Below are 257,211 nucleotides of genomic sequence, written 5' to 3'. Positions count from 1 at the left end.
GGCCCCCCAACACTGCACATTTTGCATCTCTCCTTTGTCTGACACACCCATTTCAGGTCTTGGAGCAGGGGTGCCCAAACTCGGTCCTGGAGTGCCGGTGTCCTGTAGAGTTTAGATCCAAATGCCTCAACATACCTGCTGGGAAGTTTCTAGTATGCCTAGTAAGAGACTGATTAGCTGGTTCAGGTGTGTCTAATTGGGGTTGAAGATAAACTCTGCAGGACCGAGTTTAGGCACTCCTGTCTTGGAATCTCTACTAATGAGCTGACGATCTGAATCAGGTGTGTTTGATTAAGGAGACATGGAGAACATGCAGTGTTGGGGGGCCTCCAGGAACGTGGTTGGGAACCACTGATATACATGACAGCTTCTCTCTTCAGGTCGGCGACAGCGCAAATGCAGGTTTGAATGTTCAAATCACACTCATGTGATCATTCGCTGCATGAAGATGATTGCATTAAGGTTTATGAATGAAACCGATGAATCATAATTTAGAAAAAAAAGAAGCAGCGCACAAAAGGAATCGATAGGCGGAATCAAAATGTTAATTTTACAACAAGTATCCAATTCTGGAATTGGAATCGATTTTCAATTCCCAACCATAATCCTATTCATAATTAGTATCATGGAGCTGGGCAGGGAAACTATTAGTCAGGCCTAGAGGGAACCATTCTTGCTATGCAATTGGTTACTGACTCAGTGAAAGACTTCCCCGCAAACAAGCCTGGACTGTCCCTTTACAGGCCCAATTAGGGCTAGCCTAACGGCCCCCAGCAGTTGGAACTGAACTCTGTAGGAAGGTAGATCTCCAAGAACAGGATGCACCGTTGATCTATAACAATACATTTAGCTTACGTTTCACTTTAAACACTTTTCAGCTATTATAACTTAAGTCTTTGGGAAAACAGTTATTATACATCTGAAATGGATGCAGTCACCACATAACTAATGTCTATATTGTCAAAAATGTACAGTGTACAAATGTAAGGAATTTCAAATCAATGGATTTATTAAATACAAAATAGAAAACATTCAATTCAGGTTTATACAGCTACATATAGCCAAAAATGTAAATACACAAAAGTGTACAAAATAAATAAATAAATAAAATAAAAAAGTGAAAGTTGATGTACGTGTAACGGAGTGAATGAGACGAGAGGCGAGCGGATCCATATGCACGCTTTTATTAATGGGACGAGACAGATACATGGTCAATGCAGGCAGGGTCAGACGAACAAGCAAACAGGAACAACGCAGGCTAAGCACAGTGGGAGTCCGTAAAACAGGCGAGAGTAAAACCAGGGGCGAACGGTATCCGAAACGGGGCAATCCAAGAGAATAGTCCAACAATGCGAGCGATAGTCCGAAAAGGCAGGCGGCAGACAAACATAAACGAGATGACCAGGCAGGAACGTAAACACAGGGAACTAGGATACAGGGATACAAGGAAACTAGGAAACGCTAACAATCACAACAATCCATGAAGTGCACTGGGGGGGACCGGGGGTTTTATAGAACGCCTGATTGGTCACGGGGCTGACGCAATCAGAGCAGTGGAGGATGGGAGATGCAGTCCGAGATGCAAAGTAACAGTCAGAGTGTGTAGGTGAAGCGAGAGTGACCTCTGGTGGTGAGTGGACAACGGGACACCGACCAGATTCGTGACAGTACGAAAGTCGTATCTGTAGTACATCAATGTCCAAACATTGTCCATAGCTGAAGTTGGCTGATAGCAAATGAATAATTCAATCTCTTGTAATGAAAACACGCCACAGCTCTCAAACACCAGACTCTTCCTAATGAGGAACGTCAAAAATAATCCAGACTATGGTCCCACATCATAAAGATTTGATGTGGTGATGTGGTGACCTCACCTATTAAGAATCTTTCTAAAGTGCATACAAATACACTGCCTTAAAGTCTTAGCATCAGTACAAACATAGGCCATACATTCATGTACCATCTCTGCAAAAAACATCAGTAATGTACACTTTTAAATAGTAAAAAAAAAAAAAAAAAAAGTGTGCTGGCTACTGCTGCTTGCTCTCACTACCACATGGGTTTACTTAAGGAAACCTGAAACACCATAGCACCCCAAGTGGTAAGGAAGAAAAAGTGGTAAGGAGCCCACACTGGGCCTGTATAGGTTTGTATAGGTTTTGCACTTAATGAGTGTTGTGTGTGATACAACATTGTATGCAACCTTACATGTATACAACCTTATATGCTGTCCACAGAGCCTTATCACGTCAAAATGAACCTTTCCACATCAGTAAAGAATCAAGCACAACAAATACAAAACAACTTAATGGATGGTAACATTCAGAAAATCAGTGAGTTTTGAGTAATGATTTAAATTCACAAATATTATTAATGAGTGGAATGAGAGACAATTCCAGAGTTTTGGTGAAACAACACTGAATGATCTGCCCCCCAACCCAATTAGGGTGATACTGAGCAGAACCCTTGGTATGGGTAAGTATTAAATTTTAAATGTATTGTAATCTGGAAATGGAGCTGGCAGATAAGAAATGAAAAGGCCATTACAGTAATCAAGACGTGATGTAACAAATGGATGAATAACACTGAAATAACACTGATGAAGGGACGGAGCTTAGAACTGAAATAGGACGGTAGTTAGAACTGAGGGATCAAGGTTAGGTTTCTTGAGAACAGGGGTAACTGCAGCAGTTTTTAGTGGCAGAGGAAATGAAGCAGAGGTAAGTGATGTATTGATGAAGTGAGAGACAGGTGAAAAGATAAAAGGATGGCAAAGTTTAAGTCAAGTAGTAGGAGCAGGGTTAAGTCAACAGGATGAAGAACTGGACTTCAGGATAAACTCAGAGACAGAAGATGGAGTAGTCAGAGAAAAACAAGACAGGGACTGACCAGATAGATGTAGCAAATAGCTAGGGTTAGTGGAATTATTAGAGAAGCACTGATGGACGGCATCAGGCTTTTTGTAAAAAATAACAGGAATGAAGTTTGGTTCGGTTTTCCTGTAGAGACGCTCAAGCCGTCTACCAGTAGACTTTAGGGTACGGAGTTCAGGAGTATACCAAGGATAAGAGTGGGTGGAAGGGACATGTCTGGTCTTAACAGGAGCATGCTCCTATAAGATTTTAGAAATTATAGAGTAGTAGTTAGGTAATAAGGGAGGGAGGGAGAAGAGATATCAAAGACATCAGAGAGATTTGAAGAAACCATTTCTTTTGCTTTAAGGTTATTCTCTTGCCTCTTTTGCTCCTCCAGTACAGAAGCTTGGATTTGCTGGTGCATCTTATTTTCTGTCATTATTTAGCTTAGAAAACAGGCTTGTGAGGTCCTCCACGTTGCTTTGGAACATCAGTCATCATCCAGTTGCCTGCATTTTCCACCATATGTGACAGCATGAGAGGTTAAGGATTTTTAAGTTTTTCAAAAAACACAACAGAAGGTCGCAGGTTATGAGCTTTAATATCTTCAGCACACAAACAAAATAAACACAACAACTCAGCACACAAACACCAACAACTCATTTTACTCTCCTCTCAGATCCTGCTGCCAGTCTCATTATAGTTGTCTCTCTAAGGCAACCTGGGCTCTGTAGTCCTTAACAGGTGGCTATGGCATAATTCACCTTGCAAGACTGAATCTGGAATGGTTTGAGGAATATGAATTCTTAAATATGGTTCTTAAATATGAATTTAAGAACTGCCATTGCAGTTCCCCAGATCTTAACCTGATTGAGCCCCTGGGGATGACCATGGACCAAATGATGCTGGACCAAAAAATCCCATCCATGGAGGCCCCAGCCTGCAACATGCAGGACTTAAAAGATCTACAGGTAATGTCTTGGTGCCAGTTACCACATGACATGTTCATGTGGAGTCCATGCACTGACGCATCAAAGCTGTTTTGTCAGCATGATAGGGACCTACACAATATTAGGCTGGTGGTTTTAATCAGTGTAAAGTCATAATAAGACATATTTAATTACCATGTCATCTGTTGAAGTTCTATATAAGGGGTGCCCAAACTCGGTTCTGGAGTTTAGCTCCAACTTGCCTCAACACACCTGCTGGGAAGTTTTTAGTATGCCTACCAAGAGCTTGATTAGCTGGTTCAGATGTGTCTAATTGGGGTTGAAGCTAAATTCTGCAGGACACTGTCCCTCCAGGACAGAGTTTGCGTACCCCTGATCTATATGATGCCATAATAGGACCTTTTGTAATTCCATATGATGTTAAGAGAGAAGTTTTTAAGGTTCTGTATAATGCAGGGCTCTACAGTGCGACCAGTGCAACTGACCCAATCAGCATATTTGTGTTTGGGCTGAGGGAAGCTTCAAAGGTTTCTATGTGTTTTTACAATGTTGAGTAATGTATCACAGACATATCTCATAAATCCTTTCATAAACAAAGTGTACAGAGAGTGTAAATAAGAGATTTATTGATTATAATGGAACTTTGTGTTTTTTAATGATTTTTAAGGGAGTTTGTAAATGAGATATTGATTTAATCCAACAGTTAAATAAACAAGAAGTTAATATTAAGTGACTTACATTGTCTGACCATAACATTATTGATATGAATAATGCATGTTTATGAATGAACATGCGTTTTTTAAATGAAGTCAGTGATTGAATTTCCCATTAATAAAGACATTTATTCAAATGAATAAATGATTCAGCAATTATATTAGTGACTTGCCGCCACCTACTGGTTTTAGTTTCATTTTTTAAAGTATCTTTTCAGCTATTTAAATCATTTAATATTTCTATATTCAAAATGTTATATTTAAGACATTAATCTCAACATGAATTTATGAATTTGATTGCACTCATACCATATCTGAACCTCACTAAACATATGAAAATACACCTACAAGTCATTTTTGTGTTTTCCTGTGCCACCTCTGAATATTGATTATAATTATATTGATAATTATATAATTATATTTATTATAATTAATTATATATATATATATATATATTTAAATTGACATAAAAGATGACATACTTTTAATTAGAACGTTAGAAAAAATGCCATTACAAAAGTAAAAACAAAATTCCCCTGTAAATCACCTCATAATGGGAAGGCTAACTTTTTTTTTAACAGATTTTGTGATTATTAATTAGAAGGTGCTCCTGAAAAAAAAGTAAGCATAGAGCCCTGTAATGTCATAAGACCTGCTGAAGTGCCCTATGATGCCATATGACCTGTTGAAGATCTATATTATGCCATAATAGGAACCTCTGTAGTTTTAATGATGTCATAAGTGAACTTTTTTAACTTGTTTTAAATATGTTATCATTACAAGATATTTTAAAATTCCATATTATGTTGTAATAGGACATTTTGTAGTTATATATGACATCATAAGAAAACCTTTTGAAGTTCTATATAATGTCATAAAAAGACCTTTTGAAGTACACTGTGATGTCATAAAAGAATCCTTTGAAGGTTTATATGATGTGATGCCATAACAAGACCTTTTAGGTTCAATATGTTGTCATAAGACTTTCTGAAGTTTGATATGATTCCATTAGAAAATATTTCAAGGTTTTACTTGATGCCATAAGAAAGTCTTTTTAAATACCATGTCATGGCAAACCATGTATGCACTGATTCCCCCAGTATTATAATATGATTTGTAATTTTACACCAAGGGTTGATTTGTATATATATAGAGAGAGAAAAAAACTATATACAGCAGTTTTAATAGTTCCTAATAAGAGGGTTATAAATAGAGTAGTCACAGGGCTGTATTGTGAAAGCCCTGTAATCCCTGAAATCACTCCATTATTTCTTATTTGCACTTTCACTGAGTGATAATCTCCCCCCATTTGTTTCCTTTTTGGAGTAAAAGGTTAATCATTATGCCAAGTCTGCTTTTTTTCATCACGCATTTACATGCACATATGTGAAAGCATGAACAAGAAGTATTTCAGTGTAGCCAAGCGCTCTGTTAGCCACTTTTTCTTAGCAGTGCTCCACCATGTCTTTGAAGTGCTCAGCATACTCTTAAAATCTTTTTTTCCCTCCTTAGATAGAAAAAAAGTGAAGGTATAGACAGTGAGAGACATAGAGAAATTGTAGACTGCTAGAGTGGAAGGATCTAAGAAAAGCTAGTGGCATCCATTAGAATGAGAGGGTGCCAGAGACAAATGGATGAGGTGAATAAGGGAGGAGATGGAGGGAGGGTTGAGGAGAGGTCAGACAGTGAATTAGGAAGAAAGTGAAAGCTGGGCCAGAGGCATTTTTTCATTCATTCTATCCTCATAAGCTCTAGGGAGACTGTGATTTACCTACAACAACACATTTTCCACACCACTTTTATGATAATATTCTAAAATCAGCTTACAGAGGTAACAAACAGAATGTGAAGCTATTGTAATTTATATATTTTTTGAAGTTGAGTTTATTATTATTATTATTCCTTTTTTTAACTATATGTAATATAAGATTGTTTGCATACATGTTTTAAAGTATGGTCAAGCATAGGCTTCAGTACATTGCTTATATAAAATCTAATATAATTTTTTTCATAAGTCAACTTATAAAATTAGTCAAACGCCTTACGCAAAAAAAAAAAAAAAAAAAAAAAAAAAAAAAAAAAAAAAAAGATTTTGTAAGTAAATGAATTATATTAATTCTGTCACATTGGTTTGGGATTTTTGTTCATGTCTTTGATTTTGTAATTCATTTTTCCTTGTTCTGCTTCCTGTTTGCCATGTCTCATGTGCTCCCCTTCTGTATGTTTTTTTTTTTCACCATTATTTATATAGTGCTTTTTACAATGCAAATTGTGTCAAAGCAGCTTTATCAGTATTATCAGAGAAATAGTGTGCCAAAATACACTGTAAACCGTAATGCTGTCTTTACTTATACAATTAAGTAATGTTGACTAAACATTACTTAAAATTTTGCATTTTGGACCTATTACTTAAAAATATGAGTTCATTTAACTTATTTACTATCAAAATGCATAAACTTAAGATTTCAAGTGTTGTGAGCTCAAAATCATGATTAATCATTTGAAAAAAATCATTTAAAAAAGTCATCTTGAATGTTGAATTTTCAATACAACTGAAATATTTGAGAGAACATCACATAAGCTGACTTCATAAATTAATGTTGATTTTCCTGAAAAGGTTTTTTTTTTTTTTTTTTAAAAATACTCACCATTATAGTGAATAGTGTTACTTTTGGTTGGGCACTTGGAACTTTGTTTATATTACTATAGTTTTCTTTCTGTTGTTGCAACAATGCAGCATGAAATCAGAGTTCTTTGATTTCAAAGAAAGAAAAGTAATAAATAGATTGCTTTTAGAAGGTGATCTATATTGTAATTAAATCATTAGGTTTTTTAGGTAATTAAATCATGAGGTTTTTTTTAATGCTGATTAATGATTTTACAATTTTACTGATTTTCTTTTTTTATAAACACTATAAGAAGCTTTTAACTGCGTTTATATAATCTTTTAATATTTGGGGTAATGTGCGTGAGTCACACACAGACTTCAACATTCAGCATGTGAATCACAACAATGGTAACAACTCAATTTTATTTATTTTTATTAACTATCAATAACCATTTTATGAGCTTTTTTTGTTTGTTTTTTGTTGTGCTACTACTAACATGACTTGCAGTGAAATATAAGAACATTGTTTAACAGTTTTAAGTTACATTTTCATGTTGAGTTAACTTAAATATATAAGTACACTTAAAAAAATGAATACCAAGTGAACACAATCGTTTAAGTACATTAAATAAGTGCTAAGTTTGTTGAACTGAATGATTTAAGTACAGTCTACAAAACCGCCAAGTTAAATAAACTTAAATATGCAAGTTTTGGAAGATTCCATTACTCAATTAAATTGAGGCAACGAGTTTACTCAATCAATTTAGTCCAATTAACTTATTAGGGTTTTCAGTGTAGTGTTTTCCGTTATCCTCTAGTCAGACGAAACCAGCAGTTTAATTCTAGACTGCAACAAAGTCAGATTGTGCAGAGGACCCATCTGGTTCCCGTGGTCTTGTCCCAGTGGCGGTCTAGGTGACGAGGTCTTTGGAGGGGATCTGGGCAGTGTGTGTTATGGGCAGTGTTCCCGGTTCTGGTTGACCTAATTAATGCAGCCTAACAATCCTTTAACTGAACTTAGAAATGTGCTAGTGTGTTATGTGTAAGCCAAGAGATGGGTCTTTAATCTAGATTTAAACTGACAGAGTGTGTCTGCCTCCCAAACAATGTTAGGTAGATTGCTCCAGAGTTTGGGTGCAGAGTTTTAAAAATGCAGCAGACACGAAAGACTATAATGCATTAAGAGCTTGCTCAATTACTGAGATGCTAAACCATTCAGGGCTTTATAAGTACTTAGCAATATTTTAAAATCTACGATGTTTCATAGTGAGCTAGTGTAGTGTTGACAGGACCAGGCTAATATGGTCATACTTCCTGGTTCTAGTAAGAACTCTAGCTGCTGCATTTTGCACCAGCTGGAGTTTGTTTATGTTTTTTTAAGTGTTAGACAGTGTTCTAGGTTATTACATGCTGAGGTGTTTGGTCGGATAATTAACACCTATGTTTTTTCAGAATTTAGCAGTAAGAAATTACTAGTCATCCAGTTTTTTTTATATCAACTATGCATTCCGGTAGTTTTTCAAATTGGTATGTTTCATGGGGCCATGAAGAAATGTAGAGCTGAGTATCATCAGTATGACAGTGAAAGCTAACACCAAGTTTCCTGATGATATTTCCCAAGGGTAAAATGTGTGAAAAGTAACGGTCCAAGTACTGAGCCCTGAGGTACTCTATACTGCACTTGTCATTGGTATGATACCTCATCATTCACTGCTAGCTGATGGCGGTCCGATAAGTATGATTTGAACCATGCCAATGCACTTCCACTAATGCCAACATAATTTTCTTGTCTATTCAAAAGAATGTTGTGGTTGATAGTGTCAAATGCAGCACTAAGATCCAGTAGTACCAATACAGAGATACAACCATGATCCGATGATAAGAGTAGGTAATTTGTAACTCTAATAAGAGCAGTATCAGTACTATGATATGGTCTAAATCCTGACTGGAAATCCTTACAGATACCATTTTTCTCTAAGAAGGAACATAGCTGTGAGGATACTATCTTTTCTAGTATCTTTGACAGAAAAAAGAGATTCTAAAACGGTCTGTACTTAACTAGTTCTTTGGGGTCAAGTTGTGTTTTTTAATGAGGCTCACACCTATAGATCGATTGCTTTGTTCCGAAACAGGGATTAAAATTATTACAATGTTGCTTTTTAAAGGTGTGCTTTGATTTTAAATGGCGAAGTTGTGCCCACACAGACATTCACAGGTTAATTTTAAGTGGTATTAGCAAAACAACAAAGCTACTGTTGTTCACTGAACTGTAATTACCCATTAGCCCGGTTTGTACCCACGCACCAGGTTCCAAAACAAAGTGCCAGGTGTGAAAGCACCCTTAATGTTTAAAGATTTTCGGGACATATCCTAATGACAATGTCCTAATATCCTTATGACAATGACAAATTAATAATAGTCAGAAGAAGATCTATGACTTCTGTAAGCACCTCTTTTAGTAGCTTAGATGGAATAGGGTCTAAAATACAGGTTGTTGGTTTAGACGATTTAACAAGTTTATACAATATAATAGTATAATAGTAGAGAATGAGTGGAATTGTTCCTCAGGGGATCAATAGGATCAGTACTATCTGATGCAGTAATGTAGCTGATGGCTGCATGGTTACAATTCAATCTCTAATAGTATCAATCTTGGAAGTAAAGTAGTTCATAAGATCATTACTGCTGTGCTGTTGGGAAATGTCAGCGCCTGTTGATGCTTTATTTTTCGTTAATTTAGCCACTGTATTGTATAAACACCTGGGTTTATGTTCGTTTTCTTCTAAAAGAGACAAAAAGTAATTCGATCTAGCAGTTTTAGTGCTATTCTGTAGGAAAAGGTACTTCCCCATCATGCAATATGAAATACCTCTAGTTTTGTTTTCTTCCAGCTGCGCTCCATTTTCTGGGCTGCTCTCTTTAGGGCGTGAATGTGCTCGTCATACCATGGTGTCGGACTGTTTTCCTTAATCTTCCCTAAGCATAAAGGAGCAACCATATCTAAGTTTTTCTGAGCTATTGGATATGCTGAGGAATTGAGATAAATCAGGAAGATTACTTACAAAGCAGTCTTTTGTGGTAGAAATTATGGTTCTACCATACTTGTAACAACGATTTGAATTTATAGTTTTAGCTATATATATAGAGATAATGATCTGAGATTTGTGGCAGAATTTCAATGCTTTTAAAGGGATAGTTCACCCCAAAATGAAAATTTGATGTTTATCTGCTTACCCCCAGGGCATCCAAGATGTAGGTGACTTTGTTTCTTCAGTAGAACACAAACAAAGATTTTTAACGCAAACCATTGCAGTCTGTCAGTCATATAATGGCAGTCAATGGCTACCAAATCTTTGAGAGTAAAAAAAACATACACAAACAAAACCAAATGAAACCCTGCGACTCGTGACGATACACTGATGTCCTAAGACACGAAACGATCAGTTTATGCGAGAAACTGAACAGTATTTATATAATTTTTTACCTCTGATTCACTGCTATGCCCTACTGTCCTGAGCGCATACATGCATCTGGCGCATGACATGTGTACGTGCTCTGGCGTGGTATACGCAAACGCCGAAATACTTTTTATTCTCAAACGCTCGCAGTCCTTGAACTCTGTGTAGTCTAGCTCAAGACAGTTAGAGTATGTCGAAAAACTCAAAAATCAATTTAAAATCATCCTACATCGCTGCAGAACATGCAAAGAAGATCAAACACCCTTAACCAAAAAAGACAAAACAGCGATATAGGGCGATTTTGAAGTTGAGGGAGAACATGAGATGGGAGTTTTCAACATACCCTAGCTGTCATGAACAGGAACAAAAACAATCCAGGCAGTGTAAGACAAGACGAGCGTTTGGCATTAAAAAGTATATAATTTGTATTATTTTTATTAAAATGCTATTAAACGATCTTTATGCTAGATAAGACCCTTCTTTCTCAGCTGGGATCATTTACAACAGCATTTGGGATCATTTGAAGCCGCATTTAAACTGCATTTTGGAAGTTCAGTCCATTATATGGGGAAAAATGCTGAAATGTTTTCCTCAAAAAACATAATTTCTTTACGATTGAAGAAAGAAAGATATTAACATTGTGGATGACAAGGGGGTGAGTAAACTATTTGTAAATTGCTGTTATGGAAGTGGAGTTCTCCTTTAACATCAGTTAGATGTGACAGCAATAAATCTAGAGTATGATTTCAACAATGAGTAGGTCCTGACACGTGTTGTCTAACCCCAATAGAGTTCAGCAAGTCTATAAATGCTACAAGTGACAAGACACAGATAACAAAAATAAACAAGTGGTTAGAATAAATATATAAAAAAACACATAAACAATAGACAAATAAACGAATGATTAGAATAAATATGTGAAAATACAATACACAATAGACAATATAATGTAAGTACAGATGTGCTATATACAAATTATGCAAGGGAATTTGAATGTATGGAAGATATGTTAAATCGATAACATATGTATAATAAATATAAGTATGGATACTGGTATTGCACATGTTTTATTGCACAGTGGGGGGAACAACTGTTCATGAGGTAGATGGCCTGAGGGAAGAAGCTTTTCCTATGTCTGGCTGTTTTGGTGCTCGGTGCTCTGTAGCGCCGGACAGATGGCAACAGTTCGAAGAGGAAGTGGGCTGGGTGTGAGGGGTCCAGAATGATTTTGCCAACCCTTTTGCTCACTCTGGATGAGTACAGTTCTTGGAGGGTAGGGAATGTAGTATGCTGGTCTGGTAGTATGCAGGGTAATATGCTGCTGATTTGCTCAGCAGTCCAGACTATCCTCTGTAGTCTCCTGTGGTCAGTTTTGGTAGCTGAGCTGAACCAGACAGTTATTGAGGTGTAGAGGACGGATTCAGTGATGGCCAAGTAGAACTTTCCTCGGCTGGCAAAGGATGTATAGCCTCTGCTGGGCCTTTTTGACAATCGGGTCAATGAGATTGTCCCACTTCAGATCCTGAGAGATTGTAGTGCCCAGGAACCTGAATGTTTCCAATGACATTACAGGGCTGTCCATGATGGTAAGTGGGGGGAGAGCAGGGGGGTTCCTCCTGAAGTCCACTATCATCTCCACTGTTTTGAACGTGCTGAGCTCCAGGTTGTTGTGACTGCACCAGACAGCCAGCTCTTTAACTTCCTGTCTGTAAGCAGACTCGTCTCCGTCCTTGATGAGGCCAATGACTGTAGTCTCATCCGCAAACTTCAGTTCGACAGAGGTGTCTTTAGATGTGCAGTCAATGGTGTACAGGGAGAAGAGCAGTGGGGAAGAGGACACAACCCTGAGGAGCACCTGTGCTGATGGTGCAGCTGTTGGATGTGAATTTACCCATTCTCACTAGCTGTTGCCTATCTGTCAGAAAGCTGGTGATCCATTGACAGATAGAGCTAGGAACAGAGAGCTGGGTTAGTTTGGACTGGAGAAGTGTTGGGATGAGGTGTTGAAGGCTGAACTGAAGTCCATGAACAGAATCCTCGAATAAGTCCCTGTTTTGTTTAGATGTTGCAGGATGAAGTGCAGTCCCATGTTTACTGCATCATCTATGGACCTTCTTCTTTTGTTTTTTCTAAAGACCTAGCGCACATCATCTTCACTGCTCTGAAGTGCAGGAGGGAGCGGGGGGTTGCTGGAGGTGTTAATGGTTTTGAAAAGAGATGGTCAGAACAGGTGTGGGGGTTTCGAACCTACAACAAAAACTTATTCAGGTCTTCAGCAAGTCGTTGATTCACCTCACTGCTGGGGGATGCTGTCTTGTAGTTGGTTATGGCTTTCAGACCTTTCCACACTGAAACTGTGTCATTTGAAAGAGAACTGATCTTCCAACTTTTTAGCGTAGCTCTTTTTAGCTGCTCTAATCTCCTTATTCAGTGTGTTTCTAGCCTGATTATACAAGACTCTGTTCCCATTTCTGTAGGCATCCTCTTTGGCCTGGCAAAGCTTTCTGAATTTTGCAGTGAACCATGGTTAATCATTGTTATATGTTAAATAGGTCCTGGTAGGAATGCATATATCTTCACAGAAACTGATATATTAAGTTACAGTCTCTGTGAGCTCTTTCAGATCAGTGGTAGCAGCTTCAAAAACACTCCAATCAGTCCAGTTGAAACATGCCTGCAAAACACGCTGTGTTTCGTTGGTCCATCTCCTTATAGTCTTCACTACAGGTTTAGCATATTTCAGTTTAGGCCTGTAGGTTGGCATAAGATGAACCAGGCAGTGATCAGAGAGTCTCAAAGCTGCCCGTGGGACAGAATGATATGAATTCTTTATAGTGGTGTAACAGTGATCCAATATATTACTGTCTCTGTAGGGCATGTAACATGCTGTCTGTATTTTGTCAGTTTACGGGAGAGATTTGCTTTGTTAAAATCCCCAAGAATGATTAAAACAGAGTCCGGGTGTTGTTGTTCTGTCTCTGTGATTTGATCAGCAAGTTTCTGTAACTGATTTTTATTTGAATGATTTTTATTTCTATAAAAAAGAGGCACCGTGGTGGGCAAGTAATGTAATCGGTAGACGACCACACACTGTGCAACACCAACCACCTCAGTAAGCCTAGTGTCTATGTTACTTTGTCATCCTTGATATGTGCCAAATTGCGGGACTGCGAAATGGCAGCATCTGGACTATATTTTTTTGACCATCCACTCCCGCCCACAGTCGCTCCCAATCCTAATGCAGTCCTCTAGACTAAAGACTACATCTCTTAAACCAGAGTGCTCTGGCTATCAGTAGAGTAATGTTTTATATCCTGGCAATGCATACATTAATCATTGCATTTGTCTGTTTCAAAGATATCAGTTCAGGGCACCAAAGGATCAGCCCCCTAAAAAGGTTGCCACATCAGAGGAGGAGACGGTGCAAGAGGTGGTGGCAGAGATGGTGGAGAAAACAGCTAGGGAGACAGTAGGGGAGAAAGTAAAAGAGACCATAGAGGAGACAGTGGAAGCAGACAGACTGGCTAATCCGACCGTCTGCTAGCCGCCTCACGTCACCAAAATCAGTTAATTCTCAGCACATAGAGACCCTTACACCTAGATATCATGCTATAGAGACTGTGTCTGTTCCCCGAGCTAGACAATACAAAAGACGTCCAAACCAATTTAAGAGTAACAATCTAATCAACGTTCAACAAGTTAAAAATTTACATAATACAGAGAAACAAATGATAAAACTTGGCCTTTTGAATATCAGGTCCCTCTCTACAAAAGCGCCTTTTGTAAATGATATGATCATTGATCATAACCTAGATGTGCTATGTTTGACAGAAACCTGGCTAAAATCAGATGATTACATTATCTTAAACGAGTCTACCCCTCATGATTACTGTTATAAACATGAGCCACGTCTAAAAGGTAAAGGGGGAGTGTCAGGCTTTCACCACTGCCACCCTCATCTGACACACACCCGGTAGCTCCACCCACTCGTTCACAGTCACCCGAGTTCTAACTCAGATCACCTGTTCCTCGTTGAGCCACGCCCTATAAAAAGGACACTCTGCCACTTACCCATTGTCTGGTCTACCGTTCACATGCACATGTCTCTCCCTCCTTCGATGCTGTGGCGTGGCTCAACTACTGGACTTTGGGACTTCTGCTATCTGCCTAAACCTTCAGTTAAGAACCTCATTCCATGTCTAATGCTTTGTCTTTTAAATAAGACGTTGTTTAATAAATGGTTGAATAGTATTGCTACTCATCTCTCGTCTCTTCCATCCCCTTGTGTGTGCGTGAGTGTGACAGGGAGGTGTTTCTACAATTTATAGCAATATTTTTAGTGTTTCACAGAGAACGGATTTCAAGTATAACTCGTTTGAAGTAATGGTGCTTCATATAACATTATCCAGAGAAACAAGTGTTAATGATAAATCCCCTATGACGTTTGTACTTGCTACTGTATACAGGCCACCAGGGCACCATACAGATTTTCTTAAAGAATTCGCTTATTTTATATCTGAGCTGGTGTTGGCTACAGATAAGGTCTTAATAGTAGGTGACTTTAACATCCATGTTGATATTGAAAATGATGCACTGGGAACAGCATTTACAGACATTCTAAATTCTATTGGAGAATTTAGACACGTGTCAGGTCCCACTCATTGTCAAAATCATACTCTAGACTTAATACTGTCACATGGAATTGATGTCAATGCCGTTGAGATTCTGCAGCAAAGTGATGATATCTCTCATCATTATCTAGTCTTGTGTATTCTCCAGATGACTAAAACTGTAAATTCAACTCCTTATTACAAGTATGGTAGAACCATCACTTCTACTACAAAAGACTGCTTTCTGAGTAATCTTCCTGACTTATCTGAATTCCTCAGCATGTCCAATAGCTCAGAAAAACTTGATGATGTAACAGAAACTATTGACTCTCTCTTTTCCAGGACTCTAGATACGGTCGCTCCTCTGTGCCTAAGGAAGATTAAGGAAAATAGTCCGACCCCGTGGTATAACGAGCACACTCGCGCCCTAAAGAGAGCAGCCCGGAAAATGGAGCGCAGCTGGAGGAAAACAAAATTAGAGGTTTTTCGTACTGCTTGGCGGGAATGTACCCTATCGTACAGAAAAGCGTTAAAATCGGCCAGATCTGATTACTTTTCGACTCTTTTAGAAGAAAACAAACATAACCCTAGGTATTTATTCAATACAGTGGCTAAGTTAACAAAAAATAAAGAACCAACAGGCACTGACTATGCCCATCAGCATAGCAGTAATGACTTCATGAACTACTTTACTTCTAAGATCGATACAATTAGAGACAAAATTGTCACTATGCAGCCGTCAATTACAGTGTCGCATCAGATAGTGCGCTATAGATCTCCTGGGGAACAATTCAACTCATTCTCTACTATAGGTCAGGAAGAATTGTATAAACTTGTTAAATCATCTAAACCAACAACTTGTATGCTAGACCCTATTCCATCTAGGCTACTAAAAGACTTGCTTCCAGATCTCATAGATCCTCTGCTAAATATTATTAATTCATCACTGTCATTAGGATAGGTCCCCAAAACCTTCAAACTGGCTGCTATTAATCCTCTAATTAAAAAACCACAACTTGACCCCAATGAATTAACTAATTACAGACCTATCTCGAATCTCCCATTTCTGTCGAAGATATTAGAAAAGGTTGTATCCTCACAGTTATCTTCCTTCCTACAGAAATATGATATCTGTGAGGATTTTCAGTCAGGTTTTAGACCGTACCATAGTACTGAGACTGCTCTTATTAGAGTTACAAATGATCTACTCTTGTCATCCGATCGTGGTTGTATCTCTCTGTTAGTGCTACTGGATCTTAGTGCTGCGTTTGATACTGTTGACCACAACATTCTCTTGAATAGACTTGAGAATTATGTTGGCATTAGTGGTAGTGCATTGGCATGGTTCAAATCGTATCTATCTGACCGCCATCAATTCGTGGCAGTAAATGAAGAGGTATCATATCGATCACAAGTGCAGTATGGAGTACCGCAAGGCTCAGTACTAGGGCCATTACTCTTTACGCTTTACATGTTACCCTTGGGTGATATCATCAGGAAATATAGTGTTAGCTTTCACTGCTATGCTGATGATACCCAGCTCTATATTTCTTCGCGGCCCGGCGAAACGTACCAATTTGAAAAACTAATGGATTGTGTAGTTGAGTTGAGGTGTTAATTATTGGGCCTAAAACCTCAGCGTGTAATAACCTACAACACTGTCTAATACTTGATGGCTGTTCTGTCAATTCTTCGTCATCAGTTAGGAACCTAGGTGTGCTATTTGATGGTAATCTTTCCTTTGAAAACCACATCTCTAGTATTTGCAAAACTGCATTTTTCCATCTCAAAAATATATCTAAACTACGACCTATGCTATCAATGTCAAATGCTGAAACATTAATTCATGCATTTATGACCTCACGGTTAGATTATTGTCCACATCAACTAGATGAGCCCCAGAGACGGATCCACATTGAAGACCACATCACCTAGACGGCTGTCGGCACAAGACCACGGGAACTTTGGCCAGAGGAGAACTGGCCCCCTGACTGAGCCTGGTTTCTCCCAAGGTTTTTTTTCTCCATTTGTCACCGATGGAGTTTTGGTTCCTTGCCGCTGTCGCCTCTGGCTTGCTTAGTTGGGGACACTTTCTCTTAACACAATATTGCATTTTATTTTATTGTTTTTGATTAACTACCTTTACCTAAAAAGTGAGTGTTTACTGTTGCCTTTGGCATTGTTGATGTACTGTTTCCTATTTAATACTGTACAGCCGCCTTGTCACAATTCTGTATTGTTAAAGGCGGTATATAAATAAAGGTGACTTGACTTGACTTGACAGTGGATGAGTCGGTGGACAAGACAGGGAAGACGAAAGCATTAGGTGGACCAGCCACACACACACAGCTTGGCATACATGCTCAGGGCAAGTTATGAAATCGTACTGTAGCCTATGTGTACAGTATGTACATTGAGCACTGCTGTTCAATTGGTATGTTTAGGGCCAGTTTTTTAAGTTACATTTTTGAAATATATAAAACATTTTTTTATTTTGATGAATTTATCTGTCTTTTATCAGATTTAACATGTTATCATTTCTATTTGTGCTGGTCAATTAGAAACAATAGGTAAAATATTTGGCTTCTCCCCTAACAGATGTAATCTCACTCCAAACTTTTGATAAAACTTAAGAGCCCTGCAGAACAATAGTTAAGTACAATAAATAGTTATTTATTGTTAGTTTAGCTGCAGCTGTATACCATGTTTTATATGACATTGGTTTTGTACGTGTCAACACAGTTCTGACTTTTTACGGGATTCATACCCAAGGATTCCGCATCCTACATCTAATTCCATGCCGGTTGAGCTACCGAGCAAGTTTAGGGAACAAGGGAACTAGGAACAAGGAACTAGGATAACAACGATAGCACACTAATAATCACAACAACAATACTCCGTGGCTTGCATGGGGAAAGACCAGGGCTTTTATAGCGTGCCTGATTGGTCACAGGTGCTGACCCAATCAGCACGCTGGATGATGAGAGTAGTAGTCCGGGGTATAGTACAACAGTCAGTGTGTAATGATAGAGCGAGAGCGACATCTGGTGGTGAGCGGACCGCAGGTCACCGACCAGATTCATGACAGTTTGTTACCTTCGATGTTCTGACAATTTGTGCTACCCTGTCATATACACCTACCCCAACCATAAACCTACCCTTACAGTATTAAAAACAGCGTTGGCAGCATAATCTCATAAGTAGGTGTTTTGGTCAAGCCTGTTTATGCTTATGGTCAAGTCTGCTCATGTTCGTATATAGTTTAGTATAGAGTTTAGTGTAATTTATTCTGTCCCTGTGTCGCAGAATGCAGTGGGTTTTTCTTTGGCTTCAGTGTTGTCTCACTTCCATGTTCCGGCTTTGTTCTGTAATAAACACACATCAAATTTGGCAGAGAAATTACTCCTAAAGGATAAAGTCATTGTTATGTAAAGTATCAAACAGATATTACAAAAAGTAGCTTCAGCAAGAAATAATTTGTTTAATAAAAGTAATTTTATTTGATTCAAAATAGATGTATTACACATAAACATTTAGGCTGCAACGGCCTAATGGAAACTATGGAAAAGAAGATAAGAGAAACATCTCAGTATTTTTTGTTCATACGATGTAAGTCATTGGTAACCAAAACAGCTTTGTTGCCAACAGTCTTCAAAATACCTTCTATGTTCCAAAAAAGAAAGGTTTGAAATGACATGAGGTTGAGTAAATGATGACAATTTTTTTGTTGAACTATCCATTTAATGTTTTTATTTTTCTTGTTCTTTTTATTTATTTATTTATTATTATTATTATTAATGAAATGATACTAGATAAGATAAGAAACTAAATCAGACAGCAGGTAGCTGTAGATGTCTTCGATTCGTTCAAACAGCTGATTCATTCAGGAATAAAATAAATGGCTCACTGAATCATTGGTTAACAGGGTTTGTTCAAAATGTGGATTCATTCAGAAACTAAACAACGCTGTGTTGCTCAGACAACAATTCTACTGTGGCTTCAAAGGTAATATGTTCTCTGCAAAATTGAGCAAAAACACATAATATTGTGTTTAAAATATAACACAATATCAACTTCTTATTTACTAAACTGTTCACACTCAGTCACATTTAAGCTCGTCATAGAGCAGGACAAAATCAGCACTTATGTCATTTTGCTCTTCCTGCCCATGTGATATCCTGTGATATGTGATATATATATAAATATGAGATAAAACACATATAGGGGCTTTTTTTGCACCGTCTTGAATTTTAGGGCATAACTGCATTTGTGGAGTTGTTGCCCTGCTGTAACATGGACGCTGAGGCAGTAGTAGAATCCATTTGCGGTAGTTTTATTAAAGTACACAGAGTACAGGAAAACAGGCAGAGGGTCAATACCGGAAGGCAGTCCAATGGCATACACAACACAATCGTAATCCAAGCAGCAGAGAGATAAAGCAGGCAGTGGGTCGAATACCGTGAAGTCAGTCCAGAAATAGCAAACAATCCGAAAGGGGTAATCCGTAAACTCAATAATCCAAAAACAAAGCAAGATAGCAACAGGTAATCCAACAGAGTAATGTAAACGCTCGGTAAGGCAGGTTAAACTGGCAATACTTCGCGAAGTACTAAGCACATGGTCAGTCTTTGTATAGTTACAAACAGGAAGTAACGGTAGAAGCAGCAGAGGGAGCGTGCAAGCAGTCCTAGGGTGAGGGCTCTCTCTGCTGGCTTGGCGTTACAGAACCCCAGAGCAGGCAGAGCAGGTAGAACAGGAAGCCATGGCGAGGCAGGCAGAGCAGGCAGGACAGGGAGCCATTGCAGGGCAGGCAGAACAGGCAGAGCAGACAGGAGCAGAGATATCCACAGTGGGACTAATGACATGCATAGCAGAGTGGTGTGTACTTGAATGATTTCTTTGGCCTTCTTGATTGCGACATGGCAGGCAGAGAGTTCATCGTGGGACGCCGCCCCCATAGGAGGATCTACAGCTTGCACTGACGCCTCTGGGTGCATGGGCGCAGATGCTTGGGCAGGTGTGGCAGGGAAGTTATAAATGGCCTTCCTGGCCGTGACAGGACAGGCAGAGAGTCCGTTGGGAAACGCCGCCCCTTTAGGAGATTTTGCAGCCGGAGCTGCCACTTCTGGGGGCATTGGCGTAGACTCGTGGACAGGCGAGGCGTCTGAAGCAGACTCGTGGACAGGCTAGGCGTCTGGAGCGGACTCGTGCACAGGCGAGGCCTCTGGAGCAGACTCGTGCACAGGCGAGGCCTCTGGAGCAGACTCGTGCACAGGCGAGGCCTCTGGAGCAGACTCGTGCACAGGCGAGGCCTCTGGAGCAGACTCGTGCACAGGCGAGGCCTCTGGAGCAGACTCGTGCACAGGCGAGGCCTCTGGAGCAGACTCGTGCACAGGCGAGGCCTCTGGAGCAGACTCGTGCACAGGCGAGGCCTCTGGAGCAGACTCGTGCACAGGCGAGGCCTCTGGAGCAGACTCGTGCACAGGCGAGGCCTCTGGAGCAGACTCGTGCACAGGCGAGGCCTCTGGAGCACAGTGTGCAGCCCACACACTGAAAATGGCTACGGCCATTACAGGCAGCACAGTAGACAGTGGGATGTCTGGTGACTTTGAGGGTGTGGATGTTACGGACTTGTGGCGTGGGAATGTGAGCACTGCGTGGTTTGGGAGCGTGGGCTCTGCGTGGCTTGGGAGCGTGGGCTCTGCGAGGTCAGCTGATATGTGAGGTGGTTTGAGAAGGTTAAAGGGGACCTGGTGAGGTTTTGGTAGGACAATAGTTTCTTGCCTTGACTCAGGGAGGCCTGCCGTGGCCGGACTTGACTCGGGGAGGCCTGCCGTGGCCGGACTTGGTTCATGAAGATCAACTGTGGCTTGGCTTGGCTCATGGACGACAGCCGCAACTTGACTTGGCTCATGAAGAACAACCGTGGCTTGGCTTGGCTCATGGACGACAGCAGCAACTTGACTTGACTCGTGAAGATCTGCTGCAACTTGGTTTGACTCAGGAACAACATGGCTTGTCTCAGGAACAACAGCTGTAACGTGACTTGACTCGTGGGGAACAGCTGTGACTTGGCTTGACTCGTGAGGCACAGCTGTGACTTGGCTTGACTCGTGGGGCATAGCTGTGACTTGGCCTGACTCGTGGGGCACAGCTGTGTCCTTGCTTGACTCATGGAGAACAGCTGTAACTTGGCTTGATTCCTGGGGAACAGCTGTGTCCTTGCTTGACTCATGGAGAACAGTAGCTTTGGCTTGACTTGACTCTGTTGCTTGACCAGGCTCTGAAGCTTGGCTGGGCTCTGAAGCTTGGCTTGACCCTGGAACTTGACTGGACTTAGAAGCCTGACTAGACTTGGAAGCTTTGGACTTTGGAGCAGCAGCTGTAGCTTGACTTGACACAGGAGAAGCAGCTGCAACTTGACCTGACTCTGAAGATGAACCTGCAGCTTGACTTGGTTCTGCAGCTGGACTCGAATCAGGGGTAGCTGCAGTGACATGAGCTGCCCATACAGCCATTAGGGGTGAGTCCAGCACGTGGGCCATCATGAGGCGTGGCTTAGAGACAGCGATTATCTTGTGGAGTGGTTCTGGGATGGTGGCCATCTTGTCAACTGGCTTGGGGAAGGCGGCCATCTTGTGAACAGGTTTGGGGATGGTGGCCATCTTGTGGACTGGCTCTGGGATGGCAGCCATCTTGTGGACTGGCTCCGGGACGGCGGCCATCTTGTGGACTGGCTTGGAGATAGCAACCATTTTCTGAGCTGGTTGTAGGAGGGTAGTCATGACAGGTGCAGACTCCGGACAGGCAGGAATGGCGTGAGCAGGCCCTGGAGTAGCAGGCGTGGCGTGAGCAGGCCCTGGAGCGGCAGGCGTGGCGTGAGCAGGCTGTGGCTTGGTGGACGTGACTTGAACAGGCCTTGGCTTGGCAGACGTGACGCGAGCAGGCTGTGGCTTGGTGGATGTGACTTGAACAGGCCTTGACTTGGCAGGCATGACGTGAATCGGTTGTGGTCTGGCAGATGTGGAGTGAACAGGCTGTAGCTTGGCAGACGTGACATTAGCAGACTTGGTTTGAGGGGGTTCTGGCACGATAGTGACAATAACGGACATGAAGGTTGGGGTGTGAAGGGTCTCTGGTTTGCTTGATATGACGTGAGCTGGTTGTGGTGTGGTGGTTACTGCGGGATTGCGGGGTCCCTCGTCCGCAATCCCGACAGTAAAAGGTGAGCCGCTTAATCGGAGTGCGAGGTCAAGATAACTTTCAAGAGTCCATTGTGGGGTATCGCGTGGCAGAAAACGCAATATGTTCTTGTCCAAACCAAAACGGAAAATGTCCAGAAGAAAAGTATCATTGAAATCTACTTGGTAACACAGTTCACAGAAGTCAGTCACGTAGTCCTCTATGGAACGGTCCCCTTGTCGGAGTCGGACGAGACGATCTGCTGGATTCATGGTTGGCCGTGTAACTTCCGCTGGATTCATGGGAGGCGAAGTATTTTGTAACATGGACGCTGAGGCAGTAGTAGAATCCATTTGCGGTAGTTTTATTAAAGTAGACAGAGTACAGGAAAACAGGCAGAGCGTCAATACCGGAAGGCAGTCCAATGGCATACACAACACAATCGTAATCCAAGCAGCAGAGAGATAAAGCAGGCAGTGGGTCGAATACCGTGAAGTCAGTCCAGAAATAGCAAACAATCCGACAGGGGTTATCCGTAAACTCAATAATCCAAAAACAAAGCAAGATAGCAACAGGTAATCCAACAGAGTAATGTAAACACTCGGTAAGGCAGGTTAAACTGGCAATACTTCGCGAAGTACTAAGCACATGGCCAGTCTTTATATAGTGACAAACAGGAAGTAACAGTAGAAGCAGCAGAGGGAGCGTGCAAGCAGTCCTAGGGTGAGGGCTCCCTCTGCTGGCTTGGCGTTACACCTGCATCATATTTGTCAGCAGTCAACTATATGAAATATAAGATGGTATACAGGTCTGGGTGCGGGGCCAGTGTGTTAACTGCGCTAAAATATTTGAATCACATGATTTTTCATAACTAATTAATTAATACGTTAAACTGACAGCCCTAATTAAAATGTTACGTCTTAAATTTCACTCAGCCCTTTTACTTTCAAAATTACTGCACATTCTGGAGTTAAATGTAACTTGAATGAAGATGTGCAGTATTTGCTTTAACTAGCAATATTCTTGCCATGACCAACTTCCATTAAAAAAAATATTAGAAATAATAGAAAAAATTAAAATATTATTAGTAGTAATATGTAGTGGTGATGAATGGAAATGGACTGATATTCAGATGAAAAAGTGTGAAATATGTAGGGTATATGATAAAATGAATAATTTACTTGCATACATACAGTATACTCACAGCAACATATACTATATAGTAAATCTTGACTGCATTTATATATTGTTTATTTTAATGCAAAATGTAATCTGTATTATCACACAGCTCTTTATGTAAGTTGCATGTATAGTATTTCAACTTTATTTACATACGTTACACTCACATAAAGTGATATACACAAAGCAAAAAAAAAATATCCTGTACATGTAACAATAAAATAATTTTTAACGATAACTATATTAGTGTCCACACACTAAGGCATAACCAATTTTAAAACCATGGGAGACCACAGACATGAAAACAGTTTCAACCGATTTTTAGCCTTATAATCCTCTGAACACGCACATTAGACGATTTCATTAGGCCGCGAGACCACACACTTGATGATTGTAGGAACGATTTCACAGTGACACTCGAAAATCAGACACTTTCTGCTCCTGGGGCCGAAGCTCACGCGGTGTTTGCGTGTGTGGAGAAACTGCAGCGGCTCAGTCAGCCAGTTGCACTTGAATCGCTATCACAATACTTTGATTCCACAAGTGTGGTGCTGGTGCCGTTTCAAGTCGGACAAAATTTCTAACATGCACGGCTTCAAGTCAGAATTTGATCAAGCTGCGCAGCACTGCGTTAAGTCAAACACACCTACTGTCACGGACACGCCAGTCTCGTCACGTCCTACTAATCAGCCCGCATGTTCACAAAACCCAAATTCTAATTCCCTGCACCTGCTGCACCGCAATCAAGACCAGTATAAAGCAACGATCACTCTTATGCCAAGTTCACACTACACAACTTAAAACGTAGTCAGATCACTGTGCTGTTCAGACTACATGACTTGATTGTCTGTCTTTAGGTCGTTGTGGTGTTCACACAGGGAATTCTGGGAATGTCAGTTTACACACTATGTATGCTACATACTTTATAACGTTATAGAAACATTACTATAATGCTTTTCTGCAATGCTACTTTAAAACTTTGTGTTTTGTGCTATACAAACAAATTTGACTTGAATAAGTAGTCCATATAGCCCATGAATTTCCTGAGAATAACCCACTTGTATAGTTTTGTTTAATAAAGTATATAATAATCTTATTTTAGAACATTGTGCCTTTTTACATTAGATTAACATATCATACAGTTTACAAAAGCCCTGTGATGGACTGGCCATCTGTCCAGATTATTTCCAAGCATTTGGCCCAGGACTCTGGGATAGGTTCAAGCATTCTCACCACCCTACACAGGACAAGTGGTTTGGAGAATGAATAGATGGACAGTACAGTATCCAGATTTATTGGTTAATATTTTTCATTATGCATCATGAGCAAGACATTATATTACAGACACAGCTGTCTTCCTCTGTCTCATCTGTCCTTGACTGTTAGTGCCAACCTGGAAAGTTGGCAGCTCTCTACCTGGAGCTCTATATCACTGCTTTTCTTAAATGCCAGTTTATTACAATCTGTTGCGTATCTAAATTGGCCATGTGGCTTGTGAGAGTAACCGGGACACAGAACTTTAATTTGGAAATATGACAAGATGATGAAAGCAGCTGTGAGTTGAAATTACCATTTTAAAAGACAGACCACACAACTCACATGTGAAAAAATATGGGAAATTATCCCTGGTGCTCGAGGTCTTGTTACACATGTCTGCGTAGCCAAGGGCAACCTCTCTATTACCTCCATGCTTTGCAGTGTTTATGAATTGTCAGTGGCGACAGAATGTTGTATTATTGTGAATTTGTTAATGAGAAAAACTATTCAGTTGTTCCTTAAGCATCAAGCATACATGCTTAAAAAGCTCATTGTGATCTTAATGCCATCATTTGCCATGGATGTCAAAGATGAAGGAGGTTTTCAGAGGCAAAGAAATGCACACTCAGAACTTGGCTTGTTGTATGAGTCACGGTTTGTTTAGCATTTGTTTTGGTTGTTGGTTTGCTCAATTGCGTCCATGCCACTTCATGCTTGATTAGTCATGCTTTAAGCTGCTGCTGTTACTGCTGTTGTATGCGTGGTTGTGTGTGTGTGTGTGTGTGTGTGTGTGTGTGTGTGTGTGTGTGTGTGTGTGTGTGCAGATTTCCACCCCCTCACCCTCAAGCATGATACAGAGAGAAAATGATCCTGCTGAGAAACAGTGAGGCTGTAGATGAGGAAAAATCCATCTGTTCTGTCATCAAACACTTCATACAGACAGGACCCAAAATAATTTTATTCAATTTACTGAATCACCTCAAAGTACCAGTTCTTTGATTTCTGAATGTGATTTGATTTTCTGAAAGTGTCAACACTGAACATCTGTGGTGCTTTTAGAACATCTGACCGGGGGGGCATACTATTGCTTTAAATAAAAATGTTGGCTTATATTCATTATTATAATTGATAATATGATTATAGGTCTGCATAATAGGTAATTTCTCTATCACAATTCATTTTTCTTTAACTTTCTATGTACTTTTTCCTAATGCCTCTGCTTTATCTTTAAATAATAGTTCACTAAAAAATGAGTTTTTGTCATAATTTACTCACCTTAATATCATTCTAAACCTCAATGACTGTTTTAAATTGATTTTTTTTCTTTGCTTTTACTCAAAAACGTGTTAAAGCAAGCGCATTTGAGCCTCTGTTTGCCCTATTTGATGTATGTTCATTGATCTAAAAGCTTAAATTAAATCTATTCTTCATATAAAGTGATTGTGTCTCTTCAGAAGATTAAATCTGGATTAAACTGTTTTATTTTAAATCATAAAATAAAATATAAAGTGCTTTTCATATACTTAGTCCAGGTGCAGGGCATAAATCAGTCTGAAAACAACGGACACAGAAGGCCTGAGATCGGTCAGTTCATCCATTGCAAAATTTTCATCCAAGATGATTTCCACTCTAGATGGGTTGAGCTGTGGACTTTCTTGATCAACGCTGAGGATTCTTACTGGAGTCTGTCTTGTCAGCTGCATCCTAACAGAGGAAGAAACAGATCGACAAAAACATTATCAAGTCAGTTAAATAATGCTGTTGTCAAATACTCATATCATATGCTGCGTTCACACCATGTTCTACTTGAAGTTTTTCATGTTCTTGGACCAGCAAGTGTGCGTTTCTATGGCAACACTATCAACAACTAAATTCATCTGCAGCAGTCAGATACAGTGGTCATGTGGTACAAGTAGACGCTCTCGGAGTCAGAACAGGGGGCTGTTTCATAAAAGACGCTAAGAAAAGCAGGGATTAAAGTCCAATACCTGACTTGAAATAACAAATCAATCGGGACTAAAGCGGTTTCATAAACGACAATTTAAGATCTGTAAATCAAATGTAAGCTGGCTAATACAGTCCTAATTACTAGCTCAAATGAGTTAATGTGTATTCCTCCTACCAGTTAAAATGTAGTCTGTTTTCTATTATTTATTGTCATTTTTAATTCAAGTGATTTTAACTTTTAATATATTTTGTATTTATTTATTACTTTTTATTTAGTTTTCAATGCGTTAATGCTTTAAATAGCAATATTAGATTGTAATGTTTTAATGGCCTACTAATAACCATAAAGGTACAGCTGTCATAAAACCTGAGAGAAAGTCTGCATGGCTAATAGCAACTATGTTAAAATGTTTTCATATATCGGAAAAAAAATTCATTACATTTTGGGCACAATACATTAAATACAGTCGGTTGTAACCTATATTTTTATTAATTTGATTTATTTAAGTTGCATTTTTTGTATACTTTTATTTTTGGACAGATAATTGTATATGAGAGAGTCAGTGGTAATATACAATGTGTTCCTATTGATCAGTGTTATAGGAACTTACCTTAGCGTGACAGTTAGCCTGCTCTGGACCAGGTTAGTTTCCCAGCATAATTTGCCAGAGTTACTGGAGTTTTGGTGTGAAGGAGGCATAAGTGTAAATTTTTGTGCATAAAGTGATTTATGATGTAAACAAGGAAATTGTTCTGTTCTTGTATAAGTTCCATGTGTGAACATAGAGACAGGGTTTCACAGACAGGACTTAGCTTAAGTCAGGACTAACTGACTTAATTAATTAACTTAAACGTACTCTTTTAAAATAACCATGTCTAAAAAATGTGGTAAATTATTGCACTCACCATATTAGCTCCACTATTGTCTCTCCTCCGGTGAAATTGCGGCTGTGATATGAGTAAAACTTATTTACACTCCTCACAAACAACTCGAGTGAAAGAAAGAGGCGAAAAAATGTCAGTCTTACTCGCTGGTCCGGGGTTCAAGTGTGGTTCAAAATTTCCACCTTCCCATCCACAGTTCCTTGAACTCTCACACAATCACATTGCGTCAGTAACTGACTCACAGCACCCAAGTGTGGGTGAGATGTGGTCAGGAGATGAATTCATATTTTTAATTTAAGTTAATTAACTTAACCTTGATATTTTACATTCATCAAAAAAAAAAAAGTCCTAGTTGAGCTCTTAATGAAAAATATTTATATTTAACAACGTTTTGAACTAAAAAAATATTACTTGAAAAAATAAAACAAAAAAATGTCAACTGAATTGAAAGATAAATTATTAATTGGATGAGGTACTGCTTGAAAAACTTTTTTCAGTGCATGTTCAATTTCACTAATTACATTCTCACCTGCAGTCAATCACACACAGTATAAATATGAGGCCCTAACCACTATTCAGGGCAGAGTATTGTTTGCGCTTATCTCTGTGTCAATGATAGCAACATTATGGAGCCATTCCGAGTTTTTCTAAGTCTAGTCTAGTCTTGTTCATTGCCTGATTCACTCGTGTCTTGAGCCTAGCCTGTTTACCTCATCCTGTCTGTTCTCTGCCTGCCTTGAACTATATTTCCTGTCTTGGATTATTCCTTTGTCTTGCCGTTTCAGACTTTGTTTGCACCCCGCCTGGACTATTGCCTGTTTGTGGATTACTTGTATGCTTCGCCCTCTGAATTACGTTTGACTGACCCACGCCTGTTTTTGGATAACTCTTTCATCTTGCCAGTTGAAATTACCATTTTAAAAGACAGACCACACAACTCACATGTGAAAAAATATGGGAAATTATCCCTGGTGCTCGAGGTCTTGTTACACATGTCTGCGTAGCCAAGGGCAACCTCTCTATTACCTCCATGCTTTGCAGTGTTTATGAATTGTCAGTGGCGACAGAATGTTGTATTATTGTGAATTTGTTAATGAGAAAAACTATTCAGTTGTTCCTTAAGCATCAAGCATACATGCTTAAAAAGCTCATTGTGATCTTAATGCCATCATTTGCCATGGATGTCAAAGATGAAGGAGGTTTTCAGAGGCAAAGAAATGCACACTCAGAACTTGGCTTGTTGTATGAGTCACGGTTTGTTTAGCATTTGTTTTGGTTGTTGGTTTGCTCAATTGCGTCCATGCCACTTCATGCTTGATTAGTCATGCTTTAAGCTGCTGCTGTTACTGCTGTTGTATGCGTGGTTGTGTGTGTGTGTGTGTGTGTGTGTGTGTGTGTGTGTGTGTGTGTGTGCAGATTTCCACCCCCTCACCCTCAAGCATGATACAGAGAGAAAATGATCCTGCTGAGAAACAGTGAGGCTGTAGATGAGGAAAAATCCATCTGTTCTGTCATCAAACACTTCATACAGACAGGACCCAAAATAATTTTATTCAATTTACTGAATCACCTCAAAGTACCAGTTCTTTGATTTCTGAATGTGATTTGATTTTCTGAAAGTGTCAACACTGAACATCTGTGGTGCTTTTAGAACATCTGACCGGGGGGGCATACTATTGCTTTAAATAAAAATGTTGGCTTATATTCATTATTATAATTGATAATATGATTATAGGTCTGCATAATAGGTAATTTCTCTATCACAATTCATTTTTCTTTAACTTTCTATGTACTTTTTCCTAATGCCTCTGCTTTATCTTTAAATAATAGTTCACTAAAAAATGAGTTTTTGTCATAATTTACTCACCTTAATATCATTCTAAACCTCAATGACTGTTTTAAATTGATTTTTTTTCTTTGCTTTTACTCAAAAACGTGTTAAAGCAAGCGCATTTGAGCCTCTGTTTGCCCTATTTGATGTATGTTCATTGATCTAAAAGCTTAAATTAAATCTATTCTTCATATAAAGTGATTGTGTCTCTTCAGAAGATTAAATCTGGATTAAACTGTTTTATTTTAAATCATAAAATAAAATATAAAGTGCTTTTCATATACTTAGTCCAGGTGCAGGGCATAAATCAGTCTGAAAACAACGGACACAGAAGGCCTGAGATCGGTCAGTTCATCCATTGCAAAATTTTCATCCAAGATGATTTCCACTCTAGATGGGTTGAGCTGTGGACTTTCTTGATCAACGCTGAGGATTCTTACTGGAGTCTGTCTTGTCAGCTGCATCCTAACAGAGGAAGAAACAGATCGACAAAAACATTATCAAGTCAGTTAAATAATGCTGTTGTCAAATACTCATATCATATGCTGCGTTCACACCATGTTCTACTTGAAGTTTTTCATGTTCTTGGACCAGCAAGTGTGCGTTTCTATGGCAACACTATCAACAACTAAATTCATCTGCAGCAGTCAGATACAGTGGTCATGTGGTACAAGTAGACGCTCTCGGAGTCAGAACAGGGGGCTGTTTCATAAAAGACGCTAAGAAAAGCAGGGATTAAAGTCCAATACCTGACTTGAAATAACAAATCAATCGGGACTAAAGCGGTTTCATAAACGACAATTTAAGATCTGTAAATCAAATGTAAGCTGGCTAATACAGTCCTAATTACTAGCTCAAATGAGTTAATGTGTATTCCTCCTACCAGTTAAAATGTAGTCTGTTTTCTATTATTTATTGTCATTTTTAATTCAAGTGATTTTAACTTTTAATATATTTTGTATTTATTTATTACTTTTTATTTAGTTTTCAATGCGTTAATGCTTTAAATAGCAATATTAGATTGTAATGTTTTAATGGCCTACTAATAACCATAAAGGTACAGCTGTCATAAAACCTGAGAGAAAGTCTGCATGGCTAATAGCAACTATGTTAAAATGTTTTCATATATCGGAAAAAAAATTCATTACATTTTGGGCACAATACATTAAATACAGTCGGTTGTAACCTATATTTTTATTAATTTGATTTATTTAAGTTGCATTTTTTGTATACTTTTATTTTTGGACAGATAATTGTATATGAGAGAGTCAGTGGTAATATCAATGTGTTCCTATTGATCAGTGTTATAGGAACTTACCTTAGCGTGACAGTTAGCCTGCTCTGGACCAGGTTAGTTTCCCAGCATAATTTGCCAGAGTTACTGGAGTTTTGGTGTGAAGGAGGCATAAGTGTAAATTTTTTGTGCATAAAGTGATTTATGATGTAAACAAGGAAATTGTTCTGTTCTTGTATAAGTTCCATGTGTGAACATAGAGACAGGGTTTCACAGACAGGACTTAGCTTAAGTCAGGACTAACTGACTTAATTAATTAACTTAAACGTACTCTTTTAAAATAACCATGTCTAAAAAATGTGGTAAATTATTGCACTCACCATATTAGCTCCACTATTGTCTCTCCTCCGGTGAAATTGCGGCTGTGATATGAGTAAAACTTATTTACACTCCTCACAAACAACTCGAGTGAAAGAAAGAGGCGAAAAAATGTCAGTCTTACTCGCTGGTCCGGGGTTCAAGTGTGGTTCAAAATTTCCACCTTCCCATCCACAGTTCCTTGAACTCTCACACAATCACATTGCGTCAGTAACTGACTCACAGCACCCAAGTGTGGGTGAGATGTGGTCAGGAGATGAATTCATATTTTTAATTTAAGTTAATTAACTTAACCTTGATATTTTACATTCATCAAAAAAAAAGTCCTAGTTGAGCTCTTAATGAAAAATATTTATATTTAACAACGTTTTGAACTAAAAAAATATTACTTGAAAAAATAAAACAAAAAAATGTCAACTGAATTGAAAGATAAATTATTAATTGGATGAGGTACTGCTTGAAAAACTTTTTTCAGTGCATGTTCAATTTCACTAATTACATTCTCACCTGCAGTCAATCACACACAGTATAAATATGAGGCCCTAACCACTATTCAGGGCAGAGTATTGTTTGCGCTTATCTCTGTGTCAATGATAGCAACATTATGGAGCCATTCCGAGTTTTTCTAAGTCTAGTCTAGTCTTGTTCATTGCCTGATTCACTCGTGTCTTGAGCCTAGCCTGTTTACCTCATCCTGTCTGTTCTCTGCCTGCCTTGAACTATATTTCCTGTCTTGGATTATTCCTTTGTCTTGCCGTTTCAGACTTTGTTTGCACCCCGCCTGGACTATTGCCTGTTTGTGGATTACTTGTATGCTTCGCCCTCTGAATTACGTTTGACTGACCCACGCCTGTTTTTGGATAACTCTTTCATCTTGCCCTGTTTATATCTGTTTGCTGGTATTGATCACTGCCTGTTGTTGACCAAGTCTAAGAATAAAGCTTTGCATATGGATCCGCACACCTCTTGTCTTGCTCACTCTGTAACAGTGGACAGCAATTTTTGTGGCTGGCCTTATTGAATAGACATTTGTAGTAGTTTCCCTTTCAGACACAAAATTTATGGAAGGAGAGTATTTAAATTAATCATGCAATATGATTAAGTTTGTGATAGTCAATTTACTAGTTTTGCACCATTATTTTAAGAATGTCTTAACCCATTTGTGTGTGACCTGGTTGCGATAATTGCTAATTTTCATAGCTCTTGGTAGATTGTGTTGGCCATTATGGAAATAATCTGTCTGTGTCTGTGTTCTTCAACTTGTACATTTTCAGTAGATCATCCACAGAACTCCCAATGGTGCTGTTATGGGATTGCGATCCCATTCTAATTTGCCCTGTGTAGTAAATCTGGCCCTAAATATTGCCCTTATTAGAGATGGATAGTATAAATCATGATTTGCTTAGTAGAAAAGAGAAGTCTGAACATTATTCAAACAATCACCTTTTGCTGTCTATGGACCAAAGAACGTTTTAGAGGTTTGACATGATGTGAGAGTGAATAAATGACGATAGAATTTTCATAATGGGGAAGAACTAAGAATTTTTTTGCAGTCTCTCTCATCCTCTCTCCCATTTTTCAAATAAATTGTGCACCGTTTATGTAACAGATTTGCAGTGCAGACTCAAATAAGACAGTCTAAGATCTAGTGTATTGGTATATGAATCTCTGAAACTGCTGTGGTAAGCAATCAGATGGCGAATACTTGGTCTAATGCGTAACACACTCCATCCACCCACATTCAGTGCATATCCCTACCCTCTAAGTCACTTACGATTTGCACTCACTGACTCTTCTGCCAGATGGTTGCTTGAAACCTTGTAAACAATGAAGCTGAATAATACCAGACACTCAGTCATGTTATCTAAGAATCTCAGATATCAGACAGGTAATCCTTAATAAATTCATGCTTCTGGCAAACAGCACCATTTCAGACCACCATACCTGCTGCCTAGCAGAGCAACTGTGCAGGAAATCAGTTCCTGTCGTTTATTGTCAACAGTTGGGTGGGAAACAGATACACTGCATGACATGTTAGTCAGCTGACATTTCATGTAATATATGACTAGTAACTGCATGCGTCTAGTGCTGGCTTAAAGTTCATCCATTCAAAACAATGTTCACATATTTAAGGTCAATAAGATTTAATTTTTATTTATTTATTTATTTTGAGAAGCCTCTTATGCTCACCAGGACTAAATTTATTAGATCAAAAATACAATAAAAATACAGTAATATTGTGAAATATAATTTTGTATTTATTTTAATATATTTTAAAATGTAATTTATTCCTGTGATGTCACTCATGACATTTTAAAAATAAACTTCATGAATAAGGTACATAATAGGACAAACAGTAAAATTATGTGCTTAATCTTAAATTGTCAACCGTAGATAGTCCAACTAAATATTATATTAGTGGTTTTAATTTGTATTTATTTTATTTGAGGCTGCATGGCAGTGTTTATATTGACTAGCTAGCTAGTTTTCATGCTAAATATCATGTTTTTGGTTTTAGTGGTTTATTTGTCACAGCATAAACACATTGGCACACTATGGTATGCCATAGTCATGGAAAGTGCAGAAATCGCAAAATAGGTGTGGAAAGAGAAGCCACTGAGTGCTTACCATTTTCATTTAGCATTTATTTAGTTGTTAGCTTTAATAGTCTAAAAGATTCTGTGCTGAAGTTTAATTAAAAAAAAGAGCTTAGGAACAGAGTTACAGCTGTAAACTGGAACAAAAGTGGAAAATATGTAACCACAAATGAAGCCTTGTCTTTAAAGTAAGGCTTGTTGGATACAGTATGTGGTTGAAGAAAGACAGATCCTCCAGCAGAAGATAAGAAATTAAATGAGAGAGTGAAGATAGCCACAAGGACACGATGAAAGGCAAATAGTAGGAACAAGTGAATGTTAAGAGACGGAGTGAGTTAAAGTGAAATGGTAAGGGCTCAGGAGATTGCAGGTCTTGTTTTCCCACTCCTCTGATTTGACCAGAGATCAGTTTTAGTGATATTTAAGTGGTTTGGGGTAGAAATGTTTGATCTGTTTCCATGGCTATGCAAAACCCAGATGAGATCAAAGCAGGTCTCAAAACTGACTTGACCACACTTGTACATCATGTGGTGTGTGTTAACATCTCCACCAGAGCCCATCTGTCTAAAGTACTGTGGAGATACTGACAACTTCCTAACCAGTTTTTACTTATATTACACTGGCGTCAAAATGTAATGCTTCAACTTTCTATTCTAACTTAATACTATTCAATCAATTGTAACACATCCGCCTTATATAGACAAACTGAAAAAAAAATATATATAAACAAACAACAACACTAACCTGGGTTTGAGCCATGACTTAGATGCTTAGACACATAGAGCTGTAGCATAATTTTCTGATCTTGGCGAAAAGAAAAAAGAATTTTCTGTCACATATAAATACTTTTTATATTTGCCATTAGCAAGTGGTACAACCTCAAAATGACCTCATGATTAAATTCAGGCTGGAATAAAAGAATGAAAAGATGAAAGGGCTTGGATATTTAGGAGGTAAAATCCTGGAAGCATTTTGATGTGAGATAAGACAAAGTGCAGCCTGCTGAGATTCTGACTGATCTATTGTTCAGGGTTTTTTGTATCATTATTTTCTGCAAACTGTGAAATTTTATTCTGTTTATTTGTGCTGTACCTCTCTGACCTTCACTGTAACTTAGCTATGTAACTTTGTGAATGTTATTTACAGTCCAAAATTTAGATACAGGTTAATTAGTGTCACGGTTATCCCTGCTGAAAAAAACATCATCCAGGTCATCCAGGCTGGTGTTAGCTGGTCATAGCTGGTCAGTAGGCTGGTTTTAGGGGGGGGTTTGGACACTTCCTTGGCTGGCCAGGCTGGTCTTAGCTGGTCAGGCTGAGAGTGCAGCTGCAACAACCAGCTTAAACCACCAAGACTGTCACGGATTGGCCAGGCTCTGCAACCACTCACACGCAGCGATCACAGTCACCAGAATTCTAATCACACACACCTGCACTCAATCAGTCACACACACACACATAAAAGCACACACCACTCACCACTCATTGTCCGAGCTTGTTCATTCGAAGCTGACTCATTGTGAAGCTCTCTCCGAGTTCACAACATTCTACCTACCTGAATATACTTACCTTTATCTCTGCTTTATTCCAGTCTGTCCAGTCCAGCCGCATCCAGTCAGTGGTGTGTGTGTGTCGTAAGTCTGTCAGCTGTCAGCCAACGGTGTGTGTATCATCCGTTCTGAAGTTCATCTCCCGTCGTTCCTGCAGAGGAAACAAACATCATTCAGCTCGTAGATATCCATTCAAGAACTTTGCAAATCTGAACTGTTATACTGACCTATTCCTGCACGTCATCCTTCATCTGTGGCTCTGCTGTAAATAAATATCGTTTACCTTCACTTACCTCAGTTGTCCGTCTGCTTCCGTAACAAAGACCAGCCAACCAGCTGTTTTTTTATTTATTTTTTTTTTTTTTCAGCAGGGATGGACTTTTGTTTGTGTTCCTGTTCTCCTGCCTTAAGCCCTCTACAAACTGCACGATTTAACAATCACAAAAGATCATTGCTGACCACACTGTGCAACATGGATCTAATAAACTTGGGTACGACATGCATGTAAACTCTATGATGATGACACCTATTGACTCGTAGGCTACAACGCACGTTACTATAGAAGAATAAAACGTCATCAGCATGCGCTAGTGGTAAACAAAAACAGCATAACGAATCACACTTTGGCAGTTGTAGTTTTTATGTGTGCTGAAAAAAAGTGGAAGTGGCAAAATAGGAAGGAATAAGAGCTTGAGGTAAGCAGTTTTAAGTTTTAGCACCATGTCACGTTGATTTTATCTGACATTTTTATTGGCTGGTCAGTAAACGTGGGTTGTGGCAGCAAACACACTGTGCGATGATCAGGCTGAATTTCTGACACTGCCAGAAAATTATCGTAGACTTTCTTTTGGATTTTACTATTAAAGTCCATAGGATTACCCCTTTGTTGTGCACTCCTTATGGTAGTACTGCACGTTACAGAATAACCGGCCAGCAAAAGAAATAGTTTTGTGGTGTTTTTTTCCCTTGTCTTTTGTTTTTTTCTGGTTATGGATAACCCCGCTGTTTTGCTCCCATGCCTGGACCATACGAAGGACTTTTTAGATCTCGCCCATCTAACTCATTACCTGGACAGCTGCCTATGCATGTTCTATTACGTGGGACTGAACACTGCCACTAAAGTAATGCTGTCCGGGCATGGTCTTCGAGGGAGTTTGACACTTTCGTGAAGTGGGTGCTGGAGGTAAATGGACTGTATTTCTCTGTCTGCCCAGCTGAGGAGGACATCGCCAGCACCACTCCCGAACCACAGACCAGCCAGCCATCATCCTGCTGCAGGGAACAATTGCCTGAGCCTACAAACATTGCCCCTGAGCCTGAGCCTCAAGAGTCATCTGACCAGGTGTGTGAGCCAGCAACATCGCTTGTCCCCGAGGACATTTTGGTGGAGATTGAGGGCTTGAAAGGAAGCCCCACCCACCGCTGAGGGTGAGCTGCAGCTGGTCCCTGGACATTACTATGAGAAATTTTTCAAATGGACTTAATAGACTGGTTTGGGGAGGTTCTTCTAAGTCTCCTATGTCTCCACTGGTTCTGTCCAACTCTTCTGCATCTCCTGAGCTCCGTAGGTCCTTCGACCCATCTGCCCCACCTTGGCTCCTAGCTCCCTCGCCTCCACCATGGCCCCTTTATCCCACTGGCTCCACCGGGCTCCTTCGTCCCTCCGGCTCCGCCTTGGCCAGTCGTCAACCATCCACCGCCTCGGGACTGGCTTTGCCTTATCGCTCTGTCAGGCTCCTTCTTCCCTCTGGCTCTGCCTTCGTCCTCTGTTGCTCTGGCTTCGCCGCAGGGAGGATGCACCTTCCTGGGAGGGGAGAACTGTCACAGTTATGGACTTTTGTTTGTGTTCCTGTTCTTCTGCCTTAGTCTTTCTTTGACCTAGTTTTCCTGAGTTGCCCTGATTAGTTAATTCAGTTCACCTGTGCTCATTTAATTAAGTCATTAGTTCCTCTCTTTCGTTTGTATATTGACCTTATTCTCCAGAGAGACAAACGTGTCACCATCTTTAGAATATTGTCTTTGAATTTCCATTTGTGCAGTAGCTCTGTATATTTCTATGGCATCGCTGTCTAAGAGTAATTTAGCTGGTAAAATGGATATATGTATTGTAGAATTAACTAAAATTATTGTGAACATTGTAATGTTTAAAGCAAATGTCTTAACAAATGTCAATAGACCAGAAAGATTTTAAAATGATCAGTTCATTCATAAATCTGGTCACTGTGGAAATACAACCGGAAGACAGAGGACAGCAAATGCAGTGCTTAAAAGGGGCGGGACTAAATAATGTAAATATTCTCCTCCTTTAGTTTTCAGAGTTACAGTATTATTTGGACATGCTTTGCTGTTTTGGTCTGCTTCTGGATTCCCTGTGTTTGTTTTGCCTTGGGTTTTACTATTAAAGACTGTATTGGATTATTCTTTCGTTGTGCGCATTACAGTTAGTAGCCAGTGTGTGACTGATACATGTGTTTTTACTCCATGGTGTTTTATAATATTTGGATTACTTTTAATCTGTAATAATTGTTATTTTATGTCACAGTGGATACTTTTTATATTTCAATGTTTTTTTTTCTTCCTCCTCTTCTTACACACAATTACTGTTTGATTTTTACTCACGAATGCAGGTAACATCTGTAACATATAGCCACCAGATGGTGGTTGAATTTAAATTGTGCACTTTTCATTTTGCAGAACAAATAAAGACTCCAAATTTTTTTTTTCCCTCTCAAGGGAACCTTCTACCTGGGCCCACCTGAGCTGTTACTTTACTTCATAAATCAACGACAGCCCTATTTTTGTGGTGTGGATATGTGGCCCAGTTGCTCCAGTTTGAAGTCTGACATTTGCGAAAGGAAAGGACAGGGAACATATAATCAGACAAGGCAAGTGAACAGAAAAGAGCTTTAAACATTCCAGCACCACAGATTATCCACTTTCAGCCAACCACACACACACACACACACACACAAAGATTATAGACAGAAGCTAAACTTTGACCTTTTAATATATCTTTTTGGTTAAAAACAGGTCACAAGGAAATAACGCCTTTGAAATGTCACTTAGGAAAAATATATAGGCTGCTTAATGTTTTATTGCTAAAATTATACATGTACTCCTACAAATTCAGCAATATTAAAAATTATTCAATTATTCAATACTAAGTTGTCACAATAATGCTAGGATGTTGTGGATGGTTGTCAATGTGTTGCTGTGTGGTTGCTAAGGTGTTCTGGATGGTTGCTATGGTGTTGTAGTTGTAATGAGCATTTGATTTACTATAGCCAATGTCACTAATTAGTTTTCCAGTTACCTTCAGCGATATTATGGGATATTCCCTTTGTAATCCCTCTAATCTAAAAATGGGAACAAGGGTTGCATGCCAAGTTTTGTTGTGTCAGTATTGTTCAATTCCAAGCAGAAAGAGCAATAATTTTCCTTTATCACTAACTGTGTACTCTTGAGAAAACTAAATTGTAGATTGCTCCAGTGGACCAGGTCAGGTCTGAGCATAACACTCACACAGCTTAATGAAAATGAAACAACTCAATTATTCCTGAACATCTAAATGAGTGGTGGAGTCATAGCACTCAGTTGAACATGGTAGTTCACTATTAGCTAATCAGTAACTACTATTTTTTTATATCTTCCAGAGAACTACTAAGAACTACTATATACATGTTCATAATAATTGTAAATAATGCAAAATGTATAATTCATTATAAAATGAAGATCATGATAACTCCTTAGTAATGACTAAAGTCATCAAAAACTATTGAGGTTTTTGTAAGGTTATGGATAGTTTCATTTCCAATGGCTTTGGTAACACTTGAGTTGTTACTAGTGGGTTACCATGATCTTTACACTATGGATCCAAAAAAAATTGTAATTTATTCTGAACTATTTGGTATTACCTGAGTCATTACTAGTGGGTTACCATGATCTTTACTTTAGAAACAATTATACATTTTGCAACATTCACATTAATTATGAACATGTATATAGTAGTTCCTAGTAGTTCTTTGGGAGATATGAAAAAATAAAAGTTACTGATTAGCTAATAGTGAGCTACTACTTTCAACTGAGCACTATTACTTACTGATTTGATGATTATAATTTCTTGTTAGTCAATAGTAGTTACTAGAATGTTAATAGTGCATTAGTCATTTGTTCCTGTGTAGTTATTCACTAATGACGGAGCTGTATTCTAAAGTGTTACCCTAACCTTTCTCCTAACTAGTGAGACTTAGTGAGACTTAATTAATGGTTGGTCATATCTCACTGTAACACATGTCCACCTCTCCCCACATTTATTTTATTTAGATTTTTTTCCCCCTCTCTGCCTGGTTTTGCTATTGAATAATCACTTGTCCACCACTTGAGAGCCACTGCTCATATTCACTCCATACCACATACAATATCCAATCAGACTGAATTATTACTATGCTGTTGGTTAGCTATGTGCATACACAAAATTTGCAAAATATGCATACTGCACACTAATTTCTTTTGAAAATAATATGTAGTATGTATGATAGTCACCATAGTTTTGTCAGACATCAATGTTTATAATTTTGTGTAGATATAGTGTAAGAGGCTGGCCTGTACATAAGGATTCTCTTTCTGTACATGTTTTCTCAGTCAGACAAATGAACTTGAGTGAATCTGAGTGTTACGGAGCGAACAAGATGTGAAGAGCGTGGATCCAAGTGCAAGGCTTTATTTACAGACACGGTCAAAAACAGTCAGGGTCGAACACCAGCAAACAGATACAGTACAGGCAAAGACACAAGAGTAATCCAGAGACAGGTGAGAGAAAACCGGGCAAATGGGTAATCCAAACAGACAAACAATAGTCCAAATGAGGGGCGAACAGAGTCCAAAACGGCAAGACAAAGGGTTAATCCAGGACAGGTGATAAATCTATGACAGGATGAGATAAACCAGGCAAGACCAAGACCATGGACAGGATTCGTGACAGAGAACTCATTGACAGACACAGGACTAAGAAAGTTCACAATCAGACATATCACTTGAAATTGAACAGACAGATAATTCAGAAATGTGTTTATAGGTTAACACTGGAAAAACTTACAGTTCATAATCAGACTCATTAGTTGAGACTAGACGGACCGACAGTTCACAACCAGCCTTGATGATCGGTTCAGAACAGGACGAGAGTTCAAAGAGTTCACGGACGACCTCCTTAGCCGTGACAGGACAGGCAGGTACTTTGCAGATGGCCTCCATAGCTGTAACAGGACTGACAGGGAGTTCACAGCCGGCCTCTTTGACCGAGTTGGGACAAGACAAGAGTTCGTAAATGGGCGCCACTACCGTGACCAGAGCTGAAGTGAATGGTGCCGTGAATGGTGCCGCCTCAGGAGGTTCTGCAACCTCAGCCGCCACCTCTGGAGAATCTGGAGTGGACACCGCTATCTCTGGAGGTTCTGCAGCCTCAGCCACCACCTCTCAGGATTTTTCCGCGGGTGTCAATGGCTTTGGAGTTTTGGCGGTAGCATATGCAGCCCAAGCACAGCATAAAGCAGCATGTGCTGACACCAGCAGTGCATTCCTTATACTGGATACCAGTCTCTGATGCTTACTGACAGGACTGTGGAGGATTGCAGCAACATGACTGCGACTGGATGTGGCTTTGGGATGATAGATGTGACGTGACAAGGCTCTGGGAGATTAGCTGGCTTTGATTGGCTTTAATTGACTCAGGGATGGCAGCAGTGTCCTAATGGAGCATTGTTGTCATCGCCATTATGTGAATACGCTCCCGTGCACCCGCCATTTCATGAGTGGGTTTAATTACCGGAGTAGTGATCAGTGTATGTGAATGTCCCGGAGCTTGCGGTTGACTAAACCGTGATGTCGTGTTCGTCCTCCATATACTGAACAAGTGACAAACACAGACCCTCGCGAATGAGCTTTGACTTTAACAGCTGATTAATGCTTTAGCTGAAAAAATCTATCAGGACACAGTCCGGCAGATCAGAGAAATACGCAAGATCTAAATACTCTTGTACATAGTCCTCAAGTGATCACATGCCCTGCTCAAAGGCTAATAATGGTTTTTCAATGTCCATACCTGGCCAATGTCTGAGTGAAAAGCTGCTGGATCCTTGTGTACCTTCTGTTATGGAGCGAACAAGATGTGAAGCGGGCGGATCCAAGTGCAAAGCTTTATTTATTGACATGGTTAAAAACAGGCAGGGTTGAACACCAGCGAACAGGTACAGTACAGGCAAGACACAAGAGTAATCCAGGGACAGGCGGGGGTCGATCGACGGGTACTCCAGAGGGAAAGGCAAATGGGTAATCCAAACAGACAGACAATAGTCCAAACGAGGGGCGAACAGTCAGAAACAGCAAGACAAAGGGTTAATCCAAGACAGGCGATAAATCCAGGACAGGCTGCAGACAGACAGAATGAGATAAACCAGGCAAGGATCAAGACTCGGTTAACCAGACTAGAAACAAGACTTAACTAGACTCAGGAAAACTCGGAGTGGCTCTGTAATGTAGCTATCACTAGGGGAGTGATAAACTCTATACAATACTCGGCTCTAAATCATGGTGATGGCCTCGTATTTATACTGTGTATGATTGGCTGCAGCTGTGTGCATAACCAGTGAAGTGGAACATGGGAAATGTAGTCCAGGGTGACATGTAACAGTCAGTGTAGTGTGAGAGAGTGTAATAGGAGGGCGACCTCTGGTGGCGGGCAGACCAAAGACCATGGACAGGATTCATAACACTGAGCATCAAATCAGAATCGACAATCATTGTCAGGCTCAGCTGGAAGTGGTGTATTTAGGATATTTGGACAGTGGATGGTGTTTATCTTAATTCTTTTATGTTCTTTTCTTTACATCCGACATGAAGCACTTTAGCTAGTACTGTGAAGCCTGCTTCTCTCAGCAGTTTCCATCACTGCACTGTAATGATAAGGAGTTGAGAGTTGTCTTGCCTTTCTATTTGAACCTCTTTGTGGCTACTCTCCAAACCACCATTGTCAGGAATGTATTTACCGGCTATGATACAGCACTAAAAGATTAGATTGTTGAGACTGTGTGTGTTGACAGTTAATCTGTTAATGACATGTTTAAGAAACAGAAGTGCTTTCTGACATGTATCTATATGTCTCTTTCTATGTTGTAATGTGATTTAAAGGTCCAGGGAAAAAAGTTCTCACACATATATATCCAGAGTTCAACTTTTTTTTTTTGTCAAAATGTTTGTCACACCTGCTAATAGCAGATAAATCGAGAAAGGCAGCCATAAGTATACCATCTATTTTATGTACTTGTCCAAAGAAAATTTTGAAGCATTTTGTGCTTGGTGTTAATTTTAAACCAAGTACCTTGTACTTGAACGTACACTTTCTGATTTAAACACTGCTTCTGAGCATTATGGTAGGCTATTATATATTAAATAAAACAAACAAAATGCTCCATCTGTCCATTTACCCATATAACAACTCAGTAACTCATTTTAAGTAGCTGAAAGTTCCTGGGCTCCCAGCAATACCAAATGAATGAAATCTTTGTTAATGCTTAATTTTAATTAAGCTCTCTGAAATGTACGCCAATATTACCAATTAGTTTACCTTTTCATTTACCTTTATTTTCAGAGATGACTGAGTGGAGCACCCGTTGTTCTGCGTGTGTCAGTGGATGTTTCAATAACGGGCTGAACCCTATGCTGTGATTGGCTGATCAGCGGGATGCTCAGGTGCTGGAGGAGGATGCAAGCAGCTGCTGGATCTCACCATGTGTATGGGGAGAGATAGCCACTCTGAGAGGGGGGAAGAAAGCTGACTAAAAAGGGCTAATCAATTATTAGCCATTTCATTTATTCCTCAAACAATAACCGCTGCAGAAATACGCCGCTGTAAACAGACTCAAATCCTGTAAATCAGTTCGCACCAGTCGGCGCCCCGTAAGTCAAAGCGCGTGACTGTGTGTGTGCCTGCGTGGGAAATCACATATCACCGATCAATGGAAGTTAACAGAGCCAAACCCGTCTCGCTGTCCGTGCGTGGACGTCTGTAGCTTCCGAACACCCCTCGGATGTTGATTTCGCGTAAGTTTGTGCAGATGTCTCATTGATTCTGTGTGGATCCTATTGCATTAGCTCCTTAAATCGTTGATGAATGTTCAAAAGTTTGGGTGTGAATTGTACAATTCCACGGTACAATGAGAGGATGAAGAGAGGTGAATGTTTGTGTATGTGACCCGCGTGTATAATATTGCAGCCATCGATTTCTACATAGGCTATAGCTACATGCAAAGTGTGCTAGGTGCACCTGACACATTTAGTCCTCACCCTATGGCAAGCCGTTTTTACATTAATCTATTTTCTGTTTTATGCCGTTAGTATTTTCCCCCTTTGCTACTAGTCACTATCCCAGTGACAATGAAATGCAGCGTTCAGGTCATGTGGTAATTACCGTAATTCCTAGATTGTCAAGTGATGTTCAACTCTGTGCTGTTCACATCCTTGGACTGGGGATTATCCATTTCTATAGCCACAGTCAACAAAACGAACCCACGTGAAAGAGTGCTACTGGCAGCTGTAAAACACACACCTACAACATTACATTTTTATACTACTGTTAAATATTGCAGAACACAGAAAGCGTGTCTAGTAAAACTAATTACTTGTTTGTTGTTTGTTATTATTAACAACAGCAATAAATGTGCTATTGCTAACCTAAACAAACAACAAAATAATAACAGTATGAAATCTTACATATTTTTTTTTATATTATAGTACATAATAGTATCTGTATATGCAGGGATTGAAATTAACTTTTTAGTCTTACCATGGACAGCTGATATTCTTCATATTCTGTGTGGCCAGTTCAGAGCAGTGATAGAAATTAATATTTTCCAAAATGTTTAAATAGATTTTTACCTTTATAAAGCCATTTTTTTCTAAAAGGTGTGCATCATCTTTTGAGTCAAATTCTTATATTTAATCAGTCAATTATAATAATAATACATTTAGGCTGTTACCCAACAAATGAAATCAGTATAAAAAAAATTAATCTTTGCAGACATTGCATCTGAAGTGGCATTTAGATGTATTTGCACACTGTTTAACCCTTAAAATGCATGAACGTCAGAGTGCACTTCCACAGTACATTTAGCATCTGGCTCATATTCCCAATCTCAATCATATTTGCAAAACTATCATTTTCAGTGACTTCAAAATCAATTGTTTGATTGCTGGCAGCTTATTCACCACATACGCCATCAAATGACAGTTACATTTTTTTTTTTAACGGCATACAGTAATTGCTCTGCAGTATAGCCATGCTGATGATATTCTTTTGTTTTATGCCTTCGGTGATTATGAGTGAAACATCACATCATTATTGTCTATTAAACAGCTGCATGCATTGAGTCATCAGATATTTAAATATTTTTTGCGCAGAAAAAATATACTTTTCTCTCTAGCTCTCTACTTCTCTCTCTAGCGACCCAAAAGACTTTTTATAAAAAATGAATCAGAAAACAGACATTCCTTTAAATTGTATTATTTTTTCTTTTTATATTGTTTCTAAGAAAGTTGATGTCTAACTTTAAAAGGGAGAGGGAGAGGGTAGTTTGGAATGATTTTTCTTGGTGAAACAGAGCAAAAACAGCCAATATGGTGTCTAAAACGTAAGTCTCTTATTGTTTATTGAACTGTTGTATAAAATCAATATCACATTTGTAACCATGCTGATTTTTGAAGAAAAAACTGCACTCTTCGTATGAATAACTATATGAAATGATATAAATATATTGGGGTGTGCACAAATAGTCTAACATTCGAATATTCGGTCTGTAAATATTATTTAAAAAATAAAAACACCATTCAGCTTTTACTATTGAGTTGATTTGCGTGCTGTAAATGCAGGGAATCCATGATAAATCCTAAGCATTTATAACTAAATGCACTGGGTGGCACTGCAGAGCGTGTTAACAAGTTGATAGATCTCAGAATGTCGTTATCTGCCTCACGAGGTTTGGAATTACGTTGATCAAAATGATCATACTAAATGATCTGACAAAATGTAATTGCTTCTGGTGAAATTAATTAGTTAAACTTATTTATCATAATATCACCACCACAATGAGAAATCACATGAAATCCAAACACAGTCGACTAAGGAAAGATAGCTGTCCATCACTGCATTCACGACTGCAGATAAGCGCAGCTGAACCCAAGTGGGCTGAGAACAGAGCAAATCTGATAGTGACGTGATCATTCATACATATAAAAAGTTTCCTGGAGGGAGAGTAGTTTAACACAAAGCGCAAAGAAACAGCACAGTTATCTTTGTCAGCACGCATTCTTATTTTTATCAAACTGAGGAACAAACTTTCACCCGAGCATGTGGATATTACTGTTTTTCTCAGCATTAACATGTGAAACAATGTAAACACAGGCAGACTTGAGTATATTGAGATGTATGTTAATTGTCACTGTCTGGATTGGATTTTTCAGTTTTCTCCGCTTGAGCTTGCATTTGTTAATTTTTGTTTACACGTTTTCAAACAAAATAAAACCTTGAGATACTTAAGTAAGATCTACTTGTGCCTGGCCGAATCGACTCCAAATCAGTTGGACCGTCTGAGGGTGGAGCCTCCTCTCGCCCCAAAGCAAAATCTGTCGTGATAGAGAATCGGCCACATGATTGAGATCGCCCGGAATGTGAGTGGCATGCAGAGTTTTGAGTCTGTGCTGGCTCCAAAGTAGGAGATGGCGGACCAGTTGTGACATGCGAAATGAGCATACACCTCCCTGGTGGTTCATGTACGCCACAGTCACTGTGTTGTCTGTACAGACCAACATGCTTGCCCTGAACCAAAGGTCGGAACCTCTTCAGGGCCAGAAGCACTGTCAACAACTCGAGGCAGTTGATATACCAGAGCAGGTGAGGGCCTGTCCAGACCCCTGAGGCTACCCGCCCGTTGCATACGGCGCCCCAGCCTTTCTTGGAAGCATCTGTTGTGACAATGATGCATCTGGACACTTGTTCCAAGGGTACCCCTGACCGCAGGAACGAAATGTCTTCCCAAGGGCTGAAGATTTTGCACCACGATGGTGTGATGTTCACACGGTATGTGCCTCGGCGCCATGCCATTCTCGGGACTCAGGTATGAAGCCAGTTCTGTAGCGGTCTCATGTGCATCAGGCCCAGCGACGTGACCGCGGCTGAGGATGTCATGTGCCCCAGGAGCCTCTGAAAGTATTTCAGGGGGACCGCTGTTCTGAATCTGAGTGCTCTCACGCAGTTCAGCACTGACTGTGCACACTCTTGGGAAAGACTTGAAGTCATATCGACCGAGTCCAGTTCCACACTGAGAAAAGAGATACTCTGCACAGGGGAGAGTTTGCTCTTTTCCCAGAGGATCTCCCTGGTGGGGGAGATTGTCTGAACTAACTCGCTGTTTCAGAACACAAGGGGAATGGAGCCGGAATGGAGCCGAACCCAACGCTCATCCCCTCGTCGAGTGTGGATCCAGGCAGGTCAAATGGTCCCTCTCCTCTGGGCTGCCTGTCTCAGGAACGCTTTGAAGCCTGACAAGGGTTCCTTGTGGCCTGTGGACGGGCTGGCGGTGCCACCTTCCTGTGAGAGCTGGACTGCTGGGCAAGTCTAGCTGCAGGACTGGCTTGCTGCGGGGCCTGAGCTGCTCTTGCAGGGGGCCTCCCTCGGCGTGGAGCAGGTGGAGGCTGCTGCCTCGGCTGGTGCTCGCTGTATGTCGAGGCAGGATGTGTTTAATGGCCTCCGTTTACTTCTTTGCCATAGAGAACTGCTGGGCAAATTCTTCCACGGTATCGCCAAAGAGACCAACCTGGGTAATGGGAGCGTCGATAAAACAAACTTTTTCTCAGCATCTCACATCTCCGCCAGGTTTAGACACAGGTGGCGCTCCTGGACCACCATAGTGGACATTGCCCTCCTCAGCACCTGCGCTGTGACCTTCGTAGCTCGGAGAGCATAGTCGGTCGTGGAACGCAGCTCCTGCAGTCGAGGAACACCCTCGTGCAGATCTTTCAATACCTTGGCTTGATAGACCTGCAGGATAGCCATGGCACGCAGCAAACTTACAAGCCCTGGACGGGAGCCTTGGGCGGCCCCTCCAGGTGACGGTGTTTTGCGGGCAAAGATACATCGCAACCGCTCAGCTTCAGATGGCTCACACCCTCCCTCCGATGCTGCAGAATTCCCCTCCTCCTCAGCAGGAGCTCTGAATAAAAGATCCAGTCTGTACTGAGACGAACTTTCAAAATCATCCGGAAGCTTGACCGGTGAGCACACAGGGTGAGCAGTTTGTGGGGCGGTACCCGGCGAAACGTCACTCATTTCGCCTCCCTCTTCTCCAACTCACATTGCTGCGGCCTCATAACCGGAAGTAGAAGGACCGGAACGGGAAGCAGTTGGAGCGAGCTGCGGCCTCTTAACAAAGAACACGGCTCTCGAGCAGAGTGTACTCAAGGGCATGTCCACGCAAGCCTGACAATTACCCTCAACGAGTGCTGCGTCAGCATGTTCACGGCCCAAACAGTGAACACAGCGATCGTGTCGATCATTAAAGGAAAGGTGGAAACCGCAACCAGAAGGACACGGACGGAAAGGCATTATGTAAACATACAATCCATACTGTGTAGCTCTTTTAGAGAAAATTTGCTCTTTCAGAAGAGAATCTTCTCTTGTTGATCGTCGTCAAAGCACCGAGGGGACTCTCACAACACTTAGCTGTGTTAGAGAAGTGAGAGACTGCTGCCTGTGCTGTAGATCCAACGACAAAGAGGTGAATGATGCCACTTCTCACACAGAGACGCTGCATTTGGCTCCGAAAAAAGAGTGAGCAGATCCTGCGCTGCCTTTTTATACCCGGATGTCCAGGGCGTGGCCAGCTATCCAAAATCTGTACACCCAATTTCATTGGCCTTTTCTCAAAGTTTTCAGAGGTGTTTGGGCTCTCAAGAGCGACCCCTAGTGTCTTCACTTGACACAACGTCAGAGTGATTGACAGAGAGGGAACTCCCAGTTCACAAGTTGTAATTACGACTTTGACAAGGACATGAACGCTTTTTACAAGATGGTATCTCGTAATTACAGTAATTACGATATGGCACGAATTCACCTTTACTAGCTGATTTTTGCCAATCTGTAGTCCAAGTATAGAATATTTACTTCTGACGATTATCAAATTATTGCTGGTACCTGCAGTATTTCAGTTTTCACTAGTTGAATAGATGCTACTATGTAGGGTAGAGTGGGGGGGAAACTTTTTTTTACTTTTTTAATTTATTTTTTGTGAAAGAAAAGTTAAATGTGTCCAGAATAGTTATCATAGTTTTAGTGACAATAGCCCTATTCGGACTGTAATTGTTTCTCATGGGGAGTTAAGTTATTTTCAGAGTTTACAGGGGTAGTCAGTGATTTTATTGCTTTCTGAATCCAGAATGTCAGTGTTTATCTCTCACCACTCGTGTAAAAATCCCCATCCGAACTACCTACTGCTTTTTGACAATTTAATTAATTTAGTAATTCATTTGGTAATTTAATTGCATCCAAATCCACATCTCTGAGTTTACAAGAAGAAATAGATTCAAAATCAAATTAAGTCTTTTTTGACCGCTACCAAACACCGTACGATAACCGTACTTTCCTGTAATTTGCATGCATATTTATTTCTGAAATGCTGGAATGTATTTACAAGAACATTATTTCATAACTGCTCCACCACAATGAGTGGGAGCAGAAAGAGAAGAAAAGCATGTTAACATTCAAAATGCATTTTTATTGTGGCACCAACAGGTATGCAATACAATTTTTAAATTTGCATTATATACAGCTATAACTGTATTGCATATAATTATATACAACTATAGCGCGTCTATTTTCCTATTTTTAAAAAGAGATTTTTAGATTTACGTAAAATGTGGTTATACAAGTTGTACATTTATTTATGTTTTTACAGACACTAAAACATACAATACTGACTTATTTACGGCATTTACGTGTACAATACTGACATATTTTCAGCATTTACAATACTGATGCATTGATGACACCTAAAATGTAAATTATTAATGTATGAACAACTTTGCAGACTTAGAAAGGAATCCTTATGAATAGTGAAATCGCAGCATTAATTTTATTATTTTATTTAGTTATCATATCAATGGCATTATGTTTTCAATTGCATTATTAAATTGTTTACTCATGAAATCATAACATTTCAGTCTGTTCTGTGATTTATGCTGCCATCTTGTTTAGAAGAACACATACTATCAAACAAGACTACACTTTAACCCCTTAAAACGAATAACATTTCTGCAATGGTTTAACTATTACTTATCAGGAAATATTTACTTTGTTTGCAATGGGACACAAAAGTAGGGCTGCACGATAAATTGCGATAATATCGCAATCGATATTAGGTAAAGCTGCGATATTCATGCACGCTTCTTGTCGGTGAAGCACGGTTCTGTGATCAGTAGTAAATCGCCATCCGAATGCCAGAGGGTGCTCTTGCACGGAAAATAGGCCAGGAAAATTCCTATAGCTGTAGTTGAATAAACAGAAGATTTAACTGCTTTCATTGACTCAACATGACTAATAAACACACGATTACAACAATATATGGTTTATCTGAGTTCTTCTTATTATAATTTTCCTTTTAATAAAGTATATAATAATGCAATGCTAATCGACATACCCTTTCACTGCTTAGAATACTATGAAATATGAAATATGTAAGAAGCCACATCATCTCATAGAATAATTAATTTTACTTGACTGACATTATGAAGTGAGTTTGGAGTAAAAACATGTTATTAAATGTGGTATTTTCTAGTGCTGTCAAATGATTAATGCTGATTAATCACATCCAAAATAAAAGTATTCATATAATTATATATAATATTCATATCATTAATATTATATATAAATATGTTTAATAAATATAAATATATGACTATAAATATATACATGCATGTGTGTGTATTTATATGTACATAATAAATATACACAGTACACAATATATATTATGTAAACAAATCTATTTTAAATGTGATTAATCATTTGACAGCACTAGTATTTTCACATGCTTTCAGATGGAGTGGCATTAACTACACAGAGCCATAGTTCACTGAGAAGCTATGCAAACAACTTTATTGTCGCAGTGTGATTTGATAATATCATTGTATATTATCAGTAATATCATCTGCATGGTTTTGCGTAGCTTGTCAGTGAACTTCTGAGCTCTGGGTAGTAAATGCTGCTTCATCTAAAAGCATGCATGTGATGGAGATCTACTACTGATTACAGAACCAGCTTTACTGACAAGATGCACATGGATATCGCATGTGATTTATCGCGCAGCCCTACACAAAAGGCGTTTTCTCCGACATGCTGTGACTGATAATAGAACCATAAACACACTAAAAACGGAATGTAATTACAAAAGGAATCAATTTTATTTGTGCACCGTAATATAATACGTCTAATCAAATCTAGTATAATCTCCCTTTTGAGCAACGACTGTAAACATTAACACCCGCATTGACGCGCTAGTTACAAATTCAGAAATTGCAGAGTATTGCAGGAAACTTTATGACAGGTTTTAGGAAAATCGAACGCTCATTGGTTCTCGTCTGATTTATCACAGATTGTGACATGCCGCCTTTCTGTTGAGGTGTCTTTGAATTTCAAATGTGTGTTTTCACGTAGTGGATCAAGATAACAATCTGGATAATATTTTCATTTTAAATTCTTCTCTGTACCACATACAAAACTATTGTATTCCACCAGAGACGACTACCTCTGCAAAGATAAATAATTGTGATTGCACTTATCTGTCTGTCAAGTTTTCCGTTATACTGTACAGAAATAGTTATGGTTAGGTTTACAGGTAGGAGTGGGATTAGCAAATATAAAAATATATTTTTAATGCTATATTGTTACTAAAATGGTAATTTCCCTGCATATTTTGGTCAGTTGTTTCATATTTTTTTATATTCGCTATAAAATGGGTAGGTTTAGGTTTGGGTTTAGGTTAAGGGGCCTAAAAATCTAATTCACTTATTGATAAAATGATAATAATGCGTTGATACAAATATCTTAATGATATGAAATATTCCTAAATATTTTGTAATTTTTAGCTAAAAATACGTAGCAATTTTTACGTTTAAACATTGAAATACATCCAAATAGTACATTTTAGCATGAATAAAAATGTACAAAAATGTACATTTTGTGCTTGTAAATGTTATGTATTAATATGTAATGTATAAACAATGAGACCAGACTGAATAATAAGAATACATTTTACATAATCAGTAATTTTTAATACTTTATACACATTAATAAGAATACATCTGTAAAAAAAAATAATAATTTTATTTACAGCAGACAATCATGCGACTGGCCATGTAAGCAGCACATTCCTGCTTCATAGGATCACAGAAACTTGCTTCTCCACTGTAAATAAATTGCCATCCATGAGTTTTAGCACATACTAGCCAGAATTGAGTAGCTGATATATGACCCATAAATCCTAATTGGATTCAGTAGCAACAGAATAGTTCCTTGCCACTATATCATAATAATCATTTACTGTAACACCACTGCACCATGGTATTGTGTCGGAAATGTGGGATATTCATCTCACTCAATTTTATTATATTATTAAAATAGACGTATTAAATGTATTGAAGAAAAAATTTAAAATTAACTTTTTTTATGATTAAGACATAGCGTTTGTGTATTTATACTAAATGTATTTAGTTTTTCATATAAATACCCTAAACCATATAGTTATATTTTTACCATTGAGTATTGAGTTGCTGTATGTTTGGTTTTAACTGTGGTTATCATGATCTAAATGTATACTACTATAGAAGACCAATGGTTAATTTGAATAAAACTATATATATAACATTCCTTTTCTTTTTCTGCATTTCACTTCAGCTCTTAGCTTGCGTATATTGGCATTGTGTACTGCAATTATTATTGTCTCTTATAAAAAAAAATTGCTTGTGATGTAACTTTGAATAAAATATTATGCTGAATGAATAGAAGGAAGTATAGTTTTAAGGAATAAATATTACAACAGCTTGCCATACTCACCCCTTCTGATCACAGTGATGCTACATTCTTCCTAGAGAGAGCTGGTTGTTTTTGCATTCATTCATACTTTTTGCAGTATTGCAGTATTATTTCACTTTATCGGTGTGAACCCCAGCAGACCCAGAGCTGTGTTTGTGGAAAATGTATTGTGTGAATGTAACATCTGTGTGTCACTTCATTCTGCTTCATGGTTGCGTTAGAGGTGGATATAGACAGCCCAATGAATCATCCTCTCCGCATGCATTGAGCCAACCTGCCTGCATTACTGCTTTGATTCATTTATCATACATGACAGTGTATAATGACTGATTGATGCCTGCTGTTTTCAATGCATTATTAAGACAGGGTCACAGCAGCACTTTCGGATTATTAGTGCTGTCGCGAAATAAGAGATGTGGTCATGAGAGCAGGGAGAGTTTGTGACTCTCTTTGTTTATCCAAACATTGCATGTTTATATGTTTCCATAGCTGGTTAACCATTGCATTTGTAAAACTGCCTTTTAAATATTTAATTCTGACTGGCGGATCTCAGAATTCTGTGGACAAATATTTTTATATAATGACTGTTAAACTGACTAACTGACAGCTATTCATCAAGAGAGTACAGTTCAATAGTTTTGCATTTCTCAAATTAATATTTCCTGTCCATTCATTCATTCATTTACCAAGTCATTATCTAATAATAAGTGGCATAATGTGCAGTCAGCCATGCATTATTGCAAAATAAACCTCTTCAGGGTGATACTAGACCTGCATTGGTGTTCAGTTGTTTATGTTGAGAAAATTACCAACGGACTGTCAGTTACCGCTTATGTTGACCTGAAAAAATTTTGGATAATTTTATTATAATAAATCTTAATATTTTAATGACTTGACATGGTTTGTTTGATAGATAATGTTATAGATAGAGATTTTGATCCTGTACAATACATTGAAAAAATATTTAACGTTCTAATGCAACGTTCTGCAGATTTTTACTCAAATGTTATGGTTTTAAATGTTTGTGAGCCTAAAGTGATAATTAAAATGCTGTATGTATGCTTACAAAAGGTTAGATAAGCAGAAATATGCATATGCCTAAAATATTTAGCAGTGTACTTAAAATGTCCTTGTACTCATGAGTTTTAAAATCATGGGAAACATTTGAAATGAATAGCACAATACCATGACGACTAAAGCGAGTGGCAGCTGGAATCCTGTGATCCAACTCTTTTGTGTAGTGGGAAATTGCACTCAGGATATTTCAAGCAGCTCTGAATAATGATACTTGAATCAAACACTGCAGCATGTTGAGCTGAAATGGAGGCCAGTCTGATGGATTGGGGTAGTTACATTAGAGCCTAAAAGAGAATGCGTTTTCATCCTCTTCCCAGTTCTATTATTCAGCACAGACAAACTACCCAAATGACACAGATAGCAATTACTCCACACCATGTTTCTTATTTGTAGGGGGAATTAATACCTGATTTCTTTCTAAGAAAGTGGCAGACTGCTAGTTATGAAACTGGGGCAATGCCATTAGCATAGGTGAGCTAAAAGTAGTTTATTTCTGATTACAGCTATATGGTAATTTAATAAATTAATTAATTAGCCTTCATGCAATTATGATTAACATTCTCTGAACAGTAATTGGTGGTGTTTGCTAAGGCCGACATTACTATTTCTATTGCTGTGTGTGCTACATACATGAACGATATCTCACATTTACAAACAGTAAATCAGGTAATTAATATATCTTAGTTTTGCTTTAGAGGAAAGTGCATCTGTATTCTTTTTTCCCCCTAGTAAGCTGTACCCACTAAGAGATGTTTTAGCTCTAAACAATTGAAGGTTATGTTGGGTCACTGTGTATATGCAGTTACTGCAGCTGAGATGTCTACCAGAAATTTTGATTGTGACAGTAGCCTCTAGAACAAAGCACATCCTGAGCTTGACCCACATATAACCTTTCTCTGCCAAACACAAGCTCCCCTGTGCTGTATTATTATTGCCCCTTATCCTGCCACACAGGATAAGGGGCAATAATAATTGCCCCTTGTTATTCCCAGGGGGGAATAACGGTCCCATTAAATACTTTTTATTAAATTTCTACATTTTTCAGATTACTAGCTTTGCATACTGATAGCCGATTAGCCTGTTAGCTTAGCGGAAATATTAAAGGAATATTAAATATTAAATATTAAATATTAAATATCATGGAACCCCCCTGTTTCAGCACTGGTTAGTTCTCACCACAGTTTTGAAAAATGCTGCAAAAGTGGGCGTTATGCGCTGCAGATTGGAGGGGGAAGAGGGGAGAGAGTCAACTTCGGGTTCAGACAGTTTCATTTCGCTCCCATTGAATTAACAACACAAATAAATGCACAGCCATTTGCACTCTGCAGCGAAAACATATATATGGACGCGCTGTTGCACCTCTATTAACTTTCTAAGGCCTATTTTGCGGCATTTATAATCCTTTTGATGGGTTGCGTCAAGGAGTTGTAAAAACCGCTATTACACTCACTTTATGAATGAATCGCGAACACTCTCCTTGGATCCATGAACGTTTCTCTCAGTTAATATATGCAATCTCACAGTTTTAAGCGTCTGTCATAGCAAATCAACACACACTGTTGTGAATAATTAGGCAAAGCATCTTCTCATAGGATATGAACACGCAGCCTCATGAATAATTATGAGACACCAACGCGTCATCGAAGTACTATAGTCCATTGCCACGTCACAAACTGTGACGTCAACACAATGTAGATTTTAAACCCGGAAGATGAAAATAGCACAAAAAAGCTCAAAATTAACCAGTTTTCTCTAACATTTAAAATTAACAGATGCTAACATTTTCATCTATAATGTGCAACACAAACACGTCTGCTAAAATCTCAGAAAAAGTAGTCCAGGGTTTCATGACCCTTTAAATTATTTATTTTTATTTGTATTGTTTGAGCAGACATTACAAACATGGTCCTAGATAGAATCGGCGATCCTAATCTCTACAGAACAATGTGTATGAGCAAAATAAACACTGCGGTCACTATACTATATACTATGCGGTCACTACACTATATATGTATACAGTCAATAAGATGATTTCTTCATGTCTAAGTGGATAGTTCTTGGCCAGAATAGCCGCAATGTGAACCGGACGTTGTGCTGTTTTCTCAAAAGACTGTATATGTAATACTGTAAGACTGTCTCCTATTTCACTCTCGATATATGCATAGTTAGGTAGCATCCAATTCAACTGTCAGACTGTAAATAGTTTTTTTTTCAGAGACCCTGGAAAGTTTTGCGTTGGAAATTAGCCTTCTGGATTTCTAAATAGTTACTTGCATATACAGTATGTCTTAGTGTGCGTCTTTGTCTGTATGTGTGTGTGAGTGAGGACTGTAAACAGGTGGAGTGTAATGTGATTGGTGGAGCTTAAAGGGCACAGCTGACTGAGTCATCACCCAGAGGCTGCATTTAACGTCACACACTCTCCTTCTCTTTGCCAGCATCTCTCCCCCTCTCCTTCTCTGTAATACCATCTCTGTCTCTTCCTATAATTGGCCTACCTCCTTCCACACAGTCTCCTCCTGTTTCCCATTTTATTTAGTGGCTTTTCATCAATAAGCAGCTATACACAGTATCCCCTATTATTGTGCATCGTAACAATTTGGTAAGCAGAATAAACATCTATGTATGTCCTATAAAAAACCTGGCTGATACTGACTTCCGATTTGTTTTAGTTCATAATTCTCTCAGCCTCTTTAACTTATTTGTCTCTCTCTTACTTTTCATCTCCGCTGAGCCCATTTTGAAATGTCCTCATCTCTTCCAGCCCCATGTAGGACCTTAATGAGAGAGAGAGTGTGTGTGTGAGATCTTGGTCCATAGGTAGAATTTTCCAATGACTGTAGCCTGGCTGAACACATTAATGCAGCTCCAAATCCACGTGTGCACTGTAACGGTCTTATCTCAGGCAGCCTGTTTACTTGATAAAGATAACCGACTTGTATTGCAGGAACTCTTTAGTACAAATGCATTTTATGGTTTTATGTTTGTGCATTTTTTATTTGATTTGATGCCACTACAGAAAACTTTGTTAAAAATACAGTGGCTAGTTTTTCCTCATAAGTGCTCACTGTAGCAGTCTGGTTCCAGAAAGTTGTTGAATTAATAACTAGTATCTAGTAATATCTATCTAATATCAGATAAGACCTTACCAGATTGAGAATTTGCTTCATCTGAGGCTGAGACTAAAAGGGAAAACAAAATATCCAGTCTTTTATTGCTCTCCAGATTGGTCGGCCAGCACTTAAGAGGTAACAACAAGTTTATGTCTAAAATAAAGCTATTGTATAAATGTGTGACCTCAATACTGGAATTTCAAGTATTTGTTATTGTGAAAGTTGATCCCTTTCAATCCCATGAAATCCAACAAGCATTTGTCAGTTCATACAGAATGACTTTAATTTTCTTCTTACTTCTCAGTGACGTCCAGGCTTTATCTGCAAAGTCTTTAAAGGCCAACCATTTGTGATTCCAGCGTCTTGACCTTTGACCCTTGACTCCGAAGCAGTGATGGGACGTAAACTGGACCTGTCTGGTCTGAGCAATGATGAAGCGGAGCATGTGCTCAGAGTGGTACAGAGAGACATGCATCTCCGTAAGAAGGAAGAGGAAAGGCTCAGGTAACAGCACGCGTGAGTGTGAGACCTCAGTGAAGATTTCATTTTATTTTAATTCGCCTGGCAGTTCTGAAGCCTCATTTATTGAAAATGGTGAAAATGTTGTCATCATTTGTTCTTATGCTATTTTATGGTGCCTGAAGATGTGTTGTGGCATGTTTGATGTTTTGCAGTCAGCCATGATGTAATGTTTTTAAATGTTTTGGATTGCTTTTAAATGTGAAATTTATTAGCTACAGTAGAAAGCAAGTAACTACTTAAATTTAACTCTGTTTCTTAGAGCAAATCATATTGTTTTAGAGTACTTCAAATATGGTATATAAATCATATGGGCAGCTGTTCTGGTAATTTAAACAGTTAAACAGAAACTGACCCAAAAAGCAAATTTATGTGCAGTTGATGCTAGTAAGTGATGACAATTTTAATTTGACCATGAACTTTTAATGTAATGTGAAATGTGAAATGCAATATGACAGTTCATATACTGCTTCCATGCTACACTTTTCTGCTATCTGTCTTTATTTATTGATGCTGCTGGTCAACTACTTCTCCCTTTTTTCTCTTTTTTGTCTATTTGGTGCATTCAGCAACACTCTACAATTGTGCACTCTGGAGAGAATAACTAATCACAGGGCTGTCACTGTGATGTATGATATTTATGTTCTGAAGCTATGTAACATTGTTGCTAATACATTTCCTGGCTAAAGTGCACATGCAACAGTAAAACTTTTCTTATTCTTTTGGAAAGCTGAAGCACTCTAAACCAATGTCAGCACTTTAGTTCGGCAGTTTGCATGCCAAGAGATTTTCCATGAGGCTTTGTTTCTGTCAGAGCTCATTTTTGTAGGGTTAGATAGTTAGAGGGCAAAGGTTATGGATCTTGAAATTGCTCAGTGTTGTAATTGTTTTGAGCATTGTCAGACTTGACTCACTTTTTTTTTGGTGACTCAACATCATATCATAAACCCTTAAAGGGGGTCTATGGCATGTTGTTTGTATGAAAATATGAAAAAAAATGTTTAATGTCCAGTTTCTTATAAGGGCTTTGTGAGCTAGCTGGCAGTGAAGAGTATAGTCTGTCATTCAAATCTTTAATTGTGGCTTTCAAACAGACTTTAACTACTCTGTGCAGTTTTAAAAGCAGCCATAATTTGTCATACATATCATCATAAAAGTGTTCTATCATCAGCTAGATTCTGCAGTACTAGCCCATGTGCTGAAAATATTTTTATTGGCCCTTTTTCCGCTCTTTGTTTGTATATCAGTATATTTATTTTGTATGTATGTCTGATTATTCTTGCATGCATATAGGATGTGTTAAATTTTAATAAGTACTAGCATGTCAATAATACTAAAATATCATTACAAAAAATAGTATGTCATACTATCTTAGAATTCAGCCTGTCCCTATGATGCCTTAAAAAACTTTGTAGGTAAGCATCTCACAACGTGCTTTAACAAGTGATCATGTCTGGAGTGCTAAGCGATTGTTTAGACACTTGCCTTTATTGCAGTGATCCAGAATAATCCTCATATAAAACACATATTCTGTATTTCCAGTATCTTAGAAATAAGCAGAGCTGACAATCAACTGTGAACTTTGTGCAAAATGACCATCTTTGATAAAGGTCATGACTTTTCTCCTCAGCTGTAAATAGCCAATCAGGCACCTGGTAGAGAGTGGCACTGTGTCATCCTGAAATGTGTTTGACTGTTGATCAAACACCAGATGGCCCATTTGAAAAACATAAGGAAGTACACACACTCTCTCTCTCTTTCATGCTGGGATGAGTGGTCTGATGTCCTTGTACTGCATATCTACAAAGGAGCTCAGAAAAAAAAAACAAAAAAAAAAACTCAGGTGTGTGTTTATAATCGAGCACTATTCAGATGGTAATTGTTTCTCTCAGTGTGACTGTAAAAGAACGTTTGAATGGCACCAGGATGAAACTCATGTATTCGGAAAGCAATTAATTCACAGGGAGACAAGGAGTTGTGACATCATATTATTACATTTAAATGTACTTTATTCCTGTGATGCCAAACAAACATAGAAACGTAGTTAACATATTGCTGAAACACTTTACAAAGACTCTGAACTATGTAGTACTGAATTGTGGAGTAATACCGTTAAATAGGTTTTCCCCAATTTTGTGTTCTAGATTTTTTAGGTGGGCCTGAAATCATGTCTCAATAATGCAGTGGAGCAACTGAACATATTCCCTCCCCTAACATTATGAGAGGTGTGTTTAACTTGAAGCAGCGCTGTGCAGACCAATCGTTGTAGGACATCAAATACAGTTAGAGCTATAGAGAGCAGATATGTTCAGTACGCATGTTTCACTCTGTTTTTAGCCATCATCACTGCACGATGTGACGCTCCGTTTGTGGCCCATGCGAACGCTCCTCATATACAGCTTACGCTCAATGGAAAGTCCTCTCAATTATTAAAAAAACATTTTCGTCCAAGTGCATCCAGAATTTTTGTTTTCGTCCCAGAATTTTCATTTCAGTGCATCCCTAATACTTTTATTCAGCACTGCATTAAAATAATCAAAAGTGACAGTAAAAAAAAATAAAAATAAAAAAAAAATAATATATATATATATATATATATATATAATGTTATGATTACAATTACAAGATTTATTTTAAAATAAATGCTGTTTTTTTTTAAAAACTATCTATTCATCAAAGAGTTCTGTAAAAAAATGTTAAAAATATTAGGCATTAAAATATTTGATAGTAATAAGAACCATTATTAATAATTGAGCAAGGATAATAATTGATAATAACTGAGCAAATCAGCATATTAGAATGATTTTTGAAGGATTGTGTGACACTGAAGACTAGAGTAATGAATGCTTAAAATTCAACTTCGCCATCACAGGAATAAATTACACTTTTAATGTTTTTACTGTATTTTTTATTTTAAAAAATGCAGCCTTGGTGAGCATAACAGACTTCTTTCAATAACATTAAACATAGTATCCTGATTATTCCAAACTCTTTACCGTACATGTTAGAGGTGTGCACAAATAGTCGAACATTCGAATATTCGGTCTGTAATTATTATTCGAAAAATAAAAACACTATTCGACTTTAACTATTGAGTTGATTTGCTGGCCGTAAATGCGGGGAATCCATGATAAATCCTAAGCAGTTATAACTAAATGCACTGGGTGGCACTGTGGAGCGTGTTAACCAGTTGATAGATCTCAGAATGTCGTCATCTGCCTCGCGAAATTTGGAATTATGTTGATTAAAATGATCTGACAAAATGTAATTGCTTCTTATCAAATTAATTAGTGAAACGTATTTATCATAATATCACCACCACAACGAGAAGTCATCTGGAATCCAAACACAGTCGACTGAGGAAAGACAGCTGTACATCACTACATTCACGACTGCAGGTAAGCGCTGCTGAACCCGAGTGGGCCGAGAACAGAGCAAATCTGATAGTGAAATGATCTTGAAGTTTCCTCGAAGGAGAGTAGTTTAACACAAAGCGCTTAAAACGTTATCAAACTGAGGAACAATAACTTTAACCGGAGCATGTGGATATTATTGTTGTTCTCAGCATTAACATGTGAAACAATGTAAACACAGGCCGACTTGAGTGCATGTACGTTCTGTACTGTAATTGGCACGGTCTGGATTGGATTTTTCCGTTTGCTCTGCTTAAGCTTGTGTTTGTTATTGTATTTTGTTGTTTACACAGTAAAACTTTTTCTTGTTCATTTGTAAAGCTGAAGCACTCTGAAACAATGTCAGCACTTTAGTTTGGCTGTTTGCATGCCCAGAGATTTCCCATGAGGCTTTGTTTCTGTCGGAACTCATTGTTGTGGGGTTAGATGGTTGGAGGGCAAAGGTTATGGATCTTGAGATTGCTCAGTGTTGTAACTGTTTTGAGCATTGTTGGACTTGACTCACTTTGCCATTGATTTTTATTTATTTAATTTTTTTTGGTGAGTCAACATCATATCATAAACCCTTAAAGGGGGTGTATGGCATGTTGTTTGTATGAAAATCTAAATAAATATGTCCAGTTTCTTATAAGGGCTTTGTGAGCTAGCTGGCAGTGAAGAATATAATCTGTCAAAAAATTTTATCAGCCCTTTTTCCACTCTTTGTTTGTATATCAGTATATTTATTTTGTATGTGTCTGATTATTCTTGCATGTAGAGAATGTGTTTTGTTGCGTAAATTAGCCCACTAGCACAGCACTTCAATTTAGCAGTGTTCATTCATGCTCAGCTCCATTTCAGACAGATTTGTTCCTGATGTGATTATTGACAAAATGTATGATAAAAATAATAAATACTGATAATGATAATGATAAAAAATATTGTGATTATTGACACAATTTTTTTTTTTTTATTATTTTTCTACTTCTGAACGTGTTCTACTTTTAAACGTTAAATAGAAATATTAAAAAAAAACAAAACATAAAACTAATAACCATGACAAAAACAGATAATTAATTGTACTGTAATTGGCACAGTCTTGATTGGATATTTCCGTTTGCTATGCTTGAGTTTGTGCTTTTTTTGTTTTGTTTTGTTTTTGTTGTTTTTAACAAAAATAAAACCTTGAGATATTTAACGTAACGTTGTTGTAGAACATTGTGTATAACAGCTAATCATAAGCTTGTTCAGAAATCGTGACAAAAACGTGATAACTACAAATAAAGTTTTTCTCATTAAAATAAACAAATATTTGAATATACTTTTTTTTTTTTTTATGAGCCCAAATGTTTGAATGCAATAGTACATGTAGTGTACATGCTGCCATCTGTTGTGAATTTAGCTCAAAGGGAAATGTATATAAATAATTACAATTAATTATGATTAATTACAATTATTTATATCGGCTGCCAGTAGTAACTGTAGCAGAATTCATTTTCCATCAACTAATCTGTTCGCCCAGCGAACATTCAGTAAAATTGTAAAATCAACTCTAAGAAATGATATTTTCTTGGCCACAGAAAATAACTTTCTTAAAGTACCATTGCATTAGAGCATGTAGCTCGAATCGGAATCGTAAAGGGACATTAATTTGCAAGGCAGAATCAGAATCAAAACTCATGTAATTTGTGCACAAGAGCTTTATTAACGAAGGACTAACACATAGCTAATCTAAACAAACCAACATAAACTCACTCATACATGGGGGAAGGGTCAGTGAAAAGCAGTTAGAGAGAGACAAGGAAATGAAGCTATGAAAAGAGTCAGTTAACCACCTGAGCAAAACCATCAGTGCTGTCTACAGCTTATACTAAACCTCTGTTCGTTTAGTTAAATGTACGATACTTGCATTGCCTTGGTCGTTGAACAAGTGTCCGAATGCAGTCTCTGGTGAAAGATGGTTTGGAGCAGTGGTGGGTTTGGAAGTGCAATCACGTTCTTCCGGGTCTGAAGAGTGATGAATTCCAAAGATGTTCTGACTCAGTGGCGACTGGGAGTTTCTTCCCATGTGAAAGGTGAAGAAGAACCAAGAGCTGAGAGGGACCCAGCTGAAGTCCTGTGATCTTTGTGGAATGGAAAGACAAGGCCGCAAGGCCTGGCGCGTGCTTAGGGAAGTCCTGAAGAGTTCTAGCTCATCTTCTTAGGTTCTCCAAGAACCACTGACTGACTGAGGCGAGTCATGAAGATGAATTCCAGGGTTGAGTGGAACTGTCTGGCTCTTTGTGGTCGAGAGCCACAGCTCTGTATGTTGGGCCTGTCGGGCCCGCCGGGCACGCCCTGTGCCGGCTCAGGCTCCCCGTGGGTTTTCCACACGGGCAGCAATCGGGAGATGTTGCAGACGAAGAAGAGAGTGAAGAGAGAAAAAAAGAGAGAGGGGTCGATGCCTTTAAACTCTCTGGAGGCTGTGCCTCCAGGAGGTCCATGAACCAATGGTAACTTTCACCTTTGGAGAGAAAGTTTACGACTCTTTGTCTGTGAGCATGGTGTTTTGCATATGTAATTCGATTGGGTGTTAATGCAAAAACTACTAGGGTTTCTTAAAACACTAATATGTTGCATAGGTATCAACATCTAAGATCATCAAAATACGAATTAAAAGAGTCCAAACATGACATAGGTAAGTTATACTACACTAGAGATCTATCGTAACACATGCATAAAATAGTAGAAAGACAAATACAAAAACAACAGACAAAAATTAAAATACACTGCAGTAATACTGTACACAATGACCTGGGCTATGCATGATAGGAAGGTCAAGGATAGGTTTGTCTGTGAATGAATAGGAAAGAGTCCATTTCTATAGGCATTGTGTCTTTCCTATAGGGAAAGGTAGTGTGCTCCGTTTGCATTCCTTGAAGCAATAAAACCTGTGATATCAGATCGTTGTCCTGGCAACTGAGCCCTTTTGGGGTGTTAGTTGCTTTGGGGGGTTGTTTCCAAAAATCCAGGATATAGCTAGGCTGTTGGTTTTGAAGATTATTTGTTAAATGTAACAAATAACTGTATGTCTGATTGGTCCAGATGCTACACATCATTTATTTTCATTTGATACGAACATTATTTTGGTCAAATAACATTGTGTGTCATTTTTCTCTCTTTACATATGTACATTTTTTTCAAATCAGTCATTTCTGACTTTCCTGTCATACCTCTCTGCTCCCCCTCTCTTTATATTGGCACGAGCATTTGGCCATCTCTGTTTTTGTCTCTTCAGCAGTACTACCAATGGCATTGTTGGCCTGAGTCCTGTCAGCCTGGCTTTGGTTCTGCTGTGTCAGTCATTTTGCTGCAGAGCAATCTGGTTGTGCTAAAGCTCAGCTCAGCAGGGACAGACACACGATCCACTTAACACGTCTGGGCACACAGCATCGGCTCTAACCGTGCTCAAGTCCACCTCTTGGTTATTGGACAAGCATTTTCACCCCAGATTAAAGCCTATGAACAATAAAACTGAAGCTGATTGTTGGATGACGGTGTTAATCTAGTGAGATAATCAAAAACCACAGTTCACTATATGAGTTAAACAGTGAACAGTCTTTCAAGGTTGCCCGGTGGAAGGAGGTATCCAAAGACTACTACCATTGCTGTGCTGATGACACACAGCTCTACTTTTATTTCAACCAGATGACCCAACTGTAGCTGCAGGGATCTTAGGCTGGCCATAATAAAAGGCCACTCTAAAATGTGCAGTTTTACTGTATTGGGGAGGGTTCAGGGGAGTCCGAAAACCAGTCAGTATCTGGTGTGACCACCATTTGCCTCACGCAGTGCAACACATCTCCTTCGCACAGAGTTGATCAGGTTGTTGATTGTGGCCTGTGGAATGTTGGTCCACTTCTCTTCAGTGGCTGTGCGAAGTTGCTGGATATTGGCAGAAACTGGAACACGCTGTCATATACGCGATCCAGAGCATCCCAGACATGCTCAATGGGCGACATGTCCGGTGAGTATGCTGGCCATGCAAGAACTGGGATGTTTTCAGCTTCCAGGAATTGTGTACAGATCCTTGCAGCATGGGGCCATGCATTATCATGTTGCAACATGTGGTGATGGTCGTGGATGAATGGCAAAACAATGGGCCTCAGGATCTCGTCACGATATCTCTGTGCATTCAAAATGCCATCAATAAAATGCACCTGTGTTTGTTGTCCATAACATATGCCCGTCCATACCATAACCCCACCGCCACCATGGGCCACTTGATTCACAACGTTGACATCAGCAAACCGCTCACCCACACGACGCCATACATGCTGTCTGCCATCTGACCTGTACAGTGAAAACTGGTATTCATCCGTGAAGAGAACACCTCTCCAAAGTGCCAGACGCCATCAAATGTGAGCGTTTGCCCACTCAAGTCGGTTACGACGACAAACTGCAGTCAGGTCGAGATCTCAGTGAGGACAACGAACATGCAGACGAGCTTCCCTGAGACGCTTTCTGACAGTTTGTGCAGAAATTCTTTGGTTATGCAAACTGATTGTTGCAGCAGCTGTCCGGGTGGCTACATAAATACTGAAGCACGTGTGACGCTCGCGGTGATTTTCGGCCTCTGCGTCTCACTATATGACGACGTGAACACATAAATTTAATCTTGCTGTTAGAGTCACTTGATGTGAATTTTACCGTTTTATTTGAGAAAACTAGCATCATATCATACTGTATACAAACAGAAACTAAATGGCAACCCATCAAAATAAAAGTACAGTACAGTTTAACATGTACCATAAATATATGTCTTGTATTACTTTTGTACAGTAAAATGTAGGTCTTTATATATTCCTATTTCTGCCAAATTTAAATAAAACAATTTTGAAATTGAGAATTTTGGGACTTCTTTTTTTACAGAAATAAATGTTTTTGTTATTACACAGAGAGTACAGTACAGAATAAAAAGTACAGTTGGGTATCCCCCCCCCCCAAGCGGTAAACCTAGGGCCTAGGGGAAACACTGGAATTGATTATCTCGGAAAAGAAGTGCTCACTAACACAGATTTAGACAGATTTGTGAACAATATTTGAGAGAAATAGGCCTTTTGTGCACATAGAAAAAGTCTTAGATCTTTGAGTTCAGCTTGTGAAAAATGGGGGCAAAAACAAAAGTGTTTTGCTTACAGATCCAAATAAATACAACAAGCTATATTTAATTGCTATGTGTCCTTTTGAGAAACTACAGTATGAGTGTCTGTGAGCATGATGTATGCGAGACTTCTGACTCTTTTGGAATTCATGAACATGCCTGAATTCAATTAGTCATGTCTCTTATGAGGTCCATAAGTGAGCTCAGTAGAAGGATAATGTATTCCACAAATGCTTTACTCAAATGCTTAGTTTAGGAGTCTCAGATGGTGTTTTAAATGGTTCCTCAGTATTGGCAGCTTGCATACCAAGAACATCTGGTAGGGGTGGGGGATATTACCCAAACTTTTAATTGATATTACCTGTCTCATAAATATTCATTTCACATGCCAGGAAGGATAAATGGGATAAGATTTAAGCAAAAGGTATTATTCATGAAAACAGAGGAGTGCACACATACATTTATCTTTGAAAAAGAACCTTTATTAAAAAAAGACTAAATATAAACATTTTCCTGTCTGTAAATATGCTTTTTACCAAAGCACACTTGTTATATAATCGTCAGTTAAATCCAACACTGCAGAAATTCTTTTGATTTATTCATGTACTTTGCATTTGTGGCTCTGAATATATGAATCTTTGATTGTGCTCTATTATGAATTATGAATCATAAAAGAGAATTAGCCACTTAATACACTTTGTATTTTTGCAGCAGTAAGGCAGAATGAAGTGTACCATGTATGTACTAGGCAGGTAAACAAGACAAAAAAAAAAGACACTTATCCTTCACCAACATGCTTGCTGTTCAAATTAGGGCTGGGCGATAATGGCCAAAAATTGTAATTTAATACATTTAATACATGTCTACATTAATAACATACAATTCGACACAAATATACCCACATTTCTGACACAATACCACTGTGCAGTTAGTGCTACTACAGTAAATCTATGGTAAACAATGGTGATTTTTAAATTAAAAAGCCTTCTGACTGTATCGTTGTACACAGTGTTTCTCCTGTTTGTCAGCACTATTTCATCTGGCTATAAACCGAGTCATTTGTGTTCCTCACTGAATTCAAGCGCTTCACTCTGGCGCTGTTTATTGACCGAGATTCTTCAAGTAAAGGCATCCGCTCTAGTAAGTTTGTGCCGTGTTGCCATTTGAGCTTTGATCCGAGCGGAAAAACAGTCCAAGTGGCGCGCTTTGACTAGCGCACTTTTTGTTCCGCCTATGCCGCATGAACATTATACCAAACATTTATCGAACTCTTGTTATCGTTTATCAAAGAAATTCAAATTGCGTAATAATTATCGTTATCGAATTATCACCCAGCTGTAGTTCAAATGTTCTGGTACTTACTGGTAAAAAAAAATCAAGGAGGAGCTGTTTTTACTGACAGAGGAGAATGCAAATTATTCTTGTTGACAACAACAACAAATAAAAAAAAAAACAGCATTTGCATTAATGGAATTGACACACAATCATTATCCCGTAGAGTCGTAGACTAATGTTCTACAATGCGGTGGCCTGGGTGCTTCCATATTTTTGGCTGGGGTGGGCTACTATTTAACATGTTTTCTGATTATATTGTAGAACAGGATGTGCATCACTACTCAAGTAGTGACCCATTATTACACAAACACCATTTATTACTAAAGATGGACTAGTTAATTGCTACATTACTTAACATGGACTTTAGTTTTAAAGAAAAATGTTTTGCAAACATCATCTTCGTGCCCTTAAACTCGGCCTCAGACTGGACTCTGGATTTTATTTCAAGATCATTCAAGACCACAACTGTGGTGATATCACTAAATTGCTGGTGCATTGTCTGATTTATGTGTTAACATTATTAATATGGTTGGATGTTAATATTCCTGCTTCTTATGCAATCAGAACTTATTTCTATTTTGATTTCTTTTGATACTATTGTACCGGGTCAGAATTTAATAAGGAATTGTGTCAAAATTTCAGAGAGTATATCCCTATACACTACAGAATTCTTCCAGCTGCTTCTGTCCTCTGTCACATCATCACTAAACACCAGTAACCCAGTGCCACTGAAGGCCATGCATGCATGAATTAATTTCAGCCATCCAAAAAAAGCTTCTCCAGAAGTGGTTAGACTGTTTTTTTTTTTTTTGACATGCATACCTCCTGGAGAGTGTTCTTCACTTGGTGGATGTTGTGAAATGGTTTTCTTTACCACTGAGAGGATCATCCAATGATCCACCACTGTTGTCCTCTGTGAATATCCAGGCCTTTTTATGTTGCTGAGCTCACTAGGAGGGATGGGCGATATGGGCTTAAAAATGTATCACGATAATTTCAGGTATTTATTGCGATAACTGTATCAATGACGATAATTCAGGGAATCCTGTTTCTTTAGAGAAAAGTATTATCTTTCCTATTTTTACCCAAAATAGAGTGTTGTGAGCATAACTGAGTACACACGTAATGTAATGACTGTTTAATTCACTTTTGTACTAGAAGCTCCTTACACCAAGACAAATTCCAAGTGCATAAACACTTGGCAATAAAGCTTTTTCTGATTCAGAAGCCGGAGGGCGCCCTTGCTCAGAAACTTCACATATGCGTTATAGCAGAAGTAATAGTACTGACAACGCTCCAGGATTCTACAATCCAATTATTGCTATCTGAATAAAATGCAGATAGAGAAATATTAACTGAGGAAACTTGAAGACAATAAACATGTGATGGCTACAATGTATGGTTTATCTGTGTTCTTCAAGCAATCTTAGGTATTTTTATAAGGGTAAAGAATATTTATAATGCAATGATAATCGACATGGCCTTTATAATGCTATAAAATAGTATGATTTCAGCCTCATTCTGTGATATGAAACCACGGCTGAGCACAAAAGGTTATTTCAAACACTCGACTATGTTATGAAGTTAATTTGGAGAAAAAGCATGTTAATAAATTATTTCTTTGTTGGACAATTGGTTTGTAAACAGGCTCGTACACATGCAAAACTGCATCGCACACGTGCTACTAGTACATTTAACGTTATTCAAGGCTCAGACTGATTTTTGTCACACTGCACAGTTCTGACCAAAACAGTTCCAGATTGAAGCTCCTCATTTAGCGGTACAACGTTACTAGTTTCATGTCCATGTTCAGCATGTCACTCTGTAATGTCGCACGCAGAAATATGTCAACAACAAGACTTTATCATTATTATCACGGGAAGACAAATTTTTTGTCGTGGGGAAAAATTGTACCGGTATATCGCAAACGATAAGATATTGCCCATCCCTACTCACCAGTGTGTTCTTTTTTTTTTTTTTTTTTTTTTTTTCTCATTATGTACCAAACTGCCACCAACACCAGCATAAGGCTAAAAGCAGCCTAATGTTTCCAATATGACTTAATTTGTGTTTAACTTGATAACAATTTAATAGAAACATTGTAAGTTACTAATGCTTACCTTTCCTTAGTTATTCTACAATCAGCTACAGAAAGCGAGCAAAGAACCTTTAGCCTGCGCTATCAAAGAACATCATTACTGACTAGCCTAGCCTAGCGCGAGTTTATGCACTTTAAAAAGCACTCCCGGTACCATAAGTGAATACAATAGTTACATCACTGTATGATGAATTCATTTCTTACCCCTTATTTACACTGCACACGTCTGCCGTTCCCCCCAAAACGAATTGACCCCCTTTTCCATCTTCTCCCCTCCTTGCTGAACGAGATCGATTTCAAAAGTGAGAGTAAAACAGAAGTTCTCTGCACTGTATCGCTAAACTTAGGTGCCTAGGCTATTTTTGACGTATAATAATAATAATCGTCTTGCTATCGTCAGAGTCATCAGCAACAGGCGATATCTTGATGCATGATACTATCGTCTATCGGCACAACCCTAATCATTAGGGATGGGACGATAAATCGTTGCAACGTGAATCAAGAAATGATTCAGCATCGATTCGAAATTTTCTGAACACATCGCGATTGTTTCTCAAATCGATTCTGAGCTTAGTTTTGAACAGCAGATGGCACTGCTTGCTTTAGAAACAGCCGTGCTCTGCTTGTTTCCAAATCCTTACACACACTTGAACCTAAAATAATCATTTATACATTTGAAAAGGTTGAAACGAATTACAAGGGTGTTCACACTGGGCTGTGTGTTTTTTGTTTTTTTTTTGTTTTGTTTTTTTTTGTGATAACCAACTATACTTACATTGTCTTTTACTTTAGTTTATTTTGTAACACAGCTGTGGGTGGTGACTGCTTTTCTTTTTTCCTGTTCAGCCCTATCACTAGCTTGAAGTCCAAGAAATAAGTCCTAGACCTAAAAATACAAACCACCTTTGGTCTGAAAATTTCCCTTTGGTTTTCTGTCTTTCCATCTTTGGATGCAGACAAGAATAAAACAAGAGACAGTGTAGAGGCTGTGTAACATCTGGGTTCATTATCTCATCCAATCAGAGTGTGTTTGACTGAGGGCTGAGCTGTGACAGAGTCTGAAAGACCCCTATTTATGTAAAATGCTTCCTTTTTCCTTCAGTTTTGTGAAAATCAGTAAAACATTATATGTGGAACAAGTAGAAGCAGTTAAGCTGGATAAGTGAGTCATTTTTGTGATGCTGAAATGCTCTTTTCCTTTAAGCATTCCTCATGAAGTATTGAAAGGGGATGGAGAAATTTCTAAGTCCCATATTTCATTTAACAGTTGCACACTGTATTTCAGCACAACATCTTGTTTTGTATACACAAAATAACCACAGTTCACCTTAACTAGAAGCTATACAGACTGGCAAGTAAATTATTTTCTTTTCACACTGACATGCCCCTTTTATGCAAATTAGGTTCATTAAAGGATGTGCCAGATTTACAAACATCAGATATATTTGTCTGACGTAAGTAATGTATGTATGCGCTATTACTGCCTATGGAAAGCTGGTGGTAAACATAACTTGCTTTAATGTTTGTGTACATTTGGGATCATGACAGAAATAATTAATCAAATTGTGTTCCGTGCTAAATGTGTTGTCGTTTACACATTACCTGATTTATATAATTCTTTTAGTAAATCAGGTGCTAAAACAACACAGATACAACACATAGCACAGTTTTTTTTTTATGCTTTTCACCTGTAAATGTGAGCTGACGTGTATGTGGAAGAACCTCTATTGTTCTCCATTGTTGACTTACTGGCACATGTCCACTTTTTATTAGACAAAAACAACCATTGGAAGAACATCCTGTTTGTGTTTCAAAGCTATTGAGTTATAACAGTAATGGGCATCTCTGCACCCATCTCTTGTTTTGTGCTGAAGTAGTCTCTGGTTAAGAGTTTGATTAATGTGGAAATGAAAGATGAACTGATGCTGTGTGGTACTCTGTCGTTCTCTGCATGGAGAGAAGTGTAAAGTTTTTAATCTCTTTATTTTCAGCAGCCATTACTCCGGTCTTCAGTGTCATTAAGAAATCATTCTGATATGCTGATTTGGTGCTTTGAGAACATTTATTCTTATTATCAATGCTAAAAACTGATACACTTTAATGATTAGAAAATTCAAAAGAACAAACATATTTGAAATAGAAATCTCATACATTTATACATGTTTTAATGTAATTAAAAAAATACAGTGGGTACGGAAAGTATTTAGACCCCCTTAAATTTTTCACTCTTTGTTATATTGCAGCCATTTGCTAAAATCATTTAAGTTCATTTTTTTTCCTCATTAATGTACACACAGCACCCCATATTGACAGAAAAACACAGAATTGTTGACATTTTTGCAGATTTATTAAAAAAGAAAAACTGAAATATCGCATGGTCCTAAGTATTCAGACCCTTTGCTGTGACACTCATATATTTAACTCGGGTGCTGTCCATTTCTTCTGATCATCCTTGAGATGGTTCTACACCTTCATTTGAGTCCAGCTGTGTTTGATTATACTGATTGGACTTGATTAGGAAAGCCACACACCTGTCTATATAAGACCTTACAGCTCACAGTGCATGTCAGAGCAAATGAGAATCATGAGGTCAAAGGAACTGCCTGAAGAGCTCAGAGACAGAATTGTGGCAAGGCACAGATCTGGCCAAGGTTACAAAAAAATTTCTGCTGCACTTAAGGTTCCTAAGAGCACAGTGGCCTCCAAAATCCTTAAATGGAAGACGTTCGGGACGACCAGAACCCTTCCTAGAGCTGGCCGTCTGGCCAAACTGAGCTATCGGGGGAGAAGAGCCTTGGTGAGAGAGGTAAAGAAGAACCCAAAGATCACTGTGGCTGAGCTCCAGAGATGCAGTCGGGAGATGGGAGAAAGTTGTAGAAAGTCAACCATCACTGCGGCCCTCCACCAGTCGGGGCTTTATGGCAGAGTGGCCCGACGGAAGCCTCTCCTCATGGAGTTTGCTAAAAAACACCTGAAGGACTCCAAGATGGTGAGAAATAAGATTCTCTGGTTTGATGAGACCAAGATAGAGCTTTTTGGCCTTAATTCTAAGCGGTATGTGTGGAGAAAACCAGGCACTGCTCATCACCTGTCCAATACAGTCCCAACAGTGAAGCATGGTGGTGGCAGCATCATACTGTGGGGGTGTTTTTCAGCTGCAGGGACAGAACAACTGGTTGCAATCGAGGGAAAGATGAATGCGGCCAAGTACAGGGATATCCTGGACTAAAACCTTCTCCAGAGTGCTCAGGACCTCAGACTGGGCTGAAGGTTTACCTTCCAACAAGACAATGAACCTAAGCACACAGCTAAAATAACAAAGGAGTGGCTTCACAACAACTCCGTGACTGTTCTTGAATGGCCCAGCCAGAGCCCTGACTTAAACCCAATTGAGCATCTCTGAAGAGACCTAAAAATGGCTGTCCACCAACGTTTACCATCCAACCTGACAGAACTGGAGAGGATCTGCAAGGAGGAATGGCAGAGGATCCCCAAATCCAGGTGTGAAAAACTTGTTGCATCTTTCCCAAAAAGACTCATGGCTGTATTAGATCAAAAGGGTGCTTCTACTAAATACTGAGCAAAGGGTCTGAATACTTAGGATCATGTGATATTTCAGTTTTTCTTTTTTAATAAATCTGCAAAAATGTCAACAGTTCTGTGTTTTTCTGTCAATATGGGGTGCTGTGTGTACATTAATGAGGAAAAAAAATGAACTTAAATGATTTTAGCAAATGGCTGCAATATAACAAAGAGTGAAACATTTAAGGGGGTCTGAATACTTTCCGTACCCACTGTATATATATTTTATTTTAGATTTTATTTTATTTTTACTTGTTAACAGACCCATAGCAATCCCTTAAAGGGACAGTTCACCCAAAAATGAAATTCAATTTTAATTTAAATTTTAATTAATTACTCAGCCTCATGTCATTCCAAACCCATAATACATGTTTGTCTATATAACACTCATGCACATGGAAGAAAATGGACAGTGCTGTCCTTCAGATCACATAATTCATTGGAGAATTAATAGAAATTATATTAAGAACATGTAAAAATAACCATCTGTTCTCAGATACAATGACAACAAGAACGCATCCTTGTCTATCTTGGAATACTCTTCTTCTGTGTTTGTTTACACTGGTTTTCGAAACAGCGTCACCACTCTATCCTTTTTGTGCAACAGCAGTTGCTGTGGCCATGTGATGTAATGCTCAAATCTTATTGGATGGGCTGTGCTGAAAAGATTCGTCGGGCTGGTTGGTAAAAAAAACATTCGCTTTTTTGGCGTGCAAATGTTCGCGGTCTATGTGAATGCACACATAGGAATCTGTTGTTTTATTCCAGTGCATCATCGCATGCGATTATTCATTTCGCTTTTTTCGCGCTCAGTGTGAAAATAAATGAATGAAGTTTTTATTTTAGTTTTTTTCCTTACAAAAAGTATTCTCGTAGCTTCATACAATTATGGTTGAACCAATGATGTCACATGGACTATTTTGTCTATGTTCTTTGGTACCTTTCTGGACCTTGAACGTGGTAGGATCCTTTCTGTCTATGGAGGGTCAGAGAGCTCTTGGATTTCATCAGAAATGTCTTTGTGTTCCGAAGGTGAACAAAGGTTTTACGGGTTTGGAATGACGTGAGGCTAAGTAATTAATAGGGGTGTGTCGAGACACTTATCCTACGAGACGAGACACGAGACTGGGTTCATGAGAACGAGACGAGACAAGATTTTTTTAACCTTCCTTAAGAAATCTTCAATGATGAAATGTATAGGGAAAATAGTCCTTTATTCAACTAAAAAAGACAAAATGCCAAAAAAATGTAGGTGCGTTTTGAACTTTATGAAATTAATGAATGAATGTAATTTACTAGGCGTTCTGACAAACTGTTCGTTGCTTAAGCCTTTTAAAAACATATATTCATTTAAACAAAATAATAAGAAGAAGCATTTCCTATTTAATACTGTACAGCCGCTTTGTCACAATTCTGTATTGTTAAAAGCGGTATATAAATAAAGGTGATTTGACTTGACTTGACTAAATCATTATCATTCAGGAATAAGATCACGTGGGTGTTTGAATCGAGATCTCAATATTTTAAGGATTAATCGTGCAGCTCTAATGTAAACACTACAAAATATTTAGCAAGGATATCATCACGTGCCACGAGATTTCCTCACATCCCTAGTAATTAATAACAAAACGTTCATTTTTGTGTAAACTACTGTATCCCTTTAAAGCTGTGAGGTTCCTGAACCCCAATCTGAAAACCTTGTTTGTGCACACTGAGCCATGATGCAGGGTTGAGTCTTGTTAACTTGTAGTCTCTCATAAAATTAATCTGAGATTTTCTCATAATATGCTGAGCTAAACTGATCAATTTCAACTACAAAGTTACCTTTATATTGAATACACACTCATTACATGCTCTCGCGTCATGTGCATACTTACTTACTTGCATTCTAACCAGGCCTTTAATCAGAGAGGCAGCAGTGAAATAAAATTAATTTAATGCGTGTGAGAGTTTGAGAGAGTCAATTTGATTGACCTAATTTCTTCATAATGGATATATGTACATTAGTAGCTTCTGAATATTTAACTGGCTGAGGTTCAAACTAACTGACATTCCAGAAGCTGTAATGCAGAGTTTTGCATATTTTACTGTAATGTCAGAGGCATCTAAAGTGAAGCTATATGGGATTAGTGTATATGTATGTATATATGTATGTATGTGTGTGTGTGTGTGTGTGTGTGTGAGAGAGAGAGAGAGAGAGAGAGAGAGAGAGAGAGAGAAGGAAAGTTAAAAGCAGACAGAACGACACAAAAGGAGAGAGAGGTGCACAGTTAAAATATGGAAGAGTTGTGTAATTTGCTGTGTCATGTCGTGCTTTCGCCTGATTTCACTGAGTGATCATGGGAAATGAGCTGGAAGGGATATGTCTGTTTCCCTCTAACATAAGTTATACTCTTACTTTTGGTTTGTCTTTTCCCACCTGTTTTTATGATGTCCTTGCCTCAAAAACATTAAGACAGCCTTAAGCCGCTCTTTCCACTATCTCTGACGAGCGACAGGTGACAGACCGGCAGTCATTCATTTCCAATGGAGAGTAGTGCGAGGGCTTTGAGCTGTGGATGCGTTAAAATATTTGAACTTCTTCGATTAGACCGTATGCAAACGCTCGACCGGATGTGATGTATTCTATTAAAAACTATGAGCGTAAGGTTAGAATTACCAATATTTTGTTCAATTTAACACTATTCTTTAAACACAATTTCTGTAAAATGGTGCTTTAGAATAATTATGGCAGATACAATTTTTTTAATAATTATTAAATCATTATTTATATAATACATTGATTAGCCCCATAAAACTACTCTGTTTTTATTTGGGGGTCATTTGTTTTGTGACAAAACATTCATACACTGATTATATTCATTCAAATCATTACTTTTACCAAGTTGAATATGCCGAGGTAACGGTTGCTGCACGAACTGTTTAAAAGTTCTGTGCGACCGCCACTAGGTGGAGAAATGCGACAGTCGTGTCCAAATGTCGTGTGCAGTGGAAAGGCGGCTTTACCCCTGCAGTGAAAAAAATCTTCGTAAATATTACTATTAAGTATTGCACCTATTATGCCCCTTTTTACAAAAACTATTATAATGTGTCCCCAGAATGTGTCTGTGAAGTTTCAGCTCAAAATACCCCACAGATCATTTATTATATCATTGCCTATTTTGAGTGGAAGCAGAAACACACATTTTTAGTGCATGTCTCTTTAAATGCAAATGAGGTGCTGCTTCCCATATCAGTCACTGCTCTGGACTGAACAACTTCTATAGCTGTAGTAAGATGACGTTTCTTAAGCCGGGTTCACGCTGTGCAATGTTGTCTGAGACTAATTTTGAAAATCCTAAAGGATTCCTATTATCCTAGGCTAAAATCTGTAGTCTTTGATTGCTGATTTGACATGTTCACTGATAGCCAATTTATAGCTGTTGCGATCAAAATTGACCTTGGACGAAATTCTGGCAGTGTCAGAGGATTTGGCGCACAGTCCTGCAGTGTGACATCTCCTACAACGAACGTCAGCACACCCCATGATCAGAATTAATGCTAGCGATTTCTTCTAACTGCGTAAACTCTGGCGCTCCCGTCTGCCGTGCATGGAAATCATATGATACGTTGCCTTTGCTATAATAAATACCAGTTGCACTACTGTTTCCATTTGGGTATGTAGTGCTGCTTACACTATTCTTCTTAAATAAGCCGCTATTGCTGACATTCATAAACAGTGATAGCCAACATTTCAGCTCCGCGTGTAATGCAGCTCGCAGTCACTGAACGCGTATGGGTGATAATAATGTAAAACTCTGGACAGGTTTTCTTGTGCGTTCCTGTTTTTAACCCGTCATACAGTCTGACATTAATGACAATGAGACATGATCATCATGTTCATACAGTCTGCCAAGCAACAAGTGTAATGGACTATTAAAAATAGCTCAGTGTGAGCCCAGTTTTACTTGTATGCTGCTTTTAAATGCCCTAGATAAGCCCTAGAAAAATAAACATGGTGGATTGTGTGTGGCTCACTCAGGACGGGGGCTCTGCTAATATACGTCAGTGTCTGTCAACAGTTGGTAACTTTGAAATGTAACACTTTAGTCAACACCAAGCTGGGCAGCAAAATGAACGTAAACAAGGTGCAGCGCATGCATGTTCTACATCAGCAGCACCATGCGCATACGTTGTTTACATGCAGATCCAAGCACGTGCATGCATCGTAATACTCATCAAAGTGGCGCTAGCTGGGCAGCAGTGGGGGATATTCGGTCCAATTCTTTAAATAAGAGAAAGTTAAAGAGATACAGGAGAAAAGGTCATGTAATCCTCAAAAGATTGTATTAATCAGCAGGTATGTAGGCCTCACTTGATTAAAATGCTTAAGGCTATAAAATGGCCAATTGTTTTTTAAAGGGATGATGAGAGAGAAAACTGAGGTGATCTCTTTCTCTCTCTCTTTTTATTGTCATGTTTAGAAAATGCTTTAAATTGCCAAAGCATTACTAAATAACAGTGGTTGACGAAGTACAAAAATCAAGTACTTCAGTAAAAGTACAGATAATAAAATATTACTCCAGTAAAAGTGCTCCTTTTTCAATTTTACTTGAGTGAAAGTACAAAAGTACCTAATTTTTTTAATGTACTTAAGTAAAAAAAAAAAAGTACTGATAGATTTATTTTGCAATTTTATATAGGCTACTTTTAATTAAATTTTATATTAGCATATATTTTATATGATCCTACTGCTCAAAATACCTGGGATTTTCCCAAAATAACCACTATATGGAGTCAAAATACATTTTTGTTGTATTCACTGTGAAGCTTACACTGCACTGTAGGCCTACCTGAGGGAAAACAGATTTGACCATCTAATTTTCACCAGTAAGAAAAAAGTGTTTTAAAGCTTGTTGTTTTGCATAACGTCACAGTTATATATGACATAAGAATAAGGCCTGAAGTTAGCAAGAACATTTTAAGGAAAATATAATTATATTTTCATAATGATACTTAATGTATATATTATATTACTTAATGTAAAGATAGTACTAATACTAACAATAAAAATATTATTAAAACAATGTTTAAGGAATATTTACCAGAAAAAATATTTTCCAGAATTTCTTTACCAGAAAATTGTAAATTATACAACATAGTATTTCTAAAATTAAAAAAGAAATAAATAGCCTATTATAAATTAATTCTTTACCAAATCTAATGATCCTTTATGAATTCATTAGATATGCTTTTGATTGTTTAAATATAATGAAACAATTAAAATAGAAAAAAATTTACCTAGAAAATAAATGGAAAACAAAGATTCACAAACAAAATTTAATTAAAAAAAAAATAATAATAAAATGCATTTCATAGGGCCTTAAAAACATGTAATTTCTGATAACTTTTAATAAATTGATGTTAAATTGTGCAAAAATTAGACTTTTTGCTTTTTTTTTTTTTTTTTTCCTAGAAGTCTAGAAAAATTAAAATAGAATTTAGGAAAAAATAAAACAGATTTTATAGGGCCCTCTTTATTTTATTTTATTTTATTTGTGTCTTTGTTTTATTGTAGTTGTCCTTTAGTTTGTTACTTGCATCTAGGTTCTTATTATTAATAACAACGATAAAATAACAAAAAATGTCATGATATAAATTGTTGTTGTTAAAAAGATTACTATACAATGAAATAAGATTTGGCTTTATCCTTTAAGCTAACTTACCAATATAGCAAAGATCTCTACATACCTGTAAGCTCAGTAGTTGTTCACCATAATCCTGTGTAGTGGCACTGGCATGTGATTATTATTATTATTTTAATTATTTTTTTTTTTTTTTAAAGTGGGGATGAAATGCTTTGTTTCTAATAGATAAAATAACTATGGTCTCCATTTGGATCATCTGTTGTTCAATTACTTTTCCTGTTGTTCTATGTTTTTCCGTAGTATCCGTTCAGTAGTAGTATCGTGATATTTTAGTGGTATCGTATCGAAGTCAAAATTTTGGAATCGTGACAGCACTACTCAGAGGTAATCTATCTGGGTGGTTGAATAAAAATATTTTTATTTATATCTAAAAATTACCTCAACTTAACACCAGCAAGCTTGTTAGCTAGACAGTTAGTATTAACTAACAATATTTACTTATTTTTAGTATGGTTATAAATAAACATTCATATCTGTCTACTCGGCTAGTTGATCAAAACAATATAAAAATGTATAACGTTGATAAACTATATAAAAACAGACGTCACTTTAGGTTAAATGCATAGGATTTTAATACAACTGCTAACGTTACAGCAGCGGGGAATATGAACGCGCATGAGTTATTTTATTTAATCTGTGTTATTTTAATTTTTTTGTTTTTTGACCTAAAACATAGATGCACTGATGTAAAAAAAAAAAAAAAAAAACAGCTGCAATCAGATCATTCCAATTCGTGAATGAATCGTTTGGTGCAATTTGTGATTCATTAAAAAGAATCAGTTTGTTCATGAATCAGACACCGCTTCTGCGTCTCTGAGCATGTGATATATTATAAGAAGTAATGATATGTTTTATGAAATGTAGTGAAGTAAAAAGTACGATATTACGCTTTGGAATGTAGTGAAGTAAAAGTGAAAGTTACTCAAAATAAAACTATTCCAGTGAAGTACAGATACGTAAAAAAAAAAAATTTACTTATGTACAGTAACGAAGTACAACTACTTTGTTACTGTCCACCACTGCTAAATAAATACAATGTGGTCCACAATGAACGTGAACATGCTTCTCTCTAACAGAGTGTTTTGTAATCCTTTTGTGAATTTCTGCTTTTTAAAAAAATTTATTTATTTATTTAGTTAGTTCAGCGTTTCCCATCTCCAGTCCTCGTGCCCCACCGCTCTGCATATTTTGCATGTCTCTCTTAGTTAACACAACTGATTTAGATAACCAGCTCATTAGAAGAGAGCTACGTGCATGAACTGTGTTCTAATTGATATGATCCCTACACAGTGTTCATTGCTCCCTACTACCTGAGCAGGGGAAATCCGTTTACTTCACTTCATAACATTCATTCATGGATTTGCGCCGCTGACTGCAGCGTCTTCACACACAGAAGAAACTTACTAGAGAAGTGTGAAGTGTGACATCATATACCTCTGTAAATAAATACAATTTAAAGGGGTCATCGGATGCCCATTTTTTTTCACAAGTTGATATGATTCTTTAGCGTCTTGATGAAAAGTCTATAATATACTTTGGTTAAAAATTAAAAATGGTAGTGTAAAACAACACCCTGTTTACCTTGTCAAAATTAGCTCTGCAAAAATCAAGCCATTCTGAGGGATTGTTCCTTTAAGTGCAAATAAGCTCTCCCCTTTCTTCTCTCTGTGAAGTGACGAGCTGTTTTCTGACAGATCATTTATGAACATAGATGCATTTATGTAGATCGGGAGGCACATTCTCATCACAAATAAATGTAATCCACTGCATCTTCAGCAGCTCAGATGTCGGGAGTAAATGAGGACCACTATGTTTATTATTAGATCCAGCAACACAACACCTCAGTCGCTCAATCGGAGATATTCTTGTCCAATTTACATCCCTGCTCCGGCATCGAAAAACAATGGAGGTCGGACTGTTACAGCTGATTTAGGACTGGTCTGAAGTAAGATGCTCATGTCAGTCAACTAACTTGGGAGCGATTTGAAAAAGGGGATATTATTTTTACAGATTAATTAAAAACCACCATTTTTATCATTATATGGTAGATGTGTACATACACTGCCAACACACATTAATGTTCAAACGACATGTAAAAGTGAACTTTGTGGAACATATACACTCGTTTTAAACTGGAATCATGGCGGAATATCCTGTGATGTCCACTTTGCAGGGCACTCACGATCAAATAGAACAAACGTTGCATGTGATAAGAGTTACATACAAAATATGCAGAGTGGGGGGGGCGAGGACTGGAGTTGGGAAACGCTGCGTTAGTTGAAGGACATGATTAACTGACTTATTTTCCTTTATTCCATTAATTGCACTAAATGAGTGTTTGAGAGTCCTTGCAACAATGTATCTTTGATTAATTTTGGCAAAACTTACATACTGTGTTTTTTTTAATTATATTAAATAAAAATTTGAATCTCACATTTTCAGTATTAAATTAAATTAAATTAAATTAAATTTCTTTTGTGGTCATTTCACTAGCTTTATTCATCATTTCCAGTAAAATTGCGTTTCTAATGAAAATGAGGTGAGGTGAGATGAAAACTATTAGTCATCATTTCAGTCAGCTAAAATTGTGGTGTTAGAAAACCTGGGAAGCTGCCCCAGGGAAAATAAAGATTATATTATAGCGTTTATGCAGCATCTAAAGTTTCTATATTATATGACATTTTTAAAAGCACAGGTCCGCTCTGCCTTCAGTGACCTTAAGTCTCCTGTCTGAGATGTGTGTGATAAACAACCCCTACAAAGGCCAAAGATAATATAATGAGAACAGATACAAGAGCTGAATAAGTTTATGATCAGATGAGCAGAGATCTAATATGTGCAGTTCTGTTTAAATGTCACAGCATGGTGTTTATCAACTGCTATCAAATACTTTACCAACCGCTATCAAATACTTTTTTTTCTCTGTTTTTTTTTTTTTTTCTAAATGAGATGTGCACAGTGTAATGATAATCTCTCAACAATGAAAGTTTGTTTTACTGTGGTTCTTAAATCAATATTAGGCACTATGTATATGCATAATGGATTATTTTCAATGTACGGTATTACACAGCCTGTTGCCTATTGTTTTAATTCATTTCAGTTTACCAGTACTTTCCTACTTTTTGTTTGTAACAATTGTAGCTTTTATTAAAAAGCTGTGAGCAGTGAGACACTCCACCTGCTGTATAATGCCAAAGCATAAACAGATCATTACGGAGCATTATGACTAAAGCTTTAGGGTAAGTCAAACTGATTTTGTAACCTGGATTTTAGGCTTTTTCCAGTCCTGCAGAGGTGTGATAACTCTAAAACCTGTTGGATTATACCGACATACACTCTCTCATTCAGTGTCTAAATCTGTCCTTCTTCAAAGGATGATTTCCATTTGCTTGAGAAATTGTTTCTTCAGTGAACCTCAGTTGCTCCATATATTCTTCTATTACACCATTTTGTAATAGAAAAATATTCTTCTATTATCCCATTTTTTGTATTTCATTCACTTCTTTTCCACAACGATAGATATCAAGCCATAACTGCACCTAAATATTTCTCTCATCTTCCCAATATCTGCCTGCCTGTCAGTTTGCTGTCTCTAGGTTCTTGCTGTTAAGTGTGCTTGATACAAATCTGTGACAATCTGATCTCTTATTGTGTTGCAGAGATAATACTTGTCAACTTTTCTACTTGTACTACTGTGTTTTGAATAAAATAAATGTAGTCTTGGTAAGCATATGAGTTCCCTATCTGTCGGTCACTACAAGTTATGCCGTGATGACATTTAAGGGTTAACTTAGGAGCCCTGATCATCTCGGAGTTTAAGAAAAAAGGTCGGTGATATTTTGGATAGTGGATTTTGCATGCTGAGCCATTCCCTGTACACATGGGTATAAAAGGTGACAGCGTGCATCCACTCATTCAGATTTTTGCTTCAGAGCTGAGTGGTTGTATGAAAAGCTGTTATACTCCACAAAGCCAGTCATCTGTGTTTGGAAGCTGTTCTGGTTGGCGGTGCGGCGCAAGCAGTGGTGTCCCTTCAGCAATTCCCCTGGGTGCTTCAATTAAAAGAGCAGTTTCCCCTAAAAGAGCAAATCACGGATGGTTCGTGTCTTTTTAAAGCTGCCGTTCTGTTAGTGTTCTCTTGGTTGCTAGTGCACTGGGAGATTTAAGGGTGACAGTGAGAGCTTCTCCACCGGGCCAGCCCCCATGGACCTCTCACAGCACTTGTCTTGTGCAGCTCCCTGATGATTTTGCTGGCTCATCTTGTTGCGGCCACAGCATTTCATTCGGTGCACCGCCAGAAGATCAGATGTCAATTGTGGGATGGGCTATCATCCTCTGAGGATGAAGATTCGGTGGGGCTGCCCCCCTCAGGTGTTGTCGCCACTGCCAAATCGGACCCAGAGCTGATGGCCATGCTTGCCCGGGCAGCCATGAGCGTCGGGCTGGAGGTGACTACAGTCCCCAGCCCTGAGCCCTCACGGCTGGACGATTGGTTTCTCTGGCATGGGCTTGGCTCACAACCGCGTCCTGCTCTCGTTCCTGTCTTCCCGGTTGTGCATAAGGAGGTGACGAAGTCGTGGATGGCCCCTTTTATGGCCAGAAGCCAATCATCTCCCTCCTCTGTCCTCACTACTCTCGATGGCGGAGTGGCTACGGGGTACGTTGACATTCTCCAGGTAGAGAGAGTGGTTGCAATGAAAACAGGAAAGATCTGAAGCAATCTTTCACCAAAGGCCGAAATCCCTTCTGTTAAAACTGGTGGACGGAACAGCAGCGTGGCCATCTCCAGCAGCGAATTTGTGCTAGAGCATTGGGAAGGTTATAGCCTGTATTTGTCTGACACACTGCGGCTTGTCAACATTTGTGGTGCCACAGGGTTGTGACGGCATTCAGGTTGTGGCTTTTTCCATGGACCATTAATGTCGTCACAACATAACTGATGGAGGGAACGGAGAGGTTATGTCCCCATGCCACAGCCTTAAACCAATCACTGATGCAGGGACATGTACGCTGCATGCTGTCACCTTCAATACCCATGTGTAAAATCCACTAGCGTTTTCTCTTAAACTCAGAGATGATCGTGGCTCCCAAGTTAACCCCTAATGTCGTCACAACATAACGTCTCCATTCCCTCCATCAGGAAATGAGGGTTACGTATGGAACAATTTCGTTCAAAAACATAACAAAATCGTACCAGTTCCAAACTTTTGAGCGCTATTGTATCTTAATATTTGTAATTATAGCATTTTGCTATACATACCTAAATGTTAGTTTTGACTTCCATCAGAGGTGAATGATGGAAGTAAGAGTCAATGAAATTATATGAAATAGTAAGAGTATATGAAAGTAAGAGTCTATTTTCTCTTGAGTTCTTTTTAATGTGCTGCAGGTGTCAGCATAACCCGTGGGCATGCCTGACACTCCCTCTTTCTCACCTTCTCTCTTTCTTTCCCCTAGGTGAGATCCAGCATTACTCATACTGTACCTCAGCATCTGAACTGACAATGCAAGTGTAGTGAAGAGTATAAAAAAATAAATGAGAGATCAAAGAAAGAGAGGGAGGAGAGCCAAAGACATGAGGAAGGTGAGAAAATATGAATGAACAGTGTTAGGCTTGGTGTTTGTGAACTGTGTGCGTGAATGGTTTTACAGGATAAGCTGTTAAAATGGTAATTAAGTCCCTATTTTGATTTTGGACGCAGACAGTCTTTTTCCATTTGTGGTTTGAAATTTTGCAGGTTGTCTAAATGAAACTTAAACGCAAAGATGTAATTTATTTAATTTACTTACTCTAACAGCTTTCTCTTTACCACACACAGCTCTCAAACAATCACAAAATCAAAAACCAAAGTGAACAAAAAAAGAAAAGCACTGGTCCTGAAATCCACTGATGTACAGATGCAAATTTTGGTCTATAGTTTGGAATTAGAAGTTGTTTTAGTGCAGATTAGAATCAACAACTCTTCTTACTTAAGCAAAATCATTGACACTTGACCAATAAGGCATATATATAATTTTTTTTATGCATACATTTATTCATTGACATAAAAACAATTCAAGGCATATTTAAGTGAAGATATCAAATAAAATATAATAAGCTAATTTTAGCAGTTCAGTGTGAATAATTGTTCCCTAAAATTGGTTTTCATATGCAGATCAAACCCTGCTATAATGGATGCTTCTTAGATTTATGGTATTTTATATTTATATTATATAGCAATGTTGTCATGTGCTTTTGTTATTTTTATTAGTTTATTTGTCATTATTTGTTATTAATTGTATAGTTTTGTTTTTGTAAATATTTCTCTTTAGCTTTATTTTTTATATCAGTTTTAGAATGTTAGTATTTCACCTTTAAAATATTTATTTCAGTTCCCTTTCAAAAGCTTACACTCAGTGCTATTTCATTAATGCTGGAGAACATTCTTTGTTTGTCCGGTTGAAAAACGTGTCTGTCACAGTCATGTTCTATATTGGTTTCGTTTTCATTCCTTATCATATTTTCATTAGCCTTACTCCTGTCTGTTCATTAGATTCTGTGGTTACTGAGTGTCTCCTTGTTACATAAGCCCAGTGTTTCCTGTGTTCAGTGCTCGGTGTTGTCTTAGTATTGTGGTTGGGTTCTCTGAGTATTAGCTATGTATTCCTTGGATTTTGGATTAAAGACTATTTTGACTGTGTCTTCGTCTCTGTGTACTTGTCTGTAGTAGCCATGCATGACAAAATACTGAAACAAACAAGTATACTCACTCAAACTGCACCTTCTCTTCCTCTCTGAGCACCACAGTTTGCTGGAGTATTTTGCCAGGATGCTTCCGCCTGGCCTCAGCCTCAGCCTGCAATCCTGAGCCAGTTATTGAGATCGTCCCAGAGCCGGATAACATCACAACACATAGCTGCACAGTCCATCGCAGAGCCTGAAGCAGACCTGAACCTGATAGATCTGTGGTCCGTGCATCCAGTACCACCCAAGTCCCCACCCTCAAATCCTCGTCTTCTTCACCAGTCCTGTCTGGAGATCTTCCTCTTCTGTTGCTCCCTGACTCCTGGTCCCATCTCCTTTGCTGGTTGCGCCTAGTTCCCTGGATCTGTGTACTTTGCCAATGTCATCCAGATCCTCAGCTCTGCCACTAGAGCTGCACGATTAATCGCACGATGTCGTGAGGCGCGTTTAGTCAATGAAGCCGGTACTTTGATTAGTAGTAAAGCTCCATCACGTGCGTTCAGCTGGAGCGGCAAGTAATACACAGAGCCGTAAAGCACTGACAAGCTATGCCAAAATCGCGCGCAAAATCGAATTCGATTTGGCGTAGCTTGTCAGTGCTTTACGGCTCTGTGTATTACTTGCTCTGTGTACTGAACGCACGTGATGGAGCTTTACTACTAATCAAAGTACCGGCTTCATTGACTAAACGCGCCTCACGACATTGTGCGATTAATCGTGCAGCCCTATCTGCCACCATCACTAGCTCTGTACGGCTCTGCAAGTTTGCCTCAGGCTTCCCGTCCACCAGCGTGGAAGAGTCCCCATTGGCACCTCTGGCCTCCAGGCCCATATCAACACCTCGGCCTTTCAACCCATCGGCTCCGTCCCAGCTCTGCATTCCCTCTTTTCCACTGAGGCCCGTCTCCGCTAGGGCTCCTCTGAGCTCCCTCGTCCATCCGGACAAACCTTGGTTGGACATCGCTCAGATTCTGCCATGGTTCCCGGTCACCTGCTGTGCCTCGACCCTCCACCCCCTCGGCTCCACCAGGCTTCTCTCTTCCGCCGGTTTCCCCATCGTCCTCGTTCGCTCCATCGTTGCCCCGGTCAGCCGAGTCCTCCATCTCCGATGCATATTTTCATATAGAAATGTTACCACAATGCAGATTCCTGGGGTTTGCTTTCAGGGACAAAGCTGTCCTAGTGTGGGTGGACAACACTGCAGTAGCACATAAATGGCCAAGATGGACTGTGTTTGTGCAGCCTGAACAGGTTAGCATGGCGAGTTCTGTTTTGGGCACAGGACAAGTTTCTGTCCCTCAAGGCAATTTACATTGGGGCATGTGAATGTGAGAGCAGACTCGCTGTCCAGACAAGTTGTAAAACACGGGGAATTAAAAACACCCTAAAATAGTCAAATTTGGGAAATATTTATGAAGCAGAGTAGGATATCTTTGCTTAAACGCAAACAGCACAGTGTCCCCTCTACTTCCCTCTGACACCTCCAGCTCCCCCCGATGCGATAGCCCATACATGGCCCAGTCTGTCTTTACACATTTCCCCCAATCGCTCTGCTCCCGGGAGTCTTGGCCAAAGTTCGTCAGCAAGAGTCTTGTCTTACTAATAGCACCTCGATGGCCAACCAGAGTTTGGTTCTCAGACCAATCAATCTATCTTACCTATCTCTCTCCTCAATGCACCGTGGAAGATTAGATCAGGAGAGATCTTTCTCAAGTGCAGGGGCGATGTATTTTATCCCTGGAACCTTTAGTTCTGGAACCTTCATGTCTGTGCCCTGAAGGGAACCAACTATGAGATGCTAGACTTCCAGTTGATGTAGTACAGACTATTTTAAGTGCTAGGGTTCCCCCCACAAGTAGTTATGCCCTCAGATGGGGGATTTGGTGTATGACACATTGTGCAGACCCAGTTCACTGCCAAGTTGTTTCAGTGCTGGAGTTCCTGCAAGAAAATGTCTCAGGTTATGTTGTAAGAACCACCCAGTTGACCCAAAGACAAAATCCAATGGCATGGGTTCAGGTATAATGCGTGTAGTTCCTTTACCTGGACTTCTGCAAAGTTTACTTAATTTGTCAGGATTCAGGTTTCATTTTAGTCTAGCTCTGTATTTAATCTGACTCCAGTTTCAAGTGGTCATTAAATTTAGACTATTTCTAATTAAAAATTGATCACATATATCGACTATGCATTAATTTAGATAGCTGATTATTTTGAATATCCCACACTTTTAATCATTTGTTCATCAGGGACCCAATGTCGCATTTGAGTATCGCATGGAACTCACCAATCCAAACTTTGTCAGAGGGTGCAAGGTTAACCAAGGTTAAGCTTTAAGCCATCTGCCCAATGCTTTCTCAGAACAAAAAGTGTAGTTTATTAGGTTACTTCAATACAACTTGCTAAGTTGGTGATAGACAGAAATCAAAATATCACAGATGATGTGCCTACTGTTCCATTCATCCAGGCGTCTTCAGTTTGATATATCCTGGACACAGATTTGAAGTAACATCAGCCTTCACATGATCTACCAGGAGAATTCATAAATCAAATATAACATTTTATTTGTCAGGTAAGAATGTATCTTGCCAATTACATATTTAAAAAATGAGAATCAAATTCAGAATTAAATTCAGTTCTAATTCAGATGAGTTCATAACATCAATTGCTCAAAGATGAATCTAAGAATGGGAGATTCATACCTGACAGCAGAGGCACATACAGCAGCATGTGAGAGTTCTAGTGCAGAGCTTCAGAGACTCACATACACAGCGTGGGGGTTTTCTCATTACAGAATCCCAAATTACTATAATGCCACTTCTCTTATATATTCAGACCAGAACAAAGACATCTTCAAATCAGTTGTAAAAACATAAAAGACCTTTTGGTATGTCAGGATCTTGTGTCAGGAGACACCCCTTAGAGGCAAAACAGAATTCTTCAAAAGTTTTCAGTCTTTCTCATAACCCTGCAAACATGTCCTTGCGGGGCCCATGCATGTCCACATTAATCCCATGATGGCCCAGTGTGGGCCAGCCGATTTTGTGTAGGCAGCCCTGTAATGCAACTAGGAGAATACAAACAACATTGACTGGCCATTCTTTAGCTACTCAACTGAACTAGAATGGCTTAAACAAAGAGAGACCTTGCAGAACCTGTTGTTTCATATAGGTCAGTGATCCTCAAATCTGGTCACGAGATCCACTTTCCTGCAAAGTTTAAACTTAATCACACACACCTGAGCATGTCTTCAGGATCACTAGAAACTCACAGGTAGGTGAGTTTGATCAAAGTTGGAGCTAAACTCTGCAGGAAAATGGATCTCAAAAGCCATATTTAAGATTAACAGACATGAGCCTGTTAATAAGAATTTTGTGGGCAGTTTTCTTTCTTACCACTAGGGGCGCTAGAGTGTTTAGGTTTCCTTAAGTAAAACCATGTGGGTAGAGGGAGTTTGCAATAGCAAGTAGCAGTAGCCACCAGGGCTCATCTGCTGAACACATTGTGCTGTGTCCTGCTTGGGAAACGTGTCATTTCAAGCCCAGTCTAAAGTAATGAGTTTTTTTTTTTTTCTCCCTTCTTTTTAAAAGTGTACATTGCTGATGTTACATGTATGTATGGCCTGTGTTTGGATTGATGCTAAGAGTTTAAGACGGTGTATATTTTTGCATTTTAGAAGGACTCTTTATCAGTTTGAATATGGATTTAAACATGACGTGGGACTAGGGCTGCAACGATTAATCGAACGATGTCGTGAGGCGCGTTTAGTCAATGAAGCCGGTACTTTGATTAGTAGTAAAGCTCCATCACGTGCGTTCAGCTGGAGCGGCAAGTAATACACAGAGCCGTAAAGCACTGACAAACTACGCCAAATCGCGCGCAAAATCAAATTCGATTTTGAGCGCGATTTTGGCGTAGCTTGTCAGTGCTTTACGGCTCTGTATATTACTTGCTCTGTGTACTGAACGCACGTGATGGAGCTTTACTACTAATCAAAGTACCGGCTTCATTGACTAAACGCGCCTCACGACATCGTTCGATTAATCGTTGCAGCCCTACGTGGGACCATAGTCTGGACTATTTTGACTTCCTGGTTAGGAAGAGTCTGGTGTTTGAGAGCTGTGGCGTGTTTTCATTGCAATAGATTGGATAATTAATTTGCTATCAGCCAACTTCAGCTACAGACAGTGTTTGAACATTGATGTACTACAGATAAGACTTTCGCACACATCGACTTTCACATGATGAAATCCTACAATCTTACATTGCTTTGTTTGCTGTCTTTTGATTATTTTTTTTTGGTTTACATGTTTGGCAATATGTAGCTGTTAACCTGAATTGAATGTTTTCTGTTTTGTAGTTAATTCCATTGATTTGAAATCCCTATTACTACTGTACTATATTTTTGACAATATAGACATGGTGACTGCATCCTTTTCAAATGTAAATTAAATGTATTTAAAGTGAAGCAGATGTATTGTTGTAGATTAATAGTGCGGGCCCTGTGTGGGCCTAGTGAGGGCTTCCTGAGGGTCAGCGCTAAGGGACCAACGTCAAATTTTCATAGGCCCTGCGCTGGCAGCCCGCTGGAGGACCTTAGGCTAGCCCTAAGTGGGCCTGTAAAGGGCAAGTGCAGGCTTGTTTGCAGGAAATATAAGTGATTGCTTTGAAATTGAGACCATTGAAATTGAGACCATTTAACCAGTCGCACAGAGATCTTTACATTGATACTAAACATGAAAAGTTTAAAATCATGATGTAATAATAGTAACTTGAGGTCTTGACACTTCTCAGTCAACTTTCAGTGACCTGGCGGATACACCCAGGAGGGAAGGAGGGTGGCTTAAGGATGGGAGAAAGGACAGTTGAGCAAATGGTTTTCTTTGAGATCTGCTCTTCAGATTAGAAAGTTTGTTTTGTTGCAAGGCATCTGTTTTGTGCAAGTTCCTGAGGTTTGGCTTCATGGGGAGATCATGTCAGGTCTTACAACATATGTAACCAAGAGCCCCTAACACCAGGCATCGCCATGTGACCTTGATCATGCGAAGTGGGTTGCCCCTTGGGGAAAACCCCTTGGTCCTGAGCCGCCACTACAGAGGTTTCATATACAGCAGGCCAAAAGGTATCATGTTGGATGCAGCTACCATCAGAGCTAACAGTCTCAGAAACTGTTTGAGAGTGAGTGACTGACCTTCTCTCACTCTCTTTACGGCTGTGAGAATCGATTCAATATGAGCAGGAGACAGACATGCCTGCATCGTCATTGAATCCCACATCACGCCAAGATAAGTGGTTCTCTGTGCTGGAGAAAACACACTCTTCTTGGTGTTTAGCCTCATTCACAGCTCTTTCATATGGGCGAGGATGACATCTTGATGCCGAATCTCCTGCTGCTGAGACTGCACTAATATCAGCCAGTCGTCGATATAATTCAGTATGCGGATACCCTGGAGTCGCAGTGGAGCCAGAGCAGCATCCACACATTTGGGGGGAGATGTTTAATATATGCAAATTTGCCATTATGCTATTTTATGGTTGATGTGTTTTAATTAATAGGCTAAAATGAACCACAAACTATGATTGTATTTGTACGACAGTATTGTAAAACATATTATTCTTATTCAATTTGTTAAAAAAAAAACTTTCAACGTTTAATATAAGTGAATTTTCGTAAGTGAATTTGTATTATTTTATTAAATAGCCTATGTTTTTTTCATGAATAATAATAAGCCACAAATTAAGCATTCATTTTAAAGTAAGGGAAAAAATACAAAAAACCTTTATTTATTTGTGTTACAATGCAGGTATACATCAGTCTTATTTGTTATTGTAGTATTGTTGATTTTTGTGTGTGGGTGGGGGATGGGGGTTTCAATAAGAGTATTATTGAATCAACTATGTGCATTAATTTTGTTCCAAGAATAGGAAATGTCTAACGTTAAATATCAAAATAAGTGCTGGGCTGGAAGAATTTGAGATTGTGAGATCAGTTGCTGGTGAAGTAAATAGATTATCTTGCTCTTTCTCTGCTGTCTCTGGCTGTAGAAATTGTCGTTAATTCTTGATCTGGGTACGCCACAGACATGTTACATAGAACAACCCCCGAAGGGCACTGAAGAGGATCGGGCACCGTATACTGAGGTGTACCTCTCCTCCCCCGGGGGTCTGCCCTCAAAGCCCTGACGCCATGAGCTTAGCCAAGGCCTTCTATGAATGATGATCCGCAAATCCATCTTCTTTCTGGAAGACCCCAACTGCCAATGAAAAACCGATGACTTTGGCCGTTTTCATTTGTAGCACAGAGAGAGATCTGTGGTCCAATGTGAATCTACTTCCTCTTTATCACCCAGGTCCTTAAGCAGGTCAGCCTGGTACACCTGTAACATGGCCATGTTGTGCAGACACACACTGGCCTGACCTGCCACCATATAAGCTTTCCCCACCAAGGCCGACGTTGTTCTGACCAGCTTGGTGGGAAGCCTCACAAGCATCGGCTCCACCCATGGCATCGTCCTTTATCCCTGTTAATTCAGCCCCACAATATTACAATAGTCAGAAACTGTGGGGCTGTAAAGCTGAGATGAATAGGATTGCCCAATATCTAGAGCACTTTCATCAGGTTTCTCAGTGGGGAGGATCTGTTCGATGTTTTGATCGGAACAGAAGAGCGGTGTTTTGTCTCATGACTATGCCACCTCACAGTTACCCAGTCACTCTGCTGCGGGGGCTCTGCAACTGGAACTGAACAATGTACAGAACTCGCTAAGCTAGGTGCATCCAAAGCCATATCTAAGGCCCTCACATACTTACTGTCTTCAGTTAAAGTTTGGGTGCGTGTCTCTAGTTCTGAAATCATCTTTGTCAGACTAACTATTTCCCTGCATTTATGACATGTGAATCCCCCGTCGCAGACAGAGAAGGATATGCTGTACATGTGGCAAGCAGTCCAAATAACAATAGCAGGAGAAGAAGCCATTACTCACCATGATTGTTGAATGATTCCGACTTACCACAGTTGTTTGGTGAACTCGTGAAAAATGGAGCGAGAGAGAAAAGAAATGGGACAAGAGAGAAATGGAGCGAAAGAGAGAAAAGGTAATTGTGTAATGGAAACACAAATGACAAGCAAACAGGTTACCGGAACGTTAACGCGCTGTGCTAGCGATTAAAAATTAAAAGCAAACAATGTCAAGTTAGTTTGATGGACAATATAAAAATATGGTGATAATTAAGTTATGTTTAGCAGTTTAAACAACAGAGATTGATAGTAAGATAGATATTTCGACAGAAAAACAAAGTTACATGGAGCTACAATCACAAACTACTCAGCGGCAGGGCAGACAGTCAAATTTTGTGTTGCAAAACATCCATGACAGCTGTTGTCCATGCTGGGAAATAATAATGGCCACTCAACATGAATTATATAAATCATTTTAATAGCACAGCCATTCAAAACCTGAGGGTCTACCATGTGCATAGTAAAGCGATCACTGAAAATCATTTTGGGTGGGAATTAATGTAATCACAGATAGCGGAATACAGTCATGTCTAAAGTGAATATAAACAGGTGGGCCAAAATTTAGACTCCTAAATGTTTCCTCTAAGAGTATTTCACAAACGTTTTAGCACTAAAACTAGCTCCTAAAATCTTTATTTGAATGTGGCAACATTTAAAAAAAAATGTATTTGAATATGGCAACATTTTAATGTTAAAATGAGCGCTGCATAACTGAATACAGGCCTAAATCTCGGACAGAGATCCCTCCCCTATCAGCCAATCACTGTGTGCATAGTTAGTAATCATGCTAACATCATCCATAGCAACAAGGTCAACACCGCCCTTGCTCATAGGTTAAGACTTTTCTCTACTCCTTAGAGTTTCCTAACTAGCAGTAGTTTTTAGCTAAGACTTCTCTCTTAAAACCTATTCACAAAGCTGCTGTGACAAACTTTTACAAAGGAATAAAGAGAAGTCTTAAGCTAAGAGTAGACCTTGTTGGTTGACCTTGTTGCTACAGATGATGTTAGCATGATTACTAACTATGCACACAGTGATTGGCTGATAGGGGAGGGGTCTCTGTCAGAGATTTGGGCCTATTCATAGAAATATTGTAGAGTGCGATATTGTTTTGCCACATTCAAATAAAGATTTAAAAATACAGACTAAGTGTCACTAATTAAACAACTATATGTTCAGTCTAAATGTCAGCCTCTTACATGTATGCTTTGCGTAAACAATTATTGAATATGCATAAACAGCCTTTTCATTAACAGAGTAGAATAATCATGGTTGATAGTAGGGCTGGGCAATATGGCAAAAAATTAAAATCCCGATTGTAAGCATAGGCCCATTTCGCTGTTGCACTCGCGTTTCCTGCAGGGTCTCATGCATGAAACGGCATTACAAAATGCGGCACCTAAGTTAAAAGACGTTCACTCCCATCTCCTTTTATGTTTTTCCTATTCCACTGCCCACGTCCCATCTTTGGAAGGCAAGTTTGGCATTCTGAGATGACTGTGTGTCTGAACTTGTTCAATTGTGTGCATATATGGGCAAAGATTGAGTAAACTTGCTTAAATTCAGAGGCATGAAGCTGCCTGTTTAATGAAACTAAGCTAACCCATGGATTTCAAATGTGTAATAAGTAGGCTATTAGGCAAAGCTTCACAAATAATAAATAACTCTCTCTCTCTCTCTCTCTCTCTCTCTCTCTCTCTCTAAATTCAATTGTTATTCAAATTGCAATCACAGTTTATCAAAATAATGCCTATATACACACACACACACACACACACACACACACACACACACACACACACACACACACACACACACACACACACACACATGTCTGGTTTATTATCTTTGTGGGGACTCTCCATAGGTGCAATGGTTTTTATACTCTCCACACTGTATTTTCTATCCCCTTCCCCTAACCCTACCCCTAAACCTAACCCTTACAGAAAAAAATAATAATAAATAAATTATTTTGACTTTAGATCATAAAGGAAAATAGACCAACAAGTAACTGTCAATGGTGCATTACAGTTGTAAATGAATATAAATATCTAGGGACAATCATTGATGTAAAATTGATGTGGGGTGTAAATACAGCAGCTGTTTACAAGAAAGGGTTGCGGTGATTGTATTTCATGTGTAAGCTTCGACAGTTTGTGTGGATACACATATATTGGTTCTATTCTATTGTTCATTTGTGGAGAGCATTTTGACTTTTAGTTTTGTTGCCTGGTATTTCTCACTGTCTGTAGTAAATAGGGACAAAGTAAATAAGATTGTTAATATGGCTAGTAAGATTGCAGGTGAACAACAGTACAGTATGACAAAATTATGTGAATCCCGCACTGTAAGGAAAAGCCATGCAATTTTTGGGGATGCACTACATCCCCTTTATGGTGAATATGAGTTATCACCATCTCGTCGAAGTTACAGGGTACCATTATTATGGACTGCCCGTGCACAAAGATCTTTTATATCCTCTAGTATAACTCTGTTAAATACATTTTTGTGATAACACAGTTGTCATTTTACATCTATGGCAGCGATTCTGTTGTTGTGAAAGGGATGTTGTTTGAAGCTGGTAATGGAAATATTGTGCCCTGGGAAGATAATGTTTGTAATGTGCTGTAATCTGTTGATTGTTTGTATCTGTTCATTGTTGTTGTTGAACATATACTATGTGTGGAGAGCATTTACTCAGTATCATCATATCATATATATAAATTTTACATGATTTATCAAAATAATGCCAATCATGCAACCATTTTAGAAGCTGATCAAAGCTTTCAAAATAAATGGAAATCAAATTGATGCAGAAGAGTTTTGTTTTAAGAAACTGCTGAGATTAAACAGTGCTTTGCTTATATCTAAATAATTCAAGAATCTCTCTTGCCGTCTCATGCCGTGTTTTAGTGTTTATGATTAGAGCAGTCAAGCAACTTAAATCAATTACAGCCTGAGTTACTGGATGAGACATACAATTTAGAATCAAGTAACCAATTTTATAACTACTTCCATAATGTTAGGGTTCTCTGGGTGGTTGCCAGTGTGTTTTAAATGGTTTTTATTTTGTTCCTATGCAGTTGCTAGGGTGTTCTGGGTGGCTGCTAGGGCAATGCTATATGGTTGCTAGGGTGTTTTGGATAATTGCTGGGTGGTTACTTCTCTAAATCCAAAGTCATTAATTCTGTATTGTGGTCACTTCTCTTGTAAAAAAGAAGTGTGAAATTGTTTTGAATGTACAGTTATTAATAAAAAACAAGACCACTTAAGTGAACTTAAAGAGGGCATGATGATGTTTCGAACACCCTTTAAAAAAAATCCACTTTGTAATAATGTTAGATGAAAAGTACTTTTTAAGTAAATTTTAAATAATTGTAATAATAATCTTTTTTTTGTGTGCTTTAAAGAAGCATAAAGTACAGCTAATTGTATTTATTTTTAATGAAACTTTGATACATTTTCATTTAATTGCAATCAACATGCAATAGGACATGTGTCCGAAAACATTGCATTCAGTTTGCACTTCAGGGTCAGAGCAATTACCACTAATAATAACATTATTGGAAGTTTACTATCTAAAATTGTAAGCATGCATATCCTGTATCTAAATGCTTTTACTGTTGACAAATCATGGAATTCAGTCTGCAGGTGGTGCTGTTGTGCAGATAATCAGGTTAGTTTTTCTCCTTCTGTTATCATACACACACCCATCCATATGTACATTTTATTTTTTGGACTGATACGAATGTGTACAACAAATAAATATATTTATAATGCAGAAATATATAGTTATGAGCCTGAAAATGTTTGTGTTTTAGTTGCAGCATACAATATTTTACACGCTTCCCATTTATGTCTTACCTTACTGAAAAGTACTGTTACACCATGGTACTGATTGCAATATTTGCATATCATGGTATTTAAATGGTACTCCACTTACAAGAATATCATGTAGTAATTTGGTGCTTTAGTTAGTGAACTTTAAGCTTGTGTGTGAAAAATACATTTAAAGTCAAGTGTGTAAAGTCAATTCTGAGAATTATTTCTAAACACATTATAAATGTTAGAAATGCATTGCTGAAATATGTTACAAAGGCTGTGAACTATGTAGTACTTAATTGTGGAGTTAAACAGTGTTTCATCATTTTCGTGTTCAGGATTTTTTGACCGGGTCTAAAATCATGGTTTGATGACATGCAGTGGAGCCACTGAGCCCTTCCCCTAAGAGGTGTTTGACTTGAAGCAGCGCTGCGCAGATCCTTCAGTGTATCATCAAAGTACCACAAGAGCTATAAGCTTTCAAATCACTCTCGTGGTACTTTGATGTCATACACCAATCGGTCTGCGCAGTGCTGCTTCAAGTCGAACGCACCTAATAACTAGAGCACATTACCATCAGGATTGCTTGCTCACTTGCGAGTTACTGTCATTACCGTTAGTTACTACAACCTACAGTTTGCTTGCCTAGCTATGCCTTTGTCACGTAAATCCATATTACCTGGTTGTGATAATTTGCAAAAGAGCTCGGTCATCTCATTTAAGTTAAGCTGCTAGAGGAAGCATCCATTCAGGTTGTAGCGGTATATGATAGTTGGCAGCTTTCCTGCGAGTAGGCATGGTTTAGTATTATATTTTAGTTTAGTTATATATTTAGTTTTTAGTATTATGTGGTAATACATCGGGCAGGACATCCAAACGCTCTCATTCATCGACCTCAAATATGGCTTAGCATCTAAAATATGCAAGAAACTTTACATGGTTGCTCAATCTACTGGTAACCTTTAAAAATGTGCGCTATCCAAGTGTCTGTCCCGAGTGTGGAAGCTGAACAGTAGCGAGCTTACTGCGTGACAGATGGAGACACTGGTGCAGTCACTTGCTCTTAAAATACTCTGTCATTTTTGGTCATACAGTCAAGTCACCTTTATTTGTATAGAGCGTTCTTGTATAGAACTGCATCTGTCATGCAGTAAGCGCTTTTAACAATACAGATTGAGCCACAGCAGCTATACAGTATTAAATAGGAAAATAGTGTCAGTAATGCAAAAGGACAACTGTAAACACTTAATTTTCAGTTAAAGGGAGTTCATCATTGAATTCAGTGATGTCATCTTCCAGCTCAGTTCAGTTCAAATAGTATTTGTGCAATCAAGACGACAATATCGCTGGAAATTAAGTGTTCCCAACTAAGCAAGCCAGAGGCAACAGCGAAAAGGAACCAAAACTCCATTAGTCCCAAAGTTCTCAATTTCAACATTTTAAACAACAGGGCCCTACAATCTTTTTTTTTTTTTTTTCCCCCAGAAATTCTTGTGTGTTTTAATTTAATTGTGTGAATAATTAGTTTAAAAAGTTTTAACAATAATTGTGGTATTGTTTTTCTACAATTAAGTGGTTAATCTTGTAGTAATATTTATTTTTATCTTTTAATATTTTCATTTAAATTTGGCAGACGTAGGAATATATAAAGACCTACATTTTACTGTACAAATGTAATAATGTAATACAAGACTTATATATTTATGTTACATGTTAAACTGTACTTTTATTTTGACGGGTTGCCGTTTAGTTTCTGTTTGTATACAGTATGATATGATGCTAGTTTTCTCAAATGAATCGGTAAAATTCACATGAAGTGACTCTCACAGCAAGATTTATGTGAAGTTTATGTGTTCATGGGATTAATATTAGCGTAGATCCCATTCTTCTTACAATACAACAATTACATTGGGTGTTATGGGAAGTGTTCCGGGTTCTGGTTGACCTAATTAATGCAACCTAACAATCCTTTAATGGATTTGAATTATATAAATGTGTTAGAGTATGTATAAGCCAGGTTAAAGAGATCTTTAATCTAGATTTAAACTGACAGAGTGTATCTGCCTCCAGAACAATGTTGGGTAGATTGTTCCAGAGTTTGGCCGCTAAATATGAAAAGGATCTGCCACCCGCAGTTGATTTTGATATTGTAGTTATTAACAGCCAGTTTGAAGGTTTTGGGGACATATCCTAATTACAGTTATGCCAGTGTTAATTTAGCCACTGTATTGAATAAATACCTGGTGTTATGTTTGTTTTCTTCTAAAAGAGTAATTCAGTCTAGCCGTTTTTAATGCTTTTCTGTAGGATAGGGTACATTAACACCATGCAGTACGAAATACCTCTAGTTCTGTTTTCTTCCCGCTGCGCTTCATTTTCTGGGCTGCTCTCTTTAGGGCGGGAGTGTGCTCGTTATACCATGGTGTCAGACTGTTTTCCTTAATCTTCCTTAAGTGTAAAGGAGCAACCATATCTTAAGTGCTAGAAAAGAGAGAGTCCATAGTTTCTGTTACATCATCAATTTTTTCTGAGCTATTGGATATGCTGAGAAAATTAGATAATTCAGGAAGATTACTTACAAAGCAGTCTTTTGTGGTAGAAATGATGGTTCTACCATACTTGTAACAAGAAGTTGAATTTACAGTTTTAGCTGTATACTGGAGTATACACAAGATTAGATAAGGATCCGATCATCGCTTTGCTGTAGAATTTTAACAGCATTAACATAAATTCCATAAATTAAATTAAATCTAAATAAATTAATTAAATAAATTAAATCTAATGTATGATTTCGACAATGAGTGGGTCCTGATACATGTTGTCTAACCCCAGTAGAGTTCAGAATGTCCGTAAATGCTGATCCCAATTCATCTTTTTTTTTTATCAACATGGATAAACAGATAAGAATACATTTTTTTAATTATTTGTGTGCACTTACAGTAAGAACAAAACATTGCCCTTTTGTAAAATAATGAAAGCAAACAGGATCTAGGTCTCTTTGAACTTTGAGGGTGTCCAAAAAAAACCAAAAAAAATTAACCAAAACTCTTATGGACATAAAAAAGAGATATATCTATAGAGAACGAAATGTCTACTTTCAAATGAACCTAGTAAAATGGAAAACAAATATTCTCAGATATGTAATCCATATGAAATATGCAAGTGCATTGGCAGAGATGACAAATCAGTGTTGCCGACTTCATCTCCTAAGCCGAATACAAAGAAAGCACTACTTTATCAATAAATTATTAAAACGTTAAAGCAGCCTCCTTACTGTTTTTCCTTGACACATTCATAATCATTACTTCTGCCGGTCTGTTGTGGCAAGCTTTATACATGCACTTGAGCGCTTATTAGGCTATAAAGGCAATTAAAGACTCATTATTATGATTTAAATAGTTTATTAATAAACACGTAATTAAGTTGACTAATCTCTTAAAATAACAAGTACTAGTCAATGATCATTTTATATTGCTTTACATGGACTTTAATTTATTTTATTTAAATTATTTGATGTGATGAACATTGTACAGTCGTAGATCATCCAGGTAACAACACACAGTATTAAGAACAAAGGTTTTCCAAAATTTTGATGGGGGTTATATTAATTATTTCAGCTATTTTTTGTCTTGTGGACTCTATGTAAACATCTTTTATGTAAAATATCTTACTCGGGACAGTACTAAATAAAAAAAAAATAAAAAAACAACATGCATTTTGTATGATCTCTCTTATTTTGTTAAAATTATTCACATTTTCACATATTCTGCAAGGGGTTCCCAAACTTTCGTATTGGACTGTATTTGTGGGTGGACTGACTTATCCTCTGGCTGTGTGTTATGCGGTGTTATTTAGTAATTGTGTTATGCCATTTAGCTGTGGTTTAGCTGTAATTCACACTGAGAATCTGCATTCCAGAATAATGCAGCACACAGGATGTACACGCAGTGTAATTCTCTGAGAAGCAAAGGAGGGCTATAAGAATCACAGCAGATAAAGTAGGCAAAATAAATTGTTCTGGCTGAAATATCAGTCCCTGACACAGCCTTCTAAAAATATGTAGTTTCTGTCAGAAGTGACATGCCATTCATGAGTGATAACCGCAAGGGGTAGAATTAAGGCAGTTAAGTGTTAAAAGTGCAGTTCTAAGCCCCATTAAAGGTGCCTGTTTAAAGGGGATAGTTCATACAAAATGCTAATTTTGTCATAATTTACTCACCCTCATGTTGTTTTAAAAAAAGGGCCAGGTCTAGGATTTGCCCACCCAAATGTCTGTCTTACCCACCTAATCATAACTTAGGCTAAGACAGCTTCATTCATTCATTCATTCATTCGTTCACTTATTCACTTATTGACTTATTTCAGTCATATATGATTGAATCATATATATTCTGTCATATTCGTTTCATTCATTAAACTGATTTTTTTAACTCTTGTTCTGAACAAAAGAGTAAGTCATTCAACTTTTGTAAGACACAAGAGTGAATAAATTATATTTTCAGTTTTGTTTGAACTTACAATTTAAGTTGTATTAAATCATAATTTCCTTCATTGTATGGAAAACAACATCATGAAAATTCAGCAAAATATCTCTGTTTTGTATTCTACTACAGAAAGTCAGAAATAAGTGTAAGTAAATTATAACAGAATATTAAATTTTGGTGAATTATTCTTTTAAATTTAGTACCAAGTTAGCATAAGTTGAAATGAGTGTCAATGAAGGTCTTGTTCAGGTCATGGGAGGCTACACACTCTGAAGTAAGTTTTGGCTCAGGGTGCTAAAGTCCTCACTGGGGTCAAGTAATCTTCTCTAGTCTGTCGCCTGCTGAGCACTGCAAGGAATTTACTGATGAGAAAGCAGCATATGTGTGCATTTCCTTGCAGATGCATTATTATTTGGCTGAATTTATACTTGATTCGAGATTGGCAAGAGAATTATTGAAAGGAGAAGGAAAAGGAATGAAGCCAAGTGAGCTGTGAGAAAGAGACCCACTGAGACATGCTTAGAGCTGCCATGATAAGCTTGACTTGCACTCTCTGCCCTGGGCATGTGCTGCCTGAGATAAATTTCTCAGTGTGGCCGTATGTGCGAAACCAGTGTTTGATTGTCTTGAATTGTTAATGTGCTCTCTGGCATTCTCTCTTTAGGTTTAGTGCTGGAGGTGGGAAGAGTGAATGCATGAATTCAGTAATAACGGTATCTTAAATGCACTCTGCAGCTGATTTGTTTCCATTTAAGTTGCATTAAAAGTAAGGCTGGTAATTTAACAGAGTTAATTAGATAAATTATGGTGAAAAATAAAACGTTAAAATTAACACATTTAACACACTTGCCCCACCCCAGACCAGCGTGGGTCATCTGAAATTTCATACAGTTGATTGATGACAAATATGAGGCAGGGCAACTACTTACTGCGTGAAGGAGCCTAGAGAATGTAGTTAGAATGTCCCTAAATATTAAGATATAAGGGCAAAAATGCCCATGTTTGTCTCATATTTACATATAGTTAAGCAATATCACACAAGTGCAAATGTGATACTGATCTTATACAACAGTTCAGTAAGTAAGAAATTGATGGAATGCTATTTTAGACACAATGCTGTCTGTTTTGCTCAATTTTGCCAATGAAAATATAAAGACAAAGCAGAACTGTTTGGCACTGAGCAACACACAGCCGCATTTAATTTCTTAAAGGTGCTGTATGTATGTTTTTGACTCTACTAAAGCATAAAGATACTATGATATGTTTGCAGATATTTAAGAAACATGCTAAGTTAACAAACTTGTTTATCTGAAAAACAATGCTAAAGTATGTTATTCTCCTTTGTGCGTTTTGTGTGGGAATGTCTGTCTCTGTTTTGGTCTGTGTAACCCGCCCACTGCCAGTTTCATTGTTGCCAGATTGGAAATTTCCAAGTACCAGAAGTTCAAAATTATTGTATTTGGGAAAAGAAAAAAAAAAAAAATCAACGTACGAGTCAAACATACAGAATACAGCTATTTATCTAGACTGGGGGGTGGCGAACTGGAGAGCCGCAGCCCGGCAGAGTTCAGATCCAACCCTAATAAAAACTCACCTGGCTGCAGCTTCCTAGTAACCATTTAGACCTTAATTAGCTTGTTCAGGTGTGTTTGATTAGGGTTGAAGCAAAACTCTGCAGGGCTGCGGCTCTCCAGGACCGACGTTCGCCACCCCTGATCTAGACCAACAACCTTTTGACACCACCTGCAAATTGCCACAACAGATAAATAACTAGGTGTACATAAGTGGAAAGGTCCAAACTCCACCTCTGAGTCGTTGTCATTGAAAGCTTGTGTGTTGCCAGATGTTGAAGGCATCCTTTTGCGGTACAGATTTGATGCTGTCATGGACAGTAACATAGTGCTCATTGGCTTAAAAGCACGGTAGATGTCGGATCCACAGCAAGATGAATTAGTATAAAAGTCATATGATTCACCCATCCTAAAAAGCCTTGACATCCATCAAAAAAAAAACATGTATGATCAACATGTATGATAATAAAAGCCATATAAATATTGGACAGGCATTTGAGAGATGGAGACAGGATCCATGCACCTCAACCCCGTGTAAAAATCTCAAGCGGAAGTGACATAACAAGAGGGAGAGCGGTCAATGTAAACAATAGGAAAACAATGGATCGCAATGACAGTTCAGACGTTCCGATTTTAAATGTTTATGTACATTCGTATGACGGACCACAGATATAAATATGAGCCTGCTAAGAGAGCAGAAACAGTTCAGAATTAGACAGAACAACAGTCAGAGGAGACTAACTGAGTTGTGGTGTGAGGAGAACAGAGCAGGTGTCTTCGTGAGAGACCTGTTTTAGTTACAGATATACACACATTAGCAAACAATATGTAATCAGGCAAAAGCAAAGCTAGTATTGGTCATCTATGAGTATTGATGCTACTTACCCGTAACATAAACTTGAAATTGTTAATCAGGGTGTCATACTCGTTAATATCTGACACTAACGTTATATAATATAGCGGTTTCTCAACACAGCAGGAAAGAGAGAGAGGGAGATAAACACGTTTTTGTTTCATTATATTCTTGTGTGGGAAATGCAAGGCCATGGTCACAGGTGAGGAAAATCAGTGCTGCAGGGAATTACATACATACTGGGTGGAGAATATGACCACCACACTTAATGTGCAGTATTTGATTCTGCACCCAGGTTTTGAGGCTTGCTGTCTAAACTCATAATAGGTGCTACAGATAGCCTATATGGACTTAAGGCAGGAGCATTGACATCTCAAGGCCAGCAGATATGAGTACGTTTAGGGCAGAGATTATTTATTATTCTGAGCTGAATACTTGAATTTATGAATAGTAAATTCAAGATTTGAATATCAAAACAGTCTTAAAAATGTTAATCAATTACAAATTGCCTATATTTAGGTCACAACTACCTATAAAGTCACTTTTTGAAGCCATTTGTATAAGACAATCAATATTGACAGCATACAGGCAAGTTGGCTGCTGGGTCATGGTATTTTGCATGTGTTAAAGGGGTCATCGGATGCTAAGTTCACTTTTACATGCTGTTGAACATTAATGTGCGTTGGCAGTGTATGTACAAATCTATCCTATAATGATAAAAATCCATGCAGTGGTTTTTAATTAATCTGTAAAAATAATATCCCCTTTTTCAAATTGAGCTATTCTCAAATACCTACGATCAGTTGTAACAGTCCAACATCCAACAATGACCCTTTTAAACCCTTACCTTTATGTGTTGTGTCAGCCATTAGTAGACAGTTTACAGAGGAAGGATGACTTTATAAAGGTTTTGAATAAATAATTACAATCACAAATGGTCTGTATAAAAACTTGTTTATGAAGTTTACATCACATACATATCAAGCAGCTCTGTATTTATGGTAAATTCAATTTAGTTTTATTTATACAGCACTAAATCATAGATATTGTTTCATAGCACTGTTAATACCTAACTCAAAACACAGCGTTGCAACTGTTAATATACTACTGAAAGAAAAATATACCATCTGACCCATTTAAAAACATTTAACAGTCTTTCAGTGTGGGTATCACACTAATGTGTTGTTAACATGTTAAATTGTGAATGCTGTGTTAGATACACGCCAACAGCCTCATCTTGTTGATCCTCTGGAGGGATCTGGAGAGGGGAGCGGGTGTAGTGGAAGACAAGACAGTGCTGCATTCTTGTAGAGCCTTTGGTGACCTGCAGTATTCCACTATCAGAGAGTCCATGTGGGATGATGCATATGCTGGAAGAAGGAAGCAAAAGTTTAGATCTCATTCATTGCTGACCATGCTTGGCCTCCATCACATCTGCATGTCCATTAGGAGTGGAAGCTGTTAATAACAGCTGGCCTCCACTGCTTCAGATCTTCACACACCCTCATGTCTTGCAGTGTCTCCCAAAGCCTTATAAGCACACCACATGATAATAAATTACCAATTAGCTGTGCAAACAATATCACTAAGCTGTAGCTAGACTTGATGGTTATAATATTAACAAACTGAGGTTAACTTACCAGTTATGCCTTCTCATAGGGTAATGTAATTACATTGTTTTATTATATTGCTAATGCTTACCCTGGTGAAAAAAACAGCATATGCTGGTAGGTATGTTTTGATGCTGGGATGCTGGTTAGGTATGTTTTGATGCTGGTTTAAGATGGTCCTTAGCTGGTTTATGCTGGTCACTTTAATGTACGTTTTGAACTAATTGTGTGAACCATTGGCCATAGACGTGTTGGATTTGAAGCGGCGCTGCACAGACCGATCGGTGTATGACAACAAAAAAGTACCGTGGGAACGATTCAAAAGCATGAGGAGCCGTCTGCTCTATATAGCTCTTGTGGTATTTTGATGTCCACACCGATCGGTCTGTTGGTGATGATCCACTTCAGGTCAAACAAGCCTAATTCGATGGACTATTCATAAAGAATTTAGTTATTTAGAGTATCATTTCATTAAAGAAATAATTTCAATTTCAATTTACTGTAGTAATAATAAAATTAATAAAATAAATTAAAGTTGTAGTTCACCCAAAAATGACAGTTGTGTCATCATTTAGTCACCCTCATGTAATTAATTAGATTAAACATTTTAATCACTTACCATGCCTAATTAAAAGACATCCCTTTAAACCATGTTGACCCCATCCTTCCTCTATTTCAGTGCTCTTTGGCCAGAGAGCCCTAGAGGACTTCTGCACTTCTCATATTCCATCTACTGTGTTGTTTTTTCGCCCCTGTTTCCTATGTCAACAGCTGGTCACTAATTGACTGTGATGGCCTAGCACTGCTAAAGGACAGCAGAGAAGATGCCTACATAAAAGTGTAGATCCCAAAATAAGAAAAGAAAATGCAAAGAAAATTATATTTTGCACTAAGAATATAAAGCTTGTTTTTGCATCATGAAGATGTGTTGCATTGTGACATTATTTTAATGACAATTAAGGACATTTTCCACCTCATTATTCTGATTCTTATTATTCTCAGTGTTGATACTCATTATATTTTCATTACTGTTATACAGTAATGTAAATCATGTCTGGATGCTCTGATTATTTATTTATTAATATACAATACCAAGTAAAAACAGGAACTTCCAGTTTAGCAATCAACATGTAAGGCCGCAAGTTCGGGAGCTCTGTAGTAGACTTCCAACTTCAGAGTGGATGACTAGTCTGTTGGTGCTGGAACATAAGGTAGCCTCTTTGCGGAACAAGATCGCTGCTCTTCATGTGGATCTGGAATGTCCCAGCAAAGCAACTTATGCCTTTTGGGAGTCCCTGAAGGTATGGAAGGCCCACAAACTACAACATTTTTGGCAGAGACAAGAATTATTGCAAGAAATATTTGGCCTTGATGAATTGCCTTGCCTGTACCCATTGGACATTGGCAGCGAGACAGGCTGACAGTCCGCTAGCGTTTGTCGTTTGCTTTCACCTACTTGACGTTAAAGAGACCGCCAAATAAGGCCATCCAAGCTAAACATCTTAATTTCAAAGAAAAAAAATGTCCACATTTTTACGGATTTCCTTTCTGAGGTCGCAAAAATTGAGCTGCCTACTACAATGTGAAGCGTGTGTCAATTGTTACATTCCTTTGTTATTCTAACTGTATGGACCATTTGGTTCACACCTTTACAGACAGTTTCTGTTGATTGCATCTGGGGCACAATGTAAATGCATCTGACTAAAGATACACATAATCTTTAAGTCACTACAAGACTGGCTGATAACGAGCTGACTTTCATTTGAAAGATATTGAGTATATTGAGGGCCAACTGAATAAACCCCTCCTTTCATTTCATTTCCTTTTTTTTTTTTTTTTTTTTTTTTTTTTTTTTTTTTTTTTTTTTTTATTTTATTTAAACAACTGGGAAAATTAATATAAGTGAAATATTATTACAGTTAAAAATAACTGTTTTCTATTTTAATTTTTTAAAAAGTAATTAGTAAAAGCTGCCATTATTTTAGTTTTCAGTGTCACATGACCTTTTAGAAATCATTCTAAGATATTACTGAACCTGACCTTTTGAATGGTAGTGTATTTATATTATGACCACCACTATGATGTACACAAGTTTTATGGAGGACTCTGTATTTTTTCATGTTAGATTTTACAAAATGGCTTCCTACTTTTTACACACATGCAAAAAAAAAAAAAAAAAAAAAAAAAAAAAAAAGGCAACAAAGAACAACAAAATATGTGAGGACATGTAATAATACTTGATGTATGTTTAAAAATAAATAAATAAATATAAAACATGATCCCAAAAGAGAAACAGCAATTTTTATCTGGGAGTTATTGGTAAGATGTCCATACTGTCAATATTTGCATCCTGCAAGCAGAAAACTAATCCAAAAGCTAAAAATATAAAGGTTTTGCACAAGCAAAAATATAATGTACAGTTTACGTTAAGTCCATAAAAAGGAAAAACAACAACAATAACAACATGTAATCCTTGTAAAACGTTATCTACAAACAGGAATTCACACAGGTTGAAGCATTTGATACTCTTCTATGCCATGGTGTACATTCAGTATGAGTTGAATCATTAAAGGGCTTCATGCTACCATTCAAGCCGGCTGTACCATGCGGGACTACCACACCATGCTAATCCAGTTAGCGGTAAACGCGTAATATGAAGCCGTTATACTGGGCAATAAACTAATGTTTCCCAAAAGTCAATTGTGAGTCAAGATCAGGGACAAGTAAAAACTGTTTAAATAAAAAAAATGAGACTGATTATCTATTCGATAACTGCTAGTTAGTCAAACTAGTTCTTAAGACAATATATTTATTTACATTTGGAAAAAAAACAGAATACAGATTTGAAACGGTATTGGAGTGAATAAGTAGTGTCTATATGTATTTATCTATCTCCAACTCAAGCTATGCTCATTTTCTTTTGTCATTGTTTATGCAGGGCATACAGTGGTGTATATGCATCCTAGGTGTATATGACATTTTCTTTCAAACAAATCCAATCTGAGTTATATTACAAATTGTCCTGGCTCTGCCAAGCTTTATAATGGCAGTGGGCAGGTGTTTCTGTCCAACAGTCCAAAATGTGTTTTTGTAAGAAAAAAATCCATGTTTAAAATGTAATAATCACTTTAATCTAGCTTGCGCTAACTATCATATGTGCAAATCGTTCAGGGCGGATGACTTAGGACGTATGCATACGCTGATCTTGCGAAAACCAACGTTTGTTTACAGGAGCAAAAGAGGCAAAGTTTTTAGCAAAGGAAAACCAGTCTCTTCTTGGCTCATATTGAAATCCTTCGACATTTTTCTTTACAAATCTTCCTTTTGTACTTCTAATTCATGACTGTTGTTTTGTTTTACTCTCTCCTCTTTGTTTCCATGTTCGTCACTTCTCACCAGTGCATGCGTAACGCATACGTCCTATGTCATCTGCCCAGAACGGCTTCTTAACGCAAGCTAGAGAAAAGTGATTATTATGTTTTAAATATAGATATTTTTCTTAGAAAAACACATCGATTCACTACAGGAGGCCTTTATTCACCCCATGGAGCTTTTTTATTATGGATGGATGTGCTTTATTGGACTTCTTTTGGACTGTTTAACAGAAACACCCGTCCCCTGCCATTATAAAGCTTGGAATAATTTTGGAGCCAGGATAATTTTATAAAATAACTCCAACTGGATTTGTCTGAAAGAAGAAAGTCATATACACCTTGGGTGCCTTGAGAGTAAATCAAATAATTTTAATTTTTGGGTGAACTAACCCTTTAAGCATATTGCTATTACTGTGGCAGCCAACAGGAGCACTGCTTAACCCTGCACACATTTTTATATTTAGTTATATAAAAAAAAGTTTCAGTTTAATTAATTCAGTGAGTCAATCTTTTTTTAAGCCATTTTAACATAAATTTCTGTGGAGACCAGAACATGAGAGCACCCAAATGGAGCTTAGAATCCTTCATGGCGGTGCTCATCGGTTGCTCGGGGAAAAAGGTGGATATGAATATATGCATGAATGAATGAGAGAGAATGTGATTACTACTGCCTGTCGTTTGGCTGATTACAGGCTGGATGAGTGCAGAGCTCAAGTGTTTTTCTCTAACTCCACTCAACAGAAGCGCCTAAACCTCATAACTTAATATTTATACTCTCACTGGTTTGATATTTTGTAATATAATGCAAAGACGTTCTTATATTTTAAGTGTCAGTGTTACATTTATAATATTACATTTATATGTTAAAACATTTAATGCACATTTATACACATTTAATATAATTTTAAATGTTACATTTCAGGTTTTAATTATCAGTAACAATGTTAATTAACTGTTTTTAAGAATCCAGATACTTTTTGGGCCAATCTGTCTGAAGAAAGATTAGCATACAGCATGTATTTTTTTAATGTTATTTATTTATTTATTTATTTTGTTTCTTAAGAATCCAAGTACTCTTTTGGGCCATTTTTTCCAAAAGGAAAAGGGGGGGAAAAGCATAGCATGCAGCTTAGATTGATAATTTAAGCTTTATTAATACATTTATGTTTTGTTGAGCCCCTCTCTGAACTTTTGGAGCTGTGGGGGTGTGGAGCTGCTCTAGTATTTTAAATCAGTTTGTGTTCTTCATGCGGTGGACTTTAATAATTACTGAGGTTCTTTTAAGTGCTGGTGGTGCAGCCCAGAGCCAGAGACGCAGAGAGACCCACTCTGATCTCTAAACACAGTAAATGCTGCTTCTGAACTAAACACACATTTCCCTCCCATGCTTTTAGCTCACAGACCCATAACTGAGCGTTATTAGTCATATTCAACTGTTTGTGTGTATATATGGTGGAGTGGCTCTGCTCATATGTTCACAGATTTAAGTATTGGGATATTTTCATCTGAAAATATTCACTGAAAATCTGTCTAGCTAATGTTATGAAAGCTTGGACCTCTGACAACCTGTTCATTAAAGTCAACAAGCCTGAAATTTTTAGCACTGAGATACAAGAAAGGATGTTTTACTAGAGAAAGACACACAGAGCGAGGAAGAGAACGAATGACCACCATCTAACCAGATTACTGTTGCATTACTGTAATAAATAAACATTATGATGCACTCTCCGGTCACAGTCACACACAGTAACACACTTTGATCTCAGTCATAGACAGTTAGAACAATGAATCTGAACTGTGTTTTTTTTTTTCATATGGGAATGTCAGTTTTATGTGAAAATGTAAATGTATGACTCACTTTGCAATAAAATTACAGCTGTATTTTCTCAGTTCATTAGGCAGATGTTTTTAAGATCTGCAGAACCATTTGCCTTTTTCTTGCACAAGCACACAAGCTATTACACACTCATTCTGATAAAGCCCTGATAACCCCCTGATAACTTATCATTCACCAAATTGTACAGGTTATCTGTAAGAATCTACACAGTGTGTATATACATGTGTATGTTTTCTGATGAACTAATCATTTCTTCTTCATCGATTTCATATAAGTTTATAGAAACATGACAGAGAAATAAACTGGAGATTTCTGTGAAAAACATAATTTCCTGTCAGATTTTCTATTTAAGTGGTACAAATTTAGTGGATATTGTTACATAGACTCGAGTGATTTGTGATATTGCAAAGCATTTTTATCTGCCATTTTCATAAGCCAGTCTTTGAAACACATTACAACTGATAAACAGAAGAGTTTCTACAATATATTAAATATGCTACTGTGAACTCTTTATTTACTATATCAGTGTGCAAATGAATTCAGGTTAAGTTAGCATTAATTTGCTTAGGAGTTATTAATTTTTTGTTTTGTTTTTTTTACTGATGTTATACACATTAATTTTGAGAATGGCACATAAAATTCTCAGGATTAATTTAAAGATTTAGAACAGCAAAAAAAAAAAAAAAACTTGTATCCTCCCTATATAACTTTTTGTTACTTTTAAAAGTTTGAGTAGTAAATTGAGTAGTAAATGTTATGTATTATGCTTTAAATTACCTTTTTCCCCGCATCAAGCTATACTTCATACACCATAATGACAAAAAAAAAAAAAAAACAGATTTTGTTTGGGGTAAAGTATATGGGTGTGTATGTGTGAGTCTCTCTCTCTCTCTCTCTCTCTCTCTCTCTCTCTCTCTCTCTCTCTCTCTCTTTCTCTCTCTCTCTCTCTCTCTCTCTCTCTCTCTCTTTCTCTGTGTGTGTGAGTAGTGAGTCATCCTCAGTATATCTGCTTCCTGTACCTCTGGCTGTCTGTCCCTGAGCTCTCAGTCCTGTGCTGTGATTGGCTGCGTCTCTGCTCTGCTCCTTTGACAAGCAGACTGATGAGAGTCCTGATGACCCGTCAAGGCTTGTCATTGTCTTCTTTGTACATGAGATACATATATGAGCCTGGTACTGAATCTGCTGTGTCTATCAGTGTCCTTGGAGAGTAATTAAGATGAAACACAGTATTTCACTGTGGAGTGGGACTGGTAGAGACTGGGGAGCATATTAAATGGCCCAGCTGTTTATTCTTCTGTCATGTTGTGAACAGGGTTTGTTGTTTTTCTGAGAGGTTCTCAGGGGAGTGCTGGCTGATGTAATTTTAAGCCAGGTCTTTGAGGTTTTTTTGTGTGAGCAGATGTGTGCTGAACTGCTGTGCTTTGGTTGCCGCTTAACAATGCCTTAATTTTAGAAATAATGTGCTGGCAAAATTAGTCGGAATGTGCATGGGCTAATTATGAGCTACAGGCAAACAAGTGAAAAAAGTTTGGTTAAAAAATAGTTAATTAAGTCCTCGTCTAGCGAACCTAATGCTCCACAGAGTAATTAAACGTCTAAAATTAACTTTTATTTGTACGTTTTCTGAGAGGCCTGTGTTCTTTGTTTTAAAAACTTGCATTTGCCCATTGGAAGCAAAACACTTGCGCCTGATGTTTTGGTTTCGGTTTTGAAAGGAACATGTAGGATAGAGAATATAAACTGTAGCACTTGATTGATGTTATTAATAAGAATTATTAAGAGTGATAAGCCACGAAAAGGATCTTACTCGCGCAGACTGATACATCCGAATTATGCGCACAAAGACGCCTCTCAGACGGCATGTGATCCCGATATACAAATACACACAGAATTACAACATTTCAAAATATCCGTCTTGGCCAGTAGTCACACAAACATAATTAGTTGTGTCTTAAGTGAACCTTTGGTTAACTGTTGGAAAAAAACATCTGATGTGTAACATTATATTAGATCCATGCATTACATTAGGTCTTAATATATAGGCCATTGTCTCATTATTGTTAATAAAACAATAAAAGAAAAGAGGGAATCATGTTGTTTCCACCATCGACATTGAAGGGTACAAAGTTTTCAGACTAGTCTGCTTCAGCAGCGTTTCAGTTTTATGGTGAAAATATGAAAATGAGACAAATATATATATATATATATCTCATTATTATTATTATTATTTTTTTATTTGCTTAATGGAATCTGTTTTATGACAGAAGGCTAGTATCATTGACACCAATACTACTGATGTCTCTATAAAATTGATTTTCCCACCTATTATTTAATATTGACTATAGCCATTAAACATGACAGTGTAATTGAGAACTATCAATTTTAACATTTATTAGACTTTTAAAAATACCTTCTTATAAGTGAATTTAAAACAGTCTATGCATAAACCCATTATAATAAATGCCATATCTAGCTGTGCCCTTCAGCAAGTAGGAAATACACAGAAGTTATCAAACACTAAATTATAAATTGGAGCTGGTGTTGAACTAAAGTTGGAGTGTGCATCTGAAACATCTCCTGTTTGGTGTAGTCATAAAGATGTTGCATCTAAATAAATGCAATTGATTGCTGATCGCACAAGTCCTGTACCTTTAACACAAATGTCTGTGCCATAAGCGCAATCATTACTTTTGTCCACCAACAATGAACATATATCTCCCAGGGACTTGAGAATAATACAAATTGTGTCCAGACGTCCTGTCCACTGCTTATCCAAGAGACGTTTTAGCTTCTTGCCTTTGTAATGAACCTTGGGCTTTCTGATGAACTTGTGAATTAGATCACGAACTCCAAAAAAAAACTAGAACTTCACTTTCTGTCGATAACGCATGAATGACCATTAGATGTATTTTGTGATTAAAACAGTGTAAGTAATGCTTCAGCCCAATCTGTCCTGTAAAAGTTTTTGTATGCCACCGTGTTTTTACGACGTAACTGCTGCCCGCTCAAACATCTAGCTGAGAATTCTGTCAGTGGTAAGGATGGTCTTTGTGAGCTCTGCAATTATTGTTTCAGTTAGAATCTCTGTGAGCTGCCTTTGTGACAGATAAAAGATGTTCTTTGACCTCAAAGTTGTCATCAACAAAACAAATCACAATGCTGTGTCTCTGGGTCCATTAACTTTGACTGTATAAAATGCATCTCTTACAATTTCTTCTGTGACTAAAGTGCTCATTACTTCAATTACTTGATTCTGTATTTCGAGGCTAGTGTACATTGCATTATGGTGAATTGCAGAGACTGCGCCTGTACGGAATTTTCTACAGCAGAAGCAACACAGGGCGTCCGCTTTCACTGAATACTCCAACCAATTTCTCCCTTTAAACCAATTGCTGGAAAACGATTTTTTCATGAAAACATTGATGCTGGATACTTCACTAAAATGGCTTGACATAGTGAATCTATGCCGAGATTATTTGGAACTACATACAATACAAATGAAAAATGGAGTTCCGCTTGAATATTGCACTTTTATCAGATTTGGGGAGCAGAAACAACTGTTTCTATATATATGTATAAATAGGTTATTTTTACATGATTTGTAAATTAATATGAATTGATTGTGATGAGACAAAAAACATTCACAGAGTTTGTTTTAAAGGGGTCATATGTAGAGATCGACCAGCGTATCGATTTACCGATATTTTTTCAGATATTTAAGCATAATCGGATATTTTATAATGGTTTTGTAATATCGGATAAATGCCGCCGTCTTGTGAGTGTTTTGAGAATTGCAGGCAGGATCGCTATTGCAGCATGTCTGAGGGGAGACGACACAACAGCGGCATGTAAAGGTAAAGCACTTACTTAGCGGTAATTAGTGAACCTTATTTAACATAACAGCCATTAATGCACATATTAGATGCGTTACATAAATGTAAAGATATGTAGCTAGTTTATGCAGCTTGGCTCTAAGAAAGAGACAAACTCACAGATAATCCATCAAGTCCTTTTATCTTAAACCGCAGAAACGCATTGCATTACACCAAATACACAAGGGTCATTCCAGCTGGAATCATCAAATTTTGGAAAAGTTCCCCACCTGACCTCCTCAGATTTGTCTGAAAACAATCTATGTGATGGGTAATATGCCCAATAGATCATATACAAAATTTCAGATCTCTACTGTGCATACTTTTTTCACAAAAAATCTGTAAAAAAGTTTGTTTTTTACCCCGTTTTGGCATCACAGTCTGAGTGACCATGTTCAGACTGAAATATCTCCAGAACTATTTGTGCCAGGTCCATGAAATTTTCTGGGCTAAGAGTCCTAGTCCAGAACTGCATGAATTACAACTCACAGCATTGTTACTGAATTTACACCTGAATGCTGGCCCTCTACTTTTCTTTGAAACTATCACTTTAAGGGTTTTCAGATGTCCATAGAAACCTCAATTTTCAATGTATAAGCATCAAACTTGGTAAATGGTCTGATATGTACCATGTCTTTCACATCCTTTGATATCAGACAATAGAGTCTGATGGATGTTGAGATATTAAGGTCCAAATATGGAAAAAAACTGATTTACACCAATGTTCCGAGCAATATTTCCCATGAATGACACCAGGTGTGAACATGAAACTTGTTTTTTTGAAAGAGCATATTGTTATTGATAAAATATAAAAAAAATTAGGATGGGGTTTTGCCTCATTTTTCTGTAATGATTTTTTTAAAACTCAGTTTCATCACTGATCCTATTGTTCACTTTTGCTATTCAACTTGGTATGGGCATTTCAACAGAATTGATTAATGTTCCACTTATACAAAAAATACAAAATACAAAAAACGTACTTCCAGACATGAGTCACTTTAATAATGTATACCACCAACACAAATAAATGTGTGACACAACAGTTACTGAAAGTTGTTCATGAAAGTGTCTGAATCCACAGTTTCATTTTCTTTTATGACATAGCATCGTCCAGTGGAAGTAACTGGCACATCAATTTTCATTATGATGTGCTGGAGAGGCACCCAACAGACATCTTCCCTTTTTGGCCAAAAGTAGCCTCTAGCTGGGCCATGGGGATGCAGAAAAAGCACTTGAATGTCTTGCTCTGTGTCAGAGACGTCTCTGATGATACCAACCCACCATTGTCGGTCATACGCACAAGTAACATATTGTCCTGGGGCCATATCTGTGATGTGACGGCCTTGTTCAACTGGGTCAACCTCAAAGTTGACATGGAATCCTGGTGTTCCTGATACTCATTGTTGACTGATTGATTGATTGATGCTAGATCTCATACCACCTGAATATTATTTTTTCTAATCAATATTGCCCTCCTTTCTCAATGAAAATGAATGTATTATTCACTGGATTGGGTGGAACATCAAGATTAGGTACTTATGTTGCATTCCATTGAATGTCGGTAGTCGGTGAATCCATGTTAGTTCTCCCGATGTCCGTCGTAAATGCATTCCATTGTAACAGTTGGCAAAAATATGGATGCCTATGGATAATTCCAACCGACTCAGTCTGCACTGAACTGGCTCGAGTGTGTGTTTCGGAACCCCAACTTAAGTGGCCGTTCCTTTGCACTTTCCCGAGGTGGAGGTCGGATTTCCCCAAGTCCCGAGCACAATGGAATGCTGCATTATAGCATTAATTTAGGCATATGAGTTCAAAATAGCTGGTACTACAGTAGTTGTGAATGTCACACAACAATGATTTTTTTAAAAATTATTACAGAAAAATAAGGCAAAACCCCATCCCAATTTTTTTTATATTTTATCAATAAGAACATGCTCTTTCAAAAAAAAAAAGTTTCATGTTCACACCTGGTGTCATTCATGGGAAATATTGCTCTGAACATTGGTGTAAATAGTTTTTTTCCCATTTTTGGACCTTAATATCTCAACATCCATCAGACTCTATTGTCTGATGTCAAAGGATGTGAAAGACATGGTACATATCAGACCATTTACCAAGTTTGATGCTTATACATTGAAGATTGAGGTTTCTATGGACATCTGAAAACCCTTAAAGTAATAGTTTCAAAGAAAAGTAGAGGGCCAGCATTCAGGTGTAAATTCAGTAACAATGATGTGAGTTGTAATTCATGCAGTTCTGGACTAAGACTCTTAGCCCAGAAAATTTCATGGACCTGGCACAAATAGTTCTGGAGATATTTCAGTCTGAACATGGTCACTCAGACCATGATGCCAAAACGGGGTAAAAAACAAACTTTTTTACAGATTTTTTGTGAAAAAAGTACGCACAGTAGAGATCTGAAATTTTGTATATGATCTATTGGGCATATTACCCATCACATAGATTGTTTTCAGACAAATCTGAGGGGGTCAGGTGGGGACCATTTGATGATTCCAGCTGGAATGACCCACAAAATAATGTTTTGTTTTTAGCACCATCATATGACCCCTTTAAATGCCTTAAAGGAACACTCCACTTTTTTTGAAAATAGGCTCATTTTCCAACTCCCCTAGAGTTGAACAGTTGAGTTTTACCGTTTTCAAATCAATCCAGCCGATCTCCAGTTCCGGCAGTAGCACTTTTAGCCTCGCTTGAAAATGACCAAAGAGTTTCGATATTTTTCCTATTTAAAACTTGACTCTTCTGTAGTTACATAGTGTACTAAGACTGATGGAAAATGAAAAGTTGTGATTTTCTAGGCCGATATGGCTTGGAGCCTAGAAAATCGCAACTTTTCATTTTCCGCGGGTCTTAGCATACGATATAAATATAAGACAAAAACTCATACAGAGCATTTTTACCTTAGTATTTAGAATTCTGACTGCATTCTATAGGTTACATCCCACCCCGAATCATGTTTGTCAACAATTAACACTAAAATGTAATTTTTTTTTGTATTAATATTGCCTTAACCCTCAAGCATCCTTTGTATAGCAGCCCTTAATTTGGGCACTTAATTAAGGGCATGAAGGTCTCAGGTGTGATTTTCCCCCTTTTTTTTTAATTAATGTCTTATCACTGTCTTCGAAAAACTAAAAACTATGAATTTATGCATTTTTTTTGTTATTTTTGATGTTTATTTTTATTTATTGACCTCTAAAAGTACCCTATTTTTATGTGAAATATGTTTGTTATATTTATTATTTATGTGTGTTTATGATCTGCATTGTATTGGTTTTTCTTGATTTTTATTGGACAAATTAAAAAAAAAATGAATTTTAGTATTTCCCATTCATTTCCTATGGGTGCCCATTTTTGTCCACGAAGGACAAATTAAGGAGTTTTTTTTTTTTTTTAACCACTTTGTTGAATCAAGTCAAAAAAAAAAAAGTGTGTTCAGGTGGCAAACTTAGGAAAAGTAGTCAAGTCTTGTATCACTCATATTAAGGAAACTATTTTAGGGAAAAAAAAAAAAGATTTTGCCCAAATTTGACCCAAAGGATGCTTGAGAGTTAGTATGTGTGTATATTTTCATGTAAATAATAAATAATTAATAAATACAGAAAAAAAAATGAAAGTTGTTTTAGAAGTAGAGCAAGTTATTACATTTTGATGAAATGTTCTGAACTTGTTTTCTTTGTAATAACCAGGGTGGCCCAGCCAAACCCCACCCCCCCGTTGCAATTTCAACCAAGGGGGGGCTTTAAATTGGTCCGTGCCATGCAGGGCACTGCTGTGTCATAATCTGTCCCTGCTAATAACACTAATAAATGGTGCACATCAAGATGTGCGTTTGCTTAGTCTGGAATCTTCTTGATGAGCAACATATCAAGTCTAGTCAACTTTATTTCTGTAGCACTATATACAATACAGATCAATACAGTTCAAAGCAGCTTCACAGAGATGAACAGGAAAACAGTTCAGTGCTGGTTGTTTTCAGATAGGGCTGCACGATGAATCCAAAATTTTGCTTCTCTCAATTTATTAATCATAATTATGTTAGTGACTGTAGCACTGTGTGTTCATGTGGAGATCAAGGTCAACATGCACATTGGCAGCTTTTGATACAGAGGCAGCAATAAGGTCAACAGAGAGATTTTCAAACAGATGAAAAACAGGTGTTTTGGTCAGAAATCTACTAATAATCTAATAATAATAATAATAATAATAATACAAATCTAAAAACCTAATTCTCATGTCAGTTAACATTTTAAAATGATGAAAATTTCATTTTATTTATTTATTTATTTATTTATTTATTTATTATATATATATATATTTTTTTTTTTTTTTGTGTTGCATACTGAATTTCTGTAGGTCACCTTAGGATAAGGATAAATAAATAATAAAATGACAAGTCCAAACATTCATACTCAACACCAGCCAAAAATGCCATTTCATTCAGTCCCATCTGTCTTTGGATTGTATCATCACAAAGCAGCTTATTTGTTACATGCCAAGCCCCAAAGTACATCCCCCTGTGGTATTGTGTCATTGAGGCAACTGGTTTATAGACTTGTATTTCAAATATGCATGTGCAGGATGAAGTTTTTTGTCTGCTATTGTGAATGCATCACTGAATATTTCCTTGTGTGTGTTTGAGTGTGTTTCTGTGTGTGCCGGCTGTCATTGTCTCATCCCCCAGTGCTTTCTGATTTGACAAAGTGTGACAGGAGCCTCACCGATGCTGTGCCTTAATATAGATCTGAGAATGTGTGTGCGAATATTAGTATGTGTTGTGTTATTTGTGAATGAATCACAACCAGAGGGTGTATAAACATGGGGGTATAAAAAATGGCAGCACCGTAAGTGTAAATAGAAATAGATGCTATTTACACTAAGTGCAAATAGCAATAGATGTTATTTACACTGTGTAAATAGCAGTTGGATGCTATTTACAGTAAGTGTAACAAGCAATTGGATGCTATTTACACTAAGTGAAAATAGCATATTTTCTTAGCAACAGATGCTACTTACACCAATTACAAACAGCGATGGATGCTATTTACACTAAGTGCAAATAGCTATAGATTATTTTTACAGTATTTTAAAATGGCAGTATTTTCTGCTATTTATACTACTTATTGCAAGTAGTGGCAATTATCTGCACCTAGGGCTGCACGATTAATCGCACAATGTCTTGAGGCGCGTTTAGTCAATGAAGCCGGTACTTTGATTAGTAGTAAAGCTCCATCACGTGCGTTCAGCTAGAGCGGCAAGTAATACACAGAGCCGTAAAGCACTGACAAGCTACGTAGCTTGTCAGTGCTTTACGGCTCTGTGTATTACTTGCTCTGTGTACTGAACGCACGTGATGGCGCTTTACTACTAATCAATGTACCGGCTTCATTGACTAAACGCGCCTCAAGACATCGTGCGATTAATCGTGCAGCCCTATCTGCACCTCAGTACTGTAGTACATTATACATTGTAAAATACATTATAAAACGCTCTTAGGGCCAGCACTGCTAACTAAAGTTGGAATAATTAGGAATTTTATGTGTGTTTTTGAAAGAAGTCTCTTATGATCACCAAGGCTGCATTTATTTTAAAAATACAGTAAAATTAGTAATATTGTAAGATATTACTAACATTTAAAACATTTTTCTAATTTAATATATAACTGATTCTTGAGAAGTGGGACAAAACAGGGTGCAGTACTGAAAAAATAAAACCTTGTACTCAGACAAATGAAACTAAATTTTTGTATCTTACATGTACTAAGCTACTGAGCTATGCTTTGATTCAATGAGCTATGCTTTGATACACATTGTAAATTTAACAAAACTGTGATGTTTTATACATGAACATTTTCAGTACACACTGTGTACTGAAATATTAAAAAAAGAAGTACACTTTGGCTCAAGCTGGCTGAAATTACTCGAAATGCAACCCCGTCACCTTTAATTTTCAATAATGCCAAAAATGGACAACTCTACAAAAGATTCATTACAGCTCAAAATCAGCCTAAAATACGACAGAGCACATCTTTACTCTTCAGTATCATCCCTATCACTCTCATCAGAGCTCTTTCCTCTGTTTTCTGTAAAACATCTGCACAATATTTTCACTGACATAAATCAGTACAACACAGTCTTGCTAATATACAGGAATAACTTTCAGTCTAACATTTGCCTTACTTGCAACTGCAGTGGACTACCTGCAACACACTTTCAGGGGCAAGATTTCTAGTCATCCAGGTCACTGTCTCATTATGGCTGCTTGGTAGTTTCCCCTGCAGTAAATTTTCGAGAACCTGGTGTACTGTCTGTAACAGGACTTGTGGTATCGCACTCAGAATCGCAGACGCAGAATCTTTATGCACAAGAATGCTATTGTCTTCTTTCAAATAAGTCTATCACTTTTAGCATCGGGCCTGTAAATAAATAATAAAAAAAAACTATAATGAAATACATTTGTAAATAACTATTGAATAAAAACAGTGTTTGCAAATATTGAGTGTTCTGGCTGTAGCTGTATGCAAAACATCAGCATCCAAATTTGATTCTGACTCTGATTCTAAATAGTCTAATTGAAAGTTAGCCATGGTACCCAGCATATGGCATAACCCTTACAAAAATTAACCATGGTTTTTACATAGTAAAAATGTTGTAACCATGTTTTTTTGGTGCATTAATTACCAATTGTATAACCATAGTTTTACTACAAATACCATGGTTAAACTATGGTTAGTGTAGCAAGAACATTAAGTTGTGGTTACCATGGTTTTTGGTTTTATTTGTAGTAAAACCATGGTTTAATTTTTGTAAGGGAAAACTTCAAATGTGTGTGTGTACTTTGTTTTTACGTACCTGCTGGCATTTCTGCCTGTAAAAGGTCCTTCTGGTGTTTGCCTGCAACAGTAATGTACTTGTCTGTTTTCTTAAAATGTATGCACAAGGCAGAGACAATGTTTGTATGTTACTGCTATTCTCTGACTCTCATCCTGCAAGCCAAGCCACCAGTTGACGCTATTTCTGAATATATTCACCATGTGCATGTAAAAAATCCTTTGCTGTATGGACGTGAGATGCATCTAGCATAGTTTACAGTCATTTTTACATAGTTTTGAAGGAGGTCTGGCAGTAAGTTCCTTTTCCTCGCTTCTCAATAGTGATGACGAGGGCACAGACATCTCGGACTCATGTTTACATGTCATTCCGAAAAGCAGCCACCTTTATTGGTCTAGTGGGAAGCATGTGATGCGAAGCCTCATCACTCAAAGTACGCACGTTTACAAAAATCGGGTGATGCGCATACTATTCTAATAATGAAATTTGCATCACACACACTGTACGCTGTCTCTCACGTAGGCATAAAAGTGAAGTATACTTTGGGCTCTAATCTTTGTTAGTTGATAAAAATACAGTCCTTTATTGTTAATTCATGTTAATTCACAGTGTATTAACTAATGTTAATAAGCACAACTTTTGATTTTAGTAATGCAGTAGTAAATGTTGAAATTAACATTAACTAAGATTAATAAATGTTCATTCTTAGTTTATGTTAACTGAAGTAGTTAACTAATGTTAACTAATGAACCTTATTGGAAAGTGTTTAACTAAATGCTGTTCATTAAACTCTATCATTAATTTAAAAAAATGGAAAAATCTGAAAATATCTATCAGAAAAAAAGTATAGGATTGATAAGAACCATTATTAATAATTGAGCAGCAAATCAGCATATTGGAATGATTTCTGAGGGATCATGGGACACTCTAGACTTAATGGCTGCTGAAAATTTAGCTTTGCCATCAAAGGAATAAATTACATTTTAAACTATATTTAAATAAAAACAGTTCTGTCATAATCTCTCAAAGAGATTAGCCAAAGTCCTTTTAAGGCAAGTCATTTCACTCGGTGTCCGTCTTTGAAACACCACTCGGGCAGGCAAGTGCAGTTCCTATTTTTTACAACAAATTCACCAAAACTGTTTACCAAGCTCACGATTAAATTTCATATTTGAAATCACCAATGAAATCTGACAGGAACTGCCTCATAAATATTGTTCCTTATGCTCCATTAATGTTAAAAAAAAAAGCGTATTTTTCAGGCTAGATCAGCCAGTGCGCATGTGCAGTACTGAGCGCACGTCTCCAAATGCTGACTGTTTCTATAGCAGCCGGGACTTCTAACGGCAGGTGCAGTGACGCGATGACTTTACTAATCAATGATTGGCCCTTTTATTAAGAAGGCGGACTTTGCGGCAGTAATGAGCATTGCATCTTTCCCTATTCAAAACTATACGAGTCTTGGGTATTCTATATTCTTTGGATTAACATGGTGATATACATGGCAATGTTAATGCATTTGGTACACCTCCAATACATCCACAGACATACTGCTGCTACACATATAACATACATGACATACATGACCTATCAGACTGCACCATCTAGAGCAGGGGTGCCCAAACTGCAGAGTTTGGGGTGCAGAGTTTAGCGCCAACTTGCCTCAATACACCTGCCGGGAAGTTTCTAATATGCCTTGTAAGGGCTTGATTAGCTGGTTCAGGTGTGTCTAATTGAGGTTGGAGCTAAACTCTGCAGGACACCGGCCCTCCAGGACTGATCTAGAGTGGGGATAGGCAGCGTCGATCCTGGAGTGCTGATGTCCTACAGAGTTTAGCTTTGTTAGAGTTTTGTCCTGTTAAACTCTACAGGACAGCAGCAGTCCAGGACTGACGTTGCCTATCACTGAACTACAGCTTCATGACAGAACTTCATATTCATTTTAAACTGTAATACTATTTTACAATATTGCAATTTTTAACTGTATTTTGAGCAAATATCTGCAACCTTGGTGAGCGTTAGAGACTTCATTATTATTTATTATCGCAAACTTTTGACAGGTGATGCTCTGCATAATCGTATATTTGCTGTTAAATATAATGAATTGACTTTAAATAGGATGCATATGTGCAATAATGCAATAAAAACACCTAATGAATTGTTTTTTTGCATGTTTGGCATTGCGAATGTGTCCCCTGGCATGATCGCTGAAGTGTCAACTCTTTTCTTCCAAATACACACTCTTTGTATTATATATGTTATTTCCGTATACTGTATTTATTTTTCTTCTTTCTCATCACCCTCTCTGTGCTCATTATAGTTCCTCTAAATCACATTCATCTCTTTCCCTTTATTCTTCCTTGCGAGTTTCTTTTTCCATCTGCCTGCTTCTCATTCGAAGGAATGCTCCTTCTCTCTTTTAGTCCTTGTAGGCTACTTCCTGTCTTTCTTTCTGTCAGTATCTCCTCTTTCATCTCTTCATGTCCTTTTAGCTGTTTAGACATGCTCTGTCACTCACTGACACTTACATCACTTTGTACTTCTCATTTTATTCTTTGTCTTTTTATCTGTCCTGTACAGTAGAGTGAGTTCAGTTAAACGTTTTCTCATGCTCGCCCCAGGATTTACACTCTGTTCTTCATGAAATGTTCATGAATCAAGTACTGTAGGCACTAACTGAGATCTGATACCTCTGCTTGTCCAATGCCATTGTTCTTGAATATATATTAAATACAACCTAGTACTTAATATGAGAATTGCAATTGGAATTATATATATATTCTAGGTATGGAGCTACAAATATATGCTAGGTTTGGAGGGAACAGAGCAAACAGAGCTGTAGATAAAAGCACAAATTCATTTTTTGTAGCCGAAAAAATCACTACTACTACTATTACTACTAGTGCTTCAGCCTTTCAAATTCCAAATTTCTTGTTTAATTCAGTGTGTTACTTGTTTCTTTGTAATTGTGAAATTTACTAAATTTTGGGTTCGAGTCCACCTGAGTCGAGTCTGAGTCTGTAACGCCAAGCCAGCAGAGGGAGCCCTCACCCTAGGACTGCCTGCATGCTCCCTCTGCTGCTTCTATTGTTACTTCCTGTTTGACACTATTTAAAGACTGACCATATGCTCTATACTTTGCGAAGTATTGCCAGTTTAACCTGCCTTACCGAGCGTTTCTTTATTTACTCTGTTGGATTACCTGTTGCTGTCTTGCTTTGCTTTTGGTTATTGAGTTTACGGATTACCCTTGTCGGATTGTTTGCCTGATTGGACTGACTTCATGGTATTTGACCCACTGCCTGTGTTATCACTCTGCCGTTTGGATTACGTTTACATTTTGGACTGCTTTTCCGGTTATTGACCCTCTGCCTGTTTCATCGTGTATGTTTGCTGTTGTTTGTAATAAACTTCTGCAATTGGATTCTACACCGCCTCAGCGTCCACGTTACAGAGTCGAGCCCGAGAAAAGTTTGAAAACTTTGAAAAGTTTTTCAAAAGTTTAAATAGTTCAAGAAGTTTAAGACGTTTTAAGTTTGGATGGTTTTCAGTCTGAAATATTTAGAAGTTTTAAAGTTTGAATGTAGTCTGTCAGATAGATAGATAGATAGATAGATAGACAGATAGATAGTATTGGTCAGATTATCAATCGACAGAAAGATAGATGATTCTAACATTATTAGCAAGTTGTTAGCTAGATAGATAGATAGATAGATAGATGATTAGATAGAGATAGATATAGATAGATAGATGAGTTTGAATGAGTTTGAAATGGATTAGAAATACAGTACATAGAAGGGAAGTTTGATTGAGGCTCAAAGGATTCTGGGAGTTTTGACAGTTGGAATTTGAAAAGTGTTGGCTCATTTGAACATTCCGTCAATGTAAGTCTATGGGATTTTTCCCAGTTTTAAACGTCATTTTTAGGAAAACCGTAAGTCCGATCAGTTAGAAAAGATATAGCAACTAACTTCAGATCAGTCTGAAGATCTGGGCTGAGTTTGGAGTTTGTAGAGTTAAAGCTCTAGGAGGAGTAGCAGAGTTGAAATTTTTAGTCTCAGAAGAATAATAATAATAGATAATAAAAAAGTTTAAATAGCAGACAAACTTTAAGTTGGCTTGAAGAAAGAACTAGATAAAAACCAGAAAGTTTGAAAAAGTTTGAAAAGTTTGAAAGTTTAAAAGTTTGAAAAGTTTGAAAAGTTTGAAAAGTTTGAAAAGTTTAAAAGTTTTAAAAAGTTTAAAAGTTTAAAAAGTTTTTAGTTTGGATGGTTTTCAGTCTGAAATTTATATTTAGAAGTTTTAAAGTTTGAATGTAGTCTGTCAGATAGATAGATAGATAGATAGATAGATATTAGATAGATGATTAGCATAGATAGAAAGATTAGCATGATTAGCATGTTTTAGCATGTTTAGCATGATTAGCAAAGTTTTCTAGCATGATTAGCATGTTGCTAGCATGTTTCTAGCATGATTAGCAAGTTTAGCATGTTTCTAGCATGTTTCTAGCATGATTAGCATGTTTCTAGCATGATTGATTAGCATGTTTCTAGCATGTTTCTAGCATGTTTCTAGCATGATTAGCAAGTTGCTAGCATGTTTCTAGCATGATTAGCATGTTTCTAGCATGTTTCTAGCATGATTAGCATGTTGCTAGCATGTTTCTAGCATGATTAGCATGTTGCTAGCATGTTTCTAGCATGATTAGCATGTTGCTAGCATGTTTCTAGCATGATTAGCATGTTGCTAGCATGTTTCTAGCATGATTAGCATGTTTCATGATTAGCATGTTTCTAACATGATTAGCATGTTGCTAGCATGTTGCTAGCATGTTTCTAGCATGATTAGCATGTCGCTAGCATGTTTCTAGCATGATTAGCAAAGTTGCTAGCATGTTTCTAACATGATTAGCATGTCGCTAGCATGTTTCTAGCATGATTAGCATGTTGCTAGCATGTTTCTAGCATGATTAGCATGTTAGCATGTTTCTAGCATGATTAGCATGTTTAGCATGTTTCTAGCATGATTAGCATGTTTCTAGCATGTTTCTAGCATGATTAGCATGTTTTTCTAGCATGTTTCTAGCATGATTAGCATGTTAGCTAGCATGTTTCTAGCATGATTAGCATGTTGCTAGCATGTTTCTAGCATGATTAGCATGTTTCTAGCATGTTTCTAGCATGATTAGCATGTTGCTAGCATGTTTCTAGCATGATTAGCATGTTGCTAGCATGTTTGATTAGCATGTTGCATGTTTCTAGCATGTTCTAGCATGATTAGCATGTTGCTTAGCATGTTTCTAGCATGATTAGCATGTTGCTAGCATGTTTCTAGCATGATTAGCATGTTTTTAGCATGTTTCTAGCATGATTAGCATGTGTTGCTAGCATGTTTCTAGCATGTTTCTATGATGAGTTTCAGCATGTTAGCATGTTTTGCTAGCATGTTTCTAGCATGATTAGCATGTTGCTAGCATGTTTCTAGCATGATTAGCATGTTGCTAGCATGTTTCTAGCATGATTAGCATGTTGCTAGCATGTTTCTAGCATGATTAGCATGTTGCTAGCATGTTTCTAGCATGATTAGCATGTTGCTAGCATGTTTCTAGCATGATTAGCATGTTGCTAGCATGTTTCTAGCATGATTAGCATGTTTAGCATGTGTTTAGATAGATTAGCATGTTTCTAGCATGTTTCTAGCATGATTAGCATTTCTAGCATGTTTCTAGCATGATTAGCATGATTAGCATGTTTTAGAGCATGATTAGCATGTTTCTAGCATGTTTTAGCATGATTAGCATGTTGATAGCATGTTTCTAGCATGATTAGATGATAGATAGATAGCATGATTAGCAAGCATGATTAGATAGATGTTTCTAGCATGAGATAGATAGTTGTTAGATAGCATGTTTCTAGCATGTTTCTAGCATGATAGATATGATAGATAGATAGATAGATGCATGTTTCTAGCATGATAGATAGCATGTTAGATAGATGATAGATAGATAGATAGATAGATAGATAGATAGATAGATAGATAGATAGATAGATAGATAGATAGATAGATAGATAGATAGATAGATGAGTTTGAATGAGTTTGAATGGATTAGAAATACAGTACATAGAAGGGAAGTTTGATTGAGTCTCAAAGGATTCTGGGAGTTTTGACAGTTGGGATTTGAAAAGTGTTGGCTCATTTGAACATTCCGTCAATGTAAGTCTATGGGATTTTTCCCAGTTTTAACAGTCATTTTTAGGAAAACCGTAAGTCTGATCAGTTAGAAAAGATATAGCACACCCGGCCAGATCAGTCTGAAGATCTGGGCTGAGTTTGGAGTTTGTAGAGTTAAAGCTCTAGGAGGAGTTAGAGTTGATAATTTTAGTCTCAGAAGAATAATAATAATAATAAGATAAAAAGCATTAAGACAAACTTTAAGACAAGCAAAGTTGGCTTTTTAGAAAAAAGTTTGAAAAGTTTGAAAAAAGTTGAAAAAGTTTGAAAAGTTTAAAAAGTTTAAAAAGTTTAAAAAGTTTTAAAGTTTGAAAAGTTTGAAAAAGTTTTTAAAGTTTAAAAGTTTAAAAAGTTTTAAATGTTTGATGAATTTCAGTTTGTTTTTAGAAGTTTTAAATGTTTGAATTTTTTTTTTAGATAGTTAGATAGTCTGATGATAGAATGTTTTAGATGTTTCTAATGATAGATAGATAGATGATTTTTAGATGATTCTAGATGATTAGCATGTTGCTAGCATGTTTCTAGCATGATTAGATGATTAGCATGTTTCTAAGTTATTATGTTTGCTAGCATGTTTCTAGCATGATTTAGCAAATGTTGTTAGCATGTTTCTAGCATGATTAGCATGTTTCTAGCATGTTTCTAGCATGATTAGCATGATTAAGCATGTTTCTATGTTTCTAGCATGATTAGCATGTTTGCTAGCATGTTTCTAGCATGATTAGCATGTCAGCATGTTTCTAGCATGATTAAGCATGTTTAGCATGTTTCTAGCATGATTAGCATGATTAGCATGTTGCTAGCATGTTTCTAGCATGATTAGCATGTTGCTAGCATGTTTCTATGTTTCTAGATGATTAGCATGTCGATGTTTCTAGCATGTTTCTAGCATGATTAGCATGTTTAGCATGTTTCTAGCATGATTAGCATGTTGTTTCTATGTTGTTAGCATGTTTGTTAGCATGATTAGCATGTTGCTAGCATGTTTCTAGCATGATTAGCATGTTGCTAGCATGTTTCTAGCATGATTAGCAAGTTCACTAGCATGTTTCTAGCATGATTAGCATGTTGCTAGCAGCATGTTTCTAGCATGATTAGCATGTTGCTAGCATGTTTCTAGATGATTAGCATGTTGCTAGCATGTTTCTAGCATGATTAGCATGTTGCTAGCATGTTTCTAGCATGATTAGCATGTCGCTAGCATGTTTCTAGCATGATTAGCATGTCTTAGCATGTTTCTAGCATGATTAGATTCTAGCATGTTTCTAGCATGATTAGCATGTCGTTAGCATGTTTCTAACATGATGATGATTAGCATGTTTCTAGCATGTTTCATGTTGATTGCATGCATGTTTCTAGCATGATTAGCATGTTGCTAGCATGTTTCTAGCATGATTAGCATGTTGCTAGCATGTTTCTAGCATGATTAGCATGTTACATAGCATGTTTCTAGCATGATTAGCATGTCGCTAGCATGTTTCTAGCATGATTAGCATGTTGCTAGCATGTTTCTAGCATGATTAGCATGTTGCTAGCATGTTTCTAGCATGATTAGCAAGTTGCTAGCATGTTTCTAGCATGATTAGCAAGTTGCTAGCATGTTTCTAGCATGATTAGCATGTTGCTAGCATGTTTCTAGCATGATTAGCATGTTGCTTAGCATGTTTCTTTAGCATGATTAGCATGTTGTTAGCATGTTTCTAGCATGATTTTAGCATATTAGCATGTTTCTAGCATGATTAGCATGATTAGATGTTCTAGCATGTTTCTAGCATGATTAGCATTTTAGCATGTTTCTAGCATGATTAGATGTTGATAGCATGTTTCTAGCATTAGATGTTACTAGCATGTTTCTAGATGATAGATAGATAGATAGATAGATAGATGATAGATAGATAGATAGATAGATAGATAGATAGATAGATAGATGAGTTGAATGAGTTTGAATGGATTAGAAATGGACAGTACATAGAAGGGAAGTTTGATTGAGTCTCAAAGGATTCTGGGAGTTTTGACAGTTGAAATTTGAAAAGTGTTGGCTCATTTGAACATTCCGTCAATGTAAGTCTATGGGATTTTTCCCAGTTTTAACAGTCATTTTTAGGAAAACCGTAAGTCCGATCAGTTAGAAAAGATATAGCACACCCGGCCAGATCAGTCTGAAGATCTGGGCTGAGTTTGGAGTTTGTAGAGTTAAAGCTCTAGGAGGAGTTAGAGTTGATAATTTTAGTCTCAGAAGAATAATAATAATAATAATAATTTAAAAGATAAGTTTAGATAAAAGTTGTTGGCTTTCAAGCCAAACTTTAAGAAAAAAAAGTTTGAAAACTTTATGAAAAGCTTGAGAAAAAAAAAGTTTGAAAAGTTTTTGAAAAGTTTGAAAAGTTTGAAAAGTTTGAAAAGTTTTCAAAAGTTTAGAAAGTTTAAAAGTTTTTAAGTTTGGTTTTAAGTTTTTGGTTTTCAGTCTGAAATGATATTTTTAGAAGTTTTAAAGTTTGAATGTAGTCTGTCAGTCTAGAGATTTAGATAGATAGATAGATTTTCTAGATAGATAGCATGTTAGCATGTTTCTAGCATGATTAGCATGATAGATAGATATGTTTCTAACATGATTAGCATGATTAGCATGTTTTTAGCATGTTTCTAGCATGATTAGCATGTTTCTAGCATGTTTCTAGCATGTTTCTAGCATGATTAGCATGTTGCTAGCATGTTTTAGCATGATTAGCATGTTGCTTAGCATGTTTCTAGCATGATTAGCATGTTGCTAGCATGTTTCTAGCATGATTAGCATGTTGCTAGCATGTTTCTAGCATGATTAGCATGTTGCTAGCATGTGTTTTAGCATGATTAGCATGTTTTGCAGCATGTTTCTAGCATGATTAGCATGTCGCTAGCATGTTTCTAGCATGATTAGCAAAGTTGCTAGCATGTTTCTAGCATGATTAGCATGTTGCTAGCATGTTTCTAGCATGATTAGCATGATTAGCATGTTGTAGCATGTTTCTAGTCATGATTTCTAGCATGATTAGCAAGTTGCTAGCATGTTTCTAGCATGATTAGCATGTCGCTAGCATGTTTCTAGCATGATTAGCATGTTGCTAGCATGTTTCTAGCATGATTAGCATGTTGCTAGCATGTTTCTAGCATGATTAGCATGTTGCTAGCATGTTTCTAGCATGATTAGCATGTTAGTTGTTTCTAGCATGTTTAGCATGATGATTAGCATGTTTCTAGCATGTTTCTAGCATGATTAGCATGTTGCTAGCATGTTTCTAGCATGAGCATGTTTGTTTCTAGCATGATTAGCAAGATTAGCATGTTGCTAGCATGTGATTAGCATAGCATGATTAGCATGATTAGCATTTCTAGCATGTTTCTAGCATGATTAGCATGTTGCTAGCATGTTTCTAGCATGATTAGCAAAGTTGCTTTCTAGCATGATTAGCATGTTGCATGCATGTTTCTAGCATGATAGCATTGCTAGCATGTTTCTAGCATGATTTAGCAAGATGTTAGCATGTTTCATGATTCTAGCATGATTAGATAGCATGTTGATAGCATGATGATTCTAGCATGATTAGCATAGATAGATAGATAGTTAGATAGCATGTTTCTAGCATGATTAGCAATACATGTTAGAAGCATGATTTGAGCATGTTTCTAGCATGATTAGATAGTTGCTAGCATGTTTCTAGCATGATTAGCAAGTTGTCTAGCATGTTTCTAGCATGATTAGCATGTTTTTAGCATGTTTTAGATGATAGATAGATAGATAGATATAGATAGATAGATAGATAGATAGATAGATAGAGATAGATAGATAGATAGATAGATAGATAGATAGATAGATAGATGTTTGAATGAGTTTGAATGGATTAGAAATACAGTACATAGAAGGGAAGTTTGATTGAGTCTCAAAGGATTCTGGGAGTTTTGACAGTTGAAATTTGAAAAGTGTTGGCTCATTTGAACATTCCGTGAATGTAAGTCTATGGGATTTTTCCCAGTTTTAAACAGCATTTTTAGGAAAACCGTAAGTCCGATCAGTTAGAAAAGATATAGCAACTAAATGTCAGATCAGTCTGAAGATCTGGGCTGAGTTTGGAGTTTGTAGAGTTAAAGCTCTAGGAGGAGTTAGAGTTGATAATTTTAGTCTCAAGAATAATAATAGCAAAAACTAATCAACTAATGTAAGTAAAACATTCTCAAGCTTACTGAAGGCAAGTAAACACTCCAAGTAGGCCTATTAGTTACAAATAAAAGGATAAATACATTTATTAATCAAAAATACAAATGAAATCATATTTTAGAATTTATTTTTTTTTTTTTTAGGTAGGTCTATCTAAAGGCTATTACAGAAATAGACTACTACAGACATTTCTTGAAGAAATAAATGTTAAAATAAAACATACATTAAATATGATTCTTATTAAAGTTAATAAGTGATTCAGTCAAGAAAAGTGAGTGATTTTGTCTTTTTCTTTCGTTGTTTGATTAATATTTATGACGCGCTCGGCGGCTACAGGTTTACGCTGCTGTCGCTTTAAGATCTGATGCACAGATCAATTATTTTGACGCATCAGTATTTCTCCCAACTGTTCAGGTTTACTTAAGACAAAACCAACTTCATTCACACAAATAGTATCTAAGACGAGCATGTGTGTAGCAATAACAGAACCTATTAGAAGCGAAAGAGAACTCGGCATTCGCACACTGACTGAGAGGCACGTTCTGTGAGCACGCTTTGAGTGTATGCGCACATAAGCCCGTCGGCTTTCAAGTAGCCTACTGGACAAGACTTAAAAATACATGCAAATACTGAATATCACTTTCGTGATAATGCATAGAGTCAGTGACATTTCCGTCAACTGTCTCTGGACAGTCTGTCTCTGGACAGTCTGGACAGATCCGAGTCTGTGACAAGTCCGGGTCGCCTAAAAATTGTACTCAAGACTAGACTTGAGTCCGAGTGTGAGTCAGAGTATCCCAACTCTAGATTTCTGGGTAAAAATATGTTTCTAGACCATTTTTTTCAGTGTACTAGTACTAGTAATAATAGTACACTCTAAAAAATGTTTGGCAACCCAGTACTGTGTAAATATTGAACAGAACACATGCTGGGTTATTTTGACCCAGCTGGTTGAGTTAAATGTTTTTACCAAACATACATTTTATTTAAGTCAACTATTTATTTAAAAATGATTATATTGGTGGCTTAAAATGGACTGGAACTACAATATTATAATATTACATACATTTTAACTCGTTTAACAAGCATTTAAGGCATAAAAAATGTAACATTTAAAAGTAGCATTTTAATTTTAGTGTATTCAACCATTCTCTGTAATCTCTTTTTGCAGAAATAGCACTAATTCTCGTTCCCAAAATATGAGCCAGTGAAGGGCTGCTGTTCGGTGAGGTAACTGCGAACTTCAGACCGCGGCCTCATGTTTCACTCGTAGCTCAAAGATGCCTTGACTGACACCAAAACCTGCCCATAAATAAACAGTACTGAGATAAGAGAACATATTTTAATATCAAACTAAATTAAACTGACACAGCTGACTGACATCTCGTCCTTATGTTGTGTTGCGTAAAATAATACAATTTACAACACAGTAAAGACTTTATAAATGAAATAAAATGGATACAAATCTTTATTTCGCTTAAGAAGTGCACCAAATTGGTGGTGTTGAGAACTTGACTCAAAAAGCACACGCTCTGACTGTAACTCAGCAGCTGGGTTGTTTCGTCAGAGACAGGCTCAACCCATCGGCTGGGTAGAAAAATAACCCAGTGTTAAATGACCCAGCAGCTGAGTTACAGAAAAGCATTTGAGTTAAAAAAATAAAAAATAACCCAGCAACTGGGTAAAAATATTACAAATAACCCAATAAAATGACCCAACAGTCTGAACTAATGTTTTTAATATTAATGTTGATAATAACAACATTACATTCATTCAAAGAATTATAATTATTATTGTTAGTAAATAATAATAAAAACACCACTGTCACAAATCCGCCACCTCCATCACACTGTCCGTCACTCGATCAGGTTTCTCCATGCGCACATTTCCCAGAATCCATCCAGGCTCACACCAGCCCACAATCTCCTGATTGCCCACACCTGCATCTGCTTACCTGCACACTATAAATATCTACTCACCTAGGGATGCAACGATTATAAATTTTGGTTGTACGATTATAGTCTGAGGAATAATCACGGTTTCACGGTTATCACGATTATTATTCATTCATTTATTTCAAAACACTATTAGTTAAGAAAATCACATGAAAACTCCTTATATTTTAAGGTGTTATTTATTGCTGCTCAGTAACCAAATAATACAGCACAAAATAATAATAAAAAACAAATAGTCAATTAAAATAGTCAAAAAGACAAATAGTCCATTTCCAGTTCAGTAATAATTTTACACTGAAAATAAATAACAGAATAATGAATAAATAAATAAATAAAAATAAATAAAAATAAGAATAAATAAAAAAAATAGTATTTGTCTAAATTAAATCTTAGCTACATATTAGCTAAATATTTCCCTATTAAAGAGAACAAATGTAGTTAAAGGCACTTGTGATATTACAAAATTGTTTGGTATTTTCATTTTGTGTTTTTTTTTTTTTTTTTTCTTTTTGGACCAGAGTAGAAACATTGAAAATGAAAAAGCTCTAACTGGCTTTTGACTTTAACAATATAGCTTCCTTTTGAAAATGAATAATACAGTACAGTGAAAATAAATAAAAAGAAACCACATCTCTGGTATTGAATATTAGCAAGCTATACATATCCTTTTGGAACAAAACAAGGAGTCAAAAGCTGCAGGACCCACATACAACAGGGCCCTCAAATTGCACACTTATTTCCAGTCCTTTCAGTTCATATTATAGTGCAGAAATGTAAGCATGTTCACATTCTCAGTGCTCAGTCTTGACCGATGAGGAGACAGGATGTGGCCACTTGCGCTAAACACCGTTTCCGAGGGCACACTTGTTGCAGGAATACAAAGGTACTTTCTGGCCACTTTTGAAAGCATTGAAATTTCTTCCACATGTGCCTTCCACCAAGACAGTGGGTCAGAATCGGCACTGATTGCAGGAAGGGACACGTATAGTTTTATCTCTGAGTCAATTCTTTCTTGGATTGATGGCATTTCATGTGCTGAAGCTTGTGACCTGTTCTTCTTTGCACTGGTGATTTGCTGTAACAGCCCAGACAGTCTCTTTTTGGTGGTGGTGGATGAGGTCCTCACACTGCTCTGTGTGGTTGATGCTAGAGGATCTTCTGTATCTGGATGTGATGCAAGTGCCATTGCTTCATCACTGCATGCCTTGACTGTGTCATCCAGATTTTCAGCAAAGCTTCCTTTAAACCTGGGATTCCCAAATCTGGATATGTTCAGAACATTCTTCATTTCCTCTGTATATCTCAGCTGCATTAACAGGTCTTCTCTTATTACAGCTTTCATTTGTTTAGTGAGAGCACAGTCTTCCTCTTGATCTTGAAGAATCTCATTGTTAATGTGCTCCAAAACTGGATTCAGGCAGGAAAGTGTGACTTGTTTCTCTGAGGCCAGGACATCAGTGACGTCATGTAGAGGACAAAGAAGTTGGCTTAGTTTCTCCAGGACAGTGATGTCAGTGTCTTTAGGCATAAGATACCAGGTGCTTCTGTCTCCTACTAGTACACCGCAGATGGCCTGCTGCTGCTCCAAGAACCTGGAAATCATTTCAAATGTGGATCCCCATCTGGTGACCACATCATGTATCAGTGAATGCTCAGGGATGTTCAAAACAAGGAAACCAAACACACGGAAATAATGCTAAGGCTTTCTTCATATTACTGGCATTGTCTGTTGTAATTCCAGACAGGTTCTCTTTTTTTATCTTCCAGTCCAGGAGCATGTTTTCTATCATTTCAGTGATATGCTCTGCTGTGTGGTCTTCTGGAAAATAAAGAGTCTCAAGACAGTGAGTCTTTAGCTTCCAATCAGTAGAGAGGTAGTGCACTGTAAAGCTCATGAAGGGTTCTCCTCCACCACCATGGCTGGTCCACAGGTCTGTGGTAACACCAAACCACACACCCTCTGCCAGCTGTTCCTCCACACTTGCTTGTACTTCCTTGTACATGGCTGGGATTTTGTTTGTGGAGAAGTAGCTTCTTCTAGGAACTTTGTATTGTGGCACTGCCTTTTTCATCAGATGAAGAAATCCAGGTTTTTCCACAATCTGAAATGGCATCATATCTTTGGAGATGAAATAGGCCACTGCTTTATTCAAATCCTGGGCTTGTTTTGAAGTGGAAGCATAAGTCACACACTTTGCAAAAGATTCTGCTACAGTTGGTTGTTGAACTGCAGCTACACCACTAGTCTTGAGCTAAAAGTGAATAAGAAAAAATTAAATAAAATGATCAATAACAAGATTAACTTTGACTGGAGTTGCAATAATGATATAAGATAATTTTCAGTATTTAATTACATTAACAATTATAAATTATATTTCTATAATTTATAATAATATTAATGTTATCATTATCAATATAAAAGACTAAAATTAACTTAAATGAACTGTTGTTATCATCAGCTTTCATCCATACATAATCATTTTAATAATTTGTAATAATTCATCTAACACATCGTTTGTTTATGTTGCACTGAAAGCCGTGCACAACTCTCACCGCTACAGTGTTGATTCATTAATATTTAATTCCCTACCAACGCCCTGGTCATTCTTTGTGTACCCAAAATAATCCCAAACTGCCGACTTCAGGCGCTTCTTCGGAGGAAACAGAGTTTTGCTGTTTGGTGCCTCAGCCATAGTTAATCCAGTGTGCGTGCGTATTAGCCTCGGTCTCTTATAAGCTCGGAACTTTAAACTAGCCCACAGTTGGCAAAACTTTGTTTAGCTGCAGCAGTTTCGTTCCGTGCAACAGAAACGCGGTGTTGAGAAGCCTTTACGATTAATTAACTGTGACGAATTAAAGCGCAGTTAATAGTGAAATCGGTTAATCGTTGCATCCCTATCCACCTTATTTTTCAATGCGGAAGTAAGCTGTTTTCTGGTAATGTGTCAGATGTCCGGTTCGTAATCCGCCATAAAGAAATAACGAGAAGAATATCAAAGTGCAGTAAACGGTAAAACAGTTTGCACTACAAACCAGTGTGTTCATAATTAAGATACTACATTAAAATAATATGGTAAGACACGCCCGTTTGCAATATCAAGCAGCAAAACAACCTTTTGTGCAACTAAAAATAGCTGGAAGTGAATAAGACCAGAAGCCAGACACAAAAAATTTACAAATGGCTGCACCCACTCTTATGGGAAAAATAAGGTGGATACTCACCTCATTCCCTCGTCGGCTGGTCTCAAGGTCTCAATGTTGGGAATACCTACCTGTCTCTGCTCATCTTCCTAGGATGGACTGATGCGAGGATTTCTAAAGGAACGAAGCTACGAGGATTACACACCAGATAAGACTTTGAACCTTATATACTATATGCTTCCACCCTTTGATCTCACTTCCATTTTACATTTGAAGCGTCTGAGTTCATCAATAAAAACCTTGTTTGTGAAACTTACCTCGTCTGTGCCTCTTCCAACTGTGACAGAAGACCAGCCCCTCAAAAGAAGATTTACTTCCACAGATTAGAGTACATAATGATCGGAATCATTACTAAGCGGCAGTGGGCTGAGGATGTGTGATCTACGTCAGGGTGGTCGCCTCCTGGAGAAGTACGTGGAGGAATTCATCGAGCTATCCCATCAGGTGGGCTGGCCCGACGCCTCGTTATGTGCAGTTTTTCAGATGGGACTGGATGAGAACACTTGTTCGTTGCAGTTTTCCCGTGTGTGATTTCTCTTTAGCTGAATTAATCAGTCTCATTCTATATTTGAACGACTCTAACTTTGAAGGCGAAGAGGATAAAAAGAATGTGTGCCAGTCTCATCCAGTCCCTTCTAAATCTCATCGGACCTTGCCAGCTCACCCTATGCCCGGCCATCGACCACGATCCCTCCTATCCTTCCAAGATTTCCCGTTGTCACAAATGGGAGTCCAACAGCGCTAACCTGGGGGCAAAGCTGGCGGATCCAGCAATCACTTACGTCCGATCAGCGCTGAAATCCGCTGCCCGTTCTCTGAAACCAGCAGCAATAACCGTACCGATCCTCAGCCCAAAACCGATGACCACCCAGTTAAACCAGCAGGCCGCAGCTCCCAAGTCAAGCCAGTCGACCACTCTGCACTCAAACATGCTGGTTGTCCCGCACACTAAAACCCCGCTCACCCCACATTCCAGCCCGCTGACTTCCCCTTCGTCACGCTCATCATCCTCTCCTTTGGCAAACACTTTACATGTTGACACGCCAAGTCAGCCGATCTCTCCGACATTATGTCAGCCGGGCTCTCTGATGCTACGCCAACCGGCCTTTCTGACGCAATATCATCCAGTCTCTCTGACGTCAGGCCCGCAGGTCATCAAGCACCCTACCACGCCGACCACTGAGCACCCCAGTATGCCGGCCACAAAAGTCGCCAATGTCCAATGCCCCGACCGAGATGGCCGCCAAGCCTGAGTCGCTGACCGAGATGGTCACCAAGCCAGAGTCGCCGGCCAAGATGGCCACCATGTTCGAGCACCCAGCCAAGATGGCCGCCCAGCCAGAGCACCTGGCCAAGATGGCCGCCAAGTTCGAATCCCCGACTGAGATGGTCACCAAGTCAGAATCCCCGGCCAAGATGGCCGCCATGTTCGAGCACTCGGCCAACATGGCCGCCCAGCAAGAACACCCGGCCAAGATGGCCGCCCAACCAGAGCACCCGGGCAGGTCCGCCGCTCAGCCAGAGGCCCTGGCCAGGAAGGCTATCACGCTTGAATCCAGTTCCTTTGTCACAGTCAAGAAGCCGTTCCATACTCTCATGAATCCAGTTCCCTCGCTACGGCCAGGAATGCCGTTGCTTACTCCAAGCCCGTGCCTCCAGAGCTCCCTCCAGAGCCTACTCCTCCTGAGGCCCTCCAGAGCCCGTGCCTCCAGAGCACCCTTCAGAGCCTGTGCATCCAGAGTACTCGCCAGTGCCCACACTGCCGGAGCCCGCTCCTCCTGAGCACCCTACAGAGCTCGCTCACCCTGAACACCTTCCAGTGACCTATCCTCCAGGACGCCCTCCTGAAAGCACAGCACCACCCTGGCTGCCTGAAAGGCCAGCGCTAACCTGGCTCCCTGAAAAACCAGTGCCACCCTGGCTCCCTGAAAGCACAGCACCACCCTGGCTGCCTGAAAAGCCAGTGCTACCCTGGCTCCCTGAAAGGCCAACGGCACCCTGGCTCCCTGTTAGACCGGTGCCATCCTTCCTCTACGATTGGGCTTCTTTAGGCGTGAGGTCGCGCCTTCCGGGAGGGGGCGGTAATGTCACAAATCCGCCAACCTCCATCACACTGTCCGTCACTCGATCAGGTTTCTCCATGCACTACATTTCCCAGAATCCCTCCAGGCTCACACCTGCTCACAATCTCCTCATTGCCCACACCTGCATCTACTTACCTGCACACTATAAATATCTACTCACCTCATTCCCTCGTCGGCTGGTCTCAAGGTCTCTACGTTGGGAATACCTAGCTGTCTCTGTTCATCTTCCTAGGATGGACCGATGCGAAGATTTCTAAAGGAACGAAGATACGAGGATCACACACCAGATAAGACTTTGAACCTTATATACTATATGCTTCCACCCTTTGATCTCACCTCCATTAATGCCTTTATGTTGGAAGCTTCTGAGTTCATCAATAAAAACCTTGTTTGTGAAACTTACCTCATCTCTGCCTCTTCCAACTGTGACAACCACATTTTATCCAAGTGAATAATTATTATACATCATCATTAATTATATTTATAGTTATTTACTTGTTTTTTTAATTATTATTCTTGTTTTAAATTAGGGCTGCACGATAAATCGCATGTGATTGTGAGGCGCACTTAGTCAATGAAGCCGGTTCTTTGATTAGTAGTAAAGCTCCTTCACGTGCGTTCAGCTGGAGCGGCAATTAATACACAGAGCCGTAAATCACTGACAAGCTACGCAAAATCGCGCTCATAATCGAATGCGATTCATCTGCGATTATGAGTGCGATTTTGCGTAGCTTGTCAGTGATTTACGGCTCTGTGTATTAATTGCAGCTCCAGCTGAACGCACATGATGGAGCTTTACTACTAATCAAAGTACCGGCTTTACTGACTAAGCGTGCCTCACAATCACATGCGATTTATCGTGCACCCCTATTTTAAATGTTAATGTAATAATAATAATTTTATTATTATTATAAACATTATAAACATACCAATGTCTTGAGAGATTATAAATTATCTACACAAGGTTATTGGGGTAAAGTGACTGAGGAATGAAGAAAACTGTAATGCAAACACATTTGCTGCATTCTGTTAAAAGTAGCATGAGGGATGTTACCTCTTAACTCACAGCCAGCATAAAGCATTTTTGATTGTTTTCATGGCTCCCAGATTATTTTGTTGTATGAATAGCTAAACATGCAGTATGTCAAAAGAACATACAGAGCCTCTGCTTTTAAACAAACAAACAAAAACATTTTATTGTAGTTTCTTTTTGTTTTGTTTGAGCAAAAAAAAAACGCCTCATACCATATAACAGAGAAAACGTGGAAAGTCGGAAATTCCATCAATGATGGGGATGTTCTGTCTCTTAAATAATTAAGAATTACGTCAATGGTGGGGAAAGAATTAATATATAATAGACTCTGTAGCTTTTTGTTACTCAAGAAAAAAAGTTTACTGCCATTTTTGGAAATCATATATCCACATCTCAGTGAAATCTCTGTCTTTCCAGTTGGAAGTCTCAAAATCAAATGATGTTCAGTAGCATTTTTTTCCGTGTAGAAAGTTGGAAATTTATACTTTCTAAGCTGAATGGAACTGGTGGCCATTCCACAGTAGGCTTTTATTTTGCATTTGTGTTTGTAACTGTGCGCAAGCAGATGTTTTCATCTGTTAATTATTACTGTGATATTCTGAGAGAACTCACTTTGTAGTAGATAAAAAAGCATGTGATGAGAAACACAGGTGTGAAGACATATGTAGTTATTATTTTACCAATTTCGACTCATCAGACCAGGATGTGTCCTGACTGAACTCTAGTGAATGGATCACCCAAGGTGCATATTAACACCAGGTGTAAACGAGGCCAATGTGCGTTGTTGTCTCAGCAGTACATTCTCAGATGTAACTTTGATGTATTTAAACTATATCCTGGCAGAGCTGCAGTGCACATTCATTTAGATGCTTAGTGGTTCTTTAAATAAAGTCCCACTTTGCAGTCCAGATCATCCAGAAACGTCCACTGAACAGCCTGTTCCCGACCTTTATAACTTCTATGCTGTTAAACCAATTTGGGAGACAAGCTGCTGAGTCTTGGGGCAGAAACATGAAAAAAAGAGAAGAAGAGCAGAGAAGAACAGAGAGAGGATGCCTGAATGAAAAGAGGCCATTAGGAGTTCCACTCTTCCATGCCAAATGCAGATGCAACTATGTGCATAATGCAATTGTGCATGCATATTTATTTATTTATGTATGTATTTATTTATTTATTAATAATAATAATAAATTAATCAACAAATTTCAGTTTATCTTAGATTTTAGTTAAAAATGGCAATTTTTCAAAGCTCCTAAGAATTTAAACAAAAGCTGACTGTGTATCTGTTCACAGAACTGGAAATCCCAAACCTAGTATGTGTTAACACTTTTAACCAAACAGCAAGAAGCTGAAAGAAAGCATGAGGAAGGATGTTAACTGTGTGGCTTGGAGATGAGTGGGTCAGGGTGAGGTTGGCGTCACAGTGCAGAGTGGCTCCCTGCTGTGCAAGAACATTACATCTCGTCCAAAGAGCTTACTTGCTCCTCACACACTCAAATGACAAATGACACTGCTGTCTTTTTGATCTTTTTTTTTTTTTTTTGTAAACAATGCAAATGTTTTTAATGTCTTATTTGATAAATTTGATGCGTCCTTGCATAATAAATGAATAAAAGTATTAATTTTCCTAAAAAAAAAAGATAAATTAAACAAAAAAAAAAAAACTTACTGGTGTTGCCAGACTCATTATGCAAATCACTTAAAGCAATTATTTTCTACAAATAAAGCTATATAACTGTATATATGGTTGTAGCACCACAAGACTGTCACAAGATTGTTATAATAAAATATTCTACTCAGAATAAAATTTTATTCAGAGTATTATTTTTTGGGGAAAAAAAAATAAAAATAAAATATGACCTTGAATATTTATCTGATTCCCCTCATCACTTTCCTCATTACAGAAAATAGGCCCTCTACCTTAGTCACAAATAATCTCCCTTTCTATCTCTGTTTTTATTTACTCTGTTGGGGATTATTGAGCAGAGAATGGGAGACAAGCAGAGAATGAGCAGAGACATTCAAAGGAAAGGAGAAGACAGGACTGACTGTAGAGGCCACTTTATTGAAGGAAGAGAGGGGTGAGTAGTGTCCAAATGAAAAAAAAAAAAGTTCACTAGCTACAAAAATTAATATTCAGCTTATCTGAGAGAGAGAGAGAGAGAGATGTGCAGAAAACTAAATAAATATTGTAGATAAAGGCTAATGGATGCAAAAACACAAAATCAAGCCAAGAAGAGACTGTGTTCTCTCGGTCCTACAAGACATAGATGGAGCATGCACACATTCATATTTTCCTAGTCCCAGTTTTTGGACAGACCAATTCAAAATTCTAAAGATTAAAATGCAAATCAGATGTCCATTCTACACCGGTTTTCTTTAACAGGATTCTTTAAAGGGGTTATCGGATGCCCATTTTCCGCAAGTTGATATGATTCTTTAGGGTCTTAATGAAAAGTCTCTAATATACTTTGATTAAAAATTCTCAATGGTTTTGTAAAACAACACCTTGTCAAAATGAGCTCTGCAAAAATCATCTCATTCTAAGGGGTTGTTCCTTTAAATGCAAATGAGCTCTGCTCACCCCACCCCTCTCTTCTTTCTGTGAAAAGACGGTCTTGTTTACTTTAGCCGCGTTTAGCCGCTAAACTTGCTAACTACCACGTTATAAGGAAAGGCGATCGCAAAGATTCATAAAAAAACGCTTATACTCACTTCTGCTGTAAGTGAAGCTGGATCATGAATGATTGGCGCGAACATAGACGGATATATGTAGATCGGGAGGCGCACTCCATTCACAAACAAACGTAATCTACTGCATCTTCAGCGGCTCAGATGTCGGGAGTAAATGACAACCACTACTTTCATTATTACATCCAGCAACACAACGCCTCAATCGCTCAATCGGAGATATCTTGTCTAACTTACATCCCTGCTTCGGCATTGAAACAAGGAAAGTTACTGGACTGTGACAGCTGGTCTGGGGTAAGAGCTCATGTCAATCAACTATTGTGGGAGCGGCCTCACACCGACAGGCATCTGAGAACGGCTCGATTTGAAAAAGTGGATATTATTTTTACAGATTAATTAAAAACCACTGCATGGATTTTTAGCATTATAGGGTAGATTTGTACGTACACTGCCAACACACATTAATGTTCAAACAACATGGAAAAAATGAACTTAGTATCCGATGACCCCTTTAACACTGTATGCCAAACCTGAAAAGCCTCTGCAGTTTGCAGCGTAACTATATTTGGATTAGAAATTCTTATCAGTCCCGTTCACGCAGTAGAAGTTAAATTACTTTAGCTGGGAGTAGATTCATTAGGGCTGAATTACATAAGGCCAAAGAAGGTCTAAACCAGCAGTTTTAGTCTGAAACAAAACAGATTTATCATTAGACTTATTATTTTTATTGATTCTTGTTCACATTGTTTACAAGTATTTTATCATTAAATACTGATAATAAAATACCTTATCAAGTATTTATTTATGCGAACAGACCTTGTGGCTTAATTAAAAATAGTTAATATCCATATGCTATAGATCAAGTGTACATATCCCATAATCCCTCTTGGTGAAATATTAACTCTGGAAAATTCCCTCTCACTCAGCTCTAGCCATGTATCCTTCAATTATTACGCACCGTGGGTGCAGCGCTCCGGCTCTTAAAACAAACATGGAAATTAATATTGAAATTTGCTCATGAATATTTTAGTCAACTTCAGTGCATTCCCAGGTTAGAGGATGACAGATTTAGCAGTAGATGCAGAATCACAAGAGATGCTCAAAATGAAATTTCCACTTACAGTGCTCTGTGTCCAAAAGCTTAGTTGTGATACACTTTTATCTTTGTTTGACTGTCTTGAGCTTATTTTGCTTCTGAACATATTGCATTCATATACTACAATATGCAGAGTTCTGCTAACAATCTCTGTTAGTCTCTGTGAAGTCATGAGGGTAGGGCAGCTAGCCAACAACAGAAAGGAAGATTTATGATTGTACTGCGTAGAGGAGATTCAGCCTTGGGTTCAGTGCTTGGCTTGTCATGCCTGTCAAAAGCAATCCAGTTGACCCAAGAGAGTAAAAGCAGATTCTGTAGGAAATTAAAAAGATGACTAGTGTGTTGCAAATGTCTTTCCAGGAAGTCTTCATCGGCTGCAACATCTTTATAATGTTCTCCATTAGTAGGACTACTATTGCATTGTTGCTGTCCCAGTACTATGGCATCCTGGGGGAACCCAGAAAAAATGTTATATACTTCATTTCATATTCATAGCTGTGAAATGTCTTAGAGGAGCAATTTTCAATCGATTGATTAAATTACATGCAACACTTCCCGACAAATGTTTAATCAATTGCTGCATCCCAATTCACACACTAGGCATCCTGAATAATATAGCTGTTACTGCATAACAACAAACATAGTATGTTGAAAATAGTAAACCAGACGTATTCAGGTGATATGCTTTTTTTTTCTTTATAAGTCTGCATCTGTGCATATTTATTTGGCTGATATTGGCAGTGCATTTATTTGTAAAAGGAAGTGTTTGTGCTTGTCTTGTTTTCTGTACCCCCACAGCACCAAGTACCTTTTTGTTGACAACAAAACAGAATTGTGTTTTGTGTATGTGTATGCATGCATGTGTGTGCAGACAAAACAAAATAATAATAAAAAATAAATAAAAAATACAGTAAAACAGTAATATTGTAAAAAAAAAAATATATATATATATATATATATGGGTTTTGTTTCATGTTCATAGCTTTCATGTCTTTTATTGGTCATAGTCACGGTTCCTGTCTAGTCATGTGGTTCTCTTGCCCTCATGTGATCCTGCTTTTGATTCCTTTGTTCAGTGTCATGTTCTAATTGGTTGTCTAAGTCGTGTGTCTTGATTCTCATTGGTTGTATTGTGTCATGTGACTTGTATTGTTTAGTATTTATAAACCCCATTGTTGCCATTGAGTATTACTCTCTGTACCCGCTGTTTTGTTGAGTGTATTCATGTCTGTGTTCTTGTTTTGTCAAGTCAAGCCACACCATGCCATTTCTGTGTTTATTGTACCTGCTCACTTTTGGGATAAAATAAAGCTGCACTTGGGTTCTCACTACGCTTGCCTCCAGTGGATGATCATTACAATATTGCGTGGTCTGCCTAATTGAATTAAAAAATGAGCAACCGTAAACATGTTTAAATTAAGTGTCATGTTAGCAGTTTGTGTCGTATGCTGGAGCAAAATATTAAGCATATTAGCAGCAGCAGCATTTATCATCTGTGTTTATACAGCTCGAGCAAAACACTGATCATGTAATCGCTCTGAGGACGCGCCAATAGTAATGAACATGAAAACAGGTTAAATGAAATAAGCATTCTTGTGCGTGCATTTTAACTGGGGTTCGCCATATCCAGCGGCGTAATCTTAGTGTTCACATTTGTTATTTGTAAGGTCAATGTTTTCATTAGCTGTGATGAGTGTGTGGTTGATTTCAGCTGCACGCAGTGTCAGAAGCACACATTTATCGCAGTCATATCAATGACACTGTTGCGGGAGAAGGGAAATAGGAGTTATTGCTTAAGATCAGTATCTATGGTTGTTGTAGTCCTGAGTGAAATGCATTATGAGTAGTGTAGTTTGGAGAAATGTGCTTGAGTGATGTGTGCTCTCGCTGTGCTGTAGTGTAGTTCAGAAAATGGAGGAAATTCAGTCAGTCCACCCGGGTGTTTTTGTGCACTGTAACCCTGACAACTTTTATCTGCACGAAAGAGTAACATGGCATGCATCGGCTAACTTTACCCATCTCTTCATTGCACAGACATGAATTAATGAGCTATTACGCTGCCGCTGGGAGTGATGAAGTGGAGAAGGTAACAGTTATCAAATGACTTTAATGATATTTCCTCAGGTGGGTGCTGGGGTCTTATCTATCGGATTGCAACGTATATAAATTGTTAATTGTTAAATATTGTTAATTAGCATTACACATAGTGCACGTCCAATTAGAGTTAAGCCAGTTGGCGTGGTAGCCAAGGCACACATAGGCCACTATTGTTAAGCTGGTCGGCAAGGTAGCCAAGGCTCAAATAGTCATAGGCCACTATTGTTAAGGCAGTCAGCAAGGTAGCCAAGGCTCACATAGTCTTTGGCCACTAGTGTTAAGCCGGACGGCGTGGTTGCCCAGGCACACATAGCCATAGGCCAATAGCATTAAAGGGGTCATCGGATGCTAAGTTCACTTTTACTTATGTTGTTTGAACATTAATGTGTGTTGGCAGTGTATGTACAAATCTACCCTATAATGCTAAAAATCCATGCAGTGGTTTTTAATTAATCTGTAAAAATAATATCCCCTTTTTCAAATCGAGCCATTCTTAGATGCCTGTCGTTGTGGCATCACACCGACAGAGGCCGCTCTCACGATAGCTGATTGACATAAGCGTTTTACCTCAGATCAGTTGTAACAGTCTGCCCTCTTTGTTTTGATGCCAGAGCAGGGATGTAAGTTAGACAAGAATATCTCAGATTGAGCGTTTGAGATGTTGTGTTGCTGGATGTAATAATGAACATAGTGATCGTCATTTAGCAAGTTTAGCGGCTAAATGCGGCTAAAGTAAACAGACTTGTAGCTCCACAGAGAGAAGAGAGGGGCGGGGCAAGCATAGCTCATTTGCTTTTAAAGCAGCCTTGACCAAAATGAGATGATTTTTGAAGAGCTGATTTTGGCAAGGTAAAAAGGGTGTTGTTATACACAACCATTGAGAATTTTTAACCAAAGTATATTATAGAATTTTCATTAAGACCCTAAAGAATCATATCAACTTGTGGAAAATGGGCATCCGATGACCCCTTTAAGCCAGTTGGCATGGTAGCCTAGGCACACATAGATAGTAATACATGCGGTTCACATGGCTCTTCGAAGCAGCAGCAGTACATATGTCTTAGATCTGCTTGTTGGGGGATTGGGGAAGTTCTCTGTTCTTGTTTTTGGCTTGTATTGTCCATTTTAAGTCTCCTGCTTTGTGGGGGGTTATTTCATATATGTTATATGTGCAGCAGCAGTATTTCTTACATGCTCAGACAGAATGTTGTGGATGTATTGGCAGTCGCAAGTCTCGGTACTTGCTCTGCCACAGCAGTAGCAGCAGAGTAGCAAATCTATTCCACCAAGACCAAACACATTAACATTACATTCATTTTATGCAGTGATGCAAAGCTGAATTTTCAGCAGCCATTACTCAAGTGTCACATTATTCTTTAGAGACCATTCTATTTAATATGACGCTCAAGAAACATTTATTATCAATGTTGAAAACAGTTTTGCTACTTAACATTTTTTTTTTTTTTTTTTGTGGAAACTTAGATTTGATTTCCATGTTTGCCTTGTTTTTGCCTAGCCTTGTTCTTGCCTTACTTGTGTTTTGGACCTTGGACTGTTTCATTGTCTATTGTTTGCTGCCTGCCTTGACCATTGCCTCTTTTTGGACTACTCTTTGTCTGGTGTTGGATCCTGCCTTTTTTGGGTCTCTTTTTTGGGTGCTTTTTTTTTTGAGTCTCAAATTTTCACGACTGCCACTCCAGAGCCAAGATGTAACTTTGGTCAAGACAGACAAGATTGATATCCAGTGTTGCCGGCCCACCGCTGATGTCGCTGTGAGTGGCGGGAACCCTGGTGACCTTAGTCCTCTCAAGCCCAGCCATCTTAGTGGTTCTGCCACCCTCCACTGCCCTTCAGATAATGGCGGCCGCCATTTTGTGTGTCTGGGCTGTACGCTTTTCTGAGGTGGCAGAGCCTGCTTCAGACCATGAATCCGCTCCAGAGTCTGCTCCAATCCATGAATCCACTCCAGAGCCTGCTTCAGACCATGAATCCGCTCCAGAGTCCACTCAAGTCCATAAATCTGCTTCAGAGCCTGCGCAAGTCCATAATCCACTCCAGAGCCCACTCAAGCCATTAAGCTCAGTCCTGTGTTGGCACCAGCCTGTGAGTTTCCTGCTTGTCCTGTTTTGACCAAAGTGGTCACAAGTGAACCTTCTGCCAGTCCTGTTATGGCTAAAGGGGCCGACTGTGAACTGTAATAGTCTATGATGACCTCCTTGGCTGTAATAGGGTAGACCAGGGGTGCTCAACCCTGTTCCTGGAGATTTACCTTCTTGCAGAGTTCAGCTCCAACCCTGATCAAACACACCTGAACCAACTAATTAGGATCTGAAGGAGCACTTGATAATTACAGACAGGCGTGTTTGATCAGGGTTGGAACTAAACTCTGCAGGAAGGTACATCTCCAGGAACAGGGTTGGGCACCCCTGGTCTACCCTATTACAGCCAAGGAGGTCATCACTGAGTTCTCTGTCTGTCCTGTTACGACCAAGGAGGCCATCCCTGAACTCTCTGCCTGTCCCATCACGGCCATGGAAGATGTCTCTGAGCTCTCAGCCTGTCCAGTAATGGCCATGGAAGCCATCTCTGAGCTTATTGCTTATCCTGTCATGGTCAAGGAAGCCGTTCCTGAACTCTCTGTTTATCCTGTCACAGCCAACGATGCCAGCTCTGAACTGTCTTGTACTGTTATGACTGCAGAGACCGTCATTAACCTCACTGTGCTCTCTGTTCCAGTCCTGCCTGATCCATCTTGGTGGTCTCCTGCACCATCAGCTCCACTGAAGAGGTCTGCAGCTCCATCTGCTTCACCATGGGGATCTTCTGTCCCACCTCATTCTCCAGGTCCTCCATTGTTCCACAGTCTGCCACTGCTCCATGGTCCAGGTCCTCCTTTACACCATGGTCTTCCATTGTCTGGCTCTTTGTTCCTCCTAGTCGGAGATTTAGGAACATCTGGAAGCCGTTCCTTCAAGAGAGTGGTTCTGTAATGTATCCAGTCCCTGTCATTCCTCCCACTCGCCATCAGAGGGCTCCATCATGTTTTCCTCCTGAACTCCATTTCCCAGAATCCTCAGCATAGGAACTGATGACATCCTCACCTGTTTCCTGTTAGTGGACTATTTAAGCAGCACACAAACACACTCTCATCACAAAGCCTTGTTTAGCTGTAAGTGGACACTACTGAGCGTTTTTTCATGTTTACCTTTGCTTGTTTTTTCCTAGCCTTGTTCTTGCCTTGTTTTGCCTTACCTGCATTTTGGATCTTGGACTCTTTTAGTTTCTCTTGTGATTGTTTGCTGTAGGGCTGCACGATTAATCGCACGATGTCGTGAGGCGCGTTTAGTCAATGAAGCCGGTACTTTGATTAGTAGTAAAGCTCCATCACGTGCATTCAGCTGGAGCGGCAAGTAATACACAGAGCCGTAAAGCACTGACAAGCTACGCCAAAATCGCGCTCAAAATCGAATTCGATTTTGCAGCCGATTTGGCGTAGCTTGTCAGTGCTTTACGGCTCTGTGTATTACTTGCTCTGTGTACTGAACGCACGTGATGGAGCTTTACTGCTAATCAACGTACCGGCTTCATTGACTAAACGCACCTCACGACATCGTGCGATTAATTGTGCAGCCCTAGTTTGCTGGCTGCTTTGACCATTGCCTGTTTTTGGATTAGTCTTTGTCATGCCTTAGATACTGTCGTTTGCTGGTGTTGGAGCCTGCCTGTTTTGACCACAATCTGTTTCTCCTGTCCATTACAGTAATAATATAGAAATCTTTACCGTCTTTGATCAGTTTAAGCAGTTTTGCTGAATAAAAGTATTATTTCTTAAAAAAAAAAAAATCTTATTAATCCCAGATATTTGATCACATATTTGTTGTGTCTTAACATTTTTGTTCTAATAGTAAGACAAATATTTTTCATAATAGTAATAAAACTTGCTTAAATACTGCAGTATTCTTCTGGTTGAAAATCACTACAGAAAACTGATCTGTGGTAACAAAACACAATTTTGTGAGGTTCTGCTATGTTGATAAAGAAATATTATTTATGGAATTCTTTTTTTTAAAGGAAATGTACATTAACAGCTTGTTCGAAAATTGCTAGTACATAAATCAGTTCTAACAGACTAATTGACTGTAAAATCTCAGTCCTCTGTTATTAAGGTCTTGTGGGTAAGGAATTTGTGTCCTTGCTGAGATTGCAAAAGACTTCAAACATCACCGCTGCCCGTGGTCTCATATTTGTTCTGCTGTCATTTTTCAAAAATAACAAACCAAGTACATGCCGTTTCTTTCAGCAACATGTCACTGAGTCCTTTGAACATGTGTCAGGAGTGTTTCAGCTATTTATCCTGGTGTTCTGTTCTCATTCTGATGTGGCTGTTTTGAAAGACTTGAAAGATTCCTTTATACTGGCATGTTCTACTTGTACAGCAGTTAATGGCTGAAAATCTAGTTTTGTGTGCACACTCATACATATACACACTGGGTAAACACCCTGGCATTTAGTCTATAATTAGATTAATGAATTAATAAATCAATTATTTATAACATTCCAAAGGACAGCCTGTTGAGATCACTGGGATACCACCCTATCATGCATACATTACCACACACATAGAGCTGCAAATTAATACAATAAAAAAGACAGTGAGGGCTTGGCATGCTACAGAATAATGCTTTGATAAATGTATACCATGGTACTAGATGATTATATATAGTATGGTATTTATTTCTAACTTAAAGGCATTTCAAAGAATACCATACTATCAAGATGTTACATATCCATAAAAAAAATAGCCGTACATATCTGTCCAAAACACCATGGTATATGTCCAACAAAATATGGAGCCATATGCAACAACCTGAGACTAAAAACACTTTCCCAAGTAAACATTCTGAAAACAGAGGAAAGAAAGGGAAGGTGTGTGTGTGTGTGTGTACTTGTTTTTGCTACATCCCCACAAGGACAGTAAAACCTGGGGGCCTGCAGTCCCCACAATGTAAAAAAAATGATTAAAAATAGTAAATGATGTTTATCTGAAAATGTAACGATGCAAACATGTTTTCTGTAAGAGGTAGGTTTAGGGTTAGGGGATAAACAGTATTGTTTAGTCAGTATAAAAACTATAGAAGTCTATGGAAAGTCCCCACAATTCACAAAAACAAACGTGTGTGTGTGTGTGTGTCTTTAGGCAGGAATGTTGTGTGTAAAATTTTATGACCATGACATGCTCTTCTGTTCATGTATAAGAAGATTGCACAGGTCATACAGCCCCTCTGAACTACTGCTGTGTGTCCAGCCTTATTTGCTCTCACTGTTAATAAAAACAGAACTAGGTGGAGATAGATCAAACTCCTGGGGTCGATATCAGTGTGTGTGCACTGTACATTTGCAGGAATCTGCGAGACAGCCTGTAAGGACAGCTGCTGTAAATTTTGCAGCTCTTAGCTTCGATATACAGCCCCTGGTATTTTCCAGCTGTGACCGGATCTGATGTTGTGTAGGTGTGTGTGCAGATGTGAGTTCACATGCTGTGCATCAGTCTGTCTTTCATCCGTAAAGAACTTAGACCAGCCTGATTATATTTGATTAATGAGCAAGAAGTGTTCAGTTGTGTTGGAGTATATTTTCTGGCTTTTTCAACAGGAGCATCCAGGGATACTCTTAATAATTCAGCATTTCAGACCTCAGGCTACTTGTTAAATTAATATTTTGTAACTCTGAAATAATTAACAGGTTCATTTTTCTCTCTTTGCTTATGTAGACCACACCACATGGCCAAACAGCAGGTTTATCATTAGTATAAATGAGATGAACTGCCTGCACATTCTCTGCACGACCCTGCTCCCAAAAGGGCTGTGAAGAACAGAATTATGAGTGCTGTGACTCATCATTTCAGAGAGAGGCGTACGGAGCTAAATATATGGACATAGTGTAAATCCTATAACGATTGCATAGAGCAGGGTGAATCTTTTGAAACCCGTCAAGTATGTGTCCTGGTTGTATATCACACTGATTTTATTCTGTATTGTCTATATTATTTACTCAAGGAAATTAATCAATACTTCTGTTTGTTCATGGGATGTACATGTTATTTTAACTGCATACAGTATTGTGCTCTTTTATTTTCTGATTGATTGCATGTCGACATGCAGGTAGAGAAAAATTGAGAGAAGGTGTCTGCCATTTGTGAGTATGCTGGGTGAAGTGATCAATCTCTGCAGTATAATCAGCAAATGTAATGTTAATAGGTCCATTATTATGACCAGTTAAGGAGGAAGTGAATTATAAGAGGGGAAGTGATGCGTGTCTGGTATGGTGCCCTGACCATTATAATCAATGCTGATTATAACCTGACATAAAACAGACCACAAAATAACTACACACTTCTATTACACGCTGTGTCCTTTAAAATATTCATCCATTCATTCATTCATTTATTCATTCATTCATTCACACATTAATATTGTATTGCAAATATTTTTGCCAGTCATGTTCATCAATGCAATGCATCCACTGTTCAAGTTATTTCACAGTGTACTCAATGTGTACAGTAAATAACATACTCAGTTGTGTATTCTAATTCAGTTAAAATGGATTCAGCAAATAAGGTTGTGTGTTATATCCCAGTGCCCTAGTAAAAGCAGATCAATATCTCTAACCACTCTCTAATCTTGAATGCAGTTCTATCCTTGAAGTGCCTAGTGGATTCCAATACAGGAGTTTTTCTAAATAGCATTAGCAAAAAAATGCTAAAGCTTTGTACACCGCCTAGTTTTAGGTACTGATAAAGGTTTTGTCCATTATTGACTGACGATTATCACAGCCTAGAAAAATAATTATAACACGCATACAAAGATTACACACATATAAGCAAACAAATAGTGTACTATATAGAACTGTATTTGCAGATTTACATAGACAACATATTCGGGCTAGGCCTGTATAACCCAAATAAGTTTTCTATTTAGTCTGCTTGGTGAAGTTTAATATCACTGCTCTACTTATAATTTGACTCTGCAATGCTGATTTTGAGTAAATGTTTATTTGCTTTGGCTCACAAGTCTTAGGAAACGCTAAAATTATATTTACGCATTCATTATTTAGTTCCTCTTGCCTGTTTGTCTCATTTATATGTTCTTTCCTCCAAAGCCATTTTTTATTTCCTGGTTTATTTATTGTTGAGGAATAACCTCACTAAGACAGAACTGGCAAGTTTTCATTATTAATATAGACCTATGTGTATATGTGTGATTGTGGGTATGTATGTGTGGGAGACTGGAGTAAAAGCAATAAAAAGACGGATGTGATTCATTCCATCTCATGTATTTATATTTTTAAATACATATTTTAAAATAAATATTACACATTATAGACTTAAATATAAATAATATTGTTTGGCCACATGTAGTTTTTTGTTTTAGTTAGTTGTGGGCAACACAAGCACAAGCACACTATGGCAGTTCATAGATATGTGCTAGAACCACTGCTGGATCCATAGTTCAAAATAACCAAACACCCAGCAGTATCCCATGAATCCTCCAAAAAAGTATATGAGGAATTCTGGGCACTATTTTTGGTTCTGAACTTATATACATTTATATAAACACCGTCCTACAAACCCATTGCCATGAGCTGAATGATGGACTTAAGCGCAGCTGCCATTGTCTGGTTATAGCTATGCAACTAAAATATGTCAGTGGCAGCAGCAAATGTACCATTTGTCTCCCAAATGTAACCAAACAGTCACATCCTCCAGTCTGCATTGTTCCAATCTGACATACACTAATAACCAATCCAAAGAGCTGGAATCAGACCTCATCAGGCAAGCCTATCTGAATGAAATTATCCGCAGGCATTGAGTGCTGATGTTCCTGTTCCTTTGGCTTCTAACATGGAAGCATATCACCACCAGCTACAGTGATGATGACTGTCTTTCTGTGCTGAGTTCACATATTATTGGAACATCTTCCCTGAGGGAAATAAGAAAATCGCAACGTTCATCACTTGATGGAAGGACATGTTCATTTAGGACCTTACTGCTAACTTATTGGCCGTTTTTTTAAAAGTCGCCCTAAAATGTAAATTCACCCATTCTATTTTCTAAATGTATTTTACAGGTCTTGTTTTAAACAATTAATCCGTGCATATTGATTTATTTTTCTAAACTGGATCTAAAAAAGCATTGCAAAGCAAGTTGATCATACAGATCATTGGTGCTAAAGTTTTCTACAATCTACTTGTCATACTTTAGGGAAACGCAAACAAGAGCAGTGCTTTGAAATATGAAAATACTTCATTTGAAAATAATTATAATTAGCTGATAACCAAGAAATGGCTAATATAAAAATTCTGTATTTTTAATCTAAATGAATAAAAAATAAAACGCTACAGCTAATTATTTTAAATGCTTCTTGTGAATTTGGATATAATGCATGGTATGTAAGTTTGATTTTTATTTTGATATTTTCTGAAGATTACAGTTTTTATTTAAATATTTGTGTTTTTAAAGATTATGTGCATATTGGATTATGTCAAAATAGGGCATATGAGTGTGAACATTCAATTAGACCAAGTTTAGGAATCATCTATAACCATTAAAGTCTGAATTTATGTTTTTTGTGCACATTACATGTGTGCATTCAAATGCATCCATGTGTTTCCTAAACCCTCAAAATCTCTTCTCATCCACATGGCTTAACAGTGTTTGCTTCATAAGCTTTCCCCAATTAATTAGGATGAATTAAACCCTATTGTGGTAAATACTATTTCTAACCCCTCCTCTGAAACAAAAAGCTTGATGCTGGTCTGGTATGTTGCTCTGGAATGTAACAGCTGGCTTTATGTGTAGGCGTCCTGGTCAATAATTTAAAATATAAATCTGTTAAAATTAAACCAAATCTTCAGAGTTGCAGGGCAGGCAGAGTGGAAGAATTTAATGGAATGTTAATTTGTTCTTGCTGATTTTCTTACATTTACTTGGCTAGTACACGCATTCATGCTTGTAGCGGAGGGCTGACTAAATATATTGCTCATTTGCCTAGTGGAACATATAGCATAGTCAGGTCATCTGAACTTTTCCCAGCAGGCTGGTTAATCTGTGAGCTGCCTACATTTTTTTTTTTTGTTTTTTGTTTTTTTACAGTAGGTACTCTATAGTTGATGCAGTTTCTGCATCATAGAATCCTTCACTGTTTTGAAACCTCAGCCCAAACATGTATAATGACACCCTTTAAAAAGTTGCAGAACCTTTTCTAAATATTATTAATTCATCGTTGCTGGGATATGTCCCAAAAATTTCAAGCTGGCTGTTATTAAGCCTCTAATAAAACACACACACACACACAACTCGGCTCTAGAAAGATATACTGTAACTACAAACTGATTTCAGATCTCACTTTTCTTTTTGATACCTTCACAACTGTGTTCTTTCTTGGAAAGAAATGATGTATGCAAGGAATTTCAGTCAGTGTTTAGACCATTTTATAGCATTGAAACTGCATTCATCAGAATGCAGAGGCTAATTGCAGATATGTTTATGAAAGTATTATCTATGAAATGTGATAATATTTCAGTATAATTAAATATAAATCTAATATGTACTTTGTATTTTATTTTGTTTTGTGTTGGCTAAGCTTGTCAAGCAATTAAGTAATATTCTCCTTTTTGTATTAAACACACCTGAACAAGCTAATCAACGTGTTACTGGGCATACTAGAAACTTCCAGGCAGGTGTGAGGCAAGTTGGAGCTAAACTCTGCAGAACAATGGCCCTCCAGTACTGACTTTGGACACCCCTGCACTCAGTGGAAATAGCCAGAATTCACTGACTGATCAAATGACAGAAATTTAATTTTCCCATTATAAAGAAATATTTGACTCCTTGAAGTTTTTTTTAACCTTTGAAACCATTTTTGTCTCACTTTAGATTTATTTTTTTCCAAAAATTTTAATTAAACAATAAATTACATTAAAATAATATGATACAATCAGGAAGAATAAGTTACCAAAAAATCAGCAACAACAATTCACCTTTGCGCAGCATTTTTGTTGATGAAATATAGCACAATCAGACTACAGTGTTCCTAAAATGTCACTTAATATTAACATTTGTATAAAATCAAAAATGCATAAAACTGTTGTATAAATTAAATTTCAGTTTTTCAAACTCCCTTTATAATCATTAAAAAGCTGTCACTTGTCTTAGTTCATCGCGATCTCACAAACTTTTTCAATTAACAATGCTCTCTATACTGCATACTGAATCTGTTACTTATATCGTCAGTGTAAGTACATTTTAGTCTACATTGCGCTACGTTTATGTGCAGAACTGGGATTGTTTTCGGAATCTTTTGAATAGGTAAAATAGATAACTTACTTTAATTTCTAAATAAACCTAACCAGTCAGAATTGAAATTTTTCAGTCCCAGTCCATCCCTGTTGTGACTTTATCAACATATTCATGTCTGTTTGTGTGTGTGTATAAACAGAGACTAAGGAAGAAAAATAATACAAACTGTATCTGTATGCCTCACACTTCTGCAGAATTATTCTTTCTTTAATTTTTCATTCCTCAAAGAATCTCCAATTATTCTGCATGACTGTGCGTCTTCAACCTCTCCTTCATATGCACTTGCTCACCTTTCTCCTTCTCTCTCTCTGTCTCCCCCCCATTATTCCATCCCCTTGTTCACATCCCCCTCCTCTCTCTTTATCCCCTCCCACTCCTTCTCTCATTCGCTCTCCTCCAATCCCTCCTCTCCAATCCCCCCATCTCTCTCTGTAGTGAAATGAAGCAGGAGCTGGAGGAAGAGGGCAGTCGTTGTTTGCTTCTGTCTAAGCAGCACAAGTTCAACGAGCATTGCTGCATCCGCTGCTGCTCTCCCTTTACCTTCCTGCTCAATCCCAAGCGCCCGTGTCTGGACTGCCAATACAACGTCTGCAAATCCTGCCGCACCTACAGTCAGAACGAGAGGGGCTACATCTGCGGCGCCTGCCAAAAGAGCAGGTAAGTGCCCTCTGGCATACATGAACACGTGTGTAAATACATATACTGATGGATAGAGGGACCATGTCTGTAATTCCTGGTAAATGGACATGTTACAAAATGCACAATGTTATGCAATTACATATGGAGGGAGACAGGGAGACACCACACCTGCTGGTGTACATGACAACACACACATCGTTCAAGCAGATTGCAAGGAGCACATGAAAAATAAAACAAAAAATGTTTGTAGCATGATTCTAAATATAAAATATTTTGTGTAAATATCATTTTCGGTTTTGTGTTTATGAATAGGTGCTTGAGCATTATTGATGGGACTGTGGGGGTACTTAAGACATAATATGTGGTTAAACCCTTTTTCCTCATTGACTTGAACATCTTAAGGAGTTCCCCTGATTTGTAACAACCTGTATTGTAAAAAGCTCTATGCAAATAAAACTAAATTTAAACTAAATTAAACCTAACCCTCAGAATTGTTTGGATTTTCATTAATCTGTTATTTCATGTTTATAAAGCTGTTTGCCTCAAGGTGACTGTTGGCTTGTCCCCGCAATGAGGATGATTTCAGGTTTTATTGTTCTTGTGGGGACATTTGGTCCCCTATATAATGTAGACAAACTAGTTGTGTGAGAGGTGAAAAAGGTATTAAAAAAAATAAAGTACATGTTGAAATTGGCAGTAGTATAGTGAGTGTGGAAATATGAAGCAAGAGGGTGTTCCAGAGTGAATGAAAGCTATTTGTGTATTTTTATGGCAATACTAGTCCATATCAGAAAGTATATTCATTTACTTTCTGATATGGACTAGTATTACCAGGCTAACAGTGTTGTTTTTTCAAATGTTATTTTAACTTTTTTATATTTTCAATTTGTATTTGTTATTATTAGCATTTTTTTGCATTTTTGTCACTTCCAGTGGCATTTTTGCCTACAGCCCTGGTTAACATTTTACCCAGATATTTATACGTTTGAGCAGTGATAACTTTTTTTTTTTCTGTTCGATTTACTAAATGCTGGCTTTTATGACCGACTGAATATGTACCCAGTCCAATGGAGATTTGACAGTGTTTGTGACTGTGTTAGCGTTTTTCACAAAGCAAGACTGGAACGATAGGAGAGAGCACAATAAGGATAAGGAGAGGTTGGACTAGCAAGAGATAGTGAGAATTTCTACAGCATATGTTGATTTTATATATATATATATATGGTCTAAATGTATGTGGGTTGAAGGAATAACCCCCCCCAAAAATTTATTCTGTCATTATTTATTTACCCTCATGTCATTCCAAACCTTAACTGTGATTCTTTAGGGTTTCTCCCTTTTATTAGAGGGTGAGTACATGATAATAGTAATTATTATTATTATTTTGGATAATTGTTCGCTTAAAAGTGTATAGCAGTGTGAATCAGTGGTGTGCAGCACAATATGAGGAAAATCAGGAAAAGACATCCCGTCATCCATTGCTGTTTTCCACTCATACTGTCTCTCACTGTCTTATTTGCTGTCTCCCTCTCTCTTCATATCTTTCTTTTTCTCACGTACAATCACTTCATGCCCGAGGCATGGATTCTCCACCAGGATTAATTCCCAGTGAATTTCCTTTCATGTTCTTTCCATAAAATGTTTGCTGTATGAAAAATCAGATTCACAGATTTCATATTACAAGATATCAACATGCATTTCATGGTAAGAGCAAATAATGATTTCCCTTCTCTTTTGCTTTCCACTCACAAAACTGATTATGCCAACATGGAATTAAATTACGCATTACGCAAAATTAATGCAGTTATGTAGTCAGATGGCCTTTTGAGAGAGCTGAGAATCACCATATAAATTGCGTTTTTTTTTCTTCATCTATGCATAATAAGGAAGGCATTTGAATTGTATATGTGTGTGTGTATATATATATATATATATATATATATGTATGTATGTATGTATGTATATATTTATGTATGTGTGTGTGTGTGTGTGTGTATATGTGTAATATTTCTGTGTTTTGCATACAGTAACTTTTTTTTGGTGTCCTTCAAGTCAAAATTGTTGTCTGTGGTAATATGTTACAGATGATGTCAATAAGAATGTTCTTTTAAGTAGATGTATCGTGTGTATGTGTGTGTGTGTGAGAGAGAGAGATGCTGACTCAGATGTTACAGTCACACATCTCCACTCACACTTACACTTAACACATTCAGTAAGACATCACAACAGTGTATGTTCCCTTTCAACCTTTAAAAAAAGTGTGTTTTCATGTTTGTGCATGTTTATGTTTATGCCATTATAAAGTTGAAGTGAGATTTGTCTCTTTGCACTGTCATTAAGTATCACTGCATCTTGTAAGCTTCAGACAGCAACACAGACGTGAGCGTTTGGATGCCTCAACACACAGATGGTGAAATAATGTTGTGTGCATGTGCAGATGGGGCCTGACAGGCGTAATAGGTTGAGGTCTGCTCCAATCATCCAATCTGTGGGTGGGTGTATAAGAAAGATACAAGAAAGCTGTGTAAAGCCAGAGCTGAAGAAGAAACGTCTAGAAAACTTCATGTAACGAAAAGTCTCTCTCACCATAACCTGCATCCATCTGTGAAATTAAACCACTAGATTTCCCATTTGGTTTCAGTGTCATATTGAATCTTTGAAATGATTGTGTGTGTGTGTGTGCGTGTGTGAGTGCCACATTTCTAACAGCTTTAGTAGATGCTGAAAAATGGCATTATATACTACTGTTCAAAAGTTTGGCCTCGGTATGTTGTTGTTGTTGTTGTTATTACATTATTATTATTATTATTATTATTAGTTTCATCATTATCATTATCATCATCATCATTATTGTTATTATTATTTATTAAGTCTCTTACACTCACCAAGGCTGCAATTATTTGATAAAAAATTGATCGAATATTTGATCAATTTTGTGAAATATAATTGCAATGTAAAATATTTGTTTTCAGTACATTTTAAAATTGTAATTTATTCCTCCTGGATTTTATTTTAATATGATGGTTTGCTTCTCAAGAGATAATTCTTATTATTACCAAACAGTTGTGGTGCTTAATATTTTTGTGGAAATGGTATACATTTTGTCAGTATTCTTTGAGGAATATAAGGTTCGAAACATTTGTTCATCAGAATTTGAGAATTAAAAAAAAAAATCTGTAGTAAGATGTCTTTATTTTTGATTCAATAAATGCATCCTTGTGGGATAAAAATATTGTTATTATTTTTTGTTTGTTTGTTTGTTCATTAATTTGTTTGAGTTTGAGAATGGTACTGTCTTTTTATTGTTAGATTTAAAGGAATTACCTTTATTGTGTAACTCGTCCTGCAACATTGGTGCTGCGGACATGAATATTATTTGAAATTAAATTTTCTAAGTGGTCAAACTAACAGTTTTGCTTGCTTGATGATATAATGGGCTGAAACCATATCTACAGACCTTAATCTGTAGATTATCTCACAGATTCTTGATAGTGGGTTACTGTGACTTGGGCCAGTATAAATCTAGAACACACTAGTATTGTGGTGGCACCACTCACTCATATTCAGAATATAACATCTAGTTTAAAGTCTAATAATCCGAATAATTCATCTTCAGAACGTTACTAGAATGTTTTTTACTGGATACAGATTTTTAGATGCTTTTAGTGTCCGTTTATACACACACAGGGACACGGGAAAGTCATAAAGCATCCCATGGATGAGGATGACAGTAATTGAAGAGAGCAGAGCAGCTTTTAAATGTTCTGTAATCTGAGTTGACAGAGATGAAGCAGCCTGGAAAGATGTGTTCAGTCAAAATTGAATTATTCGTCTCCTTATTTGACCCTGTCCTGAAGGCTTTTACCTCATATACACTTCTAACATAACTGCGAGTGTGACTAAGTTTGTGACTGCTTCTATGAAGTGCCAAAAATATAGCTGAGGAAAAAAAAAATGACGGCCTTTATTTGTTATTACAAAAATTTAACAATCAATATAATATTGCATTAAACTAATGTTTTTGCTTGTTCATCATCTCAGTTTTAATGGGTCCTTAATATCATGCATGTTTGTCATATTGTGTTGGCAGGCTGTAGGTGTACGCTTTATGGCTAATTGTTGTTTGTCATTGCACATTTTAACACCAGCCATGTGCTAATGTATTGTTGTGAGCATGTGGCACATATATCATTTCTGTGTTTGTGTCTAAATTATGTTAATGAGGTATAGTGCTTCTATGTGTGTTCCTCTCTTAGATACCATATAAGACAATCTCTCAAGTAAATTTGCTCATGAAACACTAATAGTGGCATTTCCTTCATTATCATTAGCATTGATGGCACATTTGTGTTAAATGCCTATATGTTGTATGTTAATGATTTGAGGTAATGGATAGATTAGTGTTTATCTGCCAGCTTAATGGATGAGGATTCTCCCTTGTGCTATTAAAAGACATCAGATATACCTGATAATGACTCATTCATCTTTATTAATTACTTTTTTCTTTTATATCTTTGCTGGCACTTGTGCTGCTAATAAACACACTTCCTGTACACTCTTAAAATTAAGGGTCTTTACTGGCATCTGAGGTTCCCTGAAGAACCTTTAGTTTCTTCAGTTTCTCTAGATTATTCAAATTTATTTTTGAAAACTTTGTTTTTAAAGGGGTCATCTGATGCAAAAAATCACTTTTACATGTTGTTTGAACATAAATGTGTGTTGGCACACAACCACCCTATAATGCTAAAAAAAATAATAATCTTTATAAGTAATTAAATCAGGCCATTCTCAGCAACTTGTCTGTGTGACATCAGACCGGCCAGTGTCGCTCCCACGATAGAAAATTGACAGCTGTCTTACCTTAGACCTCCCTGAGTGAGCTGTGAACTGTCCGCCATTGTTTCGTCTCCGGTACAAGGGAAGACAAGAATGTCTCCACTTGAGTGATTGAGGTGTTTTGTTGTTGCATATAATAATCAACAAGCAGTCATCATTTACTCCTGACATCTGAGCCGCTGAAGATGCAGAGGATTAATGTTACTTTAGTTTTAGAAGGAAATGCGCCCACTGATCTGTGTCTATGTTCGCGTAAATTTTTCGTGATCCAGCTTCACCTACAGCAGAAGGTGTATTAGGGTTTTTTTTAAATGCATTTTTGCAGCTCGCCTTTCTTAATAATGTGCTAGTTAGCAAGCCTCGCGGCTAGATGCGGCTAAACTAAACATTACGGCTCATCACCCCATGGAAGGGAAGGGTGGGGTGAGGAGAGGAGAGCTCATTAGCATATAAAGCTCATTAGCTCCCACGATAGTTGATTGACATGAGCGTCTTACCTCAGACCCGCCTTAAATCAGTTGTAAAGTCCGACCTCCATTGTTTCGATGCCGGAGCAAGGATGTGAGTTAGACAATAATATCTCCTACTGAGCAATTGAGGTGTTGTGTTGCTGGATGTAATAATGAACATAGTGGTTGTCATTTACTCCCGACATCTGATCCGCTGAAGATGCAGTGGATTACATTTGTTTGTGAAGGGAATGCACTTCCTGATCTACATAAATGCGTCTATGTTCGCGCAAATCATTCGTGATCCAGTGAGTATAAGGTTTTTTTTATGAACAATCCCTCAGAATGGGATGGTTTTTGCAGAGGTAAAAAGGTGTTGTTTTACACAACCATTGAGAATTTTTAACCAAAGTATATTATAGACTTTTCATTAAGACCCTAAAGAATCATATCAACTTGTGAAAAATGGGCATTGGATGACCCCTTTAAGAGTGTATCTTTTATTTCCTGTAGCTGAAAATATAGTTACCCACAAACTGATAAAATTTACGTATCTTGAATGCTAAGTTGCTTTAAGCATCTGCCAAATGCATAAATGTGATGTTTTGGTGCAGAGTATAATCCAGAAGTTCATTTTTCTGCTGCCCATAATCATATCTACAGTCATCCAGCAGATACTGTTATATAATCAAGAGAACACACATTAGATATGATCCTCTCTGCTGAGTATATTCTGTGCTAATGCATGGCAGAGTCCTTTACCCAAGGGCACGGTTTTAACAGAGGCGCTACTATGATCTAATGACCTTCTCTGATCTAGATTGGACACGCTCCCAGCAATTGTTTTATTTGAGGATCTAAGGCACTGGTACTCCATTTGCCTGATTAGTTTTGGCTTTTTAGTTGTGCACGTGAATATTTCTGTGATTGCAGTGGGCTCTGGGTTATAGCACTGGGTTTTAAAGCAGCCCGTTTATTAAAGTGACACCAAGAGCTTATATTGCCTGTTTAGTCTCTTTTTTTTTTTCTTTGGTCTCAGTTAAAAGGATAGGGGGAAAGAGCCCAGGAGGGATAAAGCGAATGGGTCCCTCTCTTTTCCTTTTGTTCGTTTTCAGCAGAGGGGTATTTTTAGTTGTGGGTCAGCCATTGCAGCTACAGTAAGTGAATTCTATACCTGATGTCCCTGAAAGCTTGTTGGCATATGAAAATGCACTTTGACTTTGAGAAACTTTCCTTGAAGGTCTTTATATATAGATATATAAAAAGATATACACTGTGTATATATATATATATACAGTGCACAGCATCAATGAGTACACCCCCTGTAAGACAAATTCAGCAGTTACTCTTTACTTAGGTGACATGTTAGGGTTCTTTGGAGATATAATGTTCCAACAAGCCTGCTTGATCAATTACCAAAAAAGAATGTCAAAATTATTCAGCAAAATAAGATTTTCTTATCAAAGTGAATTAAGCAAAATTGAGTACGCCCTCCTGAAAGTTACTAAATAAAACAAACAAACAAAAAAAATGTGTGTAGGTTTAAGGCTATTTTTGATAAATAGGTAAGTATATTGAACCAAAACTTTTAAAGACAAGTAATTTCCTGACAATTAAAAGTATTGTATAGCATGCTGAGAATTAATGCTGTCAACAATGAAACCACTTGGGAGAGAACTGCCAGGTGACTTATTTCTTAGCATAGAAAAGGACAGTTGTACAAGAGGAATACCAAATTATTGTTTTAAACAATATATAGCAGAAGTAGCACCAACATTCAAAAACAATGGACTTGTGCCAAGGCTCCTGAAATAATTTGGACTTCACTTTAAGTTTTCATTTAGTGATGAGTGAATATTTGCTAGAAAAAGAGCCAGAGAAATACCATCCAAGTGTCTCAGAGCCGGCAGCAGCTATGAAAAGAGTGACACTTTATCTCACAGAGTACGACACAGCCTGCCAAAGTGACATGTATGATTGTTGTCACCACCAGAATTACCTACTGTAGCTAAAGCACAATAAACTCATTTAAATTCTTCCAAGGCCCATATTTACAAAATTTGTTGTGTGACTTCTGGGAATCCACACTCTGGTCTCCAGAGGCCAAGTCAATAATTTCAGATCCAAAAGCATCCAAAATGTACTGGTGTTGCTAGAGGAGGAGTACAGTGTGAAGTGACTGGTACCCACAGTAACGTTCAGTGGTAGTAAAGCTCTTATATAGGGATGTATGTGTGCTGAAGGTGTGAGGGAGTTGTGCTTTATCAATGCTGTCATGAATTCACAAACCACTGTGTGATATTATACAAAAACTTGAAACAGAAGATGCCACCCTCTCCTCATTCCCTGCATTATTGGGCATTTTTTTAGCATGACAGTGAAAATCCTAAGGTGAAAATCCTTCAGTGGGCATGTATTTCACTCAGTCTTAATGCTCTTGAGCAGCTGTGGGGGATTCTGTAGAGACAAGCTGAGCAAAACTCCCCATTAAGGACCAGGGCATTTAAGGAGGTCATCCTCCAGGAGTTAAACATTTGTCATGAACTTGTACACTCAGTGCCAAGAAGGGTCAGAGCAGTATATGTAAAATTCTGGAGGACATACTAAGTACTAGAATATTGTACATTTGCTGAATAAAATGTAGGGTGTAGGGTTTCTGCAGTTCTTCATTTCAACAAAATTGGCTAATTTACTTAACGTACAGAAAATATTGGCATATAAATATTGTTTTTTTTTTAAAGTATATGTTTAATACATTTAAATTTTGCCATCTTTCCATGAATTATTTTAGTGATCATTAAGAAAATACATCTTTTATATTTATTCAGAGGGGGTGTACTATATATACAGTACTGCGCAAAAGTCTTAGGCCACTAGTATTTTCACCGGCTAAAAAATGGTTTAAAGTAAGTTATTTCTATCTTTTGCTGTAGTGTGTCAGTAGGAATCATCAGTTTACATTTCCAGACATTCTGTTTGCCATTAATTGTAATAATCTAGTGAGATTTTTGTTTGCACAGGCAGTCTGACAACAGCCAGTGCTCCACACAGACATCTGATCTCACCATCATCCAGTCTGTCTCTGGAATGACATGAAGAAACAGAATAACTGAAACAGACTAAATCCAGAAGAACTGTTTCAACATCTCCAAGATGTTTCAAGTAACCTACCTGCAAAGCTACCTGAAAAACTGCACAAGTGCACCTAGGGCAAAAGCTACTTTAAATGCAAAGGATGGTCACATCAAATGCTGATTTATTTTAGTTAACAGAGGTTTATGACATTGTTTTTGACAGCATCCTCATTTTATGTGCCTAACTGCCTAAAAATTTTAACAGTACTGTAGCTTTGTAGGTATAGGTCTCTTAAAGCATCTTGGAGATGTTGCCACAGTTCTTCTGGATTTAGTCTGTCTCCGTTTTTCTGTTTTTTAAGACAGACTGGATTGAATGATGGAGAGATCACATCTCTGTTTGCACAAGGAGTCTGACAACAGCCTGTGCTCTATACAAAAATCTTACTTGATTATTATAATTAATGGCAAAATGAATGTTTAGAAATGTAAACTGATATTTCTCTTACTGACACACTACAGCACTATATATATATATATATATATAATTTTTATTTTCTTGGAGATGCGCTTATAATGTTGTTTCTAGAACCAAAAGCATTTTTTACACAGTTATTTAGTTAATTTAGCCATTTATTTAGTTAATTTAGCCATTATATATATAATACTTTTCTTTTTGACAAAAAAAAAAATATATATATATATATATATAATTTTTCTAACATTATATATTATTATGTTATATTATATTATATTATTGTATAATTTTTCTAACATTATAAATGTTAGAAAATGTATATTTTTGTATATATTTGTTGTGTGTATATATATATATTACCATTTTAATGCATACTTGCTGTATAGAATCACTAATTTCTTGAAAGAAAGAAAGAGAAAGAAAGAAAGAAAAAATATATTAAAAAAAGGTTACACAAGAATGCTTATTTCCTGGAAAATGGGCTAAAGCAAGAAAAGACCAATTTAGTGAGCACATTTTATTTGAAATCGTTTCTTGTCTTACAGAAAATATTGGCATGTTTTTTTTAAAGTATATGTTTAAAACATTTAGATTTGCCATCTTTTCATGAATTTTATCAGTGATCATTAAGAAAATACATATTTTATATTTATTCAGAGGGGCTGTCCTTTTTAATGCTATGCACTGTATGTATATATACAGTGCACTGCATAAATGAATTGGAAAATAGAGAGAAATTGCCAATTTAGTGAGCAAATTTTATTTGAAAGCGTTTCTCCTCAGACTACTCCAAATGAGTTTCAGCCATCAGTCTGGGTTAGCTGTGAGGCTGCTCTATTTAATTTTGTCATGCACAGAGGAGTGTTTCTCATACATTTAATGAATATTAACCTGATTCTGTTCAACTGTGTTAGCATTAACCTCAACATACTGATGAATACGTATCCTCACTCATAGCATTTCAGAAAGAAAACAATATCATGAACACTTTTTTTGTGATTGTTAACATCCTGACAGGTATCACAAGAAGAATATGCAGTGCTGTAGTTAGGCTAAACCTTGCTTGGTATAGAAGACCATATACACATTTCTATTCCTGAAGAAATTGAGGGTTTATTTGATTTGTGTTTGACTGTAAATCTGGCCTCATAAACACTCACAGATGCACTGAGAAGTGGGGAAAAAAGTTACGTATGTAAAATGTACAGTATTTGTTTTTCCCTCTATTTGCATCTCTCTTCCTCTGTTCAGATCAATTCTAGGTGAGGTATTACAGACATGAAAGCCAAAGAAGTGCAAAAAATATTATTATGATTATATATATAGAGAGAGAGAGACCAAATTCTGTTGCACATTCATATTCCAGTAATCCCAATTGCACTGCCATTTGGGAAAAATCACCTCCCTGCATCTCTCCGGTTCTATCCCAGTACAGTAGGAAACTGTTTTTCAGCACCTACTGTTGTGTCATAATGCTTTACTGTGTTTCATTGAGTCAGTTCACTAACCTCATTCTATCAGAGCCCTATTGTGTGTCTCGGTTGCATGTGAATGTGTATGCTTGACTAATGCTCACACAGCTCTGGGTCTAGAGGTTTTCCATTGTCCTTGATACTGAATATGTGGCCTGAAAAGAGCCATACAGTGGCATAGATTTATATAAAATTGCACGTTGTATTGTACAGGGAATCACCCTGGTGTGGCAAGCACTACCCAAATGTTGAAACATTTAATGTACTTTATGTATTTAATGTACTTACGTATACTAGGATTAAAATCACAGAAAACCTGTTTCTGCAGAAAACAAAGGTAATTCTGAGATTTGAAATGACAATAAACAAAGTATCAGTTGTAAGATATAAAGTAATATTGTTATATATAAAGTCACAATTTTGAAATATAAAGTAAATAAGTGTAATTTTACACTTTCATATTAAATGTACCTTTCTGGTGGAATGACCTGCCCAGCTCAATCTGAACAGCTGAGTCCTTAGCCATCTAAAAGAATTGTCTAAAAACACATCTCTTCTGTCTTTATTTGACCCTCTAACTCTAGCACTCTCTATTCTAATTCTATTCTTAAAAAAACAAAAACACTAGCTTCTCTGTTCTTTTTGTAAGGCCTCTAACACCACTTTGTTTTTTTGGTTTTCTGTTCTGTCTGTTTTCTTTTTATTTATTATATAATTAAAAAAAACCTTTGCTACATGTACTGCATTAGGCTAACTGAGACTTATCAAAGCACTTGCATGTTATTGCTCTTTTGTTGATTTTGATTGCTTCCATTGTCCTGTTTTGTAAGTCGCTTTGGATAAAAGCGTCTGCTAAATGTCTAAATGTAAAGTCTCAACTGTGAAATTTTAAGTCACAGTTGACTAATAAAGATGCAGTTGTGAGATATTACAAAGCCCTACATATGGCATGCAGATTTTTTTTACTTCATTTTATTATTTTAAACATGGCCACAATTTTACCTAAACAAGGGAACACATTCATTGACATTAAAAAATGACTATAAGACATTTTGTGCTAATGCAATACCACCCTTTGTATTATGAATTGCTGACAATGTGCAAAACTCCTTAACATATACATTTGCTATTTATTTACTATTTTTTTTTCCAATCTAAGATTTCTTAAACAGTAAATCATACGTAAGTCAAATTGTATTGACAACTGTAAAATGTGTAGATTAATAATTTTTTAAATTATATAAGTACAGGAGGATGTAAAAAAAAAATAAATAAATAAAATAAACACTGGTTATGGGTATGCCATTTTGTGTATGTATGTTTGTAGTTTAGAGAGTACAATAAGAGCAGAAGTTCAAATCTGTTTTAATATGTGTATTAATTTGTATTAATCAATAAAATACCCAGCACAACGTCATAAGATGTTGATATTTAGTTACATTTTGGTTGTCGGGTGACCACAATGTAATGTTAATCCGACATCTAATGTCAACATTAATTTGATGTCCAGTACCACATCAGTTGACGTCAATATTTTGTTGTTTTTAGATTGTGTAATCAAAATCCAACGTTAAGTCATCGTGAAATTGACATCAAATACTGACCTCACCCAGACCTTTATTCTCAATTAAAATGTATCGTCTGTCCGGCATCTGGTCCATCGTCAACCTGACGTTATATTGACGTCTGGTGTCTGCTGGGTAATTTTTTATAGCGCTTCATAGAAAGAATGCAAGTATGCTTGTCTGCGTAATCTACAAAAAGTGTTTTGCCAAGACTATATTTCAGAAGTATATGTCAAATTGCGTGAATAAAATCAGACAAAATCGTGTCTTTCCCATTGAAAAAGGGTATTTATGATATATTTATGATAGCAGAGTTCTATTTAGAGGTCAAAATGATGAATTTTATTAATATCGTTTCATTGCTTATATTTTCTCTTTTTCCTTTATGTTCTTGCTTTCTCCCTCTTTTTCTCTCCTTCTGTCTCTGACTGTAAATTGAAGTGAATTCAGATAGTGACATCTCAGCACTTTCATATTCACAAGGCAAACTCCATACCTCAAGAGTAGTGTTTGAAGATGAGAGGGCTGGGGGAGAGAGATGGAGAGCGAGTGGTACTGAGGGGGAGCAAGAGATGAGAAGGGCCTGTGGTAGAGCGGGAGGGGATATGAGCTTCTGTGCAAACATTTTCATAATTGCTGAAATCCCTCATTGTCACAATGCCACAAGTCTCTCGTTGTCCTTTTTCCTCTTACGCTACACATTCTTTCAAGGTCAAACTGAAATGGACTCTCATTAATGATAAATATTAAATATTATACATACTGTAGGTAGCAAATCTGTGCCTAATACAAATAGCCATAATCACAACATAGGCCACTGGAAAAATGCGCAGAAACTACAAAAAGATACCTATGTTCATACAAATCACTGCAGTTTCTAGCTTAAATTAACACTAGTGGCAGTCATTCCAACTAAATCATTATGATTTATGAGCCCTAACAGTGTTTACATGAACGCTAAATAAAGTGATCGGGTTGATGTGTGCATTTATGTTACAAGCTTCCAATTGGATTTGATCTTTGTGCACACTGCACAAATATACACAGTTTCCTGGTGTTTCAAGACAAGCATACTAGACATCCTCCTGCTTCTTTTCTATGTTTTAAAAAGCAGACTTCATATTTATTGATTTTAGGTCCTAATTAGGAGATGACAAGCGCACAAACCTTTGTGCCATGCTGCTTATATTTATCAAGCAGTAAAAATGCCACATCCTGAACCCAAAACAATGCCTCTGTGGATGAGAGTTCAAAGCAAGAACTAGTGGGACAACATTTGTCCTGCGCCATTTCACAGACAATGGGCCTCATACATGAAACTTGCGTAAATATATGAGTAAATTCTGAGTAATTTGCGCATAAAACGGACCTTCCCAAAAACTGTCCTCTGGATTCACAAATGCTTCGTAAACATCTGACTTGATAATTAAACGTGTATGTTAATGAATTCCAATCATTCGTAAATAAGGCGCTTGTGCACGCTCATTCACATTTAGCATATGAGTTACATCTATGCAAATTGCACGTCCAGGAACGCAGTTGTTTATTCTGATCTACTTCCTCAGGTTTGGCTCCAGTATATTGAATTTTTTTAGACAACTTTAAAAAAAATATTCAGGCGCTCTTCTTAAAACGACCAGCTTGTTGCGCTTGAAAACGCTTTGGTGGCACAGCATTTTTCCACCTGAGACGCTTTAGTTGCTATGGCGGCAAAGTATTAATAGTATTAATTTTTAAGAATTTTATTAAATATAAAAAAGCAGTAGGCCTAACCAGTAATAGGTATTGACTTCTCCACTGTTGTTGGTAGTTGTTGTACAAGTAGGATTATATTTGTCCCACCCCTCCTCATTATACAGCTGGGTCAAGTGACTTTTACAGTTATCAACTCAACTATAAAGAAAAAGAAATTCAAATAAAGGGCACGGGCAATGAACTTGTAATTATTATGCCAGTGCATCAAAATTCAACATTATTAAAATACAAACATTTTCATGAATTCGAAAGTTTCTCAAAACGGCTTTACGCACGATTTACACAAAAATTCGGTCTCGTGTCTCATGAATGAGGCCCAATGAATGGAAGATTTAGAATGACACGTCAGTCATTGATTAGTTATAATTCAACAAGAGCTCATTCCATGTGTCGTACATCAGTGTGTCATTTCTATGTCATTCCACATGCACATAACTCTGCATTTTTGGTTTTAGTCTGATCAAGTGTTTAAATGTTCTATCCAACAGAAAAGGTCCTATCCAAAATCTTTAAACCACCCCCTACAATCTGAATGAAATTTTAATCGGATTTGTCCAATTCATTCATTCTTACACGGTTGCATGTGATTTTTTTTTTTTTTTTTTTTTTTTTTGGATCTGGATTTATTTGGTCCGATTACAAATTGATTATTAGGATCCATATAAACATAGCTAGTGAGGTTTAGAGTAGGATTTAAAGGTCAACTCAAGTGCCTTGGAACACGCACGCAGCGTTATTCTATGTGGTGACGTAATTTTAACTGAAACAGGAAAACAGGGTGGGATATATCAAGCAGCCCGTCTCCTTTTTAAAATAGCCAATAGTATTTCATTTATATCTGCTTAGGCCAGAGCCATTGAGCTCGGTAAAGCCGCATTTGACAGCCACAGTCTAAATGATTAGATTCAATAAAAAGTTCTTACTAAAACAAAATAGTGATCATATATCATGCTGAGGTTGTGTAGATTTAAAAGTGTTTGATATGTTCCGATTTGCGCATATAATCTGCTCCGTGCGATCGTGTCTCTGCTCTGGAACCAAAGTCCAGAGCAGACCATGCATGCTGCTGCTGTTTGCGTGACACAACGTAAAACCAGACCTCATTTGCCCCAATCGAAAACATATTTACACTGTTTGAATCGTTCCCTGTTGCCTCCATTGTGCACTACATGCCATTCACCGAACAGAAAATACTAATGCTATGAGCAAGTGACTGATCTCAGCTGCAGCTTCAGCGTCTGTTTATAGTGTAGGGGGTGGGGCGCTTTGCATTCTAGAGAGCATTTGATCGGACAGAAAGTTTGATGAGAAGCTGAAGTGCAACTTGATGTCATCAAAATCATTGATTCATATTGACGGATTGAATGCTTATATCTTATAACACGAATTTTGTCTTTGTTTAGGAGCACACTAGCTTACAGATAACCTTAAGGTTAACATATTCATACTAAAAGCCAAAAAACTTTGATTTTGATTTCATGGGGACTTTAAGTGTAGACAAGTAGGGTAGAGTGGGGTAAAATTCCCCCCTTAAGGACTGTGTAATTTTTTAATTAAATGTGTTCAAAAAAGTTATCATAGTTTTAGTAACAATGACATAAATTATAAACATAAAATTATAAACAAGTATGGAAAATGTCCAGAGTTTTCATGTTACTAGATTGTTAACAAAAGTTTAATTTTTACCAAGGGTGCGTTTAGCTTAAAATGAAAAATAATATAATCAATAATTATAAATTACAAAATTATAATAGCCTATTTTAAACATTTTGTTAGCTGATGCTAACTGGCTAGCTAACTGGCTACCTGATGCTAGCTTGAGGTAATTTTTAAATATAAAATCAAAATATTCTTATTCAACCAACTAGTTAGAATTTATTTCATGGAAAAAGGATTTGATGTTCAGAACAGAGTAACTACTGTAACTGACCATTGCTCCCTGGGGGCGTTTTACCCCACTGACTATGTTTGAGGAAAAAAAAATTCTGTCATTCTGAAAATATAATTATATTTTTATTAAATAACACATACTCCCTATCTACAGGCCCTACTGTTCTCATATCATATATAACTGTAATGTTCTACAAAACAACAAGCTTTAAGACACTTTTTTCTTACCTCCCAAAAATTAGATAATTTACTGTGAGATCCGGTACATCACCAGTGTAAGCTTCATGGTGAAAACTTCTACATCACTGTTGTCAGCGTAGTCCATAGTTACAATAAATTTGATTAGTCTTGATTTCATCTTGTGGTTATTTTGGGAAAAAACAGTAGGGGGGTGTTTTACCCCATGGGGGCATTTTCCACCACTCTACCCTACAATGCAGCATTAACCTTTTAACACCACTCACAATACATTTCATTTCCAAACTTCCATGATGCATACAACAGCCAACATATGCCAGACAACAACAAAACAATATGCCAGATTCACATCTGTCTCATATAAAACTGAACATGCCTTTAATGCCACTCACTGGGCATTTCTCTTTGAAGGTATTGCCATGACCAATGTAGTATCAGTTTGTTGAAATATAACCACAGGAACATTTCCAATGAGTAAAGTGCACAGTAGAATCGACTTTGCTGTTAGCATGTTGCTATGCTAAGCATAAAATGCACAGCACATATAAATATTGGGTAAGCTACACCTACTGTACTTTTTTTTTTTTAAATAATTCTCTTGTTTTTTCTCCCTTCTTGGTCACTCTTTCACTGAATTTGTCATAATGGGTTGCCATCATTAAGATACATGCTGGTATTACATAAACACTGCCTTTCTCTGTCTCTCTTTCTTTGCAGTTCTCTTGCACAAAAAGACAAATGAATATGTTGTATGTGCACATATTTAGTGCAGCATATTGTTCAGTTCCTTGAAGGAGACCCGGAGTGCATGCATAACAATTAAAGGATATGCTAATGTGCATTTCCCTCTGTCCCTACTGCGCACCGTTCAAAGGCATTTGTAATTGATGTTTCTGTTCTTTCATTCTCACTCAAACACGTACACACTTTCTGCATATAAATGATTGTGCACTGAAAAGGCCCCCTGGTGTTTTGATAGATGTGTGCAATGTTTTTAAAGCTGAGAGATTCTTGTGGAGGAAAAAAAAAAATACATGGCTCCCTTTTCATCTTCAGGTAAAATGTTACGAGAAGAAAATCTTCGGAGATGTTTTCATTGATATAATGCGCTGTACTTCATTGATGTTTTAAGTGAGTTTTCCTGTGCTGTAGTTAGCCTTTGATTCAGTTTGGTGAGTCACACACTTTCACAGACTCAATTTTGTCTGGTAACACTGTTTCGAATCCTTTTTGATGTTCTCAGCCAGCTCAAGCTGGATCTGTTTTTAAAGGGTCCCTATGTTGTATGTTTTAAGCTCATACAAATGGACTGGGCAAATACCAAAGATTTTGTTCTCTAATCCAGAGGTTTTCTATCTTTTGGATGCCACGGATCCCCGAATATCATTGATCGTGCTTAAGCTAAGGGATCCCATCCAAAAAAATGTTATTATGAATATGTGTGAAATAATATTTGAAGAATATTTAGTTTCTGTTATGTTGCATTATTGCATTTCCTTCTACTCACTATATTACTGTCCAGTTAGGTGCATTATTTCAAACACATTTTATTTTATTACATTTTTAATTATTTAATCAATTTTATTTATTTTATTAGTTTAACAGGATTTTGACTGTTTTAAAACAGTTAGGGAATTTGTAATTTGCTGTAGTAGTACTTTTATTGGGTTATTTTGTTTATTGGCACTAACTGTAATGATGGGTGCACAGATGGAGTGACGGATGGATTAGATGTATGATTGGCTAGATGTTTGGATGGACATGGATAGACGAACAGATAAACAAATAGATGGATGGACAGATGGATTGGCAGACGGTGAATTTAGAAACAAGCACTAAAACTGTAGGACATATACATAAATTTTAATGCTTACAAGTTTGCTGTAGAGTGTGATGAAACAAGGGGAGTGAGCACAAATTTTAAAAATAAGAATTTTGTTTGCATTCCACAGACAATGGCCATATGCAAATGTGACCTGGTGTTGTGTGCGTTTGCTGGTGCACTTTGTGTGAGTTTGGAGCCTCATCAAAGCTGCTGCTGTCTGTAAGCCTGCAGTGTGGGACTGAGTTGCTGTGTGTGTGGCTCCAGGGGAAACAGGCATTGAATTGGCGTCCCCACAGTAACTCTCTCGTTATACTCAAATCAGAGTAGGGCTCTGGTGTCATGCACATCTTTCTCACACACAGCTGCAAATATGTTCCATATGAACCTGTAACAGTTAAGTGACTTCTTAGTGAATGATCTCCATTAAATGTACTGCAAGCAGTTTCAAAGAAAATTTCTTATTATTTGAGACACATCACTGAATTAAGTGTCCTGAAATATAACAGCCGTCTATATGATAGCACTGAGCTCTGTACAAAACAAAAATGTGACATTGTTTGTTCAGCCTGCCTGAAGACATAAAGTACTTTATGCCTATCTATGCCTAGTTCTACAAAAAATACATTTGCTTACATTTTCACAGGCTCTAAAACAGGCTCAGCATTTGAACATACAATATTAACATACTGACGACACCTTAAAAAAAAAAATGTATTTACGTATGAACAACTTTACAGATTTACAAATGAATCCTTATGAGTACTGAAATCGCGGCATTAACTTTTTTTATTATATTCAGTTGTCATATCAATGGCATTATGTTTTCAGTTGAAGATTGAAGATTACTAATTTACTTGAAATGATAATATTTTGTTCTGTATGATTTCTGTTGCCAACTGCTGCCATTTAGAAAATTACATAATGTTAAACAAGACTACACTTTAAACCCTTAAAATTAATTACATTTTTGCAATCGTTTAGCCATTATTTATTATGCAGTATTTACTTTGTTTGCCGTTGGACACAGAAGTTGTTTTCTCTGACATGCTGTGACTGAAAATAGAACCATAAAATACACCAAAAAATTACGAAAGAATCCATTTTATTCATGCGCCATAATTCAGATCTTCAGAATACGGTTACCACACAATAATATATATATATTAAAACAAAAAATGTATGTATTGATATGTTACTTTTTTGAGGCAAGTTCATTAAATGCTGTCCTTCCACTAAAAATAGTTCCTGACAGCAACAGTAAACGGAGAATGTTCTGATGTATCAGAGAATAGGAACTCTTTGGTAACACTTTATTTTAAGGTGTCATAATACAGTGTAATTACCTAATTAAGTACTTAGTGTTAGCCATTGTACTTACATGAAACAAAATGTACTTACCAGTTTGTATTTATGTAGATGTAATAGGCAGCCACTGTTACACATATGTAACAGACCGAGTCTGTTACACAGCTACATATGTAACCAAAAGACTGTTACATATGTGTTGCAGACTTTATGCAACGTAATTAAAAATGTAAGTACACAGACATAAGCTACTTAAAATAAAGTGTATCAAGATTGTACTTCACTTCCAGAACAACAATTTACAAATAATTTACTTATCCAAGCTGTTCATCTCTTTCTGTCTTCAGTTGTAAAGAAATTATGGTTTTTGAGGAAATCATTTCAGGATTTTTCTTCATATAATGGACTTCATTGGTGCCCCGGTTTCGAACTTTAAAGGGCTCTAAACGATCCCAGCCGAGGAAGAAGGGTCTTATCTAGCAAAACGATCTGTAATTTTTTTCGAAAAACAAGAATTTGTATACTTTTTAAGCACAAAAGCTTGTGTAGCACAGGCTCTGGGATGCTACAAATTAGTGATGGGTCGTTCTTGAACGATTCATTCATTTTGAACGAATCTTTAATGTGACTCGGGAAGAACGAGTCATCTCGGGGAGTGATTCGTTCGGTTGTGCATGCGCAACATCCTATTAGGTTCTGTACTGGAATTAGTTCACCTGTTTCAAGTCTTCGGGTTTTTTGAGTTGTTCGTTCAGTTTATGGGGCTGTCACATGATGAATGAACGACTCGAATCCGAAGACTCGAGAGATGAACTAATTAATTATTTTTCTGGCTCACACTGCATTGGTTAAGCTTATGGGGCTTTCACGTGATGAACAAATGACTCAAACTCGAAAACTTGTCAGATAAGAGGTGAGGTGAGCTAATCTGGGACTAAAGACCCAGGTAAACAATGAATTAATCTTTTCTGTTTCTTATAGCATTATAGTTTTGTCTTGTTTATAGTGTGATCAATGTTTGTGTAAGCACTAGATGTGCAAGTAACACGTAACATTTTAATTATATTTTGCTAAAATTAATGAAATGACTCATTTTGCTGAACGAGATTCAAAGGTCTGAGTCGGTAAAATTATCCGACCTTCCCATTACTACTACGAATCACGTCTAAGTTCATCGTCTGTGTACTCTGGCTCAAAAAGGTAGGGTATGGCGAAAACTCTTATTTATCTTATTTTCTCCTACAACTTCAGATTCGTCCGACATCGTTGTACCTTTTTGTTCATAAATAGGGTTTGACTTACTTGCACTTAGTCTTTTCGCTTTGTGAACACTGGGTCCTCCTACGTACCGCATGACCTTTCAACGTGATTCAATAGTACGTAGCATCGCAAGCGTGCATCCCAGACCCTGTGCTACATGAGAAAAAAAAGATTTGTTGAAATATGGAAGCCATGGAAATAATACCTTTTTATTTATTAAAATATTTTTTACCTTTATTCATTAAAAAGCGTTCTGTCATCATCATACACAGTCATTACATTTCAAGTCTATTTATTCAAACTTGGAAGCAATAGAAATAACATGTTTTATTGTCTTTAAACAACACAATATAATACAATCATTTAAATAAGTCATGTCCTTTTTTCATTAAAATGCATTATCTCAACATAAGGCATAATAGTCACATAATAGTCATTACAATTCAAGTTTAATTTCAGGTAAAACCTGAAAACCAAAGAAAGAACACATCAATATTTTTAGACAATTCTCAATATTACATGTGTTTTAATCAGAGATTGTCTTACTAGTGGGAGATGAGTGTCTGTATTAAGCCTGAAATACACTACATGAATTTTGCTCCGATTTTCTGCCGATTTACAGTCTGGAGACGTTGACGCTATATTTGCCAAAAATCAGAGGCAGTCTGAACTCTAGTCTGCAGATTTGAGTTGACAGATTCCATAGAAAATCACGTAGTGTATGAAAATCATGTATAGTGGATTTTTTTTTTTTTAGCTTCAGGTTCTGATTCCATCCAGTCGGACAATATCAAACATTTTGGGTATTTTCAGCCAATTTTAGAACACATCTTGTTTTCATTTGTCAAGCGTCCCTTACAACAATGCGCGCGTTTCTGTGTAAGTTTGTTGTGATCGAAACAACTTGAAAGTCTGGAAGTGTATGATCCTTAGTATTGTATGATGGTCAGTTTTCTTTTGTCACTATTTACAAAGTCAGTAATTGTATGATGCGTAGTGTTTAAAAAAATCTGTCCAGATCTTTTGAAGAAAGCGTAACGGTCAATTTGGATCACGTGTGCCTTAATAACTAATCACATTACAGCCTTGACGTCATTGAATTTCAGTCAGAGTTGTATGGCAATCGACAATTGTTTACAGATGCCATAGGAATGAATGGGAAGTGCCGTAAGACAAATCCCACCTGTCACAAAAAATCAGTTACTTCAACTATAAAAATAGTCCAATCCAAAAGTACTGTTTAGTGTAAAACATGTTGAAGATTATCAGATAGGCTGTTAATTCATTAAATGATCAGCTGTTTTCTCTAAAAAGCTGTTTATTCAGCATACTTAACCCTCCCCTCCACTGACATCCATTCAAAAAAAAAAAAAAAAAAAAAAAAAAGGCCTCTGGTCTCCTTTCCCACATACTGCCAAAGCGGAAATGTTCGCATTAGCCATTACGGTTTTACGGCTAAAGGTTGCAGGCTAGCCTTCCAGTAACTTTGTCAATTAAAAAAGTAATGCAACACAAAATAGCTGGTACTAATGTTGTAAATGAGTCCTAGCTGTCACGACATTCCCTACTCTGCCTTCTCTTAAAAGATCAAATTTTTATCAAGGTAAAATAACTGGTAAAGTAACACATTACTTTTGAATTTCTAAGAAAATATCTGAGTTACTTTTTTCCCCATTTATTGATTGACAAGTCTCCTGTTGGGAAATTGGGAGTAAACATGATGTTACTGTATTCTAGACTAAATGTGAACATACATTAATTCATCTTACTCACAAAAAACAGATTCAGTATTCCTTTATGTATTTAATCCCATTTTATTAACCAGTGTCTTTTCCGTTGACCTTCCATGATGCAATTCAACCATACTAGAAAGCCAAAATTACTTTAGATAAACTAACATTTGTGCTTCATTTTTTTTATAGCTGAAGAGTGATCGCCTGCATAAATTAACTTTTCTTTCAGCCTGAGGTGAATTTATTTCACTTTTGGTGTAAAAGAATTAGAATTGTTTTATATTAAAAACAAAGAAGCAAGCCCTGCCCAGATTTAAAAAGTAACACAAAAGTAACGCAACACATTACTTTCCATAAAAAGTAACTAAGTAACGTAATTAGTTACTTTTTCATGGAATAACGCAAAATTTTAATGCATTACTTTTAAAAGTAATATTCCCCAACACTGGTTAAGAGGTCTAAAAATCTAAATCCTTATCAATACAATTATTAAAATGCATTGATACAAATATCTTAATGATATAAAACATTCTTAATTTTTTAGCTAAAAATAGCTATAACTTTTACATTTTAAAAGTTGTATTATGTAAAAAAAAAAATATGTTTCCGCATAAATAAATGTACTTGTAAATGTTATGTACTAAACAATGAGACCTGGCTGAAAAAGCTTACCTGTATGTATCTCTCATCTGTTTGTGACTGCTAATGAGTTTTGACAAGGTGTTAATATTCTGAAGTTTCTTGATCTCAAAATTTAGTTATCATTTTCAGTGACCATTTCCACCCTCTATTGTGACTCTTCAAATTGCTGCACCTTTAATGTTGTTTTCATGTAAGTGACCTCTGTTTTGACTGACAGATCTACTGCATAGATTAATGTAAGCAATAAGGTACGAGAGGCCATGGTCTGTTGTGAATAAATCACGGATGAAGGGCGTTGTTAGGCAAGACGTGAAGCAGATTGCCTGCAACCCCTTCAGCTGTGATTTATTCACAATACAGCACGTCCTCTCGTACCTTATTGCTTTTATAAAGCGGTTGCCAAACAATAAAAAAAATATTAAAAACAAAAATGTATGTATTGATATGTTACTTTTTTGAAGCAAGTTCGTTAAATGCTGTCATTCCGCAAAAATATAGTTCCTGACAGCAAAAGTAAGAACAAGAGAATGTTCCCATGTAATAATAAAAACACAGAATAGGAACTCTTTTTATCCGCTGTGTCATTTATTTTTTTGAACACCATATGCTATTTTCTCACACACATACATCTGCTTATCTCTCAGCATGAGAAAATGTCTATTTTCCATCTTTTAGTTTTAAAACAGACTGATTCGTGGCACAGCGTGCGTTTGCAAGTGCCATTACACAAATCATTACAGTGTAAACTGATGGACATATGGACATACAGAACCATACCTGAAACAAAAAACTAATAAATGCAGTAATATTCCCTCCTTGGAAACTGTGGTGTTTCACATGGACACGCACACACATCAACATCTCCGCATAAGAAGAGTTTGACGGGGGTGGGGCAGGGCATCAATAGCATCAAATAATGTATAAGACATGTTTATGAAGTCATATTAAACATTTATTTATTTATATTCATGAAGGACAATAAACTGTAAACATTTTCTGCTCATACCATCCAGTTTTGATTGGCTGCTTGTGTTCAAGCACAACCTGATGAATAACCCCACAGCAGAAACAGACACTTGTGTGTAATGATTGAGAAAAGAAAGCTGAGTCACTGGAGTGTCAGATCTGACAGAATCCTTTGGATCTAAATGACAAAACACTCTGACTCATCACCTCTCTGATTATCTGTCACTGCAAACTGGAAAAATGACTCGGCAGAGAAGTGACTTCAGACGACCCGTGGATTACTAACAGTAAATTGTTAAAATTTGGTGGTGAGCTTTCTCTGTATATCTGTCTGGAGCGGTATAAATGATGCAGTAAAGTTTACATGTTGCTCATATTTGTGACCCTGGACCACAAAACCAGTCATAAGAGTAAATTTTTTTGAAACTGAGATTTATACATCATCTGAAAGCAGAATACGTAAGCTTCCATTGATGCATGGTTTGTTTGGACAATATTTGGCCGAGATACAACTATTTGAAAATGTGGAATGCAAAAAAATCTAAATATTGAGAAAATCACCTTCAAAACTGTCAAAATGAAGTTCTTAGCAATGCATATTACTAATCAAGTTTTGATATAACAGGTCTTGATATATTTAGGAAATTTACAAAATATCTTCATGGAACATGATCTTTATTTAATAATCAAATGATTTTTGGCATAAAAGAAAAATCAATAATTTTGACCCATACAATGTATTGTTGGCTGTTGCTACAAATATACCCGTGCTACTTACGACTGGTTTTATGGTTTTTATGGTTCAGGGTCACATTTATCTCACAAAACACTTTCAGCATCTTAAAGTAATAGTTACCCTGTGGTTCATGTTGTTCCAGCTGGTCTCCCAACCTGACCAGCTAAAGAAGTGGCCAAAGTCCCTCTAAAACCAACCTGGATGACCAGCTAATACCAGCTTAGGCTGGTTTTAGCTGTGTTTTTCAGCAGGAATTACTTATATATCTTCCTTTGCTGTATTTAGCATGATCTTGAAAGTTCATGAGCAAAGTAACATTGTCTGATTCATGAACCAAATATTGTTGTTATGAGGGGTGGGGGGGTAACTGGTATGAATCTTGTGTTTATTAAAGACTAGTCATGATACTGCCTTCTGAATCTTTTTTTTTTGAAATCGTTACAGGTTTATATGTATATTGCTAAACGTCTTATGGCTTAATTGTGTTTTTGTTTTCTTAGAGATGTTAGTTTAATTTTACTGTGTGCCCAGCTTTAAAAACTTTATGGTCTATAACACGTTGTAGTTGTCTAGCAGCAAAACTAATTTCTCTTGAGAGTTGTACTTTTGTCTGAGAAAGAGAATGTTGTAAATGGTGTGAATAGTCAATGCAGTGGGACTAAATTTGAGTTTTTGCATAAATGTGAATCTGGACAGCCTGAGGATAATCTCAGTGTTGCATTCTTGACATGCACAGACATTGCACTGTAAATAATGGCAGTGCTTGATATTCCTTGCACATTCTGACTGAGGATTGTTCTAAATCCCCTAACTTAAGTATTAGACTGCATTTAACTCTGCAATTAAAAGTGCTTAACATACAGACTCCAGTCAACTTTTTGTTTGAGTCTTAGATACAGAAAAATTAGTTTTTAGGAAATTTAAGTTTATATCTTAAAATTCCCAAATAATTCCCAATTCTAGAATATGTTGCACTGTATCATTTTAATGTTATAATTAACATAGGCTTGTTGAGAAAAAAAAAAAAAAAAAAAACGTTATATGTATGTAAACTTGTTTGGTTGCAATGTGGAGCACTCACACAAGTGAATCACGAATCTTGAGTCATGACATTTGATTAAAGAGCTCAAAGAATAGTATCAAGTTAAAATATGGTAAATACACTATATCACATTTGCTTTTACTAACAATAATGGTTAAGTATATAGTGTGGGTGGGTCATTATTTTCAAATGCAATTTAGCAATATCCTTTTAACTCCACTGCCACAATGCATCCAATAACCAGTGTAATTTCAACATGGAAGTTTCCACATTCATGTCTTACCTGCAAATATTTACAATACCTATTAATAAATGCCTTTTCGCTAGTCATTATCTGTTGATTCTTGTACTTTGCCAACTGCAAATAATTGCACCGAGAGTCCAATACAAACACATAGTGTGTTTGTATTGATAGCATTAGTTATCAATAATTTATTGCGTTAGTTCCACACTACTGAACATTTTATAGAAGCATCACTGTTTAGTTCTTTAGTGCAAATAATAATAATAACAATTGTGACCCTGGACCACAAAACCAGTCTTAAGTCGCTGGGGTATATTTGTAGCAATAGCCAAAAATACATTGTATGGGTCAGAATTATTGATTTTTCTTTTATGGCAAAAATCATTAGGAAATTAAGTAAAGATCATGTTCCATGAAGACATTTTGTAAAATTCCTACTGTAAATATATGAAAACTTAATTTTTGATTAGTAATATACAGCGGGGAAAATAAGTATTTGACACATCAGCATTTTTATCAGTAAGGGGATTTCTAAGTGGGCTATTGACACAAAATTTCCACCAGATGTAGCCATCAAGCCAAATATTGAATTCATACAAAGAAATCAGAACATTTAAGTATACAAGTTGAGTCATAATAAATAAAGTGAAATGACACAGGGAATAAGTATTGAACACACTTTATTGAATACTTTGTAGAAAAGCCTTTGTTGGTGATTACAGCTTCTAGACGCCTCTTGTATGGAGAGACCAGTTGTCTGCATTGCTCAGGAGTGATTCTGGCCCATTCCTCCACACAAACAGTCTTTAAATCTTGAAGGTTCCTTGGGCCTCTTTTATGAACTTTGATCTTCAGTTCTCTCCATAGATTTTCTATGGGATTTAGGTCAGGTGATTGACTGGGCCATTCAAGCAACTTGATTTTCTTTCTTTAAAACCACTTCATTGTTTTCTTGGCCTTGTGTTTGGGATCATTGTCTTGCTGAAATGTCCACCCTCTTTTCATTTTCAGCTTTCTGGTAGATGGCAGCAGATTTTTATCCAGAATGTCCCGGTACATTTCTCCATTCATCCTGCCTTCAATAATATGAAGTCTGCCAGTACCCCTTGCTGAAAAGCAGCCCCAAACCATGATGCTTCCACCCCCAAACTTAACTGTTGGTATGGTGTTTTTGGGGTGGTGGGCAGTGCCATTTCTTCTCCAAACATGGTGTGTAGAATGACTGCCAAAAAGTTCAATTTTGCTTTCATCTGACCATACAATAGTCTCCCAATAATCCACAGGCTTCTCCAAATGCTGTTTCGCAAACTTTAACCGAGCCTCAACATGCTTTTTGCTCAGCAATGGAGTCTTGCGTGGTGAGCGTGCATGGATGCCATGGCGGTTCAGTGCATTGCTTATAGTTTTCTTTGAAACAACAGTACCTGCTGATGCAAGGTCTTCCTGAAGTTCTGCCCGAGTGGTTCTTGGCTCTTGGAGAACTCTCCTGATTATTCTTTGGACTCCTCGGACAGGGATCTTACGTGGAGCACCTGATCGTGGCCGGTTTATGGTGAACTAATGCTCTTTCCATTTCCGGATAATGGCCCCCACAGTGCTCACAGGAACATTCAGCATTCTGGAAATGCACCTATAACCATTCCCATCAGAATGCTTTTCAGCGATAAGATTACGAAGATCTTGGGAGAGTTCTTTGCTTTTACCCATCATGAAGTCTTTCCTGTGTGCCTCCTGGGTAATGAGAAGCCTTTATAGGCCATCAATTAGGACTAAAGCAGCTGATATCAATTAGTACTGATAGAGGGCAGGGTTTCTCTCTCAATACTGACAGATTTCAGGTGATCTCCTGGCTTTCTATGCCATTTTGCACCTTGTTATCTTCATGTGTTCAATACTTATTCCCTGTGTCATTTCACTTTATTTATTATTACTCAACTTGTATACTTAAATGTTCTGATTTCTTTGTATGAATTCAATATTTGGCTTGATGGCTACATCTGGTGGAAATTTTGTGTCAATAGCCCACTTAGAAATCCCCTTACTGATAAAAATGCTGATGTGTCAAATACTTATTTTCCCCGCTGTACATTATTAAGAACTGTATTTGGACAACTTTAAAGGCAATTTTCTCAATATTTTGATTTTTTGCACCCTCAGATTCCAGATATTCAAACAGTTGTATCTCGACCAAATATTGCCCTATCCTAACAAACCATACATCAATTGAAAAATTGACCCTTATGACTGGTTTTGTGATCCAGGGTCACAATTATATATGTTCTTCTTTTAAAATTCTTGGGAAAAGGTGTTGGTTGTTTAAAGGTCAGACTAAAAACATGTTGCCAAAGAAAGTGGGCATATGTTAAGGTGTACTCAGGTATAATGAAAACACTATTACTACTATATAGATACTGTATGTATATATATATATATATATATATATATATATATATATATATATGTGTGTGTGTTAAGGTGTACTCAGGTATAGTGTATATATATTGTAGCTATTAAAGAGTGTTTTATTGTAGGAATTAAGACAAGAAGTACAAAAAAATGAGAAAAGCCATTTTATTCAGTCAAACCCTTAGGCACCCTTGTTCGTTTTGTTGTTGTTTCCTCTGGTATTCCATTTTTAGCTGATGCTTTTCATCTCATAGTACACTGAGTACTGGAAAAGTGACCTGGCATGAAGTGATCAGCTCAAAGGCATGATGTCGACAAAGCACCCTTATGATGTCACTGACTGTTGGTGTTGAGTGATCTTGCCACCTTTTACTTTGCTCACATCATTAGCCATTACTGTACTACTGGCTGAATTTTAATCACATCTTGATTTTGCATTGGAAATCAAAGACTGACATTACAGAGATGTAACCTTTTTATGATACTCTGTGAGTCCTAAACAAGATAAATTATTTTCCACCAATTTATGAAATTCGAAAGTCATCAGTTTGCGATTTTAAAGGAATATTTCACCCAGAATTAAACTTTTACAATTATTTACTCACCCTTTCTTGACTGTCCTTTGCCAGTGAAAGACAAATTATTAATAATAGTTTTTTATTATTTGATAACAACAATAAAACCACAAAAAGAGTTATGTTACATATGAAGATTATACCTTGGCAGTGCCACATAAGGGACATGTTTTACCTCTCTGTTTATAACAGAATATTGGTAAATCAGAGTTTTAATAGGTTTACATGTTACAGTTTGAGATTTTTTATGAAACTCTTGGTGGACACAGGAAAAACTTTATATACACTTATTTGAGAGGGTGTGAATAAATTGGTAACACTTTAGATTAGTGAACACTATTTACTGTAAAGTAGTTCCTTATTAGCTTGCATATTACTAGCATATTGGCTGTTTATTACTACCTGTAAAGAACATTAAACATGCACTAAGCAATTTTTGCTAAACAATGTTGATATTTGAAAGCACCAAAACAAACATGCCCATAGCCCAACAGGACCTCACCCCTGTTTTGATATCTCCACCCCACACGTGCGTACACAACCCTAGCATAACGACGATCGAAGAAGCAAGTGAAGATGACACACAAGCATATTCAAACTAAAGTCAACAAGGAAAAGTTGTGTGAAACAATGCAAAATCAATGTTTCTCACCTATCAAAAAGAAACAACATAACCTCGGCGTCCGATTCCAGGATTGCCACTCAGTGAGTTCTCTCCGCTGCTGGAAAGCTCAAATTGAGCATTCTCTTTTCTCTATCTTTACAAGACACGCCCCTTACTGCTGATTAGCTACATGTGTGTTTTGGGACTCGGTCCGACACTGTGGTCAAAAACGTTTTTCAAAAATTGCTTAGTGCACCTTTAATATCAGTTAGCAGCTAAATTTTTATTGAGGGAAAACTTTTAGTTAATAGTGAAGTATTCCCTGATCTAAAGTGTTACCAATTAATTTATATGGATTCTCATTATCATTAGTAGACATTTCATATCCTGACTTGAGATGTTTGTTGGACAGGGAGAGAAAACGAGCATGCTGTGATGAAAACTGTGGTCATTGAGCGAAAGACAGAAGGGATTGTTCATGAAATGTTTGTGAGATCTCACTCTGCATGGGAGCTTTTTGATGTGTTGTCTACTTTGTCAAGTGTGATTTTGAGTTAGAACGCAGATGCTTTTCAAATGTTCTTCAGTTTGGGTGTTACAACACCTCCTGAGGACAAATCTCGCCCAGGGTGTAAATTCTCTTGTTTAAGGACACAGAAGTCTCATCAAGCTTGGTCAGCTAATACAGTATAAGCAGTGAAACAGATGCGATGCTGCTAATTCTGGGTAATAGTCTGTGCTGGGCTCACAGTGACAGAGTTAATACATTTATAGTCATTAGATGTACTGACAGATGTTTGAAATGAAAGAATATTTGTGTAGGTTTTCATGATGTATAATGGCTTGTAGTCAAGCAGAGAACGGCAGTGTAGAGAACATTTAAGCTGCTGTCAAAAGAAAACCTCAAAGACAGAAAAAAGAAGGAGAGAGAAAGAGCAATAACAAAGAGAATAAAATATCTTGTTTGGTTTGAGCATAATGTTATTTTATAAATGGTCACCATATGATTTGTGCGTGTGTTTTATATTGTGTGTATTATGTATTTATTTAGGAATTATTAACAATTTAGATTATATAAATCAATATGAATTCATAATCAATTGCATTGTAAATATCAGTCTATACAGTATCTCACAAAAGTGAGTATACCCCTCACATTTCAGCAACGGTTTTAGTATATCTTCTTAAGGAACAATACTATAGAAGTGAAACTTGGATATATTTTAGAGTAGTCAATGTGCAGCTTGTATAGCAGTGTATATTTACTGTCCCCTGAAAATAACTAAACATACAGCCATTATTGTCAAAATAGCTGGCAACAAAAGTGAGTTGTTTAACCATTTAACCATGCAAAGCCACATGTCCTATTCATCATGTTCATGTTTTTGTCTGCTTGACAGGACCATACAAAGTTCTGTATCTTGTATTAGAGCATTTAAAATTTGGTGCTTTGAGTACAATTCTCTCATACTGACCACTGGATGCTCAACAAGGCACCTCAAGGCAAAGAACTTTCTGAACTTTTGAGAAGTAGAATTGTTGCTCTCCACAAAGATGCCCTAGGCTATAAGAGGTTCAGTAACACCCTGAAACTGAGTTACAGTACTGTGGCCAGGGTCATACAGAGGTTTTCCTAGACGGGTTCCATTTGGAATAGGCCTTGCAACGGTCGATCAACGAAGTTGAGTACTCATTCTGTGCGTCAGGTGCAGAACCTGGCTTCAAAAAACAGATGCTTGAGTGCTACCAGCATTGCTTTAGAGGTTGCAGAAGTAGAAGGTCAGCTTGTCAGTGCTCAGACCATATGCTGCACACTGCAACAAGTCGGTTTGTATTGGCGTCATCTGAGAACCAAGCCTCTTCTGAAGCTGGCTTACAAGAAAGCCCACAAACAGTTTGCTGAAGAAAACCTGTCCAAGCATTAATTACTGCATTAATTACTGGAACCATGTCCTATGGTCTGATGAGACTAAGATAAACTTGTTTGGCTCAAATGGTGTCCAACATGTGTGGTGATGCCCTGGTGAGGAGTACCAAGAAAATTGTGTCTCTCCTACAGTCATGCATGGTGGTGGTAGCATCATGGTCTGGGGCTGTATGAGTGCTGCTGGTACTGGGGAGCTGCGCTTCATTGAGGGAAACATGGATTCCATTATGTACTGTACATTTCTGAAACAGAACATGATGCCTTCCCTATTGAGCACCTATGGGGCATCCTCAAGCGGAAAGTGGAGAAGCACCATGTGTCTAACATCCAGCAGCTCCATGATGTCATTATAGAGGATTTGAAGAGGATCATAGCAACAACCTGTGCAGCTCTGGTGAATTCCATGCCCAGAATGATTAAGACCGTGCTGGATAACAATGATGCTAACACAAAATATTGACACTTTGGACACAGTTTTGACAAGTTCACTTAGGGTGTACTCATTTTTGTTGCCAGCTGTTTTGACAATAATGACTGTATGTTGAGTTATTTTTAGGGGACAGTAAATATACACTGCTACACAAGCTGCACATTGACTACTCTAAAATATATCCAAGTTTCATTTCTATAGTATTGTCCCTTGAGAAGATATACTAAAATGATTGCTGAAATGTGCGGTTTGTACTCATTTTTGTGAGACACTGTATATCGTAATCAATTGTTATAGCATACCTTGAGTTTTATATACAAAACTTCCTGGCATACTATAGCAGGAGGGACATTCTTGTTCTAAAAACATTTAATTGGACCGTCTGTATTGTACAGAATGAGTCGTCAGTAAATTTGGTCAATTTTTAAATTTGTTTTCTTTCATTTGATTCATTATTTGACATTTCGTTTTTAAAAAATCTCTTTTCAAGAACTACAATGAACGGCTCCTTTGAACTACAGTGTTTGTTTTCCGCATGCAACATTGTCACAACGCGGTCCATTAGAATATCATTAAGTTAAATCCCGCCTACGGAAATTCAGATTGTTGGGGGGTGGGTAGGGATGAGGTGGGGAATTAGTCTAACTTTAGCAATGCATCGCGGAGAGCCGCTTCAACGAGCCGCAGCGCGGTGGGTATAAACACAAGCATTGACTAGAGCGGTCGCTTCAGAGCAGTAACGCGCCGCAGACGTGCAGTACAGGGGGTCAAAACACATGCCGAAACCGCAATCTACACTGGTTGCCACGTCAGAGCCATAACACGCCGCAGACGTGTGCAGTGTGTGGTAAGAGATTTATTCATCATACAGTGTAGATAGATTCACTTATAACGTGAGTGTTTTAAAATGCATAAACTTGCACTAGAATAGGCTAGGCTAATCAGTGATGATGTTCTTTGATGATGTTAGGCTGCTTTTAAGGCAATTTAATTGCTTTTAGGGCAATTAAACTAAGTATGTAAATAATAAACCCGGAACTAATCGAGACATTTGTGCCAGGCTGGGAGAAATGTATTGTAATAGTGTAAATTATGTTGAAAATAATGCGTTTTTCGAACCACCAAGCATGAAAGCATGTTTTAGTACACCCCCAAAACAAAATCAAGACTTTGTAAAAGAGCATAATAAGACCGCATTAACTTTGATCTTTAATCTCTGTTTGCTTGGACATTTCTATCTTTTTCCAAAGCCGTATTTGAAGCTTTTAGACATCCCATCTCTTTTTTGCTTCCCGTCTTGACTTGCTACCATGTTACCATGGAAAAACTGTTGTATCTCAGTCTCTGATGTACATAATTTCAGCGCTTTATTCCACAGGTGCTGGATTTTTTCATTTGGCAGATGTCATGTCTGAAGATGGCTGGACACACATCTGTCAAGAATGATGGCAGGGTCTTGCTTCATGCTTTGAATAGAAAGAGAGCAATGTACAGTTTTATCTGCGTGTGTGTTGTCAGCATGTAAACAGATTTCTCATCAATCTCAGAGCCCAAAGGGTGAATTGAAGAGCACTGTTCTTTGAGTTAGAATAGAATGCAGCTTGTGGTGTGGGAAAATATAAATTTGTGTGTCTGAGGAGAGCTGTGTGTAATTCCAGTAGTTTTGCACTCCTAAGGAGCACCAAGATGAAACCCATTTGCTATCTACCATGTGTCCTCATACTGTAGAGCTGTATATATTACACAGACACCCAATAACAAACTAAAAATAGACCATTATCTCCTGTCTGAAGTAAAGAATGGCCCACGTTTTAGCCCAGGGTTGAACTCAATTGTTGCAGGCATTATGATACAGTATGTTATAAAAACAACAATAATATATAAACAGTAATTGTTATAATATATTATATTTATATTTATTGTTTAATTATGACTTTTGTTTTAATATATTAATGTGTACATTCACTCCAGTTCCTCATGTTATTGAGATGCTGATCACAGCTGAAGGGCAGCTAAGGATGTTGTCCATTTAACTTTGCGATTTTTCATTTTTTACCTCACGACTCTGGTGTGGACAGATCAGTATGTTTAAAGTGTGTTCCATCATAAATGTAATTTAAATATTAACACGGTCTGTTTCACCCAGTCTATTTGTACACATCATTTTGATACAGGAAGGTCTTCACAAGAACATAAAAGAGTTTATCAGTGTGAGATGGCTTCTTTGTTACATAAATGAAAATCTGAACAGAAAAGCATTCTGGGAATGCTCTCTCTGTGGCAGACTGCTGCTTCATTACATTATGTCAGCTATTATAATATAATTTATTGCAGAAATCATTGCCACTGTGGTTTATGAATCTTAATTCTCCATCCTCTTTCTAAAAGTGTAGATGTTGAACATTCTAAACATTAAACATTCTTATGCAAAAAGATAATGTAATATCTAATTCTCTGTAATATTTTAGCATGAACACAGAATATAAAGTAGAGTTTACAAATGTATTTGCTTTAAAGTTGAAATGAAATGATGGTCACATCCAAAAATGACCATTTTAATTTTTAATATTCTGATGTATTTGTGAAACTGAATTTTCAATAAGAATTGATTTAGGATAGGAGTTGATTCTGTACTTTTGTAATTGGTTAGATTATCATTTATGTAGTTTATTATTTAATTGTAAGTGGCAACAACCATGGTCATTAGTCTTTGTAAAAAGACGTCTCATCAGTCACTGAGTCTTTGACCTAAAACAATTGCTTTGATTAATGCATTACTGCATTTAAATTCTAACCATGATTGATGCTGGTGAACTTGACTTGAGTCAGTTAATCTATAAATAACTGCTACTGAATTTAAAGTTTGACCATTTCAAGTAACAGGTTTCTGATATGTTTTAGCTGACCATTTTGTCATTCTAATGTAATAATAATAATAATGTTATTATTATTATTATTATTATTATTGAGAAATAGTTACCAAATTTTCTCTCGACAAAAAAAACCAAAGACAAAAAAATACTTTAGCATTTAAACATTCAGGCCCAGTTTTAGATGTTGTTTTTATTGTTTTCACTATGTCAATCATTGCAGTTTCGAGAGTGAATCCTGCAATTATACGTGTATATCACTGAAAATTTGCAGCATTGGTCCTCTTTGCACATGAAAAACAAATCCTTTATTCACATTTTAAATGGATTAAATATAGCCAAAAAAAAAAAAAACACGCAAAGAGTGTTCCCTTATGATCATTAAAAAGCTGACAGTTTCAAATCATCGTGATAGTTCTGTTATAATCAGTTAATCTTTTATTTACATTGTGTCTGCACTTTGTTTTGATATAATGAGAGAATTCACAAGTTTTCTTAACTTAGCACTGAACATGAGTTTTGAGCAGTGATGGGAATAACGGCGTTATAAATAAACGGCGTTACTAACAGCGTTATTTTTTAGTAACGAGTAATCAAACGAATTACTGTTTCCTACGTTACAACGCCGTTACCATTACTGACAATAAAATACGGCGTTACTATCATTTATTATAATTTTATTTTTCAGTTCATCTGAATGGATGCGCAGCGTACCTGTATTTGACGAGCTGTAAACTCTAGTGTGAAGGCACACGACTAGCCGTCACTTTGTCTCACACACCCAAAGAAAGATACAGAGCGACAGAGTCTTATACCATGCAGAATTGATGCGCTATGTGTAAACGATATTCTTTGTTGTATTTTCCTCTCAAAACAACGGAGCTCCTTTGGAATACTTCAGCTTTTAAGAACTGCTGGTTTCTCCGGTAGTAGGCGGAACTAATGTGCAAACAGCAATCTCATTGGCTGGCGCTCACCTATTATCGTCCCTGTTTTGATTACAGCAAATCAGTTCGAGCGAACGCAGACAACGTGATTAATATTCATGAACCCAGCAGCTTATTAAACCTTAGTGTGTTTGATATTGTTATTAATAGTAGAATCTGTGGTAGTAACAAGACGTTCATAGAAACACTAAATTACAAACAATATCACCACCAGTCCTAAGTTCAGTCAAAATGACAAACATGCATTCATACATGCTTATTCTAATTACTAACGTTCTAGTGGCTAAAGTTGAATGCTAATTATAATTATAATATTATATCAGATATTTAATATTAGTCTGGTGACTAAACTAAAAATGTAATTAATTTAATTAAAATTTCATTCATTTAACATATTTAATATTGGGGTCATCCAAGTTATTTAATATATTTCTTTTTTTTTTTTTTAAAAAAAGCAACACAATAGTTACTTTCCCTGGTAATTAGTTACTTTTAATTAGTTACTTTTCTAGTAACTCTGTTACTAACTCAGTTACTATTTGTGAGAAGTAACTAGTAACTATAACTAATTACTTTTAAAGTAACATTCCCAACACTGCCCACAACAACATTAAAATAGTGTAGATAAGTGTACAATGTTTTATATTTATTTTATAGTTATATTAAATTAGATTTTTTTTTTAAGTAACGCAGTAGTTACTTTGCCTGGTAATTAGTTACTTTTATAATGATGTAACTCAGTTACTATTTGTGAGAAGTAACTAGTAACTATAACTAATTACTTTTTTAAAGGTACGTGCCCAACACTGGTTTTGAGTGGTAGATATGCCTGTGGTTGACTACATTGCTCAACACTACAAAAACGTTTTGGAAATATAAACCTTTGAAGCTCTTCTTAGCACAAACACAAATATGCACTGGCATTTTCATTCACCCTCTAGCTTTCCTGTAGACCCCCTGTACTGGCTCTATAAACATTTAAAAGAGCAGTATGTAATATTGACAGATAGTGGTTGAAATGGGAAATGCAGTCCAACATATTGCAAATTCTCCCGGGCACTTCTCCTCAAACTCAGTAATCATGCAGGTTGCCAGATTGAGAACACGTTTCCATGGCTGCAAAATGCTGTGTTATCCACCAATTGACAACTTGGGAGTATATTGTCAGTGGCCAAAATCACATAGCCCAAAACAAAAGCAAACATTCCGACACAGAACGCACATTTCTAAATAGAATAACTGGCTGTTCCATTGTTTTTCAAGAAACATGTATTTGAACATATTTCCTAAATATCTGTGAACATACTATGGCAGTTTATTTTATGCGTTACAAAAAAAAAAAGTTGGGCATCAATTTATTATAAACCCCAACACCCTGTGCCTGATTCGTTCTTGCCATCCATCTCTGTCCAACTGTGCTCATGTTGCCCAATGGATACAAGTTCTATTCATTAAAGCGTCAGAAAGTCAATTATGGTAATGGTCTCTTTTGCCATGGGAAGTGTCAGGGAGCTTAGCAGACTCACAGATGAGCATTTTAATTCCCTTCACAGATTTAATTCTGATCTCATTTAGATGAAAATTTCTTCTCGAATATAGTCTTTATCTTGCACACAGTCTAGCCTGGCTGGATTTGGATATGAGAAGAGTTTGTGTGGCATTCTTTACACTAAATGAAATAAAAATTATTTTGGTATATTTAAAATCTGGCTGTGTATTAAGAGTTTTATGTTTAACCTTCCTTTTGGTTGGAATGTATAGCTTATTGCCCTGTAAATGACATTTACTACACACTTTTGTACTTCAAATTTTGTCAGATTTTTAAAAACTTTTTTTTTCTTTACAGTGTTCTACTGTAAATAGAGTAGTGACAGCACAATAGTTGTTACAGAGCAATGTCTCTACAATTCAGTATTTTACTCTTAAAGTCAAAGAGCAATGATAGAGGAGTATTTATGATAGTAAATCCAAGTGCAATAAGTCATTGAGCTTAAATAGTTATAATAAAGCAGTGACAGCACAATCATTAAAACAGAGCAGTGACTGCACAATATCTGCAATAAAGCAGTGTCAGCCTAGTAGTTGTCACCGAGCAATGACTACACACTAATTATAAAGTATTTTTACTCTCTGTAATAGAGCAGAGAAAAGACATTAGTTCTATTTTGGCAATGCATACACAATTTATTTAGTATATAATAGAATTGGATTGCACAGAACTATTTTACTAGCTTAATATGATATGTCAGTCATATAAATGAAATAGGTAAGAAACAGGTTTATTCCTTAGGTTTAAAATGTGTAAACCAGATTGATTGGAATTTCATTCAAATACATAAATCTTCAGTTTAGGCCTTACTATGTGTGTCTTGTATTGTTCACTTATTTTTTAAACCATATATAATGTTAAATTGTAGTTATAACTAGAAAATATAAAAAGCTAGAATAAAAAGACCTGTGTCTATTTGTAGTGGAGCTAATTTGAGTTTATGTATTTAATTCAACATCCTTCCATTGTCTTTTGTGTGTAGGCTCTTGAGGACACAGTACCTTGAATGGTACTACAATAATGTGAAGAGTCGGTTTAAGAGATTTGGCAGCGCCAAAGTGCTGAAGACTCTCTACAGGAAACACATCATCGAAAGAGGAGCATTATCTGAGTTACCAGGTATGAAATACACACATACATACTGTTAAACCTGCAGCATGTGTATAATAATAATAATACAGTAAAGTTACACTGCTCAATTTATCTTATAACCCCACTATTATCAGACACTTTGGCCTGCAGATTGAATTATTAATGGCTTATTGCAAAAAAAAAAAAAAAACATTTTTAGAATGACATTACTTTACCTTGACTTTCAGGTAATGCTGCGTCCACACTACTAGGTGTCAGTATAAATCCATAAATACACTATGATAACAAAATTGACAATAAGAAGTCAATAAAATAATTTTAGCATAATATTTTAGCATCAAGTCTTGAAAGTATCTCAACTTTTTCAGTAGTTAAAGGAGAAGTCCACTTCCAAAACAAAGATTCACATATAATGTACTCACCCCATTGTCATCCTAGATGTCCATGTCTTTCTTTCTTCAGTCGTAAAGAAATTATGTTTTTTGAGGAAAACATTTCAGCAGTTGACATTAAAAAGTATATAAATTGTATTATTTTTATGAAAATTGTTACGCTAGATAAGACCCTTCTTTCTCGGCTGGGATCGTTTACAACCGCATTTGAGATCATTTGAAGCCGCATTTAAACCGCATTTTTAGAAGTTGGAAGCAGCCAGTGATGAGGTCAAAATCCGCTCATCCTGTGCAAGTTGGTTTTAGCCCAATTTGGACAGTAAGTGTTTCTCATGTGGATGTTTGTAGAAAAAATTTTACAGGGCAGCACATTAGTACAAATCATGCATTCAAATGTCAATTTATTCACAGTGAAGGAGAGTTCTGTGTTCCTACGCACTGCTCATGTGGTCAGTCGCAAGATCATCTACTGTGAATAAAACATCATCTGCTTGGAAATAATAAGAAAAAAATTCTTATTCAGTATAATAATAGAAAAATAATGTCCTATTTTTTTTTTTTTTTTTATTAAATTTCCTGTTAAAAAAAAAAATGGAAAAATAGACATGTTGTAGTTGAAATGGTTTTCTGTAATGCATTTTATCTCTTAAAATGATGTCATTAAAATATGATGATGCAAGATGATGAATGTCATCAGAGATGTGGATTCAGATGGCAATTAAATGCTGTGGACTAGTTGTAGACTAGTGCATCTTTGAGCCTACATTCAGAATGAGCACTATTACAATAAGCTACTCTTAGACTTTTACTTAAGTGTTATTGGTGACTTTTAACTTTAGTTAAAACTTTAGTTATTTGCACTTTTACCTAAATATCAGTGTATATATAGCTTTATATGTGTATATGCTTTTGTGACACTCATAAGAGAGCGGGGGCAATTGTAACATTTACTCAGTCATAACTCACAGACTATTTGAAATACACTTGTCACCTTTGGATGCAAGAAACAAATATAGGTGCACTAATTATTAATACAACGATATTCATGATATATTTTCACTAATAGGGACACAACTATATTATTAAATGCAAGAAGTGTTACAATTGCCACCTTAGTTGGGGTGACTGTAACTGTTTGGGAGCAACTGTAACACTGAAAAATAGCCACTGAATAACCCACTGAATCTCAAATAAAAGCTAACCTCGAAGTAAGCTTATCTTACCTTTTCTGTTGTAATATAATTAATGTTACTAGAGGGTTTTTTTTTTTTGTATATCAAATTATTTTAGATGTCAGGCATCATATGAATTCAAAAAGCCTATTTCTGTTTTTGCAAAAGACTAAGCAACTATTCAGTGGTAACTACAGATTTTGGTTATTTAAATATATTTTACTCAAGTACGTTAATCAGCTGATGTAACGAGGACGCTGAGGCGGAAGTTGAAACCATATGCGGAAGTTTATTAACAGCAGCAGTGAACAATTAAACAGGCAGAGGGTCAGTAAACTGGAAAGGCAGTTCATAAGCAACACAACACAAACGTAATCCGAGCAGCAGAAAGGTTAATTGAGGCAGTGGGTCAGTACCGGGGAATCAGTCCAATAAAACAAACGTAGCAACAGGGGTAGTCCAGAGAGTGATAGTCAGAGGCAGAAATAGGTCAAACCTTGAAAGCAGTCCGCACAGGCAAACAATCCAAACAAGGGTGATCCGTAAACTCAGAAGTCCATAAACAAAGCAAAACAGCAACAGGTAATCCAACAGAGTGATATACAATGCTCGGTAAGGCAGGTTAACTGGCAATACTTCGCAAAGGTGTGAGCACATGGTGAGTCCTTAAATACTGCCAAACAGGAAGTAGCAGTAGAAGCAGCAGAGGGAGCGTGCAGGCAGTTCTGGGGTGAGGGCTCCCTCTGCTGGCTTGGCGTTACAGCTGATGAGTCAAGAACAGTCTTTAACCAAGCTTTAATGAAATGGTACAAGATAGACATGTTAACAGAATAACTCAATGAAGATCATGTGAAAATAGTTTTCTAACAGAACAGTGTGTCAACACAGACAAACAAGATACTTGCACTGAGCTATGTGGCTTGGGGACAATTGTAACACAATGTTACAATGTTACTGTAATTCAATGTTACTGTAAATCCACAATGTTACAATTGCCCCCAATGTTGCAGCCATATACTAGCATAGGTTGTTCATGTTAATTTAGTTGCTAAGGTGTTCTGAGTGATTTTAGCAGTAAAATTGCAATGCATCCCCTAGGGTTTTTCATGGCATGGTTACAAGGGGGTAGCCCACTTTGGTGCCTCCTTTAATATGTCTTTTATTTATAATATAATATAATATAATATAATATAATATAATATAATATAATATAATATATACTTTTTGCATCTTTGTTGTATTTCCTGCTTGGAAACATAACATAATAGCACGTTCATGTCTCTACGTGTGCGACAACTTACACGCTAATGTTCAGTACTTTAGAACAACAATAATGCTTACCTTAGAAGAGCCATTTTTATAGATGCAATCAGGATGATTAATGGCAATGGCAATCATTGAGAATGAAGTAGATACTCTCATCTGCTCTGAATCTTGTCACTTTCACTGATTCTGCAAACATGTTTGTAAAATTCCACATATAGGGCCAGGTGAACAAAACAGGGCAAAATTAGGCATTTTACAAAAAGCAGTGCAAATTAGCATCTATTGCAACCATGTCATGCCATTTTTTTATATATAAATGTTATATCTTCTATAAATGTTGCATTTGAAGGGCATATACATAAAAATGCAAAAAATCACAATAAAGCAACAACAAAATCTTATAGAATTGTCTTAATTATTTTTATTATTTCTAAATAATTCTTAATAAATGAAGTTCAGAATATTTGGGGGAAGTAAGAAGAGTCTCTTTAATAGAACAAAACACAGTAAAAATAGCAAATTGTGAAATAGTTTAACAAATTTAAAAATAAGTGTTTTATAATGTAATATACTGTTTGATGAAGGCCTGCCTTCCAAAAAACAAAATGTGTTGTGATAGCTGTCCCAGTGCGTTATGATTCGTGAACAGCTTAGACGGTGTTTCAGTACTGCCACACCCCTTGCCAAAGCCGCAAGTTCCGTCTGCTCCGTTATAGTTAAAGGGGTCATATGATGCAGTTTCTGGATTTTCTTTGTCTTTGGAGTATTACAAGCTGTTTGTGCATATATAACATCCGTAAAGTTGCAAAGCTTAAAGTCTCAAACCCAAAGAGATATTTATTATAAAAGTTAAGACTCAGCCACGCCTTCCTAAAATGGCTTGTTCAAACACGCCCCCACATGTCTACATCATGGTGTGGGTAGATCCGCATAACAACACCCACATGTGTATGCAGAGAAAGAAGGCGTAACTTTTTATACCGGCTGTAGTATTGTTGCAGTCACCGTCATGTTGTGGAGATGCTGTGTGTTTCATTGTGAAAGCGAAAGTACTTTCGTTTAACCTTCCAAATGAGGACACAACTAGAAATCAGTGGTTAAGCTATATTTACAACACTGTTCTGGAACAGTAGTGGGTGCTGTGCATTTTACAGAGGACTGTTTACTGAACCTGGGAGAGTAGCCTATAATGCCAGCTCTACACAAAGGGTTAAGGCTATTAAGTTACATGGCACGTAAACATAATATAATGGATGTTATTGTTTTTGTCTCGTCGCGCCGGGAAATGGTATCATAAGGGGTATAACATTTCCATCACACGCTTAAAGGGGTCATTGGATGCAAAGGTCACCTTTTTCATGTTGTTTGAACATTAATGTGTGTTGGCAGTCTGTTTTAGTCTGATTTAATTTGTATTTAACATGAGAACAGCTGAATAAAAACATTGTAAGTTACTAATTATAATGCTTACATTTCCTTAGTTATTCAAAAAGCAGCTACAGAAAACAAACAAAGAACATTAACATTATCAAAGAACATCATCACTGATTAGCCTAGCCTAGTCTAGTGCAAGTTTATGCATTTTAAAAAGCGCTTACGTTATAAGTGAATCTATCTACACTGTATGATGAATAAATCTCTTACCACACTGCTCACGTCTGCGGCATGTTACAGCACTGACGCAGCCACCAGAGCAGATCGCGGCAACTCTAGTAGTCAATGCTTGTGTTTATACCAGCCACACTTCAAACATGTCTGTGGTGCATTATGGCTCTGACATGGCCACTCTAGTCAATGCTTGACAATACTATGCTACAGCAGCGCTTCTCTGTTGTTGTCTTGTCTGATGCACTCAACCGCATCAAGCATTCTAATCCCCCACCTCATCCCTCCTCACCCCCCAACCACTCAATTTTCTGTAGGCAAGATTTTTTTAATGATATTCTAATGGTCTTTGTGACATCACAAAACCCGTAAAACAACGCTGTAATCCAAATCCCTTCAAAAAATGAGAAAGCATAATAGGACCCCTATTAAGGTATTATAATGAATGCATAGTGCATTATAAAAAACCTTATAATATGTTGTATCATTTCATGAATGTTCAAAAGAACAGGTTTAATGTACAGTGCCCTCCACAAATATTGGCACCCTTGGTAAATATGAGCAAAGGCAGCTGTGGAAATAAATCTGCATTGTTTATCCTTTTGATCTTTCATTCAAAAAATTCACAAAATTCTAATCTTTCGTTGAAGTAAAACAATGGAAATTGGGGAGAAAATCTCATTATGAAATAAATGCTTTTCTCTAGTTCACGCTGGTCACAATTATTGGCACCCCTAGAAATTCTTGTGAGTAAAATATATCTGAAATATATTCAGCTAGGAGCATGAAACTGTCCAGCCATAACTTCCTGTTGCACAGGATTTTAAATATGAGGAACACAAAGACCAAATACCCTTAATTGTCCATCACAAGGAGTAAAACCAAAGAACATAGTTCTGATGTGCAGAACAAGATTGCTGAGCTTCACAAAATAGAAAGTGGCTCTAAGAAAAGAGCTAAAGCATTGAAAATCCCCATTTCCACCATCAGGGCAATAATTAAGAAGTTCCAATCAACTAAAGATGTTACAAATCTGCCTAGAAGAGGACGTGTGTTTGTATCGTCATAATGGATGGTTAGGAGGTGACTTTGAGTGGCCAAAGACTCTCTTATTATTACAGCTGGAGAACTGCAGAGATTAGTTGAGTCTTGGGGCCAGAAAAAAAAAAAAAAGGCCCCTACATCACTACATGTTGTTTAGGAGGGTTTCAAGAGAAATCCTGCTCGCTCACCAAAAACAAACGGCAGCATATTTAGTTGTCAGATAGGACTAGAACTTCAAACGGGACTGGCTTCTATGGTCAGATGAAACTAAAAAAAATAGCTTTTTGGCAGCAAACACTCAAGATGGGTTTGGTGCAAACAGGGATAAAAAGTACCCCATGCCCACATTTAAATAAACTTTATTGTTCTGGGCCTGTTTTTCTGCCAGAGATCCTGGACATCTTGTTTAGATACATGGCATCGTGGATTCTATCAAATAAAAATAAAATAAAAAAAAATAAAAAAAAATCTAAACCTGACTGCCACTGTTAGAAATCTTATAATGGGCTGTGTTTAAATATTATATCAGATCAATGATCCAAACCAAACACAAAAATGTATCACTAAGGACAAAATGAAGCTTCTGCCAAGGCCGTCCCAGTTCCCTGACCTGAACCCTTCAGAAAATGAGTGGCGTGAACTGAAGAGGTGAAGCACCAATATGGAACTGGGAATCTGAAGGATCTGGAAAGATTCTGTATGAGGGAATGGTCTCTGATCTCTTGTTAGGTGTTCTCCAAACTCACCAGGGATTATAGGAGAAAATTCAGAGCTGTTATCTTAGGAAATAGACTTTGCAATAATTGGGTGCCAATAATTGGCAGAAACGATAGAAAAATATTTATTTCATAATGAGATTTTCCCCCCACTTTTTATCTTTTTACTTCAATCAAAGATTAGAATTTTGTGAATTTTTAAAATGAAAGATCAAAAGGATAAACAATGCATATTTATTTCCATAGCTTCCTTTGCTCATATTTACCAAGGGTGCCAATATTTGTGGAGGGCACTGTATTGTAATATTTACTTTTTTGTGTGAATATAGCTTTTAAGAGTATGATTATTTATAACACAAAATGAACAAGTTGCGTCCACTTAAGTTACAATTGATTATACTCTTACTCTTACTCCTGTTCTTAGCTATAAGGTATTATAAGTCTCATATCTTGCCATGTTACTTATGTTACTGTACTAGATGCTTATTACAGACAAAGACCACTTATAAGTAGTAATAATAATAGCAATAATAATATATATTTTTAAACAACCATAAGGTCTGATATCAGATCAGATGAATGTGTGAAATGATTTGCTGCTTATTAGTAGTTAGTAAGGTAGTTATTAAGTTTAAGTAGGATTAGGGATGTGGAATATGGTCATGCAGAATATGTGCTTTATAAGTACTAGTAAATAGCCAATATGTTATAAATACGCATGCTAATAAGCAACTAGTTATTACTGAGAATTGTTCCCTATACTAAAGTGTTACCAATACTTCTTGTCTATCTGCTGTATTCTTTCTATTTCTATTTCTCTTTCTATATCTCTATACTCTCTCTCTGGGTGCAGTAAAAGTGTGATGTTATAGAGATACAGACCATTTAACAGCTGCAGCCATGACCTACTGTGAGATCACATCGATGTTTCTTATTTAATTTGATCTGTGTGTTTTTCAAGGACAGAGAGAAACAGCCAAGCAGCTTGAGCACACACACAGACAAACATTCATTCACTTACAGGCTAACTATAGCTGACCTATACAAGCTGGGACTGTATATAAATAAAAACTCGCTCTCTAACACAAATTAACCTGTACAAGGACATGAAGCCTCACAACACCCAAGCACGTATAAAAATAAACATGAGGACCAGAGTGCAAAAAAAAAAAAGCAGTGACAGATCATTTATGAGCAGGAAGAAGTTATTCAATCATTACGTCACTGTCCACATACACACACATTCAATAGGTTGGTAGTACGCTCACAGACTCATGTTGGATAATCCGTATTTCTCATTTCCAATGAAAGCCTAGCAGCAGTAATCCTATTTTCTCTGATAGCGACAGATAGAGAGAGATGAAAGGTATATGTGGGTGTAGTCTGATGGTAAGGGGATTATTTGATTTTATATACTATGCTACACCATTGCCCTTTTCATCAGATAGACTGCTAGTAATGCTATAGTGTAGGTCAGTTATTTATAACACTGCTAGCATAGTGATACTAACTGCTAATCCTATGGTATCACTGATTTTGGATGTAACTAAACCGCAACATCACATTAGAACAACTTAAAAAAAAAAATACCTATACATACAGTTGACTGCAATTTCATGCAAAATAAATTAAATCATTAGTATCAATTATAAAAATGTAAATAAAATAAATACTTTAAAATGAGGATCAATATTTTTTTATTTTGAGGATCAGTCTTCTCAGATGATGTCTGAAGTGCCAGTATGGTAGAGATGATCCAGTATAATTTTTTCACTCTTTCTGTTTTATGGTGTGCATGAGTTACAGAGCGTGTATGTGAACTGGTGGAGCTGCAGTAAGATTTTCTGTCTGTCACACTCATTCAGCTGAATGATTCTGAGCAACACAAGCTGTGCCTGTCTCATAGAGGCACATGGAGTGGGATGAGATGGAATTTAATAAGAGACCAGAGGAGCCAGTGTGTGATGCTCTGCATTCATCACTGCAGTGTATAAATTAATCTGTCAGATAGTGTAATCCATATTCAGCACCTCTTGATTATTACAGTAGAATTAACATTGATGCTCTTCCTAACACAGCTTGTGATAATGTTTACTGAATACTGAGATTTCATACACTAAGATACCAAAGCAACTGATGTGATCAGACGGTTATTTTCTTCTTCTGTGCAAACATTTGTTCAAGTACAGTGTTTATTGTTTATACGAATGGGTATGTGTGTCTAAGTTAATCTCTGTGTTTTTGTCTGCCTCTGCAGTGTCTTTGAGGTGTAGGGAATGTGACTAACGTTATTCTAAAAGACTGTGTGCGAGTTCTTAAAAATAAGAGAATAATAAAGATTGAAAAAGACTGTTTTGTGCACTGTATACACTGACAAATGCTTTGAATTGGTTCCACATGTTTATTTTTATGGTTTGTGTGTTTGTATTGTCTAGTGGTCACAGTGTACAACTGTGCCATTATCAGTTTGTCAGACACACACTCACTGTTTCTCAATTTTCTTTCAGCCAAATGAATGGCTATTCTTAGAACTGATAGTATGTGTGTGTGGCTGTGCTGGTCTGTATCAGTTTTTGTGTACACGCAAATGAACTGTCATTTCCTAAATGAACTCATTTGAATTCTTAGTGTTTCTAAATTGAAAGCTATTTCATAGGCCTGCTGTGTGAGTGAGAGTCCCTAAGCTATGAGCCAGACTCAATTTGATCTGCTTTGGTGTGAATGCCAGGTTCTGTTGCATACAGTTGTATAAATGTTTTGTAAAAATGTTTTCTTCTTCTTCTTTTTGTATTTATTATTTTATTTTATTTTATTTTTATTTTATTTTTTTATTTTTTGACACATATGGGTTTTATTTTATTTTATTCTACAAATTATTTATTAAAAAAAAAATTGTAATCAAAACTCCAAAACAACCTCTTTTGATATTGATAATCATTTTATTTTATTGTTTAATATTTATTTTATCTTTGTTAATAGTTGTTGTAGTATTTCATTTTATTTGATCTAATTTTATTATATTTTTGGTATGAATTTTTTTGAAAGACAAACAAAAAAAGCCATTTACTCTCCAGTCATGCAGTAAATATGACAATCTGTACATGAGTTGTAATGTTCTCCGTCAATGGCTGTGTCCTATGTGTAATACTGGTACATTACTTATGACACGTGTGTTCTCTGTGCGTTTCGTTGGTCTTGCATGGGGTGCTTGCAGGCCAGACAGAATGTGCAGTGGTCTCTTTCTCTATGCTGTTGTCATGGTGATATTGAGCTAGCACTTTCTCGAGGTCAGCTGAAAAAAAGAAAGTGAAAAGGTAACTGTCTAGTCAGGAAGATACAATGATGTGCAATATTGGGCATGTTACTTTAAAAAGTAATTAGTTATAGTTACTAATTACTTCTCACAAATAGTAACTGAGTTACATCATCATAAAAGTAAATAATTACCAGGGAAAGTAACTACTGTGTTACTTAAAAAAAAAAAAAAAAAAAAAAAAAGTTAAAATGATGTCAAATAACTTGGATTATATATATAGCCAGCTAGAAATGTCTACTTTTAAATTAAGTAAATCATGTCACAAACAAATATTCTCTGATAAAGTAATCCATATGATATCAATGCAAGCTCCAGTTTTTCCCGTCTAATAATGTAATCACACCCACAAGCGGCTCCGCTTTTCAAATTTTTGGAATTTTTTAAAGTGCTCCTATTATGCCTTTTCAAATATGACCTTTCATGCAGTGTGTCATGACAAGTGTTGTACTCGGTAGACCAATCATAAAGGACTGCGCCATCTGACCAGTCACAGCAGTGAGGGCTCAAGGAAAGGAAGGGTTTAGAGTTATGGAGTGAATTTTGTGCCAATATTCAACAAATTCAGCATTTTGCAAATAAACAATCTGATTTGCAAAGAAAAAATGTCTTTCAAACAAACGCAAGTTTGCAAATATAAAGCTATTTGAGATAAAATGCAGTGGTATAGACAAATATATTTATTGTGTATTACAACTGTGAGCCTTTTTATGAGGAAACTTGGCTTGATTTTCTTACAAATGCGTCAGGCAGTTTTTCTCACAAATGCAACTGAGCAACTTCCTTTTCCAAAAAAACAGCAGATGGCGCTGTCGGTCTCTTGAGACCCAAAACACCCATTTATCTTTTCAGGGAATACAGCAGACCAACATGAGTGGGGAACAAGTGAGCTTCTGTCTTACTATATCTATAATTACCAAAAAAAAAAAAAAATGGCTAAAAGCGACCCTATACTACAATGTCAGTGAAATTCACAATAAGTGCTGTAAAGTTGTTAACATGTTTGATTATTTAAAAAAAACATTAGAGACATGGCTAAACATTTAACTAAGCAGTCTTTCCCTATAAAAACTGATCTATTATCCGTATCCTCTGTTGGATCGCGGGATATAGAATATATACATATGTTGATACAAGTGTTCAACATTCAAAATAACGCAGGAGTATAATAACAATATATAATGTCGCAATATATTGTAATACTAAAATGCAAACGTATTATGCAGAGTGACAATATTGTGTACTAAAAATGAAAGCTTAGACAATTTAATTTAGTATCAGATATGGTAATATCACCCAAGAGGTAATTAATTATTAATAAAAAAAAGACAACAAAATGTGTTTTTGTAAAATAAAGAAAACAAACAGGGTGTGCTCTCTCTGTCTCCGGGAACTTTCTTCACAGGTAACCTGAATTTCAGTAATTATGTACCTCACATACATAATACATATATGTATAAAAAACTTGAAATGTCTACTTTTTAAATAAACCAATTTAAATTGAAAACAAATATTCTCTGATTATATAATCCGAGTAAAAGTAAGGAGAGGTACAGTTACTCCTGTCTCATCCCATTATCGCTAATGTGATCCCGCCTCACACTGACTGCTCTGTTCTGATGTTAATGATCTGATCTCAGCCAGGTAAACATGTAGATGCCCCTGAAAAATGGCATCAAAACATCAAGCTTCAACACATAATTTATCCTACTTTCTTTTTCTGTGCGTTGGATGATGGCACGCTGCATGGGTGAAGGCACACTCTGGACAGCAAGGACTCTTCTCGGATTGACTCAGATAACGAATGTTTGCATTTTGAAGAGCCACTAATATAATTCCTGACAGTAGCTTTTGATTCTTAACTATTATCAGACTAAAATCTGTATTTAGAGTAAAATATTGGTTGAAATGTGAAACATCTCCTTACAGGCCACTTTTAGTTTTAAATGTGGTACAAAGTGTGTATATAAACTATGCTGTATGTAAACATAAATATAATAAACTATGAAACCCTTATGAAAATTAAAGTTTGTTTTACTATAGTAAAAGTGCGGTAACCATGTTTTTTGCAGGTTACCATTTCTTTAATGGCAGCTTTACTACAAATTCTATAATATTTATTTATTTATTTAGATTATATTTTGGTACATTTACATAGCTGAATCACAATAAAGCTCACCTGAACTTAAACTAGTTTAATAATAGTAGTCCATTTGTATAATTCGATTAGCCTACTAGGTTGTCTATGTGTAGTTTTATACTTATGCTTTATGGTATATTTCTCTCCACTGTAGGCTATGTCTCAATATATAAAGCAGAATTACAATAAATGTTCACAAAAAAGGTATTTCGGGTCTTGGCAAACTAGCGCAAATTCACCGACAGCAGTGGTTTTTAATTAATCTGTAAAAATAATATCCCCTTTTTCAAATCGAGCCGTGGCATCACACCGACAGAGGCCGCTCCCGTGATAATTGATTGACATGAGCATCTTACCTCAAACCCGTGTTTTTTTACACTACCTTTGAGAATTTTTAACCAAAGTATATTATAGACTTTTCATTAAGACCCTAACGAATCATATCAGCTTGTGGAAAATGGGCATCCGATGACCCCTTTAAAATGGCATAATAGGAGTACTTTAAACATCCACGTGAGACATATAGGTAACCTCCATAAACAAATGTGAACATTCATTAAGTTAATCGGCTACTTTTCATTTCTGGAAGAAGACGTGCTGAGAGGAATGCACTCTTAAAATGAGTGCTTTAAAAGGTTCTTCACAGTGATGTCATAGAAGAACCATTTTTGGTTCCACAAAGAACCATTCAGTCAAAGGTTCTTTAAAGAACCATCTCTTTTTTTACCTTTTTATAATCTGAAGAACCTTCTTTCGCCACAAGAAAATTTTGTGAAACAGAAAGGTTCTTCAGATCTTTATAGAACCATTTAGACAAAAAAAGGTTCTTCTATGGCATTGTGAAGCATCTTTATTTTTAACAGTGTAAGCCAGAATTTGCCTGAGAAGAAGAACGCAACATGATATGATGCGCAGCTTTGCAGGTCCTGTGGCTGAGAGGGAGTCTACTCAGATGAAAACCGCTTCAGTGAGCTCAATTATAGTAACATTGCATTTTATTGTCAGTATCGGTAACAGCGTTGTAACAGGGGAATAAGTAATTAATTAATTATTTGTTACTTAAAAAAAGTAATGCCATTAGTAACGCTGTTTATTTATAACGCCGTTAAGCACTGTTAAACACTCACACACACCCCTAACATTAATTTCTCTATTTTTTTTTTCTGAAAATCTGTTTTAACAAAAATTAAAAATCATTCACAATCAAAAATTTTTACATTTACAAGCTTGCAGACATAAAAGGTCATTACATCCTGTGATTTTATGCTTTAAATTTCTATGACAGCTTTACTAGATAAAATAGACAAACACAGACAATTCCCTGATTAAAAAAAAAGAGAAGTCTATGACTTCTTAAAGAGGAGGTGGAAGCAGGGCACTGAAGAGTGAATTCGCCTAAGAGTCATGCTACTTTTGTGCATTGTATTTCCACACATTGATATTACGTTGTGTATTTAAAATGACTGTGTCTTATTCTTCAAAAAGCTACTTGGTAAACACAATTATTGTTTAAAATTGTACATTTCTATATAGATCATAGCAGCAGTAATTCAGCAAAGGATAGAGAAGAGGGTTATAACTAAACATACTATATGTCCAGACAAGCACAATTTTGTCTGTAATGCTTTGTTTTCCTTTGATTTGTGTTTCTCTCTTTGTCTTATTTTTTTTTTAGAAGTGAGTGCTCATGAAGGCAGTAATGATAATGGCAGTATTTGTGACGGCAGTGACTCCACGCTCTACAGGCAGAGTGAAGGTAATATGAAAAATCAATATAGTTCTCATATAGTTTTCATATTTTAGACCCATATAAAAACTTTAAATCTGCCAGGTTCTCAAACCCACACCAACATCAAGCCTTTATTACTTTGATTTACTTCTTAATCTCAGTATTCCTGGGTTACTGTATTGAGTATTTTGGTAACACTTTACAATAACGTGTCATTTGTTAACAGTAGTTAATCTATTAACTAACATGAACAAACAATGAACAATGCATTTATTTCACTATTTATTAATCTTTGTTAATGTTAGTTAATAAAAATACAGTTGTTTCTTGTTTGTTCATTTTAGTTCACAGTGCAGTAACTAATGTTAACAAATACAACTTGTGATTTGAATAATGCATTAGTAAATGCTGAAACAAACATTAACTAAGATTAATGAATGCTGTAGATGTATTGTTCATTCTTAGCTCATGTTGACTAATATAGTTAACTAATGTCAACTAGTGAACCTTTTTGTAAAGTGTTACCAGTATTTATTTTGATAACAGGCATAAATAATAACAATTATTTTCAAAAATGGGCAATTGAGACTTGGTCATTTCTATCTTATTTACATGAGAAGGTGGGTCATTACATTTGGCAAATCTTAATCTTCAGTAGCTTTTACTCCAGTGCGCAGTGTCACATGATCCTTCATGATCCTTTTTTTTTTTTTTTTTTGTAAATAGAAAGTTCAAAAGAATAGCATTAAAGCAGACGTATTTTGTAACAACATTATTAATGCCTTTACTGTTACTTTTAATCAACTTATCCCTTTTGAATAAAATTATTTTTTTCTTTCTTTCTTTCAAAAAAAAGTTAGACCCAAACTTGTGAAAAGTGTTGTACATCTAAATGGTAATTAATCTACATGAAACCCAAAGGCCTGTTTGTAACTGCTTAAACCATCTGGATTCAGTCAGATTTACTGAATATAAACTGTTTATGTGCCTTTCACTGCGCAAAGAACTTGCATCAAGGCCGACAGCAGAGGACTTAAACATGTTTCCTTTGACAACTCTTACTTAAAACTTTTTCTCTACAGAACATTCACTTTCTCACACACAGGAAATTTAGCAATATGTCCTGTGTTATACTAAGTTACCTGTTGGCATGAAGAACAAGGGTTCTTGACTATAAGTGTTGGTCAGTTGCTGTAATCACTGCTGCACTTGAACAGTACTGTATTACTACTATTACTACTGAATTGCTATAAAGATTAACACTCAACACTAATAAATCTGTTTTCACTTCGCATCTAGTTTTACAGACATTATACAGATGAAATTGTAACTGTGTGTACATGTGCATACAGGTCACAGCATGGCAGACACACTCACCGTTGCTCTGCGTGTGGCAGAAGAGGCGATAGAGGAAGCCATTGCTAAAGCTGAGAGCTACAGAGACAGTCTGGTTAGAGACTCCTCTTTATATAACATCCTTTTATCCATCAATTCATCCTTCTTCCACCCATCCAAGTATCCACTTATCCGTAAGGCTTTAATGCTTACACCCATCTTTTCTTCTGAACACACATATGAGGCTCCTGCATACAAATATCACTTTAGTTTGCAGATTTCAAATGCTGTTGACTCATCCATCTCTCAGTTTGACTATTACTCATATTCCCTGAATATCTTACTGCAGTTGCACTTCTCTCTCTCTCTCTGACCTCTCTTTCTCTTTTATATGACAGGAGAAACAGAATGAGGCTCGTTATTTGCGTGACCACAAGGAAGAGCTCATAGAGGAACTTGCCACAACAATTGTTCAGAAAGTAAGTTTACTGTAGTTTACAGTCATTTTAATTAACTGTGACTACATCTCATATCACGTAATTCAGCTTGATACTAAAAATATGTGGGGAAAAAACCCCATATTGACAGAAAAACACAGAATTGTTGACATTTTTGCAGATTTATTAAAAAAGCAAATGAGAATCATGAGGTCAAAGGAACTGCCTGAAGAGCTCAGAGACAGAATTGTGGCAAGGCACAGATCTGGCCAAGGTTACAAAAAAATTTCTGCTGCACTTAAGGTTCCTAAGAGCACAGTGGCCTCCATAATCCTTAAATGGAAGACGTTTGGGACGACCAGAACCCTTCCTAGAGCTGACCGTCCGGCCAAACTGAGCTATCGGGGGAGAAGAGCCTTGGTGAGAGAGGTAAAGAAGAGCCAGAGATGCAGTCAGGAGATGGGAGAAAGTTGTAGAAATTCAACCATCACAGCAGCCCTCCACCAGTCGGGGCTTTATGGCAGAGTGGCCCGACGGAAGCCTCTCCTCAGTACAAGACACATGAAAGCCCGCATGGAGTTTGTTAAAAAAACACCTGAAAGACTCCAAGATGGTGAGAAATAAGATTCTCTGGTCTGATGAGACCAAGATAGAACTTTTTGGCCTTAATTCTAAGCGGTATGTGTGGAGAAAACCAGGCACTGCTCATCACCTGTCCAATACTGTCCCAACAGTGAAGCATGGTGGTGGCAGCATCATGCTGTGGGGGTGTTTTTCAGCTCCAGGGACAGGACGACTGGTTGCAATCGAGGGAAAGATGAATGCGGCCAAGTACAGAGATATCCTGGACAAAAACCTTCTCCAGAGTGCTCAGGACCTCAGACTGGGCCGAAGGTTTACCTTCCAACAAGACAATGACCCTAAGCACACAGCTAAAATAACGAAGGAGGGGCTTCACAACAACTCCGTGACTGTTCTTGAATGGCCCAGCCAGAGCCCTGACTTAAACCCAATTGAGCATCTCTGGAGAGACCTAAAAATGGCTGTCCACCAACGTTTACCATCCAACCTGACAGAACTGGAGAGGATCTGCAAGAAGGAATGGCAGAGGATCCCCAAATCCAGGTGTGAAAAACTTGTTGCATCTTTCCCAAAAAGACTCATGGCTGTATTAGATCAAAAGGGTGCTTCTACTAAATACTGAGCAAAGGGTCTGAATACTTAGGACCATGTGATATTTCAGTTTTTCTTTTTTAATAAATCTGCAAAAATGTCAACAATTCTGTGTTTTTCTGTCAATATGGGGTGCTGTGTGTACATTAATGGGGGAAAAAATGAACTTAAATGATTTTAGCAAATGGCTGCAATATGACAAAGAGTGAAAAATTTAAGGGGGTCTGAATACTTTCCGTACCCACTGTATATATATATATATATATATATATATATATATATATAATTTTCTTTGCATTTCAATAATAAAAGTATGATTTCTGTTTTTCCATGTCTTTCTTTCTAGATCATTCAGAGGGGAAAACGGTCTGAGATTCAGGCTGAGTATGAGTTTGTATGGCCTCAGAGTAGTGAACTACCTTCCCCTACCTCAACACAAAACACACACACAACGCAGCATTCACATACCACCTCTCAGCACGGCCCAGTAGCACAGACCGACAGTACCAGCTCCTATCTGCTGAGGGTAAGTACAGTACAGGTACATGTGCCTATAATACAGTATTTATATGTGTTTTACAGTGTTTATTCAATATTCCTGACTTCATCTGTTACATATAGGCTACTCACAATTTCTTCTGCTGCAGCATGCAAAAACAACACTGGGCTAAAAATAATGCTGGAATCTCTGAAAATCAATGGCTGTGCTATAAGAAAGAATAATACAGAAAATCCTCTATAAAAGCTTATTTGTAAATAATCACACACATTTTAGTGAAATTTAGTATTGCTGTAATACAAAGATTTCTAATGGGTCATGGCAGTAAGACAGTAAGGTAAAATGCAAGTCTCTAGCACCCCCTACTGGTGACACTCATTTAATGCAACCTGCTTGACTTTGTAGCTCTTTATTTATATAAGTTTTAACTACCACCAAATGCAAATTGTGCATAAAAGAACAGTTTGTGCAGAACACTGTCAGTCATGTGAATGGTATAAGACAATGATTATCAAATTTTTTACAGGTATAGCTACTTTTTTTTTTTTTTGAAACGCTGTTCACTACTGTAATCTACTGTAATTAACCATCTGTTTACACAGATATTGACTGAATTGTTTGTAAATGACTGTTTCAACCATTTTAAATGACTAATGCGGTTTGGTGGACGTGTTTATAGAAGTCAAGATCAGCATTCTCTCTGACAAGTGACGATTCTCCAGAGAAGGGCCCTGAGGTGGGCATGGCCCCAGGGGTTCCGGAGAGCGCTGAAGTAGAGACAGCAATCCAGAACTACTCTTCACTCAGGAGAGAGTCTAGAGCATCATCACTTCCTGGGTGGAAGAGTGTTGACCGCCTTGACAACTCTAGTAAGAACACACACACACAGTATTCATCATTGGAAGAGTCTAGTGCATCAGAAAAAAAAAACTTACCCAAAAAAATAAAAGGAACATTTTGAAAACAAATCAGATCTCAATGGGGAAAATATCATGCTGGATATCTATACCTATATGGACTGGGTAAGGTGTTAAATGATGCAGCAGGTTAGTCCATTTTGCTTAAATTTTATTGCAGCAACTCAGAATGGTACTCAGTAGTCTGTATGGCCCCCAAGTGCTTGTATGCATGCCTGACAACATCAGGGCATGCTCCTAATGAGATGACGGATTTCCTCCCAGATCTGGACCAAGGCATCACTGAGCTCCTGGGCAGTCTGAGATGCAACCTGGTGCCAGCGGATGGACCGAAACATAATATTCCAGAGGTGTTCTGTTGGACACCTCATTGTCGTGGCATTGTCATGCACCAGAAGGAAACCAGGACCCACCACACCAGCGTAGGGTCTGACAGTGGGTCAAAGGATTCCATCCTGATACCTAATGGCAGTCAGGGTGCCATTGTCTAGCCTGTAGAGGTCTGTGCGTCCCTCCATGAATATGCCACCCCAGATCATCACTGACCCACCACCAAACGAGTCATACTGAACAATGTTACAGGCAGCATAACGTTCTCCACGGCTTCTACAGACCCTATCACATCCATCACATGTGCTCAGGGTGAACCTGCTCTCATCTGTCAAAAACCACAGGGCGCCAGACCTGCAAATTCTGGTGTTCAGTAGCTAATGTCAGTCGAGCTCCATGGTGCCGGCTAGTAAGCACGGGACCCATTAGAGCACGTCAGGACGTCAGGCCCTCAGGCCACCCTCATGAAGATGGTTTCTGATTGTTTGGTCAAAGACATTCACACCAGTGGCCTGCTGGAGGTCATTTTGTAGGCCTCGGGCAGTGCTCATCCTGTTCCTCCTTCCACAAAGGAGCGGATAACGGTTTTGCTGATGGGATAAGAACCTTCTATGGCCCTGTTCAGCTCTCCTAGAGTAACTGCCTGTCTCCTGGAATCTCCTCCATGCTCTTGAGACTGTGCTGGGAGACACAGGAAAACTTCTGGCAACGGCACGTATTGATGTGCAACCTCTGTAGGGTCTGGGTTTCGCCTCATGCGACACTAACCCTATAGCCAAATTCAAAACTGAAGAAAAACAGTCAGAAGAAATGAGTAGGGAAAAAATGTCTCTGTCCTCCACCTGTAAAACCATTCCTGTTTTGGGTGTTGTCTCACTGTTGCCCATATAGTGCACCTGTTGTTAATTCCATTAACACTAAAGCAGCTGAAACTGATTAACAACCCCCTCTGCTACTTAACTGACCAGGGCTGCATTTCTCAAAAGCATCGTAAACCTAATTTGATCGTAGTTCTATTGGTGACAATGGTTCTGTGATCAATTTAGGATCATGATGCTTTTGGGAAACACAGCCCAGATCAATATACCAGGAGTTTAATTGACTTGATGCTTTACTCTGATTAAAAAGTGTTCCTTTAATTTTTTTGAGCAGTGTGGTACAAGACGTAATCATTGAATAATTGCGAGATCCAAGATTCTTGCCTCAGAAAATTTAATTTTGTCATCTTTTACTCATCCACCTTTATGTATTTGTTTATTCTGTGGAACATAAAGATAAAGATAAAACATAAAGATATTTTGGGTAATGAGAAAGCAGTTTTGTCCATACAATAATACTAATACTGGATCCTATTGACTTTGGACCCTATTGGACACTTTTGGACCAAAAAAAAAAAAATTTAATTGCAAAAATAATTACACATCTGGTCAATATTGAAAAAAATCCACACATAGAAATCACCTAGAAAATCACCCTTACATAGAAAATTAACTTTTTCTCTATTTGTGATTGTGTATGTGGTACACACACACACAAATCCTCTATATTCGTCTGTCCAGGCATTTGTATTTCTTTCCACAGGTGCATCTTCAGTCCTGCAGTCCCCTGATGGTAACTGGATCGCCTTGCAGAGTTCCCAGCATTCTCGGCCCAGTCTGCTGACCAAGCGCAAGAGTCTGGTTTTTAGCGTGCTGGAGAAAGAGTCAGGCGTTGTGTCTGCATATGACGAGATGGGCTCTGATTCAGATCCCGAGGACCAGGGGGGTTGGGGGGCCGCCCTGTTACAGTTTCGCAGACATCTCTCCGATGAAACATATTATACTGACTCTCAACACGACCCTGAATGGACATACACCCAACACCCACCTATTACCTCACCCTCCTCAGGTCAGTACACCAATACTGAGACTCTGAACTCAGACTCTGAGACATCTCCTGCCCCGTCCACTCGAGCCCGCAGACCAGCCCATGGTACGCCACAGAGGAAGAAAGGACCGTCTGAAACACACCTTTATCCTCCCTACAGACATCCTGTAAACAGTGCCACTTCACCTCTACTGAGGCCAGAGGTGCTGGATGTGAACTTTAACCCCCGTCTGGGAGGGGACAGTAGTGATGGGGAGGATCAGAGTGAGCAGGTCAAAAGATCACGGAGACGCAGAAAGAGCAAACGCGAGACATCAGAGCACAGCCGAGCACATAATGCACTGCACAGTGCTGCCACAGCGGTGAGATAAACAGCAGCCTTCTGGTTGATCAGAAAAAAATCATAATGAGATTATTTTGGCACATACAGTAGTTGTGATTTGGACAATGATATGATAAAGATTTGACATGTCATTTTACTGCTGCTTGCAAAACTAGCAATGAATATCTTAATTATGAATTAATTATGATAACCATCAATGTGATTATTATATTATTGTTATGTAGCCTAGATTATTATTATCAACTTTAAATACTGAAATATTATTTCAAAATAGTAACATATTTCTGCCATAATTTCGTTGGCTTCATGTGTTTTTAAGACATTACAGTTAAATTATTTAGCTTTCCTTTTAGTGGAAAACATTTAATACATTTCTCCTTAAACCTGGAGAAATGCTGTCATCTCCTCTGTTCATAAAAAAAAAAAATAATTATTGACAGATTGTTTTTTTTTTCATTCTAAGTGTACATTTCTATACAATTCCAATTGTATGCTTTAAAAACAACTCAAATGCTGCTTTTGTAATATATTGACTGTAAGGTGAATGTATGTTACTCATTATTTGTCATTATTTTAGATACTAAATAGAAAATGACAATTTTGGCAAAAGTAGCAGCAACGGAGACAATTATAAAATCATTAAAAACAAGTAATTCTTGTTTTTTAATTTGAGTGTTATTTATATTTGACTCCAGTAGGTGGCAGTGCAGGACAGAGTTGTGCTTTTATTGGCATAAGTGGTGTGAAAATATTTTAACTCCTTCAGTCATGAAGTCTTTATTTTATATTCTTATTTTTCTCCTTAACAATATTTCTTAAGCTCTCTGCTCTTCTCAATTGTCCCTCTCTTTAACATATCTCAGGAGAACAGTGCCGTCCTCCTCAACGCCATGATGATGCGCCGACAAGAGAGCCAGGAGAACCCAGTCCCTCTGAATTACCGGACTCCAGACACTGTGACACCTCCTGACCTTTTGACCTCTGACGCTATGACCCCTGAACCTGACTATCAAAACACAGTGGCTCACAACTCCAGTGCCGCCAGTCCACCGATGGTGAGCCAACCAGGGGCCAGCAAACAAGAGTTCAGCATTCAAGGCCCTTTGCTCAGGGGCTCATCTGTTAATGAAAGTCTGGAACAGGAACTGAGATCCAAACTCTGTGAGCTGGTTGGTCAAGCCAGCGAGAGGGATGTGTTGTCATCTGATTTTGAGCCAGTAAGCGACAAGCAAGAGGACCCAGTAATGGAGAAAGAAAGTGAGAAACTGAGACCAAGGGAGAGGCGCGAAAGCAAACGAGACAGGAGGGAAGGAAAGTCGAAGGAAATTGGGAATCTGAGTGAAAGACAAACAGTTAGAGAGATAGACACAAGTGATGCTGTAAGACGGATAAATATAGCAAGAGAAATGAAGAGAGATAGGGAGCGACAGAAAGAAATTGAAAGACAAGTAGAGAGAGAGAGAGAAAGACAAAGAGAGCTGGAGAAACAAATCGAGAGGGACAGAGAAAGACAACGAGAGATCGAGATGCAGGTAGAGAGGAAACAAGAAAGACAGAGAGAAATGGAGAAACAACTGAAACAAGAGCAAGAGAGACAATCAGAGATTGAGCGAGAGATAGAAAAGAAGAGGAAAAGCATACGCATGGAAAAAGAGAAATTAGAGCCTATAGTGAGTACAAAATCCAAAGAGGAAAAGAAACAGGAATCCTCAGGTAGAGTCATGGAGCAAAATAAGTGTTTGAAGGAAGACTACGATGAAACAGAGAAGCCCAGTGAAGAAAAGGTGAAGATTTTATCACCACAAAGAAGCCAATCAGAAACAGGGTCAGAAAAACAAGAACAGCTTGAGACAAAGACAACAAGGTCTTCAACCACATCTCCAGACAATGCCCCTTGTGGTCTGGAGGAGCCAATGTCTCCATCAGAGGTAAGCACTGGCTTTGGCCACTAAAAGTTCCTACTTCACCTAGTCTTTGTTCTAAACTCTAGTGAACTGCCTAACCAGACACCAAAACAGTTATTCAACTAAAGCTGTAAACCTATTGGTAGTTTAAACAACTTGATTCTTTTCAGACTGTTGTTGCACCATGACCGTAGTTAACCTGAATAACCTGAAAAACTTACTGTAGAAGAACACAACTTATACTGTCTCTTGCAGCAAAAGTAAGAATATAATGCATTTCGGATGCGGCCAGTGTTGGGGGTAACGCATTACAAGTAATGCGAGTTATGTGATACTATTACTTTTTTCAAGTAACTAGTAAAGTAATGCATTACTTTTGAATTTCTATGGAAATATCTGAGTAACTTTTTCAAATAAGTAACGCCAGTTACTTTTACCCCATTTATTGACTGACAAGTCTCCTGTCAGAAAATTGGGAGTAAACATGATGTTACTGTATTCTAGACTAAATGTGAACATGCATTAATTCATCTCACTCACAAAAAACAGATTCAGTATTCCTTAAAATAAATAAAAACAGTGAAATGCAAACTCAGAATATGACACAACCCTAAAATAATTAAATATGTTAAATAAAACAAATATCCTTTATGTATTTAATTCCATTTTATTAACCAGTGTCTTTGCTGCTGACCTTCGATGATGCAATTCAGCCATACTAATAAGCAAAAACTACTTTAGATAAACTAACATTTGTGCTTCATTTTTTATAGCTGAAAAGTGATCTCCTGCATAAATATACTTTTCTTTCAGCCTGAGGTGAATTCATTTTACTTTTGGTGTAAAAGGGCTTTTACATTAGAATTGTTTTATATTAAAAACAAAGAAGCAAGCTCTGCCCAGATTTAAAAAGTAACACATTACTTTCCATAAAAAGTAACTAACTTAATTAGTTACTTTTTCATGGAGTAATGCAAAATTATAGAGAAACATATCATGTATCACATCATACAATGTTTAAAGCATCTAAACAGACATTACAAATAGTAGATAATGTGTATGATTCAGTAGCCTTTTAGTTGATATCTCTTGTCGTGACACTTCAACTGTCATGCCACATTAAAGAGCAAACTACATTTATTGTTTTTATTTCATCATAAAATTGACAGAACTCAAAAGTTAAGGCTTTCAGTATAAGTAAGCAATTAGGTACAGGAGGCCGTGCTGTATTGTGAAGGGCGTTGTTAAGCATGATGAAAAGAGTTCCAATTCTCTATACCTATTTTTATTGTGTGGTAACCATTTTATAAAAGCAATAAGGTTCTCAAGGTTTTATAAATAATAATAAATAAAATTAAAAAATGTAAAGTAAATAAAATGTATTTTAGCGTGATCAAAGCAATTAATAAAATAAAAGTTTGTGTTTACATAACGTGCATGTGATATGTATATTTATATGTATATATAAATACACAAATTATTTATATATATATATATATATATATATATATAAGAAATATTTACACATATATCTTTATTCATATTATATATCAACGTATTACATTTATTTCTTAAATATATGCATGTATGTGTGTATATTTATATATACATATAAATATACAAAGCACTCGCACATTTCTTATGTAAACACAAACTTTTATTTTGGATGCGATTAATTGATAGTATTAGTATGTATAGTATTTTATATGCATATAGTATTTATGTATGCATATAAAAGTATGGTATTTAGGGTAAAAGTTTGCATACTATTTTACCCAATTTATGATTTATACCCAATTTTATTTAAACAAAACATGCTACTTTTGTAATTTATTTTCCTTTTAAAAGTGTTGTTCCATCAATGTTCAGTAAAAAGATACATATATATTTTCCTGCAATCATACACTATGAAGTATAGTGACGTGAAGGGAGAAGTAAAATTTTTTTTTTCTTAAGATGTGCTTTTAGCCGTTGTACTCTACTTTAAATACACCGTAAAATGGTACAAGTGCGTACAAGTGCATGGTTTCATTCAATAACCAGGGTATTACCCTTTCATGTAATCAATAGATCATGGTATAGGCACAGTATACTTGTAAAAGCATATAGGTGGTTCACTGTGGTTTGGAATAGAGTCCCCATTCGCTCTCTGATGTGAATGTCAAGTGATATTATGCACCCAATGTTCCTTTATCCAGTCTAAAAAAAAATGCATTCAGTTGAGACTTAATGTGATTACAAAAGTAGGATGAGTTTGTGGATCAATATCCTTTGTTGATCCTAAATCAGCGTTCCTGTCAACCAATCTCAGCCCTACGTCTAAAACCAGACACTGGTGATTGGTGAAATATGGTTCCAGTAATATCAAAGGATGTTGATGTCCTACTTGTGTAAATGATGTGGTGCCCCATAAGAGACTGAGCTCTGTTATAAAATGCCTGCTCCTCTAGATCCTTCCGGCACTCTTTCAAACCCTCAAACTTACATTTATGTTACTGATCGAACTCAGAACGAAGATCTTTACTCTCATTGGTGATGAGAAGCCATGATCAAGCGCACACAGAAAAGCACGTCTGATCAAAGCCCAGTTCTGTGTTGCCACTTCAGACTTGTATCGTGCATGAGGCAATGTGTTACGCATGAACCAGCCTGCAGAAATGAATAGAGTGTCTCTAGATGTTGTGAGAACATCTATAGGATGTTGACAAGGAAATGCACACAATAAGAGCAGCACTGTCTTTGTCTATGGATCCTCTTCACCTACTGTAGCATCTGGTCCTGGTCTGGTACTTTCATTTCCAGCTATCTTCTCGTCCATTATATTAAAGGAATAGTTAAACCAAAAATGACAATTTATCATATACTGACCCTGTCTTTCCAAACCAGTTTGATTTTGTTGGATACTCAGAACGCATAGACAGGTGTGTTTTTGTGAATTGTGGGGACTTTTCATAGACATTCATTGTTTTTGTACTGTACAAACCATATTTTCTATCGCCCTACACCAACCCTACACCTAAACCTAGCCCTCACAAGAAACTGTACACATTTTTACTTTCTCAAAAAAACTCATTCTGTATGACTTATAAGCCTTTTGAATTATGGGGACACTCAGAATGTCCTCATAATTCACCTCCTCCTTGTAATACCTATGTCATACCCATGTCATTATACAAATTTGTCCCCTGATATGTCACAAAAACACACACACACACACAAATATAAGAAAAGAAAGAAAGAAAATTTAAAGACTGTTATCCATGCTCTTTATGACATTCTTAAAATGTGGTTTCATTAAGAAGAATAAAATGTTTCTTTAATGGTTCTTTGAAACAAAAAAATGCTTTTGAAACCTTAATTTTTAAGAGAGTAAAACAAAAGTAATCTGAATGATTAGTTTACATATCTGACTGAGTTCAGCTCACTGATTTAATGATCCAGCTTACCAAAGGGGAAGATTATTAGTGAATAATGAACAGTTTAAATAACATGACTTTGAATATAGTGCATAAGATGCATTGATCACTTTTGTGAAACAGTTGTGATGCATTTGCATCCTTGTGAAAGTGCAGAACAGCAACCTGTACAATCCTCAGGACTTCTCCTAATGTATTCTATAAAAAAAAGAAAGTAAGTCATACAGGTTTGGAATGCCCTAAGGTAAAGTAAATGATAACAGAATGTTCATTTTGGGATGAACTATTCCTTTAATTGTTTGTCTCGTGTCTTTCATTTCTTTTGCTCTTTGCACTACCCTTTCTTCATGTCTCTATCTTTTTCTCTCTCATTTGTCTTTCTGTCCGATCTCTCTCTTTGTGTCTCTGTGTTTCTCTCTTTCTCTCCACCCCCTCCTGTTGGTTCAGGAGGGTCTGAGTGATCGTGCCCTACAGCAGAAGCTTCAGTTACTCTCCTCTTTCTTACAGCAGGTGAGATACATCATGATGAGAAGATGCAGTAGAGCTGGAGAGATGCCTCCTGAATCAAACATGTAGTCCATTCATACTCCTACCTCAGAGCCTGCTCATGACATTGTAGAGTCTGTTAAGAGTCAGATACACAAAGTGGGAGAAAATCTTTCTTTAGATTTTTCTTACATCTACAGTACTGATGGTGATATTGAGAGCACAATATTATGTTGTTTAACAAAAGCCTGTTACTCTGGTTCTAAGCTGCTTGGTTCTCTTCATTATGTTTACTTGCACTGTCCATTAAAAAAAAAAAAAAGTTTGCATATGCTACCATTGAAAAGTTTGGGGTCTGTGAGATTTTCTAATGTTTTAATGTCATCTCTTAGGCTTACCTTGGCTGCTTTTTAGTTCAATGTTATTGCAATTTAAAATAATTATTTAAAAACATAGTAGAAAGAACTATTTCAAATGTTCTCTAACATTATACATATCTTTACTGTCACTTTTGATCATCCTTTAATGCAGGGGTGGGGAACCTTGATCCTCGAGGGCCAGTGTCCCTGCAAAGTTTAGCTCCAACCCTGAAAAAAAAAAAAAACAACCTGTATCCTTTAGAGCTTAATTAGCATGTTCAGGTGTGTTTGATTAGGGTTGGAGCTAAACTCTGCTGGGACACCAGCCCTCACGGATCAATGTTCCCCACCCCTGCTTTAATGCATCCTTGCTAAATAAAATAATTAATTTAATTAATAATTCAAGTAAATTAAATAATTAATTAAAATTATCAGGCTGAACCCAGCATTTTGGTTTAAAAAAAACAGCATTTGGTTTGTAGGAGTGTAGGTACTTCACAAAATAAGTACAGTGTACTTATTGCATTCATATTGTATTGCTAAACACCTTTGCTGCTATTGAGATGGGATACGGGTAAGAATAGGGACAGGTTTGTTGTTATAACAGTGTAATTAAAAATGTAATTACAAAAATTAATTACAGATGTAATTACATGCAGATATTTTTTGTATAAGTACAGTGTATACAATAAGTGCATTGTATCAAATGAATAATTTAAATGTACATAGTAATTAAGTACATAGTAATTAAGGCCACCTAATATAATATGAGACCACATTTAGGAAAAATCTTACTTTCTAAAGGACCAAATTATGCAATTTCAGTGATGTCACAATTTTATTTTTTTATATGCAAGAAATAATGCAGTACTGAGGTTGCTTGAAAAAAAATGTGGGTCACAGCTGAATGTAACTTTAAAAATGAAATATTAAAATAAGTGAACTTACAACATTCAAATATCAATTCAGCAACAAATCTAAATTATTAAGTTTATTGTTGCATATAAAAGACAAGGACACATCCTGCCAAAAACCTGTGCAGATCTCATTTTCATGCTACTTTTTTTTTAACCACACTTTTGTGTCTTTTAAAAATAGTTGTCTAACATGTCTTATGAGATTTGTGTCTTTATTGCTATAACATTTAGCCTAATAAGACACCAGTTATCCCTTCCAAATTACCTTTTTGGACAAGCATCAATACATTATAAACGTACTCTTAAGTTTTATTTGATTTTAAGATTACGGTATAGTGTGAATGTCTTTGAATATCTTTTAACTTTTCATTGGGTGTTAGATTTAGTACCTGTTTTCCACATGTTTTCTCACTATACAGGCCCACTTTTATACACACACTGACCCTTTCAGAGCTCGAGCCACTCATGCTGTGAGGACTGAGTTTGGATCAATTATTTCTGTGATCAAAGCGCAAACCAACCAAACCATTAATTGATTCCTCAAGTATTCATTACTGAATCACACTGCTCCTCTCTTTCTTCCTGTCTCTTTCATTCTCACTTTCTCATCTCGAAAAGTCATTTTATCTCATCATATTACCCTCTCTCATGTGTGCTTACTGTCTTACTTACAAACACAAGCAAGCACATCAACATGTACATCTCATATTGATGGCTTAGTATTCTAAATGAACTCTGATGCCCATTACACTTTGAAAAACTTATTGACAAAAACAAATGTACTTCTCATCCACGTCCTTCTGAGTTTTATGATGACATGCACTGTGGTCTTAGTGTGAGAGTTTTTGGCACATTGTGTTTTGACCAATCTTGTAGAAGTATCTCTTGAAGAAGTAGTTCACTCAAACATGAATATTCGGTCTTTATTTTCTTACCCTCATGTCCTTAGAAACCTGGATGCTGTTGTTTTTTTCTATGTTCCACAGATAAAATATGTTGTACCAAATATGTATTAATTTTCAAGTAAATTATTCCTGTAACATTCAAAAGTGTATGTTGATGGATGTGTGTTACTCACTTTAAGACACACTCAATGATGACCTTTCACCTCTGAGATGTTTAAGCATCTCTCATCCACGTACATTCACATCACACTCCTTTTCTCCCATAATCTTCTTATCCTGTTCATTGATCCAACAGGTTGAGCATGACGAGCAATACATCCCAGCTTAATTAAGAGAGATCTTAGGTAGCTATGTGGAAGTTGTGATCTACCCACCATTTCAAGTCTTTTCATATTTTTTGTTACTCTGTTATTAATAAATGTTTTTATGGCTTATATGGTAATTTGTTTCAAGAGCACCTGATATGCATTTGAATTCTGTCTGTTTTGCATATCTATTTATCAGTGGGTTTTCTCATCTGTTTTATGTGTTTTCTCATGTTTATGGAGCAGAAGTACTCCGCTGCGTCTTTATGCAGCATCACTACAGAGGTTCTGAAGGTTCTGAATGCCACAGAAGAATTACTTGGAGAGGCAGAAGGCAAAGGTCATGACTCTTCTACGGCTAGCACACCCATGTCCTCAGGCCCGGGCAACAGGAAGTTGGACCAGCACCTCACTAAAATGGAGGAAAATGTAAGATTCATTAATGGAAACCGTTCTAATGTTGTTTTTGATACTTTTTCAAAGAAGATAGCAAATCCAAATCAGTGTCTTTATAACAAACCGTAATTATGACCATTGGAACTTACTCTACAGATTTTTATTTATTTTAACATTTTTTTTGTACCCCAGGGGTACAGGTGAACCTGAAGAGAAGGATTTTCAATTCAATTTATGATTTAAATTCATAAAAAATGTAAATATTGTTACAGAACTGGTAGACTGTTCATTGTTTTTAGTATATTACATTGTGTATTATTTGCTTTATCTGATAATTAATGTATTGCTATACATATTAAAGATTTTTTGGTTTTAATATATTGGTTTTACAAATTAGAGAATATGAGAAATATATATGTGTTTCCAAAGTTTAGGATCTGTACGATTTTTAATCTTTTTTAAAGAAGTGTCTTGTGCTCCTCAAGGCTGCATTTATGTGATCAAAAAAAAAAAAAAGAATAAAAGAATATATATATATACACTCTCCTCTAAAAGTATTGGAAAAGTGAGGCCAATTCCTTTAACATCAAAAGATGAATATGAGACCAGAGAACAACATTTTAGCTTTTATTTCCAGGTATTTACATCTGGATCTAATACATAACTTAGAAGATAGCACCTTTTGTTTGAACCCACCCATTGCTCATGTGACCAAAAGTATTGGAACATGTGACTGACAGGTGTGTTTCGTAGCTCTGGTGTGTCCTAATACATTGATTATTCAAACAGTGAATAGCACTGAATGTTGCTGAATGTCAGTTTCAGATTTGGGTTTTGCCTGCATTTGTAGTTATACGTGTAACCAACATGAAAACCGTAGAGCTGTCTATGGGTGAAAAACAATCAATTGTGAAGCTGAGAGAAGATGAAAAATCAATCACAGCCAATTGCACAAATATTGGTCATAGCCAGTACAACCATTTGGAATATCCTGAAAAAGAAAGAAACCACGGGTGTAGTAAGTAACAGATCTCGAATGGGTAGACCAAGGAAAACATCAACAGTTCACAACAGAAACATTGCGAAAGCTGTAAAGAAAGACCCTAAAACAACAGTGACATCAGCAACAACCTCCAGAGGTTAAGAGTGAAGGTATCACAATCTACTGTTCTCAGAAGACTTCATGAACAGTACAAGTACAGAGGCTACATCAGAAGATGCAAACCACTCATTAGCAAGAAGAATAAGAAGGCCATGCTGGTATCTGCCAGAAAGTACAGAGGCTGATGAGACAAAGATGAACCTTTACCAAAGTGATGAAAAGGCTAAAGTTTGGAGAAAAATAGGATCTGCTCATGATCCCAAACATTCAGTCTTCATTCATGATGCAACACCTGATAGCATCAAGGCAGCAGCAAAATAAAGATGTCAACAGAAACTTTTTGTCTGCCAATTTACAGAAAGATGCAACCAAACTGATTGGGAAATCCTTCATCATGCAGCAAGGTGATTACCAAAACAAAGTGCCAAAACACCAAAAGAGTTCATCAGGGGCAAGAAGTAGAAGGTTATAGACTGGCCAGTGCATTTTACCTGCTAAAGAAGGGATTGAAGAGAGTAACCCCCCAAAGCAACCAACAACTGAAAGAAGCTGTGGTGAAAGCCTGGAAAAGCATCAAAAAAGAAGAATGCAAAAGTTTGGTGATGTCAGTGGGTCACTAGCTTGATGCAGTGATTGCAAGCAAAGGATTTGCAACTAAATATTAAGTCTTATTCACTTTAATTTAGTTTTAGTCTATCTGTTCCGATAATTTTGGTCTCACGAGCAATGGGTGGGTTTAAACAAAAGGTGCTATCTTCTATGTTGTGTATCAGATCCAGCTGTAAATACCTGGAAATAAAAGCTGAAATGTTGATCTCTTGTCTCATGTTCATCTTTTGATGTTAAACCCAAATGTTTTTAGTCTACAGCTAAAATAAAGGAATTGGCCTCAAAGAAATTGTTCCTAATATGTGTTAAATTGATTTTAAAAAAAAAGTGATAGTGGAGACTAATATTGTTAGAAAAGGTTTCTAAAACACTCCCTGGACCCCACTTTGAAAAACCTTGATGTTAGCAATTATGCGTCCTGTGGTTCTCTCTTTCATTTATGAAATTCTAATATCTAATTTTGTGGCCGTGTGAACTGTGTGCAGGTGTATTTGGCTGCAGGTGCTGTGTACAGCCTAGAGGGGGCGCTGAGTGACTTAGAAGACTGTGCTCGCAGCATCAGCAGCGCCACCACAGAGACTGAACTGGCCTTCCTAGAAGATCAGGTGGCCACTGCTGCTGCCCAGGTGCAGCAGTCCGAACTCCAGGTGTGTGCTTACATGTGACATAATGCAGACCAGTCCTAAATGTGCTATTGTTACAGTTCAAAACTTTTCAAGTTTAATTTCAGAAGTTTATCTGTTCTCTGCAGATCTCAGATATTGAGGCAAGAATATCAGCCCTCAAAACCGCAGGTCTAAATGTATCTGCATGCACACGGTTTTCCAAGTACAAATCTAAACCTATGGTGAGTTTCATCAGCATTACACTTTTTGAACTTTAAAGACAAGCAGGACACATATGAACTCATTATAAGTGGAATGGATGTAGTTCATGATTTTAGAATTACTGATTTAATGTTTTTCCCACCAGCCCCAGACACTGGACTCATCTCGCCATCAGAGGAGAAAGCTGCCTGCTCCTCCTATCAGAAGTCTGTCATCAGGTTTGAACGCACACATACCAACATTTAGTACTTTGAAAGGGATCTCACCCTTATTTTTCCTGTCATTCTAAACCTGTAAGACTTACTGTTTTCCATGGAGCACAACTTAACCAATTCAGCATGTCCAGAGGGCTCATTCCAAGGATCCAAATAAGACAAAAAGCACTGTAAAAGTGGTCCATAGTTTTTGTGCTCTAGAATCAAATTTCAAAGCCATATGATAGCTGTGTGGGGAACAGACTGCTAAACACTTTCCTGGCCTTCAGTTCAACTATGAAACATCAAAACATATATGTGAGTCAACACATCATGACTTGCCATGTTTGAACTTATTTGGTATTTTAGAGCGAATGGTAGAAGGGAGAAATTTCTTTAACTTTTTTGTATCTCTTTCTAATTTTATTCCTATTTTGAAGGAAATTCCTTTAAATGTTCAGTAATATGTGAAAAGCTGAGACTGCTACACTAATTGAAAACCAAAATCATTGAAAGCCTGTGATTGAATAAATAAAATAAAGTGAGAAAAAATAATAATAATAAAAAAATAGTTCATATTAATTAAATTCATAAAAAGTATAAATTACAGAACTGGTAAATTATTCATTATTTTTAGTACATATCATTGTGTATTATTTGCTTTATATGATAAATAATGTATTACTATACATTATTAAAGAATATGAGAAATATATATACACTGCTGTTTTTAATGTTTTTTAAAGAAGTGTCTTGTGCTCCTCAACGCTGCATTTATTTAATCAAAAATACAGAAAAGAAGAAAATCAAAAAAAAAGAAAAAGAAAAAGAAACAGCATTTATTCAAAATATTTTGTAGCAATATACAGTACCGTTCAAAAATGTGGGTCAGTATTTTTGGTAGAAGGGAGAAATTTCTTTAACTTTTTGTATCTCATTCTAATATTTTTTTCATTCCTATTTTAAAGGAAATTCCTATAGGAAATAAATAAAATAAAATTAGAAAAAATGATTTAAAAAATTACAAACTCTCAAAAAAAGTTTTTAATGTTAGTTAATCTATAGGTATAATAGTTAATCTATTAACTATAGTTAATCTATAGTTAATATTTTTCTAGCTGCGTTCTATATATTGCATGTCTAGTTGACTTTGTCTAAAGCAAACCTGTTGAGATTGTCTAAAGCAAAACCTGCTTTCAAGCCATTCAAGGGTACAATCAGTACATATAGTATCTAGTATCCCCAGATGTACTGTATAATGTTTGCTTCTTCATGCTACAGTGTTATTTTCTTTCAGAACTCTCAAGTATGGTCTTAAAGAACCAATATTATTCTCCTCCTAGTATTGTTTAATGTGATATATTATCTAGGCTACAATGCCCTCTATGGAATTAGTCAAATTTTCCGGAACACAAAGATACGTAAATCCTACGTGTCTTATAAGACTCTTTGTGCTGTACATGTGATCATGTGGTTTGAACCTGCTAACATCCTAGAGGCAACAATTTCATGTGGTTCAAAGAAAAGAGCATCTTTTTTCTTCCACTGACGTTAGGGGGAAAATAAATCTATTTTCACACCAAGTGACATTACACATTTTGATTTGAAAAGAAAGGTGGAATGAGCAACCAGTGAAAAGGTGCAAGACGTAATGCACCATGTAGAGACACTGGGAGAAGAAAAGAGAAGAGGGTCCATTAGAGAAGAAACAGAGAGTCAGCCAGCAGTATTATCTCTTTTCCTCCCTCATCTTCTCCTGCTTAATCTTCCTGCTAATTAACAGGGTTTCTCTTTAGCACTGGCCATTGATATGACCATGATTCATCTTGATTCCTTTATTTCACATTAGCTGCAGCTTCAAAGGACAAACCTACTTATTCCAGTTCACCTGTTAGTGACACAAACCTACCAACAGAAGAAGACGGTAGCAGCTTGTACGAGGCCTGAAGTGGTTCTTTAGTCAGCGGTGCATGTTGTAACATTGTTTGATAGCTCTTTTCTCTCACTGCTCTTTTGTGCTGTTGGGCAGATTACATGTCCACACATGCTACAGTGTGTTATATGTTGACATTAAAGATATAGTTCACCAAAGGTAAAGTTTTATTTACTCATCCTAATGTCATTCAAAACAAGGATGACCTTTTTTTTTAACTTAAAAAGAAAGATAAAAGGACCATAAAAGATGTTTCGCAGAATGTTTATGTTGCGCTTTCTTAGAGACAGTGAGCAGGGCCTTTAAAAGTGTCCCATATGACCAATACTGTGTTCATTTAAATATATTTTTATAGATGTCATAAATTAAATAAAGAATTCTTACCACATCACATTTTGCTTTATGACCCCTAAAAATGTCACAATGAATTTTACTTTACACATTAAAACATTCTCCATAGAAAAGATCTACTCAAGTTATTGTTTGTATGGAATTGCATTTTTACTATATTTTTAAACAAATTAATTTATCTTGTCTAGACATTCTACTGGTAATTTATAGATATGTTATTGTGTCTTCTTAGTTCTATTGTTAAACTATTGTTAAAGTTCTTATACTCACCAATGCTGCATATTTGATTAAAAATACAGTAAAACAGTAATGTTATTCATAATACTAATATTTTATATATTAATAATAATTCTCAGTTTTGATGTAGTTTATTCATGGCAAAGCATGAAAAGATGGCAAAGCAGCCATTACTGCAGCCTTAAGTGGCACAAGTGTCCTTCAGAAATCTGTCTAATATTCTGATTTGCTGCACAAGAAACATTTCATTGTTGCTGCTTAATGTTTTTGGGAAAACTGTGATACATTTTTATTTAGGATTCTATGATAAATAGGAAGTTCAGAACAACATTTAAAATAAAATAGTTTTGTAAAATTATAAATGTCTTTAACTTTTGATACATTTATTACATCCTTGCTAAATAAAAGTATTTCTTAAAGGGGTCCTATTATGCTCTTTTACAAAGTCTTTTCACATAATTTACATGATTACAATACCTTTCTCCCAGCGTGGCACAAATGGCTCAATTAGTTCCAGGTTTGATGAAGGCCTGCGAACAGCTTAGATAGTGTTTCGGTTCTGCCACGCCCCTTGTCAAAGCAGCAAGTTCCATGTACAAATGTTAGTGCAAGCTAGATTAAAGTGACTCTTGTTTTAAATATGGATATTTTTCTTACAAAAATGCATTGATTCACTACAGGAGGCCTTTATTGACCCCCCGGAGCCATGTGAGGCATTTTTTATTATGGATGGATGCACTTTATTGGACTTGTTTTGAACTGATGAAGTGAAACGTTCTAAAGCTTGGAAAAGCCAGGACTTTTAGTGGACTTTGAGATTTGTAACATTGTAGATCTTTTTTATGCCCACACATACACAGCACACACTAAAATTCAGGGAAAAAGCATAAAAGGACCCCTTTAAAAAAAATTCTACTGACCCCAAACGGTACTGTATATGTAGGAATTAACATTACATCAGTATTGTTATTGTTTATTTTTTGTTCATGCTAGCTACACTCTTAAAAAAAAAAAAGGTGCTGTAAAAGGTTCTTCACAGTGTAAAATAAAAAGAACCATTTTTGGTTCCTCAAAGAACCATTCAGTCAAAGGTTCTTTAAAGAACCATCTCTTTCTTACCTTTTTATAATCTGAACAACCTTCTTTCACCACAAAGAACCTTTTGTGAAACAGAAAGTTTCTTCAGATGTTAAAGGTTCTTTATGGAACCATTTAAACAAAAAGGTTCTTCTATGGCATCATGAAGCACCTTTATTTTTAAGAGTGTACTGCGTTATTGTAACTTATTGCAAACAGTTACTGGTGAAAAAAAATGTGTATTTTTGTTTAATTATTCCAACTATTGTCTATGACATTTACAAAAAGAGCTTATTCAAGATAACTGATTCATGTCAAATTAGGTCATGCAAAAGTAAATCTCTGTGCATAGCTAAGAGAGCTAAGTGTTAAACACATCCGCACTTTAAGCCAAAATATCATTATGAAAATGGATTTCAAAAAAAAAAAAAAAAACTAAGAGGGTGTTTTGAATTCCTTCCACACAGAAAAGGAAGTCAAATCCGAGTCACAGATGAGATCTGTGAGGCTGTGACAAGAGGCCATGTGACCTCAGTGATTCTCAGATAAGCTCAATATCGCTCCGCGGTGAATGCTAGGACCATCAGGCTGTTCCACACCAGTGCCTTGATCCAACTTCTGGTCCTCCAATTTGATCAGCCCTAATGCTACTTGTCTACCCTACACCTGATCACAACCCATTCAGGGTTGATCTCACTTCTGAAGCCCTACAACTCTACCAATGGAGCTCATCACCTCCAGTAACCAGAGGACATGATTTTCTTTCTCTCTGCCTTAATGGAGACCAAACTCCTACAACGAACCATCACAGAGGGTTATAATTGTAGATTTAAACTCATGTAATTACTGTATGTATACGATAGATTGACAATGGTAAATGTTAACAATCTAAGACATCACCTCGTTCTCTTTTTCTAACGTTTTACTGAGTGTTGTACGTTTGAATTTGTATGCTGTATGTCGCCAATGTGACTGGGATGACCAATGTGACCTTTTTTTTTTTTGCAAAAAGAAGCTGGAGCACATTTGAAATTTTAAATGTATGAAATGTCTTTGTGAAAGTAAACAAAATACCTGCAGGACCTGTTGTATTTGCATTGTCATGTTTCTGTTATTTTCATGTGTCACAAATATCTCAGGTTTCTTTTTCTGATGGTCAGTTTTGGAGTTGTTTCGGAGGCGCTGTACTGAACTGCATCTAAAGTAACTGTGAAATTCATGATTTAGTTTCTATTTTGTTTTGTAAAAAAAAAAAAAGAGTTAAGTGCCATTGAAAAGCACTTGACCACCTTGTCATATAATGAGTTTGTGAGTGTGCTTGCATGAATCGTAACCCCCCCTGTGTATTCATACTTGTCTTCGAATCAACCTCATATATCCAGTGACCTCTTGAGTATGAACATCAAATTACTGTCATCTCAGTATGAAGCACTCTGGTAATTTGGGTTGTGGCCTCTTTTATTAATTAACTTCTTTTATTAATCTGAAACACCCAGTTGTGCTTTAGCATTACAATCCACCTAGATACCCAGCTGGACGTACATACCTAAAATGCTCATTTTGGACATTCAGTCTAAATCTAAATTCAGTCTAAAACTGAAGTTTCTGTAAAAATCAGTAAAAAACAATGCCCAGTGTACCACAATAATATTAAGGAATTTTTAGGTGCGTTTTGAATTACATGTCGCATTGTGTTGTATTCTAGGGTTGAAGGTAATTTTTGAGCTTAATGGAAAAGATATTTGTCATTTTCTGCCTGGACAGTTTTTCTCATTTTTTTCTTTGTTTGTTATAGTGCTAGTTAGCATGGAAAACTGTACCACAGTCCAAATCACATGAGCTTAAATTTGACATTGGTGAACATTTCAAGAGCCATTATGAGCTATTGAGATTCAGCGTCGATTAGAAACCTGACAAAAAAAAAGTTGTCCTCATTTTGAGCATTTTATTAAGCAGGGATCTCCACCTCCTTATGCACAATTACAGCTGTGACATCAAATACCGTGTCACATTATCATCATCGAGTGACTAAGATGACGTCTGTGCTGCACAGTGTGTGTTCAGACACAAAAATTGGCCCTGTTAGCTAACAGAAATTACAAAAGCATGAACTTTAGTTACCTTATGAATGTATTCCACAGAACCGTCCTTTTTTGAGCCAATGGAGAATAAACTAGCATGAAATATACAACTGCACCCCATACTCATCCCATACACACTCTCAAACGGGTCCTGCTCCTTGTTGTTGTCTATAGCAATGTTTGTGTATAAAAGCATGTATCGCGTTTCTAATAGATGTAAAAAGTCCCATGAAAAGCACAGTCAAGAAATTGAAAATGTCTTACAGTGTCATGTATTTTTTTCTATTTGAAAAATCGAATGCATATTTACATATGAATGAAGTACAAAAGACAAGAGAGAGATATGAAATATTGTAGGCTCTTTAAGTGTATTTTGGGTTTGTCGTGACCGCAAGGGCATTAGCCTGACTCTTATCAGAACGTCCTCTGTGTATTTTAATCATAAAGTATCGACGGGGGAAAAAGAAAATATTCTGTAGCGAAAAGAAAAAAGCCAATGAATTCTCATGTGCCAAATTTGTTCTGACACAAGCAGTGTTCAAATAAATATGAATAAAGTTTGCATTACTGAAGAGACTCTGAGATGTTTGTGTTCTTTGGTAGATTATGTTTGAACAATTTTATTGTAATTTAATTGTGGAGCAGTAGCTTGCATAATCCATTACAATAAACAACTAATAACAGGAGAACATACATACATTTGTTGATTTATTTATTAATATAGATTGCATTTGTAATATGTACAGATATTTTCACTTGCCAGTCAGTTTATTGAAAATGAATATTGAGAGACACACAGCCAGGGAAAGAATGAGAAAACTGTGATTAATTATACACACTAATACACTTAAATATTACAGACAGCAGGTCGCTGTAGGTAGCAGATCTCACGGTAACCAGTCTGAGTCCTCATCTGCCAATGCACTCCTCAAGCTCTCCTTATTCCTGAGAGTGTTCAACAAGAGCTCCAGAGATTTGACCACTGGCTGTAGACCACCTCCGCTCTGTCTCTTCCCAAACCGCCCGATAGGTCTTACACCACGCCCCACATACCAGAATGGGTCAATCTCTGGACCTGATTGGGAGAGGTCAAGACAAATGTTACTCTTGAAGTGCATATTTGGTTTATGAGCACATATTGCAAATAATTTTGGTCTGTTTGTTGTCAATCATAAATCTAATTTGAGTTTTACTATTACTTCAATAAGGTAAACAACTAGAAGATCCTGTGAAGCCTCTCTGTAATGTCTTATTTAAATACATAATGTCTTATAATCAGTTTATAATTCTCCAAGTGTCCAGTTATAAAATGCATTAAAACGGATGCATTAAATCAAATAAACATCATATTTCACATTATTATTAGACCATTATAATACATTAGAATGTATTATACTCTATTAAAGTACATTTTTAAAAAGTACATTTTTTTTAAAGTAATAAACTAATGGAAGATGGAAGTAATCAAGTTCAAAAAGCTCACAACTGCACAGTTGTACATTTACTAAAAAAGATAAAAAAAAATACTACAAAAAAACTGTTAACTGTACATTATCTACCATATATTTACATATCATTTACTCAATTAATTTATTCGATACTTTTTATAAGTAGGTAAAAAAATACGTCTCCTGATGAAGCCAATGATGTGTTAACAGGTTTGTTAGCTAAGTCATTATATGGCCTTCTTTTTACCATCTGCATTATTATTGTTTTTCCTTGGTATATTTTAACCTTAGCATATTTAGGAAATTCAGGCAGGTTGGTTTATTAACATTAAATCGGTTAATGAAATAATGTCGAGAGCTATAACATATACAGACTCAACAATACTGTTAGTGTCGGATCATTTCTGTTTATTTAAAAAGATTTTCTTGTTACATCGTATAGCCTAATAGTTATATGCTAATGTATATAATGACAGCGATTACAATAAAAAGATAACTGACTACAAAGTGCACTTTAATGCATCACGAATACCTTTATAAGAATATGTATATTGTATTAGGAATATTTTTATATGTATGAACATCTGACAACTGATCCACTAACATTGCGCACTGCATCTACCATTCTCTTGATAAATCAAGTTCATTACAATGACAAAAAATTATCGAAAAAAAACTTACTTCTGTTATCGACGTTGTGGACGATATGAAGGTCGTGTTCGACTGTGGTACCGTGTGCAGACGTCTCAGTAGCGGACAGAATTAGCAGCAGCAGCAATGCGACCGTTCCCAAGCGCGAGCCAATCAGGCACTTAGTCACGGGCTGAGTAAAGGCGGCGGGCAGCATGCTGAGACTGATACAGGGCACTGTATATAATAGGATACAGAGTACTCAATAATATAATATAATATAGCATTGTGCACTATTAACTGTAATCAAAACTTTCTTCACAAAACAAACTTTAAAAAATATTATATATTTTCACCTATATAAATATCTGTACTTAAATGAAGGAGCAATTACTTCTGAGAAATTTACTTTAAATATCACCAAATTTAAAAAAAAATATTATGTATTTTCACCTATATAAATATCTGTACTTAAATGAAGGAACAATTACCTCTGAGAAATTTACTTTAAATATCACCAAAACATTTAATTCAATTAATTTAATATCTACTTCTGCTGATTAAATTAAAGAGCTTTTTGACTTACATGTGTCTTTGGACGTTTGCTCTTCAGTAACAGGTGTTTCTGGGGTCAGAGTCCCTTCTTCGGTCCAAGTAATTCAGGAATGTTAAGATGTTGTGCTTATATATCGTAAGGAGTCTGTCACAAACTGGATTAGATCACGTCAATCTTGCAGGACATCCCTCCTTACACACACACACACACCTCCCACTTCCTCCTCTCCTCCTCGTCTCATCCCCCATCAGCATCTACACTTCTTTGATCCCTTGACTTGTACCCATCACGGTGAAAGAGCGATGAGAGAGAGCTTGTCTATTTGTGAATCAGACACGCCCTGACGCACTTTATCAGTGGATCTCTGACGCACACACAACATTAACTTCTTTAAGAAACACCACATCAAGTCCCACAGGTTCACTGAGAATTTGAATTGGAGAGCTACAGCAGAGGCTAAGAAATTCAGTTTATGAGTAATAAGAATCTGTTTGGCTCTAAATATTAATGTACAAAATTATTCACCTTTATTTATTTATATAGCGCTTTTAACAATACTGATTGTGTCAAAGCACCTTTACAGTAATACATAGAAAAATAGTGTTTCAATAATTGCAAAAAGACAACACTCAGTTTTCAGTTAAAGTCAGTTAATTATTAAATTCAGTGATATCATCCAGCTCAGTTCAGTTTAAATAGTATATATGCAATCAAGTCAACGATATCACTGGAAAATAAGTGCCCCCAACTAAGCAAGCCAGAGGAGACAGCTACAAGGTACCAAACCTCCACTGGTGACAGAAATGGAGAAAAAAAAAAAAAACCTTGGGAGAAACCAGGCTTAGTCGGGAGGGCCAGTTCTCCTCTGGCCAGCCAAAACCAGCATTTTATTCCAGGCTGCAGTAAAGTGCAGAGGACTCATCTGGTTCCCGTGGTCTTGTGCCGATGGCCGTCTAGGTGATGAGGTCTTCGCTGGGGATCTGTTTCTGGGGCTCATCTAGTTGACGTGGTCTATGCTGACATTTCTAAGTGCTAATCCACCGTCTGGATACGAAACGAATCGAACGAAACAGATATGATTTGGAACAAAACAGACTAATATTAGCATAGATGCCATTCGTCTTACAATGTAACAAGTACATTGAGTGTAATGGGAAGTGTTCCCGGTTCCGGTTGACCTAATTAATGCAGCCTAACAATCCTTTAACAGATTAGAATATTATAAAAGTGTTATGTATAAACCAGGTTAAAGAGATGAGTTTTTAATCTAGATTTAATCTTTAACAATGTTAGGTAGATTGTTCCAGAGTTTGGCCGCTAATTGGCCCGCAGTTGATTTTGATTATTCTAGGTATTATCAAATTGATAGAGTAAACGTAAGGACTATATTTAACCACAAAAGTTATATTCTCCAATAAACGCTGCCTCTAAGTGCTTACAAGTTTCGGAGACTACTGCAATATTAATCCATCGCTTGCTTAAAAGCTTCCAGGTCACTTACAATCTTTGGTTTTCACATTGCCACGAGTGTCTTGCTTTGGAATCCCACATGTTTTTAATGAGATTTAATCTGGAGACTGCAGAGGCCACTCAAGAACATTCTATTACCAATCCCTGAACCAAGTATCAGTCATTTTGGATGCGTCTACCTTTTTCCTATGCCCCATGACGCTTTGCACAAATTATGAGAGTAACTTCCAGTACACAGTGAAATGTTTGCTCTATAAACACAATAATAAGCATTTTCAAAAACTGGGTAGTGAGGTGACATTATTCTACTTACCCTTCCACCATCAATCATTAAAATGAAATGTAAAAGTTTATTAAAAGCATTAACAAATTACTATAGTAATAGTAATATATGTCTATATTATGTAACATACATTGGCATAGATATTCTTGTTATACCATGTGACATGAAAATATCAAGCATTAGGTTATTCTCCTAATGTCTGAAAATAAAACATAAAGGAAAATGTACAGCTCATTCAGTCAAACTGATGGATAAGGATTATTTGTAGAGCAACTTTATGATTTAAAATTATTTGTTTCAGTCTGTTTGAGTGAAACATCCCCAAACCAGCACAGTACATGCAGTAAGCTTGCTAGAAAAAAGGTGGATACTTTGGGATGGTTGTCCTGTTCAAGTCTCTGCACCTTCATACAGTCAAGATCTTTACTTCCTGCAACAGTACCCCCATAACCAGACTGGATCATCTCTGAGTTTGATCATGGTGATGGTGTTCTTCTGCTCGTAAGCCTTACCTTTGCTTTGTTTTTTTTTTTCACCAAAAATACAGCTTATCCATTAGTTAACATTTGCTCCATAAAGCATTCTTTCAGAACTCCACAGCCAAATTAATTTTATCATATTTAAGTCTGCCTTTTATTTTGTTCTTTGTCAAGTGTGGCGTTCAGTGAGGTTCAGTCAGTGAGTGGCATGCTCGTTTAGTGTTCTTAATTCTTACAGGGTGCACTTAAATATTATCACCATATCATTATATTGAGAGTTTTTCTCAGTTGCTCTCGTCAAACTTTTTATTCTTGTGTGTGTGTGTGTGTCAAATGTTTGTGCATGTATGTTTTTTGCATTTTGTGGTTTTATTGTCACTGGTGTTACAAAAGAAAAGAAAAGAAAAGAAAAAGGAAAAGAAAAGAAAAGAAAAGAACTATCAATAATGTGTGTGTGTGTGGTTCTGCTCTATGTTCCAGGAGCAGCTAACAGTGAGCATCAGGTGCAGGTCTGATAATGAGGAGGAGAGAACAGCCCCACCACCATACATGCAGCAAATAAGGCTTAAATCTATCAGCATTTATTACCATAATGATATTACAAATATGAGATGTCCATTCCAAACAGATGCACCACAAAAAAATCCTCTCTTCTCCAGTATTCATCCAATGATTTGCAAGTGATGAGATTTACATTTACTGATAGATCTAAAATCATCTGATAGATTGTAAAATCAAACGTTGTATCTGTGACATTAGTTACTGTACTCTGAACTAACATGGGCAAACAATGCACTATAAGTTGAAAAACAGAAAAGTTACTTGTAACTATCTGCTAGGACTTTATCTGTTAATTTACATACATTTCCTTTAACCCTAAAAGACAGTACAGCATGCATAATTCAAAATACTGGTAAAACACCTGTAAAAAAAAAAAAAATCAATATGAAAATTCCTTCATATTAACGTATGTATTATTAACAGCAAACATTAGCAAAGGTTAATAAATTGTATGAATATATAATGCTCATTTCTAGTTTCTGTTAATTAATGCACTAACTAATGTTAACAAATGAGACCTTACTGTTAAGTGTTAATGGAATCATCTATCAGTTTTGTAATTTAATGCTTGTATATGATTTTATCTAATTTTAAATGTAAGTGAAAAAATTTTATATCCAGAACAGGCAAGGATTTATCTTAACACAATTCTTAATTTTCCCTAAACAACCCCTATCTATTAGATCATCTAATCTAATCTAATCTTATTCCTAAACTAAGCTAAATAAATCAAGTGAATTAACTTTTTTTTAACGTAACTGTGTGGATTTCATTGAGACTGCTTGTTTGACAGATTTATTAAGACGTTTCACCCCAAACAGACAGCAACTTCAATCATTCCCCATTCACCCCGTGCTGTTTTGGGGATGTTTGTGGTGTAAATCTTAGCCTACACAGAGAGTGGGTTGATACAAGCATTGATCAACTGTAGTTTTCTCTGTGCTAAAGTCCAGGCTAGCAGCCATCCTTACAAGCTGTTCAATGAGCAATTACGTGTGTCTAACCAGTGTGGGTGTGTATGTATGTGTGAGTAGGCATGAATTTCAGAGACAGTTATTGCAAAGGACAGCATCATTATGCAGTTCAACAGTGCATTTTAAACACAAACAATTTTATTTATTATTTTTATTTATTTATTTATTTATTTTACAACTTTATAACTTTATAACTTATACACAATCTATGACAAGTGAGGCAGCTATATTTATTCTGTCTATCTGAATTTACTCAGTAAATTATTTCCTTAATAATAGTTAAATGACTAGCCATAATTAACAAACCATTATTTTGTATTCAATGGATTATTATATACAGGTGCATTTAAAAAAATTAGAACATTGAAAAGTAATTTTTTTTGTAACTTATTTCAAAACCTGAAACTTTCATGTATTCCAGATTCATTACATGTAAAGTAAAACATTTCAGAAGTTTTTTTGTTTTCATTTTGATGATTAGAGCTTACAGCTCATGAAAGTCAAAAATCCAGTATCTCAAAATATTTGAATATTCCCTAAGATCAACCAAACAACAAAAAAAAAAGATTTGCAAAACAGAAAAGTTCAAGTTCTTTAAAGTATGTTCACTCAATACTTGGTTGGGGCTCCCCACAAATTACAGCATCAGTGAGGTGTGGAAGCAATCAGCCGGTGACACTGCTGAGGCAGTATTGAGCCTCGGCTCGTCTGTATTGTTGGTTTGACTGTACTGTTGTATCGAGCCTTCAGCTCATCTGTATTGTTGGATCGACTGTTTCTCATCTTTCTTTTGAAAATATCCCATAGATTCCATATGGGGTTAAGGTCAGGCGTGTTGGCTCGCCAATCAAGCACAGTAATATCATGTTCATCAAACCACTTGGAAGTGGTTTTGGCACTGTGGGCAGGTGCTAAAGTCCTGCTGGAAAAGGAAATCAGCATCTCCATAAAGCTTGTCAGCAGATGGAAACATAAAGTGCTCCAAAATCTCTTGGTAGACAGCTGCATTGACACAGTGGACCAACACAAGCAGACGTCACAACAACCCAAATCATCACTGATATCAGAAACTTCACACTGAGCTTCAAGCAGCTTGGATTCTGTGTCTCTTCACTCTTCCTTCAGATTCTGGGACCATGATTTCAACATGAAATTCTAAATTTACTTTTATCTAAAAAGAGGACTTTGGACCACTGAGCAACAGTCCAGTTCATTTTCTCCTTAGACCAGGTAAGATGCTTCAGATGTTGTTTCTGTTTCAGAAGTGGCTTGGTAGCCCTTTTCCTGAAGACGTCTGAGCGTGGTAACTCTTGATGCGCTTCAGTTTACTCCTTGTGTAGCTCTCCCAAGTATCTGTATCGGCTTTGCGGCCATCCCTGTTGCTTGTGCACCTTTTCCTACCCAATTTCTTCCTGCAGTCAACTTTGCATTTAATACACTTTGATACAGCACTCTGTAAACAGCCACACTATTCAGTAATGACCTTCTGTGACTTACCCTTTTTGTAGAGGGTGTCAGTGATTGTCTTCTGGACCATTGCCAAGTCAGCAGTCTTCCCTATTACTGTGGTTTCAAAGAACAAGGGATACACAGAATTTATACTGTAGGGATGGTAATTTAATGAATGTAAAATTACCTTCATATCACATGTAAATATTCTAATATTTTGAGACACTGGATTTTTGACTTTCATGAGCTATAAACTCTAATCATCAAAATTAAAACAAAAACTTCTGAAATGTTTTACTTTACATGTAATGAATCTAGAATATATTAAATTTTAAGTTTTTGAAAAAAGTTATAAAAAATAAACTTTTTCACAATATTCAATTTTTTTGAGATGCACCTGTATGTCACTTAAACAATAATGTAACACCAATTACATTTTTAAATATGAAAAAAATAATAATAATAATTAAAAACATTTATAAAAAACATTTTTAAAATCTATTACCCTCTATTATGAGGAGTAGCTCGAAATGTCATAGTTGTACCAGATGGGGTGTATGAAGTTTTTTTTTTTTTTTTTTTGTAACATACAAAACAGACATAGATTTCACATAACTTAACATTATGTTATAAAAATAGATGCCCTTTTTCATGACTGAAAAGTCATGGGTCTGTCACCTCAAAAAGTTACAATGTAATGTACTTTCCATTTAATGCAGTTGACAAGCCTTCCACAAGAGACATACTTTTGCATAATAATAAGTCATATTGTAAAAGCTTCTCTTAAACCAGCAGTTAAAAAGAAGCAGCGTCTGTTCTTTTCCTTCATCATCTTTCTGTTGATGATTTATGATTTGTCATACATTTCCCATTAAATGTTGTATTAAATACTGCTTTTTATTTCTTTCTCGCCACCGCAAGCCAGCAGCCTTCTATTTCTTTAGCCATTATTGCCTTTTATCTTGATATTGCACAAACATAAGGTAATCAATTAAAAACATCTTTGACTTCTGTCTTCTTTTATTAATACTAATTCACTACAGGTTATATGTTACCCTACACCACAAAACCAGTCATAAGGGTCAGTTTTTTAAATTGAGTTTTATACATCAGCTGAATATATTAGCTTTCCATTTATGTATGGTTTGTTGGGATAGAACAATATTTGGCTGAGATACAACTATTTGAAAATCTGGGATCTGAGGGTGCAAAAAAATTAAAATACTGAGAAAATCGCCTTTAAAGTTGTCCAAATGAAGTTCTTAGCAATGCATGTTACTAAACAAAAATTATGTTTTTATATTTACAGTAGGAATTTTACAAAACATCTTCACTGAACAAGATTTTTGGCATAAAAGAAAAATGGATAATTTTGACCCATGCAATGTATTTTTGGCTATTGCTACAAATATACCAGTGCTACTTATGACTGGTTTTGTGGTCCAAGGTCACATATGTTAGCCTTGTATATGTATTTGTCTCTTATGTCACTATGCCCCTTTATTTACAGATTAACAGTAAACATTGAAACCTGAAATGACCTGCAACAGTCAATCAGGAGCAAGAAAAGGTCTGAAGAAGGTAATATTCCTAATCTTCCTTGAGTAAATGAAACAGAAAATATAAAAGTGGAAAGTAAATAGGCCTGCTTATTACTGGCATCTAGTTTTATCACAAGTATGTGGGCATCTGTAGAAAAATATTCACTTTACACACTTTAAATAAAAAAAGAACAAGTTCTTTACTAAGACAATTTGTTCAGAACTTTAAAATCATGTATCTAATATAATAATCTATAACTTGGAAAGTTACATTTGTGATGTTATCAAATGATCTATGAAGTCCAGAGAAAAATGGAAAATGTCAATTATCTGATGTAAGTTTCTGATGTTCTGTTGCTCAACCAAAGGATTTGATTAAAAACAGATCTTTATCATGTTTAATTTGTTATATTTAATTCACACATGAACTTTTGGAATGCATTATATTTCAGAATGCAGTGTATGCAGTATTTCTGTATTGTGTTCCACAAAGAAGATCTGCAAAGGGAAACATTTGCCTCCGACATCTGAGGCAATTAGAGGACACATTAATGTGTCAAATCCTGCTTAATGGCTTTGAATTGTAAGAGAAGAATACATAAGTACATAATTTCTGCCTGACAGCAATGTACCATTTCTCTCATGGCTTAAGTGTGGAAGCCAAATTCTTTCCTAGAATTTAGGATTAAAAGTAAGAAGAAAACAGATTTTCCTTACATACTGAATACATGTAACTGTACACATGATAATTAATGATAATAGTAATTGATGATTAAATAATAATTACACATGATTTAAAAAATAATTCTTTACATTTTATGCACGAATTGCATTTTGACAAAAAAAAAAAAAAAAAAAAAAAAAGAAAACTTGGATTGCCTCAATTAACAAATATATACAATATAATTATTCATATATTTAAATAATTATTTATATATATAAATCCAATTGAGTAGTATCACTTTTTTTGGCTGCAAGCATGCCAACGATTAGAGCCTGTTGATGAATATGGGGGAGAGCGTCCATCACATCAGAACAGTCAAAAATAGCCAGACTGTGGTCAGGTTGAATATTAATTTTGTAAGCACTAGAAAACAATTTGAAAATGTTAGACCAGAAAACATACAGAATAGGACAACACCAAAATAAATGTGCCAGTGCCCCCTCTGCCCTATTGCATCTATCACATTGAGAAGACATAGAAGGAAATATTTTAATCTAGTTTTGGAATAATGAAGGCGATGTATAACTTTGAACTGTATTAATTTATATCTCGATTTTACTGAACAACTCTTTATTCTCAACAATGCTTCTTCCCAAGTCTCATCAGCCACTTCATTCAATTCAGATACCAAGTGTCTGGTTTCAGGATTAGATGATAAGAGATCGTGAATAACATGATTTTCAGGTTTGTTTATAAACTGTGGAATATTTTTCTTTACGTAATTTCTAATTTGCAAATAGCGGAAAAAGTGAGACTGCGGGAATGTAAACTTACTTTTAAGTTGTGAAAAAGATGCAAAATGATCATCTATATAGAGATCTCCTATACAGCATAAACCTTTTCTCCTCCATCTTGAAAAAGCACCATCTATCTGCGAAGGCTCAAATGAGTGATTGCATGATATTGGTGTATAAGCTGAGACTTTTGGTAAATTATAAGAGTGTGTGTTTAATTTTTAATAAATTAATATATAGAACAAAAGAATAAGCATCATGCCATTGACCCATTTATTAAAAATAAGCAAATCATGTGTGAAATATATTTACAATAGCCATAGTCCAATCTGACACCCTTTGTTTCCTACTTAAACTATTTTACTTTAAAACTCTCCTGAATGGTTGTGGGATTTTCTCTCAGGAGGAAGATATATAGGCTGTGACATCATCCAGTCCAGAGCTCTCGTTATCCAGGTACTCCAGAATGACGTTGCCTCCGTTGTGCAGGGGACAGTCTGTATGAGAGAGCAGTGACTGGAGGCTAGCGTCCATCTTAAAGGCTTCACCCGTCTCAGGGTGACACAAACGCAGTTTCTGTGCAGAGCATAGTTGTATGTTTATGTGAATTGTATTCACCAAATAATGAAGAAATCAATTTGTTACATATAATTACTAAAACAGTGGCTCCCAACCACATTCCTGGAGCCCCCAACATTGCACATTTTGCATGTCACCTTAATAAAAACCTGATTCAGCTTATAAGTAGAGACTCCAAAACTTAAAATGGGTGCGTCAGACAAAGGAGATATGCAAAATGTACAGAGAGAGGATGGGGCACTGTCCAATAGAACAAAAATTTATGTGGTGCTGTATGGCTGACCTTAGCTGTGAGCACGTTGTTGTTGTTCTTCAGACTGGCCTGAGATGCAGCAAAGTCCACTACTTTGCCAACACTCCACTTACTGCAGAAGAACATGGGCGAACTAGGGTCTTTAGCCTCTTTGGGCAGAAACACCTGGAAATACGTTCGTTCAGTCTGCAGAGGAGTAATGTCTGATGTAATATTTGTCTTAAAGGAATGCAAAGAAAGGTACATTGTAATATAAGTTTTGGCTTGGATACCTGTGGCAGTCCTTTATCTCCTGCCGCATGCATTTTAAGCTTCATCAGAGCAACTTTTGCAGCAGTTGCAGCATTTTTTGCTCCTTTTCTACCTTTATTTGGTGGTGCATTTTTCTTTGACTCTGTTGGAAGTATCATAGAGATTATTCCTTGGCTTTCTAAGAATGATTTGGAATCACAAACTCTTCAAGATTAGATGCTACTGCCCTCATGTGGACAAAAAAAATACGTACTCCAAACAGCAGGAGACAGAAACTTAAATCCAATACAATCCAGTGCAAATGTACTGCTAAAAAACTGACCCACTATCTTCTGCACCAGCTCCTTTGTTGCAGCCATGCGAGGCTTTGGAGTCTCCAGTTTCTCACACTTATGGTCATCTTGATGCCGATGTCTGAAACCAAAGGAAAACAGCCAGATATGTAGAGCACTCGATTTTAGATGAGGACATAGCACCTAATACACCATCTGTGATTATATGCACAAAACATTGTTTTAATGGGGTTTTCCAGTCTGTCTGTCTATTAGTTTGAGACTTCAGTGGTGTGAGAAATGTATGGAATGCGTGACTATTAAATGATGTTTTGTAAGAGTTTTATACGTGAGGCAGAAGTGCTTTTCACAGTGTGGGCAGATGACAGGCAGCAGCTCTTTCCCTCTGCAATCCTCAAAGCTACATGGATATGATGTGCTTCCCCCAGACCCAGAGATCTCTTTCTTCTCCAGCACCTGAAAGTAAGAAGAGAATAATCTGTAACAGCCACTTAAACCATAGGAATTAGTAAAAGAAACACACACACACACATTCATTAATTTATACACATCATACATTTGTATTTATATGTGTGTGTTTGTGTATATGTATGTGTATGTGTATGTATGCATATGTTGTTGTTGTAACACTGTATATTACAATAATTCTTAATTTTACTTTTTTTTTTTTTTGTTTGTCTTAGTCTTTAGTAAAACCATTTCTCACTCACCTCTGGACAAGAGTGGGAGTCCCGGCTTCTGTGTTCCAAACTTTAGCCAGTAGAAGAGATGTAATGTTACATGAGAAAACAATTGCAGTGAATAGAATGAAGTATCTCAAATTGAATGTCTTATTCACGACTAATACTCCTACAAAATTAATTAATCTACTATACAAAAAGCTTCAACACCTGTGTGTCCCCACAAAATATACTGTGGAATTACCATTGCATAATAATAGCATGGAATGTAATAAATACTATGGTAGTGAATGGTTTACCATATAATTTTTCTGGCATTCCAAAAATGCCATGATGCCATAACAACATGATAGGACCACCATAGTACTATTTTGCCCAGTCATTTTCTTTTCTTTATTATTACTAATTTATTAATTATTTAAATTATTTAAATAAATTAATTAGTACAGATCTGAGATTATCTGTTTATGTTATAACCATAGCGTCAAAATATTACCAAAACACTCCAGAACAGCCGCTGCATACGAATGGTAGAAAATCTGCATTGAAACAAGAAAATGATTAAAAATAATTCGAATGAAATTCCTTTTTTATATAAAGTAATAATGAGTGCAGATGACTGCTGCTGACTCACATCACACTGCAGTTACATCTTATATTTACAACGGCTATCTGAATAAATAAAGACCCTGGAAACAGACTGTAAATTGTAATTTCTACTTGAAGTGACTCTAGTGAGACTATTTTTTCACTGGTTTAGATAGCAAATATTAAAGAACGCACCTTTTTGTTTGCAAGACTCAATTTCACAATGTTTTCCAATGTCTAGTTCAGCCATTTTAAATGACGTCACACAATAATTTCAACATAAAAGTCTCTTTAAAAACAATCTCAAGTTTTTCTCTCCCATCTCAGAGATGGTGGATGTATTATTGAGAGATAACTGTACTTATGGCAAGCAACGTTGTCATGTAAATCTGTGTTCTGACTATCCATAAATATTTTATACAGCTACAAATTTATGAGTAGTTTGACGAGTAGTATTACTTAGACTACGGCTGTCAAACATTTAATTGTGATTAATTAAATATTTTTTCTTAAATAAATCCATGCATGTGTGTGTTTATATATGCATAATAAATATACACAGCACATACGCTTATATTATATAAACACAAACTTATTTTGCATGCGATTAATCACGATTAATCATTGACAGCCCTAATTTAGACTAGTCAATGATATTTAGATATGTCTTTAAATCTCTGGCTTTAAATACCAACATAATTGAATTATCTATAATTCAAGATTACTAACAATTAGAACTGGAGAGACCAGTGAGTTGTTAACTGCTGTTACTGAATCACTGAATCTGTGATTAGACTTAATAACCGGATCAGTCTGATTTGTGAATGAAACATTCAAACATTTTCTTGTGAACTGATCCACTGATTCATTAAAATTATCTCATTCAAAAGAATCATTCATTCACAAATTCACAAACATGAATTGAGAAATCAAATTTTCCTTGACATTTTGACATACAGAAGATATATATTTGTTGTACTATAAAAACCATCCTTGTTTGTCCAAAAAGCTTTTTATTTTAAACCGAGCTGCCCAAACAATTAATTTTATGTTTCGTCTCAGTATGACAGCATAGTGTGACTACAGACCACTTCAGTAGAAGACCAGTCCCTACTTTTACATCACTGCCTCTTTAGTCCCATTACCCCCCACAAAGGCTATGAGGCAGTGGGTCAGGCCAATGTGTCCCTGTGGTACAAAAAAGGAAAAAAACCCTTTGTGCTAGACTCCCCAATACCGTCATCTAGCCTGTTCTGTGACACAGTTACTGCTGCTGTCAACAGGTGCTAAAAAACAATTTGTGTCATTCCAGCAGTTCAGCCAGTGATGTCTACCAATCAGCGAGCTGTTTTAAGGCTCCGAGCAACCGAGGTTCTGCTGCTAACAAGCAGCAATTTTTCTTGCGTACAGGCACACAGTATAGCTTTACCTGTAGGTGTAAGGATCCATTCTATAGGAGTGTTGTTCCAAGGCACTTTATAGAGGTGCACCCATGTAAGATGTTTGTGCTGCAGCAGGGCTGATCCTCTCCACACACATTAATACTGTTTTATAGTGTAGATGTGAATTCAACCCTAGGCTCTCAGGTCCTGTCGAGTTTACCTATTTTTAGCACACAGGTTCAGGTTCTGTGTAATGCACAGCTTGCAGAGCAGACTTCCTTTCAGTATGGTGGCATGGGTATTAACAATCCTATAGTGTTAACACCATGATGCAGCATTTACGTGCTTGAAAGGGAAGATCTCAGGGTCTTGTACATAACCCTGTTCCCTGAGAGGGAATGATGATGTCAGTTGCAGACGCCATTTTATGGCCTTGGTGACGCACTGCGCTTTGTCACCTGGCCCGTCTTTTGCCAGTAAGAATTGGCATGTATCTACACATGCTGTAGACACCAGTCAGGCTGAAGGCATTCAAATAGCGTCAACACCATAACACAGCATCATTCCCTTCCCAGGGAACCAGATTACACTGTCAGAAAAAAAGGTACAGTTCTGTCACTGGGGCGGTACCCTAAGGTACAAAAGTGAAAAGGCACATGTTTGCACCTAAACGGTACATATTAGTATCTTAAAGGTACGTTTTAGTACTTTGAATGTACATATTAGTATTTTTTTACTTTTGCACCTTAGGGTACCGCTCCAGTGACAGAACTGTACCTTTTCTGAGAGTGCATGTGTAACCTTAAAACGTTTTCTTCTGTAAAATTTATTTGCAAAATTTCTCTGCTGTTTAGAATTTACTCCTGCAAATGTTATGTGTTCCATGTTTACATTACACAGTTATTCATAAATTGTCCCCTTTTGTAGATGGTAATGAAGCTGAAAGACTAACACCTGTGTTCAGCTAAATGTAACTGTTTTGATAGTATTTAAACTTTCAGATTTGGAATATACTTCAGTATGTCTTTACTGTATAAATGTAGCAAATTGCTGTTTTGAACTTAAGTTCCAAAGTATGTAAATGTGCAAATTGCTCTGTAAATCAATACACTGAGTTTTGGTTGGCAGTTTTGGCTATGCAGATATATTGTCACGTCTATATACTATGTCTATATACATATCACACGTCTATAATACTATAGAATACCCCCGTGTTACTAAGTACCCATTATTTCTTAAGGGATATATGTGGGGCATAGATTAGCATAGTTGTTGAGAAACGTAATATCATGGATGTGTTAGGTGAACAGCGATTTAAGCAATAATTTACACCCTAATATTTGCATTGTGAAACTTCAAAATTTATAGAATTTAAAATATTCCGGAAATATCTAAAATAAGGTAATTATTTTTTATACCTGTCATACCTGACTAATGAGAGAGCACATACGGGCTGCTGTAACCAACCCATTGTGTAATCCCGTTCTATTCTGCATTTCAGTGGGCGTGTCTTCAGAGACATTCACGTGGAGCAATTTACGTGCGTACAGGTGTTGAATTTCAGGAAGAGTAAGGCTGGATAATGTTGGTGTTTTGAACTGAATCTGAAAAAAGCAGACTATCAGGAATTGCCACTTTCTCTCGCGATTCTGTATCTGTCCGATACTTTAAATCAGTTGGCTCTTTAATTAGAATTAAAAGCATTACCTTCAAAATGAGTAAAATTTCAAAGATGTTTAAAGTTAGCTCATCAAGCTCATCCAGCTCCAGGCCTAGTTCTGGTTCTAGTTCTGGATCCAGTTCTAGATCTAAGCATCGGTCCCGGTCTAGTCCATCACCTCAAGAGGCCATCAACAGACTGAGAGAGACGGAGGCCATGTTAACCAAAAAACAGGAATATTTGGAGAGCAGAATCCAGCAAGAGATCATGATTGCCAAGAAAAACGGCACCAAAAACAAGAGAGGTATGTAGAAGGGGTCTTTCTGCTTATGAGCACTTTTAGCCATGTGGACTTTTTAATATATAGACCACTCTCAAAACAAAGTTTTCAAACTAGATATTGTTTATTTAATTCGTTTGTTTAATTTACAACATAAAACAGGAGAATTGTCATTTTTATACTTTTGTCCATTGATAGATTGATAGTTCACTGATACTGTTGTCTGCTGTTGTCCTAAACAAGTTGGCTAAACAAACTTTTGAGAATGTTGTGGTGGAAGTAAAACAAGAACTGTGGGACAGTCATTTGTGTAAAGAGTGATTACATTCTTTACACTTTCATTTCACTCATTATTTAGATATTATAGTTTTAAACATTATAGTTTAACAAAATGTATACAGAATAACATAGCAAAAATGATGGTAAAAATGCATTACCCTTTTTATAATACAGTCTATAATACAGTCAGAGCCTTGACACAATATACAGCTGTAAATGATTAAACTGCCTGTTATATAATATGTTTTTAAAAGCGTCATCATTTACATCTGGTAAGTGTAACAACACCCCACTGAAACATGTCAGTGAAACATGGCTTTTGTTTATGTGGAGTGACCACGCCCTGTTGCACATAAAAAAAATGCAGTTCATCTGGACACTCCTGGACATTTACAGTTTTGCCTTTTGTGCATTTACACAAACATGTAGTTTACACCCAGATAACAAGGTGCATTCATTTAAAAGGCAGATTTTTATTCACGCATCTTGGATAGATTTCTATGAGCTTGCTGTCCAATCTTTCATGTACTTTTTAATATGATCTTGCAGAATTTACAAAAGTAAACCTATTTTTTGTATAAAATTTGACACTTTTTTTTTTAATAATTGCTGATTTTTCTTGTTTGCAAGCTATGTGGATTCAGTTTTTTTTTTTGTTTTCCCTCAGTAGTGAAAGAGAACAACTTTAAAAAGTCTTTTTAAAATGCAATTGATCATATTCAGAAAGATGTAAATGTAAGAAAATCATTTAATTTTAATATTTTACTGTTGCTTTAAAATGTATGATGATGCCACAATATTAGATCCCCAAATTGTTTTTTTTAGCTGCACTTCAGGCTCTTAAGAGGAAGAAACGGTTTGAACAGCAGCTGACGCAGATTGACGGGACCCTATCTACTATTGAATTCCAGCGAGAGGCCCTTGAAAATGCCACCACAAACACAGAGGTTCTGAAGAACATGGGTTATGCAGCTAAAGCCATCAAAGGGATTCACCAGAACATGTGCGTTTTAATTTTGTTTCTTTTGTTTTTCCAGTCATCACCACACAGCTCTCAGGAATACTTGGTTAGACTGATCTGTACTACAAAATTCTGGTTTACCAGTGGATTAAACAGACAACTTACTGCTTTTCGTTGTGTGCAAATGTCATCAGATCATAAATTATTCTGTCTCTCATTTCCAGAGATCTGGATAAGATTGACTCCCTTATGCAGGACATTACAGAGCAACAGGAAGTAGCTCAAGAGATCAGTGATGCCATCTCAAAACCTTTTGGTGATCAGTTTGATGAGGTAGATGTTATATAAAAATGTAGCTCCACTTTAAAGTTCATTAAGTTGTTTGCTCTGGTTCATTAATTCCTTCATTCTTCCATTTATGTATGCTTTTTAAAATGTTTCTGATTATTTATGGTGCCATAGTTTATATGTGCTCATGTATATATGTGTGTGTGTTTTTTTTTTTAAGGATGAATTGTTGGCAGAGCTAGCAGAGTTAGAACAGGAAGAACTAGAAGAAAGTATGAAGAATATGGGCAGGTTACCAAGTGTACCAACCACCAAATTGCCTAGCACAAGACCAAGCCACCGTGCAAGTAAGTATAAAAACCCATTCAGTCTCTACAAACCCTTTAAAATTCAGCAAAACAAATCAGGCCTTATATACAGTCTCCCATTTATCTAAAATGTCTGTTATTTCACTCTTTCAGCCTCAAAGAAAAGAGTGGAGGATGATCATGACATGAAGAGGTTGGCTGCCTGGGCCTCATAAGCAGCACAAACTTAGAATGTATTATTATAAGATTTTTTTTTTTTTTGTATATATAAAAAGTAGAGAAATTAATCTAAATATTTGTAATTTGTATTTAAACTAATTATTTTGTTGTGTGTTGATCTTTAAGATGAAGGATTACTTTGCTAGCAACTTGGTGTAAATAGTAACATTTTATTATTAAAACTGTTCATTTTTAATTGTAAATGTAAAATCTGGGATTGGGTAAAAAAAAAAAAAAAAAACTGTGCATATCCAATAACTGATCCAATAAATAATGATTTAAAAGTGTGTTTGCAATGCTGTAAAGTCTTGGTTTTGACACACAATTACAGTACTTACTAAATATATAGTAAATGTATTCCAAAATGGGAATTATATAAAAATAACTACTTGGCAGTTCAATTAAAAATCCTGCTGATAAGACAATCAGTGTTACTAGCAACTATAGTAACCATGGTTTTGAACACGTACTGTACAGAGCTTGTCTGAACCTCATATCCGCTAGATGGCCCCGTGAGCTCGTTTGATTGCGCGCTCACACTCCTCCTATTGGTGATGGGAAGTCTGACTCGTTCCGAATCGGTTCATTTGAATCATTTGTTTCTTAGAACTTGACAGTTTATTAGAATCATTATTAATATTGTTTTTGTTTTTATTAAAAATAGAGTGTTTATTGTAATGTCATGTGTCCCATTTCGGTTCAGCCATGATTTAGCTGGTAAATCTATGAAGTAATTTAGAACCTTTATTTAATTTGCAGTTACATTGTTAAAGTGTTGATAAATGGCCAGCTTTTTCAGTGTCAACCTAGGCATAAACATATTTAAATATTTTGTTTGCAACAATTGTTCTTTAATAGTTTACTCGAGCACCGTTCGAATCGGTTCAACTGATTCTTTGAAAAGATCCGACTCAAAAAACGATTCATTCACGAATCAGATTCAGACACCTCTCCCGCCCTTCAAGAAGCAAGCAGGAAATCGCTCTTTTCTCCCGGATTACTGACACGTCTAAAGTTCCAAAAAGGCATCATCATGAGCTCAAACGGACCACCAGATTCAACCGGTAAGTTATTTTAAAGTATACTGTTCAATAATGCTTTATAACTCGGCAGTTGTACTTAAATTTGGTATGTGCGCACTACTGTAGCCGGTAAATGTGTGGGTCGGGTGAATGTGACACGTCTCACTGTTTTCCGCTGCTCTCAGGTATGACACTCACAGGTGGACTAAATGCGCAGCAGACACTCTCACATGATAAAATGCAAGTTTCATGAGTTTTTCATTATTAATCAATGTATTAGAAGGTCTATTAGAAGTAAAACAGTGACTGTTTTACTTATAAGCACCATTTAGAACATCATCGCAACAGTGTGTTTTACGATGAAAGCCTCTTTTAACGTGCTCAATGGCGAGTTTTTATAGGAATACGTGTAGTGCTTTAGTATTAATGTTGATTGGCAGGTTAGTTGACTATTTAAAATAGAAAAGAAAAGAAAGAAATGAAAATCTTGGTCATCCATTTCCTCTTTGCTTAAGCCTTAAGGAGAAACTATGTCATAAGATCACATTTCAGATATAGACACTCTGGGCTTTCAGAGTTTACATCATCGTTACATCAATCCTTCCTGATTAAAGCTTGCTTGACATGTCTCCATAATGAAATATTATTGAAGGTAATGATAAAAATGATAAATAGAGTACAGTGTAAACATATATTGTTCAGAAGTTTGGGGTCAAAAAGATATTATATTAGAATGGTTTCTAAAGTATCATTTAACACTGAACACTGGATTAATGGCTGCTGAAAGTTAGCCTTGATATCACAGGAATAAATTACATTTGAAGAGACATTAAAATAGAGAGTATTTGTTTTAAATTGTAATAAAATTTCACAGTATTATTGTTTTACTGTATTTTTGATCAAATAATTGCAGCCTTGGAAAGCATTAGACTTTTAAAAAACATTTAAAAATCTTGCCAAGCACAAACTTTTAAACAGTAGTATAACAACAAATTAACACATTCACAATAAATTAATAAAATAATTAGACAATACAGTTATCCTCACTTATGATTTAAGTAAATAATACAACTTATAAAATAACCTTGGATGCTGATTGGTCAGTATATAAAATATATATATAAATAATGTATTGGTACCTTACAGCTGATGACCAACTTGACCCTGAGGAAGAGAAACGATTGGCAGCAGCTGCCCGTGAAGCTAACCGTCTCCCAGAGCTCCGGCTGATCCTGCTGGGTTGGCGATGGCCAGGTAAAAGCCTGACCGGCAACACCATTCTGGGCCGCGAAGAATTTCGTCTGGAACGTGCCGCCGAATTCTGTGTAAAGCGTGAAACCGAGGTGGATCGGCGCCAAGTAACAGTAGTAGACACTCCTGGCTGGTTCTCAGCCCAAACCACGCCAGGCAGACTACCAGCAGGAGATGGTCCGAAGCGTAGCTATGTGCTCACCTGGACCACATGCCTTCTTGCTGGTCATACCGGTGGGCATGTTCACAGAAACAGACCGGGCTCGTATAGAGGAGAATTTAGCACTTTTTGGGGAGGATGTGTGGAAGCACACCATGGTGGTGTTCACCTGGGCAGAGGTTTTGAAGGACAGGTCCATAGAAAGACATATACGAAGGGAAGGTCGTGACCTTCAGTGGGTGGTGGACAAATGTAAGAAGAGGTACCACGTCATCAATAACTATATTTTTGGCGAACACCCACAGCTGCCCCAGCTGATGGAAAAGGTTGAGAAGATTGTAGCTGAAGAAGGTGGTTACTTCACCCTTAAGACAGATGAAACTAAAACACAAAGTCAAACCCAGAGTCTGAATCTGAACACCAATTCAGTGAAGGAGAACAGGGAGCTTGGCGCTAGACCCAAACAGAACGGCTCCTGCAACTCGCTGCGGGCCATGGACGTGGATCCTCCACAGAGTGAGTTAAAGTCATAGCATACAATGCACAGTAGCACTCACAGTGCTGTTCTGGTTATTAGCATGTCTCAGAAGAATTATTTGTTTCTTATTGCATCTGGGACATCACTGTTTATTTCTTCTAAACTTCTGTTTTCTGATAAAGTTTGAATTCAGTTCCTCTTACTTCTATTACTAATGGCTCACGTTAAAACACTATTTATACATAATTCATTGAGCTAGAAATTGATGATTTTCCTGCAACCATTTCCATTGGTCCTACTACTACTACAAAAAAAAAAATAAAAAATTAACACCAGCTACTAGAACATTTTTGCATATTTATGAATACAAGAAAAATATATTTTGTATTTTTCAAGAAATTTTATTTTTTTAATTTTTTAAAAAGTACAAAAAAATAATTACAAAATGCATTTTATTATTTATTACTGAATGACCAATTATTGGCCAAAATTGGCAATTCTTTGTAATGAAATATTAAAATATTTTATTATAAATTACAGGCATCAAAATTCCACAGCCCTGTAAAGTTTAGTTCCAACCTTGGTCCAACACACATACACATTTTTAAAATAAGCCTGAAGTATGTGATTAGATGAATCATGTGCATTTGATTAGGGTTGAATCTAAACTGTGCCGGGCTGTGTCCCTCCAGGAACTGAGTTTGACACACCTGTTATGAATTATTTGTCCATGCACATCATCATTATTATTATGATTTTTAATTTATATGATTTTTAATCCGCTTCTCTACAGAAACCGGTCACTCTGAGATTGCAGGAATAGCAAACAACAACAATCCAATTAGTCTGCGATTAACCAATTTAAATCCCGCCTTACATTTTTTTCCTTGTTCAAGAAGCCTTGACAATAGGCGTCACAATAGGGAAGAAAAACTACAGTTTCATGCTGACTTTAAATGTCAGATTATTTTCATAAAACTTTTTCTTAAAAAAAGTAATAGTTAATTAATAACAAATAATGTACTAAAATGTAATGTTGTGACCACTGTAATGTATTAATACATATATTTTCCATTGATTTTGTTTACCTTTTAAAAAGCTATTAGCAAACAATGGTAATACTGTTAAATCAATATATTAAGGCATTTTATTATATTTTATTATATGCAAGCTAAATTGGGACATAAATTGCAAAAATGATACTGAATTGTATTCGGTAGACATGTAGAATTAAAGGAGAAGTTCACTTCCAGAACTAAAATTTACAGATGATTTACTCATCCCCTTGTCATCCAAGATGTTTGTGTCTTTATTTCCTTAGTCGTAAAGAAATTGTTTCTTGAGGAAAACATTTCAGGAATTATCTCCATATAGTGGACTTCAATGGTGCCCCCAAGCTTGAACTTCCAAAATGCAGTTTAAATGCAGCTTCAAAGTGCTCTAAACGATCCCAGTCGAGAAAGAAATGATCAGTTATTTTCTAAACAAATTGACAATTTTATATACTTTTTTAACCTCAAACGCTCGTCTTGTTTATTCTCCGCAATCCGCATGCAAACTCTGTGTAATCCGGGTCAATGCGGTTAGGTCTGTCGAAAAACTCCCATCTCGTTTTCTCCTCCAACTTCAAAATCATCCTACATCGCTGCAGAAGTACCGACCCAGTGTTTACAAAGTGAACATGCAACGAAGATCAAATGCCCTTTATATAAAAGTATATAAATTATACATTTGTTTAGAAAATGACAGACCGTTTTGCTAGATAAGACCCTTCTTCCTCGGCTGGGATTGTTTAGAGCTATTTGAAGCTGCATTTGAACTGCATTTTGGAAGTTCAAACTTGGGGGCACCAATAAAGTCCACTATATAGAGATAATTCCTGAAATGTTTTCCTCAAAAAACATAATTTTTTATTGGCTAAAGAAAGAAAGATATGAACCTCTTGGATGATAAGGGGGTGAGTAAATTATCTGTAAATTTTTGTTCTGGAAGTGAACTTCTCCTTTAATTCAGTACTGTAACATTGTGTCATAATGAAAACTTTTTTTTGTTGCATGATACAGCATTTCATTTGTGTGATGTAATTTCTTTTTGTTGTCTCTGCAGGTTTGGTTAAAGGAGTGAGTGATTAAGGCTGTGATAACAGTTCCAGTGCTGCTGTATTCATTACCTCAATTTCACTGCTCTTAAATTATGAAACACCCACTAGCCACATATCAGTCCAGAAGTCCAGCTTCAGGTTGTAAGGCAGGCAAATGTCCCTGTATTATATAATTCTTACCCCACAAAATACAAGATAGTCCCAATACAAATGATCAAGTCAAATTGGTGTTAGTAAATCAGTTGTACAACACCCCGTTCAGTAATTAAAAACATTTGTAAAGATGGTATATCTTGCAGATATCACTAGTATACATACTTACCCAAGCAGCTGTGTCTCTATACTGTATTATGTCTGAAGGATACATTAGCACAGAGAATAATAAGGTAATGGAGTCATTAGTCAATCAGAAACACTCAACATTCATAAATTATTTGCACTAATGAGTTTAACCTAATAGCTTGTAAAATGTCTCAACTAATGCACTAATACAGTTGTCAGATAAGAGTCTGTCTCAGTCATGTTATTGTAGCATTGGTTAGTTACATTTGTGACAGTTGCTATGGAATTATAAATTGTCCAAAACCATGTTACGTTTTCCAGTTATTTCACATCAGTTTAGCTGCTGATTCAGGTATTTCAGACACAGCAGATGTTTGCTAATGATATTATTTTCTAGTAATATCGTTATTGCTGTTTTATTATTTGAGTGTATGCTTAAATGCTTTTAAGTTACTGATTGTTTTAAGATTACTGTGATATATTTTATTTTCTAAATGTATTTGTTTTACATTCTATCTTGATTGTACGAATTATAAATGGCTTCCTTTCTGAAACTGAGGCTGAGTAACTATTGTTATAAGCACTCTAAATATCAACACTGTTAAAGTTTTGTCACTGTCAAGTTCTGATGGAACATATCTGCTACCTGTATATCTGCTATCAATTGATTTACATGAATGCATTCCTTTCTAGATCTGTTGACATTTCTGAAAGCCATAAAAATCTCCTTTCCAGATGCCTTATCATGAGCCAGTTTTTCAGTTGCCTAATGATAATGTAAAGCTGCACTGCTGTGAAATATTTCTGGTTCACTCTTGATCTGTGGATAAGATGCAGTTACCAAGTTGTTTTCTTCATCTGACATAATATATATTTAGCATTCATATTTCTATTATTATTATTATAACATTTTTACTATACTGTATCTATAACAAAATATATAATTATAACGTTTTTAAATCTTTGTTATATTTTTTACTACAGCACATTTTATTTTTGCTGTCATGAAAAGATCACAGAATCTGAGTCGGTCAAAAAGAACGTGTCTTGTTAAAATATTCTGGCCCTTTACGTGTTGTTACACGTCTGTTACTGCTTATAACCACAAGATGGCGCCATAATTTAACAGCATATATGTAGGATAACTTTTTTTGTTTTTTTGACTGTCGTGGTCTAATCACAGGCAGGACTGTTAATAACTATAATTAATTCTGCATTTATCTGAATATTTAATATTAAAATGCCTAAGACCAATGTTAAACACAACATGAAATAATATTTCAGTAAAAATAAAGATGACACAAGCACACGTTGTAAACACAGATCAGTTATAAACCAGAGCTATAGAAGTGCAGGACAAATCTATAATCCATTAGAGCTACTAAAATTAAGGAACATTTTTCCACTTTACTGTAGGCCGCTGGTGTATTGAAATCAATGCACAGGCACTCTACCCATAACCCTCTGGAGTGTATTGATCAACAAAGCAACAATCTCAGCATTGTTTGATGGTGATAGTAGTGTTTTGTTCTTTGTGTTAACATCCTTGATAGTGTAAGTGGATGACAGTCCACACTTCTGCTTGGAAGTTGTTAAGGGATCAGAAGGCTACTTAAAAGTAAAAAAAAAAAATAATAATAAGTTGTGTTTCTGTGTTTTACATTGTTCATTTATTATCCTTTCAGTAATTTGTGTATTGTCCATTGGTGACAGTATGTACCCTTATTTCCAGTTTCTCATATCAAGTTGCTTTTCACATGCACCTTAAATCTTCTGTAAAGTAGTAGCCTATTGTTTTTCTATATTAGATCCCATAGTTCTTTGCATGAATGACAATTGTATAAGAATTCCATGACACTTTCATCATTCCAGAGTCTTTTGTAACCCAGAGATTTGAGGAG

General features: G+C 36.9%; 5 protein-coding genes across 9 annotated transcripts; 3 read left to right on the top strand and 2 right to left on the bottom strand.

Annotated features, from left to right (window-relative positions):
• Positions 1-42,885: 42,885 nt before the first annotated feature.
• On the top strand, positions 42,886-231,405 carry myripb (myosin VIIA and Rab interacting protein b). 5 transcript variants are annotated; one of them, XM_051098061.1, is made up of 16 exons: positions 42,886-43,327; positions 56,856-57,055; positions 155,696-155,917; positions 193,660-193,796; positions 207,093-207,173; positions 208,499-208,596; positions 208,880-208,960; positions 210,438-210,617; positions 211,270-211,459; positions 213,419-214,065; positions 214,910-215,974; positions 222,585-222,767; positions 224,931-225,092; positions 225,197-225,292; positions 225,418-225,490; positions 229,532-231,405. In XM_051098061.1, exons 2-16 carry the CDS (start codon positions 56,946-56,948, stop codon positions 229,576-229,578), a joined length of 3,372 nt encoding a protein of 1,123 aa, XP_050954018.1. In that variant the 5' UTR covers positions 42,886-43,327; positions 56,856-56,945; the 3' UTR covers positions 229,579-231,405. The 5 variants fall into 5 exon arrangements, with proteins under 5 accessions (XP_050954018.1, XP_050954022.1, XP_050954019.1 ...); XM_051098065.1 differs by lacking the exon at positions 155,696-155,917; XM_051098062.1 differs by lacking the exon at positions 42,886-43,327 and having other exon boundaries at positions 56,953-57,067.
• A 356-nt stretch (positions 231,406-231,761) lies between these two features.
• Positions 231,762-233,913, bottom strand: prlh2 (prolactin releasing hormone 2). The gene is made up of 3 exons (XM_051098085.1): positions 233,810-233,913; positions 233,275-233,460; positions 231,762-232,220 (listed from the first exon to the last, which is right to left on the bottom strand). The coding sequence occupies exons 2-3, from the start codon at positions 233,438-233,440 to the stop codon at positions 232,033-232,035; spliced, it is 354 nt and encodes a 117-aa protein (XP_050954042.1). The 5' UTR covers positions 233,441-233,460; positions 233,810-233,913; the 3' UTR covers positions 231,762-232,032.
• Positions 233,914-242,253: 8,340 nt separating this feature from the next.
• Positions 242,254-244,924, bottom strand: zfand1 (zinc finger, AN1-type domain 1). Its single transcript, XM_051098079.1, has 8 exons — positions 244,835-244,924; positions 244,548-244,590; positions 244,082-244,121; positions 243,700-243,827; positions 243,401-243,492; positions 243,099-243,220; positions 242,857-243,012; positions 242,254-242,570 (listed from the first exon to the last, which is right to left on the bottom strand). Exons 1-8 carry the CDS (start codon positions 244,887-244,889, stop codon positions 242,394-242,396), a joined length of 813 nt encoding a protein of 270 aa, XP_050954036.1. The 5' UTR covers positions 244,890-244,924; the 3' UTR covers positions 242,254-242,393.
• Positions 244,925-247,549: 2,625 nt separating this feature from the next.
• chmp4c (charged multivesicular body protein 4C) lies at positions 247,550-250,071 on the top strand. Its single transcript, XM_051098083.1, has 5 exons — positions 247,550-247,985; positions 249,066-249,243; positions 249,426-249,534; positions 249,710-249,836; positions 249,951-250,071. Exons 1-5 carry the CDS (start codon positions 247,736-247,738, stop codon positions 250,010-250,012), a joined length of 726 nt encoding a protein of 241 aa, XP_050954040.1. The 5' UTR covers positions 247,550-247,735; the 3' UTR covers positions 250,013-250,071.
• Positions 250,072-250,972: 901 nt separating this feature from the next.
• LOC127155683 (GTPase IMAP family member 4) lies at positions 250,973-256,740 on the top strand. The gene is given in 4 exon segments (XM_051098078.1): positions 250,973-251,080; positions 252,185-252,444; positions 252,446-252,965; positions 255,034-256,740. Coding segments are annotated over 4 exon segments (837 nt in total). The 5' UTR covers positions 250,973-251,049; the 3' UTR covers positions 255,060-256,740.
• The last annotated feature ends 471 nt before the right edge of the window (positions 256,741-257,211 follow it).

Source organism: Labeo rohita, chromosome 24, assembly GCF_022985175.1.
Source record: "Labeo rohita strain BAU-BD-2019 chromosome 24, IGBB_LRoh.1.0, whole genome shotgun sequence".
Lineage (NCBI taxonomy): Eukaryota > Metazoa > Chordata > Actinopteri > Cypriniformes > Cyprinidae > Labeo > Labeo rohita.
This window is presented reverse-complemented; position numbering and strand designations above follow the sequence as displayed.

Bases quoted from the DNA above. Each gene is read 5' to 3' on its own strand.
- prlh2 (XM_051098085.1), bottom strand. From the start codon at position 233,440: ATGCTGCCCGCCGCCTTTACTCAGCCCGTGACTAAGTGCCTGATTGGC. The intron at 232,221-233,274 runs GTAAGTTTTTTT...TCTCCCAATCAG, and splicing joins CCACAACGTCGATAACAGAA to GTCCAGAGATTGACCCATTC.
- chmp4c (XM_051098083.1), top strand. From the start codon at position 247,736: ATGAGTAAAATTTCAAAGATGTTTAAAGTTAGCTCATCAAGCTCATCC. The intron at 247,986-249,065 runs GTATGTAGAAGG...TGTTTTTTTTAG, and splicing joins CGGCACCAAAAACAAGAGAG to CTGCACTTCAGGCTCTTAAG. The intron at 249,244-249,425 runs GTGCGTTTTAAT...TCTCATTTCCAG, and splicing joins AAAGGGATTCACCAGAACAT to AGATCTGGATAAGATTGACT.
- myripb (XM_051098061.1), top strand. From the start codon at position 56,946: ATGGGACGTAAACTGGACCTGTCTGGTCTGAGCAATGATGAAGCGGAG. The intron at 211,460-213,418 runs GTAAGAACACAC...TTCTTTCCACAG, and splicing joins TGACCGCCTTGACAACTCTA to GTGCATCTTCAGTCCTGCAG. The intron at 214,066-214,909 runs GTGAGATAAACA...AACATATCTCAG, and splicing joins TGCACAGTGCTGCCACAGCG to GAGAACAGTGCCGTCCTCCT.
- zfand1 (XM_051098079.1), bottom strand. From the start codon at position 244,889: ATGGCTGAACTAGACATTGGAAAACATTGTGAAATTGAGTCTTGCAAA. The intron at 244,591-244,834 runs GTGCGTTCTTTA...GTTTCAATGCAG, and splicing joins TGAGTCTTGCAAACAAAAAG to ATTTTCTACCATTCGTATGC. The intron at 243,221-243,400 runs GTCAGTTTTTTA...TACTTCCAACAG, and splicing joins GCTGGTGCAGAAGATAGTGG to AGTCAAAGAAAAATGCACCA.